General features: G+C 37.1%; 3 protein-coding genes across 4 annotated transcripts; 1 reads left to right on the forward strand and 2 right to left on the reverse strand.

Moving 5' to 3' along the window:
* The first annotated feature begins 70,138 nt into the window (after positions 1-70,138).
* Positions 70,139-122,475, forward strand: LOC115919111 (E3 ubiquitin-protein ligase PDZRN3-like). The gene is made up of 7 exons (XM_031000184.1): positions 70,139-70,454; positions 73,955-74,099; positions 78,850-78,942; positions 89,755-89,817; positions 90,052-90,150; positions 110,117-110,227; positions 115,914-122,475. The coding sequence occupies exons 1-7, from the start codon at positions 70,258-70,260 to the stop codon at positions 117,657-117,659; spliced, it is 2,454 nt and encodes an 817-aa protein (XP_030856044.1). The 5' UTR covers positions 70,139-70,257; the 3' UTR covers positions 117,660-122,475.
* Positions 122,476-123,714: 1,239 nt separating this feature from the next.
* Positions 123,715-137,146, reverse strand: LOC115919172 (endoplasmin-like). The gene is made up of 17 exons (XM_030972258.1): positions 137,004-137,146; positions 135,956-136,058; positions 135,195-135,336; positions 134,663-134,779; positions 133,899-134,024; positions 133,041-133,240; positions 132,431-132,542; positions 131,909-131,981; positions 131,164-131,278; positions 129,887-130,076; positions 129,178-129,348; positions 128,423-128,665; positions 127,764-128,015; positions 126,958-127,094; positions 126,173-126,407; positions 125,374-125,502; positions 123,715-124,741 (listed from the first exon to the last, which is right to left on the reverse strand). Exons 1-17 carry the CDS (start codon positions 137,053-137,055, stop codon positions 124,718-124,720), a joined length of 2,421 nt encoding a protein of 806 aa, XP_030828118.1. The 5' UTR covers positions 137,056-137,146; the 3' UTR covers positions 123,715-124,717.
* An 8,193-nt stretch (positions 137,147-145,339) lies between these two features.
* On the reverse strand, positions 145,340-230,426 carry LOC575541 (plexin-A2). Of its 2 annotated transcripts, none has more exons than XM_030972214.1 (31): positions 230,330-230,426; positions 214,770-216,055; positions 214,242-214,433; positions 202,242-202,373; positions 173,412-173,542; positions 170,128-170,266; positions 168,975-169,137; positions 167,703-167,911; positions 167,249-167,389; positions 165,619-165,729; positions 163,673-163,763; positions 162,721-162,899; positions 162,258-162,406; positions 161,817-161,934; positions 161,350-161,486; positions 160,591-160,755; positions 159,880-159,973; positions 159,233-159,496; positions 158,580-158,738; positions 157,367-157,604; positions 152,550-152,692; positions 151,812-152,083; positions 150,907-151,120; positions 150,139-150,295; positions 149,525-149,628; positions 149,219-149,309; positions 148,504-148,694; positions 147,997-148,163; positions 147,227-147,439; positions 146,810-146,963; positions 145,340-146,412 (listed from the first exon to the last, which is right to left on the reverse strand). In XM_030972214.1, the coding sequence occupies exons 2-31, from the start codon at positions 216,000-216,002 to the stop codon at positions 146,317-146,319; spliced, it is 5,847 nt and encodes a 1,948-aa protein (XP_030828074.1). In that variant the 5' UTR covers positions 216,003-216,055; positions 230,330-230,426; the 3' UTR covers positions 145,340-146,316. The 2 variants fall into 2 exon arrangements, with proteins under 2 accessions (XP_030828074.1, XP_030828075.1); XM_030972215.1 differs by lacking the exon at positions 230,330-230,426 and adding an exon at positions 217,867-218,121.
* Between the last annotated feature and the right edge of the window lie 20,556 nt (positions 230,427-250,982).

Genomic DNA, 250,982 nt, shown 5'->3' on the forward strand with positions numbered 1-250,982 from the left:
ATTTCATCTTCTCTTCATATCTGTATCTATACCATCCCACCCTTTTCTTTACTTTTGCTTTACATCTTGCTATATTTCATCTCTTTGATTCTACACATTCTTTCTGATATATTCTCTCCCCCTCTCTCTCTCTCTCTCTCTCTCTCTCTCTCTCTCTCTCTCTCTCTCTCTCTCTCTCTCACACACACAGGAAATATGTCTTGACAGGATTTCAAAGCTATTTTAGCCTCCTGTTTTTCTTTTTTTTACATCCATACCATTCTCTTAAAACATATGCTTGACACATGTAAGCTTACATATTTCAGGCACTACAACCTTGACTTCCTTTTCTCACAGACGGTGATATTTCCAGAGTCATTGAAACAAACAAGGCATAAGACGATTTCATTTAGACCATGGTATCTCCGCAACAATTTAGAAATACCATGTCGATGTATCAGTCATATTTTTCTTGAAGAGAGATACGGTAATGAGTACAATAACAGAATTGCAACAAGCGACCATTATGAAAGCCTCGGGGCACAAGACGTCATCATGTCCGCTTAATTTTTGTCTTCCAGCTGCCTTTCATCTTCTGCCGCCATTGTGCTATAGTCTTTGCACCCAAGACTCTTTCTTGCACACTAGACGTGATGCTGTGACATGGTTTATGATATTCTGGTAATATCATTTTGTTCAGTGTACAGTTTTCAGGTTGTATTCAGTTTGTATTTCGATAGGTCTATACTCTGAGCTGATAGGAGGAATCAGAAACTTAGGCTACTAAACATACAATGAGTGGTTGGAATAATCACATAATTAAAAAAAAAAGATGATTGAATTTAATCAGTGATAATATCTTGGCGAAAATTGTAGTACAATATTATCTGTTTGGACCCAGAAGAGCCTTAACAATGATATAAGATAATGCCCTTTTGGCTCTAAACAGAAAATGTGTGGATTGATCTTGCAGAATGTATATCTCCACCAAAGGCTGCTGAGTCTTGTAGTTTTCACAGTAAAGCATTGTGTACACCGTGAATTGATCAAGTTGTCTTATTTGTTTTTTTTTCTTCATATTCTTTTTCTATATTTCCCCCTCTCTTCTGATATGCATGTCTTGCGCTGTCTCTTACCCCCCCCCCCCCCTCCCTCTCTCTTTCTTTCCACTCTCTCCACACTCACACTCTCTTTCTCTTTCCGGTTTCCATGTCTTCGTCTTCTCCCCGGTTCCCTCTATAGCACACAATATTCTTAAAGCTAATACCAATAAAAACATCTGGAAATTAAATATATCTCTTCACAACACCTTTATAATTATACAGAGAGAACTAGAACGTCTCTAAAATGTTGATTTTCATGTAAACTGAGGACAGTAGTATGGCGCTCTAATGATAGAACGGGCCGTTTATTCAAGAGATGTAACCCGCTTTAGAGACAATCACCTGAACACACAGTAAACGTTGCCAATTTGCTATCCCACTCAGCTGATCAAATGCTGTATGATCACGGCCTATGCAATTTGATCCTGGCAATTCAGGTATGCTCGAGTGCAGCATCTTGGCTTCTAGTGGACGATGGATGGACAGAAATTAAACTTTCTTTGGAGAAAAAAAATGAGTGAAGTAAGCTGATGAGTAAGAGATGGAATAAACGAGCGTGGGAGTGCTTTGATTTTGATGATTAAAAACGTATCATCCGCTTAGAATTTGCTGGACGTTAACTCATATGATTTAAGACAGAGTTAATTTAGTTTTGCCTCTTAGCAGATGATATTTAAGAAGAGAAAAGCACTGCAGGGAACTGTTAGTGTAACAGGGAGAGATCATAAAGCAAGCCATTATTATGTAGGTGCTCTATTACTATCATGTATCCCTTCAGGAAGCAATTGTTGTGTTTGATTAGCACTATTAACCTAGTTTTAGGAGCCATTTTGATAGAGTTTAAATGGTTTGGGGTGATAGCAATTTTTACATTTCATACAGTTGAGAAGTCACCAGTGTGATTTTCAATGGATTATCATGGCCAGTTTAATGAGATCTGAATGTTGAGTGGAACTTGGTGAAATGGTCATAAAAAACAGTCAATAAAACATCCCTGAACTTTCTGATTGAAATAATAGTTTGTAAATTGTTGAGTTTTCACTTATAATTTCAAAATAGTGTGAGGCCTTTTTGATATGAGCTAAAACCGAAAGTTCCTCCATTCCAATTCACACATATTCGACATGATATGCAGTTGAATGTACATATAATTTTCCTTTTCAAAATTTCCTTCAGGTGAATGCGAGGACCCTGGAAAAAAAAACATATTGCACTTTGCCAGAGCTCAAGAAAATATTGTCATGTGATGTCATGGGTATTATGTTCATCTTATATTCTGAAGACAACGACATCACATTTGTATTCCAGACCGTAAATTGTTTCAATTGAGGATGGTCTTGGGACGAAGTCTTAAAATTGAATTAGCTTAGTATTGGAGGGCTTCGGCGAGTGAATCATCGATCAGAACAATTATGGAAACATCTTCGTGTTATGTTTCATTCATACAATATTTCTTGCCGGGGCATACGGGACTTCTAGGAGAGAGAAATGTATTTTGTCGGCAACATGTTGTAGATGCAAATGAATGCTAATTTGGGAGAGACTGTTTGTCCTGGGGAGATGTGTGTGCATGTATGGAGACAAAATTAATTTCACTTTTTTTCCGTCGTAGACTGAGCATGGAATAAAACAACTTGGAATATTTCATTTTGGGGTATTTGTATTCATGCAAAGGCTGTGGGATGTATCATAAATGAAAGAGAGAGGAAGGGATTCTGTTAGCCCTAGAGCAAAAGTTGGTGAATGAATGCACTTTTTGAGTCAAGAAGAGGTGAAGGGGAATTGGAAGAGGCAAAAGAGTGATAAACCATCTCAAATGTCAATTGATTTTACTCTCTCTCAAAGTGTCTTGAAATAGATGCACTCTTCCGTTTCATTGATTTCTTTATCTTTCTTTTGACCCGGAATCGGCCAAAATTAGCGCAGGCCAGATTTTCAAAGGGTCCTAAGGGTTGACCAGGTCATTGTTGGCCCTAATTGCTGCTTTGAAGTTCTAGAAAAGTAGAACTTAATCAAGTCTTGGATGGACACTTCAAACCCTTAGCCTCTAGAGCTTAACAGTGATAATAAAAGATGGAGAGAACTGCCATTTCATATGCGGTATTTGGTTCACAGTAATCAGTGGTTTGGTGAAGGGGGTGGCCGCTTGTAAAGAGCCTGGCGCCAGGTCCACTAGATTACAATTGATCTCATCTTAATTTGCTCCACTTTTCACCGCTATCTCTTCAAGAGTGAAGCTTTATCCACCGCATACCTTTGCACTCGGAAGAGCTTTCGATGCAAATACTTCTCAATCTTTGACAGATAATATTATTGTGAAGGTAGAGAAGAAGTGGACGAATGGTAATTTTCTTTTTTAAATGTAAGATTGTGTGTAGGCTATTTTGAATAATGATGAAAATCTAGATATTGAGATAAAAAGAGGGAATGGATAAGGGAGGATATGGGAGAGATATAAAGGATGCAGTTGATGGAAACAGATAATGAACAGATCAGCATATATAATTGATACATAGACAGACAGACATGCATAGATATTTAGTAGGAAGAGACGTAATTCGTAAGGAGAGAGATGGTGAAGGCAGATATATGTATAGAGATGTGACAGGAAGAAATACAGATATGTTGACAGATGGAGATCATGCATGAGTGGAAATGATGATGATAATTATGAATATGATGATGATGATGATTATTAGGATCATGATGGCAGAGAGAATGACATGAAGATATGGAGGAGAGGAAGGGAAATAGGAGGAAGATGGCTACAAACAACTTTGATGAGTAACTTTGAGATATTATAAAAGAAATAGCTTTGTAATCTTTATCATGACCAGAGTTTACAATTTAAAAGCACACATACATGTACATATGTGCATTAGGTATTCATCTTCAGGAGATAGAAATGTAGTAATAGCACAGACATACATTAGGCAATAAACTCTTCAAAAGAGAAGAGAGTTGGAATTGAATTGTTTTCTTTCTCTCTGTGGGCCAGTGTGGGAACAAAACACCTCTTGTCCCAACCAGGTCATAAGCACATTTGGTAACTGCCTAACTAGTGCTCGCACCAATTTTCAAACAATGGCCCTTTTAGCATTTGCATCCTTCTTGCTCTCACGTTGCATTAAAAAAAAAAAAAAAAAAAAAAAGTCATCTCGTCATGAAACTTAATTGATATTACTCATCAATTACGTTGTGGCAGGAAGTCTATAGCTGAGCTACTCTTCTCTGTGCTGCAAGACAATAGCCTTATTACCTTTCTGATAATCAATTTTAGAGTGAACCCCGTCTCCCGTATGTGTATCCCACACGGTTGAAAGTGGTTGGACTGAAACAATATGATGCCGAAGCGGTCTGTCGGGTGTGCATGACTGTGATGAGGTGTACCGGTCCATTATTGTAATTGAATGCAAGTTTAATGTTAAGTGCAGCTTAAAAGGATGTGAGGGATTAATGTGTGGGTGTGTGTGTGTGTGCATTATGGCTGTATTGATACTTTGTGTTGTATGGAGTAATCATAGGAAGAGCGGCATGAGGACAAAACAAAAGCATAATGATAATTAATTTCCGATTAACAAAAAGGAAAGAAATATACCATTTCCATGAATTTTAAATTAGTTACTACAAAAAAAAATGGACAAATTATTGATAGTAACTTTCATTTTCTATAGACTCTAGAGGCATATCAAAGAAACTAAGCTTTTACTGCATCACTCTTCAGTTTTGTGAAGGGTGGAACTTAGTCGTCCCTATTTTCACGAAGCGACGGTAGTGAGGACAATCGTAACGCAAAGTGAATGCAATTTTTGTTCACTACCGTCACTTCGTGAAAACAGCGACGTAGTGTGTGCATGAGTGCATTTGATAGACTGCGTTTGATCATGTGAAAGTTTCTGTCAAGCAATATTCTTCAAGTGCCAAATTTTGAGACACTTGACCTTAAATTTCCCTTACTGGGCACTTTTCGTCCCCTTTATTAGATTTTAGAGCAATATGGGAAACTTTTCTGGGGCAGTGTCGAGATCTTAGCTCCCAAAGGCTTTTGTGTGTTGTATATTTTTCCCTTGATAATGGAAACTGACTGATGTCACTACCGTAAGTAGATGATGTACTATTGTGCATTAGAATGGTATTAGTGGGGATAACTGTCGAGAAGTAGAAGATTATTATCTGATGATCATGTGGATGAATTTCATATGATTTTCATGCAATTTTGATTTTCCTCTCTATACCTGACACCTTCTGGGCTCCTTACAGCACACTGAAATTGCATTTAGTATGCACTTTTGCTTTTATAAGTATCTTAAATTTCAGGAGGTTGCTGACATAAGATATTAATGTCATAATCATGGACTTCCAAGGGCAATTGAGGTTTTCTGATTGTCAAGGACACAATATGACAATGCCGAGTCAAAAGATGTATGGAGTTTGGTCCCTGAGCTATGGGGGATGAGTATGTATATATGATGAGATGTCCATGAAATGTGCCAACCCACAAATATTTGATGGTTATGGTGAGGCCCCTTCGCCAACAGTTTGCAAAATGAATGACCCTTCGTTATGCCTGTACATTACAGTCCTTGAACTAACATGCTGTTCGCTGAAAGCCAGAGGGGTGTTAGTCGTGTTCCTAAACACAATGTTTATGTTTATGCTCTTTTGGCTCTCAACAGACCACTGTTCGTGCAGGGATACACGTATGACTTTCTCATGATAATGTACAAAGCTGCTATTTCCACGTAGACAATATAGAGATTGTAAGTGAAATGCTTGTCTTTATAGTGTTTTGGAATAGGTTATTCAAAATGACTAGATTGATATGAATTATTCTTGTTATCATTTCTTTAAAATGATGATAAGGACAATGGTGGTGGAGGGTGTGATGCAAATGATGATGAAAAAAATACCCCCATACCGTCCCTCCATATACGGACATCTTTTGGTGAAGAACTATATTCGAATTCATATGAAGTGAAAGAAATTATATTTTGTCTCTAGTTTATTCACAACTCCTTTTATAGATGAGGCAAAGAGATATTTCTATTTAATCAAAGAGAAATATAATATCTGAGAGAATGAGGAAAAAAAGCATGAAAGGGGAATGACTGCTGGTTCATGATGTGATATTAGGAACATTAATGATGTTTGAAATTCAATTCCATCAGATTATTTTCAAACATCACAATTGGATTACTCTCTATCCACACAGTGACGCATTTAATCAGTGAAAGATAATTGAGAATATGATTGTGATCTCGCCGTCGTCGTCGTCGATAAAAGGTAGTGATAAAGTATCTTGACTTTCATGAATGTTTATGAATTGGAGCTTTCAAATTGTGAATTTTAGACATTACTATGAAAGGACGAGAAAATTGATAAGATTGTGGCTTGAGGGTTGAAACATGAGTGTTGCTGGAATGATTCGGCAAGGTGCATGTTGGTGGAGAAATTTTCTCTATCAGCTTCATATTCTGTTACACACAATTAGACTGAAATATGTGTATTTTTGTTCCTGTCATACACCCATATGTTAGTACTCATGATGTATCATATGAATTGATGAAGTTTATTTTACTCTTGATATGGTTATATGGAGGTATTGTAAATGTTATGTTTTATATCAAGGGGTAAATTGATGTGTGTATTATTTACTATCAATGATAGCTCATTTATTATGTGAGTCCCAGATTAAACACAGCCTCATTAATGTCAACAGATGGTTACCCATAATTTGTAATTCAACATGGGCTACTGAGCAAAGTACTAAAAATTGTCCTAGCAAAAGGAAACTGCTAGGCAGACTTTCACGGTAGTCCAGGTAAATATAATTGAAACATTGGTATTTACTTGACTCAGTCATGGACCGATGCTCGAATCCACATATTTGCTCTCATGCCGTGCCCATCCAACTCATCAGCTGAGATAACGAGGCCTATGTACTTTCTACTGCATGGATGCCCCATGGAACTCACCATCACAATGTTTCTGTTTTGTGTTGTTACTGGCGCAATCACGGGACCGATTATTGGGGAAACTAAATGCCCCCTCGTAGGGGCACTGATTGCCCCCGCTGTGTGCATAATGTGGAGAAATTGGCTCGAGTCACTCCTGAATATTTCATGCGGGTTTTTGAGGCAAGATAAAGGTTAGGGGAAAGTTGGTGAACTAATATTGTAACAACAATACGCAACCGTGCATGTCTGTACCAGAATATCCTCAGAGTCGGGATTTTGTCAAATTATGACTTTGAGGTAGATTCCTTTTTCACAAGCCTGGAGAAAAAAAACAGTGTATATCTGCCACATGTCCTCGATAAATTTAATGTTATGTGAATAGCTTATCTCATTATCTTATCCACCTTTGATCAGTCTGGTGCCTTTGAATATCCCCCATTTCATCAGGATATCATAATATCGGTTGCCAGGTGAACTCAAATACACATTAATTTTATGAACCCAAGAGTCAAGTCAAAGCTCCTCTTTTTCATTGTAGAAATGTACAAGAGAGAAACGACGATCTAATACTTTAAATGAAAAGACTCCTTGAGAACCTAAACCTTGAGGCAAACGATCCCTGGTTGAAAGGAAGGGAAAACACAAGCCTCCCCTAGATACCTAATTAATTCATCATCCGTGAATTTTTCATTCTGTATTTCCTAACAACTTTTGTGTCCTTGGAGCCAGCGCGTAGACAAACTGTTTATATTGCGAATCTCAAATTGATACATGCTGGCGTATCAATGAAGTCTGCTTTTAATTCTGTAGTGATAGATCGACGAGGCTGTGTTTTCTGTTGGATCGTGTTATCGTGAGCTAGAACCAGCGGCTTCGTAGTGACAGCGATTTACTGCGCTTGTTACCGAGATGAATATGTCAAATACTTTGTATAAGCTTTTAGCTATTGTGTTTAATTATCAAAGTTAACAAGAGAGAGATTTGCTCACACTTGGATATTGACCACCACATATGTCCACAGTGATTGTACACAGAAACAGAATAAATTGTTACTATCTTCCGCTTATAATGTTAATAAAATATTTTCCCTATTTGATGTTCAATAAATGTCACAGTGCTTGAATATTATTTTGTTTGAAAACCAGGGGGGTGTTTCACAAAGCTCCTAAGTAGAACTTAACTCTAAGTTGGACTTAAAAATTATGGACAGCCATTGGAGTCTTAAAATGAAATATATTCAAAAGCAGAAATTCAAGTATTTTAGACTTTTTTATAAATTCCACATCCAGAACATGAAATCTCATTGATGATAGAAAATATGAATGATTTGAATAAACAATTAATGCCTTTCAAAATAACTTTTACAAAATATTTTCAAAGATGCTAATGGCTTTCCATAATTCTTAAGTCCTTAGAGTTAAGTTCTACTTAAAATCTTTGTGAAACATCTCCCAGGAAGGCTCTGAATCATGTGTTCTTGAAAAGGCAGGTTGCATGGGCTTCTTCTGAGAGCATGTGGATATTGTATTTGTACAGGGTTTTCTAGGGCACTGTGTCATCTCTGCTACCTGTACTACCAAATTGGTGTAAATGGGCTAGGATCCACTGCAAAGAAGAAAGCCAAATATTTCCTTTTCACCCGTAATTCAGGTATTTACTCATCTGTTTCCCCTTCTCCATCGACCCATCCAGTAACTGCATAAACAGCACACTCTCTCTCCCAGGCTTTCTATTGACGTTAAATGAATGAACAACAAAAGAGGAACGCAGAAAGGATTGGGGAAGGAGAGGAGGGAAGGGGTCGGTCTTCAGGTATATGGTCGGTGAATTGTCTTTGAAGACGCAAACCTTTTGTCTTGCTACACAGACAAGATATGAGGTTGGAGGGGGGATGTATTGGGGTAAATGGGAGCAATGTTTATTTCCCGGGGCAGGCAAAGTGGTTTGGACACAATCACAAGTGGTATTCGGCAATGTTTGGAATCCCTTCTGCACACTGCAATTCAAATACAAACTGCATTGAAGAGATGAAAATCTGATTAAAATGTCCTTGAAGATTGTTTGGATGCAGGTTGGTAGAGAACAGTTCCTGAGGCGGAGGCATTTTTACCATTTGAAATCCTAACAGTTAGTATTTGCTCCAGAGGATTAAGCCTTTTCTCAGGTATGTGTGACATAGCAATGGCACATACCTGTTCACAGATTGCCTGTTAATTGTTATGAGGATGTGTTAGAAAAAGATATTCTCTTGTTAATTTGTCAAGTGGGTCCCTTTTCTATATTTCTTACATTTCTTAGTTTATGAATGCTGAACATTGAAATCTATGAATCGACAACTACTTCTTGATGCCAAAATTCAAGAAGTTACCTCCGCATTACCATGTTTCATTGTTATGGACATCAAAGTTACAGGTTCAGACAGAGAGAAAGAGCTAAAGTAGTTTTATAACAAATGAAAAATGTATCTTATTATTGAATTGCCTTTTCATTTGTGAGGGAGGAAAAATTGTGAGAAGTTAAGAGGTAGGGGAATAAGGGATGGGAAACGGGCAAAAAGAGCAGACGAGCAAAATGACGAGAAAGTGAGAGAAAACAAAAAAGTGAGGGAATGTCATAGAGGGATAGAGAGAGGGAGGGAGATAAAGAGAGAGAAAGAGAGAGAAAGGGAGAGACAGAAAGAGAGAGAAAGAGAGAGACAGAAAGAAAGAGAGGTGGAAGAGGTGGGAGGATTGTTTGCAGTCGAGAAGCATATGGTCAATGCAACCTGCTACAGTGTTGAAGAGTAAACACATTACATTCAATCAAATCATTCATCGACGCGGCTGTCTGTCATAATTTGCGGTCCATTTTCTAGTTTGTCGTAAAAGTAAATATCCTCCCGTTCCGACCAGAGAGAAAACATAGGAATATGATCTAATTGTCGGGGTAAACATTGTTCGGTTACTTGGCCATGCTTGTCACACATTGCCAGTTGATATGTAAGTCGGTCGTAAACAGTAGTTGAATGTGACTCATTTGATGTAACTCTTTCTCTCCGGGTTGAATCGAAGGATGAAAACTTTAGCCGGTCCCGCCGGGGGTTAAAGATTCGGGAACTTGAGAATCTGACAATGTTTTCAGTTTGATAGAAGTGAAATGTATCTAGGCATCGCTTCATGGTGTGAAGTGAATTGATTTTTAAAGGTGTAGTATGACAAATGATGGGGAAATCAGAAACAATTATTATTTTTAAAACTATTTTGGGGGGAATTATTGAATGAAATAGACAAGGTGAATGACTTTATTGGGATATTAGGGAAAGTTTTCTTGATATGACAAATAGAAATGACACTATTATTTCAAAGTGTCTTATCAAGATAGGAGTGAATGTATAAATATTTCAAAATCAATCCAGGGAAGATAATGATTCTCCCCTCTGTATATCCAAGATGAGAAATGAGAATGTATAAAAAAACAAAACATTATCATGAGGATGGAGATTCACATTCAAAATTAGAAATTAGAGCATGAAGTGCTTTATCTCTATAGTAGGCCAACTTCTAATATTTGTTAATGTCTAAAATATGAAAATCTGATAGTACTCTGAACTGATTGTTCCACTCAACGGAATGAGGACATGACTGGTACTATAGATTTTCCTTCCAAAGACGGCCATCATAATGGTCATGTGACTCTCGTCGTCGACCAAGGAATGAGGTAAATGGAGCAGTGTGCTAGTTAGAGTGACATACCTCGCTCTGTAACTGTCATCTTACTCCGGTTCTTGGTTCCACCTCACTTCAGAGGGGTCATTAGAAACCCCCAAATGCCCTTTAATGATACTCTATAGACAGATTATCCCCACCCCCATCTCCGCCCAACCAATTTTCCAAATGGGCGTTTCTATTCTAGCCAACATTCAAAGGCATTCTTTTGCTTTATAACGAGCCTTAGCCATGATCAACCCTCCATGTGAAGAAACAGGAAAGCGGAGGTCAGTTGAAGCGCAAGAATTCGGTTATTTGAGTCACATGATGCGACGAACCAATAAGTGGGCTTGATTATGATGGATGGGTGTTCCGAATCAATTCTTAGATGAGTTGAAGAAAATGTCATCTTTAAGTACCTGGTTCACAATTAAACAGCCCCCGTGACTGAATGAATCATTTCAGCTTGAGAGCCAACATGACTGGTTAATGTTTTTTTTTTTGTCTTGAGGAGGGCAGAAGAGTTCATTCTCTTTCATCTCTCTATATTTTTTCTAAATGGATGCCTCTTCCTTCTCTTTCTGAGTGATATATTTGATCTCTTCTTGCCAGTGGCTAAAGCCGACTTCTTCTGTTTACTTAAAAAGCACATTAATGGAGGTACATCCCATGCTTCTCTAGGTGAGAGCAACAAGGGTGATAGATGTTAAGACTCTTCATTTCCAAAGATTTGATCCATTTTTATCATCATACTCGATACAAATTTCAAAAAACAATTTTAGTTTTGATGTATGGATAATTAATAGGAGAAAGTGATGAGAGATTTGTTGTCAGTTGAGAGTTTGAAGGGCGTTAACAAATAGCATTTATATGGCTCTCACCGGAATGATTCAGATAGTTTTTTTCTAAAAAGGCCTTAGACACATTTAAACATGGAAATATGAAAGAATGTTGGAAAAGAGATATATCTTACATATTTTTTCATGAGGTAGTTCCAGAAGAATTAGAAGAGGTTTACCAGAACATTAACATTTTAATTATGAAAGATGACAAGGTCATTCTACGGTAGGGGAAGATTGATGTTTCATTTTAAAACCAAGCAGATCGATAAGCATGCTGTTAACACCATTCAAACCATGACCACATTATAACAGCTTCACCCTGTGGAAAATAGGCAGGTGATTAGAGGTATGAACTTCCTCAGTAGCGATTAACTTTCTCTCTTTTTTTTTAAAGAAGAAGAGGTGTTTGAGTGGAATCCTTCAAGGCTTCTACTACTCGGGCTTGAATACTGTTCACCTTGAAGTAATCTTGACCACAGTGCCAACCAAAATGGTGTAAAACTGTCCAAAAATCACCCAAGGAAGAGGTCCTATTGAGCATGAAGTGCTACATTAAACCACATTGCCTCGCTCTTAGATAGAGATTTTTACCACATTCAACCGCGAGGATTGGAACAGACACAGCTGAAATTGATGAGATAATTAAGAGCTTTCTCACATTGACAGGTCCCGCACATCTTGTTGGGTAATTACTCTGAGATTTCTTCACTCCTGGAGGCGCTAATGTGAACAGCGCTCGAAAGGGAGGTGTCGCATAGGTTCGACCGATCTTGTAATATCTGGCGCCCTCGTTGCACCTTGCCACACCTGGTCTGGATTGCTCCGATTGACGAGCTGTCATGATCTTGACAGGCAATGTCAATGGTGAATGTTGGTTTCTGCTTTTGTTTTTCACTTTCTAAGGTAGATATGAAGTAATGGTAATACTCTCCAAGATTCTTTCAGTGTGTCAAATCTATTGAATACCAATAAAGTATTCATGCCTGTGTTATGCTCATCTAGAGGCTATACTTCTGTGATGAAGTTCTTTGAGAACTGCTAAATGACAGTGCTAAATGACAATGCCTAATGTTCCCCTTTTGGTAAATGCCCACATTCTCTGCATTTTGACTTGATTTGATTTGCTGTTTATTTATTTCCATATCAATTTGTGTGATCATATCAAATTTTACACACAGAAGATGGCTGTTGTCATAAGCTCATATTTAACATATCAAAGCCTTCATGTCTTCAACAGAATGTTTTTACCAAACTTTTCGAAAAGGTGAACTGCAAAGTTGGACAAAGGCAGACATACTGGGAATCATGAGAAGTGGGTTGAAGAAAGAGAGAGGAAAAGGTCACAGAGGATATAACTGAGAAAAAGGAAAAATATCACAAAGAAATGAAGGAAATGGCATTCTATTTCCATATCTCTTCATCATCATGATTGTATTGTATGATTTCATGCTTTACATGGTCATATCCTGTCTCATATTCTTATTGTTTGACAGCCTTGGTATCTGGTGTAGGCTAGTAGACCAAGAACATGGGAATATGGGTTGATAAATGAGGAAATGAAGCAGGTGCATGCAATCAATGCTCCATTCACACCGATATATGGAAATATATCAGAGGCTCGGAGCCAGAGCCAGAAGGGCATTTACTCATTATTCTACAGAAAGAAAGAGAGAGAGAAAGAGAGAAAGAAAGAGAGAGAGAGAAAAAAGAGAGAGAAAGAGAGAGAGAGAGAGAGAGAGAGAGAGAGAGAGAGAGAGAGAGAGAGGGGGGGGGGGGGGGGGGGGAGGGAGAGAAAGAGGGATATATTGTGTAAGTTTAAACCAAATACCAGATTGAAGAACAAGATGAAAAGGAGGAATGATTGGATATCAGATATAGAAACACTTGTGTCAGAAGAAGTAAATAGTGAAAGCAAAGAAGAACAGCAGAAACATGAACTTTGGAAGTATGCGAGGGAAAATGGTTTTCATTGATTTGCTGGATATGAGGGTGCTTAATTCATTTGAATAGAGGTATTTTAATGGCTTTACTCTGCTCTTCAAATGGTCTACCATATTTTCTTGATAGTTTATCTTATTTCTCTGTTAATATATGGTGAACTCCCAAACTGCACTTCAGTGTGGGTTAAACAATGTCATGTTATTCTTGCTGATATGCTTCCAGTCTTTCTCTCTCCATCTCTCCCATTCTCCTCCTCTCACTCTCCTTCTCTCACTGTTTCTCTTCCCTATCATTCCTCACCATGTGTCTCCATGGGAACAAGGTAACATGTATAAATCATTACACATAGTGGCACCTGCATTTCTTAGTTTATAGTTGTAAAAGTCTGGAGGTTCGACACTCTAGTTCTTTCCTGTTCGAATCATTATTTCATGCTAACGTAATAATATCTGGATCGATAAGAGAAGCATTGATAATACTGGGATTTCCAGACACATGAATTTCACAAACATTTTTTACTTCTTTTTATCCATCAAATGTACATTTCTTGACTTCAGATGTTTTTAACAGTTATTGACAGGTCGGTCATGGTCATAAAAATGATTAAATATTTTTTAAATATAAAGATAGATAGATAGAAAGATAGAAAGATAGATATAAATGCTGTTGAAAACTTCAAATATTGGATGTAGGATATACTTATACTGCCCAAATAAAAATTTTAAAAATCTTTTTCATATCTTCTTAAAACTGAAAATAAACTGAAATCAACCAATATGATCATCATATTGTGCAACAGAATTAATCATTACAGTACAAGGACATTCCCTTCTCTTTGTTTCTCAAACTTAAAATCTTTCCATTTTAATATTCAAGTGAATAATCTTGATTTACACAAAAACAATATATTCCAAGATAATTATCTTTTTCAGAGGACATTCATTGCATAATGTTGCATAATATTTTCTACGATGGTTCTACGATGGCTTCATTTGCAATATGAAATATCGTTAGTCATCTTCAGAAAAACTGTAATGACTTTATCCTTCTTGACAAGAACACCAGGCTGCCGGAAAACCTACAAGGACAATGCCCCCAGGAATAATCTTCCTCATATTTCTAATCTTCTTCTTCAAAAACTCTGAAGAAAAATAATTTGTTTGATGCAGACAGATAACTGTGTGCTGTTGCATAACCTTACGTCATGCTTCCTGCTTCAGGCAAGGTTATTGTTAAAATAATGACGCATATTGTCTGATTTCCATGGCAATTATTGTTTGTGGGTGTCATTATCTCGCCAGAGAAAGTAATTATGGAGGGGGATTATGAGATTTTCATCCTTCATGCTTCATTCATGATTACAAGTTTTTCTTTTGAGAACATCAGTATACACATCAGTATAAAGGTTGTATTTCTGAAATTAACCAAATGGAAGTAAATTTATATAAATCATGAGCAATGCATGTATCTTCAGAATAAAGTAGTACCAAAATATAGGTCCGTGTATTATAAACTAACAAAGCAATAGCACATTTTATAAACTATACTCCATGTTTTGCTGATTTGCTTAAAAGCTTGAATCTTGTCAACTATTTGAAATGAAGCAGTGTGTGGAATAGCAAGAAACCAACGTTAATACAGAAATAGTGATGACTGTGTATAAATATCAAGCATTGTAAATGAGCAAGACACTTCAATAAATTAAAAGGCTTTCACCAGAGACTGATATATAGAGTGGTCAGTGCTCAGGGATCGTTCTTGGAAGCCATGCTCCCTCAGGCAATCTCCAAAAACTTCTTCATCAGTGTCAAATAAAATGGATGCTAATTCACATTTTTACTTCATTGAAGGTTTCAAGACAGATTTGAGATGTAGTAAAGAGTAAATTAAAGAATGGGGAGAAAAGGTGGTCAAACAAGTCTTGAAGAAAATCAAAATCGCCACAATTGTCATGAAGTATGTACAGTGTACAGTTATATAGTCTCACTTGTCAGTTGATATGAGTATTCCATTTGCATCAACTGTGTAAAAGGTGTTATATGATAGGTAAACGCAAAAAGTGAGATAGGGAAGTAATTTTTTTGGGGGGGTTCTTCTTTTGTCATATACTTTAATTATCAAATATAATAACAGAAAGCATATTAAAAAAAAAACCATTCAAGCCTAGGCTACTGCCTGAATACACAGAGCAGTACAAGGTGGAAAATAATACACACACATTTACAAGATGAATAGAATAGAATATATGTTAAAAAAAAATAGAATGAGGATGCTTGAAGATTGATTAAAAGGGGGAAAAGGACGATCAGAGAAAAGAAGAGATAAGAAAGAGGTTAAATAGGGAGAAAAACCAATTAAATACAGATTAAGGATGGAAAAGAGAGAGAGATATGAGATGGGGGAAGTAAAGGAAATGAGTATAAGAGCAATGTTTTGTCGAGAGACACATATTCGATGAGAAATGTAATAATGAGGAGAGAAAAGAAAGGTGTAGATTGCATTGATAATGCTAGGGGTGGCTGTAATTGGTGCCACGTGTCGTCGTCGTTGTGAGGCTTCCGGTAGCCAAGCATGGCGAACAATAGGCAGGGATAGGGAAGGGTCTGGCACAGAGTGTGACAGTGCATTGGCTCTACTGCTCTGATAGACCGAAATCAATCGCCCGATTACATTTGGGTATCGTCTTATCTGGTAAGCCTCGGACACTGCATGCGTATGTGCGTGAGGTCTGGCAGCATCCTTGACAACTTTTTGTTTGGCGCTTTCATGCCTCTTGTATCAGGGTTAGTCTGTATTTCAGCCATTATTTATGATAATCACCTTCTCGTTTCCCTTATTTTGCTGTCATTTAGAGCTCTTTTCCTCTTTTCTTGCTGTTAATTAGTTGTATATATCTAAATTTGGACCCTGTTTTGTAGAAAGAGAGAGAGAGAGAGAGAGAGCATTGACTGATCAAGAGAAAAATATTTAACAAAAAATACAAGTGAATTTCTTTCTCTCAAACTTCTTTCCTTAGTTCGTTAAAGAAGTACGATAAAACTATACAGACATTTTTGTCATGGTCAGTTCTATAAGGTACCCCATATTATGTGATGATCAGCTTTCCAAACATTCCTCCCTTTCTCCAAGAGAACTCACAATATCCCTTCTGAAGATCATCCATCCCACTTATTGGGTCTTTGATTTGAAGACTACACACCCTCTGTCCCCCTCCAAGCCAGGAAGCAGGTTGACCATGGGTGCTTAACCCACTCATTACATCAAGGATGACAACAACAAAAGTTCTTTGTCTCTCCCTAAAAAACAATGACTCACAATTGTAGAAACTGAAAGCTCTTGATATGAAGTGCAAATATTGCATTTCGTCGTTCATACCGAAAGTGCACATTGTCACCCGACTCGGTTCGGCCTCTGATGAATAACTACGTAATTCAGAAAGAGGGTGTTTCTACACGCATTCCGCTACTAGTGAGGCCATTTTGAATTGATAAAAAAGTACATCTGTTGCCTAATCATGAGTAACCAAAACTCATGTCTTCAATCATGCTGTTGTGTTTGTGTTCGTTTGATTTTAATCTATTTTTCTTTCTCCTTTTCTCTTTTACATGTGCTGAATCTCCTGTGCGATAAATAACAGGTAAGAGTTATTGCAATATTTCACTCATAAAGTTAATTTTCTTTCATCTCAAACTGCAATAAGGTCAGATTGTAGGAAGGGGGTGGCGGGGGTAATAGCCTGTTGGATAGATTGCTCTGTTTGGTTTATACACTTATATTAACTTTTATGATCCAACAATCTATGGTTAGTCCAGTGTGTTAAGGTTTCATCTGTTTTTGAATAATTTTGTATGAATCAAATTAATCAATTAATCGATCAGTCATAACACCCAAATATTTGCAAGCTCTAAAAATAATCCAACCGTCAGTGCCAGATTTTTTCTGTACATTTTCACAGTATTCGTTCATGATATGTTCATATCTTACCAAGATAAGGGCTCTTTTGGTTAGAATAGCCTGATGTAAAGTGTAAACATTTTCCACATTTTAAAAACATTTGCATACAGTTAAGAATGCAGTATTGACCTAAATAAAAACAAATTTTGATTATGATATAAAATGTCAGCAATCCCCATTCAACTTTTGACATTATGATAAACACATTACGAAGAAGCATTATGATAGACTTCCGATAATGCTCATCATGGGAATGCATCTCATGATTTTTCAGTTCTTTTGTAAAGCAATAAAGTGTAAGATGAAAGAAGTAGGAGCTAATCGGATCACTCTTAAGAACATTACTGAGAAAGGAGGCATTTTATTTGTCATCCAGCATTAGAAGGTGATGAAATTGTAAGTAATTTTCAGATGGGAATAAAAGATGATGCAGACAGCACGCTCGTTACAATTAATCAGCAGCAGAGAGCATTACCTTGCTATCTGTCTGTACGCATGAATGGAATTAGTAATGAAATTAATATGATTAAGTGTCGTTAGTGAAGATTAAGGGTGGCAGCACTTTTCCTGGCCCCTGAATTTTCACTTTTCAATAGAGTATTATGATGGAGTGAAAGAGAGAGAGAGTGTGTGTGTGTGTTTTCGTAGAGAGAAAGTTTAATATTGAATAAGGGAGGGAGAGATGATTGAAAAATTTGGAGAATAAAACTTGTGTATCTTTTTTTCGTGATACTTTGTTGTTTTCTTGAAATAACTGCTACCTGATTACCTGCATGAGTGGCTGGTTGCTAGGTTACCATATGGTTGCCACGGTTACCTCACAAACAGAAATAGACGTAGTAGAGTTGGCTTTCTATGCCCAGGAAGTCTGATGAATCCCCAGGATATTTGATACCTCTCTTGTTTTTCTTCTAAGCATCATGGAGTGGTTCTTTGGGGTCATTCTCTGTTGGTAGACAGGAAAAGTGCAAATACATCTTTTGAGGTGAGATGGCATTTCAGGGTTTTTGCTTTCTTACCGTTTCTTTCTTTTTCATTCCCCCCCCCCCTCTCATTTCTTATTTCCAAAATGACAATGTGGAGATCATGAATTGATAAGGTATTTGTGGAAGCCAAATAAAGGATAAGGGCTTTTACTGATGGGAAAGAGGGATTTAGTCTAAATGTCAGCAGGGTTGATACCCTACTTGGGGTTATTTTGAGAAATTGATTTCTTGTTTCCATCATGTAAAAATGTGTATCCTTTGTTATGTGAAGAAGTAGTAGCTCTGAAGTTTGTGTGTTTTATAATAAAGTTTGTCCCTGTTCATTTCCCTGATCTATAAAAGAACATTTTACTCTTTTTTTTCTTAATCACATTAATTTTTTTGAACATCAGTACTGTTAAGGTGACCTTCAGTTAAGAATTACAATTCACAATATTAACTGTGTTAGCTGTATTGTAAATTTTTTAATGGATTTTCCTTTCTTTTACCAAGTCCAAGGCTGCATGGCTGAAAATCTGAAATGAGCCATAAGATGAATTGCTTTTGTCTATCAACCATCAGGTTTTTGTGTTTAATTCCAGCTTGGCTGTGTGACAGGGTTATTGTAAGAGCTGTGCCAAGGGTGAGAAGAGAATGGCGTGAGAGAAGCAAAGAGAAAAGAAAAGAAACGAGAAGAGGAGAGAGAAAGAGGGTGAAAGAGTGTAAGAGAGAGAGAGAGGGAGAGAAAGAGAGGGAGAGAGAAAGAGAGGGAGAGAAAGAGGGAGAGAGAGAGGGGAAAGTGACAAAAGGTGAGTTGTGAGGGAGAGAAGGTAACAAAGGGGAATTTTGCGCAATGGTAAAAGAACTTATTTATATCTCAAGGTTATTTCGCTGTAATGACACTTTCTATGTTGAAATATATGCATGTGCATTTGACTGTATGTTTTGTGGCATTGGCAATATCCTGCTGTAGATGGTACAGACTGGTTTAAGTGAACCTGTAATACAAGTAAGATATCTTGCGGAATACAGTCGGTCGTGTGAAATGAGAATCCATGTACCCAAAGGAATGCATCCAGCAAGCTGATGTAGACTGAGCTTGATACAAAGCCCTTGCAGTAGTCGAGAAAACTTTGCAGGATATTAAAGTTATTGAAGAAAAAGAAACGCCCCTGAGATATCCATCCTCTAGTTTCTTCGAGACAAGTGCAAGCTAACTTCTCACCTTGAGAGAGAAAGGGAGGGAGGGAGAGAATAAAAGAGAGAGAGAGAGAGAGAGAGACAGAGACCCCATTCTAACGTGTCACACGTAATGGAGATTACTTTCACTGCCCAATTGTGACCCAAGTATCTTGCTTGGATCCATGTTCATTATTCAAAGGTTTATCCTGCTTTCCTGGCCATTAATCTGGGACAATCAGAGGAGAAACATGCAGTAAGCAGCTCCCCCTCGTCTCGTCCCACATCATTTATTCATGCGCTCACACCACTTATGGTTCTATACCATACTATATATGAACTTATAACCTTGCCACTCAACCCTAAGAAAAATTAATTTAGATAGTACAATCCATTTCAGGTGTAGTCGTGTGGCCTATTTAAAAATAGAGAATATTTTAAGGTGAATCGAGGGTTTTTTCCTGGTTGGGGGGGGGGGGGGGATATGTTGTATTTGTAATTAAATTTCAGCATGACTTTAAAAACTGGAAAATCTTTCAATAACAGAAATAGCATGGATGTATCTTTCAATCAAGTCTTACAATATTGTTATATTTTCTATTTGAGAAGAAGAAATCCTGTATGCATTATGGAAAAGTAGGGTAAAATGAGAAGAACATGTGTGATTGTGAATTCCATTAAAAAATGGCAGATGTTTTAGATTAAGAGATGAAATGAATTATTTATCGATCAGTCATTACTAGACAAAGAGATTGAGTTTCCTAAATTTGATGAGAACGGCGTTGGGACAGACCACCAAAGTGAAAAAAAAGAATGAGCTCGAATTCAATCCACTTGATGAATGGAGAAAGTGCAAAAGCTCTGTGGTCCAGTCGTGAGCTTGTCGCGCACCTGTCCTCTTCACTTACTAATTTGAATATTTTAGCACGAGTGTGCTCACCCGATATTCCTGACGCAAGCCCCCCCCCCCCCTCTCTATCTCTCTAATCCCTCACTCCTCTCATGTCCTCTTCTTCCCGGTTTGGATAACATCCTTGTAACTCCATCACTCCATCCCCAACTCAGGATCCATGGCAACATGCTCTATTTACCGGTATTTGCCTACCAATGATGCACTCCCCTCCATCGTTCTAGCTGGGCAACTCTCAAGCTTGGTTGCACTATTCTTTTTACGCGAGTCAAGACTTTCCAATTCATTTGTCGATGATAGCGTGAAAAAAGTTCCTCCCTTGCCTCATGGTACAATAGATATGCCTCAATGCAAGACTGGTGATCATCTGTAGGAAAGGAGAGGGGGGGGGGTTGCTGTTTGAAAGGTGAAATTCTCCACTATTACAATTATCATGTAATAGTGTCAAGTATCAGCTCCCCGGAGGAATTTTCTTCTTCCAATTCTGTAATTTGCAGAGCCCGAGGGCAGATTGTTCCAATTCTTTCCTATCTGATTGTAGGCAAGCATTGGTATCTAACCTGTAGGATGCTAGGCACAATTCATCTCTTTTCTGCTTCTTTCTTTCTCTCTCTCTCTCTCTCACACACTCTTTCTCTCTTTCTCCCTCTCTCTTTCTCTCTCTTTCTTTCTCTCTCTCCCTCTCTCTCTCCCTCTCTCTCTCCCTCTCTCTCTCTCCCTCGTTCATGCTCTCTGTTTCATACCCTATGACTGTCAGTATTTTTCTGTCCACATCTGTAATTGTTGATATGGAGGTGAGATATGGAAGAAAAAAAAAGACTGACCTGTGAACCGATGTTGATGAGTCAATATAGTTATTCCCCTTTTTCCATTTTTTCTACAAATTTCTGAACATTTCAACTTTTGTAAGAAAAGGATTTGATATTTAGATTCAGCATTCACCTCCTCAGAACTGGATTTGATCAAAATCTAACAGCAGATGTAAGTTTGTTGGTCTGTAGAATTATGATGAATTTATGCATTATGCCAGGGATATCATTTATTTGCACTTGACATCTTTTACGACAACAATGTCATATCTGTCCATTGGCATCGTCATTCATTTTCACTGCTGGCAGTAACCCTCCTTATCCTTTCATGGCCACTATCGATCATCAATTTATTGAGCTATAGTGAGGAGGAACGAGTGAAGAAGTCACTCTTCTTACCTTTTAATGGATCTTCCCTGGACTGGAGTTTTTTAACGTGAGATACTAACGAGGGCTTTATGATGGGAGAATTGGTGATGATTCACGGCTCGTGTTATGACTCTCTTCCGGGATGAGTTACACAGGAGATGTTGCCGGTAGGGGGGTTGTAGGGAGAGGAGCGGTGCGTACCCCACTGGTAGCCATACGACCCCATATCTCGTCTTTATCTACTTCACCGCTGTAAATGATTACCTCAGACTCGACTTGTAGTGCCTCTTAATTTCTCTTGTCTCGAGACTCGTTTAAACCCATGTTTGATTTTGGCAGACAATAGACCATTGAGATGCGAAACGCATGCTCCTGCTTCACCTCCTTACATTATTAAGTTCATCAATCTCTCTTCAAGGAGTGATAGCCTGGCTGGCTTCAGAATCATCCACTCTCAAATTATGGGTTCGTCATTCCTCTCACTGAGAAGACTGTTAAAAAAAGAATGAAGACTGATATTCACATTCGTCAAAGAATTTGCCAAGACTAGAGGTTTTATTTTGATATATTTGTACTTATTGTAGGGCCTATATGCAGAAAAAGTGAATAGATATACAGTAGCAATGGATTATTAAAGAAAAAGAGTGCCCTTAAATGGTATTAAAAATATCTTGGAAATTGTTATCATATTTCAAAAGGTAATAATTTACATTGGGATTTAATCTTTGTTCAGCAGTAAACCTATACAATAGATATCCTTGCTGTCTGATGCATTAACCATCTCTTTCACTAATCAATTGGATATTTGCTTTGTGAACATATGAACCGAAATTGAAACAGTATCCTTTGTCAACATGAATACACGTTAAGTTGGTTTAATGCTCTCAATTCATTAGCCTTCAACCACCATTTCATTCAACTGTGCCACCTCACTCAGTAAATCACCCCAGCATGCATGCTTGCCCCCTTTCATCCTCACCATACACCAGCCCAAAAGAACAGTACTGTTACCAATCATTTTTCCCTATTCATCTGGCGTGCTGATTAGCAAAGCTGATTAAAAGACGCATCATCGCCGATATCTGACATTATTGATCTCGTGAACATGCGCATCTTTTAATTATCAAATTAAGAGAAAAAGATACATGCAGTGTAATTTAGGGTGAACCAGGGAAAGTGAATGCTGCGTTTGCACTTCTTTCATTTGGACTAATTGGTGATTAAGGCATGATGACACAGTTGACATTTGCATGGTAAAGGAATCGCTTAAATAGCGCAATTGATAGTAAACTGGAACCCTCAAACTTATCATGCTCAGTAATGATTTAAATTATTGTATAGTTTTGTAGCAACAAATTTCTGTGTTGGTCAGGTTTTTTTTAGTAAAATATATCAAAATGTATTTGTATTCTTTTGCTTCTAAAATGGCTAAGGCTAGTTTTGTAATGTATTTGAAAGAAGGAACACATTACAAATTGAGTTGTATCCAGCTAATTCTGACAATCATATCAAAGTACTTTTTATGAACATGATTTATCATCGCTTTTTTCCATTGAATCTGTTGACTTAGAGTAGGGTTCTCATAATGGCAGATGAATTATTCAATGTATGGTTTGCATTGTGCATCAATTGCATATCGATTCTCAGTATTCAAAGTGCAGAACAAATCCCAGTGTTATAAAGAGACTAGCATTTCAAATCTAAACCTCAGATAGCGGATTTATAGTAAAAGCAGGATGAATAATAAATTCAGTTGCGTTAGCCTCTGTCTTTGTTGTTGAGAAAAATATTGAAGCTCTATACAGCTTATCTTGAATTCAGGCAATAGAATTATATATTTTAAGAGAATGTGGGCATATCGCATATTATTTGAATTATTTATCATGCTAAAGATGGCTTTTAAAGATCATCGTAAAGAGTGTGTTAATAGAATAACCTTCAACAAATTGTATTGGAATATATTTTTGTATGAGAATAACTTTATAATGGGGGAAAACAGTTTTATTCTCTGTCATAGATACGACTGTTATAATGAACATATGAATAAGTGGTGTGTTCGGTGCCAGAATGACGTTAACTCTATGTTAGAGTATATGAGTTTATGCTCTTCTTGCTCCAAACTGACAAAATGTGTTTGTGAAGCACATAGGAAAGACTCCACCACAGAATCTGAAGAAGTGTCAAATGAGTAAATAGAGCATTTTGAACAGGAAGAAGATCCTTATTGGTGAATGAGTATTAGTTGTGGTAGCCATATATTTATCGGAGGCATGCACAAAAAGAAGAAAAAAATAGATGAAGCAAGTGATCATTCTTGTAAGCCAAGAATAGTAATAGACCGCTATATCATGCGGGAAGAGGAAGTCCTCTGTGGTTTATGTCTATACAAGAGGACCGGAGAAAGAGATGGATTTAGTTGCTAGACTTTAAATGTCTTCATTTTCACGGTGGCTTGAAAATGTGGAGATGGAAAAGGATGGGGAAGGGGATCCGTTGGCGGTTGAACAAGTGAATAATTAAAAAGGAGTGTGAGGTTTTATTGGTTTGCCAACAGCAGAGGCAGACGGCTGAGAGTCATTGACAATTGATCAATAAAAGCAATGCTAATATGTCTGACTCCTGCAATGCAGGTTTGTTCTGTTTTCATGCTTCGTCACTGGCAAGGTTTTTATCCTTCTTGGGAGGTGATCCAAAGCAAATGATGAGTGCACAAAAAAGTGATGGGTTCAATTTACCTAATGTTATCATCTGTTGACGATTAGTAGTCAGATCATTCGTACACCACCTCTTGTTATCTGCTAGAGACTTAGAAATTTAAAGATATCCTTTACTTTGTATGGTTACTTCTAAGGATGAAGGAGTTTAATATTGCAACACTTACTGAAGAAAATATTTATACTAAATTGTATCCCTGTAACTTTCTTCTCTCTTATTTTAAACAAAAGAGCATGATATGGAATGGCCGGGGGAGGGGATTGACCAATTGATTGACGTTGCCTAGAATAGGTCATGAATAATACATTCTATTGAGCCATGTCATCCGTTAGCCAAGACTGTCTACCTTCATGAAGTGTGACTTTAGTTAAGGTCAAGACCATTAGCTGTTTCAAGTGGTCAGGAGAAGTGCGGAGAGGCTATGAGTAAGCCTGATGACACAATAACCCACTGTGATCTCATGATGGCTACTGTAGTACTGCCTCTAAAAAATGCAGTTAAGATCTGATAATAGGTGAACAAATAACTTGTTAGCTTTCTCGTTCTCGTTATGCCAGTTTGAAGAATTTCATAGTAGAAATATTACCAAAAAGTATTGCTCTTCGAATGCCCTCATATTAAAAATGTTGTGAGCGATAGCTGAAGTGTTTGGACCCAACATTTATGCCTGTTATAAATGTAGTCCAACATATTCATTTATGTGTGCAGTCCATTGGCTTTTTAGTTAGACTGAGTCAATTTCTTGTCATTTTGATCATTCCAAAAGCTTGAAATAGACACCAGTCTTTATGTGTTACATAATGAATATTTCCCGATTGGTTGGAAACAGTTTCTTTAACTACGTAATGGTATGACCAGTGCTCTACTTTTTCCTTAACAAGTCAAATTCTGCGTCACTGGTTAAAATCGGCTATGAGGCAGTCACTGGTAATATGAGAAATGACTAGGTGGAGGTGTTCTGGAGGTGGTGGGTGGGTGCTTTTCTCTTGAGTCCATGAAGAAGAATTTAATTGAGCCAAATTAGCATTTGTAGCTTCTGCTCTATTTGTAGGTAAACCTCACGTAGGAGGCTTTGTTGATCGTGGAGTATTTCATTTCATGGGATTATGCATGACAGGTGAGCTTAGTGGTGGAACCGATTTGACTCCCCTCCATGAAAATAATGTAAAAGTGACTGACAACCTCAGGATGGCGGGAAAAACAAGTCCTAATATGAGCTCATATTGTAGCGCCCTCGCTTGAGTTTCGTTACCAAGTCAACTGTCAACGATATAAGAAGAGTTGGAAGAACAAAAACACCCTTAACATCCTTTTTTTATTTTCAATCTCGAGGAAAAAAGAGGGCATCAAATTGAATTTGCCCCCATTGACATCCATCAATGAAGAGTTTCCTTCGGTCGGAGGTGTTTTCTTAGAGCAGTCGACCATTTTTGTGCCTGTCACATAGAAATAGAAACTGCCTTTCACAACGTGGTTAATAAAAACCGGAAGTGGGTCAATGTACACAGGGGTGAGTAAGAAAGTAAACACTCGCCATTTTACTCCACACTTTGTTTTACAGGTGGGTATTCAGAATGAGGAGTAGGTTTGGTTAGGGATGGAAAGTGTCTCCTTGCCCTCAAGTCTCTCCAGCTCCCCCCCCCCCCACCCACCCACATCATCCTTTCACCCTTATTTATCACTTAAACATTCTTAAACAACACAAGGAAGAAAATCCCTTTTTAGTCTCAAGTTTTGTCCTGAAAATCCAATTGTGAAAAGATTTAAAGAGGAAACTAGGCACCATCATTTCTGAAAATCTTTTTTTTTTTAATGCAGGAAGACCATTTTATGTATGAATGCTTTCTTATGCACCAAGAGGTTATCTTCATTTGAAGTTCATTTAAAGTTAAAATAGTATTTTCAAATTCCTGAAGTCACTTTAGTTTTCTTCAATATGATGAAAATGGGATAAAATGCCATTATTGCTATCAGATGAAGATATGGACATACTCTGTCTGGAATATTTTGCGAGAGAAAGCTTAAAATGGGATTGAAACATGCCAGGCATACATGATGATGGCTAAGACAGGCTATAAACAAAGAACATGTAAGAAAATAGTTAGAAATGAGTATCCAAATGGCAGCCATTGCTTGAGGCTGGCTGATCACCCAACAAATGACTTGAATGAAGCTTTTGTTGGTTGCAAATTGATTGCGATTACTCATCCATTCGACATCTTAAGGTTTGTGGTGACGAGGCAGCCCCTCACCCAACTCCTCAAGACACAATTGCTTTCATGGTTACATTGTTTTCTGTCCCCTAGACAAGACGAATCATGACCAAGAGACATTTACTGAGATAATTTGATAAGCCAATTAAAAGCATTTATACCGTGTCTCCAATACATGACCAGACATAGATGAAGCAAGCATGGAAGGATGTTGACACAAATACTAACTATCCAAACATTAAAAAGGGCTATCCCAACCTCCGGAGGGGCGCAGCCATCCGCCCCAATTGTTTGGAGACCAATGATAGCAGTCAATTGCTTTTGTCAACTTGAGACATTTGCTTTGGCATCAAAAGCTGCTTGGAAGATTCTTTGGGGAGCCGCGACAGAAGAACACATGGATTGAGAACACTGTCTGCTTTGTAAATCCTATGAGCAGTACGTGAGGTTGTCGTGCGTTCGGTCTATTGACGCTGACCCGAACTGGCGCCTGCTCATGTCATGGCCCTCATCGGACATTGTTGTCCTAACATTTTGGAAGAAATTCCCTGTTCAAGCAGAAAGCTTTCATCTCTTTACCCGATCTCAAGTAGTATGACTCTTTTGAGTCATCCAATATTTGGGGACAGAAATTGCTCTGTCACTTTGTGAGGGAGATGATATGCTTGTTTAAGGCAAGGAATACTGCCTGTGATTGTTTGACTTAGTTACACATCCTTTGTACTTATACACTGCACAAGATTCCCTTTAGGTAAAAATACTGTCAGTTTGCATACCGGTAGATGATATGTATTTGGTGCCTCAATGTTATACTATCCTGTAGTTTAGATTTGTTTTGTTTTCTATGGATATGGGTAATAGAAATGATTGTTGGATTGTTGTTTTTGCCTGAGGAGAGAGATGAAGAGATGAATCTGAGGTGATTTCTTTTTTTACTTTCCAAGTTCTTGGCACATAAATATTTCATATAAACTCTTTTGAAAACACTTATGGTGCTACAGTACAGTCAGCCTTCTTGTTCAACAGAGTGTATATTCATGCAATAGGCCCCTTTGGCATTTTTTAAAAGAAAAAGAATAATCACTCATCGATTTGAAGTCAAGTTTGAAGAGGTATGGTCCACTGAATATTAGGGCATTACAGAATATATGAAGAAAGAAATAGATTTCAGGACATGACATGGTAAACACACTGTCTGCACATTTCTGTTTTCTATGAAAACATGGCAAATTCAATATTCAGACTTGTTGGTGCGATACAGAGAGTTAGGAGGGGAAGAGGGACAGGATGCGATGGCAAGGGGTCCCCTCGTCGTCGAAGTTCGCTTTGTCAAACCGCGTCAGGACTCGCCGATGCCCCTCGCGCATCGAGCATCGATTCGTGAACATCGCCAATACTGATTACATAAACATTTATGGCTCTCGCACTCCAAATGCTGCAAGAAGGAGCGAATTTGAAGTCATGTGATGCTGCTGGATGCCAACCAAAGTGACAGCAGTCCCTGCACTTCTACCTCGATGAACTCACAGTCTATGTCAACAAGTATACATTCTCCCTTCTCCCATCCCAAATCACACGCCAGGCAGTTTTTTGACCCATGGTCGCAATCAAATACCTTATATTGATCTTTATCAGCTAATGCTTTTCCGATTGATATGTGAATAAATTCATGTCTACTTCGAAACCCTTGCACATGCCTGAAGACTTCAGATGCGGGCAGAGTACATGCCCGGGCACATGAATACACATGAGTTACAAACACTCCTTCCATTCATGTTTAACTTGTCTCAAATATCACTGTCATTGAATTTTGTTAGCGCATCAGGCAAAAAATATGGAGAGAGCTACAGTGCTAATATTGATGGCACAATTGAACCTTTGGTGGTTGAAATGAAAGTCACTGTATTATTCTTGGTAGGATCTTAAGCCTTACAAAGCATCTACTAAGAGCCAGAAGGGCATTAACTCTATTATGATGTATATGAGATAACGTCCTTTTAGCTCTCATCAGGCAATCAGCTTTGGATATCCAGGCCTATGAAACTTAAATCATTTCTGTGCATAACATGAAGTAGCATAGAAATATCTGGAGAAAATCGTGAAGAAAAGTGTTGGCTATATTGCAAGCACCTTTGATTTTTATGTGCCAAAACAAGCTTACACTTCCACCTCTTCAAAATGCTGCAAAATATGGAAAAGAACTTGTACCTATGTAAACTTTTAAAGATCATGCTCTTAAATCAGCAAATTGTTTTACATTGATAGTTCTGTTGAAAACAAAAATCTAGGGAAAAGGGGACATGCTAAATAAGAAGATAAAATGTATGAGTCATAACTGTGTCACGATACCAGTTCCAATCCTACATCATACACCACCCAGTCATAATACCCCCATCAATACCCTCAGCATGGCACCATATAGATGGACCGTGCTTTATTGTACTAATTGCTATCGATTGGACGGCCCATTTACTTTACCGGTGTTCCCTTAATAGATTTAATGTTTCATTTCACGCAGTGTTTAGGACACCGCGTATATTCCTCCATGTAAGCATGATAAAAATATTGATTTTTCTTCCCGTTCTCACTTCTTTCGTTTCTCCTAAACCTGCCGAAAGTGACACAACACTGTGTCATCTTTTAAATGTTATGTTACAATCACACAGTCTATCATCTGTTCTTTCCTTCTTTGTTTTAGGAAAGAATTTTAGATTGATGAGAGTTTTCCTGTTTTTGATGATATGATATAATAATACTGCAAATGGTTATGGATTGAATCTTGAAAGCTACTAATAAGTACTTGCGGAGTGATGTTATTTCTCATTTTGCTTTCACCAGGAGCTTTTGTATTTGATTGAAAGAGTGCCTAGTATTACGCCTCCTCTAGACGAGAATTAATTTGATGCATGAGACGAAGAAGAAGAAGAAGACATCCTCGGTGAAGTTGATGCCAAATTCATAGGTTACTTGGCATATTGTCAATCCAATGAGGATGTTACCATGGCAACAAATCACACACTTTATTCAGCATCCCTGTTAACAATATTAGATGGCAACATAGTAATGAATGGGGAATAAGGGGAAATTCTCCAGCGAAGCATAAATTTACTTATGGAAGACGCGCTCGTGTCTGCCAGGGTATAACGTAAAAGATGCCATTATTGTCGCCGTGTCTCACTAAAATAATAAATAACCTTGTGACACGCTTTTCCCTCTGGTGTTCCTGTATCCAATGTGCATCCTGGCATCGCGTAGATGCCTGTATAAAAAGACCCAGATGGTACCTGGTTTATGCTACAGAGAAAGGAGAAATAAACACATCATTCTGATGTAGTATTTGTAAATATTTCAAGATATGTTCTCCCTTTGCTCCAAAGACATTTTCTCTCTCTTTCTCTCTCTCTCTTTATTAGGTCATATGAATCTGAAGATTCTTTGATATGTTCTGCTTCATCTAGTGCAGTTTTGTTCTGAGTATGGACTTTGAAAAAAAATTGATGCAAGCATAAAATGATTTTTTTTTTTTTTTAAGCAAGACATGCTCCATCTATTGCATCCTGCTAAGTATGGATTTCCTGAGTAGTTCATTCATTCATTCACAATAATCACTTCCTCTTCATTGAATTAAAGCATCCTTTCTGCTAACATGCATCATCGATTAATTGATTAAATATTGCTTGTATTAATATATTTCTGTAGGCCTATACTGATAAAGAAATTTCCCACGTCCAAACTTGATTCATAATTATTAACAAAGACCACCTGCCTGTAGACAGATATGATCAGCAAATAAACCCTGCCGAGCAAAGGGAATACTTAAACAATATTTTTAATAATTTTTTGAAAGTATATACGTGTATAATAAAGAGAGAGAGATAATAGGATAAAAAGCTATTGGACTATTGAGTGCTATGCTTTATTGTTGCATTTTGTGACATAAGGCATATTGTTTCCAGCTTTATACATTTGCAATTTCATAACCAATTTTCTCTTTTTTGGTCCACGGTTTATTCTCCTGAAAGTCAAGTCGCCAATTTCTGATGTTAAATTTTTATTGGAGTAAAATTTGCTGATCACAAGTAAACATAAAACGAAAGGTTCTAGAGAAAATAAAATAAAAAGCTAGATCTCATTCTCCCACATCTTTACATGAGCACTTCTTTATATATTTACCCCCAATTTTTAGTTCCTTACATGGTTGCAAGATTGGCTAATCAAATTCTTCTAATTTGTATGTAATTTGATAAAGCATTCCACTTAATGCAATCATATCTGCCTTCCAACAGTTTTTATCTCAGAAATTGAAGTGCGGAATGAAATTGAATTTTCAATCGAGTCTAATCGGGAAAAAATTGGAGAGTGTTGATACGAGATGCTGTGAAGCTGATGGGCGTATGACTACTGTTTGACTTTCTGTAGTTTTCATAATTCTTTTCTTATCAATGTGAGAAGTCTTAAATAGTCCCTTTGGTATTTGTTAATGTTTGCCCATCAAATTTTCAACAAATTTAATGTTTAAAATAATGCATATCTAGACATGTGTGCTGTTAACCATTTCTCTATAGAGGATTTGATTGAGACAGTAGCAAGATTTCTATTTCATTACTTTGATTCACTCTTTGAAAAGAACCTTATTTTAGAACCAGATAAAGATTCGTAAATTTGAGGTACACGATGACTGATTTCATTTTGAATGCGCAGTATGGTATTTATCACCTCACAGCTATATAATACTCGCTGCATCTGTTGAAGTATACGTTTGTTCTGTCAGCTTGCAGCACTATTTGACCCAGAAGCCAAGATTTATCCACCTGGTTACTCTTTACACTGTAAGCAATGTAGCAACCTATCCACACACACATCTCAGTCTGACAAGACAAGAAGGGTATAGGTTACCTTACTGCAGGCCACCAAAAGTACAACATTTTGTAAAAAGGGAAATGTAGACGAGTTGGTTTAAATCGCTGTGGCAGTATGTGATGAGCATGGTAGGGAATGTGGTAATATCATTCGGTGGGAAGGGGGTACCGACTGTGTTTGCAGTCATGGGAGTTGGGGTTGAGGGTGAAATAGGAGAAGCTATTAACATATTGATGAGTTTTTGAGGTGTGCTTACAGCAGAGGACAGCAGAGGAGTCCTTCATGGGGGATACCAATCAATTTGTCTGATTTCCACCTGAAAATGTATCCCCCTCCGTTTCCTACGCAGATCATGTGTGATGAATCATTCATGTTGGCAACTTTTTCTCTCTTTTCCGTGCGATGTCCCTTCTGGAAATTGTTTGCACTCTTTTGGGGGTTGATAAATCAGTTAGCTTAGAGACGTTGTGCTCGAGATGATCCATTAAACTCTGAAATATACCTATGGGGTATGATGATCTATATTCATTGAAGTAATCATTTACGTATGTACTTCGGACAGATTTATTTTACTCGGAGTGGAGGCCTCTGCAGACTGAGAAAAATATCACCATGGAACACCCCTCATTTCACAGTTGATCATTCCAAAAGTGAGGTTACACCCCATTGGTCCATTGTAACTCACTACTTGGAGTTTTCTGATGCATATTCATGAGCTGGTGCTCTCACAGCAGTGCTTTGATGCAAGAGAGTGCACATGTGTACAACGGGGTTACGCAGAGTGTGTGGACGTCTGTGATACTCTGAACGGTTCGGAGCTGCACATGAAAGTCTGTGTGCAGTGTTGAGGGCACGCAAGAGAGCTCCGACGTTGGTTCAATATCTCTCTTCACAGAAGCAGTTTTTGCTAACACACAGGTGGTAGGATTTACAGGAGCAATTTGTTTTGCGTCTTAGAAAGAGGAAGAGAAGAAAACGGAACCATCGATAAGACGACAGTTTTTATTCCAGCTACTTTATTTTCTCCATACACCAACGATTCAACTAGGCATCATCAGCGATATTATTTCATTCCTTTCATTTTAAAGTGTCTATATCAGATATCCGGAAACTTTCCTGAGAAATGGAATGAGATTCTTTCAAAGTATTTGTTTGTTTGTTTCTTGAAGTGCATGAAGACATAGCTACAACTTTGAGTTTGTGACACTGGAACTTTGAAGAGATACTTATAGATAGTGATGTGATATAGACCCTACATTTCTGATTGATCGACTGTCAAAGACATATATTCTTTCTGAAACGGATTGTGCAACTTCAAGAGAAGAAGTTTGTGGAGATTTCTACCTCATATGTGCATTTCTCGTCCGTTTGTTACGTGAACATTTAACCCTGGATTGACCACTTTGGATCACTTTGCATCTCACCGCGACGGGACGCCTTGCGCCCTCTATCAAGCTGGCGGATCTAATTCTTGGGTGATACTCTTATACCGGAAAATATTGAGTCTGACGACGCAGAGGGAATCCCTCTTTCCTTCATCCTGCAATGGATTTCATTATACTCAATGTAGGTCACAAATATCTTTCTTATTATATTCAGAAATTATGTAATTGTTCTATTCAATTATGCCATTGAATTGGTATGTCTTCAACTTATTTTATCCCAAATGCGAGAAGTTAAGGAGAAAGCTGACGAAAGAGATAGGAAGATAGTGGGGAGATAGAGAAAGAAGTTAAAACTGCAACAAACATATAAATGAGGTGGGTGAAAGATTTAAACAAGCAGTATGAAAGCTGGAATGATTTCATTTGAACATGGAAAAAACAAAAGTCATGAATGTCGCCCAAGTAGAGATTGCTTGTGAATGTGGGAGCTTGAGAGAGAGAGAGAGAGAGAGAGAGAGAGAGATGGAGGAAAGCTCATAAAGTATGTGGATAAAACACTGGCAGGTGAGCTCTAGCTATGTGCACCCAATGGGAGGATAGCTAGCTTGCTCCTCAAAGTACATCGCCCTTTCCACCCGTACCTGCTCCTTGATTGCGTATCATTTGTTGCTCTCAGAATATCATTGGTGGATCGTGAATCTCATCTTTCTCTCTCCCCGACTCCCTTACGACTCCTTCAATCCTTATTTCTCCTGCCACTTTCACGTCTCCCGTCTTTCCATCTCTCCAGCTATAGCGATGTGTAATGCGATCCCCTGAAAGGCACTTTATGCCGATTCCCAATTTCCTTCTTTGGGCTTGCTTTTTCTACTTTTTTACCTTGTCGTGCTACAAGGAAAGTACAAGTTCTCTGCTGGTCCATGTACAGGTGATTGTGGATATGATTGTTTGCAAACAACCATAAAACTGTCAGATCGATATGCAATTGAGCTATCAGACCCCCTGTTCATTTCCTCTCGTAAGACACCAATTTAAAACTTCAATCTCTTTATATGCACTAGCCAGATGGACCCCTTGCATTGAATAACAATTTGAAAATGCCAATTTGCAAATATAAATGCCATTTCTCTTGAAGTAAAATACATTTACTCATGGAACAAATGGATACGAATGCATTGAGAAATATATAATCACCGTTTTATTGCTCAGCGAAGGTCAAGTTTGTTTTCAAACTACTGTTCAGAACCATTTACAGTGAACGTAATTCTAATACAATGAAATATGATTTTCATTTGATGGTCATTTCGACCTCTAAGAGATCTTTATTCCCTGTATGTAGTCATATTACTTCCTTTGTAAATAGTTGGTAACGATGTTAACACAGCAGGGGGGGGGGGGTGTACATTGCTTGTATTTTATTATTTGTTGTATGTCCCTTTATTCAGGGGATGTGGTTAGAAAATGCACATTCAGTATTCTGTACCGTAATTTATGAAATCAAGCTTTTTACTATAGTACTTTTTACTTACCTTACCTTACTAAAAAATCTTATCCTGTACAACCCTTTATGAAAAATGGGGGTACTGAAAAGCAAAGTAGAGATAGGTGTAAAGAATAAACTGGACAAAAGTGCTTAGAAGGAGCCACTGGCCATATTTTGTATACTTGCACAGTAGATATCATTATCTGTAGGTCAGTTATTGGTTAGTTTAATGAGCAAATAGAAGCTAGCTCGATATAATAGCACAGAGTTTGATGTATGACCAATTCAAATCATTTCATACTTTGATATGTTTGTCAAGACCTTTCTCTCTCTCTTTCTCTCTCTGTCTGTATGTCTGTCTCTCTCTCTCCCCTCTGTCTGTCTGTCTCTATCTCTCTCTCTCTCTCTCTCTATCTCTCTCTCTCTCTCTCTTTGTGTCATTATTGGGTTAGTGGAGGTCATAGAGAATGATAAGGAGACTATCATCCAGGCTGTCATTATCTCATTGCTGTATCTGAATGTCAATATCACCAAGGTTAAGAGCTCCCTTTGATACTGAATTTTCATTTATCGATCAGATATAAGAAGGAAACTATGCACTAACATTGAGAATGGAGAGGATTTCATTGTCATTAAGAAATATTGCAATTTGCTTTTAAAATATTATTACCGGTAATATATCAAAAAATCTTTTATGGTTTAATGATGCATAGATAAATTCTAAAATCTAGCTAAAGAAATACCCATGTGAACTGATATGGAGAATGATGTGTGTTAACTTGGTATATTTATTTACATCATAGAAAAAAAATGTTTTGTTGCACTTTTTACTTAAATTTGTTGAAGTCACATAAAAAATAATTTAACCTGGTCTCTCCTTATCCACATAAACCATGAAAAACCAAACACAGTTATTTATTTCTTGTACTAGATAAGATTATATTGCTCTATGTTTCATAAATTGCTCATCTTATTTTAATGAAGAGCTGGTTTGTTGATGAAAAGAATTCTTTACAACCTTCTTCATTGACAGACATCCTGTTAAACAGACTAGATCAAAAGTGAAACCACACAACTCAGAGGGATATTGAGTAGTTACTTATTGTGTACAAAAGTAAATAAAGCCATTGACAAAAAAAACATATAACTGTTTCCCCCTTTTCCCCTTGTTGTTTTTCTACAGGCCATGGTTTCACGCATGACGTAAAATCTTGACCGCAGACTTATTTCAAATGCAGTTGTGTGAAAAACACCATAAAATCTCTCCTTTTTTCACAGCCACAACTTAACCATCGCTTCATTTGCCCCACAGGCACAAGTGTGAATCCATTTTACGATCTTATAAATCCCTATTTCTTGAAAGGAATACCAATTATTTGTTTACTATTGTGGTAAATAAACTAGAGCAATCCTTTGATGATAAGAAGGCATTGTCATATTTACCAACAATATTTGTGGGCGGTGGTAATCACTGATCTTACTGATAAGGGATATTAAGGTGGATTAGATTATTTCATAGTATATTTAGGCCTATTATGATGTTTTGTCTGCATCGTAAACATAAATAGCTCTCTGTTTGTATTGGGTAAAGCTTCATTTAAATTGTTGTCGGTTGGGCAGGTGAACAGTAAGATTTCTAGGGAAAGACTCATTTTAAATGGAAATAATTTGTTTTAATTTTTCCTGTTCAGATAATCACAGTATGATTTGAGTTTGCTAATGTGCATGTATACATTGAATTAAAGTATCAAATTTTATAACAATATTTCATACAGAATATGATTATGTTTTGGAATTTTTAGTGTATTGTTTATTCATTACATGTACACTCAGTAACATGAATAATTCTGGAATAAATTAAATGAGAGATTTTTTTCCCTTCAACTTATTGACCTGAATTCTGGAGTGGTTCAAAACAGAATAGGAAATCATATCCCATCTCATTAAACTCAAAATGACCGGAAAATTTGATGCACATTTCATTGATTGCTTCACACAGTTTTCTTCAAGTGTCACTTTTTCAAATGAAGAGTGAAGAATGAAATGAGGAGGGAAATACGGGAATTTGACCCCTTGGTCATGATCAATACTCATCCAAGTTAATAGACTGGGCCAAACCAGGAAAAAAAATGGAACATTTTCCAATTATATCCTCATCACAATTCAGTCCCCCTGCCTGAAAAATAGGAAGACTCAATCGGTATCTTTCTTTACTGTCGTCACCCATTCTCTCTTCTCTGTCCTCCTTTCAAATGTCAATAATGAAGTTATTAAAAGTCAGCACTTGGGCCAAAATAAATAGACCCAATATTCCAATTATCATCTCATTTCTACTCTCCAGTTTTCCGTAGTGCACTATTTATCGAAACTGGGTGGAATTCTGTCGTCGCACTGCATTAGTATTGCCTCTGGTTGCATAGCCTGGCTGCTTGAAGGGGCTGGTGTACTTCTATTTGTCCATGTTTCTCGTATCTCTGAACATATTTACCTAGGTGACACGATTAAAAGGTTTCAGTTTGCTACGAAATTGAGTTAGTTCAATATTTTGTGAGCCAGTTCTGAAAGTAGCTGCATAAAGAATTCCACCTGCTCATGGCACTTCTAGATTTCATTGAAGTTCATTTTGTGAACTAGGTCTTTCCTACGTGCAGGTAATGAGTGTTGTACTTGCACTACAGTCGTAAGAATCTTTTGCAGTAAAGAGACTTATCTAGTTTTCAGTATCAAATTTCCTCTTAAAGATGAATATACCAATGTAATGACATTCATGTTCATGTGAAACAAAGCGAGAAATGAACGTAATTTGAAAGTTCTTGCATTTTGGGGGTGGGGTGTGGATCGGGATTGAGACGGTTGCCCACACACTTTTCTTGGACTCTGACGATCCAGTTCAAGACGAAATGTGTCGCTGACCCGAATATTTGTATTGACCGGAATACATAAACGATAGACGAGGATGACTAAGGTGAGAGGTAAAGGGAAACAATAGTGCGCCCTCGTCACTAATCGCGCCCAGCCACCAATCACCTGCCCCTTGTGTCGCAAGCACCTGGCTTTTGGAATTGGCGTATAACCAAGCGTGGATCGTTGACATGGCTCATTCCTCATGGTCCCGTGGGAGCGTTCTGGCCCCGTTTTTAGCCGGGCATGGGGGTCAGACGAGATCATTCTCTCGGTTCTTCTTTGTATTGATGCATGCATGCTCTCTTTGAAGCGCATTTAAACCACAAAAGCCAAATGTTCAGAGCAATTTGATTTATTTACAGGGAACCGATGTACAAAATGGTCTACAATGCGAGTTACAATACGTAGCAATGATGCCTTCATGCTCTTGCTTCATCAAACCTCGACACATACCGTTTTACCTCGTTTCATCTTATCCAACCCATTTCTAAATGTACACAAGTGTGTCAATTAATCTGTTTTTAAAAATCCACTCCATCTAGTGAAAGTCAGGAAAGTTGGGAGCAAAATATCCGGACTGTTATGGGGCTTATTTAAATGCATTTTTAGCCTCCTCCATGCGTTCAATCATCTAAGCTAAACCATCTTCCTCCGCATCCAATGAATGTCATGATAGCATGGTGTGCCATAGTTAAATTAGGATGAGTGATAAGAGGCTGCTCCCACCAGACAATCTTCATGCCATATACAGGTTTTTCCTCCACGTCTTTGGGAATTTCCGCTTGGGAACGCTTTCACACTACACTATTGATCTAAATCTCAAGTCAAGATCCATCACTCATACTTCGAGCTTTTCAGGTTGCTTAGATGCTGTGTTTGTCACTAGCGAATTAATAATTGAGCTCTGTTTTCCGATAAAGAGAATATGGAGTTATATCGGGTAATCAAATTTGAAGTACGTGGAAAAGTTGACTGTAAGCATTATGAATTACATTGTTTGTAATGTTGAGTTTGAAGTTACGCAGACATAAGCCTGTTGTGAGTATACACGTGCTTGAATTCGATATAAGAACATTGTTGTTCCCTTGGTTTGGGCGGTAATTCCTTTGGGAAACCCAGAATGACTTGACACGTACCATCCAATTTGTAGCATGAATGATGGTTTCCTAAAATTTGCATAGATGTAATACTACCAGAGACCCCGCTCGCCTCATAACCGCCGGCAACCGATTAAAAGCTTTCAGGATAATGGCACGAGGAAACGAGGGCTCCAAGTGGTTGGAAAATACCGAAGATGATGCTGAACTATACCCAGTCATAAAATGTTTTGGACCTCCTTCCTGTCTTGCTTTTAGTACTTGCTCGCGGTTATCAAGAAGCAAAGCAACATAATCTGCAAGCATCGTCATTGGAGTCTGGAATCTATGCCTCGATATCATCTCCATTTCTGCCCTCTTGTTTACATGGTGATATGTGATAGCTACAGCAATTTATTGTCATCCTTTCACATGTTACTGATATGTGATCCCTTTTCAGTCTGTGCTCATTATTTTGTCTTGTTATTGACAGTCATGGATTTTGCATTTTTTAATGGAAGAGATTTTGGCCTTAGTTTTTTTTAAATAATTTTTCATATATCTCTGTTAGATTTTCAAAAAACTGTCAGTTTTTCAATATTTCATGTCCAACAGTAAATAACGGTATTTGGCTTTGAGTATGATTATGTTTTTATGAATGTGAAAGAAAGCATCCCCATCTTTTTCTCCATATATGTTATTGGTAGATAGCCTATTTAGAGCAATTTGTGGAAAATAATCCCCTTACGAATCAAGTGATAAGGGATGCATGCATTTATGAAACAATTAGAGCAAAGGTTAACCAAAAGTTAATTGAAATGTAAATGAATTGTTACATGCAGCCAGTTTCATTAAGTTTCTATATGTGTTATATTAATAGTGGCACCACTGGTTTCCAATTATGATATTACCAGCTTTGATCATTGGTATGCTAATCATCTGACCACTGATATCTAAATGATGCTAGCACGACCCAGATAACCAGAGCCATCTTCCATTATGCAGCAGCGCTTGATTGATTGTCTCATGGAGTCATCGTGTATTCTGATATTTGTTTCAGCCAGTGGCTTGTAATTACTCCTAATTTAATATTCTATGATAGTTTTAGACACCCAAATGGAGTTGATAAAGCAGCGCCTTTAGGACTTGTGGCAGCTTTGTACCAGTTTGAGAATCGCCTTGATCGAGAAGAATAGTTAGAATATGGAAAGAAAGATCAGTCATTAAGCGTCTCTGTGTTTTTACATTATTGTAGTTATCATTGAGATGATTAGGTGTTAATGGGATGATGATGGCCTATTTTTCACAGCCTTAGGATTTTACATAGCTGAAGGGAGATGTAAGAATCACTGAAAGCTTGGTAATGCATCAATGCCAAATGAGACTATGAAAAGAGTTTACAAAAATAATATGCTTTAGTTTATGGGAAAAGTTACAGGGAAAAGCCTCCTAACACTTTCTGTATGTCTTCTTTCAGATTTCTAATGCGGCCTCTTTGCCATATAGGTGCATGAACTATAAACGGGGGTGTTGTAAGATGCAAATATAATGTGATATGCACAAGCCATTACTTGGGTGAGTGGGTGAGTGGGAGGGAGAGAGAGAGAGAGAGAGAAAGATGGAGAGATGGAGAGGAAGACGGCATGAGAAAAAGGCCAGTTTCTCTATCGATGCCCTTTTCCCATCATCTTGCTTCTCCACTACCATTCTTATGACCAATGTCAACAGTCATGCAGCTCCTAATGCATCCACCTGTTTAGCGATGATGCTCACCATAGTAACCGCATCCTCAGGCCACCAAATGTCCGTCTGTGTTCCTCCAATTATCGTATCCCTCCAGCATCCAAGGAGGGAGAGGCGAAGACCTTGTGCGGTGGCGTCAAGCGACTCCATGTCACAATTCTGAACCTTAACTGGTAGATCCTTTCAGGTCTGGAAAGAGGAACTTCCGATATTTTGGCAGCCAGATCAAACTGTTCTGGTGAATTTGATCGACCATTTATATTGGCTATGCCTGTAAACAGTATACAAGGTGCCATGAACATGCTGTGCTAGAAGTTAGACTAAACATACAGCCATTGGTTTGGTTTCACTGGAATCTAGAGAGGCAGGAATATGCTCCATCTAATATTGTAAGATGGTTCAGAGGAATGTCAGATGTGATTATTGGTATTCAGATGTTTGTATTTCTGAAGATAATGTTATCACCGTTTAGAAGAAATGATATAGGCCCTACATTTTAACAAGGAATACAAAATTATATTTAATTATAAAGGAATACTCTTTCCATATTGAACAGGTGTTAAAAGTAAGCATGATTGAATTTAACATACAAATTATTGTTACATTTACTATGAAGAATCATATTTGAAAGTTCTAGAGATGTAACAGGAACAGGTTAACATCTTCATAAGATTTAAGAGGAGAGTTAATAATAGCTTTCAATCGCAAATTCATCATGGCCAGCTCGGGAGAGAGGGAGAGTTTTGGGTAAATGGTAATAGAAGTAGGAGAGAAGAGATAATTGTGGCCAAATGGATCAGACATGCCAGATGGTTCATCTTTCACAGCTCGTAATGACACCTTTGGCAATTTATGCAGCGCCACACCATCTCCCTGCTTAAAAGCATAGATGAATGGAGAGTGTACATAGTCTTATGCTAATTTCATCAGATCAAAAGCATACCAAGGCCTTATTCATTAACTCCCTAATCATCTATACAGCACTTTAGTTGCAATCTACATCCCAGCTTTTGTCTGTTAAATCAATTAAGCACGTATGAAACCTTATAAGATTTTATGCACTTACACCTTCTGTATATGGGTCAAAGTATACTTTTTTTCTTCTCTCCTTTCGTATTATTTCTCTCTCTTCATTTCTTGTATTAACAGTTTTGTATCATTTTTAGTAATGTATTACTATTTCTCCATGGCTTGACTTCTTTGTATTATTTCACACACCCACTTTCCATTAGAATATCTCCTTTTTCTATAAGTCATTTGTTTGGAGCTGGAAAGGCGTTTACTGGGATGTACTTTAATCCAGACTTAAGACCTTTCTAGCTCTGAAGTCTGAACAGACAATATAAAGCTTAATCGTGATCTACACCTTTGGCGTATATCATAACAATCAACCCCAAAACCTTGCTTCCATGTTGATGAAAGAGCGCTAATTAGCCCATATCACACATCACGGTTAATCCAGGCCTGGAACCCGGGCGGAGTCTGATATACCGCCCTCGCCTTCTGCTATAATGCGTTGGGATGTCCTTGCAATGTACTAATGGACGAAGGCGGCGACACCTGATTGATTAGACCAATCATAGGCTGGACGATTGGTCCCTTTGTTCTCCTTAATTGCCCTCTACTGTCCCATGGTCATGGAGTCAGCAAGTCTGGCGACAAGTTCAGGTTCGATTCAAATCTTTGTTTATTTTCTTTTTTGATCTACCTGCCCGTCATTAATTCATGTACATCCCCCACCATGTGCATATCGTTCCTATCTTTATTTTTCAACTACTGTGTATATTGTTAAAGGGATTGAGTATCTTTGTCTCAGATTCTAAACAAAATCTTGGATTTAGCTCATGCTGCAATCATAATTATAAACCTTAAGAACAGTCAGGAATCCCATGACGTTTACACGCCGATCACTCTTCTGAATATGAAGATATTTATGATTGGAATTCAAAATTTATAAACAAAAAGTTTTCCCCAACTGTTTTTATAACACTACAGTCTATTGGGGAAAAGGAGTAGGGTAAAACCGGTCGCTTGAAGATTTTTACTTTTTTGAGGTACTTAATCATCATTTTGAAGTGCATATATTATTAGGGCTTCGATATTACACCATATCACAGACGCTGATAAGACGTAGGGCCATGCATCTCAGATTTGGCATTGTTAAACAATGCCTTCAAATTAGAACCAAATGGGCACAAATACTGCCAAACCATCTCTGAACTGATCAATAACTTTGCCATTATTGGAAATGCAATGTTTGATTTAGTCTGGTGTCGATCTTATGTTCATCTCATTAGTATGACTGTATTTCAGTTCATAAACACCCCCACTCCATGACAGTGCCTTTCTTGCACCAGAGCACCAATGAGTAAAGGTATCGCATGTGCAGATGTGGACAGAAAGCACCTCCAAGTCTGGTATGGTCATAGCCACGTGGAGTATGTTCGTTTATAGTTCTTGTAGCTGTATGACTCATCGCACATTCAATTAGCAGCCCGTGTTAATTAGCCGTCAGTCAATCTGCCAATCACAAGCCTCGATCAATAGTTGGCCTCGGTCACGCATTTCATGTAGGAAAACATTGTATGACGGATCACTAAATCCTTCGCCAAACAATCGATTTACTGGAAGTTTTGTTCCGTCTTTACCTAGTCTTCCAAAACAATTGTCCCATATACTTCATTCCTATTTCACATCACCCATTAGTTTCAGAAATTTAGCTTTGAATCAGCTATGACATGTTTGTCATCTTGGTAATGTAATTTACCCAACTACCAGTATGTTGAAAATGGGATTTGTTGTATTTTGATATTGATCTTCTAAAACAGAAATAGACCAGGATTCCTGAAGCCATTACCAGTCACAAGCTTTAACAAAAGACATTTAGAATAGTTTTACATCAATGCTTTTGTCGATTCGATGTGCGGTAGTGAGTGTAATTTCATGAATGGGATGATTTCTTTGTCCATGTGTCACACATCATAAAAGTTCATGTACTTTTCCCATACATTTGAAACTATAACGACAACTATAACATTGAAGTACGAAATAATACATCTTTCTACATATGAATCATCACAGAATTATTCCTTGTATTGTTACAAACTTTGTTGTTGCCAGGAGGTAGAATATATGATTTGATATTTTCCGCTGATTATAAAAGCAATCGTCCCGATTTAAGGGATAGGGCAGCCAGAAAGCAATTTTCTTTTGGGATGGTAATGTGCTATGAATAATAGATCTCTCGCCAATTCATTATGGATTGATACATTTTCCAATTGATCCATTATTGTCCGAGCAGGACTGATCAAAAAGGAGTAATTTTCGTTGCAAGTGTTTTATTTGCTTTGATGTGGACCTGACTCGATTATGAGTCATATTTTTTAATCTGTCGCAATGCTACTGTTTCCATCCTCCCCACTCACCACACCGGGGTCTCTCTATGGTTCGCCTCTCCGTTATGGAACAGTGCATGTGGATGGAGGACCACACAACCCTCATATACCGGTATATACTCCGGTGAATGCACTTTCACTGCGTGCGTGCCTGCCTGGCTGGCGTTTTATCAATATATAATGCCAGAGAAAAGAAGACGATCAAAAGTCGATCTGGATATGGGGGGCCTGAGCTGTGATGGCCATGGTGTATCCATAGCTATCATTTCTAATTAGGGGAAGGGGATTTGAAGGGGAGGGTAAGTGAACTGTGAAGGGGTTGATTGCTGGAGAGGGGTTGGTGTAGGGTTTGTATGATTGAGATGATTTATGGACGTATGACAGGAGGGATGAGCAAGTTTAGAAAGTGGTCTACGCTTTATTTTTAAAGAGATTCATTAATAGTATGCAATTTTTTTTTTAAAGGTACAGAAATGGAAATGTTTCTTAAATGACTTTTGGAGGGGGTAATGAGAGCTGAAAAACAAAAGGGTTACAAAGAAAGTAAACTGAATGGATACCAAGATGAATGATAGAAAATGTAGAAATGTTATTATTGACACATATAGAGAAATACATGTACATACCTCAAAAATATTGTGGAAGAAAAGAAAGATTTCAGAAGAGAAAGATGAGAGAGAGAGGGGAGAGGGCAGACAGGCAATGTAGAAGATATATTGCATAAAAAGAGAGAGATTTAAGAAACAAAGGAAGACAAGAGATGGAATGGGAGGAGATATATAATTGAGTGGAGATAGTCTTTACTGGCATTGTTCAATGATGCATGCATTATCCTAATGTAGATGGGCAAGAAAAGATGGGTATTCGTGGGTGTAATGGGGATGGACAGTAGACTGACTTTTGACAGCTGAGTCTGTACCTCTTTGTACTTGCAATGCAGTATCCACATTTGCTCTTGTCATTCAAGTCTGTCATCATTACAATTATTTTTTATAGGGAGAATTGGGTAGGGGTGAGAAAATATATAATTACTGAGTTTGTCAGAAAATGATCTCTCTCTCTCTCTCTCTCTCTCTCTCTCTCTCTCTCTCTCTCTCTCTCTCTCTCTCTCTATCTCTCTCTCTATCTCTCTATCTCTCTCTCTCTCTATCTCTCTACCTCTCACTCTCCTGATGAAATGCTATGGATGGTTCATCACCTACTTAAAAACCCATTTATCATATAGGTTTCTCATGGATCTACATGCATCATTGGTGATTAATCTCTCAAGGTTCCCTTTGTTTCATCATCATTAGATGAAGAAAAAAAATTAAAACAGTGGGGATTTAGCTGTATAGCTGTAGATTTTTATTTGTAGGCCTATATGTATTGATGAAAGAAGAACGAAGCTTGATTATCATGTGTTCATTTATGAACAGGTTTCTTAGAGTAGGCCCCTTATCTCTTAGTGATGATAGTCCCTCTCAGAAAAGACATAGAATGCCAAGAAGATTCCCACAACTGTTTTTCTCATCCAAACAAATTTGATTTGCTTGGCCAATAAGGACCCTCTCCCGGTTCTCTCCCCATGCCTTGCAATGCATTCTGCAGGGGCCGGGGATAGAGGCTCGTAAATTGGGAGAGTGGCGATCCCTAAATAGGCCACTTAATCCCACATCAACTCGTCAAGAAATTAATGCTGCTGCAAATTACAGGGATAAATGGGAAGATGCCCGTGTGTAGATGTGTTTTATGTATTTGTTATGCGAGTACTAGCTTTCTCCCAGGTTCTCTTCAGAGGGTACCGTGTCATTGCACTATCAGCCTCGTCTCTGTACATCAACATATCCGACTCGAGCAGGGGATCTGTTTTTCTTTCACATCCTATTTATAAAGCTCTGTTTTACAGCGATTCTTCAAATTCCCTTTCCTCATAGAATTCATGTTTCTTGATAGTAGGAGTTAAAGACGACCTCAGTTTCAATGTCTCACCAGCATTTCTCTCAGGAGATTTAAACTTTAAAATAGATTTTTAAGAGGATTTATTTTAATGTGTATGACACTGAAATCACTTATAAGCTCATTTTCTTAACATGACCTTTCCTAAAAATAAGTTACTGTAGGCTTTGGATTAATAGATATTTAATTCAAACATGTCTGATGCATTCTAGACAATTTACATTTTATTTGACAGGTTTTCAATACTATTTATTAAGCTCAGAGTCCTTTTTAATCTTCATGTTCTCTAGTTCTATTGTATGGTGATGTATAGCACTGTGGGTTCTCCAAGGCTGCTCACCTAATAATAGATAACTCATTCAATTTCTAATTTGTTTGGGATGACCATATTTTACGTTTCCCACAGATCAACAATGGCATGATGGGTAATTTCATCGACATCATTCATAGAACATGTATCATATATACGGCACATCTCTATACAGTGCATAATGAGAAATACTTATTGTATGTTACCAGCATGCATAATTGCGTGTTCATATGATATATTCCCATGATATTAGTAATATATATCTGCCCCTCTTTTATGCTAATCACTAGGTATTGGAATGTGATGGTTGACTTTCACTCTGAAATTTCTGGTGTATTGTAGATATTTCTAATTCTTCACATACAAGTGTAGGATATAAATGGTGATGATAATTTTCCTGTAGCCTTTTCATCAGCTCCTAACTTGCTCCATAAAAAGGAAATTCATATTCTTTTCTTATCTCGCTTCAACATGATTTGACAGGAAGTCAAACACTACTTCATACCCACTCCATTGCTCATTCGCAAGTAGAACGTGACATGAAAATCATAGAGCAAATAGACATTGAGATCTCAAGTCGTGATATGTCAAACACTTTCCAGACCTGCCTGCCTGCGCATGTCATCTGTAGGGTTTTAATGGGTGAGGCAAAGTTCAAAAGTGAAGTGCTAAATCAACGGCTCTATTTAAACATTTGACATGCATTATCCTCCCTGCATCATTCAACCCCAGCCAGGCCTTTCAATTGCATATAAAGATGGATTATGATTTCCTGTGATGAAAGAAAAGATAACCTTGCTCTTCTGTGATGAAGTCATCCAGGGAGCATTTCTCCCTCTCTCTCGGCGAGATCCCAACGAAAGATTCAATGATGGCAAAACCAACGAGAACAATTAACAAACGCCGAAGCCCTTAATGAAGAAAACAGAGCAGAGTGATCTAGCTTTAAGAGCACAGTGCGGCTGCACTTTCTTCAGCCTTTCAATCACATTTGTTTTTTTGTCTTTCTCAAATCCATTTCCTCCTTATTCTTTCTTGTCTTGGATGCGATATGAAAGCATCATGTTAGACCTGCAGAAGACTCAATAGTTGATTACGTTCTATTGAGTTGAATAAAGGTCAAGAGATTTTCCTTGATTTCACCGAAATACAGAGTGCAGTGCACCGGCATCCATGTTTACAAATTTTGAATAAATTCTTCCATTAGTGGTCGGGGGGTAAGTGAACCTATGTGCTGTGTTGGAATATGACCAAGAGGCAAGAGCGCGTTGGTTGGCGCACAAGGAACGTACTGTTCTCTGGCTAACAAGCATGGAAGAAGATAGTCTAAACAAGTGTTGACAAATAATACAATTGCCTCGCTCAATTGGGGTAGTTTCAATTAGATTATTTCCCCTGCAGCTGCCCTGCAGTACCTGGGGCAGGAGAGGTGTGAGTGAGAGGAAGGGCAGCTGAATGAAACAGAATGGAGAGGAAAAAGGGGTGGGAGAAGGGATGATGGAGGAAGAGAGAGAGATAGAGAAAGAGAGTAACAGACAGAGACAGACAGACAGACAGACGGGTGGACAGAGAGTTATGAAGAAGAGGAAAGAAACCCTACAAATTTTGAGAGAGATAAAAGCCTTATATATCAAGCAAGATATATAATCAGTATTTTTTTCTAATAAACACCTTAAGATAATAATTCATTTTTATTAAGATGTGAAAAACAGAAAAAATTAGATTAAACATAGTCCATTTGGTGAAAATCTTTTGAAAACCACCACCACTCCTTGCGGCTGTGGTTCCATGTCTTTTCTTCCATCTCTGTGTCCTCCATTAGATGGTGGCAAATTCCTAGGAGTGTCAAACCCACAAGACCAGAGAAGGTTAGGTCACGCGGGATGACACATCCAGACAATGGTGTGTCGGCACATCACAAGGCACGCACTACCGTGTCAATATTCCTGGCAGAGAGGGAAAAAAATTGGTTTGGTAGCGGCAAAATTATGTCACGTTTGGTTGTAGTTTGCACATGTAGGCGAAGCTCCTTGTAGCGTGTGATATGGTATGTGTGCATGGAATTTTCAACGCCTTAACTATTCAGGACACGTGGACTCGAGATATGTTGGCCCAGATTAGAATTTAACGATATTTGATTCATATGTATTAGTTATGTGGCTATGTGTGCCGCATACTTCATTGCCGTATGATGCAATGATTATCTTGATAAATTTACATTCTAGTTAATATTTAATACAAATTTTGTCCAATTGTCCATGTTCAAAATCTTCTTGGAAAGAATGATGGAACATCGATATTATTGTATTTCAACAAAAAATGTAATATTTTGTATATGAATCTTTCTCTGTCTGTATCTAAATTTATAGTACAAATGTTTGGAGGTAGTTCATGCATGGTTCATGATGTCCTCCCAAACATCATGACAAACCACCGATAGGAATGTCTGGGTTTTATTGCCCATCAAGATCGACCTAATACATCCGAAGAATGCCATAGCGATCAAAGTACTTTAAAGATTTTATGGAAAACACTTGTCCTTGAACCTCGAGAAAAGTTCTATTCCCTACCCTAGTCAAATTGGCGGTATATTCCATCCGAAACATAAACCTAGAAATCTGACTTGTATATATCCATGATAACTGCAGGTCGTGATGAGCCAAGTATGGGGACGTCATCATCTGACCTTTCTCAATTTAGGTCGGCAGAGTGGAGATTCGTTTGAAGTGCACGTCCCAATCTGAGTTGGTTCTGAAACAATTGATCACCCTCATCAGTGCACCCTTATTGCTCTCAAACCAAACCCTCACCGTACTTTTGCCGCCTACCAATTCATCTTGCGCCAATTATGGGGCTCCGCATCCATTACAGTTCTACCCTTTAAACCATCATGGAGCTTTTTGGATACATTTCTCCTCATGTGGATCATCTATTTCTTCCTTCTTATCTCAACTCCTTTGATTTGTAGACTCTGGTGTACTCTTTGTATGTAACAATAGCTGCATGAAACTTCCACACCATGCACACCCAACGTATTGCCCCAAAATCATTCTGTTTTTTGTTTCACTGATTCTCGTTTTCTTGCCAGGAACTTTTTCAATTTTTAATGGAAACTCGTTCAAAATAAGTAGCAAGCCTCTCTATCCATAGATTTGTGCTGAACAAATATTTTTGTATCGTTTTCAGCAACCCTATTCTTATGATTTCTGTCATTTCATCTTGAGTCATCTCCTATCTTTGACATCAGATGAGTGTGCCATTATTTCTTCGTATCAACCCAATCTATCTCTCACAACTTATGCTGTGCCATGATTAGTTGTAGTTCAGAGACCTAGCAAGTCTTATCGATGGTCCATATCTCTGTAATGATTTTGGTTTGGGCATCTGGTTGCTGTCAGAAAGGTGTAAGATATCAAAGAAACTACTCGCTCATCTCCATTTGTCCTTTCATTCCTACATACACACAAACTGTTCCCTCATGCTCAATTCCTTGCGTGATACATCAGCAGCTCCTTAAAATGCTTTTCTGAGAAAGGTTTTTAGAAAGAACCTTTTAGAGTTTGTCAGAACAGAAATGTATCGTACCATACTGATTTTCTATATTCGATTATGACTGGTTTTGTAAAAGAAAATTAATGAGAGTAAAGTGACGCAGGTAGGAGGGAATGCAATTATCAACCCACAAATCACTTATGAACAGTTTGTGATATAGAACTGAAAAACTGACTTGTGGAGAAATAACACATTTCCTCTAATTGAATTATTTACACATTTTTGTCATTGAATCAAGTTGAACAAGCTGTCAGACCAACATAAAAAAAAAATCTTCTTATTGTTGTTCTTGTTGAATCAGGGGTGGATGTCGGATTCTGTAAAGAAGAGGGGGGGGGGGGCACAATGCTGCAAATGTCTTTGGATAAAAAAAGATTAAATATTTTCTGTAAAGGCCAGATTTCATTTGAGGCGTGGGCTGGTTGTGCGCCCTGGAAGTCTGCTAGGAGAGATTATTGAAAGTAGAGAGTGTAGAGTAGTAGAGTGACCTGGAAAGGAAAATAGTTTAGAATGGAGATATTGTAGAGTGACATCATTCCTTGTGACTGGTCGGTCACCCACTGTCCTCCCCCACGCTGGGATGAAGCGGCAACAGTAGCGCAATCACTAACTAGCATAACAACCCACCAATTAGGGTATGTCAGTGGGTGAGAGAGAGAGAGAGAGAGAGAACAGCAGAAAGGACTATAGGGCTTTGGATTTATAAGTTCTAGGAAGGAAAGTCATGATTACGAAGAATAGGAAAAGGAGAGGGGAGAGAAGCCAAATAAATGGGGGAATCAGGTCATTCTAAGGACAAGCAAAGAGTCGGAGATAGAGTGAGAGACAGACAGAGAAAGAAACAGGGTGAGATAGAGAGAGAGAGAGAGCGAGAGAGAGAGAGAGAGAGAGAGAGAGAGAGAGAGAGAGAGAGAGAGAGAGAGAGAGAGAGAGCAAGCAAGTATAAATTTTTCCAGTGTGGAAATAGCTATAGGAATGTTCCTCAAGAATTGATGGATAACTGAAGTTATAGAGATTGTACCCATACTACATTACAAACATGATATTATATAAAAATAAAAAAAGGGAGACAAAAAAGTAAGGACTTTGATGAAATGTGCTGGTTTGATGATTGTACTTTTCCTGTTGACAGTTTGGTAATTGTACCATGTCCACATCTTCAGTGGATCATTCCTCAATGAATGTTGGATTTTATTTTTAGCTTTGACCCCTCCTTAGACAGTTGAAACAGGTATAAAGGAGATACCGCAGTGTCCTCCAATTCCATGTAGTCCCCCATATTCACTTGTATTGAGGTGTCAAAAAAGTAGGAGCTCCTGGCTGATAAAAATGCTAATGGAATACATACGGGCTCATTATATTTCAGCATGCTGATATGTCATGGTCCCTTAGGAATGAAATTAAGCATGTCTATAGCACAGAGGAAGAAACTGTTTAGATATTGCCCTTTGCGGAAGAAAAAAAATCATGACCAGAATGATTTGAATTTCAAATTGTGTGCACGTCCACCATGATAGATGAATGTTAAATTGCCCTCTGACAGTAGTACATTATATGCCCCTGTGCACGTAGCATTTTATTCAAGTCAAATTGGATGTCAGTTTGGGAATTAATACCTGGAAATTGATGATAAAGCAGTATGGTCAGTAATTAAATACATCAAAGTAGAAGATGAAAAGGTCAATGTTAAATTATTGGTTTTATTTTTATTTGTCAAGAAATGGGATATAATTGGACCAACTTGATTTATGTGCTTATGTTTATATGGACTTGCCAAATCCCATCTGCCATTGCTAAGAAAGGAGCTATAAAACCTGTAAAAATGCATGATAAGTTTAAGAAATGCAAAATGATTTTTAGAAATTGTGATTGTTTTTTGTCATTTAAAGACTGTTATAGAGTCACATGGATGTCTATTAGTAAATCATCAAAAGATAGTAATGATTTTTTCTTTCCCATCAAATTTTGTTGTGAAGTAAAGGTTCTGTCTTCCTCTTCAACAAGATAAATTGCATGCAGTTTGATTGATATCCGGCAGACATTATTCAATTGTCCAGTAGCAAGCCTTTGTTAGCCAAATAATATGATTTGATTGAAAGCCCAGTGCAAAGATTATTTAATTCTTACAAATAATGACCCACGCCGACGTACTACATAATTGACGACAACCTGTATTATTTGCTAATTAGTTCCATTCTTCCAGCAGGCTCTCCGATGGATGAGAGCAAATTTACTTTGGGTATGAAGCAGATCGAGAGAAAGCTTTTAACACATTACACCTTGGTGCTAATGAATCACGGCACTCGCGGATCTTGATGATACCCCCAGCAGAGTCCAGCGACAGATGATCGTGCAATCAACGCGTCTCTAGAGATCCGACGCATTGAAATTAAACTCAAATCAGTCCTGAAATTTTAATTGAGTCTAATGACTGTAAATTACATGTAATATATACCTGAGGTCCTTTCGTCTAGTCACTTTGTTCGCTAGCTGATTTTGTCCGCGTGGTCGGAATGCGCTGTCACAGCGGATGTTATTGCAGCGAGAGCTATGATGGAGTGTGAATGTTTGCGCAAAAGATTAAATTTTATGATCAAATGAACCAGCGGAATGTTCACATTGAAATGCTTTATATAGGTAAGCTGGATATTAGATTCAGGAAATGCAAGTCGTGGGAGGGCATAGAAGAAAGAATTTTCTAATGAAATGAACAAAGTGTGTAAATGAAATGAAACTAAATCTTACCATACTTTGTGAGCAGGAAATTTTATGTAGGGTAAATAAATGTTAGCTTTGATAATGGTGAATGGGCTGAACATAGTACAAAATATCACACACCCTAGGATCAATACTCACTCTCTGTAGAAGAGATGGAGAGGCCAAGATTCTTTCCATTTCTTTTATTCATTTGTCCTTAAGTGGACGTGACCATTTTGTCTCCAAATTCATTCATGGCAGTTTTGCCCTAGAGCTGACTCGGTGTGTTCAGTGTGTGCTGTTACTTATGTCTTGACCCTCGACATCATTCAATTGATTGATAATGCTACTGTAATTCTCGTCACAGTGAGAATTTTTTTTGGTTTTCTATCATTCTTGGAAGAAATGGTGGCTTAATTGACAGGTGAATATGGTGCTACAAAAAGCCTTATTCACCTGTCTTATCAACCTGAAATGGAAGCCTTTATTTGGAAGGGAAGATGTTAATTGTATGGATTCAGAAAATGTTAATTTATGTGCTTTCAGGTTCTAAATGCCAAGAAGGAAAATTGATTATATTGAAATCATAAGAAAGAATAGTTACAAAAATGAGTTCTTTTGTCCATAATATTATGGCTTAAGCTCTGATAGGTCAGATGACACCTTCTTTCCCATCTTCTGAAGATAACAGGACGTACCCCGCTAGTTTCCCTAACAAGCTAAGCCCTGGTCATCCTTTCTTATCGTCCAGACTCCAGACCAGGGGTTCTTTCTTTCATCGGGCTTCCTCTCCGTCCCCTATGTAAATCCAGTGTCCAGGGCAATTTGTGACGGTGAATTCAATCAGTCTACGATGATAAGATAGGGCCTAATTGGGTCATTTTCCTTCTGCTGACAGGTGATTAGTCCATCAGGGAGACCCAGTGGGAGAAAGGCAGACAAAATGGAGTCCGGATTACAAGTGGGATGAAATGAAAAATGACAAAATGGAAAATTGTGGAAGGGAGGGGGGGGGGGGGGGAGGGGGTAGGGCATGGAATAGGTCATCAAGTCTTGATTGCAGTATACCTGGGGGGACAGTACCTTCTGTCATCCTGGCTACTGAATAGAAAGAAATATGGTGTGTATTCATTTTTAATGGTGTCATATTTCACTGTTCTCCACTTGTACTTGCAAATGAATAATGTTGATGAAGTGCCATTGGCAGATTTAAGATGGATTCAAATGTGTCAGCAGCATGATTCAAACAAGCAAAGTATTTAATATGAAGATTGTGATTATTTTTTCCCCTTCAAGTTGAGGGGTTAGTAAGGCCTTTCTGCAAGCAGAGGCATGCATATATTGACATCTTTACACATCTTTGCCTTTCTTACATTTGATCAGAGCTGCATTAATATGAGCTCCTGTCATTATGTTACTCATACAAGTTGCTTTGCTTGAATGCATCTGTATATTTCACACCAGTTAGTACCTATTGTCCAGAATAATTCAGGGATATTGACAAGCCTTTCAACCTTTACTCAATGAACATTGGGTTTCCTTCAAACCTTCCATATCTTATGGAATTAAGTTAGATGAACCCAACATGTCAATTGTGTCTGCCTCATGATCAACAGTTTACAAATTTCTTTTATAAGATTTATATATGAAGAAGAGAGTTCCCACTGTTCACTTCTGCTTGGTACAAGAATACATTGGTTTCGGTGTTCAATGGAGCCCTTTTAGATTTTGCTATTATATAAGTGTTATTTTTGACAGTGATATTAAATTCTTTTATTGTTTTTACCATAGCTCTTTTTCAATTTACCAGAGCACTTTTTGAGCATTTAAGAGCTAAATTGCTCACCTCTCCCATGTAATTTTTTTTCTTACCGATTGCTATGTTTAAACTTTCAGCAATGGTAACGATCCTTGAATGTGAAAATTTGCAAAGCAACCAAGTGGATGTTTTGCTCAATCGTGCTGTGGTTTGTGACACCTTAGCAGAAAAGACATGCACTTTCCGCAGAGGGCACATTTTCTTTGCGCTTCAGCTGTACGAAACATGGAGTAGTGGGGCGTGAAAAACGCGGGGAACCTTGCCACACCGATCGATTGTGAGCTCATCTGAACACTATGTAGAATTCATGACCGACGGTTCTTTCCTTTCTACCCCAGTACCCAAAAGGCAAATTGCTCATACGGTTTTCCCTCTCTGATTCCTCTTTTTTTTACAAGGTGGTAATATTTCTATGAATTTATGCAATTGACATACATTGAACTAGAAAATTTGTTCTCACTTCTCACTGTATTGGGAAAGTAGCGATGTATTTTTCACCAATATAATGACAGCATCAAAATATGAATCCCCTTTCAAACCCTGTATGAATATGAAAATTATTAAAGTGATTTATTGAAAGCAAATAATGAATAGCTGACAGATTAATTGGATTATTACAAATCAATGAAGGTATTATCGCTATTATTGATAAAATTTCACTTAAACAAAATTTAATCACACATACCTAAGAGCAATAGGCAACAAAAATACACATACAACTGCATGTACATTCTAGCTGTAAACTCATTATGGAAACCATTGCTGTGCTATATTCTGTGGCGCTATGTAGAGGCAGATGTGGCATAATTTTTTTCGAAGGTCAATTCCTTTCTTCATGTGCTCAGGAAATGGCAGCTAACTTATCCTTGGGTGATATACAATAGCATTCTCATGCACACTCTATATACTGGCATTGTGCTTCGTTAACATGGTGAAAATGGGCAAGTTAGCCATTGGAAGATGAGATATTGACTAGAAATGAAAACTGATTGTAAATATTGAGTAGGGAGTGAATGGCAAGCTGTTTTGTAAAATTCCAAGTAACCATTTTGATGAATATAGACTGACACCACATAAATCATGCAAGTATACAAAATCTCAACTGTAACTCCTGAAAAAATACACCCTAAAAAAACACTTATGTTAGAATGCAAATAGATTGCTAGTGGTTTAATATATCTGCTTGTCAGCTATTTATCAAAGCTTTTAAAAGTGATTATTGTAAGCAAGAAAGAGGTACAAAATATTGAAGTACCGTATACTGTCCTGTAATATATGGCACATAGTCATAGATACTACCAGAAGTTGGCTACAGTCATGTCCTTATTTTTTTTATAAAGATCATACCCACAAATTACAGTAAACATCTCTCTGAATAGGTGTTTGTACATGTGGTTTTCACTTTACCTTTAATAATCTGAAGAACATCATTCTCTTTTCAAGAATAACATGAGTCATACAGTTGTTCTGTATAGCTGTTGTGAAATGTCATTTAAAGTGCTCAACTAAAAAAGATTCTTTAAAAAAAGATTATTCACATTCTTCACTTTATCATTCTATTTCTATAGCTAGAGCAGCTTATGTTCCTTTTCAGCTTTGCAATTTGTAAGCTGTCAACCTAACATGATTAACAACATCATCATATAATGAAGTTCTCTTAATCCTGTGCTCAGACAAAATTGTGTTTTTCTTTGGCTTGTGGGGGAGACATTTATGAAAATGATACTAACCCCCTGACCCGAAAAGTACTACAGTCTCTGGTCTAGCTTAGTGAAGGGATGTTTGCTTTTTACCTTGATACAATGGTCACCATTCTTCAATTTCTGGTCAATTGCACTTAGATTTCCGCTTGTACAATCAACCCCCAGATCAATATTTCATTTGTTACTCTTTTGTATATTTGTTGTGTATTACATTAAAGTGTTTTCATTTATTTTGATTAAAAATGCTATTTAGTACCAGTCATTTTTTTCTTTTTTCCCCTTCTGTTATCCTTTGATTTTTGACAAGTATTTTAGGTTACAAAAGGCGGCGTTGGTGTACTAGCAATCACTGTCACATCTCGTTTGTGTTCATCATGTTGATTAATGTATGAAGCTGGGTTGTAATTTGCTAGAAGATATAATTTGTTGAAAATGTAAATATTGAATACAAGCTAATCAACAACCTAGATTACTTTTTGAATAGCTACTGGTTGGTGACATATCTTCCCAAATTCCCTCTCTCTTTTCCCCTCTTTCTTTCCGGCCCTCTGTGATGTTTACTTCCATTCATTTTCTCAGTTCGTAAAGAGCTGTCACCCTCATTGTCAGTTATCATTTGTAACCAATTGTAAAGGTTTAGATTCAAAAGAATATAAATTCAAATGGAAAATCATGTCAGGTGTACAAACACTCAACAAATGGCTATTTGAGGGGGTGGAATGACTGTTAAAGTCTAATAAGATATTTAAATGCATTTGAGATGGTGATATATCTGACAATATATCCCATTTTCTTGTTGCTTGTATCATATGATCTAGTACACCCTACTTCATATGTATACATAATGCTTACAGGATGCATTTCATATGGGGGAAAGAAGAGTGGATTTCCCTGGAAAACAATCTGCATAATTTTGAAGCTGTCAGTCATAGGGATACTCAAGTAGTTTGCCCATTTCTCCTTCCTATTTCAACGTACTCTACTCCTCTGGGGACCTGCGGCATCATGGCGGAAATGCGTTATGTTCACACAATCACAAAACATTAAAGAAGTAATGTTTTATTGAGCTTTTGTGATTCAGGCACCCAGATCATATGGGTGTGTTTCTCATTTGTGTCACAAATGAATTTGTACTTCATTATTGAAAAATCTATTCTTCATCAATGAAATATCTACTATCACATTTTTTTCTTTTTTGATGTGAAATCAAGAAAAGTCAGATTTATAACCCAATTATTAACATGGTTCTGATTTATAGGTCTACATACAGAACATTGACGGTTCAAGTCAAAATATGAAGATAAAGCAAATAGTTCATGTCAGTGCCATTAACATCATCAGTAATATAGCAGAATGATTTAAGAATATTTGAAAACCCTTAAATCATATTTTATTCCATATGGAGGGATTTGATGTTGATCATCTCATAATCTATTAATCTGACCAAAGGAAAGTGAAGAGAAGACCATTCTGATATTGGATTATTGAGTAGAGACAGATGTCTGGTGACTAGAGCATCCATGATGTGTGTAAACACTCCAATAAATCTTGAAGATTCAGGATGCTTCATCTCTCTCCTAGAGGCTTCATTGATGCACCATCATGATCATGGAATTTAAGAGGAGATGAATGGAGATTAGGCTTGAATTCAGTTATTACAAATTATTCAGAGCACCGGCAAATTCTGCAGATATCGGTCTATGAATGGCAAGAATCGGTTTAGTATCAGTGTTATTTGGGATATTGTATTTAAATCTTCTTTAAAGATGTATTTTACATCATAAGTGCTCATTCTTAGTCACATATTCATTTTTTTAAATTGAAAAGGCCCACTGCAGGTTATGATATATCTATCATTTATGTTCTGGAGGAATACTGTATTTACAGATATCCATTTAATAAAGATATCACTTAATGTATAGTTGCTATTACTATTCAAATTATTTTAATTCTCTCTCTTTTACACGCACACACACACTCAAAAAAAAAAAAGTTTAAATGTGAAATAAGAATATTGAGGTTAAAAAGAATAATTCAGCACATCCATCCTGTGAACAAAACATGTGTTCATGCATGCACATATTTACTTATTCACAATCATTTTCATATTACACTGCTTCCCTAGCTTCCCCTCCCTCCCATGTACACATCAGCGATTATTCACCTGCGCGCAAAATTTGATTTGTATCCACTAACTCGGGGAGCTCTCGGAGCATCGCACACAGGGGGGTTCCTGGGATACGAAGTGCTGTATCGATGGAATTACAGCTTGATTGTGTTATCATTGCTGTATGATATGACATTTAATCAAATAAGCGCAACCTTTATTCTCTCTTTCCTATTGTTGTGCTAAGAGTAGTAACTGAGAGGGCAGAATGCAAGGGGAAGAGGCTTTTTTTTTAGGTCATGACTATAATGTGATGCCCCCGCTGTGCTAAAATTGTTAATTCTACGGAAGCCCTATTTTTGTGTGTGTCATACCTTCCAGCTAGCTGCATTGCCGTGTGATAGAATGATTTGAGTTTATTCATACCTTCTAAGTCAACATATCACTTATCAAAGAAATTTTAATGCACTTGAAAAAAGAGTTTTCACACCCAATCACCCTGAAGTCATGTGGTAAAAAGTTATGCATTTATTTACGCTGGTGCACAATTCTACAGTCCTATAGACTTTTCATTTTGGTTGTCGGTTCGAGCAGATTAATATTTGATCATAAATACTTCGGACATTTTCAATCATAAAACCCTAAAGCAGCAGTGCCACTGGGCCTATGAAGAGTAGAATGAAACTGATTGTGTATAGGCTACATGATGAAATATATGGCATCAAAGCTGTTTCTGTATTTTGTAGAGTTTTCAAAGATGGTGATGATTTTGATGTGGGTGTTGATGATAGGGGTAATAATGGTGATGATTATAATGACACTGAGAATCCCAGATGAATGAAAACTTCTTTGATAATTAGTTTGATGATTGAAGTGTAATGAGCGCCATAAACTGTGCCCATTCTTTCAAATAAAGCCCCTGATTGGCCGAAGATGTCAGGTGACGAAAGAAGGTTGTGATCCGTAACAGACAACTCTCCTTGACTTACTGTCTCTGTCTCATGATGGGGCATCCATTACTATATTAGTCATCATCTACCCATTTTGTTCTATCATCAATCACCCTCATCTAGACCATCAGGAGGGCAAGCCTAAGACAAATTTACAGAGTAAGATGGTTGTATGCTGGTGTGTTAGTGAGACCAGGAGGAAAAGTGGGAGAAGGATGAGAGAAGAAGGATGGGAGAAGGATGAGGAGGAGGATGAGGAGGAAGAGTAAGGGAGGATATAACAGAGACCATGCAAGGAACAACAACAAAGTTTGGAAGAGACAAATTGACAAAGCAAGATGGTTGTATGCTGGTGTGTTAGTGAGACAAGGAGAGAAAGGGGGAAGAAGATGGGAGAAGGATGAGGAGGAAGAGTAAGGGAGGATATAGGAGAGAGACCATGCAAGGAACAAAAAAGAGTTTGGAAGAGACAAATTTACAGAGCAAGATGGTTGTATGCTCATGTGTTAGGAAGACCAGGAGGAGAAGGATGGAAGATGGGATGACGAAGAGATTAGAATGAGAGAGGAATGAGAGAAAATGAGGAGGTAGACCAAGGAAGGAGGTTAGGGGAGAAACCAGTAGAGGGTGTAGAGTTCAGAAGAGACACATTTATAGAGCAAGATAGTTTAATGCTAGTATGTTATTGAAACGTAGAAAGGGGGAGGTGGATAAACTAGAGAAGAAAGACGAGAGGAGATAGGAGAGAGACCATGAGAGGATGAAGAGTGCAAACTCAGAGATAAATACAATGATGGAAAGAGAAGAGGATGGAGAAAGAGTCAGCAAAGAAGTGGAGACTGACATTCTAGAGAGTTAAATGTTAAAATATGAAAGATTGCATTGATGGATCTGCTTAAAAAGTTCATAGTATTTTTGTGTGTGCTGATGGCCAGAAGCGCATGATCATTACACACCATTCTGGCTCCTACCAATGATATGATGTGCAAGAGGCACAGATGATGATAAGAAGAGAGGGTTTTGTGGATGAAAGAACCAAAGAGAATGAATCATTTTGAAGTACTTATATTTTAATCATGACCATTACTGCCCCGACAGTTTTCTGAATCCTCTCTATTCCATGTTTTCATTCATGAGAACAAGGGGCGCATTTGTGAATAAAGCCTGCTACATACTTGAGTTGTCATGTCGATACATCATCTATTGTGTGTCATTATTGACCTAGTGACAACACCCTGCTCTTCAGCTGTGCATGTTCTATGGCAATTAGGTGATGCGATCCATTTCGCCTTCTGCTCCTAATTACCCCCTTTTTACTCCTTTATTTTCTCTCTCTCCCTGTGTTTTTTTGTTGTTGTTATTCTTTTACATTACGTTACAATCTCTTCCCTGTCTTATTTATTATTTTATAATTCAGCTGTTTTGATTTTGGGTGTCTTTTTTTCTTCTCCATCTTTCTCCGTTCCATGTTCATCTCTTCCTCCGTCTCTCTCTGTCTTTCTGTCATGCACAAACACTCTTAACATTGCCCTTGTAATTATTGTATTATCTCCTCACGTTTAATTCTATCATGCTATCACTTTCTCTCCTACTCTCTATCACAACCTTCCTCTGTGTTTCCCATTCCCACGTTCATTCTCCATGACATCCAATTCAATCTGGGCGGTTCTCTGAAGCAAGAAATCAAGGATCGTTCCAGTCTGTCATTACAACTAGATTGATCGCTGTACTTATCTGGCTTTTTGTGGTGATATTACGATTCGCAGTGTTTACAGAGTAAATTCCAGGGAAGTCCCTTGGTTGGTAGAGATGAGCGTTTGTAGTTTGCGCTTGTAGTTTTTGCTTGCTTTGGATCAAGCGTTTTTATTTACTCGATGTCATTGACATGCACTGCTTGTGCTAGTGCACTGTTTAGAATTATGTAAATTAGTCAGACTGATTTCCATTTTGGAAATGCTTCATTAATAGTAGCATTCATTCATGTTTGTTTAGTTATGATGTGAATATGAAAACTAATCAACTACACAATTTATGCTACTGTTGTTCAAGTTGTTTGTAAGCCTTGGGCATGAAATTGCTATTTGTTAACTAGATCTCAGACAATAGTTCTTGATCTGTCTAGACAACTTATTGTCTCATAGGGAACTGTACTTGTTTGGATGATAAATAAAGCTGTCATAAAAAGAAATTCATTATTGAAAAATGGGCTATTTTCTCGAAAGATTAAAAAAAATACTCTGCTGTTATTAAAATATGAACTTTCAGTCATTTCCTTTTTGGGGGGTTAGAGAGGAGGAGCTACAGTAAACCTATTATTTCTTTTCAGCCGTATCATTTTCAGTTGTCTCTGCTTTTAACTTTGTGTTCTTCAGTTTGTTTTCTTCAGTATAGGTCATTGGGGTATACAGCAAGTTATTTCCTTTGCAGAAATAATAGTTTCTTCATAGATCTGCTACAAGATGTTCAAGGAATCTGTGAGGTTCACGGTTTTACAATTTCAGAGAAGGAACCATAAAAATTGCCCTCCTTATATGGGGGTTATGTTAAGGGTACAAAAACAAAGAGTTTGTGGCTCAGTCCACATCATTATTCAGGTGGGACATGTTTCTTTCTGCACCTCGGTAATTTCAGAGGAAATATTTTGGAGTGTTCATTGCTAAGAAAACAAAGGTGTTAAATCACTGTTGATTCTACCAAGTCTCCCAGAACCAAACTTTCTCTTTTTTTCCTCCACACTCCACCATCCTCCTCAAAACGAATTTACCAGGTTCAAGCAACATCCCGGCATTGTCTATACGAGGTCAAGAACAAAGGAGGCCACACGTATTGCCGCCTCTTTATGCCCATCAATGCCCGCTCAGAGAGAGAGAGAGAGAGAGGGAGAAATAAAGATGATCTTATGTCGGTCGTCGGCAACTCTGCATTTATGATAACCCCGGTCGTACTCCCATTCCTCTCAATAGGAAACTGGGTCGATACCGGATGAAGATATTGATGCAGGGTCTCTGGCGTGGATCCCAATCGGCTACCACTCTTCCCTCTCTTCTCCGTTGCTCCCTTTAGTCCTGTATTCCGTTTGATGGCCAAACAGTAACTCAACCCCTGTGAATACACAGACCGACGTGGAAGTCTGGTTAGGGGTAGTCGCAGAACTCGTACTGCAAATATGTATTTTTGGAAGGCCCATGTTTTCTACTATCCATCATAATGGTGGCTATCATAATGTTGTTTTAATAGCTTTGTATTCGAGTTTGTTCTGTTAACAATGCCTCAACTGAAAAATTTCAGGGAACTTTTCACAAGACTTTTGCAGGTATATATATATATATAGTAATTAGTAATATTGTTATTATATTATGATATTATGATATCATATTTACTGATATACTAGTTTCCTTTGTATTCACATTCATCATGCATATTTTTGAAGTGGTATTACTGAAATATTGCAAGAATATAAAGTTCTTGTATCACGCAGGTAGCAGTTCTCAATGCAGATGATGCAGCAAGGTGAGATCAATAGTCTTTGACGTGTCTGATTGATGAGACTAGGGGGACTAGTGGACACCGCTACCAAAAAGTCAGAGGTACAAAGCCACTTGTAACCATGCATTATTCAGACTGGGTGACCCCGGACACTCGCCCAGTGGTTCCCCCACTCCCGGAATCAGGGGGTCCCTAATGGCCAATTGATACTCCCCACGCTTTCTGGACTAAGTGGCCGTGTCCACTGCGTGCTGGAGTGGCGTGGCCACCGATGGATGATGCTAGCCGCAAACTCACTGGATGGAGGACACTTCTCCATCTCCTAAATTCCATCATCATCTCCTTCCCGCTTGCTCGTTCTGGTATCCCTCTTACTCACGCTTCTTCACACACCTCTACCGGGTTGGCCTAAATATGATACCTTCTCGCATTCTTTTCTCTTCACCTTAATATGCATCTCATTAGAATTCTTTAGCCCTTTCTTATTCTCTTCCTGTTGCGTTGGTCATTGGGGTGATGGTCGGAGGGTCTCCAGTTTCATTCAAATTCTGGTGCTTTGGTGGAAAGAGGCCAAGATTCTGTACCCACTTGGGGTGCAAGGCCATCTACATCTTTCAAGATGAATCATGTAAAATGGATTTCTGGAAGTGTCCGAGCGATGGTGATTCACCCTCGCCGCTGAATGGGACCAGGTGGATGGGCTTCGTTGACCTGCATTCATAACTTTATGTTTTCACTGTTTTTACCCCATTTACAATTCCCCTTAATTTGCATGATTACATCTTGAAGCGACGGCTTTCTAAGAAACGTCATTGATACCAGCGGCTCGTATCCATACCAATGATGATTATTGATGTGGAGGGAAAACATGATGCATACAAAGTTACATCAGTCCCTGTCACCGAAACAGGTGATGTGTTATAAGGAAATGATGGAGTATGTGTTCCATGTCCAGGCACATGGTATCATCTCGCAAGGCCGTTGCACACTTTTCATTTAACCAACCAGGACATACAACCACATGTTCCGCATCATTCCTGCATCATTCCTGCATTCTGTCCAAATGAATGAGTAAGCCGCATTTAAATGGTCGTAATGGGAAGAGTAAACCAGTGCCCCGAGGGGCTGCAACGAACGAACGAACGGACAAGGTACTGCATGTCAGCCGGGGCAGATGCACCATTGTGTGCGAAGTTTCGCCTCGGTGGTAAACGTGCAAAATGACATTGAACCAACAATAGGCAAGTGATGCATGAGGGGAAATTACATTCCAGCTGGGATACCAGCGAACATCGCCATCCTCAAAATATAAAAAGACAATTTTTATATATTATTATATAAACAGAGGGGGAAGTGCAGTTAAATTTTGAATGAAAATTGAAATATTGATCCATAATTTTTATCAAAGAGGATAATCTTTGTCTGAAAAGAAATGTGGGAGAGGAAAAGGGGGTAACCTTATGACTAGTTGTGCAGTAAAAAGAAGCTGTTATCTTTCTTTGCAGGTGATGGGAAGGGATGGCTCTATTGATTTTATACATCTATGAAGGTGTTTTAGTCATGACCATATTTTGAATACTATTGCTCATCAATCTATTCAAATACCCATCTTTAGTCTCCTTGGGTCACTACTTACCAAGTGGATAATTTTATGAAATAATGGTTTTTTGGGTTTTTTTAAGTTAAGGGATGACTGTATTGAAATAGGAGGAGACTAGAGTATATCTTCTCTACTGATCAAAAAGTATTGATTTCTGAAAGCTTTACATTATTGGGAAGACATTGACCTTAAAGCCCCTCTGCACTACTTTGGACAGGAGGGATTTGACCTCCCTGCATGGTCACTGATTAGGCATTGCTTTCTATATAGAGGGCGCAAGTAGCTATAAGTAGTGCAGTGGGGCTTTAAGATTTAGACATGATACACACAAATTCTTTTGATTGATCATTTAGGGTCAACTTTTCTCTCAATTTGAAGAAAACCCAGCCAAAACTGAGAAGACCAGCGAGGGGATAAAGCTTTGTTCATCTCCCACTTGAAGTGAACTCTTTATGCCAAACCGCTGGGGTCATTAAAGGGAAAGTAATAGCCATAAAGAAAGCAATTTCCTGTGGATTATTTGTATACAAAAGAGTCACAGACACAGACTTGGTTCTAAGGATCACCAAAGACACCCTGCGGCAAATTGTTGATCCAAGCACAGACTCAATGTTTGAGGTAGTAGGAAAAAAGATAAACCGGTAGTTAAGGATGATCTCATGTAGGTTATAAATAGTCCACAGTGTTTATCAGTAGCTCTTTTCTACGACAGTTGAAAAACATTTATATTGTAGGTAAACACCTTTGTTACTCAAAATGGGGATTGTCCCATAGTTCAATGCTTATGCTAGACCATTGGAACAAAGTTACACATTTGAAATGTAGTGTGGATTGTGGCAGTTCATTTCTCAGTATATACCCCCAAGGAATTCAAAGGTTGAATAATTGCAAGATTTATTCCTTCCTCCTCTGAAACTGTTGCCAAGTCTGTGTGGTTTTGTTGGTCAGTTAATCTTGATGGAGAGTGAGGTGTGGAATGAACTTGTTAAAGTAAGAGAAATGCATTTAGCCCTAGAAGTCAATGGAACAATTGTATAATTGATAAGGTGGGCGGAAATCAATTAGGAATTTCAAAGTGTTGGCTTATTTGGCGTGGTGTATACCTGGAGGGTAGACCGACCACGCGTCAGATTGTCTGAGGTGGGACTAAGACGTTCAAACTAATCCTACAAACCCAACCAACAATGTGTCAAAGGATGTTTATTTGGTAATTGGAAACTCAAATGTAAGCTGGCATTCCAGTCCCAGTCTTTCATTCTTTTTCAAGGATTTTAACAAGGATTTTTTTCACCGGTTTCAATAACTGAATATGAAGAAGGAAACACCGTCATGTAAAGGATTTGACTGCCCAACAAAGCTTGGCATTGGGTCTAGGAAGAGCATGGCATTCATACTATGAGGAAGCTTTGCATTAAGAATACTCTTGTTTGTGCAGAACTTCAATAATATGTACTTTAGGGGTCACCCAGACCAAACAAGTACAAGGGGGTCGTAAATTCCTCTGTTTCTATTTCCGTAATGCACAAGATTAAGACACTTCAAAAAGTACAGTAGCTAACTATTCAAGTATGCCATGCATAGAAAGTAGATAATTACTGGGAATTGCAGTCAAGGAAATCTTCCCCATCAAAGACAAGCCTTTATTGTTGTTATGAATTCTCAATCCCTGATCTAATATTTCATTTAGAACCGTAGTAATTCTCTGAACACTCCCCAGGGGGGCTTTGCGTACTTGGTCAGGGATGCTACAGCAATACAAATGATCGTTTGATGTAGGGCCTGCAGGCCTTGAATGCAAAAAGAAAAAAAGTTGAATGCAAAATTCATATTGCAATTTAGGCTAATTGTTTTGAATATAAATAATGTTTATGGTATTGAACGTGGTCAGAACAATGTCAGTGATGCTTTTGATAATACAAGAAATATATTATGGGGGAGGGGGGTCAAAAAAAAGATTATGTACTCTAATGGTAAAAGAAAAAGAGACTGGTAAAAGATAATTATTTTTTTGATTGACAAACTCTTTTCTTTCTTTTTTTTGTATTTGCTGTGCTTCTATATCATTACATATTGTGCTTAAGTCATTTTGTATTTTGGGGAAATCTTTGAGATCAAAATAGGAACAAGATCATATTGCGTGTTTAATATATAGACCTGAACTTTTCACACACACCACTGACTGGCCTATATGCTTCTTGTATCCACCCATGCTTGCTTGTATCCTCGCTGTGCTACGTATCCTTCTCAACCAACCAAACATTATTAATGATCATAACACGGCAGACTGCAAAAAGCATTCATTCATTACCTCAAGCTCATCCGCGTCATTAGCGGAAAATGTCGGCAAGTTTGCCCGCTTCTGAGACACTCTACGATGATTATGCCAGCCTCTCTTCCCCTCTGCACAGGCTCTTCCTAGTCTCTGTCCTGAGACTGTTTACATTTACCTTTTTCTTGTGTTGTTTCTAAGAGCGTAGGTTATGTGGGCCTCAGAACATTTCTTCACATGATATCAGATTTTATCATTCCCTTGGATAGATGTAATAAGGCTTTAATTTTCTACTATTTTGATTTTACAAGACTTTGGTGCCATGGGTTTTAGTGGGAACCAAGTTATAATGCTTTCTCAGCCAACCATTGTAATAGATTTTATTGCCCGGTCTTGCCCTTGAGGTTTTGTGTAATTTATTTTTACATTTGTAAGAACATAAGTAGTTTGCCACTACAATTACCCTTAACAATAACTACATTAATTTTATCTCACCAAAATAACTGCCACATAATGTGTAATTCCTCCTAATTTCAGATCATTTTAGAACCCAGGGATAAGGTTTATTATCCATATCCAGTTCACATTTCAAGGGTTTTTTCATCCCTATTCCCTAATCAACTCTAGTTGAGAATTTAAAAGGGTGAGATATAAAAAAAAAAAACACTGCTACTTTGTTCTCCTAGTGATGGATATCTGAGAACTGTACTTGAGAGTTTTCTTAGAAAAGGTAACATAAAGATGTCTGAGAATGAAGACTCATACTCCATCTTCCAACCACCAGGAGAACTACTCACCTAACTCACTCTCTCCGGCACCTGATGGAAAGGCACATGGGATATACCTCACTCAGTCCCAAGATGATACAAACATTCAGTGATTCTAATGAATACCACCATACATGCCTGGCCTTGCCTGTAGTCATGTTTATCAACTCAACATACCTTGTGATGATTTGTTAGAGATTCTCAATCTTATTGCCATGCTGGATTGGATTTGATGTGGAAGGAAGTTAGCCCACTTCATATCTTCATAAGATAGGCTTGAGGTTACAGATGAACTCAGAAGTAAACGCCTATACTTTGTACTCAGATAAGAATTTATTCTAATGAAAGTCATCTACCATTGATAACATTATCATTATTCATTGGGTTCATACACAGCATAATTAAAAATTTGTTACAATCATTGAAATATAAGTCATCTTCACTCATTGCTGCCTACCCACCTCACTTTTTTTTTATAATTTAAAATTACATCACACACAAAATGAATGGTAATGTTAATGATCAAAATTGCATTACAGCTTAGTATTTTTCAGGAAATAACGCTTGAGAAATGTAGCAATAAAGGCAAAATAATTATTTATAAAAGCCTCAAAGTAGATTTTATCGCGAAAACAACAGAAAAGGTGAGACATGGATTTTTAAATTCCCAAAAATATTTGTAAATATTCTTTGCACTTCAGAGGTCACCCCCTGTCAAGTAAACTTCCAATGAGGGGTGAAATAGAAATCTGGTAAAGACCCGTTATTAGTGAGTTTGTCTGGCGGGTAATCAGACATAAAAACCTTCTCCTTCAGCGAGCTTTGTCAGACCTACTGTACTGGTATGGTAGCGGTAGTGATTGTAGTCGGATGGTTTCAAACAAAAACAGCGATCCCTCATCTGATAATTTATTCATTGGTGAAGGCACGGAAGAACAGGGGTAGGGGAGAGGTATTAAAGGAGGAACGTTCTTTCATCGAGATGGGTGTATGGGAATGTATGGTGGCGGCCTTTCTTAATTTCAGGTGCCATTAGCCATTCTAAATGTAGGCAAACTGAACATCAAACGCATTGTACTTATTTATATATTAAAAAAGCTGGTACAGTTGAAAGAACATTGATGAAAACAGTTGCAAATAACTTGACATGTTATGATCTAAAGGAGATTCACGCGTTGGAAAATATTTATGTGAATATGTTGCATTGTGTAATAACATATTCATGTAATGACCACATTGTGATGTGTATTTCATAAGGATGTTTAGATGTACATGTATTGTGCTTATCAGAAGACTTTTACAATGCCATACAACCTAAGCTGTCCTTTAAGCCAGGCATGATTCATATCTCATTATTTCCCCTGAATTGAGCACATCTTCTAATTTCCCCATATCACTTGCGAGATAAGAGAACAGAATCAATAGTTGCATCAAGCTTGAAAATGCTTGTAATAATTGAATTGATTTTTCGGCCGCTGTTAGCGGGGATGAATTCTTAATGCATTTTTTATACAATCTTTATTGGACTGTCTGTTCAATACCATAGTGTCAGAGTTGTTTAACCCTCCTGTTACCATCGGTCGAGCAAATATCTATAGTCTTATAGAGTATTGCTACTGCCTGGATTGTTGTCATAATATTATGAAGCATTGTTATGTATATTTTCAAATTAAAAACATGTATTATTCTACTATTACTGCTTCTAGCCAAATAAATCACATCCAAATATTTTGTTTAATAATGCTTTGTATGGAATACTTCTTCAAGAAAAAAAACTGGGTATTGTAATATAAAATTAAATACATCGTCTGTAGTCAATATTTGCTATATGAGACTTTCATTGAGTTAGTTTACTCTCAATATTGCTTTATTTTCATTTCATATTTGGTTAGGTTGGCAATTTATTTTAGGTCATCTGTGTATCTATAGATATTTGATAACAGCTCGCTATGCTGTAAAACTAACAGACATCCCATTGCATAGAGGTCATGGGTATACTGAGGTCATGCCATACAATTGTAGATCAATACATCCCCCTTGGAAAGCTTATATCTGGGACTGTGACAAAAGAATGATTTTTACCTGCAGTGAAGCAGCAAATTTCCATATTTTCATTTGGGTTACATTCTATGGTTCTCCTTCAGAAGTCTGTTGTCATGGAATCCTCAAGGGATTCGGTCTGATGTAGAACATGGCAAGATCATTGTAGTTATGTCAACACAAGGATTATGTCGGTGAAAGACACTTTAAGTTGGTTTCAATCGCAGCTTCACAACATTTTTTTTTTTTTTCCTTCTCCTGCTTCATGGCATGGTTACGTTTATCTGTCAAACGGTTTTGTGTACAAACTTGTAGATATATCCTTCACGGTTAGTGAATTTGTGCTGATCCTCTAGAAAATAGTGTCAGGATTTCCCCCGTAATATTTGCAGCTAAATGTGAAGTATTTTCATTTGGCAATCTGTCCCACTCTTCATTTCAGTGAGGTGTGAATATTTGTAATTTTTGTTCTATTTTTTTTTTTACATGCACCAGTCATATTTATTTATGCATACTATTTTGTTATTGTTTTCAAGATTTGTTTGTCCCTTTAGATTTGTTTGCCCCTTTCTCGAATTTGGCCTCCCTAGGTTTACTGACCAGTATTAATATATTTATGAAATTCACTCTCTGGAAAATATGGCAAGGTCACTCTAGTTCTTAAGCAGTGCACTTGTCTCTCAGTCGGTCTGAACTTGTTTAAATTGAACTTTGTTTTATAAGCCTAAGGACTTATTCAAGTGTCTCGAAGTGATATTTTTATCGAATCAATTTTTGTTATGCCTCTCCATCATTTGTCAAGCAAGCCCCACGTGGGATTACTGTAAACCTGGGTCAGAGATTACACAAGCTTTTTAAGATTTTCAAGGAAGAGATTTGTCAACCTGCTTGAAATAAAATTAAACTTTGATATGTGGAATAATGAATAGTAGATGAGGAAGCCCAGTAAATATTGGGAGTGGGAGTGAGTTTTCTACTTGATTAGAAGGAATATATGAATTTTATGATATATGTTGGTATCTTCTATTTCATTTGGTTTAGTGAAGCAATCGTACAGTTTCAAGATCAAAGTTTGAGACTCAAATGTCAGGGGCATGATATTGGATTCATAGAATTCTTATCAAATATCCATATACACATCTGCGAAGAAAGGAATTTTACCCTTGCATAAGACTTTTTGGTTTGGGGCTGAAAGGATTGCGCAATTGCTGCGACATGTAACAACTCTCAGCAGAATTTTGTGGTTTGTGTAAATACTACTTCGCAATGTATGTTTCAGTTTCTTGTAGCGTTTTTATGAATATCACAAAAACATGTGTAGGTAAGAAGGTTTCTGCTCTGGATAAAATAAATTATTGATGTGTCATATTAATAGGATGCAAGAAATTGTACGAATGACTTGAAATATATAATCTTAAACAAAAAAGTACTATAATCTTATTTCCTTTGTTTTGTATCTTTCAGGTTAATGGTCAAGACCTGTCCAAAGCCACTCACGAGGAAGCGGTGGAAGCCTTCAAGAATGCCCAGGAACCCATCATTGTCCAGGTCATGAGACGGTCAGCCTGCACGGCCAAGAACGGGAGCACCACGCCCAACGGTCAAGGGAGTGTGCCCAGTCCCTTGGAGAGGACAGTGTGCAGCGTAGGGACACAGACAGAGCTTCAGAACGAAGATCTGCTGTGGAAGGTGCTACAGAGATGCTCGCTACCGCCCAGTGAGAATCACTGTGATGGGACGTTAGATGGGTAAGCTCATATCAACTCAGAGCCAGAAGGGCTTAAAGCCCATCTGTACTAATATGCAGGAGGGATTAGACCACCCTGCAAGGTCACATGACAGGTGGTTATCTTATCAAATCAGCTCTCAATTAACATAAGAAAAAGAGGATCATGGGGGACCAGTGGTCACTGATTAGGCATTGTTTGCTATATAAAGGTCGCAACTAGCTACAATTAGTGCAGTCCCGCTTTAACTCTGTGTTGAAGGATGTGAGTTAACTCCCTTCTGCGACCATAACAGAGGATACAATCTCATAGCGTCGATATACTATGGATAATGGGGGATCCTGGCAATGTACAGTGCTGTGGATAATGGGGATGGCTGACCCGTATATCAAGGGCCATCCGATGATGAATGAGATACGACATATGGCCACTCGGACCCAGTAGTCTGTTGCTGATTTGACTGTGGAACAAATTGATATCACTGAACAGAATAATGGCTTGGAACATCTGGCTACTTATGTTTGCTATGCTGTTTGAGTCTATAGTGAGAAAGATGGGGACAAGATTTTAACCATTCATTTTCAATTCAAAGATGTTGTACTTCAACATAGAAACGGTATATTGTCAACAGAAGAACGTATTCCGTTATATACCCGAATGTAATTGGTATACATTTAATGGTTTTCATGATTTACGAATTCATGTCAGTTGGGAAAAGCAGGTTGGGAAAACATCATGATTTGTGGTAGTTTGTAATTATATATTTTAAATAACATAATCATTTAAAGAGGTAATTTTACAACTTTCAGATTAATTTATAATGTTTATGTACCAGTAGGTACATATTTTGTAATGCTTTTGATATAAGAAAAAATACATTACTTGCAATGAAAGACAACCTACCTTCACTTAACTGTTCTACAACTACAAATTTCAATGGGCGGTGGAAAGTTATCTTTCCAAACGAGGGATTAGCATACTACATCATTGCTGTGTTTTACAAGCATAAGAAGCCTAGCTTATTATTTTCCTGCCCTCTCCTCCCTAACCAGCAATCTACCCTATCGCACTTCGTAATCGTAGATGTTGATATGGTGGCGCTAATCCGTAGGGTGCAACCTTGTCCCTCTTTCCCTCCCTCACTGACTCGGCGGCGTCGAATTAAAAGATGGTGAAGTTGTCCCGGGGCTAGTCGACATCTGAACCTGGCTTGTTTTCATTGCCAATCTCTGTGATTAGCTCCAGAAGGGTGTCATATAGACTGTCTCCATTACATACTAGTTGCTTGGGTTCCATCTTGGGCCATCTTTAACTCCTTTACTACCTAGGGAGCAGGCAGATCCTGTCGAAATGTTTGCCAATTCATTCAAAGAAATGGACTTGTGATCTCGACTAAATATCGGCTCTTTCATTTAAAGAAATGGATTTGTGTGTCGTGTTGAAAACAAAAATGAAGCAAATGCAACAAAAGTGCTCTGTTAATGACATTTTGTATAATCCTCCCAAGATTCTGAAAGAAGTTTATTGCAAGCTAGCCTATGTAAAAATAACATACTGATACATTTTCTGTTTAGTTGATAACATCATTCTCCACAATTGTGCATATATGTTTGTAGAACAGTTTTACAGTCACTCTCAAGAAAGGGCCATGAAAAAAACGTAGGGCGTACATACTATTGTACAGCATCAGTATTTACGTGTCAGAGACTTCTATTACCAGCTATTTTATTTCTCCCTCTGAGCTCTCTTTGACTCCTGGTAATGTTCTAGTTTTGAATCATCCTTGCTTTTCCTTTCTATTCTTTGAACGCTCGCCCTGGATGTGGGTTGAAAGATTATCTTGGCATCATCATTCATCTTTTGCTGTGCCCACGAGCCTGGGTAGAGGATGGATTTCCTGTTCAAAGGCTCCTATGATGTGGGATTATGAAATGAAATACACTGTCTTTTATCTCCATGGTTTGATCCTGACTGATGTCTATTTTTGCACCTCTTTGACTGGATGCCAAGTTGTTATTGAATTGGGGGGAAAGTCTTATCTATGTTTCTAGTGTGTTCGCAATGTCTCTCTTGGGCACACTCTCCCCATTCCGTCTCCAATGTACATTTCTTTGCTCCTCTCGTGATGTTCAGCTTGTATTTTCTTCTGCCATTTCCACTAGTAAAGTCTGTTCCACTGTCTTTTTAGCCCCTCGCAGTATTTGTAGCCCTTGAAGTTTTCCTGAAAAGCACTTTGTATTTTACACATTTCATCCTCTAGAGCATCAACCATGTCTTATTCTTTATATAAAGCCCCACACACTTGCTTTTCTGTTTGTATGTTCATAGGTCTGCCTCTCCTTTTTGCTTACATTCTTCATCGATTTTCTAATGTCACATCTCTACTTCCTTACTTCTAGATTTTAAAGGGATCGTTTAACAATGTTAAATCGGAGATGCACGGCCCTACGTGTTATCAGTGTTTGTGATATGATGTATTATTAAAGCCCTAAAAATATTGCGCTCCAAAGTGATCAAGAAGTGCCTCTAAAAAGTAAAAATCTTTGAGTGACCGGTTTTACCATACCTACTCGTTTTCTCCAATAGACTGCAGTGTTATGAAAACCGTTAGGAAAACGCAAAATTTGATTTCGATTTCCAATCTTAAATATCTTGATCATCAGACAGGCGATCAGCTTGTGAAAGTCGTGGGGTTCCTGACTGACCTAAAGGTTTATAAATATCATTGCAGCATGAGCTAAATCTAGGATTTTGTTTCAGAATCTGAGACAAAGTTACCCAATCCCTTAAAAGCTTCATGGTTTATCCTGCTCTCTTTGACCAATGTGGACAGTCCCATTCCATCTTTGATTCTCCTCACGCTGTACTATACATTCTTCCTCCTCTCCACACCCCCATCTTAAGATGGTTCTACCAAGAGGAGGAGGAATTCCCAGATAATGATTACCAGGATGTTTGCCATTCATTGCAATCACACAATCACACGTGATGCACATAACAGAACATGAGAGCCGGTCTCATTAGATGGTGGTAATAGTCACATACTTTGGAAAACACACTGGTGGCATATCCAGATCTATCTATTGATAGAGGGCGTTGTGTATCTTCGACTTGCGGAGCACCGAAAGAAGAGGGACATGCATGGAGCGATTACTTGCTTGAACTAAGGGTGAACTCACCATAGATGGCATCCATAGATGTCTGATTGGTTACATGATAATAGCCTCTATAGTAGAACAGGTACATACATAGTATGACTTCAGGATATTCAATTTGAGGATGGAGTTTGTAAAATATGGAATGGAATTCAGAATGTAATATATGTAATTGCACAATAGTAGACATACTTAATTGGTTTATGTAAAAGTGAGTACCTAGAGGTTAATGTATTGATTCTGTCATCTAATTAACTGCAGTACTATTTCTCAAACCATTTCTCCCATTTGAAAGCTTGCTACATTGCTATCTACCTTAGACAGCAGTTTGGATGATTTATTTTCTAAATTCTTTGTTGAATGCAGATTATGTGACCTGGATGCGGAGGACCCACTCTCAGTCTTGGACTCTGAACTACTCCAGAAGTTAGAGGCCATGGAAGGGAACCTGGACCTACCCATACTTGATGAGGAGGACTGTCTAGATCGGGCTTATGAGATGGAGTATGAGGTATGTTCATTCTCATCAAAGATTCTCTTTATTGTCCTTTCTGATCACATCCTCCTATGTTTATCCTTTCTTGTACATGATGATGTGTACTTGTATGTAAGGGAAATTTGGAAGTCGACAAGCATGAGCCTAGGAAGAAAATACCAAGGCATGGGTGTCTGAGTCACTGTGTTTAGAGTGTGAGTATAGATGTAAAAGTCTCTTAGGAACATACTTTATAAGCTCTCAGTTAGAATCCTAGATTTGCGCTAAATGTTGAGAATGATGGTTTATTGCAATCACTTTGGTGTCTATACAGAGTGGAAAATGAATCTAACTAGTTTACTAATGACCCCATCTTTATTGTGAATTGCTGCCTTATCAGTTGATTCTGAGCATGAGAATTTTTCCAGCCAAGGAATCCAATATTTGTAAGTGATCGTACCATATTTCAATAAATCATGAAATTTTCCCTTTTTATGTATCGGAATTGCCGATTTTTTTTGGATAAATGTTCACGCTCGTTAAATATGTTCTCTAAAGGAGCGCATCACTCTACAAAGTGGCTATAAAGGATGAATGGCTCCCATGATGGAGCTAAAAGGCCCCTTTAAAATGAACCATAATGGGTGCACTCTGTGATCTATTTATGGGATAATGAGACTCATTACCACATCACAGGGCCGCTGGAGTGAAATCCTGGTCCCCCTAGTCTGGCACTCCTGACAGTCTAGACTAAGTGCTGCATCATTTAAACAATCAATAAAACCATTTTGCAATCACTTTCAAATCCCATAGACTAGCTGTTAACACACACCGCTCATCATAAAAATAGATGCCTTGCTGTCTTTTATTGGAACTCCCCTGGTGGTTAAAATACCTTGGGATTCAAGTCGATATCAAGATGGAAAACAGAGAAGAGTTTAAAGATTGCTCATGCTTTTTGTAGATCAATATACATAGTTTTAACAGCCAGGAATGAAATGGATGATGTATGAAAATGTAGAATGTATATGTGACATAGTGTTCTCTTAATGTTTACATCTTCCTTCTGTCTGTCTGTCTGTCTGTCTGACTGTCTCTGTCTTCTCTCTCTCTCTCTCTCTCTCTCTCTCTCTCTCTCTCTCTCTCTCTCTCTCTCTCTCTCTCTCTCTCTCTCTCTCTCGGCCAATCTCTGTGAGTTTTTCTCTTTTCCTTTTGAACTGTATAACTATATCTGTAGTTCCTCTCTTGCTGACTCCCTCCGTCTCTCCACTCTATTCCTCCTTGTTTTAAACTCCTGTGTATCTATCAAGATAAGATACAGAGTAATTCTTAGCTATCCATGTGATTTCCACCTGCCTATGATTCTATCCGAAACATGGGGGAAAGACCTTGCCTTTCTGAACCCCTAACAAAATACCCCCTTGATTTTCCTTATAGCTCTGCCTCTGATCCACGTTTCTATGAAATTGTCCTCCGTTTAATATCTTGGAGTTGTCTTTCATCCTGTGTGGACAGAGGTTAGAGCTGAGATGAAGAGCAAGGGATAAATAACACAAGTATATTGGATTTCTAAGTAAGCAAGAAGGTGTCCATGGTTGAAATCAATGCATCAAGCTACTAGCCTACTCCTTCCCCTTCTCTCTCTCTCTCTCTCTCTCTCTCTCTCTCTCTCTCTCTCTCTCTCCCCCCTCTCATTCCCTCTCCCTCCCTCCCTCCCTCACTCCCTTTCTCTCCCCATCTCTCTTTCTACCTATCTTCTTCTCTCACCTTTTCTGTATCTTTCTTTATCTCTTTGTAGCAAAAGTTTTTCTTTCTGCTGATGTTTCATGTTGAGCACAATAGTCATAATTATTTGCACAATACAAGTGCTCTTGTCTTCTTATTCCAATATTGAAATGGACTTGCATTTTAGTTTGCAGTTTCCATGATATATTAAGTTATGTGAGGTATGCAAAAAAAAATATAATCTATCAACAACAAGAATTGTTTAAATATATATTTGCAATGTCTATTGTTGTTGCTATTTGCAAGCCATTTATCTAAGCAGATAAGGTAATTCATAGTGTCACATGATATGGCCTGGAAAGTATTATTAATCAGGAAAATGATATAAGGTGTCAATTTTTAATCAAATAGGTTTGTAAACTGATTCCTATTATCTGTTCAGTTTTATGCAAACGGGTGTACAGATATCCTCCATCAGCAGAGTTATATCTTAGTCACAGAAGGCAAAAATATCATTCTTCTCTAAATCTAAATTTGAAGCATTACAGACTTCTTTGAATTTAATATTATCATGCCTTCTCATGATAAGACCCTTCTGCTTCTGTTGAAGTAAGATTAATATTTGTATTATACATTAGCGAAAAGAAAGTTAAAATAGATATACCACTGTTTTGCTCTTGTAAAGTGTTTTGTATTGACATTGGATGTGAGAGTCCAGAGGAGAGGGATAGGGGAGAGGAGGAGAGTGATAGGGGAGAGGGGGAGAGGAGGAGAGGGGAGAGAGGGAGAGAGGGAGAGGGAGAGGGGAGAGAAGAAGAGGGATATGGCATGCAGTCATATATTGATCAGATAAGCGGGCAGGTGGATCCCTTAGCTGACCCACAAACCAAAGGATTAAGGTTAAGAAGGATGAAAGCTGCATAAGAACATTGAATCTAGGTAGCCTAAATGAAACAAGTGTAGGTAGCTTGAGACGAGTGTAGGTTTTAATGTCTGAGTGGTTATATGCTAGTGCTTATCGATTGGCTAGATGGGTTAAAAAGAGATTTGCTCAAATAGTTGAATATTTGATCCAAAAAATAAAGGAGTGAATTCTATATTTAGTTTGGAAGAATTCATTATATGACAAGTTTTCTCAGTGGAAATGGCTTTATGGCTTTTACTGTACATTACTATCATTACCATCTTTTTTAAGTGCTCAGTTTCATCACAGATTATTATTATTATTATTGTGCATATATACATTTTTGATTTGCACAAATGCTATTAAAAATATTTGTTGAGGAATGGAGGTATATCAAGAGCTATTTCTTATATCAAAGAAAATAAAACTGCAAGGGATTTTTAATACTCTTCACCGAGATCTTCTAAAAGCTGCCAGATCAGAATTGCTTTACGTTCCCAAGATAATATTTTACCATCTAGAAGTATATATCAATTGTCAGATTTAGAGCAAAAATACATCTTTTGGATTATTAATCCGATCCTAATCCTGGTCTTTTGTGATCCAACTTCACACAGGAGAGCGTAGGTGGTGATTGAAAAGAATAGAAAGCCAGGATTCTTTGGGAGCTAAGGGCATAGAATCCTCTTTCAATCTGGGGATTTGGGGAGGATTTGAAGATTTGTTTGTAGTCTCAATCATCACCTTGGTAACAAACTTGGATACTCATTTCAATTTTGCAACTGTTTGTATTGTTCTGCTTATATTATTTTATTAATGAACTCTTTAAAAAAGCATGAAACAACCAACAATAATGAAATGATGAGGATAAAGCTTATTAGTAGAGGTGTCGTGGTCGAATGGATATGTCACCGGACTGTGGATCACAAGGTCAGCGGTTCAAGTCCCGCCACGGCACTAATGTCCTTTGGCAAGACATTGATATACATTTGCCACTCTCCACCCAGGTGTTAAATGGGTACCCAGTAGGATGCGAAAGTTAATGTGGTTGAATTACCTTGTAAAATGGCGACAGGCTGGAATGCTCCCCAGGGAGTGGAAAATGTATATACATTGTGTTGCAGGAAAGCCTGAATCCGATGACTGGGGTAATAATATGTGCTGCGCCTAGAAACAAAGTATTAGGTGCATTATAAATGTGAGCTATTATTATTATTATTATTAAAGATATTACAAGCAATCCAGTGAGTCTGACACTTTTGCTCCATAATTGCTTTGAACAGAACTTATATATCTCCTGCACGAAATATCATGTTTGCAATGATGCATGGAAATATTTGTACCTAAATTTGTGTTGTGTCAATCTCTAACAATTAGTTGATGGATGAGTTCAGTGCTTATGAGTGAATTGTAATTTCCTGTGGGTTATGAAATTGCATGATTGCTTTCAAAAGGAGAAGGAATTTAGCAGGAAAAGAGTTGATGTTTCATGAGAAACGTCACTAGGCTTTTGATTTGGAAAATTATGAAATGTCAAAGGGAATAGAGTAAACTGGAGAACTGAAATTGCTGGAATTTTAGAGAATAAGAATAAGTGTAAGTTGTAAAGTTATCATAACACACAATTTCCAAACCATTTTCTGAGTGTCCAAAAGGCTTGGAATCATATAAAGTCGCATATTATCTATAGTTATTCATGAATAGAATGGTTGACTATTTTTAAGAGCATATTTGCTAAAAGTAGGTAATAATAATAGCTCACATTTATAATGCGCTTATACTACGTTTCTAGGCGCGGAACATATTATTACCCCGGTCATCGGATTCAGGCTTACCCGCATACAAGGTATGCACATTCTCCACTCCCTGGGGAGCATTCCAGCCAGTCGCCATTTTACAAGCGCCATTGCTAATCAAACCACATTAGCTTTCGCATCCTACCGGGTACCCATTTTAACACCTGGGTGGAGAGTGGCAAATGTAGATCAATGTCTTGCCAAAGGACATTAGTGCCGCGGCGGGACTTGAACCGCGGACCTTGTGAGCCACAGTCCGGTGACATATCCACTCGACCACGACACCTCTACAGGTACAGGTACAGGTATATTGTGGTTTCTACATTCTTATTTATCATTTTCTCTCTCTTTTCTTTGACAGGATATTGTTTTGAAGCGTTCTAATACGGAGGAGAAGCTAGGACTGACGCTGTGTTACGGCTCAGAAGAAGATTCTGGTATCTTTATAAGTGAGGTGAGATTCAAAACAGTGCTGGAAAGTTCCTGCAGTCATTTTAATTAGTTTTTGTGTTCAACATATGTTATGATTTTTTTTTAATCACAGGAAAGATCAGGTTAGAAACAGTCCTAGTTGTTTGGAATATGATGTCTGTGAATGTTCACTCCTTGGAAGTACTCTTTGGCACCATTCTCACAAATCTTTATGACAATAGTATTGATAACAATAAATATTTATATATTTGGGCTTTGTGAGGGGGGAATCAAACCAGCCATATAATTTAGAAAATCAGAATTATAGTGCAATACTAATTCAACTTTAACTGAACCTCATGAAATGATCAAAAAGCTCATAATTATGATCTCTTAGTGAATTTGTTGGAAACTTTTTTTCCAATAAATACCTAAAGTACTTTCATTATCATCCCTGAGGAATTGTAATTCCATTTCCCATACATCTGTTCCACAATGGGAAGCACCCCCTCCCATGCTCTTCAGACTGCAGAGGAAGTAGGACAGCATGGATAAAGTCATTCCAAGCCCTGCTGCTGGCCTCCTATATGTACGGAGGAAGCGAGACCTTGAACTTGTCTCTGACAGGCAGGTAGGCAGGCGCAGCCAGGCCAGCAGTCTGGGCAGTCAGTCGTGTTCAGAGTAGCATGAATATAGGACATCACCATGGCAAAAAGAGAGAGAGAGAGAGAGAGAGCGGAAATGTAGAGAATTAAGACGGGAAGTCCATCTTTCATCGAGTCGCTCAAGCTTGACCAACAATGCTCACATTGAGCAGGAGAGGGATGGAAAGGCTCTAACAATTTGACAAACCTGGTCGCGCCTGTGGTTGTATGTCTCATGTTTGTTAGTTTCTTGCAGGATGTAAGTGTCATTTTGTAAAGGTCATCTTGTTGGATAACAAGCAATCAAGATATGATTGAAAAAGAAGAGAAGAATGTTTCAGGGTTTCTTCTTTAATTTTCTCCAGCATGCAATCAGCAATCGTTGTCACGCAGTCAAAGAAGAAGCTTTATATCTAGCTAAAGGTCATAAAAGTCTCGCTTTGATTCAATGTTCATCATAAAGTTTGTGCCCAAGGATACAGTATGCACTTAAGGTTGCTTTGTTGCTGTTAATATATAGCATCTGCTTTACTATTTTTAATCTTCTAGAAATCAGTTTTCTGAGTGCAGAAACTCCCCGAAACCTGCCACATTATTGATATTTCTTGAGCATCCAAAATGGCAGAATATCCCTTTACACATCGATAACAGCTTTAGAGCCCTCATATATCCTTGTTTGAAAATTGCCATTGTTGTCCATATCCTAATTGAATTCCTGACTAGACAAAACACTTCCAATAAAGGAATAATCTTTTTGATGTATCAAATTATTAATCTTGACCTTTATTGTAGTACAAATACATCTAGGGTCGGTAAAACAGACCATGCTAATCTAAATTCAAGTATTCATGATGGTGGAGCTACCATTGAATAAAGAATATCTGAAATTTGGTGATTAAATTGATGCCTTGGGGAATTTCCAGACGAACATGAGTGCACTTGTAATTGATCAAATTATACTTTAAATAAATACAAATGTTATTTTCAATGGCAATAAATTTCTTTCCACTTAGGTACAACTTATTAGCTGTAGAAAAGTGCAAGACAATTTAGACACTTCTCTATAGAGTAGAAAGCAATTTCCATCATTTTTTGTGACACTCCAGGGTTATTGTAGACTTGCTAAACAAATAAGAGAAAACCTTGATCAAAGTACACCTGACATGCGTACTGCTACATCATTTCATACCTGACTACCTTGTTTAATTAGCATTTTATCTATTTTCTCTCGGAGGTTTTGATGACGGGGTGTCAAAGTCATTACACTATACTGCAATCTACTCCGATGTGAATTCCATGCACATTTCGGCTTCTTTCAGCATTCTCCCCATCATCTTGTCACAATCTCAAGACATTCCCTCCTCCTCTTCTATTTTTTCCTAGATTGGGAGGAAGGAGGGGGGGGGGGGGTGCTGAGCTAGGTTATCTCGTATACATCATGCATTTTGATGCAAGAATGATGGCAGCACTTTTTTCATCAAGGCACTCTTATTGTCTGCTTGCCATATCAAGTATGAGCTACATGACTTATCTTTTCCTCGTGTAACAAATACATATATTCTTAAAAGTGGGTATATGTCTTTGATCTATATATGGCTATGTACTTTGATCTTTGTCATATGGTTGAGGTCTGGTTCGTTGCAAATGCAAAATGTGTTATTACCCTGCTTTCTGTATCAACATTCTTGCTGTATAGTTCATTGCTTGCAACTCCTGAAATATAACAGAAAAAATGAGGATGAGGAGGATATGATAAATCTTTCGGGCAATATTGGCATTTTGTTTTGACTCCACTGGATAGTGACTATTCCCATACAAAAGAAAATTTAAAGTAAGAAGTAAAACTCTCAAGTTTGGTAACAATCTTGGATGGAAAGAAAAGTTCACAAATTAAACATCATGTCAATTTCATCTCCTACATATGTGTACTTCTGCTGGCTCGGTTCTTCCCATTTCAGTTACTGCTTTCCTTGATTCCATATTCCTTGCTTCATCTTATGCTATCTGTCACTTAATCTTTACTATCTCTCCCTTTTTCAATCTTACCATTTCCCCCCTATCCCGCTCTGTTTGCCCCTCTCCTTAGGCCTTCTCTTCTGACTCGATGAGTGTTTATTCAAATCTCCTCTGGTCCTTAATCCCAAAGTGCACTTTTTACTTCTTCTCTATTCCACCCTTGAGGCCTTTAACACATCCAAACCTCGGCTCTTTCTGCATATCTTATGCATCACATCATATGACGTATATAGGCCTACACATATAATACGCTACACAGAAGAGACACCATCTCCCTTGGTTTCCTTTACAATGAATGATTTCTAACTATCTTTTAATCTTAGGGATGGGTCAGTTTCAAGAAAAAGAACATTGACATTGAGATGGAAGCGTGCACCTTTTTGTTTAATAGGTAGAAGAAAGAAAAGGCAAGAAGAATAGAAGCTGGGTCAGGGAGGATGTGAAGACACCTGGTCAGTTCTGAGTCAGATAAAACATCCTCAATGAAAATGGGTTTATGAGAATATATAGTAATTAGGGAATTATTTATCACTGCTTGGTTTGTGGAAGTTGTAGCCTTGTGCATATAGGTGTAACGCTTAAGTGCTATGGGGAAAGCAACTGTGATAGCCTTCCAGAATAATAAAAAAATTGTCATTTATAACCTGGGCTCAAAACAGAGCAAGGTCTTTATCAGTTTTCAAGAACTGTGGCACAAGGTAACTTGTGACAAAGCATTTCCTCATTACTGCATTAAACATTAGATAACAATTATTGGTCATATATTTGACATACGTTTTTGAAGGAGAGTTTTAAAAGAAACATATGAAATATTGCAAGTTTGATATAAATGCTTGAAATTGGAATTTGCATTCTTTTGTTGCTTTCAAATCTTTGAAAAGACCTTATTTGAAAAATTCAACTCCATAACTATATCCCTTTATTTAACATGGAACAGCTATTTGAAATGGAAAAACTACATGTATTTCCAGTTAAATACATCTTGGAAGGGCAATGAACTTCCTGCGTTCTTGAGGTATCACTAACAGCAAATATTAGATTTCCCTACCTAATCATTGAGTAATTGAAGATTCAAGACCTTGAAATTTGGGTCAAGTTCCATCACTAATTCATTTGGTTTTCATTAAAAACTAATCTTGCTCTTCTTGTCGACGAACATATTATTACCTGGAATTGCGTATTCTAAGTGTTCTGGTATCTTTCCATACATTACTTTTAATTTATTATCTTTTTTCCCTCTTTTAGTTTATGTTTATTTCTGTTTTTTCTGTCTCCTTCACTTACATGCTTTTCTATTGTATTTTATTCCTGAGTTTTGTTTTGGTTTGGTTTCTCTTCTCCCACATCTCCCCCCCCCCCCCCTCTCTCTCTCTCTTTCTCTCTCTCTCTCTCTCTCTCTCTCTCTCTCTCTCTCTCTCTCTCTCTCTCTCTCTCTCTATGTCCTTGTTTTATTCATCTCCTCTTGCTCCCCCCTCTATTTTTCTCTCTCGCCCTGATGCTATCATCTTCTCGCTGTGTTCCATTCTAAGATTCCTATTTTGGGTGGACGCAATCCCCGCTGATCAGAGAAGTAAATATTGTATCGAATATTGCAAACAGGTGAAAGTTGTAATACTCATGGCTCTCATCTCCCCGGAATCGTATCGCTTCTGTGTTTACGCAGCCCTAGCCTGCCGATCCCCCGCTCTGATTGACGCTAGGCCCCTACCCAGTGCATCGCCACACGTTTCCTTCCTCGTGTGTATTCCGATTGCTTGATTCCAGTGCAAATATCAAAGATCATGAAGTGATGTAAAAGTTTGAACTAGGCAAGCACTGCCCAAGCAAAGGGTTAATTAGTCTGTCATTCACTGGCGACAGTGGGTAAATATATGGGTCTTGATTAAAGAACAAGACTGGGGTCATGAGGTCAATACAGTGACAACATTTCAGTGAATGTTATCCAGAATGTCGTTTCAGACAGCTTGACAGCTGCATGTATGTAGAAAATAAACCTTATATCTGAATCATCAGTGTATTTGGTGCTATAAATCCTAACATTACCTTTGTCATTTTTGTCAAATGTGTTCTGTTGTATGAAAGTCCATTCTTATAATCATGTAGTGAGTAGCAGTGAAAACAGTAGGCAAGAGCATAGAGATATCCAACTCTGAAAAGCTTCAGGATAGTTTTGAAATTCTGATGAAAGTGATTTGATGGTGAATAGGTTTCATTTTCCAATGGCAAACCCAAAATGACATGCTGTAAACAACAATGTATTTTTAACTGTGGTGGGTAGTCAAAAAGCCAGGAGCTATTGGATGTCTATGCTACAGTCTGTCCACATCAGCAGTAGATAGGTCTGTCTGCTGCAGTATTTATTTATTATTTTCAGAATACCTTTTCAAACTAGTTCAACATGAAGGAGACATGACAATATAGATCATGATATATGTTATGTAACCTGTTCATTCATTCATTCATTTGGAATGATAGAATTCAGTCAACAGAAGGTTAATAGATAGTTTATCCTTATGCCTTTTCCCTGGGTTTGTCTTTTTTTTCTCTCTCCCTCTTACCCACTCTCTCTCTCTCTCTCTTTCTTTCTCTTTCTCTCTCACTCTCATTTTCAGTCTCTTTATCTATCTCTCCCCCTCTCTCTCTCTCTCTCTCTCTCTCTCTCTCTCTCTCCTCCCCTCTATCTTTCTATGTTTGTCTCTCGGGTCTTTCTCTCTCCACTCTCCATCCCCACCCCGCACTATGTATTGCTACCACATTTGTTCATCTCTCCCCACTATCACTCTCTTTCATCCACCTACACTGTTTATTACTAATTTACTATGCTCTTGTTTAGTAGCTGGGTTTAGTAGCTGGAGGTTAAATGGCCAATCTCACCATTCATCAATCTTTAGAATGGGGGTAAAAGCTTTATATCCATGGAGCCTGGATATTTGTAGCGTGCTAATTTCCCCGTTACTAACACATCCTAATTGCGAGAAAATTAAAGAGCGCTGTTGGGATACAGCCAGCACGACACTTTACAGTCAATGGAAGGGTAAAGTGTGTTAGTACGTGCCGTTCCGGAGATCTGAGATAATGAGAAGGAGAAATTTGCACAACAAAACCTCTCAAAATTTACCATAAAAGCATACCCGCAGAGAAAACAAGAACCTTATTAGCAAGGATAATGGGTTTGAAGTCTTTTAGGTATACACCCAAAAAAGAATCTGATTGATTTTCCTGATTATTTTTGTCACTTCAAGTCCAAGGTGCATTAATCTAGAACCTGATAAACCTAAATTTATTGATAAAAATATCTCATGATTTGATGAAAAAGCAAGCATTAATGTTGTCTTTAAACAGCATGTAATTTTTGCGATCTCCTCACTTTAGAAAAAAAATCATTTAGAAAGAGTTAAATGTTAGTATTTAGATCATATTAAGGGAACAGAATATATCATAAATAAGCTGATCTCGGAAGAAAGGGGCTTTCTTAGTGATTTCCCTTTCAATCAAACTTAGACATTTGTATGAAGAGATGAGATCAGCTTTCAACCAGCCTATGATAACATTGTGAAATCCTTAGACTAGTTGGGATAGAAGATGATCATTCGTAGAAAGAGTATTGTGTTCTTCCCCCCCCCCCCCCCCCCCCCCCCCCCCGGTCAAAGAAGAAACGTGACCCAAACAAGGATGCTAAACAATCCTCTTCAAGGGAGCATGTTTGTGGGACTGAGATGAACTCTTGTTTCACAAGTTAGCTTTCCTCAGTGAATTCAAAAATTGATTGTCTTGATGAATGTCTTGGATTGGGGGGAAGTCAATACAACATGGAAACGGTGGCAAAAGTCAAGGGTATTGTTTTTCAGTGGGGCGGTCGATTGTCAGCTCATTTGCATAGATGAGAGACAAAGATTTAGGGAGTTTTGGTGTTCTGTTTCCGTGGGGATACCCTGGCATGTACACTGGCTTGAAATCGTACACACTGTCTTGAAGATTAGCAGGGGTATCAATGATAATGAATGGCAGTGCCTTAGTAGGATACTGATGTTGAATGTATTTGGACTAATCCTCAGATAAGAAAATTTCATCTTTACAATTTGAATTTTGCGTCTTTATTCCTAGTGGTTGCCGGGAGGAGGTTATACACCCTTTTTAGAGTTCCTTTAAATTATTTGATGGGTTCAAAACATCTCCCAGTGAAAATGAATTTCTATAAATTTATCATTGGCATCTTACTTATCTTCTTCAAAGTTCAATTTTTTAACTTGATGGATACAATGTGATTTTGGTGCAACATGTATTTTCCATACTCCACAGATGTGGGCCTGAGAAATGTTGAGCATAGGATTTGACAGGTTAAGCGTAATGAATGAAATCATTTTTTTTCCATTGGTTTATGATTATGAATCCTATAAATATTTACCAGTGCATGACAACCCTAAGAGTATTCATACAACGTTTGAAAAAAACAAGGAGAATCATTGAAACAGATAATGAGTACGAAGTCTACGTTTGGTCCGGTAAATGTCATGTACGCATTCATGCATTTTAATGATTTCACTGAAAGATGGAGGAGAATGAAATTTTTGTCTTTCATGAATTTCAACTATTTACGGCCTTATGCAGCAGGAATGGTTATTGGCATTTTTAGCCCAGATGTGCCGACACAACCAGCTTGTTCCACCAAAAGATGCTAATTTCCGCAGCCATGTGTGTGATTTCATTTGATTCGCTACATTGGAAGTGCAAGCAATTAGGCAAGAGGACAAAAAGGGCACATCAAGCTCAAGGCAAGAATGAAAAGGAAGAGGACCCAATTCAGGTGGGACTTGTCGGGTAAGGTGTTAGCAAGCGCTTGGCAATATGGACATAACGCAATCAGGCGAATTCAGTGGTCACGTGATGTGATTACCATTGAAGGGAAACGGCGAAGTGTTTGAAAAAGAAAAGGCGAGGCGCTGACCCGATTGCTAATCAAATTACTTGCAGCTGACCACTTTACTGGGACAGTCTTTTCTCTTCTTTGACTAGTTAGCGACTAAGGAGTAGTCTTTTTTCCAAGTGCTGTACTTTCTTTTTAATCTTTTCCCTTTTCTTTCTCCTTCCTAACTCCTATCCAAAGTCCCTGTATGAAACCTAGACTACCAGTCTTGTGTGAACATTCTGATCATCACTGGCATGAAAATTCAGATACACTCCTTTTCGTTACATGTACTTTTAATATTGAGTTTAGACAACTTGTTCAAGGCGTTGAGTTTTGGCCATTTGGAAGATCTTGTCACATTTCCTTTTAGACTAATTGCTTTTATGGATTCTCTCGAGAAATTCAAAAAAGATTTGGTGATTTTTTTTTCTTCAGTTGTATCAGCCATTCTCTGCATAGAATTGTGATTATACATTGAATTCACCATAGACCACAGAGATATGCTTGGTGTGTATAGCAACACGTCAACTGTCAGTTTGTTTCAGCTAGTTGATGCATTGCAGTAATGACCCATATTGTGCATTGGAGGCCGATCAATTGCCATGTTACATCAGTGAGGGCTCGATGAGTACTGCAATGTCAATCAAAGAGAAAATATGTCATCTAGCTCATCAGCAACTCGTTCATTTTCCACAAAGAAAGCAGATTTATCCATCCATTTCAAATTGTTTTTCAATCCTGGATATATGTGGTCATAAGTCTAGCTTTGATAGATGAATCTTCCATATGTTTAATCTGAAAGGTGTACCGTTCTAGAATCCTTGATTGCTCAAGTAACCGTCACCCAAACCAAACCCTAATCACCAATTCAACCTTTGCGTGCCAAGTCAGCAGATTGTCATATCTTAATTTCTTCCAATCGTCTGCTATTTCATCTGTTTGTACCTGTCAAATCTGTCTTCCTCTCTCCTTTTCTCTTTGACTGAGGTATGGGAAAAGCATATCGTGTTTTTTTTTCCTTCTTCACTCAAGTGGGGCTCAATTATTTTACTTTTTTTTTGTTCGTTCAATTTTCCCAAATAGCCAAGTGATCGTCTGCAGCAAGGTGTAAGCGACACCGCCAAGCATTTGAAAAGTTTGATCCGGCATTCAGCACTCGATGCGAAATTGGTCCCTGTGCGTGGGTTATGTGGCAGCGCAGCGTGATTTGTTTTCAGCTTTGTAGAGTGGATGGGACGGTCTCGAGAGACTCCCAACCTAAAATGAGTATCGTCTCTCGTGATCAATAACCCTAGCATGCTGCACGCACACGACGACCGACCGGCGTAAATTACGCCAATGTGCCACACTGATTGGCCAAAATAGAGGAAGCATTTTGGGAGGTTTCACATGAACCAACAAATTATTGGTAATTATGAATTTTTGCGGTAAGAATGCCTTCCTGGGCGTCTCATGGTTGGGGGAAATGAGCCCGGTATCATGTGTTCCTCTATGGTTTCACCTATATTAGATAAAAATGGGAAATTTCTAGGATTCTAGAAATTTAGGATGTGACTGAGAGAGCAGTGACATGAATCAATGAAAGAAAGAGGTAGACTGAACATGATGCACCAATCAATTTAGTGGGTAGGTGAGAAATGAAGAAGGTCAAATTGAAAACGTTAATGCCTGAAGTCAGAGAAAATGAAATCTAGAAAAGCATGTTTTTAACAGTAATGTTATACTGTGTTATATGTCCTCATCTGATACCAGGTACTTTTCTTTTCTTTAAAATGTTCTCAAAACTTTTTTTAATTTTGCTCATGCACTGCTTTGATGCCATCATTCTTGAAATAAGAACCCTTCTAGAGACCTCTTTCCAATCAAGGTGCTTGCTTCAAGCTTTTGATTTACAAGCTACTATTCACTAGCAATATATTGACCTATAACTGGATGGTGATTTGTGCTCTTCCTCCTCTCATGTCATCTTAGACCAGAAATCAGCAAAAACTCCTCACGCAGCTGGATATAATCTGGATTGTTGAATAAGATGTTGATTGCGACTTTTTTTTTTTTTTCCTCCTCTTTTTTTTACCCCGCTTCTTTTTTCCCTGATTAACGTGTAAATGTAAGGTATCCATGTTACACAGGTGTACATACTAGGTCAGGATAATAGGGTTGGATCCTGTTTTCTAAAGGTTTGGTTTCTGAGATTTATTTTCCTCTCCTCCCACCCTGTGCTCCCGTTGAGATCTAGGCATGAAAGTTGAAACTGGGCAGGCAGAGGATCAATCGAAAACAACCACTAGCCCAGAGCCAAAAAGACATCTAGGAAATTGCATCTGTGGGGCCTGCGAGGCGAGGCGTATGATGCTCTAGAAGGAGTTTGAAAAAGGGAAGGAGAAGTCGCAAGAAAAGAGTGCTGGAGGGGGAGGGAGGGAGAGAGAGGGAGGGAGACTGGTATTGACTATTGGAATGTCCATAGCATTTTATCACCATGCCTATCGCTCTTTGCAAATCAATTGCAGACATGCAGCAGGGGTCAGAGTGGTAAATTGGCCCGAGGGATATAGAGCACACCTAGGATAGAGGAATGTATAATTACTGATCACAAAAAGAAAAGACTCGGAATTAGGGCACAGAGAAAAAAAATAATCATTTCCTATCAATTCATTCAGGGTTTCATCTGCCATCTCTATCTGTTTCCTGCAGACCAGGTTTAGTAAATCATGGGGCTCCCACTTGGCTGTATCGGATGTTTATAAGAGCTCTCCTAGATGGAGCTGGTTAAAAATTCATTTTAACGATTGCAAGCCCCCAGAAGGAAATGAAGTTCCCCTCATTGAAGAGGGGGAGGAGCAGGGGGAGGGCATTCATTCTGAAGCTCTGCTCAAATTGGCCGTGAGCTACGTATTCCTCGATCCGTCAATAACGTTTCATGTCGATTACAAGTTGTAGGATGGCGGCGCTATCTTGTTTTCTTCTCTGATTCTGTCCCACCGCCTGCCCAAGGGGTTTGACCTTTTCCCAGACGATGCGACATGCCGGCGCGTGTGGAGCGCACACAGACAGCCCTCGGTCGCAGGTGTGAACACATATAGTTACCTAGATATCTAACTAGGCGTTAAAAAAATAAACAAACTACAAGCTTTTTGCGCCTTGAGAAATGATGAAAGTACGTGTGGCATTTTGTTTTCCAATTGGAGTTTTCTGACGATGCTGTTAATATAATAATGTCTATCAAAAGTCCTCTGATTTTGGATTGTATTAACCCTATCTTCTATCTTTTATTTTTTGTCTTAAATTGCAGATTGATCTCAACAGCATAGCATATGATGATGGAAGGTTAAAAGAAGGAGATCAAATTCTACAGGTATGAAGTTGATCCTTAGTTACACTGCTGTAATAAAAACGATGATTAGAAGAAGAAAAAAACTTTTTAAAAGGACGTAAAACAATAGTATTAATATAAAAATTATTATATTTTACAAGAATGGATACAGAGTTATAAGATAAAAGTACAAAATATATATCAAATTGCATAATTGTGATGATTGTTACAAGTAAAACATAATTACATTTAATTTCATTATTTATCTTTTTACAGATTAATGGTGAAGATGTAATAAACAAGGATCAAGCGTTGTCACTTTTCCTTCTTCAGACTCCATGTACTTCACTATTAGTTTGCAGACCACAACTAAGGGTAAGCTTATTATTTTGATATTTTGTTTGTAAAGAGCCTGAAAGATGTTAAAACTAAAAGTAGAGGAGTTATTCCTCCCTTCTGGCTCTCTACAGACAATTCCCTCCCTTTAGAATGTTGTTATTATGATTATTTATGTTCTGTCACAATGTTGGTGATCGAAAGAGTGGTAAATGAACGTATTGCTTGAATATTGTGTCAACTACTTGTTGTTGGGTGTAGTCATATCTGAATGAGTGGCTGAGAGATTGAAACAAAGATACAATGAAGAAGTAATGAAGAGATAATGAATTGGATTAATCATGAGACTGATAGATCAAGTCAAGATTAGCGATGCAGCTGTATGTATGCGGTCAAATATAATCATATCTTTCAGGTATTCTGTGACTTGCCCCTTTTGAAATTGATCCTCCACAAATGCAAGGTCAACCGTCCACATTTCTCTATAAATAGAACCATTCTCTTCTTTGAAAAATAATGATTCTAACCTCGGGCAGAGATCTGTTTTGAAAAAAACTATCAATACCTTTATTGCTGACTTTCTGGCATTGATTTTTGAGTCTGGAATGACCTGATGGGTTTTGAGAAGAGATAATCCTCGCGCGTTCTCCCTTATGACTGGTAAGATATGTCCTTCAGGAAGATCTATAAGCCGGTACCGAAAGTCAATTTTCGTATTTAATTCATTGTACAGAATAAAAGCATTAAAAGCTCTTAGCATATTACCTCGTGCGATATATTCTGTCTGGCAGTGGTTTCAACCCGACAGTTCTAAAGGAATACCATCAAAGTCCATTTTTATGTATTTTTCATATTAAATATCAAGAAACCCATTCCGTGCTCTATATCCTTCTGTCACATGGATAAAATAGAAGAACGATTCTTTAGATTGAAACGAGAGGGTGAAGAAATTGAAGGAGAAGCAGGAGACAGAGAGAGACAGAGAGAGAGGGAGGGAGATGGAAGGAGATGGAAGAGAGAGAAGGAGCAGAGGGATAGAGAGGATGGAAGAAAATAGCTTTTATTTGATTATCCAATTTTAGAAGAAGACGCGAGAACAAAATTGAGTCATTTGTAGATTTTTTGAGAATGGCCTGGTGAAACCTTATCTTGCTAATGTGTAAATGGATTTGCAGGTATCTTGAGAAGAGGGAGCTCTGATGTCTGCTGCGAAACAGGGGCTTGCTTTCTTCCTAGTTTTTATCAGTAACTCTATTTTTCCTCCATTTATTCCACAATTTTTCTCCTATCAGCCTCCCCCAGTGCACTATGTTATCTTTTTCCTCTCATATCTTTCATTCTTCCATTTCTTCCATATCTTCTATTTGTTTTATCTGACCATATTCTTAATGTCCTTCTCTAAATGCTATCCCCTTTTAGATGATATTCAATTTCTTCATGTATCTTATTTTCACCCTTTCATAGTTTCCACTGTTCATTTCTTTCCTACTCTATTTCCCTTACATTCATCAAGACATCAGATGGTTATAACTTTTGCTCTTTAATGATATCTTTCTTGCATTGTTAGCTTTTGAAACATAGCTTGCAGTCTTAAAAGTTTTGCACTTGCTCTCTCTTTATGAATGCTCATCGGATTCAACTCTCCTCTTACCGCATCGATTCTTCACATCTCCAAGATGTCCCTGTATCCCTCTCTTCTTATGGCTAGGAAACCTGAGTCTTTGTCATGTAACAATAATGGATCCGTAATCAAATTTACCTCACAACATGGGCTATCGCAGAGCAATTCATGCTATTTTAGGGCAAAAAATAATCAAATCTAAGCCTCCTCATGCGGAATCAATAGCATTTACAAGTATGTGGGTGTATCATGTATTGGTGTATAAACTGATCAAGCAACATGAAAAACTTCCACTTCATTACACCTGAAATGTGACCTGCCACAATTTGTGATCCTTATTTGATAAAGATGGAAAAAGTTGATGTTATAACTATCTGATGATGCGTACTGCAGTGAGACATGATAGCAGGTATAAAAGAAGAGGGGCAAAGTTCAGGATGTTGTGTAAGAAATAATTTAGCACTATATCCATGTCATAATAAATTATGTAAGAACAGAAGTCGTGGAAGAGACTGTTCAGTGTTCTGTCATTGTGGTAATTGTTCACTTAATAGTAATAGGTATAACCTTACCTAGATGCTTACAGAAGAAAACTTTGTTTAGAAAGGACTCTAGTAAAATAACAACCTCTTCTGATGTTTTAAAATATGAAGTGTAGCAAATACCACTTTATGTAATCAAAACTTTAAATTTTAAGAAATCAAAAGAAACATTGAAACCATGTTTGATAATAAAGATGTTTCATTTATCAACATTCATACCAACATTTAATGTACTTGCTTTCCAACAATATAATTTTGATCATGTTATTAAGGTATAAACCTCAAGCATATACGACAAAGAAACAAAATTTCCATCGAGTTCGTTTAACAAATCCATAGCATTTAGTAAAGGTATAGTGCTACTGGTAGAGTTCACCCATTATTGAGGTGGCACAAAGCATGGCTTTCTACCTACGCAGGTTACAAATAGAAGTACACACAAATGGGCAAGTCATCACCACTGCTGTGAAGCTAATGTAATAAGTGGTAATGGTCACAGCAAGTAGGTCAATTATGACATGTCTTCTGGCAAAATATTTGGTTGTCAGCTTGCTTTTGGTGGAATTTCCAATAACTTGTGGATAGGCGGGATCCCACTCGCTGTATGTTATTAACTCATTGAATGCCCAGCCTGAGATAATTTGAGCTGATAGACTGTTGAGGATTCAAGTTATATCAAAGTCAAGTTTTATGCGCTAACTTTATTCAGATGCAGTTTCTTTATGGGTGAATTCCTGTGATTTTCCTTTGGTAAAGAATTATACAATTCATTAAATTCCTCAATTTTATGCTCTTCATTCTGAAAGATATCTGTATCTTTTGTATAATTGTAGCCCAGGGCCTTTAATTTCTCATTCTGGTCACAGGTTAAATGGTAGGACATAATGGGATGCTGATTTCCAATGTATTATCTTCATTGGAATAGCCAAAGTATGCTTTGCTTATAGTTCTATCATGAGAAATTTTGAAACCGAACTGTTCATAGGAATTTGAACATACACATATCCTAAGGTATTTGGAAGCTAAAATATGTTTAGTTAATGTCCTTACATGGGTCTATCCTGAGCTGAGGTATATTTTGAAGCTGAAGTATGCTCAGTTAATGTTCACAGAAGAGTTTTCCTGAAGAATTTAGAAGTCAAAATAATTTGTTCTGTTTGTTTTCTCACACACATCTATCCCGTGGAAGCGTGAAGCTGAAATATGTTCAGTGAATATTGGGAATGGCAGACTTCATGAGACCAGTAAACCCATAGAATGTCTCTGTTTGTCTTCATAGCGTTCGTTAGGTTAATGCAATGTGCCAGAATTCCTTCTCTCCATAGACTAATGTTTGGACAAGAATCTGAGCTGGTTACCCTTGACATTAGACCACCCATGAAAACAAACTATGTTCTGACCATTTGTAACCCCAAGGGGTACAGTTTTCTTACCCCACCCTCACCCTTATTCCCTTCATCATTCCATGTATGCATGTTTTGTCATCTCCAATTGCTCTGAAATGTAATTGAAATAGGAAAAATGCATACATTGAGTTGCCAATGAGGACATTACTTCATTGCTAATTCCTCTGAAATAAATGGAAAAAAAAGGAATTTATTCACAGAAATATATCTCTCATAGAAAAAAATATAAGAATGCTATTTTAGGTGGGAGGGGGTGGGTTTACAGGTGACAATAGTGACTCTTTTGAAGAAGGAAGGCTCTATTTGCTTGTACAAAATATCAAAGTTCTAAACCAAGAAGGGGAAGTTTGTTTGTATTTTTGGTTTTTAAAGTAATATAAGCCTAAATGTCTTTGACAAAAATTCCAATTACCGGTAGCAATTCATTTTAAGAACCAGAATGTCCTTCTCCCATCTAGTGTTGTGGTCTTATATGTAGAATATTTACAATATATTCCAGTGGCTTTCTCTCTTCTCTCTCTCTCAATATTTGCCCCTGCCTGGAGAAACTATTGGCTGAACGGGGCTACTTGTTTGACATGGGACCACCCGGGATTACAATGTCCTGCCTGTACACACGTCATAGGGGGTAAGGGTGACCTCATAGGGGCGACCTCATAGGGGTAGGGGTGTCCCCACAGGGGTAGGGGTCTCCCCCAAAGTACAGGGTTACACTTTTGTTTGTCCTTGCTAATAGGTATTGGTAATGTTCAAGAGTAATGTGAACATTAATGCTTTATCTTTATACTATTATAAGGAATTGAAGTGTCCCCTTAAGTACAGGGTTATATATTATCGTTTGTCTTTGCTAATAGGTCCATGCTAATAGGCATGTGTAAATGTTGTGCATAGAAAAGTTTATGTAGACTAAACATAGAACTTTCAAGGAGGAGAGTTTTATGCAGAAAAGGTAATAATCCTCAGGCAAGGAGAGAGTAATCTTAAAGAAAATGTTCCTTGATACAAATAGTTTTCATCAAGAAATAATAAATGTATTTGGTTTTATTCAAGACAAGTAAAGATATTCATATACCCGGTAATTTATGTCTGATATTGAATTCAAAGGAATTGATGAATTGTTTTTGACAAGTAAAGCTTTAGGTAGATGTTGACAAGATTTGCAACTGAAGCATATTTGGGAGACATAAGGAAAGGACATTGACTTGCAGGAGAAGGTAAAGGTTTATTACTTACAAAATGACGGTTCTTTTTTTTAAACTTTGACCGTCAAGCCTTAGTAATTTCACACACACACACGTTAGATGGGTGTTTGCATCTTTCTCTGTATGTTATTTTTCTTTCCTCACTTTCTATGTCTTTTAGTGTATTATGTTGCCAGGTAATTACTGCCTGCAGCTCTTGCTTATTGCATTTTCTTTCCTTCATCTCTATTTTAAAGCCCATCCACTTTTCTTGGCTTCTCTTTCTCTTTTGAATTATTCCCCTCTGTCTCTCTCCCCCTTTCTGCCTCTCTGCTATGTCAAGAAATTTGATAAAGATATGAGTCCTGAGCGTGTGACTGATTTACGAGGTGAAAATATGAGGTGATGGTAAGAGGGATTTAAGGATGCAACATGCATTTAGGGAGGCATTAGAAAGTAAATGAAGCTTGACATGGAGTAGACATGGGGAGAGGGGGTGATACTTTTGGGTAGCATTGTAAGCCTTGAGACAAACATGAATAAATGATTCAGATTCAATGTTGACTTTACATTGAACTCCCTTGGTGACCCTAGGCTCTCAATTTAAACTTCATTACCAGCTTACGATATGGCGTCAGTCATAGATTTAAGGTATTGGAACACGTTGAAATATTCAAGGCAATGAATAGTTGATGCGCTTTGTTTTTTTTTATATTTCATTATAATGTATGGACTATTTTAACCATGAATAATATATCATTTAATGAGTTAAAGCATTATAATTTATTTCATAAGTGAGAAAACAGGGATTTTCTACAGCCCATCACAGCTTTTTTCTTTGCTCCTTCTCAAGAAGGTCCTTGTCATTTGTATTGCACTTGATATATGGTGTTTGAAGAAAAGATATCCATTGCTGTACCATAGTGAGTTATGCATTCTCAAAGTTATATGCCAACATGAATCAGGGTATAGATTTGTAAGCATCCACAGGACAAGACAAATGTATTTACCCTAAAGCAAATGCTTCCAGAAAGCCTTAAGATGAATGGGAGAGGGGGAGGAGGAGGAGGAGAGAAGATATAAACCAAGAGAAAGAGAGAATGATGGATCAAATGGGATGCGGTAAGCAGCTAATACAAATAACCAATCAGGATTAAATGAATGACCTAGTTCCTTTGAATTCTGCCTCCATTCTTTCATCAAAGGTGCATTTTGGCGGCACCCTGGCAATTAGGCAGATCATTGGCTCTTTGACACGCATCTGTCACCCAGCTGCACGTCTCGCCAATTACCCCCTAAGTCTTCGCTCTCATTTTGTTTAAATGCCGAATCTTTATTTGTTTAGAACATACCATCACTTACAGTGTTCTGTCTCCAACTGTTAATCTCTCTTTTTCTGTAGTTCTCTTTTCTTCCCTTTCTTTCCCTCTTTGTTGGCTTTTCGAAGTTTCTCCTCTCTCGGTTACCTCATCCCTTCCCATTCTTTCATTTTTTAGATCCCTTTGCATTGGTTCTTTCATGATATAATGTTATTCGTAAAAAATGCAATGCTATTCATGAAGAATATGGAGAAAATGATCCGGAGCCTGATGCTAAGATGTAGGTAAGAGGCTACAATAATATTTCATGTATTGACGTATATGTGAATACTGCAGCTTAGGTTTGATAATGGATTATTGATTTCAATGCACTCTAAGTTGTACAGAGTCTTACAGAATGTCAACATCTACCATAGATAATTGTTCAGCTGGGTTTTAATACTTCTTCTAAAACTTGAATTTGCAAGTTCTTTATAATTCTCCTTTCCCTTTCCTCATCTGTTCTGTAGGAGTATGTAGTCAAAGGAGAAGTAAAGTACATAGTCGGACTTAAATATTCTTTCTGCGGATTTTCAAACTGTGCACTTCGCACGTTTGTAAAGACACTTGGGCATGTGCTGGTTTTCTTCTTTGTGTTGGAAAGCACTTGAACCGGGCATGATTCAGGCTGGTTCATTGATCATATTCTGAAGGGTAACGTGAACATCCATTTACAGAAAATATTTAGTAGTGTGAGTAGTGCAAATCGATCAAACTCTTCACCCTTTTCTCAGGTAGACCTTGTTCATATATATAACAGGATCAATCTCCCACACCATCAGCAGCATGTAACACGCTCCAAGAAGCCCCCACCTCTTTTATGCTTGATTGATTGGGTGAGAGTTTCAAGTCATTCTTTGTGTTTTTGACATGAGATAATTCTTACTTGTAGAAATAGTCTGAACCAGCCCATGTAGGTGAATCCATATAGATCTTGCAGTTTGGTCATGTACATGTATGTGACAAGTGTTTGATCTGTCACTCTCTTTCAAATTCCATGGTGTACTTTACCCAACCCTACTCGCTCTCTCTCTTTCTCTCTCTCTCTCTCTCTCTCACCCTCTCTCTCTCACCCTCTCTCTCTCACCCTCTCTCTCTCACCCTCTCTCTCTCTCTCTCTCTCTCTCTCTCTCTCTCTTTCACATGGTTGTTCATATTTCTCTCCCCTCCCTCTCCCTTCCTCTCTTCCTCCTCTCTCTCCCTGTGTGTGTGTCTGTCTATCGCTCTCTCAATCTCTATCTCTTCTCTCAATCTCTATCTCTTCTATCTCTCTCCTTATGTATCTATCTTACTCATTCTGTTCCTTGTATTTCTCTCTTGAAACATCCTCCTCTCTCTTTCTCTCCTACCTATGCCATGGTTGTGAATAACTCCAGCAACCGGGGGCGATGGCGATGGGGGTATGATTCAGATCTTTAATCAGTCCTGAAGAATGGCAAACATCTTCTGGTGGTTGGTATTCAGAGTCTTTGATTCCAAACGGTTTCATCAATTAGGGGAATGCAATTTGGCTGAAATGCATCGCACTTGTGCGTGCCCCTCACGTCTTCTTCATTCATCATAGAATCTTACACTTTGGGAAGATTTGTCCTCTTGCCTGAGACCTTTCAGACATTCATTCACCTTTCCTTTTACTTGCCATGTCTTGGTTAGAGACGCTATACTCTGAATCATCAGGACTAGCACTATCTCTTAAACCATTGCATTCTGGAATCAGGTGGTCTTTGTATTAAACCTATGAAAATTGAAGAATTCTGCAGTCAACGGGTAAATCTTGTCTCTTTCAGAGGGTATGAACCCACAGGAGTGCACAAATTGCTAACTAAAGCAAATTTTACCTATTGCTCTGATTGGTCGAAAATTCACAAGTAATTCACATATCTGGTTAGTGTCAGATTATGGTCAGATGAAACTGAAACAACTCTATATGTTGCAAGTATGTGATTTATGGTAACATTTGATATCTGGCAGTGAGAATGATGCCGCATAACCCAAAGCCTAATTTGTTTTGACATTTGTAGTGCGTGCATCTCTTTCAATACCGCCCCAAACTTATAACGCAATGCGATCCATAGAGGTGCAACATGAAAATGCCAGATGACCTTTCAGATAAATCAGCAGTGGCAAGAATTCATTTGAGCCTATGTTTGGATGTTTAACCTTCCCCAAACACAGTGAGTTAGTTATACTCTTCCTACCATTGCAGTTAGAGATTCAGAGAAGACAGATGAAATTACTTTCATCCTAGAAACACTCTTCTTTTCTCACCGCTCCCAGTATGCCCTCATACCAGGCAAACTTCAAAACTCAAGATTACAGGCCCATTCCCATTAGACCAACATTCTGTGTCCTCGGATATCAAGCGTTGCATGGGATTTCATGACCAAGGGCTAGTGGGCAACTCTTCTTTATGCTCCTTGGAGCAATGTCCATCTGGAAGGGGTGCTTCAGAGAGGTTGTGAGGTATACCTTGCTGGAATTATCACGACGTGTCTGATTGGAAGCTGTGGGAATAGGACCTCAAAATATAACACATGGTGATTTGTCTGTGATTACGCCAGAGCTCTCTGTTTGCACGGCCGCGCAAATAGAAAAGGGAAACGTGAGATGGCTGACGATGGAGATTCGTTGAACGAGCAGCGCTCTCCCTCAAGATTACTGCAAATAACAAATAACTGAGCTGCAGGAAGAGATGGAATGGACATGAGGCAGAGAGAAGGGGGATGGGAGAGTAAGAGGAAGGAGGGGGTAGGCAAAGTGGATTTCGATAATGTGAGGAAAAGAAACTTTTATTGAATATCTATGACATCTAATATAGACAGGAATGTATAGCTGTTTTTTCATAACAGAATGTCGCTCCATAACTTTACCCTGACGTATGTACTTGAACACAGTTGTGTCAGTCTTGAAGTATGTACATTAAGAAGAAAGTGAAAGAACTTTGCCCTCTTTAGCCCACCTGTACCTCTTTCATGCTTGAATTAACAGATATCATTTGTATTTTTGAAATATCCCATAATTCCCAAGCTCCCTTCCCACAAGCCAGTTTGATAGCCTTTGATGATAACCCTTGTCGGTATGTCACCAGGTTCCTCTTGATCTTCACCCTGTGTTTCGATGATAAACATCATCTTAATTCATCCTTCACTCACCGCATCCCATCAAACAACCCTTTGTCCTCGTAAAAAATATCAAAAGTAACCGTTCATAAAAGCAACTTTGTTTTCATGTTATCCCTCCCTGCCATGTCCCTACAAAATAATGATAATTATAAATGGAAATATTTTAGTAAATATCACGAAATTCCTCTTTGTTATTATGTTCTTAAATTAAGATTAACAAAATTATTATGCCATGATGAATACTTCTATACCACAAGCCTTCAAAGGAGACTCTGATGCTTGAAAACATTTAAAGGGGATTCCACTAAATATGATCTCAGTAGATTCTTCTTCCCAGTGTACAGCTGTATAGTTGTTACATTGTGAAGGTAGTATCCTTCATTTTGTCCTGTAATAAACTGATTACTTCACCATACACCTGACAGATGTGAAGAGGATGGAACATAAAAGTTGAGGGAGAAATGAGTTTGCAAAGACAAGGAAACACAGTAGGTTGTCTTTCTTGAAAGTAGTTTGGTGGTACGCTTGTAGAGATAGGCTGCTACATGTCCCATTCGAGCAAGGCCATTTTGTCTGACATCTTTATAGAGACCTTAGTTTCACATCTTTATAACTCCAATAAATTTAGCAAATTAGTTTTTCTATCAATCACTTCATTCCTTTAAAAAACAAACAAGATGAAAGCATGCAAAAACATAAAACATTTTTAAAGACTAGGATACAACCTGAAAAAAACAAACAATATAAAGCTTGGTCGCTCCATGACAGATTGGGGATAGATGATAATTTTTACCTTGTTATTCAAAATAATATTTCATTCATATTTTTCAGTAGAAAGAGAGGAAGGAAGATGAATGATTTCGATTGAAGATCAATTGTCTGAACAAGTTCATTGGTTTCTATCTTTCATCCACCAGTCTTCCTCTCCTATTTTCCATCTTACAAAGAAGCCTTTCTAATCCTTTCATATATTCCTTTCCATGTGTAATTCTCTTCCTTGTATTGTAGTTCCTTGGAGCTATCTATATATACCATGATCCCTATATGGTAAACCACTGATCTGGTAAAGCCCCACACTTGACTGGTGCAAATCCCCAAAGTCCGGTACCTAAAGTGCATCTGACACTTGTTTGTGCCCTTACCCTGCCCCCTATAGTCTGGTTCGTAGACAGCCAACATTAATATTATATCACCATGTTGAGGTCTATGGTAGAGACAACCGCTGAAAAGCTGGCTATATTGTACTTTATAGATTCCGTCCATCCTTTTTTCTTTTCTTCTCCATTTCCTAGTTCTCGTCTTACCTCCACTTTTTTCTCTTTTTTCCTTTTATGTCTTCCTATGTTTTACTTTGTTTTTGTTTTTCCTTATACACGATGTAGCTTCTTTTTTTTCTCTCTCTCTCTCTTTTCTGTTCATTTGTTGTTTGTTCTTCTTTAAATACAATTGTCCTGATATTTCAATTCTGAAATTTCAGACACTGCACTCTAGAGCGTATTGAGGGAATTTTTTTTTTCTACATGTTTTTTTACACAGATGATGGAAAATCCGTGAAATCTGCTGATGGAAGTGTCTAAAAATATTTTAGAAAATGGGTGAACCCTATAATAGAGTTCACGGTCACTTTTTGTTGTTGAAAAAAATATGGAAACCCCATCAGAAAATTGTTTACTTGTGTCCCAAATCTATGTGAAGTATGATTTATCCACCTGTAGGTGTGAAGTGTGTTTTGATGGTGTGTCACTTGTAAATCAATACGGACATCTGGCTTTACTAACAGATTTACAGAGCTTTCTTCTTTCAAATCTCTTCTATTTTCTCTATGTATATTCTCTCTCTCTTTCTCTTGCTCTCTGTGCAATATTGGCACAAGATGGCAGCATATATTTCTGCAAGCTATGAAATGGTCAAGGAAAATTATTGAAGAGATATGTATCACTGATGTTTATCTGCAGCTAATTTATTTTGGTCACCTCTAGCCATACTAGAATGATGCCTATCTCTTGTTGTCTTCCTCTCTCTCTCTTTTTAATTCCCCTTTTCTCTTGTATCCTCCTGCTCATTTACTGTTTTGCCTGCCACTTTTTTAAAGTAGATGATGTTTGATATCGGTAGAAGCAATATTTGTGTCCCAAATACATCTCATGCATTCATTACATTTTTTGAATTAGTTGATCTAATTCTATCTTAATTTCCCCCATCTCATCCATTAGAACTTTATGCTGGAGGATGAGATATGATAAGGGATGAGAATGATGATAGCCTTGTTTCACTTTCATGTGTCGGCAACTGACAAAGCAAAAACGCTGCTAGCTCGTTGCATAATTTATATCTATAATTCGGTCGTAATTGCACTAATCACATCGCTTAAAATATACCGAAACAAAAAGTGGAGTTTCAGAATTTATGGATCGGTAGAGGAGGATAGATTGATGCTTGTAATTGGCCGGCAGAGTTTCTTAAAGTCAAGGAAACCTTTTGGAAGTAGGATGATTGGTAGCAGGAATCATCGAATGTGAGTCTGCTAGCTGCCCGAGGTCATGGATGGTAGAGAAGAGGGCAATGTTCCCTTCATTCCACTCTACCCCACCCCCAGGTTTGTGGTCGTTAATGTCATTGGTGTCATTCCATAGATGTACCATTACATGATGGATCAGGTTGAATTTATTTACCTTTAAACGAGACATGAGTTTTTATTCCTTCTATATCTTTAGGAATTGTCAGTGGGTTGTCATGTTAGAATAAGGCATACTTGGTCATTCTCGTTCTATAGAAATATCTATTTTTGGAAAATGGAGATGGAGATGTCTTTGCTCCCCTCCCCCAAGTCCCCCCCCCCCCTCCGTTCCCCTCAACATGCACAGTGAATATTTGCCTCTATGTAGGTAACAAAGTCCCCAGGAGGTTTGTTTGAAGTATTTTGGTTCATTCTCTGGTTCTAAGAGTCCCCTGTTCCCATGGCGTGATATTGCTTGTCTGCATGTGACTGAACATTGTATTTTGCACTTTTAGTCGAGTCATGTGATTTACACTTCCATAGCTATGAAATACGGTTATCCACCCAAAAACGAAAAAGTTGGCGATTCCTTCATATCACTATGTATTCATGCAAATTAAAAAAATTGAGTCCCTTCCCTTTAGTTTGTGGCCTAAAATGTCTTCCAATATCATCCAAATATATTGTATGGATATCTTATTTCGCATCATTCCAGTCAAAAAGTATAAAGTACCGGTAGTGTCCTTTTGAAGGCAGTGAGAACAAGCCTTGATGAGAAACACACCTATATGGTCGTCACTGTTTCTCTTCCTCCATGCTTCTGACAGCATATGTGTTTGTTTGGACCAAGCATCAACCTCAATCTGTTTCAGCTATGCTATGTTAGGCAAGAGCATGAACCTTAACACTTGCCATCATCTATTAAGATACTTTCCAATGCGAAGCGCCTGTGGTGGTGGCGGCGGTAACAATAAATGGGTCAGGAAATAAAACTCTGTTGGGTTGAATTCCAGCAGCATAGCTACTCTGATACTAAGAATACACATGGTTCATTCATAATGTTCAAAACAGTCTGTATTGATCGGTGGTGTATTGTTTTGTTGTCAAATGACTGTAAACAAAAATCAAGTTTATTATGGATTATTTTATCTTTGGAAGGGAAGTCCTTTATGTCTCCCCTCTTTTACTTTATAACATTAAAGAAAGTATATCTGTAGTTTTATTGCAAAAAAAAAGGCATGATTAACTGACTATTAAAATAGTAGAATGAAATAGGTCAGTAGTAAACTTTAGATTGATGGGGCAAGCTTGTTAAATCCGCAACTGAACAATCGTGATTGTAAAATGTAGCAGTTAATGAATGATCTCAGTAATTTTCACAAATTGGATTATTCGTAATAACCCTCGTTTATTCATAGTAACCCATAACATGGTGGGACAGCTATTTGACTGCCATTTCTGCCTCATATCCACTACCTGTCCATCAGAAATAAAAAGTGTTATCCAAATACAGATGTATTTTATGTAATTAAAGTCTAGGACTTTGACACCATGGTAATAACTGCTTTATGACCTATACATGTATATTTATGAGTAGTTAAATCTCTAGTTCTACACCTTGCCTGAACATTTGAGATGGAATAATCTCTTCTAAACAAAGCAATATTAGCAAAACGTGCAATATTAGAGATTAGAGACTTTTAAACACCCACTTAATAACCAAGGCACAATGACTGGTAGTTTTAGTGAGTTTTTTCTGGCATCATAATCCTGTGTATATACAGATTTGTCAATAGTAGAAATTGAGTCAATTTCATGACACTATTGACTTCATCTTGTTGCTAAGCTGACCTACAAGTTGCCACGCTCTCCTGTTTTTATTGGACTTGTCAAAATGGAGCTCACCGTTATTAGTTTTCCAAATGAATATTATCTTTGTGTTGTAATCCCTGTGTATATAGCCGCTTGAGGCAGATCGTCTATCATGTAACTGCTACTGTATAGTGTATATTCACATGAATCTGTTTGTTTCATTATTCTATGGAGCATTTTACCTAACATGAAATGGGTCACATTTATGAACTCAAAATATTGCTAGTTGTACATCTTTATTTTCCTTTTCTTTTGAGTTGTTAGATTTTTCATTCCAATTTCTCTCTTTTTCTCTCCATCTCCATAATAATCTCTAATTCTATCTTTAATCTACCCTTGATCTTTTTACATGCTTTTTTTCGCTTTTCCTCTGTGCCTCTCTTATACTTCATTAACCCATATTTTGTATATCATCTTACCCATTAAGTTTCTTCTCTCTCCTCAATATTTGTAGAATAATGGGAAATTAGCCCAGTTTAGAAAATAGCAAATACATTGGATGGAACATGCTGAACTAATCACAGAAGACCAGTCATCTCAATTAAGAATCGTCCCAAATAAAATGCAATATTCATCAACAAGTCTGAAATTATTAAATAATAGAGCAGCCGCCAATCAACCTCTGAGGGGAAAATTGAAATTACTCTTAACTTGTGTTGCTCTCAAAACACATAACAGTTCCTTACTCGCTTCCCTCATACATATAATAAACCGTTAATAAAGAAAGGTCAAGCATTCCTGGAAATGCAGTATTGGCTGTGATTTTCTGTTTTTCAGATCATGCAAATCTGTATTTCATATTTTACATCACTGCGTATTAAATTGGTTACTTGTTGTAGTCATCGATTTGAGGCCGCAGAAGGAACTTTTATATCTAAGGAAGATTTTTTTGTTGAAAATGTCAACAATAATAACAAAATATAATTGTAAACTGTAGCAACCAGTTTTCTTATGAGAATGCTCTCTTTATGTAGATAGTTAACTAAACTGAGCAAAGTAAAGCTTTTTAGGAGCTGTCTGTTTGCATTATCACTTTTTATTGTGAAATCTTGGGATTCATTCTGTTACAGAAAATTAGAAAATGTATAACTTTATTTGGCTATGTAATCAAGTGTATACCAGTCCAATGTGCAGAATAAATATTATACAAATTTTACGTTGGTGTCATAAATATCAATAAATCAATACCACTCATCGGTAGACTGGGTGTCAATATGCAATATTGCGTAACTCTGTCCATTTAGCACCAACACGTACGATAGTATGCTTGTAATGGATCCGGCTTTCACAAACTCAGTTTTTCTGCTTCGCTGGGTGTTACTTATTGATTTGTGGGCGCGTGTTTAGCTACCCAATTCAGCGTTTAGTGAAGGGCTTTATGTTTTTTGTATGCCTGATCAGGCTGGCAATCTAGCTACAGCTCGATGGCTGACAGTTTTGAGTTACAGACATGGGGAATTATTAATACCTTCTCTGTACGGTCTATATGGCTCAGTTCAAGCAGAGATGGTATTCATGCTGAATTAAATATGAAGTCTTATTGGAAAAAAAAATTGCTTTTGTGTGTTCACACGTTTCCTGCTCCCTCCTACCATCTTTCTTTAAAAAACATTTTTTTTACTCTCTTTGTAAAATTTTATATTCGAGTTACTCTCTCTCTCTCTTTTCTCTTCTTTTTCACTCTCTTGTTTGTTGTTTTTGTCATTTCATTATGTCACATATTTCATAAGCCCATGATTCTGTAAACTACATTTATCTCCGCAACCCTATTGATTTCTATATTGAGAAATACCAGTATTATTCATTGTAATAAATGTTGTGTGTACCAAGATAGGAATTGACACTAGGGTGTTTTAAAATCAAATAATGAAATGTGAATAAAAGCCATGCGTTTTATTTTAAATGTCAGTTTTGTAGATTGGTACCAAATTTGCAAAGGTTTGAACTCAGTTGCTGCAGATGTTTCGTAGGAGTTTAATTGTTTGCTTATTTTCAATTGGCCAAAAGAAGCTGTATGGTAAATTCATATCATGATGCTCATCTGAGAACCTCCAAATTACTGTTGAATGAAATAATTTTCAAATATTTTCTGAAGATTTTGTCTTATTATTGATGGTTCCGTACAAAGAGATGTTGTTGTCTGTATGGTCAGCAGCTAGATGTATTATGGGACTTATGATTGATGAGTGGGTTAGGAGTTCACAGTCAAGACCTGTCTGGCTACTGATGTGTCTGTCAGTTTGTCTGTTAATTCCTCTGTCTCTCTGTCTGTCTCTTTGCCATCCATCTTTATCTCTCTCTACCCCTCTCTATCTGCCCCTCTCTATCTCTCTCTCTCTCCTCCTCTCTCCCTCTCTCCCTCTCTCCTCTCTCCTCTCTCCTCTCTCCTCTCTCCTCTCTCCTTCTCTCCCTCACTGTCAAATTTTGAGGCAGTCATATGTTTCATATTTTTCAATATCATTTGCGTATCTTTTTATTTTTTAATATTCTTTAATCCATTCTATGCTCTTTATTCATATGTAAGGACTTGATATACTCATTTTCCAATTCTGCACTTCTTAATGCATAACGATTTCTCACCTTTCCCCCTCTCTCCTCAATCTATTCTCCATCTAATCCTCCCATTAGTTTCTACTTTCTCACCCGCTCCTGTGTAGAATATGGGAGATAACATATTAAACAACACATGATTCCCTAACGACCCATTAGCACTGGTGCAAGGCGGTCAATAATTGCTTGCCTGTTGAAGAGTGCCCTCATCCTACCCTCCAACCCAGCCCATCGTAATCACCGACTAGCAATGCTGCACTTACATCTCAAACACGGTGTAATACTTGAAGACGCAGAATACATTAATGAGTAACCCTGTAGCGTTAATTTGGGATGTCCACAGACTACGTCATAGGCCGATGATGCGGGGTTGAGATAAGAGGAAGGGGAAGGGTATCTTCCATATACCTGTCATTCCGTGATGGATACGTGTTGGATGTTAAGCCCTTCTCCCTGCCCCACAGCCAGAGAGCGAGGAGGGGGAGAGAGGGGGGTAACATGAATTAGGTTGACCGTGATGAATGAAGATGGGATATTATAAGTGAATGAACCATTTAGGCTCTTTGCACAGGGTTTACTGCGTTCATGACCGCAAAAGCGTTGACTTCATTTAGCGGTCGGCCGAGAGTGGTGATTCTTGCTCTGCGCTCTATACTTTCTTACCGTTTTTGCAACATGTGGGGATTTCATTAGCAGGGTTCGTAGTGAGACCCCTGAGATTGGGTATGAGTAATAATATCGATAAGGAAGTGAAAGAGTGCGAGGCAGACACACCCTGCCAACTGAATTAGGAGAGAGTGAGATAGAAACATAATGAGAATTATTTATTTTAAGGAAACAAAAGATGTATTTTAGAAAATTAAAAAAAATGAGACGTATTGTTCATATTCCAATTAGAAAGACATATTTTGGGGCCTTCTGACTTTAAAAATCAGAGATTATTCAAAAACAAGGGATTTTGTCATTTCTAAGGAAATTCATAGAGACACAAGGCTCAAACAAATTATTTGTGTGTGTGTGTGGTAAAAAGATTGTTGTGGATGTTTCAATAACTCTAAAACAGACAGGTGTATTGATCAATCTGGATGTCAAGAAATGGCATTTAAAAGGAGATATGAGGCGAGCCAAAGATGTCAGTTTTATCCGGTAATTGGGATCTGTTGATGATATGATACGGAAATGCATACCTCATTAAAGCAGGTAGTGGCGTGGAACAGCCTTGCATGTTTGCCAAGATTGGATTGAAGACCTTGGTGTAATAAGACAGACATGGTCGAGAAGTTGTAGAATTTGATTAATTTCCTCTCTCTCTCTTTTTATTATTGGCATATATTTCTAAGTGAGCAAAAGGAAAGTGACACCAGTGCTTACAACTTTAGTATTTTTTTCTCACTATTTAAAGATTTGAAAGGGGAAATTTTAAGGTATTTTGAGCTTAACAAGTGGTCGTTGCTTTCTGCAGTAGATATGAAAACAGCTGAATAAGGTTAAGGGTTAATTTCTGGTGAAGTATGAGGTGATTTTTATACATTCATGATTTCTTCTTTATATATAATATTTATGCTATTTAATCTGTTTTTGAAAAGACATCAACATTCAAAGGAAATAACTTTCAATAATGTTTTTGTGCTGTATGCTCTTATCGTCTCATTCATTCTTTTATTTGAGCTAGAAGAGCCACACAAAAGAGCACCCAGTCATCAGCCATCCATTATGTATCAGTTGTTGGAAGGCTGGTAATGATACTCTGCTTTTGAGGGTAGTTATTTGGCCGACTTGGAAATAATTAGCAACCTGACCCTGTTTAACCCACACCTTACATCAGACCTTCTCAAACCTTCCCATCCAAACATCAACATCTAAAAACAAACAAGCTTTTCTTCTTGTGTCTTTTGTGACTTCAGCTTGGATGTAATCAAAGAAGTGTTGGTATGTAACAGGATGCAATCAGGTCAAGAAGTCTTGGCTAGGAAACCATACCTTGATGATCGAGTCTGCTCAGACTTTAGAAACAAGCAGACAGATTACACATCATCCGTCGTATATAACTTTCGGCGGAAGAAATAAAAGGGTATCGATCGTATAGTTGTCATTTCCAGCGAGGTAATTGTGTTCCAATTTCTTCCCGATAATGCTCCATGTTTTAGCAGCAAATGGGTGGATCATGTGACTGTGAAGTGTTATGTCAGTCAGGGAATAAATAATTCTACTTTATAAAGAAAAGTGTACAACTCCTGAAGTGAAGTGTATCTTACAGAAGTCAATTCAAGCATCCTGCTGATATCAATGTATTGTATCGTTTTGAAATCGACATATAGTACGTCACAATAACATTTTTTGCTTATTAAATGAATTAATGAATAATCAGCTGAGCCTTGTAATGGCCTTTACTATTGAATCTTAGAGCCTTTTCTATAGAATAAAAGAGAATTAAATAAATAACACAATAATGCAAAGTTATCTTAGTTTTTTTAATTAAAATTGGATTAAGTGTTAATTAATTGAAAATTCCAAAAGATTTTGACTTACTTAGGTTTTGACCTGCTTTTATCCTAATGTGTCACCTCAGACGGTTTCTTCTTGGTATCTGTTTACACAGAATAGGGACTGTATCAAACATCCCCTTGTCATTGATTCATCCATTGGCCGTGATACAAAGCTCGTAGTATCACCTCGCTCGCCTTACATCCATTATACCCTGTCTTGAATACTGATTTTGAGGGCAGGAACCAATTTGTAGTTATTAATTCTTCTCCTCTGAGAATCTGAGAAGTAGACTACCTACAATGCCTTTCATAGAGGAGAGGTGTCAGACCATAGAAAGTAGGTTTCAGGCCACGGTTATGAGAGGAAGCGAAGGCCGGCTGGCTACCTACCATCATTACCTTTCAGCCCTACAAAAGAGATTCGACTCGGTAATTTGCTGTCGATGCGAGATTGGAACAAGATATCATTTCCGTCCAAGCCCCTTCCCCCCGTCGGCTATCTGACTTTGCATCTAATATTGTGACAAAATGCATTCATATATGATGTCATGCTATGTATAATGCATGGGGGAATTCTGTATCCTTTACCGATTCAGGAGCGAGCGGATTAAAGCCGCTTTCGCAAATCTTTTGCTTGGGACAACACTCCATTGATTGTAGCGGCGAGCACAACAAAAGTTGTCAAATGACATGTATTTAGGACAGAGATGCACACTTCTTGGCAGGAGTATTGAATACTTAATGCGTCGCTGATTATGAGGGGGTATCTCAAACATAAAAAGAGGATCAAATATGCTTACATTCAGAGGGTTACACTGTTCTTAAGTATCTAGCTTGAGAACTGTAGCAGTGTGCATGGATCAGAAACGGATGTGTGCTTGAATTAAGTGTGAAAATTGAGCTTAGTGCAGGTGTTTGTGATGCGAGAATTAGGTGTTCTGTATTATCTCATACATGTACGGGCAATAATAAAATGTCACTCCAGGCTAAAAGAAGTTGATATGAAATCACATGACGTACTATCAGATTTTTCAAAGACATTTCTAAAACATCAGATTGTGTTGAAATTGGAGGATGTTGAAGTACATTTCTATTATGAATTGTGTTTTTTTGTTAGCATCACATTTTTCTTTTATATCATTTGCATTTAGTGGCAGATGTAATAGTTGCTGGGCTTCAGTCAGTCTATGACTTTGTCATATTTCCTGTCAACTTGCAAATATCATAATAGGGTAAAAATAGAATGGCCTGGTTCTTATATGTTGGGTTTTGATACATCTTATTATATTCAATTTTACTCTCTCATACAAGCTAAAGAAGAAATTCTTTTGATTAATAATGTATCATTATTTTATTTTTATTTTCTGTAGTTTGAAGACTGCCTGTATGAAGGAAACGCTCTACTGGATGATCTTCAGATGGACATGTTAGAACAAACGCACCAAGAAGCCATGCAGTTCACAGCTTGTCTACTACACTCGGTAAGAAACCTAAATCACATTTTAACTCTTCCCCTCTTCTTGAACTAAATATTTTACTATAAAACCAGATACTTTGGTATTACAACAGATATGAAACAGTCACAAATTGTTTAAGATGTTCATTTTTATGGTAAGAATTAGGGGAAAATGCACTGTTTTAATTCATTATTTTTTTGCGGCATGAAACTTTAGCAAATGGGACCACTCCCAAAATTCATGACGTTTCATGCATATGAAAGTTTCTGGCTGTACAGTACTACATACTGAATCTATTCTGCTAATATTTCATGTGTTTCAAATAAATATGGATGAAGAAGATGGATAGAACATCACAACCAACATTTCTGCTATGGAAAGAACCGAAATGCTTCGAAAAAATAAACAACTGAGCTGCATTTAGAAGAGGAAAAGCAGATATACACATCTTGCTTTGCTTGAAATGTAAAGACAGACAGACAGATAAATAAACAAGAGTAGGGAGTCACACAGACTGACTGACTGACAGACAGACAGACTGATAGAGCATGAGAGAGAGAGAGAGAGAGAGAAAGCATGGATACTTCTAAATAATAGAGATGATGGATGGAAGTGAAATATAAGATGCCATTTCAAAAGACAGAAAGTCTAAAAAGGCTGAAATTGTGATGAAAAGTATAGAGTAGGTCCATCAGTCAGTCAGCGTCAAGCACTCCCAGGTTTTGTTTGATGCGCCACCGTGGAATGAACACAATCTGCTGCTTTCTTCTTCTTCACATTAGCCTTAGTCACAAGGCACTTTATGTCTGCATTCTCTCCTCTTCTCTCCTAAATTTACATCGCATCATTAAAGCATTTTACCCCCAAAATACAAAAAAAATCTTGAAACGTATTTCTCGATGAGGACTACCAATATTAGTCATATCCCAGTCCTACTGATACTGTAGCCCCTAGATAGGACTTGAATATGGAACCCTTTTTGTATTTAAACAAAAATTATTGGAGACCCTAGCTAAACATACTCACAGTACTTTTCTCATCAAGAGGAGCCTACACATCCATTTCAGTCATTTTCATTTTAAACTAATACTTAAGTCCAAGGAGTAGTACTAGCTTTCAAATCAAATTAGTAGTTGAAACATTAACAGTTTTCATGATAAATCACTTTTACAATTGAAGAAACAAATCAAATTAATAGTCTGAAATATTGATAAATTGACATATGTATATCTTTTAACAATTTAAGATGTTGACTGAAGATGCGAAGGATGAAAATTTGAATGGTCTGGTATGAAGACTGTATTTTAGGAGAGCATGCATAGCCAGGAGTATTGTATGGATATTTGATAGGGTATTGTTACTCTGTGCGTGATTTAGAGGATGAGGTATGATTGTGATATGATAGCATGCTAGATCACCATGGTAATTGGCCATAGCAAGGAGCAACAAGGACGAGTTGCACAGAGAGGTTTCCCTGTGGGTGAAGGGATATAGGAGGGTGATATTTGTTGTCCCTTTAGAGAGAGAAAGAGAGGAGGGGAAGAGATAGAGAGAGAGATAACAAGAGAGATACAGATATAGATACAGAGAGACAGAAAGAAAGAGAGAGATACAGAGAGAGAGACAGAGAGAGAGAGAGAGATACAGAGATAGATACAGATATAGAGAGACAGATACAAAGGCAGAGACAGAGAGAGACAGAGAGAGAAAGTAACAGATAGAAACAGAGATACACACTCAAGTACATATAGGAAGGTAAAGAGAGAGAGACAGTGAGGTGGTAGAAGGATTGTGAGAGATACAGAACAAATGAAGTATAGGCCTAGATAAAATATTATTAAGAACGATATGTACTGCAGTCAGTCCTGATCTAGATTTAGTCACTTATCCCAGTTAAAGTTTTCCAGCCCCATCTTATATATCTCATATTGATTTCATCTCACGAAGAGGTAATATTTCCAAGCGCATTTGGTGATTATCAATAGAGAGGAATCACTGTGGATGTGTTCCTCTCTCCCCATTTTCTACTATTTAAATCAAAAGCAGCGAAGATTGGAAATGTGAGAATACGTCTAGCTATGTTATAGATATGTTTTGTTGGGTTAACATTCCAGAACCTTACAAATTCCCGGTATGCAGCATGGTGGGTGAAATGCATGGTATGTAAATGCGGAGGATGTATGCATCAATTCCAGTCAGTCTTGGGGCAACATGACGATCATCAATTATTAGAAGAAAATATGCCAGCATGTATCACATGGTGACAGGTTAGGTTAACAATTCAGGAGGGAAGGTATATGTCCTGTGTACAAGAAACATCCATGCTACGATAACCAAGCGTCAATGTGTGGGACCTATTGGGGAAAAGGATGAATAGATAGTATCTCCTTAGAGCCAGAAAATACATGAGTAGGTGTCTTTCTTGCTTTCATCAGATGATAGTTAATGTTGTGATGGAAGAAAGAATTTTACTCTGCCAAATTAATCCCTACATTGATGCCCTGTTTTATCACAAACGGCCGAGGATTGTGTTTTCATTCTGGGTTCAAGAATGCTCTTGTGAATATTTCTGCACAAAGAAGTATGTAAAGAGAGATTTATTGCCTGTGGAATGAAGATGGCTGGAAATACCTTAGCGACAGACAAGTTCAAAAGTTTGGTGACCTCTGTTCATCATCACGACAGATATACCAGTGACAATCACCCCTCCCCCAAATCCTACACCCACTCTCAAGTCACAGATGTCATCGTAAATTTCCACATCTAAGAGCAGTCCTGTTCAGCATGTATCACAATTTATACTTTCTTTCTTTAGGCGTTTTACTCCCAAACTCCAGAATTGAATGTGGCCAAATATGTGAGATAGAATCTTCAATAGATCTGAGGACATTCACTCTGGGCCTTTTGTCATGTTCAGTTTCCTCTCTTCTAAGAAGAAGTAAGGGAACATTTTCGTTTAGGGGGAAAAAAGAGTTTATTTGCATTTTTAACTTTTCTCGCCCCGGTGCAAATTGATGGCTGCTATTACTGCCCTGACAAAATAGCCTGCAACCATGAGCGGTATCGCTTTTCTGCAACAGCCAACGACGACTATTAATTTGTGGCCGAGACGGGAGTGCGATATCGGCAGTGCCGTGGCGATTTAATCATGCCTGGGATGGTTTCCATCCACCCGACCATCGACCACAGTCTCGTGCTGGCGGTCTCATGCAAGTCAGATGTGTTTTACATAGGAGTCGCCTTACCCCCACCCTTTCGTTCTGTAGGGGGCCCCTAAAGTGGTGTCACTGTGTAAATTGCCCTCTAAAATGCCACATTTTTGTTCAATTTGCTTCGATTTTGTGGGAAATACTTCAGTGACTCATCCTGATACCACTCTAATCAGACTTTTCAGAAGAGGGATTTGGTTTGCAAAAAGAAGCTGTTAAAAAAGAAATTTAAGCTGTTCTTATTATTCTGACCACCATGCAACTTTGGCTTCAATCATATAATACCTTGAACATAACACCAGAATTCTGATGAGACAGAATAGAGAAAATATTCCAACGAGACTGAGTTAATAGAAAAAAGAAAAAAATAGCATAATTGTGAATTCAATTCTATCATTTGACAATCAAGCCATTGTCTAATCGCTAATCCTTTGATGTGTTTTCACATTTATCTTGAGTAAGTGACCTTTGCCGGGGAAGATACCATTATAAATCAAATGTTGACCCGATATCAGTTACTCTACCAGACTTTGAGAAGTTCCAGTGGTGAAAGCTATCCTTTCTCTCCTGTGTCTTTCTCTAAGATTTCTCTAAGATTTATTATGGTCACACAGCTAGGGTCACTTTACAGATTGAATTCTCAAGTCTTATTTGGGGATGGATGATAGTGTAGGAAGGGAAGTCGGATACTTTGTTTATTTCAAAGTCTAGCGAGTATCTCATCAGAGATGACCTTGTGCTTAAGAAATCAGCTTCCATGATAACCTAAGTGCTCCCTGGAGATTGAGGAAGATATAAGTATCGTGACTAGTGTGATTCTGCTCTAATTTAGCATTGTAATGCAACCCTTGTTTTTAGGATACCCTATACTTGAAAGCATTAATTTTTTACATTTTTAAGTGAGTGAAAATCTGTCCACAGGGAAAAGTGATTCAATTGTGAGAAAATTTGTCTTCAAGTTGTGACTGCATTGCAACTGGATTTAAATATATCGCTTGTGGTGTTTTACATGTATATAAGTTAAAGTTGAAGGAAATTGAGTGTCTGAAACACATTTTATTTTATTTGTTCATTTACACATTGACGTCAGAGGCTGCAGATAGAAATAAAGACAAATTGAAGCAAAATAGAAATTTGCTGCTTACAAAATGTGGGACATTATAGAGATGTGAGCATTTTACACAAAAAGATACAATCTCTTAGAAACGAGTTCTCTTTCGTATGAAGCAAACACACAGACAAAAAGAAACATGCCATTGATTGGCAGATGGTGCCAGACTCGGAAAGAGCGTTCGCATATCACACACTTTTAACCAACCTCTTTCAGAAATACCCTAGAATTGTAACACCTCTCTTTTCCTGCGTTCTAACCGTTCACACTTGTCGCACATGTACCAATATCCGCACACCTTTAGCAAATAGCAGCTTGACGTCACATCACCCGGGGAGGTATGCGTTTTAGTCGGAGCAATACGAGATGGGGTGGGAGGGAGACGGAGGGGGAGAGAGAGAGAATGGGATAGGGATGAGAGGAGGGATTGAAAATAGCTTTTGATAAAAGTTTCACCTGGGGAGATATCCTTTTAGGTGAGAGATGTAAGGACAGCAAGGGGAGAGAGATGAAAAGATAGAATGATAGAATGAATGTGTGAGATGTATAAAGGAAGAGCGAGGGATTGAAACTGTAGAAATGGGGACATGAATGGAGTATATGATTGTAAATGTAACTCTTTCCTTTCCTGGATCAATAGTCAGAGAGAGAGAGAGAGAAAGAGAAGAAACATATTAGACATGCAAGCGATAGAGGAGAGAGGGATGTTGGTGATGGAGATTTCTTGATTGAAAGAGAGTATAGGAAATCATATTCGGGAAAGGAGAGAAGATCGACTGACCGATTATACATTGATAGGAAAATGTGGAGAGGAAAAGGAATGTAGGGCCAGGTAGACAGACTGGCAGACAGATATGTGACGCTTTTAGAAACCGGTTTAAAAAAAAAGAAGATTGGTGGACACATTTCATTTCACCAGCGGAGTGTTGACTTGGCCTCTTGTGGGGCTCGGGATAGGTAATAGGAAAGATGACACAAGAATGCACTTTAGTGGGCCGCTCGCAGGTAGGGTAGAATGTGACAAGAATGTTGGATCAAATAAGATGATAAGACAGGTTCGGTACATGAATGGACCCTATGAAATGTAGTCTTCCAGATGTTAATGTTTCTTTGAAGTCAGTAATAAAATACTGATGTGTCAGTAATCAAAAGTGAAATGATCTAATGAAATTTAATATATCATCAGACTTGTACTTTGATGATACATGTTTATGTACAAATAGAAAATTTCAGTATTTATTTACTGTAATTTCTGTGTTATTTCTATCCTTTATAAAAGTGTCGATGTAGCATTGCCATGCTATCAAAATGAAACTCTTAAAGTAGCATAATGTCACTTATCACTCAAAAATAACAATGTATTTTTTCTTCTCTTTTTTGAATGACACAGGAGGGCAGACCAGATGATGATGGAACCACAGACACTGGAACAACTAACACCTCCAATCACCTAGAGAAGGACAGCGGTGTGGGAAGAGCTACGGACGAGAGTACAAGACATGACGAGAGCTCAGAGCAAGAGATCCTGGTAGATGATGCAAGTATCAACCAGAAGTTCCCTGTGGATACCACTAGCTTGGGCAGTGGGGGTGACCTCAGGTACAGCAACGACAGCTTCACGTCCAACTCAACGGCGGAGCATGACTTCATGGGCCATGATATCTCAGTGGAGGAATGCATGAAGTTCCAAGCAGCTCTAGAGAGCAAGTGTGACAATAAGCATTTAAGGAGTGATACCGATGAAAGCATGAAAGGAAAAGAGACCAAAGTGATGAGGTTGGGATCAGACTCGATGGATACTACCAGTCAGAGTGGGGATTCGCTGAACAGGCCTTGTCGCAATCGCTTGATCTGTGATCAGCAGGATGAGCTACAGAAGGAAAGGAGAATCAATGGTCATGATGTGTGGTTGTCCAATCATGCACAGGATGAACAATTAGACACTATTCCTTGTCAATGTCCAAGCTCAGAATCAAGTCAAAAGGTTGATATGCCTGAGAAAGACAACTCACACCAACGACAAGAGGACCTGTCGCCAGAAACCAAAGAAGAAGCCAATAAGGAGAACGGCTTGCCATCCAATGAGAGGCAGCACAGAAGGTCTAGCTCAGGCTCAGGAAGATCTCATAGAGCTCCAAGAACTGTTCCTGGTAGTCCAGGAGGAAGGAGCAAATCTTCTTCAAGCTCCAGGGATAGATCAAAGAGCACTAGTAGTTCAGGGTCCACCAAGGGCTCGGGCAAGGACAAGCATTCTAGCCCCAGTAAGGGAGCATCCACAAACAATGGAGAAACAAACCACAAACATCAACAAACCCAGCAGCAGCAGCAGCAGCAGCAGCAGCAACAGCAACAGGATCATTTAGGACAGCTACCAGGTGCAAAAGCATATCCACGCAGTCCTGCCACAAACCCTCATCTCAGAGCACAGTTCGGCCAACGCAGTCCATACTTAATGCAGCATGATTCTACAAGGACTAACCTATTAAAGCACAATTGGAAGGTCCAACAGCAAGCGTCACAGCTGAAGAGGAGCTTTGACAAGTATGGTAGCATCCAGAGCCTGCAGTCTGTGCCAGGGTATGCCAAGCACTATCGTAGCTACCTCCATCTTATCAACCAGAATGAGGAAAATGCCATGAAATCTCAGAACAATTCACAAGGGAATTCAGAGGGTCAGTGGAAGGTTAAGATCAGGAGCGATGGCACACGCTACATCACTAAGCGCTCAAGTCGTGATAGACTCCTGAAGGAGCGAGCCACCAAGATTCAGGAAGAGCGTGCCGGGATGACGACGGACGATGAAGCCGTCAGCGAGATGAAGCTTGGAAGGTACTGGAGCAAGGAGGATCGTAAGCGACATTTAGAACGTGCCAAGGATCAGCGGTTGAGACGAGAGTATATGCAGCAGGCACGCATGGAATGTCTTCAAGAACTAGAGGAAGATATACTGAGTGGCGGCGGAAAGCGGGAACCTGACATTGTGGAGCTGAGCCATCGAAAGCTGAATAAGAGGAAAGGTCGCAAGATGATGCTTGATGACTTCACCACCGTGCAGGAGATGTTGATTCATGGGTCAAAAGTCAGTCCAGACTCGGCTAAAGAGTTCAGTCCTTTCCTTAATGTTACCATGGTATGACAGCAGTCTATTTATATTCTCTTATTTTACCTAGTTTCAGTCTTCTTCTCTTTATGTCATGGAAATAATATTATATGGGCAGCAAGGTTTCTATGCATTTTTTAAATGGTATAGCCAGTGACAAAGCCTAGTTAGATTATCAAATATAAATATTTTATTGGAATCAGTCATGCCATATGTGAAAGATGGACAAGCACTTATCATACATAATTAGAATAGGTCAAAGTTCTTTAGAATTATCCCTGCATCAAATTATAATAGAAAGTCTAATTGCCTAATTATGAGGTTTGCTGCATCAAATAGTCAATTTACTTAGTTTCCTTAATTCCTGAGAGATGATGGTAGATTAAAGCTTTCATTTGACTGCATGACTCAGCTTCGCAATTGCCAGACCATTCTGATGAGGAAAACTGGCTCCAGTTCTATGCCAAACATATGACGAGAGGAGTTTAATTGAACGGTTTATATTTATCTCTATTTCGTGCATTCTGCGAATCAAAGATGGGAGTCTGAAATAATGTAAGCAAACCACAAGAAATGATTACCCCTGCCAAATGAAGTTAATTAAATCCTGGCAATGCTTTAAATTTGCTACTGTCATAACCTGGGCATTCGACCATCTGTGTCTCTGATGGATGATTTATCCATCCGACAGGCTTCCTCTAGCTGCTCGGCCGGCCAGCATCCTCCTAGCTCTCATTAAATCCACCGTTTCTTCTCCTATCTGTCCATCATGGCCATTGTTTATGATGAGACAGACCCAGAGCAAGGGCTTGCTATCTATTCAAATCATCCGTACAAATCACTTTAAGCTGCTAATCAGTCCCGTGCAATTGCCAGGATTACAATTCTTGTAATGGGATGACATCAATTAATGTGTTTGCCTTGGTATGTCTGTAAGATGTTAAGTCATTATGAACCCACTGATGGATCCATGTAATGATGGCCGTCTCACTAACTGTCACTATTTTATGAGCTCACTATTTTGTTCTCACTGATGCTTTCCACCCTGCCAAGGTGATCAAGTTTCTATGTATCTAAGTTCAAATGCAGAGTGTCAAAATACATTTGTCCTGTATGATTTCACATTCATCTATTATGCCAAATATTGTTTATTTTATTTGATAGATGTGTATAGATTAATGTAAATATGTATTAAAAGAAGGAAAGTTATCATTTTAAAAAGATGTTTTAAACATAAATGCATTTCTGCTATTGATTAATTTTTTTTAAATGTTGATAGAGTTAAGGTATGATTTTATGTTTTAGTGTAGCATCTCTGGCTCATTGGTGTGTGCTTACCTCTCTCTTAAAGTGTTATACGGAAATCTGTTAAAAGGGACCAATTTTGGAAAAGTTAACATTTCCTTTGCAAATAACATGTACATTTTTACAGAAATTTTCAAATTAGGCCTCCATTAAGCGAGCTCTAAAGTATGCAACTGATGGAGGGTCTGATAGAAACCTAGTTCACTATAATGTGTGATTTCCACCCTTCGATCATGGAACAATTAACAGTCTGATCTGACAAAAAATAATGCTGTATTTATACTTTCTTAGAAATTCTTTCCTTCATCATCCTTTCTTGTAACAAAATTAAAAGAGAGGGGGAGAGGGGGGGGGGGGCAGAAGTCTTTCTGGTTTCATGTCTTGCCTTCTGTGAGGTCAAAAAGCTTGATGATTTTTTTTTTGTTAAAGGGAAAAGAAAAGGGAAAGGAGATGGAAAAGCGAGTAGAAAGAAGGTGTCCGGGAGGATGGTAAAACGATTGCTAGAAGGGATACGAGGAAACGTGACACTATTCAATCTTGTCATGAGGAATGGAGACCAGAATTGCCTTTTGTAGGTTCTCCAGATCAATCATCCCCTCTCTCTCTCTCTGCTTCCATCCCCAATCACAAAGGAGAGGAACAATAAGGGAAAGGTGAAGTGGGTGGGGATTGGGGAATAAGTAGGACAGCCAAAATAAAAGGTGTAGAAAAGGAAATGAATTTGGAAATCTGGAATTGACATAGTAAGAGAGTGATGTAGAGGGAGGGTAGGTGCTGTATTATGTGGGAGTGCGAGGAAGGTTAACCCCCAGCATTTAAAAGGGCCACATCGTACTGACTCAAAATGCTATTTCTTGGCTTACTTTTTTAGATTTGAGCAACTCATTTTGAAATGTATCTCGTACATTTGCTTGGCCTCCTCTGTTTATTTGACTTGGCAGCTGGTGCTGATCATAATGTTCATGAAGTAGCATCATGAAAAATGTTCCTTTCTTGACATTTACATCCTTACTGAAGGATATGAGTTTAATGGTGATTCTAGCAATTTTAGTAGTATCCTCCTCTGCAATGGAAAATCAGTTCATTTCTATCATTGAGAAAATAACAATTGCATTCTTAGGGGGTGAACAGGAAATGTAATATGTTAAAATTTTGATTTCATTTAAAATAAAACAATATTCAGGACCGAGGTATTTTTATATAATTTGATTTGTATTAATTTAATAATTCCAATGGTTGCGACACTGTATAGAGTAGACCTAGCCCGAGTGATGACCATGATTTGAATTGTTTGTTTTGTTTGTGACAGTATTTCTTTGATTTGTGCCAAATGTGACAGACTTTAAGACTACACTCCTGCACCTAGTTGTGTGATCAAATGTAGCAATAGATCAGCATGTTATGATGTATGTATATTCGAAGGGGAAAAAGTATGCGGTCATTTCAAGTCCGCATGCCTCTTTTTGCCAAATGCGATTTTGCTATTATTTGTCCAGTTTTTAGAGTAGACAAAAAAAAGATATATGATTATTTATTCAAATTTGCCTCTCGTTGTCTTCTTATGCATATTATCAATCTTTTTATACACTTGATATTCCTTTGTGTATGCTTTCTTATATTTGAAAATATATCTAAATATGCATGGCGGACATAAGGTGAATGTCTATAGTGAATGAATGTAGGGTGATAGTGGACAAGTATGAAAGTATGTATATCTATTTTGTACAGTCTTGTAAAAATGTGTATTACAGAATGAAAAACAAAAATTATAATAAATCTATTACTACAAGTATTTCAATATATTATTGTGACAAGAATGGAGAATGTCGCAATGTGTCTTTATAACGTGGATGTGATTGCATCGCAGCAATGTGCTGTGTATTTAGTATGGGATAATGACAGAAACATTGGGTTGATCCAGTGTTTGTAATTGAAGTGTTCTGTAACTTGTGAAATTCTTGGTGATTTGGCATCCTTATGATGGAATCTATGCTCACATTTTAGGACAAGATTTGGGCATAAAAATTCCAACTCGTAGATTTAAATAAGTGACTGTATTTATTTTTCAAAAACAGAGCATTTGTTTTTTTGAAACCCTCTTGGGTTGCATCTTGTTGCTTGCCGCATTCTTTTAATTTCATATTATAGGTGACCTGTAAAATAAGATGTATTAAGTCAAAATAAGACATTTCTTTCTTTCATAGATAAAAGAAAGAATGAGAAAGGAAAATTGATGATTTAATTGTATTTCTGTCTTTCATAGTTTCATTGTCTTAGAGGGTTAAGTACCACTGTCAAAGAAAATATATCACAGTTTACACTTTAGGCTCTTTTCAGTAACTATTTGCTTCTAAATTGTAATCATTTGAAGTAGTTTGCATTATCTTTCATGTAAATGCAGATAAAGTTACATTTGTAGAGGACTATTCAGTAAGTCTAATGGGGAAAAGCTTAATATAGATTATCACTCAAATTGATACAGGATGCTATTTTCCATTAACTCTAGTGTGTATTTGCAGAAAGATACCAGACAAGAAATCTCCTGCATTTTCAATCTATTTCCCTTCTTATACCTGTATCATGTTGCATTTAGATGTGCCGTAAACTTGTCAGAGGTGTGTTTCAGAAAGGTACCGCTCAAACTAATATGATAGTAGAGATTCTGCCTCGACTTCACTTTAGCTAGTCCTGAGTTAGTAATCTAGCACGTCAGGGGTAAGAACGAGAATCTCCTTGCTTTCATCTCACGCACATCCTCAATTGGTATTGATTTCATCACCCAGGTGTGACGGTATCACCAATGGCGGTGCTGGCTGGTCCTCCTGTTTGCCAAAAAATCATCTCCCACAATTTGACTGGAAGGTATTTGCCAGCAACCGCATTCAGAGTTAACGCCCCAAGGTTTTTTTTCTCCCTTCCTCCCATCGAGATGGGTTTGCAATTTGGCGAGAATTTCCCAGTGTTCAGGTGCTGGTGGCTGCATTTTTCCTTTGCATATTGACGCAAGGAAGAGCGGGCGGGTATGGCAGGTAAATACCAAGCGTGTTTGGACTGTCGGGAAAGCGTTCAAGGATGACACGGGTCAGTGAGAACGACCCAAAGTAGAACTGGAAATTAGAAGCTTGTGCCCCCCTCGTTGTCCTTCAGCAAATTTGAGGGACGAAACGCCTCATATTTGAGCAAAATGGTGGTTAAATTGATTTTTATAGAGCCGATTATTTGTGAATAGGGATCATATTCAGACAGTGATAGGGGGATGCAGAGGAATGGAAGGGGGTGATGTATCAAGTATAATGTTAAGTTCAATGTACTCTTTCTTCCTCTAATGAACAGAGAGAGAGTGGAGTCTTTTGGAATTTCTATATATGTATTTTTATGTGTTTGCACAAGGTCAAGCACAACACATTTTCACATTGTGCATTTGATATGAATGTTTAATCTATATAATGTTTGTTGTTTTATTGTAAAACTTAATTATGGATACTTTAAGAAACTTGTAAACCTGTACAGAGAAAGATGATGAATTAAATACTTCACCAAAAAGATATAAGTGTTGTCGTTTCAATTCTTCTTTTAAAGTATCATTTTGTTATCCAGTGACATGAGAAGAGACAATGTAAAATAATGTGGAGGAGAGAACGAGAGAGGAGTGAGAGGAAGAGGAGAGAAAGAGACAGGTATAGAGAGAGGACAGAGAGAGAGAGAGAGAGGGAGAGAGGGAGAGAGGGAGAGAGAGAGAGAGAGGTGCATTTATTTAGAATATATCTGCATTAAAGGCCTGGTCACACCCTGCCTACATTGATATTTGTTTTTCATATGTATAAGTTACTTATTTAGCAAAGTGTGACTGAGCCTTAAAGCCCAGGTCACACTCTGCCGAATATTGCTACTTCCAGTTATTGATGTAGCTACTAGTGCGGTGTGACTGGGCCCTAAAGGCCTGGTCACACTCTGCTGATATCAATACTTGTTTTCACAATATGCAGAAATAGGTTCACTGCAGGTTATTGAAATGACATTTTTTTTTAAAGTGTGACCGGGACTCAAAAATCTGATCACACTCTGCCAATATTGCTAATATTTTCATGTTTTGTATAAAAGGTTCCCTTGAAGATTAATGGCACAATCTGTTAGTGGCAGTCACAACACTCCAATAATGGCAGTTAATAAAGTTATTTAGTAAGGAGTGACTGTGCCTCAAATCTAATCTTTTAAATAATTGGTGATGATGAAAATTGCTCATTCAAGATATTACACACTAAAAGATCATGAAGGGGAAGTCCACCCTGATATTAAGTTGTTTGAAATAGAAGCAGAAAAATGAGAGAAACCGATCAGTTTGAGCAAATACCAATAAAATTTTTTTTAAAAGTTATGAATCTTCGAAGGTGCGATGAATCAACACAAAATGGCACCTCTGTGATGTATCTTTCAAGTTTTCCTCCTATTTGCCCAAAAATAAAAATCCATCATCAATAACTAAGAAAATAAAAGTTTATGAAATTTTCTGTACAGAGCATATTGATGGAGCTCACAAAATACATCACAGTGCTGCTTATTTGTGTTTCACTGATAACAGCCTCAAAATTCATGAATTTCCTATTTTGAATTGGATACTGCTCAAACTTTCACTAACTTGTTTTTGCTTTTATAAAAACCAAGTTAGAATCGGGTGGAATTGCTATTTAGGAAATGTGAAATCATCTTCTTCCTTCACATAACAGGAATATAGATATGTTTATACATGATATTTCAACACAGATCAAGGAAAAGGAGAACAATAATATTTTGTTTTTTTCAATTTTATTGAAAACTCGTTTCCACCTTCCACAGACGGATTGTGCTAAAATTGTTTTGCACAAGATACAAACATAGACTCACAAAGTACCGTAAGTACCGTATATATGAAAACGTATTAGACGTTAGACAATTAGGAGAAAAAAATAAAGGCAAGAAAAGATAAACCACCAAATTTAAGTTGCTTTGAAATTGAATAAAAAAAGGATTTCCTTTCATAGGATGAGAAGCAAGGTTTTGGTATTCTTTTAGACTATTGAACCTGCCTTCAAGATTAGCTCCAAGATATATTGCAAGTAATTTTGAACTCTCATTGTTTATATCATGCCTTGCTCTCGTGTTAATAAATAAATATCAAAATCATGCATTTTCCACAACCAAATAAATGTTGACTTTGCTTTTCTCACCATTTGTAATTTGTAAAAACAAAAACTGATGACAAAAATACATTGAACATGGGATCTACAAAATTGAAAAAAAGAGAACTACTCCTGATTGGTAGTAGAATGAATAATTTCATAAACTCTCATGTACATATAAAATTTGCAAAATAGATTGGAATCAAATAATCTTTCACCTTTAAATAATTTTTTAACAAGGTGTTAAAACAAACTAAATGATGTATATTTGATAAACTACAAGAATGAACATTCTGCTTTAGTCTATTGATAATTACATCCAGTAATAATTTGGTTTTAGATTGTTGTTGTGATGTGCAATGCTAAGACATGTGTACATGAAACAATAACTGGGTGTTTTGATGCTTAAGGTGCTCATAGTTTATCAAAACCATGTTAAATCCTTGCTTTAACAGACTTCCTCCAGTGAGTGATAAAGAGTTCTGATGATTTCCACACTCCTTTTCGTAGTCCCACATTATGTCTTTCAAGGGAGAAAAGCATTTTGAAGTCCAGATATACATAGATAAGTTGATTCTCCCTGGGACACCTCTAATCTGTATCTACAATGGTGTCTAAATTGCTTTCCTCTCATCAGAGCTCATCATGGTTTTCAATCTGTGGCAAGTAAAAAAAAATATACAGAATAGCAAAATGTCAGTAAGTATGCGATAAATGTGAAATTCAAAGATTGGCAACATATATTCAAGAAATATCTCGGTATTTTCTCTTTTCTTCAGTTTTGAGATGCTGACAACTGATCAATGCTCACAATCAGTAGCCAACCTATAGGTATATTGGAACTTAATAATGAAGATCAAAGGAAACTAGTTGTGTTGGTTCATGAACTGGTTTGGCGCTTAGCTAAAGGGCAAGGGGCTCTATAAGTCAACCACAACCCATGATTTTATTACTATCAACCACATCAAATGCATTCAGATTGTTAAATTTCTTTTCTTTTTGTTAAATAATCTTGGAACCGATTTGGTTCTACTTGAGTAGCACCTTCCAAAAGGCCATCGTTTTATCCAAATAACAGAGTGATGGGAGTAGAGATACATTTGTTTTGGTGACCTGACATTCGCTCCAGCAACATTCTCTCCAGACTTTAAAGACCATAGGAGTGGGCTCTCAATTTAGGACATTGTCTAATGTCTGGTCCAAGGTTGAAGTTAGGAATTTGGTTAGTGAAGGAATTGTTGCTGGAGCATATGTCATAGAACCCATGTGTTTTATGACATGATACTTACATCTTCTTCTACTAATTCTTCTACGCTATCATCATATTCATCATCATCAGATAATTCTTCCTCCTCGTCTTCTTCCTCCTCCTCTTCCTCTACTTCTTCCTCGTCTTCATATTCTGGTTCTTCTTCCACCTAATGAGAAACAAGTGATAATTACGTTCATGATTAGATCTCACATTTTTGTTCTTAATTCAATAAATACTTATACCAATTTCACACTTATATATTTAGATATTCATTTCATAGTACTATCTAGTTTGGTCAACTGGGCTTATTAAAATGTTCCAAATCCTACAAATCAAATTGAATGAAATCAGAATAATTTTGTATACATCACCCAAGCATATCTCCCTAAATAAAAATAAAAATCATGAACTGTCACAATTAGTTCTTTTTTTTTTAAATTCTAAATTTGGCATATTCTTCCAGATTTAATGAAAACTTCATAACATCGTCTCTTCTCATTCTTTGATATATAGCAGTTGCATTTCTTGGCTCATTAATACCAGGGCCCCGTCTTACAAAGAGTTGCAATTGATCCAAATCAATTGTACGTCCTCCAATCAATCGCAAGTTTGCAGTCTCCTATCTCTTATGTACATAGTTGCGATTTGTAAGACAGGGCCCTGTGAGTACAATTTTTTTTCATTCTACAAAAAAATACCTGAAGGACTGAATCCAGACACCATCTGTGAGACTGTCCAAGTAATTCAGCTTCTTTAGATTGCAATTTAACTACAATATACGCCCAGCAAAAAGATATGAAATTCCACCCCTTGACTTGACCCTGGACTTGACTTACCTTCTCATTAGGGTCAAGGTTCATACTGATCTTGAGCATCCTTTCTATCCTACCAGCGAAGGCAGCAGAGTCGGGGAGGGCAAAACCAGAGCGCAGGGTAGCCGTCTCAAACATGACGACAGCAAGATCCTTGGCCGTCTCATCTTCTGCATCCGCTTCAACCTTCTCTAAGAGTGTCTTGATGAGGGGATGTCTGGGGTTCACCTCCAGGGTCTTCTTCTGGGAGGCGTAGTACCTAGATGACCAGATAGTTACAGGGTAGAGATTAGTTTCCGTGAACAGAGCATGTCACTTGATCTACAGGACCTGGACTACATACAGTTATCTCAGATATCTTATACATGTACATAAAATGCATTTCTTCAAAGTGATCGCTACCACTGCCAATATGTGGATAAATCAACAACTTCATGTAAATATACGCTTGGCTGGCTATCATTGTCTATATTTTTATAGTTATCATAAAGGATTTTTCTTCTGCAGAATGCAGGACATTCGATGTGATATGCTCGTGGATAACATTTCTCTTCATGGGCTTTCACAAGTTTTATGCAGCATAAAGTCTTCATTTGATACAAAATCAATAGTTTTAACCATTAATCACTGCACAGCAGTCTTACCTTTCCCATAATTTGTTCTTTAATCATTGTTTTACCTTCCCAAACTGGTATCTTTTATTTTTTTATTTTCACCTGACTCGTTAGGAAGATTTAGATTGACCCATTGACCCTGTTCAATAAAATCTAACGGCAGCAATGAAAGGGTAAACCAAATGCTAAACTCACTCTGTGTTAGGATTGTTGGCCTGTGCGTATGCCTGAGCCTTCATGATACGTTCCATGTTTCCTGACCATCCATACTGACTAGCAACCAAGGCACAGGGTGAGTCACTCAGACGGTTAGACAGCTTAGCATCCTTGATCTTAAAGGTCATCATAAACAAAAAAGAGTATGAATAACATTGATGTAGTAAACATATATTTTCAAGAAAACGCGTGACTCAGACTGATCACTTAGCTTGAGAAAAACCACAGGAGTGGTCGAAAGCTTGCGCAACAAAAAATGAAGGTTGGTAGAAGCTTCAAAAACTCCATTTTAAACATATATTTTTTTACATCTTCATAAATATATGGTACAAAAGGGTGTTAGTTGAAGAACTAAAGCAATTAAACTATGGGACATACTAAGTTTACCGTATTGAATTCAACAAGAGCTCTCTAAAACTTCAATATCATATAAATCTATCATTTTATACTTTTCAGAGTGGATGTTTACTACAAAGGATTCCATTTTCAATACTTTTTTAGAGATGTAAATTTTATTTCTGTAAAAGTTGTGGCCTTTCCACCTTTAAGCATTTTGACCTGAATCTATTTTATCCAGCTCACAATTTCATATTCTAGAATCTCTGAATCTTTATGGAAATAGAATAACATTCTACTACCTGTTTTGAAGGCTTCAGTGATCAGCCACCACCAAATGGCAAATCAAGAACACATTATTTTAAATGAATGTATGTTTGAAAAAAAGGCAATATGAAGTCATGTTATGTAAGGAGGTGAAGCCGACCAAAATTTTGATGGACACTTACCTCATCTCCCAGCGCTGCATCTTTGAGCCACTTGAGAAGGGGTTCAAACTTGGCCTCCAGCTCCTCCTTCCTCTCCTTGGCAGCCTCGGAGTCCTCCCCATCAATCTTCAGTCCTTCCTTGGCAACGTTCTGGAACTTCTTGCCTTCAAACTCAGGCAGGGATTGGATGCAGTACTCATCTACGGGCTCGGTCAGGAAGATTACCTCGTAGCCCTTCTTCAAGAGTCGCTCAACAAACGGTGAAGATTCAACCTGGTGGTGGAGTTGATGGACATGGGTTAATGTAACAGATTTGTTGATTGTACCCCTCATAAAATCACATTGCAACCTAACCCTCACACCCTATACTTCCCAGAGCAACTGTCGCTGGAGAAAAATGCAAGATCACCAATTTTTTAACATATTAATGTTAAATCACAAAATCATATGACATAGAACTGGTACATTGAGAGTGAAAAAAGATCAATATGTTTCACGTCACTAGGCTTCTCACCAGGTCCAAACTGGTCCAAACTCTAGGTCCAAATCGGGTAAAATATTGCCCTGCAGCATTATCCCAGAGTGTAGTTTTATAAGACTAAAGTAATTTTGAGAGAATGCATTAACTTATTCATTACCCTTCTTTGTACCAATTCAGGTTCAAATCTGGTTATTCTTACCTCTTTCCTGCTGGTTCCAGCAACAAAGTAGATGACCTCCTGCTTCTCCTTCATACGTTCCAGATAATCCTGAAGACTGGTCTGTTCCGTCTCAGAGTTTGAGGAGAAGAACCTGACCAGCTTGGCCAGACGGGACCTGTTGCTGTGGTCCTCGATGATCCCCAGCTTGACGTTGACTCCGTACTCCTTATAGAACTTCTCCATGTATTCTTCGGGGTCCATCTTCTTCAGCATGTCAAGAGTCTGAGCAGGGAACGAGGAAAAAAATAAATTATCATCAACGTAAACTAGTCAGGAATTGCAAGATAGTTCCTCTGGGGTACTGAACTGCCTGCTATATTGGATTAGTGTTACTGTAAATGGTAAAAGCTCTCAAGGAATAATCTGTCTACACAAAGTACCACCTCTTGGCATTGTAAATTTAGAGTGTGCTGTTAATACTACTGTTCATATCTTCTTTTGGCAAAGTGTATCACTTAGAAAACACACAGACATGTATCCAGTAAGGCCCACTATCAACTACTTTGAGGATGTGAATATAAGAAAGCAAACTTGACATTTACAATTTGGTGGCATTTACAGATTTACAGTATAAGAAATTCAGATCTATTTTTCACTATCATTCGACTGGATTTTCTCATCACAAATTCAGTAAAAAAGAATAAATATGAACATCAAAGTAAACAACGAGATTCAATGTTAATAGGAGATGATATTTATACACAAAATTGAATCAATGAGGGTATGTATATTACCTTCCTGACAAGTTTCTTCTTGATGACCTTGAGTAGTTTGTGTTGCTGGAGAGTCTCACGTGACACATTGAGTGGCAGATCATCGGAGTCAACCACACCCTTGACAAAGCTGAGATACTTGGGCATCATGTCTTCAAAGTCATGGGTGATGAATACACGTCGTACATAAAGCTGTGGAGGAAAGAAAAGGAACGTCTTGAAAACTATTGCAATAGGCTACATTAACATCTCAACAGGAAAGTTATATATATATATATACCAATCGTATGAGTAGAAATGTTATTACAGGAAACGGTAAGAGTGCTAGAAAACAGTCTAGATATTGGTATGCATTTCTTAGTCTTGATTTCCACTAGAACTATTTCAGACATCTAATGCAACATTACAAAATAATTTGTGACTTCTGAAAAGTACTTTGAATTTTTATGATGTCATGTTTTGGGCTCTTTATTTATAGAATGTTTTTCTTCTTCAAATGATCTAAAACCAAAAACATTTTCCTTTCAAATTTGATTTGGTTTCATTCACATTTAAAAAAAGTTGAGACTACATTTTAAATTTTTCATTGTTTCTATTTCTTTATTTTTTAACCTTACACTCAAACAATATTTTCTGGATGGAAAAAAGGGCAGAGGTATAATCATAACATATATCACGTAAGTTATCGTTTGGTATCTATCTTACGACAGACAGGGCCTAACAAACTGACCTTGATGTTGTCAAACTTCTTGCCATAGTCCTGGAACATCTGGTTTGGTGCCTTACTGGGGATGAAGAGGATGGACCTGAAGGTGACCTCTCCCTCAGCTGAGAAATGAGTCTTAGCCATGGGTGCGTCCGTCTCCTTGGTGAAAGATTTATAGAACTCTTCGTATTCTTCATCTGTGATATCCCGAGGCCTGTAAAAAAACACATAACACAAGTGTTAGATTGTATGCATGTATGCATAGTGCAATTGGGAACAATAGCCACTTCAGGTGTCAGCAAATGATTGTTAACACCAGGGGAGTGTTTCACAAAGACTAAGATTTACTTTAAGTTGGACTTAACTATGGCAGGCCATTCATGCCACTAGTTCCTTTAACCATTTCTGGCATTGGTTTCTCAAGGGACGTATAAATCTTGGTCACAGATCTAAAGGATTTACATTGAGAGACCAATAGTGAGAGCAACCAGTGGCATGAATGGCCTGCCATAATTAAGTCCAACTGAAAGTCAATCTTGGTCTTTGTGAAACACCCCCCTGGTCACACAGACAGTCCCTGTAATGAGAGACCCAATAGTGAAATCAAATTGGTTTACTCCTGATGGAGCGGATCAGCCTCCTAGCATAAGGTGGCTCTCCTTCACTTATTTATTTTTGTGAATGTTATTTGCCCATTGAATTGAACAAGACTTGAAAGGATGAAACAAGATGTGTTTTCTTGACTTCGAATCACTTCCCTCCTTCAGAAGTCTTCCAATAAGAACATGCCAGGCAAAAATCTACATTTGTCTCTCCTCAGAAGAGAACAGGCCCTACAGAAACCTAGCTAAGCTTTGCTCAAGAGTGGAAGGGCAACTTAGTTGTGCACTATTTGAAGCCTTAGGATGCATCGTACAAATGATATCTTTTGATATCTGATGAAATAGTTCAATACTTTTTCCTCTTAAACACATGAAAACAGTTTATTTTTGTGGTGAAGCTATTTCTATAAGCTGTCAAATCATGCTCCACAGATGCTAAAAGGCACATATTCAAGGTTCAGTGACACAAAGACGTAACTCCATATGTTGCCAAAATGAGTATTTGATATCAAAATGATCAAAAAAATGTAGGGTTTCCAGGAAACACAAAGACTTAACTCCACCAAACACCCCATTGAAGTCAATGTCTAGTGAAACATAGACTTAACTCCTTAAGTGCTAAGTGACACATAAACCACTTTTTTTTCAAAATGGAGTTACGTCTTTGTGTCACTGACCCCCTCGATATATTTGACTTACGCTCTGGTCCAGATGGGTTTGTTCTCATTCATCAATCTCCAGTCCCATGTAGTCTTATCCACCTTCTTAGTCTTGGGTTTCTCTTCCTCGTCTGTCTCCTCCTCAACCTCAACATCTGATCAAACAATCAATAAACAGGTCTTCATTTTATGATGTAGATTCAACAAGACTACATAGTGCATGTTGGAATAGTAACTGTATAATACTTGAAAGATTAAATGTGAGTTCTGAACAGTTTCTTAATACTTGGTGAGAGGCATTAGAATCTGCCAGAATTTTGTGCAAGATCTTTTTTTTAATACACATCTAAAATGAGTCAAGATGGACCCATAAGCAAGCTTCAGACTATTTTGACTTCATTCTGTAAATTTGGTTGAAGAGTAATTGGAAAGTATATTTCATCGTTGAGTTGAGCCATGATAACCTTGAAACGGCAACTAATTCTGGTTTATTCAGTGACAAATTCTGCATTACTGCCAAATTTCATACCATATGAGCTAGAATATTATGAAGGCAAGTCTGAAGTATTTTGTCCCATACATAACAGACTCTATCAAAGAAGTTAGCTTTCATAATTTTGTTTAGTTGATAGCCCTGTAAAAGTTTATATCAGACCAGATGTCGCAGGAAAAAGATACTTTTAATGCTAATTGTTGTCATTATAGCATGATACTTGGTACCATATGGGACAGATAATGACTCCCCCCAAGAGCAGATTGCTTGAGAGATTGTTAGACTGACTTACCCTCATCTTCAGTCTTATCCTCCTCCGCTTCAGCTGCTTCATCTTCCTCAATAGGTTCTTCAACTGACTCGGTCTGGTGGTATTAAAAACATTGATGGAATAACATTAACTTATTAGCTCATTAATTCATTACGTCTTTAAATTCTTCTATCAAATCTTTTATGTTGAAACAGAACAAGTAAGATAAACATTCTAAATGTGAAGCACAGATTCCACCATAGATGTCAAAAGCAACACTGATCTGAAAAATACAAACAATTCCCATAAAATATATTACTTTATGAGAAAAGAAAAGAAAAAAAAAAATCAGATATGAATGCAGCTACTTGTCATAGTCTGAACAATTTTACAGGCTTAATAGACTATATGACGCCCCCCCCCCCCCCCAACAAAAAAAGGAAAAAGAAGACAGCCAAAAAATTTCCTTCACACAAAAATTAAATAACTTCTTTTAATACAACATTGTACAGGCATTCAAGATTCCTAAATGATGTCATCCCTCTCTCTCTCTCTCTCTCTCACCTTGCTACCCCACAGGTAGATGGGGAAGTTGATGAACTGACTGTACTTCTTCACCAGGTTCTCGATGGTATCTGCTTCCAAGAAATCATAGGCTTCCTCCTTCAGCAAAAGACTGGAGGAAAAACAAACATATGAATATATTACTAATGATCGATTAAGACTGTTTGATCCCCAAAATGTACACATGATTCCGACAGAACACTGAAGAAATTGGATTTACATTGAGAATTTACCAACTATAAACCCAGCAAGAATTGATGGTACCCGTCTTCAAAGCAACAAAGTTCCAAATGAGCAGAAGAAAGATTTATATAAAAGTAATACTAAATATGAAAGTGAAATTCAGAAAGCTTTCTGTTTCTTGATCTAATACCCAAAAATGATACATCACAAGAACAACTCCTTTATAGAAAAAAATAGACTGTTATATAAGAATGTGTCTAACCCATAATTAAATGCATCTATAAAGTCTTTTAGAGACTTTCGAACAGAATTTGCAAATCTTGATACAAGGAAATCATATGTAAAGCATCAAGATAAACATTCCACATCACAGACAAATCATATGTAAAGCAGTCCATTATGTGATAAATGACTGAGCGCAAGGTACCTGATAGTAGTTCCACGTTTGAGAGTGTCTCCACGAGGGTCCTTATTGATGGAGAATTCAGCCGAGTCAGATTCCCAGATGTACTGCTCATCATCGTTATGTTTAGATGTGACGATAACACGCTCAGCAACCAAGAATGAGGAGTAGAAACCAACACCAAACTGACCAATCAGATCGGTAGCTTCAGATGAATCCATGTCCTATGAAGAAAAGAAATATCTAATTGTCATTTACAATGTTTCCACAAACAAATACAGTGCACAACTTCAATGTTGATTTCTGGCAAGATTAATGAGAAAGGAATATAAACAATCAGAAATTTCACATAATAAATATGTAAATCTATTATATAGGTTATAACAATTGAATACGCCAGAAAACAAAGGTTAAAGACATCATGGAGAAAGTCAGAGAATCAAAGTGGAGATGGGCTGGGCATGTAGCAAGACTTCAGGACAATAATATGGACAAATCGTTTAACAGAATGGCAACCAAGGATGGAAAAGAGAAGAAGAGGAAGGCAGAAGAGAAGATGGAGAGATGACCTAACATCATACATGGGAACGGCCACTTGGACCAGGACAGCTAGAGACAGAAGAGAATGGAAATGTTATGAGGAGGGCTTTGTCCAAAGTCTGGATGAACTATAGCCAGATAGATAGATAGAATTGAATACTACCACAGCTACGAATAATACCTTTAAACCTTCATATCTTCCAGATAAAAAAAAATTTAAAGCCATTTTTTACTTAGATTAAATGAATAAAAGGTTAGGGTTATTTGCAGGGTTCTTTTCTACAATATATAAACAAATGTTGAGGTCTCTCAAAATATATTTAACAGATGCAAAGTACTTACGGATAGTTTTTCAAAGAATTCACTGGTTCCAGATTTGGCGATGGTTCCAAGGTTGTTGATGAGGTCATTCTTGGTCATACCCACACCGGTATCGGTTATATGAAGCATGTGATTATCTTTATCAGCCTGATGATGAAATAAAACAAGATTAACTACTTTAAAGTAAACTACAAGTATAACTCTAGAGCAAACTAAATAGATCATCATTGGAATAATAAATAAATAATCATTATAAGACTCCACTATTATTATTATTAAATAGAGCTTATTTATCATCTTGAGACTCTACATTTTGCTAAAAAATGCTCTAATAATTTATACATGTGTGTTGTAGCTTCAATAAATAACTTAATTTTTGTAAAGATTATAAAAAAACAGATGTGATCAAAGAAAGAGCAAAAAAAACAACACAATTTTCACTAGAAAAAAGCCAACATAACATCATTGCAAAAATCTTCAATCTTAAATTCTGCATCGCATCCAATAAGGTATCAGATGTTGATGTATTTCAATCTTAGCTCCTAAATCAAATATGGATTATGGACAGAGATTGCCTGCAATGCATACATTGTGATTCCCAGCCTAGGTCTTATACTGCAGGCTGGGGAAATATACAGAAGATACAACATAAAAACAAGTTTGTATTTCTGAAAATAATGAATGTAAGAATACAATGTGAGTAGAACGTATAGCGCTTAGAGACTTCGGTGGTAAGCACTCTATAAGCATCGCTTTTATTATTATTACCATCATTATTATCGTACCTTAATCTTGATGGACAGTTCTTCTGTGGCATCCAAGGCTGCTTTATCTGTCAACGATGTCAATCTGATCTTATCCAGAGCATCAGAAGCATTGGAGATCAACTCACGCAAGAAGATCTGCAAAGAATATAAGAAAATGCAATCAATGTGAGAAAATCTTGTGGAGCTAATCTAAACAATTGGTTGAAGATTTTAATACACATAAAAAAATCATGGGTTTCAGGGTACCCAGACCATCCAATTAAACGAGCATATGCCCTCAAAAGGCAATTATTTTAAAGTAAAGAGTAGATGAAGCTATGTTAGTAACTCGTCAGAATTGAAAATCTTTAGAACAGTTATTATTCATAATGTATAACAAGCTACAACCAAATTTTTAACTACTAATATTGGCTTCTTATACTATGCTCATATCAAACAAACTGTGATGCTCAAATGCTTCAACATTATTACCAGGGTTATTGCTATTTTAGGTGTGAAAGAAAAGAAATTCATAACAGAAAAATGCAGAGACTGAGGGGTCGTGACCTACCTCCTTGTTTCTGTAGAGTGAGTTGATGATGAGTTTCATCATACGGTTGACCTCAGCCTGGAATACATGTTTTTCAGCTGAATCTCGTAACTCTTTCATTTGAGAAACATTTAATCCATCCAGTTTGATTGCTTCCTCCTCCCTAAAAAACACAGCAATATAATGCATGTAAATCATTCCCTGGAAACCACATTAAATACAAAATACAAACTGTAATGTCATTGGTTTCACATTACATTTCATTTCATTTTGACTCTTAAAAGAAGAAAACATGTAACAATAACAAGCAGAATACAAAGCCTAACATTTACATAGATTTTTATAGTTGCCTTTAGGTAACAAGTTTCCTTTAAATCTAACCTTACAGCCCATAGCAGGGATTTACAAGCCCTCAAAAAATGTATCTCAAAATTCATTAGTGTGCAAACTTTCTCTCTGAGTGAAAATTGAAGCCCTCATTTTGTACGCAACAAATGGGGTGAATGAATTACTGCCAGTTGCAAAAGTCAAATTAACAATAAAGAATATTTTAGCCCCATTACAAGTTTTGAGATTTTCACTGTGCAAATACCTGCAACGCCCTTTTAATAAAGTAAAAAGAAAATTTGTAAAAGTGACAATGGAAGTGTTTATCTTTCTATTCAGTGCTCAAACCATTTGCCTCAGATATAAACAATCGCAAGTTGTGGTATCTTCAATACATGTATATTAATCATCTGTTACAGTAGCAACGGGAAGGCTTCAAGGAAGTGCATGTTTACCTTGCGACAACTTCATCATCAGTCTTTGATCCATCACGACTCTTTCCAATGTCGTCTTCAACAATTGCCTCTCCCTCATCTTCATCTGCTGCTGATGCACATGCTGTAAGAAAAAAGGGAAAAACAATACAATAAGCAATGCAATATCTTCAGATTTCTGATGAAACATGACTGGCAAGTTATCCAGTAATAAAAGTAGAAGAATCCAAGCAGCTCCTTTGATTTACACATGTACTCCATAAAGCATCCCATCTGATTTATTCAAGGACATACTGAAACAGTAATTTCATCTTGGATTCAGAAATATGTGTTTACATTTTTGTTTATCTGAACAAGTCTGAATTTCATTTCAAAATACAAGATTGTTATAAAATTTCCGTCACTGAGGCAGCACTAGATCTACACTCTCTGAAACAAAGACTTTAGTAGACCTAGTTTAGTTTTTAGTTTTACTCGACTTTAATAGCCTACAACAGAATGTCTGGAAACCCTGACATTAAATTCATTTCTCTTCAAGTCTTTTCATAATTTTATCAAACCTCAATCCTCATTCTTGACTTTATCTCTTGAGATTGACGTTAGTCGTTTACTTACCTGCTTAAAATTTACAGAAATGACCGTTAGGCGTTAAAAATAAAATTGCAATGACATGCAAAACTAGTAAGTTAGAAGTCTCGAAAGAGCAGTAGGGTCTAATTTAACTGGCACAAGATTAATCAAGTGAACCAAAGTCCAAATTTAATTTTTGTACCACTTGCATTTTCCCTTGTCTTCTGACTATAGTTTTGGCTTATCATCTATATTAAAAAGCATTCTGCATTCTACACATCCATTTATGCATTAAGAAAACCGATTTGTATTTAGATTACCGTCCTCAATACATTTCATTTGTTCTAGTTTTAGCTCTGAGGAAGTTGATAAAAACCGAGCGGGGCGAATCATAACACTACACAAAATCAAGGATACGGGACTGTACGACTAAAAAAATATCACTTTGCTGAAACATTTCGCCCCAAATTTGCACCTAAAATACAATCTTGTTGCTTACCTGCAAAAAGCAGAACACCTATGATGGCTAAAAGCCAAAATTTGTTGACCATTTTGACTGCTCCTCAGACGTAACTGAAAGAAATGTAATATAATGATGAGCAGCTACACCTATCTAGATCTACTGCCTTTTCTTCCCTTCGCAGCTGAACGCTTACGTGTATTTCTGTCACATTTACTACACACACACGTGTAAGCTGTCCAATCATTGAACACCACGCCAAAAGGTTGTGATGACGTCGACCAATGACAGAGGTCCAAATCAGCTTATAACCACTTCGTGGACCAATGTGATTGGTGCTGTAGTTCACATCATCTATACTTTAAAAGGGGCGTGGCAACTAGTAAATTCTACCTGTTGTCAAATTAATAGGTGAAGATTAAATTAATTAATTAGATATATAGGGGGTCTAAGTCTACTAGCAATTGAATAGGCCAAACAAAGGGCTGTGTAAGAGTAAATGATATATAGAGACAAAGAATGTATAGAGCTAGGTACGTGAGATGTGCCATCCCCTAACTATTCCCCACTGATAATAATTATGTTTTGTTAAAGCTTATCTGTATGAGGGATTAGACCACCCTGCAAGGTCACTGGACAGGTGGTTATCTCATCAACTCAGCTCTCGATTAAAATAAGAAAAAGAGGATCATTGGGGACCAATAGTCACCGATTAGGCATTGTTTTCTAAATAGAGGGAGCAAGTAGCGGACTTGGTAACATTGTTCAGATGAGAGAAAGTGGTGCTAAGGACTGGTAAAGACTTCAATGCTAGATGAACAATTAAAGTTAATCTAAAAATAGACCATTATTATTATTATTATTATTATTTTAATCCGTATTTTTTTCATGTTAGAGGGTTAGTACAGTAAAAGGAATATAAAAAGTAACAATGCATACAAAATTACGCAGTTTTTTTTATCAACCTTCAACAATGTTACCGAGTCACTTCAGTGATTCTTTTTCCTTCTAATTCTAAGACACACATGAATTGAAATTCCATAACATTCTTATTATTTATCCCATTTCGATGAAACTTTCAGTTTTGTTTGTTTAATTTGTCTCTATTTATTCAAATCAACTTGCAAAGAGGGACAGACTTGTCTTTTAAGCCCGAATCTGAGTCCGAATCTGAATCTGAATGTACTTTCTCTCTCACAATTTGTCTTCTTGATCTCCATGGAAATGATATGCTCGCTGAAGTGACTAAATCCTAGTTTTCTAAAAGGTATGATCACTCTGTTCATAGGTGCATGTACTCGGTACTAGGGGCCTGATGTCGCTTGCCACTGAGTCTAATCATTTCGAGCGAGCTAGCAAATACTCCACTTCAAAGGTACACGGTATTGACGGTAATGTGAATGTGATCTCCCCGTTTTCTTTCTTTCGAGCATAAAATGATACTACCTGTATCCCTGTTGGTTTTAATTTTCAAGTGTGTTACCCAGGGGCGGATCCAGCCGGCGGCAAGGGAGGGGGCCAACTTAGGGACCCAATTCGTGAGAAAATGTTTAGCGGCGAATCAGCCAGCCCGCGAATAAGGGGGGGGGGGCTAGTGAGCCCTGTTTTTTTTACTCAATACCTACACCCCCTTGAACCAGGGGGAGGGGGACCGTTATTTCTTTTTTTAATAAATAAAAATGGTTAAATTTACCTGTTTTTTGGCCAGGTGAGGGGACCCCTCCTCCTAGATCCGCCACTGGTGTTGCCTAGTCCTCTTGCGCTCTGAAATTTCTATTAATTTCTTTTGTCTTCTTTCTTTCTTCCTTGATTTCCTTCTTTCTTTCTTCCTTTTTTTCCTCCTTTTTTTATTTCCCTCTCTCTCTCTCTCTCTCTCTCTCTCTCTCTCTCTCTCTTTCTCTGTTTCTCTCATTCTCCCTCTACTTCCCGTTCCTCCTTCCATCACAAAGAAAATATGAATGTCAGTATATCAATTATCATAATATCATATGTGTACTATGCATAATGTTGTGCACAACAACGAACAGTTCCACCTCGTTTCGTTCTTCCCCATAAAATTATTGTGGGCGGATGTTATATCACCTCAAATATTTAAAAGTTCAATTATAATTGTATTACGCCAACTTTTTAGTTGGAATAACAACCAACGTATACCATGTGGTGATATACACCTAAACCCCGGGACCTGACATTGCACCAGAACACAAGTCTCTTAAATATTCCGTTTCTGAGCACCCGTGAACATAAATTACCTCCTGAAACCTGGAAAATAATAAAGACATTAAACATTTCGTCACACCCACTAAGTCATCGTATTGTATAGAAAGAGCAAGGAAACTAAAGAATTCGTTACATATAAAATTACTGTCAGATATTGGTCTTTAATACACACCGTAACAGGGGCGGATCTAGCTTTTTGCTAAGGGAGGGGTTGACCGAAATAATGACGATGCGGAGCATCGTCCACGAGCCGCGAAGCGGCGAGCCGATTTTTTGGGGGTGTTTATTTGAACCCCGTAAGTGATGTTTTCCTGGCATCTATTAACACAATGGAGACCATAAAAAGCAGTGCATGATAACGTCTTTTTAAATCAAGTAACAGTTAAATACACAGTTATATCCAGAGTTATCATGTGTTTGGTTAAGTTACCAGATGAGTTGAAAATCTTCTCACAATATTTGCACTTGAAAGGGTTTCTCTCCAGCGTGCGTTCTTTTTTCTTTCTTTTTTTTTTCACTTCGGCGGTGGCCCGTGTCCTCAAAAAAGCTGATGGGGGGGGGGGGGCAAGGGACTCTGTGACATTTGTTCGCCCAACCCCCCCCCCCCCAAAAAAAAAGAAAAAAAGAAATAATAATAATAATAATAATAATAATAATAATAATAATAATAATAATAATAATAATAATAATAATAATAATAAATAATAATAATAATAATAAATGAAATAAATACATAGAAATGGAATAAAATAAAATTACAAGTTTTAAAAAAAAGATAAGATTTTAAAAAATGGTCCCCGGATTTTTTTTTTGGGGGGGTGTTGCAACCCCCCCCCCCCCCAACCCCCCCTCTAGATCCGCTTCTGCGTAAGAGTACAAAAACATTGAGAGAAAATGCTGTCCTGAAAATTTGAAGCAAGTGCAATTTATATCATCTGTTCATCATGAACAGTCATGATCCCGATTTTAAAAAAATGTAATGTACGTTCAATAATAGCAAATTTGATGAGATATACCAGGTCCTTTTGTCACAAATTTATATAATGCCGATAACTACCTAGTACGGAAACTTGTCGGACGAACAAAATCATAATAGGCCAGTTGACTCATTTTCAATATTTGGATATGCAATTTTTTTAAGATCTCGCGTTGGAAAACTGGGTGGTGGTGTTGCAATTTGTAGTGAAGCACTAATTAAAACCCCGTGATCCCGACCCGTGATCTACAGACAAAAGCAAACTCAATTGATATTCATACTACCACCAAAGTTATCAAAAAATATTTCATGTCTCATCGTATGTCTAATATATTTTCCTCCGAGATAATATTATGGCAAATGAGTACATCAAGCACTATGATTGATAGTTTGTTTATTAAAATATATGTAGAAGCGGGCGCTATTTCTGTTGTAGGAGATTTTAATGATTCGGATGATAATCAACTGCTTCAAAATCATTGCTTAAAAAGATTATCACCGACTGCCATAGTAATCTACCGAGACACCCAAATTCTTGAACCGATATAGGCATGAGCGATCATAACACTGTGTTGTATGCACAGAATTGTAATTTGACATTTCTGTGGTTTTATGGCACCCTTCTTAACAACGTTGTACATCGCAAAATGAAAATAAGACCAGGGCCTCGTCTTATATTAAGTGTTGCGATTGGTCCCAATCAATCGCAAGTTTGCAGTCTCCCATCTCTTATGTGCATAGTTGCGATCAACTCTTGATAAGACAGGGCCCAATAAAAGGTATGTGCGCCCTCTACGAGAAAGTGGTATTCGAGAGTTTGGAACTTGGTTGATAGATCATTCCAGGGATGACGTTTATTTATTTATTTATTTATTTATTTCTAATCTTTTGACAGGGTAGCCCATTCACCAACAAGTAGTGGTCTTTCATGGGGCCATCGCACTAACGATCCTTCTACAACATGTGATTTATTTGTTGAAATGTATTCTAATGTTCCTCGGATGTTATTTTCATTTTCTAAACAACCTATACAGACACATTTGTTATCATATTGATAATATACCTTTACCTAATACGGTTAAGATTCTTGGTTGTCACAATTCAAAGTGGCCTTAAGTGGAACACTCATATCATGTAACTGAAATTATAAAGAAGAGTATAAGGAAATTATGCATGCATGCTACGTAGGCCTACATTTAAAACTTTACAACCTCACTTGTTTGTGATATGTTACTGACCGTACCAATTTTGGATCACTGTATAACTCTTTTTCTGCAAGTTTGACTAGCAGACAGATTAATGATATATTAAGTATACAAAAAAGAGAATGTAGAATAATTTTGTGATCAAACTACAATTCATATGACAATGCATTAGCAAGACTAGAATGCCATCTCTTTTGAATTGTAGAGAAAAATTTAATAAAGATTTTGCGGTTTCATAATTATGAAAAAAAAGTATGTTGTAATCGTGGTTACCTCCTATAGAAAACTAACAAGTTCAATTTACGAAATGTCAAAAGATATCAAGAATTTACTTGCAGGACTAAGTGATTCCAAAATAGTGCCTCTCCTAATCTCACACGTACACTCAAGAATCATCACGCGAATAAAAGCTTATAATAATCATCTATCATATTTGTGATACTCTGATCAGTATCAAATGTTTATGGTGTTGCTATCAAGTCACTGTTTTTCTTCTTCTGTGTTTATACGTTAACCATACTGTACTTTTTCTCCATCTCTTTTTGTATTTCTCCCTTCTTTTCTTTCTCTCTCTCTCTCACTCTTTCGTATTTTATGTAATTTGGTACTTATTCACAATTAAAATTTGTATTTATATCATATTTTAATCTTTGTAAAACATGTATAATTCAGCCTTTGTACTGCAAAACATGTTTGAATAAACCTTTATTGAATTGAGCACTTGAACCACGCTGTACCGTAATTTTTTTTTGAATGCATACATTTTGATTAGTGAGATCACCTCCTTTAATTTCATCCCATATTTTCAACATAATTTTCTTTATTGTCATTTCTCATAGAAGATATACAATCTTTTTCATTTTTATGAATATATATTGTATACAGACAAAAAATAATAAATCACAAATCACAAGTCAATGTTTAAGAATTTATTTCAAGATTTTATTTTTCAAAGTTATCTGCATTTTTTGGAAAACATGTAAAATGAGTTGAAGGATATCAAGTTTTTCGACAGCAAAAACAAAAATCGAAAAACAATGAAAAAACAATCATATGCAAAAACAAAATGTCAATATACATGCTCATAACAACATCTTCATATATCTTTAAATACATACAAGAATATTTACATACTCATGATTTCAATATCTTTAACTAACTATACAATCTGGCAATTAAATGGAAGTTCCATTCCCAAGATTTGTTTCATTTGCATCAACTTATAAATATATATTTAAAGTCATTTTTACTGAAAATAGAGAACACTTTACACTCCATCTAACAGATAACAAGAATGTACATGATCATGTATATATTTTGCATGTCAAAATACAGCATTATCTGCAAGGAATGTGTACATCAAAGTTATAATTTTTTGCAATCATTTTTCAATTTTTCCCTTCCAACTACAATAATTCACATTAAGTACTGAATTAACTCGTAGAATAAGCATCAACATCATCATCATCATCATCATCATCACCATCATCATCATCATCATCACCATCATCACCATCATCATCATCATCATCACCATCATCATCATCACCATCATCATCATCATCATCATCACCATCATCAACACCATCATCATCATCACCATCATCATCATCATCATCACCATCATCATCATCACCATCATCATCATCATCATCATCATCATCATCATCACCATCATCATCATCATCACCATCATCAACACCATCATCATCATCATCACCATCATCATCATCATCATCACCATCATCATCATCACCATCATCATCATTATCATCACCATCATCAACACCATCATCATTATCATCTTTACAAGTTATGCATTAGCTTGATATTTACATCCAATAACATATAATGTAAATTATATATCAGATCTACATACATGCAAATCCTATATCATTCTGCATAGTCAATGTGATTACTAGTATCCAACAATTACAATACGCATTATTGCTTTAATTGGTTTGCTGGTATCATACTCAAGTTAAGTAAGATATATAAAATAGTGTTTGCTTTTTTCTCTATATATATACAAGTTCATGTATATGTAGAGTCAATTAGTATGGAAGTATTCCTAGTCACAAATAGGAAGAAGAGGCGTTTGTTGGTATATACTGTAAGATAAGATTTGAATTTGTACAACAACGATCTGAATATATTTTTCTCTAGATACCTGTTTAGAGCAAAAAAGATAATACTTGGTATCCATCACTAATTGGAAGTATGCCATTTTTGTCGAATTTGGATTACATTTTTTTCTCTCCTTAAAACATAGTATGTCCAATAATTTCCCACATGGTATTATGATAAATTCAAAACACTAAATATGTCGCAATAACATAATTTACACTTTCTGACACAACTTCAGCTCACAAGACACTAACATGTATGCCAAACGACAATACACCCAGACAAATATAATATTGATGATCATGGATGTCATACTAGTACGAACAATATTTTCTGCACCATCAATTCCATGACACTATATCTAAAAGGTCTATCCCCACTGCTTGAAAATGTGACAGAAAATTGCATATCACATCTGGCACCCAATAGGGAGGAAAAAACCTGCACCAAAATACAAGGCATATGTGAACCAGCTCCTTCAAAAGTGCTGTACACTAAATGTATTTTGCTATAGTCATGGAATGTGAACAATTTCCATATAGCAAAAAACACAAATATGATATAGATTTTTAAACGATAATGGCACTTTGTTCAAGACTGTATCTTAATACTTTACATATGGCATTATATCTTGCACTTTTTTTGCATATTTTTTTTTTAAAGGAATACAAGCTAAATATAGCAAATGCAAAGAAAAAAGAAATGTCACAAGCCATGCAAAATTAATGTCAGGTATATGCACTATTTCTGAATACAATATAAATGGCTACAATTTACATACCATTCAATTACTAACTTCAGAGGTTTGTCAATATTTTTAAGACTACACATAATGGGTTATAAATACAAAATATATAAAAAAAATATATAAAAAAAGATTATCAAATAATGTAGCAAAAGCTCATCTCTACTATTGTACTGAATAGAAAATGGGTTGGACAACAATATCAACATGCTTGCATATTCAAGAGAATATCTGCATATTTAAATTGATAAATAAATAATGTATATATATATTGGACAAATTTGTTATATTCTGAATTTATCTAAGTACCCATGTACTAATGTTAATGTGATGTATAGTTGTTACATTATCAATTAAAATTAAACCAAAAAATATTAGACAAAATACAAAAAGGACTATGAAGGAAGGAATTTTGTATGAATTGGGAATATATGAATAAATGCCGGTAGGAAAGAGAGTACTGTTACAAGAACTCTTTGGTTTTGAGCCAGCTCAAGCTTACTTAACAACATTCCACCAATAGCTACACACTAAAATAACCAAATTAAAGGACTAAATTGATTTTTAAATAAATACATTAATAAATGTGGTAAGTCAGGGAGTTTATATTCATAAAAATCAAATATGCGATAAGCTTTTAAAAGATAGAACGTAGAAGTATACTTGGGAATGAACAGGATAGGCTTGATTTCTCAACATCAATAATACATGTACATGCTTAGATTGTGTTATAGTCGTGAAACCCTAATTACTTGAATACAAAAATAACAACACGATTAACAACATATCCCCCTAAGATTACATAATCATCTCTTGATTTATTCCTACTTGTACAGTTTAATGAACTTACAGTCACACATTTTAAAGACTGCACTGTTTATTTAATATAATGTATTAGTTTAAACCATTACTCCATTTCCTCCTCATTAAAGTATATAAAGAAATTCAATTCATTCAATTTGATGAATAACTTTGAATTAATCATCCCATTATCGCATATTTGTATAGATTTCATTCCGTCCATTAAATTTGTTACCTACGCCATTTCCCCAATTGTCTCCCTTTTGCTATATTCTAGTGGTCACCTGGTTTTTCTAACAACTTAGAATAGCCGGGCTTCCATTTGGAACTCTCCAATCCTGATACAATCATTTTAACTAAATGTCAGTTTGCATCAAATAAAATAAAATGAAAGCAATATTACAAGCACCTAGGATACTTTCTTTGCATGTCATCTTCACGGCAAAATTCAGCAAAAATCATAAAGATACTGGGCTATACTAGAAGAGCTAAATGCTACAACTACACCGAATTATACAGCTGCAATTTAAGCTTCTCTAAAGCAGGATTTCAATATACAATTGCAAGATAATCACAGAAAATTGTTAGAATGAAGAGCTCTTGGAAGTGATAAGTTTTCCTTTATGTACAATTTGCATCAATATATAAAAATATATAATCTGATATAAAGTTCTCTGATAAGTATCAACCCAATCGAAGGAGGCAGAATTTTCTTAACATGGTTCGTTCCAGACTTCCGTTTTACTTGACCTAATCCTTTTCTCTAATTCTCAATAATATGTGGTCCAGACTTCTTTGGTGAATTTATGTTGCAGTCTGAAAATAAATCCCATCAAGCAGTTTATCTGAATTTAAAAATTTAATTCTAGTTATTTAGTTATCATAACTTCTTTATTGTTTTTACTTTGCACCAAAATGATACTAACACTAGTTGCTTTAAATCTAAGGTTTTAATTTAAAAAAGGTTAAATTAAATTCCAGATTCAAATTGCTTTGAGTTGAAATTTTATATTTCAGTTTAGATGTCTCAAGTACTTACAATTTTTTTACATTAAGTTTTTCTCTCTCTCTCTCTCCCTCTCTCTCTCTTTCTCATTCTCTGTCCCCCTCTGTCTCTCTCTTTCTTTCTCTCTCTCGCTCTCTCATATTCTCTCTCTCTCTCTGTTCCCTCTCTCTCTCTCTCTCTATCTCTCATTAACAGGTGGTGGATTGTATGTCGGAGTCTGGTAGCACGATCCCATTCTTTCTGCCTACTTCTCTTGGGTTGATGGTTATTTGTCAGAACGATTTGGACATGATTCTCTCGATCTCTTCGATCTTCTCCGCATGTCCCTGCTTGATGGATGTGTCATCCTCATCTAAGGCTGATATTAACTGAGAAGTACATGAAAGAGAGAGTAAAAGATAACAAAATGTTAATATTAAAACAAATAATTAAGTAATATATTTGGAGGTGAAAAATTAAGAATTTACCTAAAGAGCAACCTAGTGCAAGTACATTGCTCCTGATATACATTGATAATTTAGTCAATGTGCCATTATAGCAGGAAAGATTTTGATATCAGACTTGTATACCATTTAACATCCATAATTATGTTTGCATCATCACACAATTCTGACAGACATAATTTCAATCACATAATTTCATTATTTCAAGCAAGACTGAAACCCAAGACTAATGCATTGTTCTCCAACATGGGGACCTTCCTATCACATCCGATGATTGACCGAATGTTTGTTGAAAATCAAAATGATAATTTTCAATACTTACTTCACTTCTGTACTTGCAGGCATAGCCAAAGTAGAGTTCATTGAGAGCTGATAGCATGTAGAAATCATAGTGATGTCTTTGTGAATGCTCAGCTAACATAGCATTCATGTCCTGATCACTGATCACAGGCATGTTCTGGATGTCTTTGTAGTACCTGTGAATGAATAATGAATATAATGAATAAACATTCAAGCGACCAGCAGAAAGAACTGCAATTTCGAAATCAAATGACATTTTTGGTTTGTCTGAACAACTGCAAATTTGATATTACTTTTAACACAAATATGATTACATAGACATGTATTCACTGCAAACACACCCCTCCCCTTCAAAACAATTAATCAGGAAATTAAATCCATGTTGTATATATTCATTTTACAGACTGTGTGCTAAGATTAAGGCATGTACAAGACTTACTGTGAGACATATTCTTTGTATGCAGGGATATCCTTGGCATAAAGAAGCTTGCTTGCCGGTGAATTCTTGTTGAGCTGTTGCTCCGAGACAGAGCACGCTTCCATGACGCACTGAGCTACGACGGAAAGACAGGAGTCCACCGTGTCAGCCTTGTGGATGTCAAAGATCATATCAGGATTCTTGATCAGATTCACCCAGAACCGAAGGGGTAGGCTGGATAGGAAAAGGACAAAGAAAGGAGTACAGTGATTATAGATTCATGTTCATTTTTACATAGCAACTTTAATGTGGAAAAGAAATAGGAAAAGTAATATTCAATGCATAACTATTTAAATTTACCTTCGAACTTGGTCTATCAACTTAGTATTCCGTATTATCTGTTATTCTAAAACATCATAAAACAGATCTTTAATACTCATCAGTTATTCTAATTTGTGGAATCTTTGATTTAAACAGAGCAAATCTGTAAAATTGTAACATGTATCTTGATTAGAAAATGTTTGTATGCATACAAGTTCAGGCACAGCTGGAAAACAGTGCCCACATGATAGGTAACCTTGTTGAGTGGGAGCAAAGATTTGAAACTCTAATTGCTATCAAGTTGTTTCAATCTCTTTATCATGGTCAAAGCAGCTGCTGGTGAGTGCGTACCCAAATGCCATTTAATCCACTTATTTACAATGCAATCTCAAATTCTTATGGGTTAAGGAGTCAAATCTCCCCCCAAAATGACTTAGTTATTACATTTAATGTGAATTATGTATTCTTACCTGTTGCTCTTCCAAGCATGGATGATGGCAGGATCCGTGATACCGTTCTCATAAGCTTGTTCATCCAGGAAATCAAAGAGATACTTGATGGCGAGAGGCAAGGAGTTATCATCATCCAACATGAAGACGGTCGTCACAAGGTCATCTACAAACTTGTGCAAGATGGTCTGATGGAGAGGAGAATAAGAGTGAGTGAGACAGATTGAACGATTAGGACCTAGAAGCCATATTCACTTATTCACTGCAATGCAACATGTTGGTTCTGACTAATAAACTGTGTATTAGCACCAGCACCAACAAAGCCATCTTTTAGATAATAACTTGGGTGATCTACTTTTTTCACTTTTACATAATTATATATATCTTAATAGCATTACATACCAAATTTTTGTTACATGTTCCATAGCCTAAAGCAGAAACCTGAATGCCTATTACCACGACCCCAGTTAAAAATCCAGGATGGATTTCTTTCATCAAATTCAAGGCATTGCACATGCGACACCATACCTTGGTAGTTAGCAGCCTAGGAAGGTATATCTCTGCCATCATCTTCCGATCAGTAACACCATTCTCTTGCTGCTGGTGGTCCTGGGGCTTCACCAGATGCCACATTCTATTCATATTCTCATAGTCTATGGTGATCATCGGTGACATGGAAGATGCTGGGGTCTGGATGTTGTAGCTCACATTGACATTATCTACAAAACAGACAAGACAATTAATTGGTCTTAAAGGTAATGCTTATATATGAAATTTGACAAGTTGAAGCTTATTCACCTAAATCTATCTCTTAAATATGATTGTTGCACAATTTTCGAATCTTTGCAACTTTTCTTTATTTTCTATATTTAGGTCAATATACTAGTCAAAATTAAAAATTATTACTTCGCAATAACTTTAATAGAGATAAACTACAGCTGAAGTACTTTATTACCATATTCTTTAAATTAAAAAAACAAAACAAATATGATGAAAAGTGTCCTATATTTTGAGACATAATGGCCCGAATTCACAAAGGAGGTTTGAGCTCAGACCAAGGTTTTCGTACGTCATATGACGCGTTTTACGCATTTTTTACAAACCTGGTTTGTAAAGAACAAAAGGAGGTTTGGCGAAACAAAAGGAGGTTTGAGCTCAAACCTTGCTTTGTGAATTCGGGCCATTAAGTTGCTAGGACTATCCAACTCATACAATCCTTAAAAGAAATGATTAGTGATCTTACTGTATGATCTAGCTGGTGAAGAATGGTTGGAATGTAAGGATCCACTGCTCCCCTGAGCTTGTAGAAGGTAGACCGTTGCACCCTCTGTAACCTGTAGAGAATGTCAAAATGAGAAGAGATTATATCAACCCAGTTGTATAGACATCAAAGAGTGCTTTAACCTTTCCAAAGTTAAAGAATGGAACTCTGCATAGTGCCTACAATTGCACTCACTTTTCTTAATGCGTACAACAACAAATAGTTATTACTTGTCTGAAATAAACATAAGATGCCATTATAAAATTCTTATCAAATTTTAATTCATACCTGGTAATGTGAAAGGGTGTTGATCTTTCTCCATCCACCCTCCATAGGTCTCAGTGCATCATCGTCAAAAAGAATTTGTTTGCCACCTGGTCTATCATACCACTCTGTAACATCAAAAGAAAATACAATGTATTATTTGAAGAATCTAAAAATGACTTCATAGACATCTGATACAATACGTCTGATAAAAGCCAGAAAGGCATTGAGTGAGTGTACAAGTATAGGAGCCAACACCCTTCTGGCTCAACGTCCTCCCTACGATAAGTTTTGATTTAATATAAGCTGAAAGTGACAAAACATTTCGGCCCGAATCCACAAAGGAGGTTTGTCGACAAACCTTGGTTTTCGTACGTCGTATGATGCGTTTTCACTCATTTTTTACAAACCTGGTTTGTAAAAACGAGTAAAAAAAAACGAAAACCAAGATTTGTCGACAAACCTCCTTTGTGAATTCGGGCCTTCATGTCTGAAGACAATATGATAAAGGCTAAAGTTATTACGTTTCAATTCATGATTGGTTAACACTTGGTAACTTTAAGATTTCCCTTGCTGGCTGCTTTCCATTTTGGAAGAGTTCACAAAACAAAATATCACAAACAAAACCCTAAAGTTACCTAGATCAAGTTCATTCTTCTTTGGTCTCTGCGAGTAAGGCGAGGTCTTGTAGATGGCATCTAGGATCTTAGCCTTGGTCTGGGAGATGGTGTCACAATCAAGGACTTTCACTTCAACCATTGGAGTGTTACGGTCTGGTCCCTGTGCCTTTAAGGTCTGTAGCAGATGGGATAAGGAGAATAAAGATCACGTTATCACAAATGTCGATTTTTCACATGATTGAGGAGAATTAAGATCACTTTATCACAAATGTCAACTTTCGCATGATTATCAACTAGTCATATTTATAAATGAGGATAGGAGATAGCTCCTGTGACAATTGCTTCGCATCAATCTCCTACACTGATCAAATTCTTATCTTCAACCTCCGACCCAACACTATACCTATACCTGACCCTAACCCCAGCCTAAAGCATAATTTCAACCCCAACTCTACAAAATTGACGAAATAGAGACAGGGGCAATTGTTGCAGGGGCAACTGTCAGGATACCAGGTATATTGAGTGGGAAAAACAAATACAGCTGCCAGTATACGTAATTATTAATCCTATAATGAAACCGCTTCTGCATGGATCAATAGTCTACTGAAATCAATATTAACAGGCTGGAATTAATTGAAGATCAACGATTTCTGTTAATTAATTGATGCCATGAAACATCCTTCATGCTACTGAATGGTAAATATACACCCACTTTTTTTATCCTTTGTACAAATATTGATATTTTTGTGCATAATACAAATATGACATAAATTTTCTTATTCTCACCAGTTGCTTGACATCAACTTGTTGTCTGATGAGTTTCCCCTCCGTCAAGCTGTACCTGGCCTCCCCCGTCACTGAATCGACTGGTCCTTTCTCCACCTGTTGCTTGATGGCATAGAAGAGTTTGAAGAGCGGCTCACCGGCAGAGTCTTGGAGATGATTGTAGAGCAGGACAGCAAGCCAATTACCAACCATCTTCTCCACAACGGATGATCCTCTGGAATTATATGAATAGTATTCAAATTTATGATGTTATCCTCATCCCCATTACAACCATGCTGTCATATCATTTCACCTGGTATCACGATGATGTCTACCAAACTATCTAAATTCCTTATTTAACCTAGAACTATACATGTACATCTGTTATCATTATCATTGATATCTGTGCACCAGCTTTAGCTTTTCCATTTCCATCATTGGAAGTATTTGTACAATTACTATACTTCCTAATCAGGAATTATAATAACAATATTTTAATTCTTAATGAGCGAGAAGGACATCAAGAGGATCAAGGAACAATTAATATCTCATCTCCTTAAGAACACACCTCAATGATTTTCTCTCATACAATTTTCATATATTCTCAAAATCATAATTGTTGAAAGTACTTTCTACAATCATGTTCATCAACTTTGCCATCTTAGGCATCACTACAACCCCAGCCCCCCACTCCAAGAATGGAGGGACAGCATTCATGTTCCCAAAATCTCTGGTAAAGGGGTACTTTTCATGCAACAAAGTCTGGCTTGTAATACCAAAACAAAAAAACAAAACAAAAAAATCGGCCCATATTGACTTTACACACCAGACTTAGGGGGGTGCTTTCAAAGGGAGGGAATATACACACGTACCCTAAATAACACTGAGTGACCCATAGAGCAAAAAGATCACCATCATTCTCTCACCTCCTCATGAAGACTCTAGCAGACTCCTCTCCCTCCTTGACGTGTTGTTTGATAGCCCTTGCCATGAGAGCCTTCAAGACATCGGTACAATACTCCATCTTGCCCTGGAAGGCCACTACCAGGAGGGATGCAACGTTGCTGAAGTCCTTGGTGGACAGGGTTCGCTGCTCCTCCAGCACACGTATGAAGATCATCAGGAAAGACTTGTTGGAGAGCAGCTGGCCAAACTGCCACAGACCCTTCTGAACAAAGTCCTTCCTCACACCAGCAACCTTAACATCAAAAAGTTGGGTTTTTATTAAAATTACATTCAAGGACAGATTATACTTTTCTTAATTCAACAGTACCTCTGAAGACAAAGAGGCCAAAGGCCCGCATATGTATTAGTATGAGTACTGATGAGTGTAAAAACAAGATGTTAAGTCTGTAATATTGCAATTACCCCCCCTCTCTAGTTCTCAGCCAATAAATTGCAGGAACATCTACCCATGAAAAGCGAATTGATAAATGTGTAACTTGGATACGCCAAAGTGTAAAGAATGTACTCACAGCAGATATATCAAAATTAATTTACTAAGATATGTGAACACTCAAAAAACTTGCAATATATCAACAGAGTTTTGTGTTAAGTGTCTTGATAATGTTAACACATTTCAGGAATTTAAGATATTTTCATTGATAAGAACTACCTATGCCCCACAACATTAGGATCAGTGACTTGTTGGGCAATCGACTTACCGAGAGATCTTTGAGTACAGCATGGTTGGGGTTCTCAGGGAAGAGAGACTTGACAACGTAAGATCGGTAATCAAGAATTGGGATTCCGTGACCCTTGATGTCATGTGTGATGGACAGGACACCAGTCTGTAACTCGGCAAAGGCTATAATCAAAGGAAAAGTGAAAGATAGGGAAATATTTAATGGTAAAGGCAAAATAGAATGGTATACAAGCGATTGTCAAGCAAAATACTGTAAGGTTTTTTTTTGTGTGAGAATGATTGTTATATTTTACAAATTATCAAAATTGCTGTATTTTCTGTCTTTCCTCTAGAGACAAGAGATTTTTCCAAATACCTTAAATCTATAACATGTGATGAATGCTTTCACCTTCAAAGAATTCTAAGACTTTTAACCAAACTAATTGATCAGTTCACAATGGTTAAACTATGATTCATCATAAAAACGGTGAAACACTCAGCAACATCATTCATATATATAGTATATATATAGTAGTATGGTATTTATTCATCAACATATCGCAGCCAATGGCTGAATTGCATGCATGATTTACAGAGATTTTATTTAAAAAATATTTTAAAAAAAACATCATATTTACAGTTCGTTATTTAACAATAATTCAAAGACAAGAACCTCAATTAAACTCATAAAGGGAAGACAGAAATAAAGCAAATATGGAGCGGGGAGATAAGGAAAGAAGAAAAGGAATGTTGAGGGAGAGGGATTGGAGAGAGAAGGGGAGAAGAGAAGGGAGTGTGAGGGAGAGAGAGAGGGAGCGAGAGAGATAGAGAGAGAGTGAGAGAAGAACAAAGAGAGAGAGAGAGAGAGAGAGAGAGGAACACAAACACAGAGCTGGTGTAATATAAAAAAAATTGAAAATGTAATTGAAAATAGTTATTTCATCCACATAAGTGGGAAGGAATTGATTTGTAAAAAGTTATTTTGAGGCAAGAGTAAATACATTTCCACAAACACAGAGCTGGTATAATATAAAACAAATTAAAAATGTAATTGAAAAGTAATGGGAATGCACTTCAGAATGATTGATTTAAAGAAAAGAATTTTGAGGCAAGAATAAATAGATTTCCACATTTATAGGCAACATTTAAACATTAATCTTCAATTCACTATTTAGAGTTCAGCAGTTTGATAATTTGTGGGATCGCACTATTTTTGTAGCGTTGTGTCCTACACTTTAGTTCTCGTAATCGGTTGCTGTGTCTTAGTTGTCTGTTTGATGATTGGCTTTCCGGTAGCCAATGTCGAAAGTTCTTGAACAGCTTGTTGGCAAAGACCCGACAAAGGTCCGCTCTCCTTTCTTTGAGCGATACCAGGTCGCAAGCGCTAAGAGCACGTTGATAAGACTCGTACCCACCGGCTAGTATGGTCCGAAGGGCACGCTTCTGGATACGCTCTAATTGGTTCTCTTGGTGCAGGGTTAGGGAGAAGTGCCAAACTACACAACAGTACTCAAGGATCGGCCTGATGTATGAGGTGAATACGGTGAGGAGGTCCGTTGTAGGCATAGCAAAACGTTTGAGCATCCTCAAGATATAGAGCTTTTTTGCGGCTCTTGATGTGACATTATTGACATGATCTGTCCAACGAAGATCGTTCCTCACGATCACGCCAAGCAATTTTACATGCTGACTTTCTGGTATGATTTGATCAAGAAGCTTTATCTCGGGTGGAGGCAGTTGGCGACGCGCGAAGGAGATTTGCATGACCTGACATTTGGTGGGATTGAGGCGCATGTTTGATTCCTCACACCACTGTTCAAAGGAAGAGAGGGTCGTGTCGAGGTTGCATGGGGAGTTCACTCGGCGAGTTTCGGCCACTGTGAGATCGTCAACATACTTCCATCGGTGGCAATCTGACGTCCGAAGTGCGTCGTTGACAACAGCGAGAAATATGAGCGGTCCGAGACGGGTGCCTTGAGGAACCCCTGCCGACGTGGTAAGGTTCCTAGAGAGTTGGTTCTTGTAGCGAACCTGTTGGGTACGCTCTGTGAGAAAGCTGCATACCCATGGGATGAGGGATGGTCTTGCACCCATGGTGAACAGCTTATTGATTGCGACATTGTGGTCAACTAAATCAAATGCTTTAGAGAAGTCTGTAAGTACCACTGTTGTGATTGATCCGGACTTGTCAGCATTGGAGTGCAAGTATTCTAGCAAGTTCAATAAGTAGTGGCTTGTTGATAGGCCAGAGCGGTTGCCAAATTGCTGAGAGTCGATTACAGGGGAGATATCTGCCATGAGCCATTTGTAAGCAAACAGTTCAAGGAGCTTTGCAAAGAAGTCTGTTAGAGCTATAGGTCGCAGCTTGTGCAAGGTAGGCGGGTTTTCCTTTGGAACTGGAACAATGAGTGATTTCTTCCAACAACTTGGAACTTTGCCTTGCTCAAAGGAGGCATTGAAGATGTTGCATAATGGGGAGCTGAGTTCAACGGCGAATTCACGGATCAAACGTGGGGATATTCCATCTGGACCGCCACTTTTTCCAACGTGCGTTTTGGACAGTTCCTTGTAGACTGACCATGGTTGGACAGAAGGTATCGAGTGTAGTGGAAAGGGTCTATAAGCAGGAATGTTCTTTGCTGCAAGGGGTGGTGTGTCTTTGGCTATGCTAACAAAGTAGGAGTTGATAGCATTGGCGATTGCTACCGAATCAGTCGCGTCAACATCTTCCAGTGCGATTGACACATCCTGTTGCATGTTGGAAGACATGACCTTGATATAGCGATACCATGCGCTGGGATTTTCGTGTTTGAGGTGTTGGACACGATCTCGGTAAAAAGCTTCCTTCGCGTGACAGATTTCTCTCTGCACTTTGTTGCGGAGATTGTTCTGGTTTGAGGAATTATTGTGGAATGCCGTCTGTCGCTGGTTTATTAAACCCTTGACTCCGACGGTCATCCACGGTTTGTCTGTCGCATGTAGTCTGATGGTCTTACATTGGAAATAAAGATTAATGGCAGTGTTAAGCTCGTTATAGAAATGTTCACACTTACGCTCAACATCGTTTTCATCATAAACGTTGCTCCAGTCGTGATGCGTTATCCAGCTACCAAAGGGACGGACACTAGATTCACGGAAAGGTCTGACAACTCTGTGTTGCACTTTATTTTTATGGGGTGGCTGTTTTTTCGGCAGCCAAGTAACTCCATTGTGGTCGCTGTGTCCAAGTGGGGCTACAATGTGAACAGGGGAGTACAGATGATTCAAATTGGTTACAATTTTGTCCAGCACAGCTTGATTCCGAGTTGGACGGTTGACCACTTGCTTCAGGTTTTGCCCCCTAAGGAGCGGGGACACATCGGTTCGGTTAAAATCACCCATGATAATAATACCGGCTGTGGGATGGTTAGAAAGAATCTCGTCGACTGCATAAGTGAGATACTGGACCAATTCATCTGCATGGGTGTTATCAGGTGGCGAGTAGATTGATGCGATGTAAATTGATGAAACACTCCTTGGCAATCTACTGGGTCTGATTTGCGTCCAGACTATTTCATGCTCTTCCGGTACATGAAGTTTCACGTGAGTCGGGTTCATGTCGGTTTTGGCAAAGATGGCGACTCCACCACCTCGTCGGACTGTCCTGTGCTTCGAAAACAAAGAATATCTAGGAATATTGTACACGCTTTGTGGGATGCTTTCACTGAACCATGTCTCACTGACACACACAATATCCGAGTCAAAACTTTGAACAAGACATACAAATTCATCAAACTTGTTAGTTAATGACCTGGCGTTGGCCATATATACGGAGGGGAGCACATCTCTGTGTGAAACAGATGTGGAAGTTACTATCGTTGCTACTTGAGTCAGATATGGAGTTCGTCGTGGTTGACTTACATGATAGTCTCTAGCCGAGACCATAACTGTGAATGTAGTCCTCTTCCTCCTCTCTTTCCTCGCCTTCTCCATCTCTTTCGCTTGCTGTCTCTCCAATTCTCTACTTTGGCCTCGCTGTATTGTACATGAGTCAAACACGGCTTGCGTAGTAAATGGAGGAATTTTAAGTTCAGGCAAACTTCTCTATCCAGTTGACACTCATCATTGTAGAAGGGGCATAGTCCATGCAAGTACACTGCTGAATACTGGATGAGTTTCAAAGCTAAAGTCATTCTCACTTTGTAAAGATTTACACAATGGTCAATTGTTGATTGTTCTTGAGTGACAATGCACCGATGTCCAGAATGAAAGGCTGGTTGAACACACTGAAAGGGATTCTCTCTGTGTAGTGACAGTGAATGAGGGCTTGAGTGAGCCCCATGTACTACTGGAGTCTTCTGGTACAAAATCACCAACAAAATCAAGTTGAAAATACAACCTATTTCAGACTTTTTCTTCCCCAAAATTGCCATGGTTCCAACCTAGAGCACATAATCTGTGCACTGATGTAAAAATTGGAGTTAATTTCAGCTGCTTGATGGTAACAAAACTTAGCAAAACAGGAGAGAATGCGGAAGCTGCCACCAGGCGCTGCACATTCTCTGTTAATGAAGTGTATATCGTGCAATAAGTGCATTTAAAAAGATAATATAGCCAATCTCTCCTACTATACACGGAGTACAAGAAAATATCTGCTTTATGACCACTATGTATGATGATGATACAGTCAAACCTGCTTTAGTGACCACCTGTCTACAACAAGCACATTTTTTGTTTCCCTTGAAAATGGTTTCTCATTGAAACATGTACTAAAGGAACCTGTCTACAAAGACCACTTTCGGTGTTTCCCTTGAGCGGTCGCTGTAGACAGGTTTGACTGTATCTGCAGATAGATTCTTGTGTCTTCGAGGACCTTACCTTCTTTGCACTCCTGCGCCACTGTAAGCTCCAGGGTTCCAATCTGATCCTCCATCTGCTTGAAGATCTTCTCGTTGTTATTGTTCTTGCGGTAGGAGGCGATGCAGACCCCCATGATGAGGATGACGAGGAGGAAGAGAACCCCACCCGCTACCGATCCAACGATGAGGGCCAGGGGGATGGCTTGGGGGAGGTACTCCACCTGACCCACAAGGAAACTCAAGGAACCGTGGTACACCTGAGATGAGTGCATGGATGATAACAGTTTTATAGTTACAACTTGAATAATCATAACATATCATAATCATAATATATCTGTAAAGCGCTTTGAGAGGGCCTGATGTCCTGAAAAGCGCTATAAAAGAACTGGTTATTATCATTATTATCATAATCTGAAAAAACAACAACCCTGCAACTTCCTCTGTTTGCTAAATTACTTGTAGTTTCTTCAATTTGTGAATAATAACCATATCTTATGTTCCAAATTCGAATTCTTTACAAATATTACTTAGGAATTGCACTGTATAGTGGGCAACACATATTTCTTATTTATGTGACTATAACAACAATGGAACCATATTTAGTATGCCACAATAGACAAAAGCACCACACAATGGATATTGTCCAAAAGGTAGTACTAATAACTCTCCAACCTTTAAAGCTAAACTTTAGTACTGGTAATGCGATTGCATTGTGAAAGAAAAGGTGTGAAAGGATCAGAAACAGTTGATCATGTAGCATGTAAGTATTGGTGTGCACTGCAAGGTTCTGGAGTCATCAAAATCATAATAAATTTGACCGAGTCTTGGTAAAGTAACAAACACTCACATAGAAAGCCATATATGGGACAACACACATGGTGTCGGGGATGGTACTACCTTGGTTTCCTTGTCTTTCTATGCTCATTACTCAGCCAGTATACATTTTCTTCCAAAATTGTTTGGCACATGTCATTTATTTGTAATCTTGAACATTCAGTGTAAGTTTTGTTTGATTCTGTGAGAATTTTTTTTTTTTTTTTACCAGTACTGGAGTTTATCTTTAAGTCAATACCTCTAAAATCTTTTTTTATAAGTATTACAAGCAAAAGGTTATATGACACTTCCATTTATCAGATCAAATTCTCTTTGATTGCAACAGATACAGAAAAAGAACAAGCCATCAGAAAGGTGTTTCTTAGTTGTTCATAAAAGCAAATTGGAAATCAACCTACCATGACATCAAATGTGTTTCTTCCTTCTAATTCTGATGGTGGTGTTTCTGGAGCATAACATGTCAGTTCCTGTTGTTTGACGACAACATCAGTACATGGTGCTCCCCCGATGGTTACTCTCACATCATCTTCTCTGTATGCTAAGGTAAGGTTATCACCCTGAAGGGACAAAGAAGAGAGAGAAAACAATGTCAAGGCTTATTCTCTTAACGATATTATCTATGTTTAATAGTGAAGCCATATTCACATTTGGGTATGTTCAGAACAATGAATCTCCAATGAGATTTAAAAGACCTACAACCAATCAATCAACATGTGAGGGCCATTTAAATAGCCATATGCATCAACTATTGAAGAAAAAAACAAAACAATGTTGGAACATTACAATGAAATATCACATAATTTGAAATTGACTCCATATGCAATGCTATAGAGTATTAATATTGGCCTTTGAGTTGAATTCTCAAAAAATCTTTGGGATCACATTTTTCCTACGGCACTTTACTTTCGAACTCTCTGAACTCCCTGGCTGAGAAACATGAAGTTATGAAGTTATGAAGTGATGCCTCTTTAATGGGGCAAAAGAAATTACTGTATGGACAGCTGAATTAAAAAAAAAAATTGTTTAAAAGCAGACAAAATTAGTGACTTACCGAGATCTTGATGAATTTGCGCTGATCAAATTCCAGTTCCACCTTCTGATTTTCAAACTGATAGAAAACGGGATCTGGAACGAAGATGAACGCTTCATCCAGGCCACTGATCTGCCCATTATTCTGCAAGGGTGCATACTCCATCACACCATCCAATAGGAAACTGACGTTAGCAATAGGTACCTCTAGGGGTAAGGTCAAGTTGAGGTCACTCACACTGGGGGTCAAACACATCATGGAGGTCGTTGCACTCTTTGAGCAGTTCTGTAGAAAGATAAGATGTCAGTAGAGATATTAACATCATGCTTTATTTAATGATTACAGTATATTGATAATACATACATTAAGTAAATTTAGCATCAGGATGATGACCCAACTGGTTTGAAATTTATAATCACACAAAATATTGATGTAAATGACATTTTTTTAAATTCCATTAATAAGAGACAAGCATAACTATTTAAAAATAAAAAATAACACATCTCCGTCAGTCAGTTATGGTTATCATCAACGTTTATGTAAATTGATCTCAAAATATCAAGACACATCATTGGCATATAAAGAGACTTCGGTGATAAGCGCTTTATAAGCACCATTTTTATTATTATCATTTATTATTATTATTATTATTATGATGAAGTACTGACCGAGATGAGTTGCTGGTCCTCAATGAGGAAGCTGAGTTGAGGCCACTGAATGGTGTCAAATTCACTTCCTTCCACATCAAGCTCCAGGGAACCACTATAAAAGATTTAAACACAGAATATAAACTTAAAATAAACATCAAAACACGTTCGTCAAGTGTCAGTATCACTTTCAAAAGGTCTTGGTATAAATAAGTACATGTATGCATATAACATTTCTTGTTAATACATTCAATTACTTTGTGTAAAGTTCATATTCAACTATCAAATTGTATTCCTGCCTATATAAGCTCCAATTTCTATAATTTCCTGAGAGGATAAAAACAATCACAATAGCTTTCTTCGGAAGACTAACATTTGTGTATCATCATGGGGACATTGATATTGATAACATCATTCAAGTATATACCCCCTAATATAACCCCATTTTTATGACTAACAGGTCTTATGTACTATAATGCATAAATCACACCGCTGCCACTTTGTGATATTTTGGTTGTTAGTTGTAATGAGAGAGGCTTGAATAACAACTCAACAAACGGTGATCTCCTGTGCCTTAACTCAATCAGGCTGTATAGTTTATTAAAGTCATATCAGGAGGGTCTCTGGCACCCTCTTGCATTATAAACATTACAGTCTCAATTGGATCACATAAACAGAATGTTGTTACATTCACAAATCTCCCCTACAGGGGAACTTCGACCATCATCATACCTGCTGATGCTGCTGAACCGGCTGACTCTAGTAATAACTGGATCTGGCCGATATTGAAACTCCGATGATCCTTCCACGTAGTGGTCATCTACAGTCATACTGACATAACCCATGGTTCCGACTCCAGCTGCACCACTCAGACAAAGTACCTCAGATGGGAAAGCACTAAAGCAAGAAAAATAAAGAAAAAAAATCACTTAAATTATTTAATAAAAAAAAATAAATAAAAAAAAAGAGTAATGAGTAATGAGTGGAATACCAAGGTATTACATCGATAGTCATTTGAGTTTCTGAATGGCCTTCACACGCATTTAAACAATAATCATTGTACAAACCCCTCCTCAAAGGACCAAAAGGTTATAGTATATAAAAGTGTAATAATTTTGTATCCCAGGATATACTAGTAGCTATCCTTTATCAAGTTTTATTTTAACCAAAACACAGAGCCTGAAAACATAGATCTTAGGATGAGAATTTAGAACAAAGGCAATTAAAATAGAACAAAACGTATCAATACTATTCAACAACTTTAATTGTAGATATCATATATCCATTAACAAGAAACTTTCACAACTTTCATGAATGATCAAGTATCACAAAATTTCATGCCACAAACTATTTGATATTCAACAAGCCCAAAATTAAGTCTTTGCCATTTGCGAAACTATATTTCCATGAAAAGGCTGACCTTACCAGTTTGCGAAAGTTTCATGTCACGAAAGTTTTTGGTTATACATTATCCGTAAAGGAGTAACTTACCTGACGATCCGACAAGGAACACCGTTTAGGTTTGCTATGCTGCTGCTACCAGCATCAAGGTTAAGACCCAGGATAGAGACAAGAGATCCACCAGACGCTGGACCGTAGGCGGGTCTTACTCCTGTGATCTTGGGCAACTACGGAATACAAATTAGGGATAAGAAAAGAGAATGATAATCAAACTTCAGAAAATATCACCTGGAAACTTTTTGTCAATAAAATATGTTTGACAATCAATCATTACTTTCACATTTGAATTTGCTCCCGCATAAATGCCAAACACAGTAAAATAAACACTATAAAAATGGCCACCTCTCTATAGAGGTCACTTGTATTGTCTTCCTCTTGGAAGAAATATGTGTCATTAAACTTCTGAAATGACCATCTGTCTATAGTGGACAGTATTTGTTTTTTCCTTTTGTGGCTTTACATGTCTATCATCAAAGGAAATACTAATAATAACTTACCACGTAGCTGAACACATTTTCGGAGGTAGCCAAGTACATCTGTCCTCCATTGTTACCTATGGTCACCTCTACATTACCAGAGTCTGGTTTTAGAGAGGAGGTTGTGGTACAGCTTATTCTGCACAGGAAAGGGAAAAATGACACAATTTGAAAACATGATGAATGTGAATACAGTTCAACAACTTAAGTGAGAATGTATCATTATTTTTACATTAATCATTTTCAGGGATGTATGAAAGGATTGCATAATTTTACTTTCAACAGAATCATTGAACTTGATCCCTATTGACTAATATACCAGATGCATTGAATGATGAATGTATGATGCCTTGAAAGCCAGAAGGGGATAAGCCGGTTTTTAAGTGATATGCCATAATGCCCTCCTGGCTCTGAGGAGACAAAATCATTGACTAAAGGGGGGAAGGAATGGTTTATACTTACTGGAGAGCAGTGATGTACGTAGCCTCATCCTTGATGCATTCTATACCAGCAACTCTAATGCTGATGATGTCTGCAGCAGTCAAGCCAAGATTGTAGCCTTTGATTGTTAGATTGGTCCCACCAGTGAAGTAACCAGATATTGGTGAGATCTGGATGACAGATAAGATATGATGGATATTGAAATTACAAGCTGCATCATCATCATCATTATCACTGTGGCAGTCCACATCCTCCTCCTCCTCATCATCATCATCACATTTTTGTCAAAATCATCATCACCATCTCCATAACCATTACCATCATTATATATGTCAAATTATAATAACCGTCATTTATTATCATCACTGCCATCACCTTCACCACCACCCCAAGTAATGTCCTTCAAAAGTAGTTAATACCTTTGTGGTTGTTTAGAATCGCAGAAAAATCTTATTTCTTAATATCAATGAAGGGGATTGAATACCTCTCTGATTGTTGGGTCAGGGCAGACCGTATCCTCTCCGATCAACCAATCATTATCCAGGCACTGGGATGCAATCCCGCATTCAAACTGACTACTGCACCAGCCGCACTGGAACTTAGGATCCGCGCTCAAGCAGAGTCCACAGTTTGATCGGTCAATGGTACACTTGTACAAGATAACTGAAAGATGAATGAAAAAAAAAAATGTAAATACACTTTAGATGAGTTAAATCAAAATTAAATTATATCTTTATTATCAACAGCTGTCCTGAGGGTCCCTTTGCTGCATTACATGTAACTTCGGTTACATAAAATAGTGGCATCATAATTAATCTTTTACATTTTGTCCTCTCTTTTTAAGCAGTGATGAATACATCAGTATTTCTTTTTTGTTGTTGCTGATAATAAGGAGCTATGAATCATAATGAATTATAGCCATCAAATTAATATCAACACAGATGAAACTTTCAGAAGACTAAGTATAAAAAATGTTGTCTGCTTGGACCCAGAAGAGCATTGACTCTGTGTTAATGTATATGAGTTAGAACCCTTCTGGCTACACACAGATGATTTATCAATGTACAGTGCCGGCTGGCCGTTCTTTGACTCACTATGGCACTCAGGAATCCAGAGCAATAGACGGAACAATAGGTTTAGAGAAACAAATCTGTTGTTCTGGGTTTTTGGAATGGGTCAGGAAATACTAGCTGGTACTACTGTAGTGGTTGATTTGTTGAATGGTCTGATGTATCTGTATGATGAATGGAATGGATTGTGGGCGGGGTCAGAGATACACATCCAGGGTATTTTTTTCCTTTTCTTGAAGTATTTTAGTGATTTTCTTTCTCTAAAGGTAATTTTATTGACGACACGTGGGATGGGAGGGGGGGAGGGGTGTGACTAAGTCCCTTCGCGATTGGTTATTTTCATATAAGATAAGATTTTTCTTTTACCTGGTATCTCTCTATCTGTGATGACAAAGACATCATTCCATGTAACGATCATAGATCCTGTAACACTGTTGGCCTCTGCCTCATATTCAAACTGCAAATTTGAACAAAAACATACATCAATTTATAATCATTGAATCATAACACCATTCCTCACCCACCAATGGTCTAAACTCATACACATCTTCATGCATTTAACTCAGTATGGGTATAACATAAAAATACTTCATGGTACATTTTTATATGCATACTTCAAAAAGACAACCAGGCCAAAAGTTCACCATCTGCTAAGAGTCTAGGGGCTACATCTTTGTCAAATCATATAACAAAGTGCCCTCCTCCCTCTCAACAGACGATGTAGTCATGCAGTACTTCTCCTTCTATGAATATCCTTTTAGGTTCAATAACAAAATACCTGGTACTTATCCATTTTATAATCTTAAGAGTCTTCTCTCAAAATAACAATTAAACTTGGCTGTGTCAGGAACATGGTGAACGAACTTTCCCAAATGTCTTTAACTTGATAAAGAATTCATTGCCAAAGTATATTATTTATTTGGTAGAAGAAGACCTGCATCATAATATTGTTTTCTGGCTCACATACGCTGTTGAAGTTATCATTTCCTACTTTTTTGGAACCATGTTATGAAAAACACCCACAGATATCCTTTTTGCTTTGTACATCGGATGGTGAAATGTGATTTTTGGTCAGGGGAGAAGGAAACAGGAAGGGAAATAAAGTAATGCACTTCAAAATAATGTCAAATATATTTACAGACCAAATAGACATCTATATAAATGGAAGGAATAACATTATACAAGGCTAAATACTTTAGGAAGATAATTATTGTGTAAATTATATGTGAGTGTTCTATTTTTTTTTCTCCTACAGTTTTTTCTGATTATTTCAATAACAAAACCAAACATTGTAAATCTGTAAGGTGTCAAAATAATCTGTTTAGATCTTAACTGAAATTGAGGATCTCATTATTGAGAAAGTAAATTTTATTGCTTTTAGTGTAGCAAATGATGCGGCAATAGATGTTATTTCAGTTTTGGAGGAAATAAAGATATAAAAACAATTATTTTGAAGAAAAAACATAGAACGTTCAGGCAAGAACTGCCATATTGTTCAATAGCATATGCTCACACATAAGTCCAGTTTTAAGGGCAGAATTCCCTGAAAAGTTAGGGGGGAGAGGGGGGGGGGGATGGATTAATTGTCATGGACACTACCCTTCAGTCTAATATGAACTCAAGAGAAATTATTGACAATCTTACTACTTCCTTTCCCTTGAAACCATGACACAAGGATGTTGCATAACACAGCTGTTATCAAATATCATAACAGGATGCAACATATCCGAGAGAACAGTATGTACATCCTTTTAAACAACAATCCTCTTATCCATGTTTATAAATAAATAAACAGGACATAATATCATTGTATGTTTGGAGCAAGAAAGGCATTATCTCTAATATCATTTCAAACAAAAGTTAATGCCCTTAATGCTCTCAATAGATGACACATTCTTGTCGTTCGGAAACACAACAAGAACCAGAGTATATGTATAAGGGTGACTGGAAAAGATGACGGCAATCAGGCCTAAACAAAAAAGATGTTGTATTGCCCTTTAGCTGCCAGCATCTGGGCCGGTCGGTCGGTCAATTTTTTAATTTTTTCTTTTCTTCCCCCCCCCCCCCCCCTCTTTGGGCTGATATTTTAAAGTTTTTTCTTTTCCTTTTTTTTCCCCCCCTCTTTGGGCTGATATTTTAAAGTTTTTTAATTCATTCAACATTTTTCTCTCTAAATACAGTATAAAAAAAACAACTTTAATATAAAGCTGACCGCAGAGTAGAAGATTTTGGGTCGCAAAGGGCAATACAACATCTTTTCTTAAAAGCCTTATAGGAGTTACAATAGCTACATATGATGTCATCAAACTTACCACTTGTTGTTCACAAACGAGAAGATCTTCTCCATCTAAATTAGCTTGGACGGATACCTCCTTGCTCTCATACTGGAAGACACACGTATAACCGACACCAGTCTGAGAACCCTAAAGAGACAGACACACACACACATACAAATAGAATATGAATTTAGATTACATGTATTATAATATTTTGTTCCTCAAAGGTAATACAAAGTTTTGGGAAATTAAAAAAATTTGATGGATAGTAATTCTTTAAAATTTTAAATAAATTTGGAAGCCCCTGTGTAATTATTATGAGCACTAGAAAATTTAGCTCCTAAAACACTTCTGCTTTCAAGAAATTGAATAATCAAACATTAACTGGTGCTCCCGGTAAATATCAAATATTTCAAATAGCACCTAAGGCTATCCCATGGTAGCTGCGACCATGCAAATCTAAGAATATGCAGTTCTGATATATGATTTCCAAATGGGAATGGCAAATTGGTCCATTGTAGTCCAGAAACATTGTTTAAAAGCTACACTAATATCAGTCTTGAGAGGGTGCTAATACAATATAAAGAGTTTATTGTGTACAATTTCATTACTTTAGACTTTATGTCAACAGCGACAACGATTATTGAATATTGTAAAATATTGCTTCCAATATGTTCATTTGAACCAAATTCACGATCCCATACCAAAAACTTTGTATTACTTCTAAGTCTTCATTCATACAGATTAACTTTGGTCTTTCACAACAAAGTATGAAAGTATGATGGTGAGAATAGAGTAGACAAGGTCAAGTAGTTGAAGGTAATGAACAAGGAAATGTGACTTATATCAATAAAACAGTAAGAAAATAAATAATAATCAACTTGTCATTAATATGATTTATTACTTATGAGACGACTCCTTAATAATGTCTCAACTATCAGGAACTATTTCTACAAATGATCATCACAGAAATATGGAGGTCAAATATGGCTAAATAAATACACTAAATAAATATTCCAATTAAAATGTACTATAGCCTAAACATACGGTACACACGAGGTTGAGTAAATTTTCATGAGAGTCATATGAAAAATGGCTAAGTCACCATGAATATATATGAGCTACAGGATAGAGCTTTGCAAAAATCAATTTCATATGACGGATGAGTTAGATGACATTAATGACCGTGTAAAATATTCTTTAATAAATGGCTAGGATTATCATCCTTAATATGGTATAAAGCCCACGTTTATCCATTGCTTGAAGTACACTTGCTTTGAGCAGACCGATGAAATTTGATCTGTCGATGAATAATCTGTGCAAATTGCACATATTTCAAATTATGATGGTTGTCATAACTCAATATCCCCCATCAAATTCCTCATTCTAAATGGTCCATGAATTCAATCTTAAAGATATATCTCTCATTTTCAACCTCACTGATTCTGTGTAAACAGATCAATTCATCATTAAATGCAATGAAAAATGACTGCTTTTCAACCTCACACGAATTGTAAAAAGGGTTCGGTTTTTAGCCTCTTAAAGAAAAGAAAAATATTCATATGTGACTAAATGAACTTTTAACAAAGGGGAAGGGTTGATATTTGTGTTAATCTAATTATTCAGTTTCTGAGCTAAGAGTGCTGTGATCCCTAAAGATTCTCACCAGGGGAGCCAGCAAATTGGCAACATTGAGCTGGACGTTCTTCTGAATTCCAGCTGGTATCAAGATCTCTGTATCATCACCGAGGCCCACACGAGGGCAGTATTCTTGACCAACCAAGTCGGTGGCCGATGGAGTGGCCGTCTGAAAACAGAAAATATTTTCAATGAAATAAACATTTTCAATCATTATAATCATGGACTAAGAACATGATTCATTTTCCATTTCCATCAATCATCATGACAAATTTCAAAATTGAACTGCTTTAAAGAAGTAATTCATTTATTCGATCATCAATACAATTTCTCATTGGTAGGTCTTAGTTTTCACCACAAAGGACATTTAAAAGTCCTAAGAAGCTACAAGAGTTTAAGACTCACATTTTCAGTGCACATGTATTGCATTAGAAAGGCACTCCTAATAAAAAAAATGTTTTTATCGAGCAGGAATGACTTACCCCTACACCCAAAATGATTCCCTCAGGTTGACACTGGCCTAGATTGACTGTGCACATGGTCTCGTAGCCGCACCAGTTACAACCAAACGCCTGCGCAACACACTCAGAACATGTGGAGAAAGTACTGCACTGGTAGAAATAGAAGTCTGTGGAAACGACATCGACGTTTGTCTTGGTGTGCCTCAAGGTGAGCTCCACTTGCGTAAAACCTGTTAGGAGAATGAACGTGGATTATTTGAAATTGAGCATGTATTAGAGTGGTAAATGGATTATTGTATTTCTGGGTACCTCTTTAAAAAGTCTCGTGAGCATTTGAAGAAATTCTGTCATAAGAAACTGTTTTGTTATTTGATACCATACACAAACAATCAAAATTTCTAAATGAGATTCCATAGACACTTGAGTTTCTTCTCAAGTTACTTTTAAGAAGTGTAATGGGAGCTTGTTTTCGAATGGTATATAATCAAGGTATTATACAGCATTTAAAAATTTAATCTTTCTTAATCTATTTCTTTATTAAATAACCATGCGAAAATCGACAGTGTCTCTCAAAACAAGGTTTGTTATTGTTCACTGAATTCTCCCTGTATTAATACCCTGAATCTACAGCTCAACGTCAAAGTGGCTGAGTTAATACAGAGTGGTGTTAAATGGATTACTGCATTGACTATCCCCACGGAGATGGAGATCCGCTGGTCTAGCATTCATGCTAATTTCATCTTCAGCAGGACTGAGCTAATGGATGGGGGATACTTCCAAGTGGCATATAGACAAGAATAAGCGACTGCTTGGATCAAAGCACGATCTCAGCTCAAGAAAATGAAACTGTTTATTTCTATCAATATCAAATGGACAAAATCGTGTGCTGAGAGCCAAGATGAGAGCCAGGATGGTGTTTAATCACATCATTCAATGCAGGGCTATTGCCCTTTTGGCCCTAAAAAGAAGACAATGATATAAACTTGTTATGGTGAGGAGAAATCTACTGGATGTTGATGTTATCTATTGATAATTTTGTCTTTTAAACACTTCTGTCTGAAGAAGTGACAGGAGTCCCACTTTGTAAAATAAAATAAGTTTTTATCTTCTATAGAGGACAATGTCATTCTAAAAGAAATATGTGAAGGACATAATTTCAAAGAAACCGAATTGTAAAAGGTTTAAGCGGTATTAAAGTGGCACTAAAGGACTGAAAGATTCCAACGCTTAATTCTTCAAATTTTAATCCAGATTAAATCTAATTCCTGTATTAAACATCCCATTTTGACTCACCATCAACCGGTTCGAGAATGTCAGGAGGGGTGTAACATGTGACCACCGTGCGACTGGGGATGGTGGTGTTGACTGCTGCAGGTTTGTCTCCTAGGTCGCCAAAGATACATTGGTATGCCTCCGAGACATCCAGAGCAGGGAGATTCAGTACTGTGATGTGAAGCTGTGAGAACACAAGGAACATATGAAGCTTAATATACCTTGTCTAAGATTCATGACCATTAGAGGATAGTACAAAAAAATATTTAAAAAACATCTGAGATACATTTATTATGCATCATCTGATCACACATCTCCTTGGGGCCAGAAGGGCATTAATTCATATGGGTTAATGACTTTCTGGCTCAAAACAAGTGATATTGTCCCCTGAAAGCTGAAGGGGTGTTAACTGTATGTTAAATGACAAAAGTCAACACTCTTTTAGCTTTCAGCTGTTTCAGCAGACAATACAAGACGAGAAAAGAATCACCAAATTCCACACCTCCATTTACTTTACCCTTATCTAGAGATCTGTAAAGTTCAGAGTACTATCTATACAAATAAAATATGACCAGAAACGAAACAAAAAATAAATATTTAAAGACAGAAAAATATTGTTTTAGCTTAGTACTTGTAGGAGGAAAAGAGTGGTTTATGGAAATCAATAGTACTTAATCACCAGAAGAAGCATATGAAAGGAAGTACAGCAATTAATTAGTAAAAGACATTCTTGCTATTAAAGGGATTCGGTAACTTTGTCTCAGATTCTGAAACAAAATTCTGGATTTAGTTCATGTTGCAATGATAATTATAGACCTTTAGGGCAGTCAGGAACCCCATGACTTTTACAAGCCGATCGCCTGTCTGATTATCAAGATATTTATGATTGGAATTACAAATTTTGAAAACCGTTTGCCAAACATTTTTCATAACACTACAGTCTATTGGGTGAAAAGAATATGTTAAAACCGGTAACTCAAAGATTTTTACTTTTTTGAGGCACTTCTTGATCATTTTGAAGTGCAATTTTTTTAGGGCTTCAATTTAACACCATATCACAGACACTGATAACACGTAGGGCCGTGTATCGCAGATTTAACATTGTTAAACGATCCCTTTAATAAAACGTATTAACACTAGTACCACTTGAGAGAAGATTTGAAGGACCACTTACCATAATGGTTGTTCCGCTGTCGGTGTTTGGAGGAGTTATCTTCTCGATTCTTGTATTTTCATCATCCCTGGTCAACCAACGATGAGGTAGGTTAGGGTTCTCCACACCAGGGCATTCAAACTCAACCCCTCTTGTGCACCTGTAAAGCAAAGGGATTATTCAAGATCGATATAATTATATAATCATGTTCCTTGAGTAAATGTATATTATTTTGAAAAAACACTTAGATCAAAAGTTTTTGATAACATTGAATAAAATTGCTTCTTTCTACAAATGAAATCAAGATCTTGCACATGATGAAGTGACTAGAAAATGAGTGAGTAATGAATCAATGAATAACATTTTGGAATCGAAACACTCCAAGAAAGGAGTTGGAAAACTGCATATATGGTTGCACACACAATCATAAATCTTATTGTATTTTAGGAGCCATTGTATACGTAGATCAATATTAAATGCACTTTAACTGAATAAAAAAAAAAGCAAAAGACAAGACGGTGTGAAGTATACACAACTGGGAACTAACTTCACTTCATATTATCCCTCATGCTCATGAAGTATCCATTACATGCATATTATGTTTTCAACTCAGAAGCAAAGCATACACACATTTATGTCAAACTGCACCGCTTTGAGTCAGTCACTGTCCTTGGTTTTCTAGTCATAACAACACCTGTAGCTATCTAAACACCCTCCACTTCTCTATCACATTTCAGACAAAACATTCCCTAAACTTGGACAAGCTCTTGTCAACCCCTTTACTTCTTGACTATCGTACTTTGCATACATTACTGTGTGCTCTTCTACCTTGCATACTTCTCAACCCCACCCCCCCCCCCCCCCCCGTTTCGCTTTCTTCCTATCTCTCTCTCTCTCTTTTTCTTTCATTTTCATTTTCTTTCTCTATCTCTCTAGCTTTCTCAATTTTGCTCCAACCACTCTGAATACAATGTACATCTCTCTCGCTCGCTCTATCTATCTATCTCTCCCTCCCCTTCTCTCCCTCGCTCTCTATCTTCCCTTTCTTCTCTCTCTCTCTCAAGTTTCTCTGTCTCTGTCTGTCTCTCCCTCCCTCTTTCTCTCCTTCCCTCACTATCTCCCTCTCTCTCACTCTCTCTTTCTCTCTCTCCTTCTCTCCCCTCTCTCTCCCTCTCTCCCTCTCCTGCTCTCCCTCTCTCTCTCCCTTCATTATCTCCATTACCCTTTCTTGTTCTCTCTATACATCATGTTTACTTTCAGGATGTATCAGGTCTCGTCCTACATACCTCTTCATTTCATTGTGATCATAAAGACATGCAAGTTTGGCAAGCTTTATCAAATGATCGCCACGCAAATTCAATCACCTGGCGCTCAGTGTAAAAGTTCATACCCATTCCTCCCACTAGCATTAAAGCAGACAAATAACCTTCCATACATATTAATATTTTCAAATCTTCAATGACTTATCAAAATAGTATGCATTTTTAGGTTTTGTTATTAGACGACCTGCTTCGATACTTATCATTATGAAATACGAAAACTTCATAATTTTATTTTTAAAATACAACGTGGCACTGAACAGCCGGTGCCTTTAACGCGAGTGCTTTCCACACCAGCGGCTAAATTGAATCAACTTGCGCAGTGCCCTGTGGGGGTTTAACGAAACCAACACCACATTACATACATTAGGATATCCTGATTCTAATGATAAATATGGACTGCACTTCTAAATCCACTTGCACCAAGTACAAGCTGAGCAAACATCCATTTCTCCTTTATTTTTATTTTATTTCCCTCTTTTCTTTATTCACTTTATACCCTTTTAAAGCATAGATTTTACACTTCTCTTCCCCAATTTGTATCCCCTGAAGGCTGAACTCTTTTTGGGGATATATTTGAAGCACATTAAAGTCAATGTTTGATATCTTTGTAAAAAACAGGAAAAATACTCCTTCCTTGTCGATACACATCATGTAAATATTAATACACAAAAGTGTTTTTACCAAAAAGGATTTATCTATTGTATCAATTCTTTTAGAATTTCTTTAAACCAATATTTTTAGAACTATACCACTTTCTGGAGACATTAATCCTCCTGATTGTTACAAAAAAATTAAAGTTATCATCTATCATAAAACTCTTTCAACAGCTTATCTATCTGTTTATCAACTTACATTGCCAATTTACATCAAGTTTATTGCAGATTTGTCCCATTTTCTTCAAGGCTAACAAATGAGATTTTCTTTCAGTGGCAAGTAAATCAATATTTGATGAATGACAATGGTTTCATGCACATCCAAAAGATCCACTGTTTGACGAGAGACATCGATTTATCATTTTATGGTTCAGTGATAAGTGAACTTCATGCCTGGTAGTCTGGGTGTAATTGCACCATTCAAAGTAAAAAGACTATGACCACAATGAGATGAATTCAACCCCCTAAATTTTAGCAAGCGTGAATAAAATATAACGTGAATGATTTATTTCATGATATTCTATGAGGTGTTGGTTTATTATATTGTGATCAGAATGGAAATTGAAGCATGATTTGTTCAGAATCAGTGATATCAGTGATAAGTGAACTTCATGCCTAGTAGTTTGGGTTTAATAGCACCATTCAAAGTAAAAAGACTATGACCACAATGAGATGAATTCAACCCCCTATACACACTAACTAGCACAAATAAAATGATTTATTTCATGCTTTTCTGTGAAATGTTGATTTATTATATTGTGATCCCAATGGAAAGACAAGCACGATTCCTTTGGAAAACAGGCAATTTAAACACCCAATGAGACAGAGCTTTATAATAACAAACACCTCATGATAATGGGAGTCCAATAAAATTCCCCTTTTTAAAACTTGAAATAATTGCTATGAAATCCAATCCCGTGCCAAACTCAGCATTGTGAGGTCATTAACCTGGAAGGAAGTGAAAGTCATTTAGTGCAATTCATGAGGACGGATCACATTACATTTTATTCCAGAATTAATCAATTATCAGAGATTCTGATTCAAGAAAAATATATCCCAGCAATCCCTCATACAAGATTAGCATGCATGGTGAGATTAGAATCGGACATAAGCTTTTAATCCCGACACTAGTTATCCATAGCTGCGTTTACTAAGGGACTATGCCACTGCTCTGAATTTCCCCCAGTTTTAAAAAGGCACCAGCAGGGTTTTATTTGTGGTCTGTTTTCCGAGTCTCAGAACACTGAATTCAAGGAGATATAGAATGCGTAACGCAAATACGGTTCATGTTACATTTTCTGCCCTCCTCGATCCAACCCCATGGCCTCACCTTTGATAGAGAGAGCACCATCCACAGTAGGGATCTCCGACGGCGGCGACGTCATCCTGCCCTCCTGCTCCTCCTACGCACTCTGAGAAAGTGGTGTACAATTCACACTCCTCCACCGGGACCTTGGTAACCTGCACCCGAAAAAGAAACAAAACAAAACATGACATGAAAAATGAGAAGAGAATATCTGTCATGTGTGTAGTGAGAAAATTGAGACATTCTAAGGAGACATTGGACACTTCGTTTGGGAGTAATGTGCTCTGTTTAGTGCGGCCTAAGATGCCAATTAAGATTTAGGTTCTTGGTGTTAACGTGTTTGGGGGTGTCTAGGGAAGTGATGGGGGAGATGAGAATTAAGATGCTGTGAATCGGAAAGATGGAAAAAAATGTATTCGGCAGACTTTAACCAGATTGCGATCTACTCTTGCTGAAATAAAGAGGAAAAAATCAATCTTGTTTTTTTCACATAAATGATGGTTGACTTAACGGTTGTGGATGGATGTGTTGAGCTAAGTAAGGTATCATTGGTTGATCTTAGGAATAAGGTTTCTTGCTAGATATTTCCCAGTGGATGTGATTGCTATTCCAAAGGAAACCCCTGGACAGCTCTTTCACAATCAAATCAATCAAGCATACATCTTGAAAGGTTGACGTTTCTTTGGGGAGTTGTTGGAACATGCCATGTACAGTATACCAACTGGTCATTTTTTCTGGATATCTTTAATAACTTGATTGTTTATTTAAATGATGTGTTCAAGTCAACATCTTTTTTGGAGGGGAGGGGAGGGGAGGGGAGGGGTGTCGAAAGATAAACACTTGGTCACAGACTCTTGTTGTTTAGTGGCATATAGATGTCAATTTTCATGGGGCAGGTGTCAAATAATGCTTTAATACCTTTCACAAGGAAACAAAAATCACCAAGAACAACCAACAACTAAATAAGAGGAAATTTGAGATGTGAGAGAAGCAGGCAAGAACTTGTCCACATTCCATCACTAAAGCTCTTATCTTTCAACAATGAGATTCTACTTCCTGGTGATATTAATAATACTTTCACATCCTTTTCCTCTTCCTTTAAGAAAGATGAAACATTTGTGCATCCTAATCGGGAGGTCAAGCCAAGCTATCCGAGGTATTACCCTAAAACACAATTCCTAGTCTGGATATCTGTCATGCTACTGACAGATATTCAATGTTCGATTTCTCGCCAGGGTACACAGTTCATCCTTGAGGGAATATCATCCCTGTCGACAACTAACATACTTGTCATACAACATATACACAACATTCCTTTAAAACTACAGATTTTCTATGAGAAGCCTTTGAATATAAATCTCCCTTAGAACTGTGCTCAGGATACTGTAAAGGAAAAGTATTCATTCATCAGTTTATATGTTCCATAGTCTCTGGTTGTTGTACAAATGTTCCACTATAGTGCTTCGGGAAATGAAACAAGCAGCAGAGTTGAAGAAATTAGGCGGTTCTGCAATGATATGTCATTCCTAAATAATTGTGCAAATATCATCTCGTCAGAAAGTAGACAGACCTTCTCTATCAGCCAGCAAGGACACATCGCCACTTAGGACTGCATAGAGACGTAGCTTTTTGATAGATTTATAAGCCCTCACATTTGTAAGCACATACCTGGGGTGTTCTCTTGAATCAAATTGGAAAGGCTGAAGATAAGTGCCGAGGTATCTACACAAATCGTGCAAACAAATGCAGTGTCATATTCTGTTTAATTCAAGGTCACACGACTATTCTTGTTATATAATTGTATCACGAATAACGCAGGAAAGAGAATACTTTCGTTGGAATTTGTAAGGTTGTCAGAGGCAGGGGACTTTTTGCTCTCCTTACCTCACGATCCGTGCTCACAGTAGGATACCATAGAGTTGACTCCCTATTTTAATCCATTACTTTTGACAGGGCGTGTTTCAAAGTGATTCCAGCCATACAGAAACAAACCACTACAATGTGCAAACTGATGTGATACCAACAATTCTAAGACGGCAGAAGTGAAAAATAAATAATTCTATTTAGGATATTATAAACAAAAATTGTAGAGACTGAAGAAAGAATAAGATCTCATTAAATCTGCTAATCAAAACATGGGAAATCCACAATAGATTTGTGTAAATGTGTGTATATCATAATCCAGTTTCAATTTCAGGCAATATACAAAAGAAAAGCTAACTTACTTGATACAACCAAACTTCAGAAAAATATGAAATGTAAAGTCTAGATCTACCCACTTACTTTAAAAAAAAATCCAATGATTAACAACTAATAATTTGATCCAACAAGTAATAACATATCAAAGTGACATTCTATACCGGTAAGCACTATTTCTGGTCTCTGCAAACTCACTGACCGAATCTTGTTGATGGTGCCAACAACAAACTTTTTCTTCTTTATTCTGTAGCTGTGGGATCCTTACCCCCCCCCCCCCCCCCCCCTACTCCCTGAATGATAAACCTTGCCTTTTCATCTCACCCTGGTCAGTGACCAAAATATATGGGATCTTAAACAAGTTTAGGGACAACACCAAAACAAGTTCATAAGCTGGGTAGTGATAGACACGCATGGGAAAATGACAAGGGTACAGCTGCTCCAAGACAGCTGAGCTACAAACCCCATATCAGATTCACCAATCATCAATCAATCTTGGAAGATTCCTACAAGATTCAACAACTAGACATGTTCACACTTTCAGAACGTTTTCTTCTCCATGACATTTCCTGAAGATTTCTTCAGGATTCAACCACTGGACATGTTCTCACTTTCAGATTTGTTGGAGTATAGGAGAACGTTTTACTTCTCCAAAATACATTTCTTGGAGATTTCTTCAGGATTCAACCACCGGTCATGTTCACTCTTAACAATGCAGTGTCGAGGAAAATATGCTATTCTCCATAACACAGGTCAATTTGTTTTAATTAATATATTTTCAACCCTTTTACGACTGAATTCTCTCATTCATTCCTATTGGTTTTAAAACGGGACCTCCTGGTTCCTATACACAATGGGTTAACAGGATATTTCCAGTCCTAGCTGTGTTGTTGCAGAAGCTCAGAACATGTGGATCAATGTGTAAAAATACACAAGCATAACTCTTTAATCGTGCAAAAGCAAAGTGTTGAAATGAAGAGTAATAAGCTTAACACATTCATAGATATATTGGATTTTTAATTTGAGTGTTCTTGCTAAAAAAAGAATAAAAGATTGATGGTGACTATTTTTGTCAAATAACTTATGTGTACACAAGCTTCATTACTGTTTACAGATTTGGTAAGTCACTAAGTGCAAACACCCCGCCTACTTTTTCCTGTCCACCCACCGAAGCTAGGTGATGGGGAGACAGACAACATCATCATAATGAAGGGCGGGCGTGAATCAGGAAATTAATAATGGTGTGGTGTCAGGAAATAATGATTGCTTTACCACAGGTACGAACGAACGATGAGGTGAACTTCAGGAGGTGGTGGTTATTAAAATCTCGGCTTGAAAAAAAAACAGAGAACAGAGTGTATGGTCAGAATGGCTCCTAGTACTACCCCCGTGGTCTATAAAACTTGACTGGGCTTCTATATTTCAGTACGATATAGTATGTTTAGACAAAGAAAATGATTGCATAATCACTATTATCATTTGAGTCCGAGAGTGCATGATATGATAATTTACTATATCCTAGTTTTGAATATACTTTATCATTGCTTGGAGCCAGAAAGGCAAACATTTATTCATACTTAATGCCCTTCTGGCTCTGAACTAACATTATATCCTCTATGCTTTTTGTTTACATAAATATAAAAATTAACATGTGTCATCGATTTCATATCTAGATTTTTTCAAATATATAAATCAGTCAGTATATTGAAATTGCATATGAAGATCTATGGAAACATGATTCTTGTGCAATTTCAACAACTGAATCTCCTTTCTATTTTTCCTATTTTCATCCAAATAGCCGGTACCCAGACAGTTCATCCAGACAGCAGAGGTGTTATTTGGCAAAACAGTTCATGCTTATTGCATAATTAATTTCATATCCTCTACAAGGAAAACAATTTTCATTTCAACAACATCAAATGACGAATCAGCTTCTTACCCTGCACTGCAATCCTTTACAATGGGAGGAAACAAAAATTGATTTGCCCAAACCAGGAAACGATATCATAAGAGGTAAGAGCTAGCCAAGAAAATATTGCAATGTTCCATCAAATGGAAATGTAAGGAAATGTTTGCACTTTGTCTCGCACGAATGTGGTTTTAACAATGGTGTCACCAAAGGAAAAAACTTCAGTCATAACATCCTGAGTCTAATATGGCAAACAGAGACATTTCAGTATCATATTGTTTCATATATTCTTTGATCTCCTTTTTGAAAATGTATTTATGGAGCAATAATTAAGGGCATAATTATTTTAAATTTCTTTGTATGGAAATCACAATTTGCTGGGAGGGGGGGGGGGGGGGGGTGACCTTAATGGTAATAAAGAGGAGTGAGCTAAATACACTTCTTCATGAACAACCTTATTCCCATCTTATTGGGTTTAAAAAATATTAAAAATTCACAGATTGAGAAATTAAAAACATCTTTATGATGTTCTATCGAGGAGGATATTACAAAGCTGGTATCTCTTTGGTTCTATAATGTATTTCTTCCCTTTAAATTCTCTTGAAAATCTACTTTATTCTCATCTTTTTTCTTTGATGAAAAAAATTAAAAGGTGGACAAACCTAATAGATTTCAATGATAATGTATCTTGGCTTTCTTCCCTTTAAACCACCAAATGAACTTGATAAGCTAGATTTAATGAGATTCATCAATTCACTCCAAACTTCATTTCCAACCGAGAGTAAGTTGAATAAGACTTCCTTGAAGGGTCTGGGAACCAATATTCACCGGGGTCTGCTATTTTCATAAAGTTGTTTTCTTCACAACAACTATGATGCCTTAACCATTGACAAAATAGGTTATTACATCCACAACTCCAATTTTCTCACGAGTCTTCAAGATAAATATTGGCTGTCAAGAAATGGTATAAATAGATATCTAATTTCAAGTTTGCCTAGATGTTTATGCCAGTTTTCCTTACATGCTATAGCATATGCAGAGTCAATCAGACATTTCTAAAAAAAAAACGTACAGAGTCTGTTGGGGAGCAACTTTTGGTTGCTTGTAAACCTGGTAGAGAATAAGTTTTTACATTAAGTAAAGTCTAATAACAAAATTTAGCAAGTGAACTTGATTGTTGTAACAAAAACAAGGGAGTAAAACTCTGCTCTTATCATCATGCTTGATATTGAATAAACTATTATCAAATCATAAAATATACTTGAACAAAATAACCAAAACACCTTTATGCTTGTTGATGTGCTGTGACATTGGCAGCTATGCTGTGTAATATTTTGTTTCTGTCAGTTTAGTCAAGGAGGGAAACTCTTTGGTTTAGTAATCTAATTCTGCAATTTCTTCTTCCAATTGAATTGTCATTGTTGGTGAAGACGAATCTACGTAAATCATATTTAAAAAATATATATCATTGGTCACTTGAATAATGTGATTCAAAAATGGAAAATAGACTACTGGAAGAACAGCTATATGAGAAAATATTTGTAAATAAACCTCCTTATTCTCATCTGTTTCCTTATTGGAGCTTACTATTATCTCAATATTAAGGAAGTTAATTTTATGCCTCAATTTGGATAACACTTTCAACAGGAGGGATAATGTTAATGAAACAAGATTCACACACTAATTTGTCATATCCGCCAATCTCTAGAGCTATACCAAATTTCTTCCAAGGAGCAGAATGATTAAAAGTCGCAAGAAGATGAGCTCATTTGTCAATAGTGATGAGTTTACAACATGATGTAATATTACTGGATCCTGTCTGGTCCAATACTTGGTTTCAGATGAGTGAATAGGGGTAGCTTGGAGAGAAAGAGAAAAATAGAGAAAGAGAGAAAGAGAGAGAGAGAAAGGGAGAGAGAAAGAGAGAGAGAGAAAGGGAGAGAGAGAGAGAGAGAGAGAGAAATAGAGAGAGAGAGAGAGAGAAACTTGAGAAAGACAGTGAGATAAGGTAAGAGGGGAAGAAGAAGAATGAGAAGAAGAAGAAAAATTCAAAGAAGAATAAGAAGGAGATCACGATTTCTGTCTGTCTTTTTTTCTTTTCCATTTCTTATTCTTCTGGCTATGTCAAAAAAGCCTATAGCTCACAAAATCGGAGAAACATGTCGACATCTATTCCATCAGCACATTGGTTGGGTTTTGGAAATGCAATAAGCATGAATTTTTCTTGAGTTCTGCATGACACGACAAGTGATAAATCATCACCATCCTGAGAAAACTGAAGAAAACTTGACATTCCTATACTTTATGTATGTGACATTGCCATGGCAACAGACCTTTTTCAACACCATGCTTGCCCACCTGTATATAGCTGGAGGGTTTTTCAACACCCACCCTCCACGTATGAAGAATGTCAACAGGTGTATTGGGAATGGCTTTACTGTATGAACTTGAGAAGAACATTCCCAGAATAGAAGCCTCCCAGGGATCATGCACGTATACACCCCCTTGTCCCCTGGCCCTGGCTTCGAAAACTTCTAAACCCTTGGAAGATAATTATATTTAAAATTTTGAGTAAACATGTTGATTTGAACATATTGGTAGTTACTTATATTTGGAGATGTTTTTAATGAAATTACAGAATATAAATTTCACAGTTGACATTCGATGATCTGTAAAAGAACATTTTGAAGGAAAAAAAATACTCAGGTTGGTTTTTACATCAGTTCTTTCTAAAAATTTAAATAACTTTTTCTGATTATCAACAGCATAAATGCTTCTCAATAAGTTTTAGAAATGAACTTCTGGATTTAGATTTAATTCAATTCATTCTTTTAAACCCATAGTGGAATGTATAGACCAAGTGTAAGATTATTTCTTTCTGGTTATATGACACTTTACATGATAAAAATTCAGACTCAGCTGATTGATCAGACGCAACCAAACTTTGATCTTGCTTAATGGGTACGTTAATTAAACATCTTCGGAATGTGAAGAAGCTATCAGTAGTGCGTTTCTTCTCCTTTAACAAACAAAACTTTTATAGCACCTTACACTGAAGGGGAGAGACAGCAAACAAGGTTCAAAGATAATAATAGATTACAAGGGTTTGAGATCTAACCCCAATCCAATGAATTCTTTAATGTGAGGAATAATCAATTAATGACTATACTTGTGAGTGTTTGCATAGAATATGAAAAGATTAAAGGGAAATCCAACCTTTAATAGCAAACTTTTAAATCTAATATAAAGAAGATAAGGCAGAGAAGCATTCTGAGGAAAGTTTGAACAAAATTTGACATAAGAAAGTTATGAATTTTGACAATTGTAATCACTGGAGGTATGGGGATCTCAAATTGGCTGACTCTGTAATTTCACTGTTATGTAGTGGCAGACAACTTTCTTATTTGTTCCAACACACAAAATGGGTGGGGGAAAAAAATTCTTCAAAATGTATATTCCAGGAGGGCCTTCCTTTTTAGAGGACCTGTAACGATATACTTTCCATAATATAGAATAATGCCTGTCAGATATATTTCAAACTTTCGCTATTTCGGTTCACTTATTTTTCTGCTTTCATACAATTTGACAAAGGTTGGATTGCCCTTTAAACATTTGAATACAAAAGTTTTATTGTTTAATTTTAACTCAGATTATCATGATTGCTTTGGCAACAAAATAAAAAGCATGCTTAGAGCTCAGTTTACAAGCCAAACTTCCGAAATATGACCCCTATGAAAATGATATAACAAGCACTTTTGTTTACCCTTTTTATCAGCACATCTCCTCTCATAACGGAAGTTGAGAAAAAGAACAGCCATTTTAAGGACATGAAGTTTGCCCCAAATCTCTTTCTTTATTTGCTGTCTGCAATCTGTGTTTTATCAAAAACCAACTACACTTGATAAAGCATGAGAGGTTGATCAATAAATGGTCTCTTCTTAAATGATGGTTAGATTGCCTAATGGTGGTGCCTAGTGCTAATATTGACAATGAGTGTTGAGTAATGGTGGCTACAGTAAGAGCATGTTATTGAGCTACCTAGGTTTGAATGTAGGTTGCCAGGAAAAGGGAGATGTACAAGATGCAAGTGACAGAGAGGCAAACGGTAGAAAATAGGGAATACAGGAAGGAGGAAAGTGGTAAAAGAGGGAGGGGGGGGGGAGGGGTGATGAACAAGAATCAGATGAGAATGAAGGGGAAAGAATGACAAGATATAGCGAGAAATAAGACATTTATCATAATGAGGTAGGGCAGATGGAGATTCCTTATTTTCAAAACATCAGATAAGACATTCATCTTTTTGAAGAAGAAAAAATGAATTACCCCTTTATTGTTTCAAATTATAATCCAATTGATGGTTTCAAGTATATCAAGTTATCAACTAATCAACTACCAGAAAATAGTGTGAATAATTTCATCATGAAATTGACGACAAACAAAGCTGTATGTAAATTATTTCTACATTCAGCCAGACTACATTTCAACCAGGGGGTTACTAGGGTTTCCATATTACACTATGTATATTGTATATCCAGTAGTTATCTACTTAAAATGATTAGCGGATTTATTTTAACTATTGCAAGCCAAATGTTTATCATGGATTAAATCCTTTAAAAAAACATACTATCATTTGTTGCACTACATCCCATTATTAAGTAAATCAAGTGATGATTCATCCAATCAAGCTTATAAATAGCAGGATAATGATAGCATATACCAATACTTTTATCTTTAAAAAATAAGCTGAATTGATAAAGATGGAAGCATGTCTAACTGAAGCAATAAACATATTATTTAAAGCATAAACATTATCATGTTAGTGTTTCCTCCCTTCACATTTAATAAAATTGTCCACCACCCAAGAGAAATAGGGATGAGTTTCAGGGGAAAAAAAGGGGGGGGGGGCTACGTACTTTTCAAGCTTGCTTGCATGAAAATAACACTACCGTATTTAATTTTTTTTTGCATTGAACTTGATGCATTTTTGGGGGGCTCTTTTATGACTATCGGGAACTCTTTTCTTGACATTTCGGGGGCGATTCGCCCCGAGCCTCCATGCATTTTTTTCCCTGATTGCATTTCTAAAGACAAATCAATATGATCAAGTTACAAGCAAGAATAGAAATGGTCCACTGTAAATATTGAAGGAATCTTATAAATATTTATTTACTTTAATAGTATTCTATTCATCTGTTTGGTCCAAAGCATGAACAAATTAAACAAAACAAATTACAGAAATTTGAAAGGTAGATGCAGGGAGCAAAAGAATGCTCCTTTCTTGACTTTCTGTATGTTTAGACAGATCAGTATCCTTGCTTTTTCCCCTCTCACATCCTAACCAGCAGCCGCACTCATCATCCAAGACATCCAAAGTCCCAAGAGAAGTCTGGAGGAAAAGAGCTTTTATTGATCTCTTCCTTCCTACATTCTTATCCTTGGTCCTTTCCTCATCAAGGTCATGGTCTCAAACTTGCCTGGAGAAAACTTTTTCTTTTTCTTTTCTTTTCTTTTTGCCAAGCAAATTTTCTCCAGGGTACCGTGATAATCTTATTCAGAGGGAAACACATGTTTTATTACTTCTTTTAATTGACGTGTGTCTGTTGGAGTCAAGTTCTTCAATTGTTATGTCTACAAAATGCTTTCCTTACAAGGAAGCTTTGTCAATTTAATGTTTCTTTTGTTTCTTTAGCAAACATCCTCTTATGACATCTACCAAGGTTATTATGATTTTTAAAATGTAAAAAATATGTAATTTATAATTCAACCATCAAGACATGATGGCTTTTTGATTCAGTTGATGTTTTTTTGTATCATATAATAACATGACTGCAAATATTTCAATATCTTGGCGATCGTTTCATATTCCTCATCTACATGCATCTCTGAATTTTACCAAAACATAGACTTAGCCATTATAATTTAAAAACTAATTACATCTATAATTCTTTTAAATGATCTTTCACCTAAAAAGATATCCTCCTTCTCTCATTTTATTAGAGGAGCATCCACCTGTTTCCTGAGCATGGTTGAATTCACTTGACATGCAAATGTGTCATCGGTAGCTGGCCATCCCTGTAATGTCTCCAAGTGAACCCTAAGCTTGGAAGGATCGCATCAATCAACCTCACCATCATCACAGACAGCCATCCCTCCTCCTCCTCCTCACGAGATCGAGTCAGGGAGATGCGAGCTTTTAGAAAGAATTCATATCTACCTGATCAAGACAGCTACCCCCACTGACGAGAATGCAATCTAAATTGCTCCTCTATCGTTCAATTAAGACTAATAGCTTACTCAGCTTCAACTAATGTTACAAGATGTTATCCATCTACATTTGCGAGACAGAATAAACTTTCTTGTGTAAATTCTGGGCAAAATACCCATCGCCTTTCAAGTTTCTGTTATGATATTGCCTTATGTACAGCAGAATATTTCAGAAATAACATATTTATAACTTGTCAATAACAGCTGTTTCGTTATTCTATTATTCTGTGGTGGGATATTGCTTTAATCTGGACCATTCACAACATTAAATTGAAGGAAAGTTTCATGCATGCAAAAATTCTGGCTTACATTATTCAATGGACCTTTCATGGCATGAGAATGACATGTTTTCACAATGAGAGGCGAGGCATCTTAGAAAATGTCATTCATGATTTAACCCAACTTAGAGGGGGTCTGGAACAAGACAACCTGTTGATAGCTATGGCATTTCCCTTTAAGCATATGGACCAACCAGACCATAAGCTTTATCAGACAGTAGTTCCTATTGAAGACAGAACATATAATTCCGGGTAGGAAAAAGTGAAAATAAGACTTCGACTTGGGGCAATACCAATTCTCTTTTGTATCATCTTTTGAAACGTGTGTACATTACAGTACATTACATAATCTGGATTTGATTTCTATTGGCAATACAACAGAGTACCGGTAATGAAATTGCCTTTTAGCTATAGAGTTGAGTTCTTGGAAGTCTTTGTTTTGTGGCCATGTTAAAATACCACATACTCCAAACATCCATGTAAACAATATCTCATGCATCCATATTCAAAGCATGGAAGGAAAGCATCAAATATATGACTTAGCTGATTTGCGAATTGTAATCCAATCCTCTGTTTGTCTGGCTCTGTGTTTTTGTTTGTTTGTCAGTAATCAATTGGCTGTGATCTTGGTAATGTTATGTATATGGAACCCATGGTTTTAATCTGACACGATACACACTGCATGGAATCGCTATCATTCCTTAATTCATATCCTTTGTCTTCAAGAATGGGGGTATAGACCACAGGGTCTAATCAATCAGACAGAGCTTCGTTTAATCTCAAGGAAGAGGTAGTGATTATCAGCTTCCTGCCTGTGTACCGTAATTATAAAGGAACTTGGTATAGGTACGTAAACCAGAAGGTTAACTGATTGCATACCTTAATATCAAGCATGTCTCTATCATTAGATAATGACTACACAAATAATCTTGCTTTCTTCCTATTTTTATCATTTTCTGCTCTGCTTTCTCTCGTAAAAGATTAAAACAACTTCATCATGAGTTTATGAGTATATCATGAGTATATCATTTATTTTTGACAGATTAATTAAAGCTTGGGAAAATAAGGTCTTAATGAGGGAGAAATTAGAACTAAGAAGGGCATTCACAATCTCTTGCTTCATTAACATTGCCATTGTTTACAATGTCAAATCCAATAGTTTAGAATTTAGATCACAAGTCGGCTACATACATATAAGTAGGAGGAGATTTATAAGTATAGCCCTTCTTAAAGTACCTCCTTTACCATTCCTTTTTTATGATAAATTACATTTAATTCAAAGCCGTGTGCCTTGACCATTGAATTCTGCAAATATTTTAAAGAATCTAGTTTAATTCAAATGACCATACAGAATTCTCAATATCACCCATGCTGTGTTCACTGCTGGATAGTTTTGGGACACCAATTGAACAACAAAATTCTGCATTGCGTTCAGCTTATTAATCAATTTCAAGCCGCATTCTTGAAGAAAAAAAATAAAGCATGTAGAAATTGGAGAGAGTGCTGAGGTGACTTGGGTGAAAGCTGAGGTCAAGGTGCATGAATGATCATGTGAATCTGACAAACTCATCTTGATAATGACTCGCATTAATCCCACATAATGTCATATAAATTATAAGGTAGGCTGCAGGACCCGAGGTTAATGCAAAGACACCAAACAACATACTCCAAATTGAAGCGAAGTTCTGATGCCTTACACCAAATCCTAAGATATTTTGTTTTGTAAATGAACGTAGAGTAACAATTAATGTTAACATCTTAATTAGGCTAGTAAATTAAACAGGAAGCTGAATGCATAAGATCACAGCTTGAAAGATATACTCCATAAGTATACTTTATCAAATTAAACTGATCTGATGTAGCTACACTCCTGACAACAACAAAGATAACATAATTGCAATCAAGTATCATGCTATATACTGTACATATAGAAACAATTGTTATTGGACAGAGGCAATAAGACAGTGAGACTGGAAGGCGAGACTAGTCATACGTCGCCTTGATAAATGACTGGGATATGTCATGGCTAGCTGAACGATGTTCTTGATCTAGAACTAAGCCCATAACTAATCTAGATGAATGGGTGGGAAATCTTCGGAGATTGAACAAGTTATTATACTGTGATCAAATGTACATCATCTGCCTGATTGATTGCTTAATAATGCAGGACAGATCACTGTTTACTAACTTACTATCAGTCTCATTTCAAACCAAGGACCACTCTAAATCCTCTATATCCTCTTGATCTGGCCAAAGCATCCTTTTACTTCTAAACTAAATCCTCAATGAACAAAACAGACAGGGTTTCTTCCAAGTGTGCAAAACAAATTTTTTAACTGACTGAATTGTCTGACATCAACATTGACTCTCACGATCCGTATCTGATTTTTATCATTACATCCAGTCATAAAGATTAGTAATGCAGATGATTCATAATGCAGATCCATTCCGTCAATAATGACGAGGATCATTCACAAGGTCATAACCTCAATTTTGGAGATGATTAAAATGTCAAAAATACGCTTTAGCCTTGAAATTGAATTTTACAGTGAAAAATAAATCAGTGGTTTCAAAAGTGTCAAAATTGAATTTACATCATTGAAAATATCTTGAAAATATGACACTGGTAAACTTAAGAGTAAAGATGCCGAAATATTTACCATATCAAACTATCAATCATTTGAAGAAGAAAAAACATACAAACTTGCAATCTAATTGCCTTAGCACACCACAGATTAATTAGAAACAATTGATCGAGTGCAGTCATTCGCACAATAGGGTGAAATTTGAGGGAAAATAAGGTGAAAACTCTCAATTTTCTGGCATGGGTTCAAGTTGTACAAATAGTGAGTGACTTCTGTCAAGAAGTTTTCATTTACTTTTACCCCATCAGGAGGCAAAGCCCATATTTACCCCCATCAAATTGAATCTAGAATTTCTGTTAAGCAATGCCGCTTATCCAATCATAAATCGTCATTCCGCGACAAAATGAACCCAAACGGGATGAAAAAAAGCAAACAAAGGTCTCACCTTAGTAACTAAGGAGACCTCACATTTGGGTTTAGAATTACAAAGTTTGGGTGTTAAATCTCAGTCATTGGACCAGTAAAAGTAAAGAAGTATTTCTGTTTGGTAGCATTTTTTTCGAGACTGGGAGAGGATTGCGTGCAGGAATGTTTGGGACCAAACCCATAGTTTGCAAGAGAGTCGGAAGAATGTGGGATGAAAATGTCGAAAGGACACATTTAATTTTGTATTTGATGTAGACTTGAGCATGGCGCTAAATCTACTTTCTGAGCAAGCTTTGGTAAACGGTCGACATTCCAAAGAGGTCTTAACTTTCTGTGATGAGGTATCATATTCTATGTTTTTCATTAAAATATAATGTGATGAAGCTAATGTAAATAGCTTTCCTAAAGTCACATGAGTTCAGGGGTATATTCAACAAAAATGTCAGAAAAAAAAACCGCTTAGGATTTGCATTCCAGAATGCTACAGGATATGACATAAATCTATATGTGTTTTAGAAATTTAAGCGAATAAAGAACATGAAATGAAAAATAATTGTGTTGCTATCTTCAACCCAAAAAGAAAAAAGGCAAACAAGTGTGACTTTAGTTTCCTTTTTCAGATATGAAAAACAAAAGATTCAATAACAAATACACCTTTAATCAAATTCAAGCTTCTAAAAGCAGGTAAAATGATAGACCATTTGACATTTGATTTCACAACACACCCTGCACCAGACTGACCCAAAGAGATAATAATTCAGTTGGCATCCCTGAGATGTCATTGCAAAGAGAAGATGATCATAAATGTTTTTATCATATCTTGTTATTTCAGGAATATTTCTGTCAGGTGACATCAGAAGAAAAATAAAAGGCCCAATGCACATCCTCTATTAAGTTAGAAGGGCGATGAATAAAACGACATTCTTGCTAAAACATTGTATGAATGGGCGTCCTTGGTTGCAGTTCATCTGTTTCGCCAAGCATGAGCATTATTTTCTTTGCATTTTTGTTACCCTCTATCATTCTCTGATTGATGAGACGTGATGCCGTGGCAACCATTGGCTAAGGTTCCCACGCTGATGTCTGGTGCCTGCAGCCTGCCCCAATTTTTTTTGGCGGAGGGAATCGAAGGGACCGATTATCACCACTTTTATCTCTCCTTGTCTGACGAATTATAACACTTCAATTTTCACATGAAAACAATTACAACTGTCACATGAGTAAGTGCATCGTAGAGCAGGTCGATTTGAATTTCTTGGTGTTGTAGCATACCTTTGCTAAACTTTGGGACATGATTGACAATTAAGAATTAAAAGATGTGTTCACATTTCTTCAAATGTGTCATACCAGTATCAAGCAAACCTTAAATCCAGAGGGGTAGACCTGCCCTATATGTACCCCTACATCATATCCTTAATCTTCCCCCCTCCCCCTTCTATCAAAGGTGAGGGCACAGTAGTATGCATTGCCTCACTATTCTCTTCCCAAATATATTAATTTAAAAGAACACAGTGGGTAATTGAACTATGATGATTGAAAGCTGTAACGATTAGGTATAGGCTACGTGGGGTAAAACTGAAGAAACACACAGTAGATATATATTTCATAATATTTCTTATTAACAGGCTCATACATGGTCATGGATACTTAAAGAATATTCCTCTGATGGAAACATTGATTTCTAAAGATAAACCTCAAGTGTGAGGAAATTTTGGCTAAAATGAGATAATGGCAGGTGCATTGGATAGGTTTGTTATTAAATTACTATGAGCAGAAAGTGACAATTCTATTGATTTTCCCCTCAAAGACGCAGGAAAAGACCACAATAGATTCACCTGCCATTTCCTGTGGGATGGGTGGAAAATGGTCAATTTCACAAGTTTTCTTGACGCCATGATCAAAATCTTAATTTCCATCACAGGAAATAATTTCCCCATATTCCAAAATGATGAATTTCTCGGTCCATTGCTTCAACAAACTTCTGTTGTACCAACATGTCTCTTCCAAAAACATCCCGATTATCTTTCAAGAACTATTCGAGACAGTATAAATATGTGATTTTTGCAATTCTGTTATCATCTGAGTGATTATTAATCATATAATCTGCTCTGAATGCATGTTTAACAGCGCATGAAATAATGTACAGGCTCCACTCAAGGTCTGAAGTTGGTCTGCACTTGGAGGTCGGAGCGATGATTCAACAATGATTCAAGTCATTAGGGAAGTACTTGTGATTTATTTCAATAAATCAGATTGAGGATTTCCTTCGCATGGATAGATAAGCTTTATTCATTTTATTTGTTGAATGAAACGTGTTTGATTTGCGTAGGGTACATCTCAAAGGGCGGAAAAGACTACCCATGCGTACTGTGTCTTGCTTTGGGAAATGAGATCCACCGATTTCATCAGCACTTTACACTAGAATACTGAATCCTCACAAATGATCAAGATACAACCATTATTGTAAAATTAGAATTTTTTTTGCAATTGCTAAATACAGTACTGCCAGGCTTTCTTATAGTCAGGAACATTCACAAATTATGTACAATAAACAGTTTCTTGTTTTATAGTACCCTCCCCTGATGTTATCACATGAGTATACATTGAGTTATAAATTCACTGCACAAGCGATTCCTTTAAGAGGCCGTGCATAACTTATTGAAACATCAGCACATGACCTGTAACCGGTAATGCCTTGACGGCGGCCGGAGAAGGGAAAGAAATCAATTTCCCCAAAGATGTAAAAGCTCAATTAAAGATTTGTTCGGCGGACAACATGTAAACGAGAAGAATTTGGAGGAGTGCTTTTGAGTACCGGTGCAGCCCCATTGCCTCTGAGACTGAGGGGCTTCCAGACTCTTTGAAAGCCTTGCTGTCAATATTTATCCCCAATGTGTAAAATGTTTTGGCTATGTGAAGAGAGGGGTGGCAATAGGGTGTTGAGGACGAGAAAGGCAATTGACATGTAAAGCTTGCAGTCAACATGGAATATGTAAAAAGAAGAAGAGGGGAAAACGTTGTTTTGCAATTGGAAAGAAAAGTATGCAAGGACACTGTCTGTGGAGTGTGTGCATACCTTGTTGGAGGATACACAAACGCCTGAATAGGGGCGCGACCAATACTGAAAGGGGTACAAACCCCGATGAAAGGGTCGCACCAACAGACAGGGTGTTGGATTAAAAAGGCGATTGTGTAATTCATTTGTGGAAAATGAAAGAATGTTCCCGAATTGTAGATGGAAGATGATGGATTAGTGATCAAATAGGCCGTCATGTTCCTATAGTGAAAAGGGATGGTCCCTAGAGACTAGCAGAAGCCATGAGCCATCATGCCATTATTACAGACTCATTGGCTGCATCTTTTATGAGAAGTACCCAGTAACGAAACGCAACATTTGACTGATGATTCACATCTTACCAGACAACACATCAATTTGAGAAGATTTCAGTCAAAAGGAACGATACACATTCTTACTTTTTGTATCAAATAAAACAATCATCTTTAAAGGTGAAGGAAAAAACAAAGTTTTGATATACAGAGCATTCAAAATTCAAAATTCTCACATTTCCAAAATGAATATCAAGACGTTGAGGCAAAGTTTCACCTTAAACGTTTTCCTTCAAGTGAACAATTCTCCCTCCACGTAAAACAAGAAAAAGACATTTGGTTAAGAACTTCAATTAAGGAATTATCATCCATACATTTAATCATGAGACTGTATGAACGGTAATGAGTCCTGCCTTTAGATGTCGCCTTTAACCGAAATGTGCTGAACGTTTTTTGAGGGAAAGCCTCGATTTTTACTTATAATAACCAGACATTTTCATTCGACCAAATTACCAGCTCCTTACCCAGACAGGGTGAGTGGCTGGCAGTGCAGAGACATGAAGTCTGCTTGTGGGTCTGTGTAAGAGCGTGGGAGCAGTAGGGGAGGAGGGTTCGACGACGGGCACCAAGAAAAGAGTTGGAAGCACTTTTGATTCATAGGAGGCCCGACTGTTTTTCACATACATGTGTTGCTGCTGAATGAGTTTAGGTAAGAGGGCAGAGACCTGCGCAGCAGAGAGGATGTGGAAAGGTGACAATTTTCTTCTTTTTCATTTGATCTTGACCAAGGTTACCAGCGCTTTCAACACCACAGATCGTCTATTTAAATCGCGAGGAATCCTGAATTGAGAGCTGTTTGAAGAAAGCAATTGACATGTGCTAGTTTTGTTAGCACTATCAGTTAAGTTGAATTGAGTATCCCAAGTTTACACAAATATAATTGTGACACTTATCGTTATTCTTCCACAAATTGGGCCTATAATTATAATGCTAACAGCAACATAAAATGGTCTGACTAGGTAGACTGACAATGATAATTGCAACATAAATGTCCACAGTTGTGGTTAGGCGTTTCCAAAAACTGAAAGATTTAGTGATAAAATAGGAGGAGTATAAGAATGGAGGGGGTAATAAAATGAAGGGCAAGAGGTGAACAGAGGGCAAAGGGGTGGAGCAGAGCATATGCAGGGGGTACAGGGTGGAGCACACAAAATGGGTGTACTGACATTTAGGAAATGCACAGGGTCAATTCTATTGACCATTTTCAAGACAAGACTTTCAAGTGATTCGTGAATGTACCATTCTTGCATGTAATCCAGCTAAAAAGCTACAGTGGTTGTATATTTACATGACCAACCATCCCTGGAGAAGCGAGTAACCTGGTTGATTTCTGCTGAAGTGCTCAAAGTTCCTCTACAGTGAACAATGACCCTGCCATAAGAACCTCTCTCGACACATTAATATTCACAAAGCCCTTCTTAAAATTCTTGCCCACCTCTCACACCTGACAGAGGGCATCTCCCCTTCCTATCTTGGAGACATCAGATGATTTCCTTCACCTTCTCACTCCATCATGGATACCGCAAGGCTTCAGATCGACGGTCGTTCCGTTAAGTAGGCTGTCATTATGGGCAGCCATCTTGATGTCTCAATTTCATGTTCAGTGATTGCTGCTCCAGGACTGAATATAAAACATGAACGCCATCCACCTGTTTGCCATTGAGCCTAATCCCGCTTGCCGCCTGGAAATAGATCCAGACTGACATGAATGCTATTTAAAATTGGAAATTAAAGCTGTGGTTCTCAAGACTACTTGATAAAGCTGTTTTTCAGATCCATGAAATAGGCCTATACATTCCCCTACAATACATTGCAACATTTTGCCTTCCCCTCCCCCTCCACCCTACCCATCATATTTTCCCTTCATTCTTGTACTCCAATGGGAGCACATAATTGTACATGATGATGATGATGATGATGATGATGATGATGATGATGATGATGATGATGATGATGATGATGATGATGATGACTTCGCATGTGTACGTGATAAATCACAGAATATCAGTTATAACATCAAGTCCAAGTCCTACATACAACAAAGAGTCTTATTTGATATCCTGCATTCCAGCACATCCCAAATGTCTCCATGTTCTACATCCTTGCATAGTTGCAAAATAATTCTTTTTTTTTTCATCCTTAAAAAGTTCCAGCACTTATAAATTTTCTAAACATCTGTATCAACAAGCCTTGATAATCTTAATGCAAAGACTAGCTTCTTTTTGTCAATCATAAAAAGAAAAAAAGAAAAAATGTTTGAAGTCATGAAAAGTTAACAATACAACCTCGGAATCATCCAGGCCAGCGGAACGGAGAACATTCATGGCCTGGCATTCTCCTCTTCTAACTCCCTATTCTTTCGTCTGTGTGGTCTCCGGGGCAAATTCAATTACGCTTTGCCGCAAATGTGCATACAGGAGTGATCATGAATGCCAAATGGTGGGCTGAGAATGGGGATTTTTCTGAAGAGTTTCCGACTTTTTTTCTTCTTCCCCACCTGCATCTGAAATAGTGTTTGCAGACCGCTTTGTTGGTGAGGGTCCTGTCTCCCTGTCTGCGACCAAACTTTGTCAAGTCAAGAATTCGAAGGAGCCATGCCCATACATTAGATGAGGAAAGAATGTAAATAACACCTTAAAATCAACATAAGATTGTGCAGAAGACATGCAGAGCAATGGTCAATAAGAATTAAAAGGATGAAATTTAAAAGGATGAAATTTAAAAGGATGAAATTTAATGCCCACAACCAATAGCCTCAAGCTTATCACTTCGTTTCTGAAAGCCTGAGATCATGGTGAATTGCAAATTTGAAAACCGGTAATGGTCCATCGAATCTATTAATCTTCGGCATAAAATATTCATTAACAAAATATCTCACTGCCGATGCAAGGAAATAATGCAATGTGTAAATGTGGTTTTCAACGAATTGTTCAGCACGGTCATTGCTGTATTATGTGTGAATGACAGGAAATGATTACCGGTATATTCTCACTGTTGAATAGAATGGTTCCTCCATAATTTCTAACCTGCCTCAAAAACCGATTTAGGGCTTATAATTATTTCAGTTTGGTGACAACAACACATCCCATCATCTCTCTACTTAACCTAAATATAGGCCCAAGCTATTAAAAATTGCATGGAAAGGAAAAAAACATACTAGTAATTCTTTTACCAAAGAAAATTCAAGTCCTCAGGATGTACCTATTCAACAAAAATTGGTAATTGTTTAGTCGGTTTTCCTGTCCTGTCTGCTCAATTAGTTCAAGTGTACCCATCACTGAGGTCGGAAGTATCCCAATTTCACACAGAATCATCCCACGACATCCAACTCAACAAGTGGGACTACCTGAGCGTAACAGGTCAAATTTCCCCCATTTATCTTTGCTAATTGAAAGCTCTGTGAAATATGATTCATCTTTGGCCAGTGTACCTGCTGATCACAGCTGAGAAAAGTAGGTTTTTTTTTCTTCAATTCCAAGAAAAATATAACTTTTCCCAGCATGCAATCTGTGCCTGGCTACAGACAGGAATCAGATCAAATTCAATATTATCATTTTAGTGTCATCATCTGAAATACATGTCAATTTATCTTTTCTTAACTTCAAAACATACAACTTGTAAACAAGCATCTATGAAACAGTGCGTTCCTTTTTGTCTTTACAATCCCCATTTTTTTCTTCATTTCAAATGATGGGTGTGTCGCATGTTGAAATACTTATTTTGGCAGAACTCAGTTGGTATTGCTGTCTGCACCCAATTGATCATTGTAGACAAGACTCATCTTGCAGCAGTCAATGTCAAGGGAAACCAGGTCATGGGTCAGACCCAAAGCTAACCTAGCTCCCAAATCAAACCACACCTCTCTTATGAGGGGTCAGAGGTCAATGGCAAACATGCAGGTGTGTCTGTCACATCAATTCACTTGATCCCACTTGTTGCCAGGTGAGACAAGTCTTTGCTTGCAGAGTCACTCTCTGATCTTCCCCCGAGGTTACATCTTCATTTTCTTATGTTCTTTGCTACAGTATTTTATCCTTTTACATTTCTTTTGTCTACTGTTTTTTTTTAATAAATGTATTTTGGGGAAAAGGGTTTCCATAAGAGTGTTAAGATTGACTTATCTCATTCAGAACCTCCAACGTTACAGATATAATTATGAGGAACAAATCTTTTAATTTCATACAGGTATCTCTAATTCTCAAATGAACTCTTCAGTCAAGTAGGCCCTTCTTATTTGACTCTCCCTGTTCTATTCTCTTCTTTGCTTTCCACCATCTTGCTCATTCTTTTACATTCATCCTGCACTAGCTGCCTTGGATTATACATTTCTACAAATCACTACTTATTACTGCACTTTCCATGCCATCCGTCCATCTACCCAGTTAGTAGAATGACCCCAATGACTGGTTTGCAGGTGGCTCTTCCCGGTAATTGTTCATCGTTCCAATCTTTTTATTTCAGTGGGCTGACCAAAGACACAAAAGACATCATCGCAGTAATTGAGTGTGATGATTAGGATGGATTACCAAATGCCAGAAAACCCTTTCAGAAACGTGATAATCCTACCTCTAAACCAGGAAGCCTCGTAAATGCAACCTTTTTATTGTGGATAGAGAATCTTCCTCAGGACCGGTCCTAACACCACCTCTCCATCTCTGAAGAAGTCAAAGAGGATCTCAAGGTTCACCAGAGATCAGAGACAGGACATAACCTGCCACCTAGTCTGCATTCTTTATTTTTTAAACAAAGATTTAATCTGCCTAAACAATTTTCAAAATTATGTATCCATAATTAGGAGATGGGTCCATGAGAATTTTACCTGACTTCTAAAAACAAAACATCAGTCTTGAAATAAAAGACTGTAATCGATATCACTACAAATATGACAAGAAGATAAGAAACCTATAATAGAGAAAAGTTTGTTCTCAAGACTAAGATGGCATAAATATTTTATATGTTGATTGGGCAACCACTAGTCCATTGAAGTTAAGAAGCCAGCGGCTAAACTTTTGTCCTGCGGATTTGTCATTATTACCTCTACAACTGCACTTTTCTTGCTACATTAATCACTTCCTTTTCTTAGCAATGTGTGCAATCTAAGCAGTCTAGATCTAGAGGCCTGTTCTAATTATCTGGTACCTTACAGAATATTTGTTTGTAATCCACTTAGGTATCATTATATTCTACTTTTCGCACTGTACTTTTGATCAGGAAACTAATTTTTTTGACAATTAATATGCATTTGGAAGTCAGATGCAATCAACATCTCCAGAACTCATCCTTCGGAAAAAGTGATTTGATTTATATGGCAGCTTGAAGATAGCTAGAGTAATTGTCCAAGATAAAGCTTATGGTGGGCTTGAGTAAATGTGGTTTCACAGATGAAGTATATAATTTAAGAAAGAAACCTTACATGTTCGGTACTTGTTAAGTTTCTTTGACTCTTTCTATTCCCTGTTCAGATTCAATACGAGACCGAGCTTAATTCAGAGATATAATCTTTGCCTGGAACCCAGTATCGTTTGTTATAAACCTTCTTTTATGCAATCCTTATGAAAAAATGTTAAATCCTCATGCTTTCTCAGGCACAGATAGCTCGGTTTTGATGTGCAGCATTACCGGTACATATTTCGACAAGAAGAACTTTATACACCATGAAATAAACTAATCATGATCAACTTTGGAATATTGTAAAATTGAATAAGTTTAAGAAGTAAGAAGTTTCATCTTTGACTATAACAAAATGCCTTTCCAGAGGTTAAGGTTTGTTCTTTAATCTGGGAATTGAAATTAAAATAATACTGAGAGTTCTTACTTTTCTATGTGATGAGAAGAAGTAGAAATGGAAAAGAATGAGAAGCTACAATAGTAAACATATATCACAATAGGACTTTGTTATGCTTCAAATTAAATGTATTCAAATTCTTTGGGGAATATGATGGCATTTTCTTTCGTTGACGAACACGGTACATCAAAGAACTGAGAATTTTCCTACAAACAAAAGATATTACCCTTATCTGTTGACACAAATTCCATAGAAAACGCTAAATGCATTATCAGCTAAATAAATATATCTAAATTGCACCTGCATCGGAAATTCACAGGGATTTGAAGTACTATCAATGCTGTTTCCATGGGACTAACGCGATGGTCTTCGTCCATAGAATACGAAGGAATGCTCTTCTGATTCCTATGTAGTGGGCAAATGAAATCAGCTTTTATTCAGGGAGGGGTTTCATTTCATGCGGTGTAAACAGTGGTACCTAGTACTTTAAGGTTTCTGCCACATTTTAAGTCAACTACAATTAATCACGCGTGGGTTGGAATAGTCATGGATCACTTTAAATAGATACTGGAAACAACAGTTTAAGAGCTTCATACGTGTTGCTTGTAAACACTTTCTCATGAGCTGTTGATAGATGTTTATGCTCATGTTTTCAAGGGAGTATGAGAATAGATTTCATTCAATAGCATTACCGAACGATGATGGGTCTTCTGATATCATGGCTTACTCCTAAAGTAAAGAAATTGCAAAGTTTGCTTGAATCTCATCACTGTCTCCTACTGCAAAAACTCTGTATAATATTTCAGTTCCTGCTTGTGTTTGCTAAAATACTAACCACAAAAATGAAAAACCACATCTATTTTCACTTCATAACATATTTGTCCCCCTTTCACAACTCGATTTAGGACCTCCCCTTTTCTTCATCATTACTCAGACTCAATTCATACCGGTAACTTACAAAACTAGGCTGAAAATTGGGGGCCCATCCTAATTTTCTCACAATACTCCCGCCTTATCACATTCATAATATATCTCTGAGAAGGTACAGCGATGGCCATATTTTCATTATTTGAATAACTCCAAATCCCATGACTCATAAACTCTTTATGTTGATATTGTATGGGAAAGCAGGTCCCTTTGACGAGGAGTAGAATAGATCGGGAGGTGGGCTCTTAACCAATCACGGCAAAATCATACTGATCAAACAGAGCTCTAAATGCCTCAAGTTTAGCCGTCCATGGCCATCGAGTTATGTCTCCTAAATCAAACAAGAAAAAACTTCCTAAAATTTACTTTACAGCTAGACAGGAAAGAATAAAGACCTCGTTTGCGATTCTTTAGAAATCTTATTCATGCAGGAACCATTGTTAGGCACGTTTGGGAACTTGGCAGTTGCATGCAGCGATTCAAAAGGCAGATTTTCAGTTAGGAGAGCAAATTTTTCCGCTTTTTTCACTGTTTCGCTCCACATTAGTCACATTCCATTGATTGTCCATTACGCTTCGCACGGACATAAAAAGAATATTTTTATCAAAATCCAAAGGTGGTCTTTCAAATACCACATCCGTCATAATCAGCACTCTATATCTTCTATTGTAATCTCACTTGGTCTCCTATTATCGCTTTTATTACTATAACCTGCTTTTTACTATAAACTGCTTTTTTACTGTAACCTGCTTTCATCCTTTGAAATTCAGTTATAGGAAATTAGAATGAGGAATAACAAAACAAATCCTAGACATGAAGTATGAAAAAAATGAATAGACATTTTGTACTCTATACCGGTACAAAGATTTTATAAATGAAACAAATTTCTGATTCAGTGATACGTTTTGTCATGAAAATGATGATAAAGTTATAATCCTTCAGGTTTCGTCAATGCAGGTGGGTCTTGCCTCAAAATAAAAGAAGTGTAACTTCAATTTATTATTGTGGGATATTCTCAAATTCTGTTTACCGGTACAATCTAATTTGATCTAATCATGGAAGAGAATTCACTCTTTTTCGAGTAAATGTAGGGGTTCAAATATGTTATCTGAAGAAAAGAATTCTCCCTAGGAATGTCATTTTCTTAATACATGTCATATGCATTTCAATAGCAAAATAAGAAGGCAAACAAATTCCTAGACAGGGTCTTGCTGACCAATAATTCACACAATTTCATCACGTTTTGGCGAATTACAGAAATTATTGACAAAAGTAAGAGAGTAGAGAGCACACACGCTGAGTGAATTAACAGATCTTTCTTGATACCATCTTGTATTGATTCAAGACAAGATTCAGGGACTTTGACGAATGAGTTCACGCCATTCATGGAGCATGCCAGGACTGGAAAAACGGTCAATACCCGGAAGATACTCTCTTCACCGATAAGATGTGCCATTTGTTGAAATTTAATTGAGTGACCCAATGATTATAGCAGCTCTGGAAGTACCAGTACGTTTCTCAATAAAACCTCTCCACTTGCTAATGTGAATACCAGGTTGTCTTCTTAGTGATCCAGTTTCTACCACTGCCCATGTCCCTTTAAATGAACTTGACTGCCCCAACTTCTGGTATGTGCATAATTTTGATATTTGGGGTCCATTTTGGAATGTCAAAGTCATCATGATCATTTAATTATCCCTGAAAGAAATTGCCGCACTGCATGAGTGCAAGAGATGTTTCAATTTCAATTCTGGTTTGGTAATCACAGGATGTGGACATTTGCTAACTAGGCTGGTCTTTCCAATGGACAGTAGCATAATTTCATTAGCCAAGATCTACCTGTGAAACAAATTAAACCCATTCAAGTTCATTTGAAGTATGGGAGGTGTGGGGCTTTTTTTTCATATCATACAATCTGATTACATTTCCAAATGCACTCCCTCCTGTTAAAAGATTACTGGTCAGAAACATTTTATATTATAAGAGTCACTTCTGGACATCCGTCTTCTACCCGTCTCTCCCCCCCCCCCTCCCCCCCCCCCCCCCCCCCCCCCCCCCCCCCCCCCCCTCTCTCTCTCTTTCATCTCCTTTAATTTTATTATTTTGTAATTCTTCTCTCTCCAACTATTATCATATCTCAAGATTTAAATTTATTTTAGTCAAATGGATGTGCCAACCCCAGAATTCATGATCGACTATCCTTTTATATGTCACATTTGCATTCTGGATCTTCTTTTCCATTTTTTGTTTTTTGGGAGTGTGTGTGAGAATATTATTGAATAAACTAACATGCTAGAGTCATCTCTACACCCATGAAATTAATAAAATAAAATAAAATCTTCAAATCTCACTGTAGCCAGTTAAAACAAAAAATTTGTGCTTGACATTGTCATTATTAATCTCCACAAAAGATTTCAAGATTCCACTATAATTATCCACCCTTTTTAAGAATTAGAGGAAAGACAGTGTGCAATCACAAACTGACACCTCTTGCTTTCAAGCTCCAGGCGATATTTTACATCTCCAGAAATGAGAAAGGACTTTCTGCCAAGCCATTTTCATCTTAAATGTAAATTATTCCGTTTTTAAAAGCTTCTTCTGTCCAGGGGTCGTTTGTCAAAGCTACAGAGCAATGACAGGTATGTATATGTCAGCCATCCAGGCATTTCTTTTGGCTAAACTTGAGATTCCTTTTTGCAGAGACACAAAACCAAGAACTATGAAGCAATGACAAACAATTACCCCAAATAAAATAAACAATTTAAAAATAATTTAATCTTTCTGTATTGAATATAATATTGCAAAGTATGCAAACAGAAATGCCACTCATGTCAGGTTTAAAATGCAGTGCCATCCAGTAATTCCATGAAGATGAGCTGTTAAATCTTTCTGCAAAATAGACCCACAGAGAAAAGAAAATCGTCTAACTCCCGTGAGTTTGAATTCCATGGTTATATTCCTGTTTGAGGTTTAACACGTTTCCACTCGCACAACCGAGACAGAAGTAGCACTATTTAGAGGGATCACGTACTCAAAGCATTAGCTCTAGGCAGATAAATTGATTTTCATACGGTGGTTCATCTAAGATGCATTACAGGGACTAAAAGAGAAGAAGGTGCATTAAAAGATGGATCACTTCATGGATTGATAGAAGAACACTTAATTTGTCTCTCTCATATTTTGAATTCATATTTAAAGATGCATCTCAGGCCATGTTTTTTATCATGAAAAAGGACACAAATCTCTCTCTCTCTCTCTCTCTCTCTCTCTCTCTGTCTCTGTCTCTGTCTCTGTCTCTCTCTCTCTCTCTCTCTCTCTCTCTTTTCCTTATCCAAACTGTTTCATCCATCACAATCATTTCAAGCAGCAATTTGACAAATGTTACCTTAAAAGAACCTACATGCAAATGATGGAAAAGAAAATTACTTGGATAACCAGCACTCCACAACTATGATTAATTTCAACATGAAAGTGACAAAGATGAATACCTCAGTCCCACCGCTAAACAGACTCCATAACGACCGCATTTTGCCCATTGAGGTAATTTACATTTCTCTTCATTCCAAGTCATTCTGGTGCCAATCGCGTTGGTGCGTCAGGGGTATATGAAAACATCTCAAACTAATTCTCCACAAACATCAATCTCACATTGGAATCACAAAGTTGAGGCCGAGCTTAGCACTTTGTAAGATGGATTGTTTACCGGGCACTCCTGTAAATTACTATTTGTCTGGATGTGGAATAACATGATATATCCAAAGCCACTGTTTGATTGCTTTCAATTAACACCTGAGCAATTCACCAGATGCAGCAAAATCTTTGCAAAATTCCATTTTGGAGATGAAGATTAAAAATAAAAGGTGGAGAATTGATTGCTTAAAGATTGAAAACAATTTTGTGACATTTAAGGGACAGATGTGCCCTATCTAATGTTTTCCATTTATTGCAAATACTAATAATTGGCTGAATTTGTGTTACTATTTCATGCTTTAAATATCAAATTAATGGCAAGTGCGGTTCATTAACATGAAAATTAACTTGAATTCATTTCCAATTAATGTAAATAGGAATCAATCTGTAACACAAGCATCCTAACATTGCTACAAATTAAGGATAGAGATTGGTCTGAGTGATGATTAATTGCAATGGCCCCCTCAAATCCATTAGAAGTATGTGCGGAACATCCATAATTGATGGAATGTGACTCTAGTACCCCCACGTGCCTTGAATTGAAATTTAATTCTCATTACAGAACCTTACATCAAGTGTGCTATGTAAAGTCTGACTAAACCTACAAGTGGTACTTCCACCATGCTTCCACGCTCTGCCAACATATGAGCAATATGCACATTGATTCTCTCTGATATTTGTACAAATGAGTTATAATTTATATAAAGAGATGTATTTGTAGCTTCCTCGTTATACATTAGTCATTACAAATAGTGCCTAAAGCCACCGATCTGTCATGGGGTTTCTCATTTAATGTAGTTCTGTCTCCTCACTCTGAATAATGCAGCGTTTAACAACTTGAAGGATGCGTTTCTTCAATCGCATCAAGAGATGAGTGTACGAGACTTGTATTGAGTCAGGCTGGGGTCTGATTAAGGGTACACATTATTTGAAGTGCTCTTCTTAGTTTGACTGATTCATCAAAAGACAACTTCACAGATTTGATGATGGATCAAAATATGAGGGGTAAAGTCTTTATTAAGCCGTTGCAATCTTCAAGCACCTTAATTGAACAAGGGTGATTACATTTCCCTTAACGAGCCATCTTCCAAAAACCTATAAATTCAATGACTCTTTTTTTTAAATGTCGCTATGGACCTATGTACATAGTTGTAATCTATGCAGTATAGCTGTACAACAAAAGCGAAGATCCAATATTTTTGAGCTCCAAAACATCTCTATGCTTTACAAAGAGAGTTTATGCTCAACATGACAGCAACCAAATGGTTATTCACACAAAAAAAATCGTCTTCCTAACTCACACCAAAGACGCATTATATCTGTCTATTGAGTACCAGAAGGCTATTGACCTAATGGCTTTCTGGCTGTCAAGATGATTATCAAAAATATAATATCTCATTTTCTTACCTTTGTTTCGGTCATCACGTAGACATGGTTTTCATCTGGTGTTAGGACCATGCCGTTCTGCACCATGCCACCATCAGCATCTATCGTCATCTCCTCATACAGCATGGCAGTGGATGAATCCATCAACCACAGCTATGTGAAATAAAAGACAAATATAACAAATTAACAATAAAATATATTATAATTATTGGTGAGAAAAAGAGCAATGAAAGAAGGGATAGAACATGTTGCTATTTTGAAAAACATAAGCATACTGATTAAGGGGGACAGTTGGATTTAACAAGTTGTTTGGAGCACTGCATTGCAACTAATTCTTTAGGTCAGAATTAATAACTTCCGATTCAATTTAATAAACATTTGAGAAAAATATAGCTAATCCATTCTGTATCATCAAATCAATAAAGGGATGATACATGACAATTCAATTTAAAGGAAAAGGAAAGGTAAATAAATGCAAATTAACAGCTGACATGCCTCTTTTTCTCTTTCCCTATATTCTTTTTATTTAATAAAATATTAGTGAGACTGTAGACACAACTGGAGTTAAGTGTTTGAACAAGACAGACAGACGATAAACACAACCTTCTTGACATCTTCCTCATTATATTCAAACTTTATACCAAATTGGCAGTAAAAAAAAATGAAATCTGGTGACCCTTATCGTAATGGTAGATATTAAGCAAATATCATTAAGTTCCTACGGATTAAGTATTAACAAAAGCTGAAATGTACATGCTTTTGTGAATGTTGCCAAAGTCCAATTCCCACGATTAGCATGAGTCATTATCATTCATAAGTTTTGACTTCGTAATTTAGAATTGCGAAATATATTTGCATTTCTTAACAATCTAAATGCGTCTCTTTTTTCTTTCACTTTCGTGAACAATATGTGGTCAAGTAGACCAAATTTGGTATGCACTGTCCCATTCCCCCCAAAAAAATATTGTCAAATTAACAGTGATGATATTTTCTCCATCAAATTGAAACCAATTTTTAGAAGTCATTAAGCTTACAGTTCAATGAACAAATAGTGAAAATACTTCAGGCTCGATAATTCTCTCCTTAGCCTTATAGAGCACAATAAGTTTCATGAATGTAAAATGTCTTTTTCTCAGACCCTTGTGCTCAAAAGTCAATCAAATATTTTGCAATGGAACATAAATATAATTTGATATGATATACAGGTCCCCTTTCCAGAATGACCTATTCACCTAATCTCCCAAAGCATTTCACAGATAACAAGTCCAATCTGTTTCAACCTTTGAACATTCAACATCATAGTGATAATGAATGTAGAGGTAGAAACTCAATATTTGGAGAACCATTTAAAGTACACATCCGCAGAAAATGGGATAATGTGCAAACAGAGAAAACACACATTGAATGTGTACGTTTCTCATGGTCTCCCTCTCTTCCCACGGCTTGATCTTAAAATAAAACTTGAAAAGAGGCCCAAATGAAATTCAGATATAAGTAATGAACGGCATCAGAATGTAAGCCAGTTTGAATTAGATTGAATGTTAGTATAAGCAAATCCAAAGATTGCAGGTTAAAGATGATCTTAGATTAAATTACAGATATTGTAAGACTCTTCAAAACTTAAAGAAAAATTCGAAAGTCTCAATATTCTCAGGTAATAGCAAGTTTATTTAGAATCTATGCAGAGAAAAGGTTTTTAATGGACACAAATAATTAAACAATGATTTCATAAATAAAACTGCAAAACATTCACTTTTCTTTGTCATACTTAAATATCTAAAAGATTATTGATTTTTAGATGAATAGCTTCACAAAATTGCTACCCCTCACTGTGATAATGACACAATCGATCAATAGGCCAGTTCATACATGTAGTTGAAGTCTGAGCATGAGCAGATAAAGGTCATTGCAGACCAAATTGTGAAATACAAGGAGACAAAATACTTGATACGTGCTCATGAAAGTTATGTAATCATTATTCATTTATGCACAAGCAGTGCACTCCATGAAACACAGGTATTCTTTGAAAAGGAGAAACAAAGGCTATTTATGTAGCACCTCCATCGCTGTAGGAGTGATTAATTAAAAATATATAAAGTGGGACCTCTTCATGTTTTGAAGATCTGTGGATATTTAGGGTCTTAAATTCTTAATGAGAAATCCATGCAAGTTGATTCTTGATCTTTAATGCTCAAAACTAATAAAATTCCAATCAAGCCATCATCTTCACCCCTTTAAGATGCAATTAATTTTCTCAAGTCAGATAAATGAGATATTAATTTTGTCCACTAAAACGACAATTAGATGCCCTGAGGTCAATCCACTTTACCACTGAAGCACTATATTTAGAATCTCATTAAATGACAATCGAGGTTGAGCATTGAAGTTGCAGTATAATATACATGTAGTATGTGTAAATTGATAGCTCATAAAAGGCCCTGGAAACTTGAAAATAGCTTTTTGAAAATGGGGGGAAAAAAGGAGGAGGGATATTGTCTCCATGAGTACATGGAAACGGCACCCTTTCTGCACAAAATCTGATAACACTCCATTTCACACAAACAAAGAAAAGTGATTTGCAAAATGGAAGAGGTGTATGTTTGAGGAAGGAGGTCAGCTCTATTTGGTAATTTTTCTGAAAAAGAAAATTTCTGGTTCCCCTCAAAGACAGAACAGGTACTCAAATATTTTTGCTAACAGTAAGATTTTAGGAAATGCATGACAGGATTGCATTGGCTGTCAAATTTGTGAATTTTGATTTGTCTATTTTTGAAGGGGTCATGCCCCTACAAACACTTGGGAGTGGGTGTCTGGGGTCGCCTGCTGGGGCGCAGATGGTGGGCAAGACACAAACCCTACAGAGAGTGAAGGGAGGGAAGGGCGTACGTACAGCAGCAAGACTTGGCTTGCTGGCTGGCTTCAGACACATTTTTGCATGCGCTCTAAAAACAAAAACATCCACAAGTGGGTGGAAGGTTTTGTTTAACGGCTTCAGCATTTTTTTATGTTTGGTTTGGTTTGGTTTGAAATGATCAGTAGGATAATAACACACGGAGACAGGTCTAGACAACATAAGTCATTAGTCAATGATTTCGTATTAAAATATGGAGCCACCGACGCACCCACCCTAAATTATAACAGGTCCATTTCCTGCTTATTTATCAAAACCAACAACCTGATAACAAGTCATGCTTCAGATCCCTAAAAAAAAGATAAACAATATTTTTAACAGACAGGGTACCTCTTTCCATTGATTGTTATCAAATTAAAATCCAAATGATGCAGATATCGACAAGGAGCAAATTATTAGGGTACTATGCTGCTGATTTTTATACTTATCTGAAATATCTCGATATAGCAAATGTTCATAAACCTACATGTAAGAAGAATAACATGGAGTGGAGACTGGGGAACTTAAAGACTTACATACATACATACAGAAAGGCTCAACCCTGATACACATGGACCCCTAAATTTCACTTCAGGCTCCAACCAACTTTTGCAATTTTAACAGAAAATGGCTCAAATAGTACCAAAATATATTTCTTGACTGGGTCACAAAGGTGAGAGTGGATCCCTTGCCTAGAAGTAAGATACTGATCATGGTAGGCAGGGGAGGCTCAACCTGTTAACTACTCAGTAGTATGAGGACAGGATCGATGCAGACAGTGTTTGTTGGCAGGGGACATCTTTAGACCATGTTCAGACTAACCCCTCGAAGAGGTAGAGGATTGGACAGACTGGGGGCACCCACACATGTTTGTGTTTAGAGAGCATGAGATATGTAATAAATAATGCATGAGAGAGACAAGCAATGGATCCAGTTGAATAACAATAAGGAAAAAAATATATTGGAACTGACAGATGTCCAAAATATTTTCAAATATTTTCACATATTTTCGAGTACATGGAAGGGTTGGTTGAGTAAAGGGATGATTGGCATTGCCTATCAAAGTATTCATTACTATGCTTTTACGGGATTACATTCTGACTCGTCGTTGTTGTTGAAAATGTCTTCTATTCTTCATGTTCATCCAAGTCCTCGCTTCATAATTTGTGTGTTACACCCCTATGGCGTGTAGGGATGGTTACTCTAAATAACTGGAAATAATCAAAGATGAGGAGAAACAAGTCAGTTGGTGTACTCAGTGCTCACTCAAAATGTAGAATGACACATTTATTATCTCCATAATAAATATCAACGAATGACAGAAATCATCATACAATAACAATATTGTAAGAACAAACTTTCTAGAATTATTATGTTTTCCGTCTTCTTATTCTCATGGATACATAACCATAACAATTGATATCAAACATCTTGTACATCACACTTCTTAACAACTTCATCCTTAAGGATGTTCCTTTGAAATCGCTCAATACTACATGTGAATGTACTTTAAACTCTAACAAGTATACAATATACATTATATACCAACCCGAGCACGAACCCGGATCATGTTTATATTAAAGATACCATGTTCATATAAACCATGACTTTTCCTTTAACTATCCTTATGTTCTCATGAACATACTACTCATAAAGAAGTCATACTATTATTATCAAACGGTATCCAAGTAAACTCCCTTAAATAATCAAGGATTATTTAATACAAGTTCTATTATTTCAGCCAATAAAACTAACAATTGACTATAAGAAATAACCTTAAAGTCTAGTTTAACAAACACTGAACTGAATCTCAAAAGTACTAATTAATGACACTTTAAATCATCACATCAAAATGACTACTCTAATAACAAACTATCCAATAGAAAGCCAAACAGACAGTTACTTACACTGTTCACAAGCTAACTGCGCATCATGCTTTATATCTTAATGCATTATAATTCACTTGTTTAATAACCTACTAACTACTATGGATGGAATACCAGTAAAATGTATTACTTTAGCATGAATACATAAAATATACAATATACATGTATACATACTAATATCAAAATACATAGGTAGAAATGATATTGTCTTACCTGGAAATAATCAAAGATGAGGAGAAACAAGTCAGTTGGTGTACTCAGTGCTCACTCAAAATGTAGAATGACACATGTTGTACACTATGCATGCTGACCGATCTCTGCTCAAGTCTTAATCTCCAAGTTCGTCCATTTATGCTGGTAGGGTAATGTTTACTAAACTGGGGGATTAATCCTTAGTCTGTAATTCTGAGGGTAGAGTTTCTTTGTGCTCACTGGACATAGCAAACTCATATAAACTTACTAAACAATACAAAGTTAGGAACAAAGGGGTGGGCATTTAGTAACTAAAGTGGAGTGGGCATTTATTAGTGAGTCATCATAGAGTATATCTCTATAGGGGTATAACACAGCACAGAGTATATCTCTATAGGGGTATAACACCTTCCCCCACCAAAAAAATAAATGTCCACTTGACACTCAAACAATGTCATAACTGTAAGGGAAAGAAAAAAAATCCCAATGTTTAAACCAAGAAAATATACCATGCACTGATATTCCTTCAACTGTTACATGGTGTAACATAGTCATTATAGTCGTGCTATATAAATCTATCGATAAAGTAAGTAAGTCAGGGTGTTAACGGTCCCAACTTGAATCTATAGATCCTTAATACTAACTCAATAGAAAGAGAATATATCCCTAATAACATATCAACTATGACAAAATTAACGAGTCATACCTTGTGAGAAACCCTCTTGTACAACATAAGTACTAATTTGTCAAATGCTGCAAAGGTTATCTCCTATCCTGTTACACTGCGCAGTGCTTCTTCTTGTAGACTCATCAAAGTTTCTGTTTCGGAATCTTCACATATACATATATTAACTTGCATTTAGACTTTTCAGTTATACATCTTCAGTCAAACTTTTCTGTACATTTAATTTCAACCTCCTACCGGTGACGTAGCCTCTTAGCTATACTCATGCTCTCAGTCATCTTTTCGTCCATGCAGCAAGTACGATCTCTCTGTCGTCTTCGACCTTGTACGATGTCCTCACTTAAGCTTCTCATGACCTTCAGCATCCACCGGTCCTAAGTTCTGCGTTGATTGAAGTTAAATGTTCTTAAAGCTGATATTCTCTAATTTGGGGGTGAAACCTGTTGTTGGCTGCGTTGCTGGTCCCACTGGCTGCTGCACATCTGGGATTGGTAGTGGTGGGTTGCGTGGTACCTGGCCAGAGCTTTGGTTAAACAATTGATACTGAGAAAACATATCATGTGGGGGAGGATAAGGCATAGATAAGGTCTGGGGGCATGAAAGGAGCAACGTGAGACTTTTTATTAGGAAGAGGGGAGATAACTGATGCTGGTCGTTCAGCGTAGCTGGAATATGCATCAGGTTTGGTTGGATTGGTTGAAGGGTAGGGTCTCCTAGACTATCATAGGTGAGCCTCGAAGGAGGGTGACGTTGTCTTGCTGGGCCGTGCTTTCATGAACAGGAGCTGGATTCCCATCTCGGATGGCTGCAATCTCTGCCCTGATCAAAGCCTTGATCTCCTTATGTATGCTGTTCATGTCAATTTTGGCCTCTGGTGTTTCTTGTACGGTATTGACTTGGGCTGGCGTCCTCCTCTTGTGCTTATTTAGCCGCTCCGTCTCATTATTGGCGGCAAGGTTGACTTTTTCTAAAAGGTCCTCGTCGCTAGCTGCTGAGTTATTCAGGTAAGGCTTCATATCATTTCTCACCCCTTCATTTGTTATGCCGGTCAAAGCAGAGTGCCTGAACATATTTTCCACTAGAGAACCGTTGTAATGAAATGACGAGCCGGCCTCCTGCGACACAAACATAATCTTTTGCTTCAGGGCGAGCAGCCTTAAAAAGAAATCATGGGGCGATTCCCTCTGACCTTGTGCAGCCCTACTCAACTCGTGGTACAGCTCCGTGGCCTCTTTTTCTTGATAGTGTGATCTGATGAGCCGACGGAGGGTGGGAAGATTGAGCTGGGGCTTCGACTCTAGATATGCCCTTAGGGTGAGACCAGGCGCCATTGCTCGAATCACAGCGTCCACGATCTCCTCATCTGCATATCCTTTCTCGTTTCCTCGCTCAATCTGATGGATGAGGCTCATAAAGCTTAGCCTCTCTTTCTGTCCTGCCTCCCCAACCTGACCGGAAATCTTGAATTCCCTTCGCCAGGGCGTCGCTTCTGGTTGGGCCCTACCAATGGTCGATGGGGATGAGGCTACCTCCGTCTCTTGCTTGGTTTCCTTAACCTCACCCTTGGTACCAATGGCGTCCGCCACCATCTTCCACGTTGCCTCTCCATGGTCTTCGCTGTCCGCCATCTCATCGCTGTACAGATGGTTTTTAACAAGCCTCACGAGCTCTGACCTACCCCTTTCCTTACCTCTACTCACCCTATCCTCTGGCAATCCCAGGGCCGTCAACACATCTATGAGTCCCTCTATGCTGCACCCGTTTACATATAGTCCCTCGGTGACATCATCTATAAGGCCCTCCATCCTGGTTGTTGACGCTCTGGCTACTGTAGGAGTGGTGAGAAGCGGCTTGGTCTGGATCAGGTCAGTCTACCCCGCTCGTCTCATAGGATGATGACTTGCAGCTTTAGTCCAACAAGGACATCAAGACTGGTGACATCATCCGGGCAGTGCCTCCAAAATGTTACACCCCTATGGCGTGTAGGGATGGTTACTCTAAATAACTGGAAATAATCAAAGATGAGGAGAAACAAGTCAGTTGGTGTACTCAGTGCTCACTCAAAATGTAGAATGACACATTTATTATCTCCATAATAAATATCAACGAATGACAGAAATCATCATACAATAACAATATTGTAAGAACAAACTTTCTAGAATTATTATGTTTTCCGTCTTCTTATTCTCATGGATACATAACCATAACAATTGATATCAAACATCTTGTACATCACACTTCTTAACAACTTCATCCTTAAGGATGTTCCTTTGAAATCGCTCAATACTACATGTGAATGTACTTTAAACTCTAACAAGTATACAATATACATTATATACCAACCCGAGCACGAACCCGGATCATGTTTATATTAAAGATACCATGTTCATATAAACCATGACTTTTCCTTTAACTATCCTTATGTTCTCATGAACATACTACTCATAAAGAAGTCATACTATTATTATCAAACGGTATCCAAGTAAACTCCCTTAAATAATCAAGGATTATTTAATACAAGTTCTATTATTTCAGCCAATAAAACTAACAATTGACTATAAGAAATAACCTTAAAGTCTAGTTTAACAAACACTGAACTGAATCTCAAAAGTACTAATTAATGACACTTTAAATCATCACATCAAAATGACTACTCTAATAACAAACTATCCAATAGAAAGCCAAACAGACAGTTACTTACACTGTTCACAAGCTAACTGCGCATCATGCTTTATATCTTAATGCATTATAATTCACTTGTTTAATAACCTACTAACTACTATGGATGGAATACCAGTAAAATGTATTACTTTAGCATGAATACATAAAATATACAATATACATGTATACATACTAATATCAAAATACATAGGTAGAAATGATATTGTCTTACCTGGAAATAATCAAAGATGAGGAGAAACAAGTCAGTTGGTGTACTCAGTGCTCACTCAAAATGTAGAATGACACATGTTGTACACTATGCATGCTGACCGATCTCTGCTCAAGTCTTAATCTCCAAGTTCGTCCATTTATGCTGGTAGGGTAATGTTTACTAAACTGGGGGATTAATCCTTAGTCTGTAATTCTGAGGGTAGAGTTTCTTTGTGCTCACTGGACATAGCAAACTCATATAAACTTACTAAACAATACAAAGTTAGGAACAAAGGGGTGGGCATTTAGTAACTAAAGTGGAGTGGGCATTTATTAGTGAGTCATCATAGAGTATATCTCTATAGGGGTATAACACAGCACAGAGTATATCTCTATAGGGGTATAACATGTGCACGTTGGTACTACTAGTATAATGCATGAACCTTTCAATGCAGTCCTGAATAATTCAAATCTCTCTATTTATGTCTCCCATGAATGTTGCAAAACACCTCTTAGGTTCTTTGTTATGCTACTGAGGTGGAAAAAGGGGGAATGGGATAAGAGTAAGAGACGTGTGGCATGTAAACAAGACAGAAAAACAAAATACCTCGCTATTCATTCAACTATTTGCGATTTAAGCTGTAGAAATAAGATACAATAAAAACCGCCTGGAGGCGCGGATTATCGAAAAAATGTTATTTGAACTTGAACCAGGCAACACTATCTATTTTATCAACAACATTTGGTAAACCGAATGTTTTGATGTTCCTAAACATTCTTTCATGATTGCATTTTAAGTACATGCTATTGGGATTGTCATGTCTAGAGATCCGAATAACTAGGATCCATTTATGGTTTTCAGTGAGGAATGGTATTCAGACTCAGACACACATTAAAAAAACTTGGCTCCAGCTATTTACCCACTGAATTTTGTTTCCTTACTTCAATTTTTTACGAAACAAGATTTTAGACAAAACTAAAAAATAATGAATTCAAATGATTCCAGACAGGCATAACGTGATAAATGATCTAAAACTGAATATATCCTCCTTCATAATTCAACTTCCCCTCATCCCTTTTGATCAATACCACAAACACAAGATAATATTCATCTTTCCTTGAAACCTGAAACCACCACCCATCTCTTCCTAAATAATTCAACTTCCTTCTTCTCTAGCATAATGCCTATTATGAGAAAATTACCAACTTTTCCTACACCTAAAAAAAAAATCGAATCTGCCTTCCCAGAGGAATTGCATCCCTGGATGTGGTTGGCGTGTCGACCAGAGGAAGAAGGTAGAAGAACCCCTGGTCAACATGTGTTAACCTGACAAGAGAGAAAGGTGGGAACGCAAAGTTCAATATCAACAATGGTTCGGCTGGGAAAGGGATCCTCAAATATGATTGGCATCTCAAATTGGCAATGTTAGATTGAGGGGGGGGGGGGGGGTTGGTGTTTCTCAGGACCACAAGAATGCCTGCATGACCAAGGCTGGTGTCATGTGTGGTTGCCGTGGTAGCGAGAGGCTTAGGCAAACTGACCATGGGAACCAACAAGTAGGTGTCAGAAAGTATTGTGACTTACAATGACCAAGGATAGAGAATTCAACAAGATTCTGATTTTATACTCGGCTGGAATACTACATCTTTACCCTATACAAATCGGTCTAAATCTAAAAAACATTTTTTTATCAGGTAAGTTATTTCCATTCCACAAACAAACATAAAATTTGGTATGTTCATATTCAGGAGTTAATTACCCTCAACGAAACTCTTGGAATGTTCATGGGAACTTCAAAAATCTGGTATCCCAGAGAAATTTGTGGACTTCTACGTTTCTTATACCATGGGAATGTGAATATATTTTCAGTTTATAAATAGTACAATCATTCCAGTTGACATTCATAAAGATTATGGAATGTGTCCATTGTTATGGTTGGTACGAAATATGCCTTTTCCCATCATTATTGATTATTGCACAATGCCCAACCCAGACACTTAAAAAAAAGGTCATAAATGAAAAAATTTCACAATTAAATAAAACGGCCTGATGAGATTTAAAAAAAATTAAATTTCATATATCTCCATAAGGAGACTTACTACATGTTTACAATGTATTTCTATATTTTTCAACTGAATTAAGGTCTGAGTTCAAAAAAACAATATTTTGTAAAGGTAGGAAATTTCACATTTATGTATAAGTGCTGGGTAATATAAGTAAATCATTTCTGACTGCTAAAGGAAATATAGTTTTATGACATTTGATCATAAATTTGCGGTTTTGTTTTACAAGAAGGGGAGAGAACTTGACATAACCACAAATAGAGAGAGTTCCTCTTAACCACAACAGAGCATCTACCAGTAACATCACAGCCTGCCTGGTCTCGACTCGGAATTCAGATCCTCCACCACTGAAACTGTTCTTTGTTGATGTTATTGAAACCAGAGTAAACCAGTGAGAGATCTTCTTCCAAACCAACCCAAAGTCAAAGAGAAAGTGATCTGGAGTCCTGGATGTCCTGGCACAGAGTTGTTTTGACACTGACTTCATCCAAGAGCAAAAACTTTCTCAGAATACCGACTGGCTTAGATCATAAATTTGTAAATCGCTGGGAAAATGGTGATATCACAATCTGGGAAAATACTTTCTTGTTATGAAATGTCTTCCTCTTCTCAACACTGCTCTCCTTTTCTTGTTCTACAAATTTTTCTAAATGCTTTAAAATTCTACCAATTTTATAAACTATCTTATATTCTTTAGCCTCCTGGTCTCTAGGAATTCAAATCTTCCACCACTAAAACTATTTTTTGTTGATTTTATTTTGACCCCAAGTTCAAAGTCACTCTCTCCTCATTTTTTTAAAACCAGAATCCCTTCTTTAAAAAAAAAAAAAAAAGCAAAATCCCACCCAATTAGTTGTATTTTTACTTTCTAAACTGTTTACACATGATGATATAAACAGATGAACTTTTCACACTTTCAATCGCTTGACTAGGAAGTAGAAACCACATTGTGGTTTAGAATTGTCTCATACCACCTAAATGTGAACTGCAGAATCCTGGCAACCACATTATTGACCACCTTCACCTCCGAGTAAAGTGCAATACCATCTGTCTTTTGCTTAAGTCAAATGATCGCACTTTATTTCCATCGGATAATATGAAAATCTAGTATGTACATAACATCTTAATATAAAGATTCAAAATGCTAAGAATAGTAAGAAACACCCAAAAAATGAAAATACTCAACTCAGCAGATATAGGTTGTAAAAATTCTTTTTCAAGTACAATGAAAAAGGGGGGGGGGGTGGTAAATTACGAACTGGACATCCCATAAAATATATGCATTACTAAACATGACTCGAAACTGACACAAATCTCTTCTTGCCCCATCGGGATGATGACAATTTGTTATCATTCTACTGTTAGTATCAGTCTTATTGGTGTAACTGAGGTATTTTTTTAGTAAATGTCTGATGATGTAGTTACATATATACCTTCTTTAACTGCCCATCTTGGTCACCTAGAAAGATGACAGTCCGCTCACGATGAACTGTAGCTGCTATGGATGTCAGGACAGACGGATGGGTGTATACAGCCCTTGCATCAATGGAGAAATCCCCACCAAGCGGTACATTGTTGTCGTTTTTATGGCAGTAGCTGGGTCCAGTAGAGTTGATCTCAGTGATCTAGAGATAAATGTTAGGATAGCACATTTAAGGTAAAAGAAAGAAGGGCCAAGGTGTAATTGAAATAGTCACAGTGATATAATATTATCTCAAAACGTACCAAAATGATCAAATACCCAAGAAACTAAGTTGTCTAATGTCTAAATAATTATTTAACGGCTTTCTTGTTTCAATTTCTGGAATAAACTTCCAAGTTACAAAAAAAAAAATACACAAACTCCTATACCTCTTTAGCCAATCTGAATCTTTAATCACTGCGTGTGTGATCTGCTATCTCAAATGACACTAAGAATTGAAAGAAAGACTTCATTTACAATGACAGAAGAATCAACTTACCATACTATCTGATGTGCCACAACCCACAGATCCTAACCAGTCAATGTCTGTTCTGTCTGTTTCTAGCCGAGCACATCCCAACCTCCTCTCCCAGTATGCCAGATCTATCGCAGAAAGAGGATACATACAGACAGCTGACGTATCTGAAGGAGTCTTGCTCATCATTTCCGACTTGGCAAACACCACGTAGAGAACTTCAGATCCAGGTTGCAAGTCATCAGATCCTAAATCTGACCCAACGGTGCCAACGTAGGCTGACTGTGCAATGTTGTACAGGGTCCTCTCATCCTGGCCATAGACATAGCAGTGTAGAGGAAGCTCAATGTAGGAGTAGAAGTGGTCATCTTGTTGACACACCCGAGATATTTTCGTGTAGTAGTTGCTTGGGCTATCATATACCTTTGGCTGGAGAGCGATGAAGTAGCTGAAGCCATTTGCTGCAAAACCTGAGATGTAGGTGATATTGAACTTCTGGCTGCTTGGAGAGTCATCAATGGTACCTGCTGGTATTCGGATCAAAGAAGGATTCTGAGCTTGAGGTCCACCTCCATTGTACACTTGAAAAAGAGATGAACTTGACAGATCGGATGGCAACTGCCTACTGGACATTGTCCACTCGTTGCCCCTAAGCCACTCTGACGTTGATGATCCAACGTACAATGTCTTCATGTCATCTATTCCATTTGCTACAAATGCCACAGTGGTGCCATAGTCTGTGTTCACAGATACCTCTGTCATAGAGATGTCTGACAACACCCCCAATGTGTCCACGGCCAATATATCGCAGACTCCTTGATACACCGTCCCACATACTATGAGACGATCATCATCCACGAGCAAGACTTTGTTAAAATTGTCTGTTGCACTTCCACAGTTTGTGGATCTTGGTACACATTCTGGGCCGTCTTGGACAGGCCCTGTCACTGATTCTTGTTCTAGACTCAGGTTGCTGTTCAGTTTATAAACTCTGTTCACCGAGCCTATGAAAACAGTGTCTCTTTGTGCATCTACCGCTATCGTCTGCAATGTAAATGCGGTGTTCCCCTCGCTAAACTGCGGATATGATAAACACGGACTGAGAAGTAATGACAAAACGTGGAAGAGAAGCATTATGTGTACTGTCCTGCTTCTTGATGATCTGAACATCTTGCATATATGCCTCACCGTCACTGACCCTGTCTCAATGGTCATGCTTATCCTTGAGTTTCCAGTCTCTTCCTCTGTATAAGCCATCTTTGTGTTCTTGGGTTGTCACTGGCAGTGGTTAGGAAAAAACTTCATCTGACCTAGGAATATACAAAAGGAGAAAAAGAGAAACAATTAGTCAAATGAAAAATCATCCACAATACATAACATTTATGATTTGAATCACCAAACTATTTTCATAAAATTGAAAAATTATCCACAATAAATAATATGTAAATGATAAGAACAACCATAGGATCACGAAAATAAATCTTTCCTTACAAAGTCAATCCAGCTCTTTTGCGTCGAGTCCAAACTCCACTTTCTTACAACACAACCCAACATTGCTTACTTTTCTTCTCAGAGAGAAAAAAAAAGACGCTCATTTTGCATAGTGTGATATGACCCAGCTGACTGGAAGTGGTTAGAGCTCCGTTACATGTAATCACGTTTCCTATCCTCGGGCTGGAGTAGTCACAGGTAATTATAATCTGGCTTCCTCATAGCGGGAAGCATAACCAGCACTGGTCTTTCTAACGTCTTGATTGCAATAATTATGTCCTGTCCCTCCAAAATTTACCAATTTTTTTAACAGGGTGATTAAAGCATCTGTTTGTTCAAGATAATTGCATGAACTAATGACAGTTATTCCTTTCTTCTTCCAAGTGGAACAGTCAGGAAATGAGAATGTCACACACGATACACTAACCTGTAACTCATCCCATGGGATACGATAGTATGCATTATTAAGTAAATTTGGATAATTAACAAAGTTCTTAGAAAATTACTGCCTTTCAACTACACAATTAATATTTAGTGACTTGCTTTGTTTCTACATTAAGATAATAACATATTGTACATCCAAGAAGCAGGCCTACATTTAACTGGCAAGTCTCTGGCAATTCTACAATTCTCTGGTAAGATTTTATTTCTAAATGTACATGTACATGTGGAACTTTGCAAAAACTTCCCTCAATCACAATCAAGAGTACATTTCTCCAAAAAGGAATACAGTAAAATCAAATTTAACCTACTACATGTATAAACTAACATTGAGTGTTAATCCTACTCATACAACACAAAAGTTGAAAATTATAATTATAACATTCAAAATTTCATAAACATATTCCAAATTACAAAATTAACTTGTCCTTTCATGGATGAATGAAACAACACTCGATCTAAAGCCAAATTAAAAGTATTCTAATAATCCTTAATAAGCAGTATTTATTAAGCCGGAAGGCAGAGATGTCCCTTGTCAAGGTTAACGACCCCTACGGGACTCTGATTGACTGACAAGCAATGATCATAATTAGGCACCATGGGTCATTTGTTAGCAAATTGGCAATCATCACACATGGTTTGAAAAACAAGTCATCCCATAATACAATCCTGTGTGATTAATACAGAATCTGTCAACAATTTACTAACCAACTCATACTCAATCAGCAATTAGTAACAGGTCAGTTCCATTCATACAACTCACTTCCTATATTTTCATCACATGATCGCACTGTCCACAAGCGGAGGACAAGGAGGTTAACCTAGGTATAGTTTCTTTAAACTGAACTCCAAATGAATGATAAACATTTATATACCATCTGTTTGAAACAAGAAGGACATTAACTCAAATACTTTTATCACAGAGTCAATGCCCTTCTGAAGTTCTGGCTCAAAACAAAAGATGAAAATAAAAGTATCTTTTGGGAATAACTAGAAGTGCAAATAAATACGATTTGAATGATACCTTTGTCTTTTCCATATTGCAATTTGCGAAAATGGTCAAGCAAAATCTTTTAAAAGAACTACATGTAGATGTCACAAACAAAATTCTATCTACCACTGATGTGTATGATTTAGGGAGATGCATCATACATTAAGTAGATTTTTTAAAAGCCATATAACTTCTCACCTGATTATGGGAATCTAAATCAAGGACACAATATCTCCAATCTCCAACTTTCAAGAAGACAAATAGCAACAATCCACAAGAACAGGGCTCACACCAAAAATGATTCCATGGACTATAATAAGTCGGTTCATAAACTACATGTAACTCCAACAATGCCCAGTTCTTATTTCACGCAACATTCCCGGAGCCCACAGTTGCAGCAGAGTGCAGACCAACATGCTTTAACAGGCAATGCAGGCATCAAAAGAAAACAGCAGTCAAAAAATGATTGATATACATGTACCAGTAGGTGATGTAGGGCTTATAATGTTGGGGAAAGGGGCTTACCATAATAATTATCACATCAGATCATTACACATCAGATTATTATCACATCAGATTATCTCATTGGATTATTATCACACCAGATTATTGCTGCAAAAATTCCTGCTACACTATACACAATCACAGCCTAGGTGATTAAACCAGGGATATGATATATCCCTGGTTAAACTATGTTTCTTATCAGATTATAAATCAGAGGTGATGACATTATGTAATCAGAAAGCTCATGCTAGTATTCCTGAATGCCCTGATAGTGACCCTTGCATCAAGTACAAGGCAAACAAACCTCAACTAGATTGCTTCCTGTGCTTCCTCTATATTGTTTTACCGAGATTACCTGATAAGGTCCTTTGGAAACACAGAATCGGGGAATGTATACAAAGAGTTGATAGCTTCCAGGGTTTAATCACAGAACTAATAATTTGTAGCTCCAAGGTTTTAGCATAAGGTTGTATCACAATATATATCCCGCCATATCCAATTAGTTGCGGCATTGCAGGCATCAAGCCAGTATGTGTAAGTTAGAATGCAAAGCATTGGATCTCTTTCAGGCCCATGTCCAACAAATGTCACGTGATTATACTTTGTTTCTTTTTTAATAATTTGTATGTACTCATCATGATTGGAGTCGAGACTTAAGTTAAACGTAAATTGAAAATACATGTGTTTAACAAAAATGGACCAGCAGAATGATTGTGAAAGTCGCCAAGTGAAATGTCCTTTCCCGTTACAAGGATATTCATTATTCAGCCTTCCTAACAAAAAAGGTTACCAGTATTTATAACTGAATCATCTATCTAAAAATGTACTTTACAATGAATGAACAGGATTTCAATGCTTTTCTGAACCAATGATTGTAATCAATTTCTTATGAATTGAAACAAAAATGGTTTTCTAAATCAAATTTGCCTCATCATTTCTCATGTCTTAACCTATTTTTTCATGAACAACTTTTAAAACTTCATTCACCCTTATGAAATAGTATTTATGAGCGCACTAAAGTACTTACTTACCAATGTTCTTGAGTCCCCCGGAAATATCCATAAATTTCAATTCCATCTATGACAACCTTCACACTGTTCTATTAATGCTACAGTAACAAGTCTCTACCTGTAGACTAAGATTTCTCTCAGAATACACTTGCTATCATTTCAAAGTCTTCACAAAAAAGGGGGGGGGGGTACGGCTATTGTGACCCCCTACCAATAATACCCTATCAATCATACCTACAGCGCTAACTGAGAAGCCCATTATATCTATTCATCTAACCTGTTATTGAAGGGGGCAAATATTGTAACAGCATCTTTTCAAACATTAAAAAGATGAAAATCACTTTGTGTACAATAGCATAATAAATATCATTGCAAATTTGTTGAGTGAAAATGAAGGCCGACATTGGTTTGAATTATTCTGAAAGTGGTTTGCTTTTATTCTCAAGATAATAGCCCAGCAATTTAGACTTTATGGACCATACTTCCTGCAATGGATTCCCCCTTTTCTGGTCTCTCCACCGCCCCTAGGACCCTTTCCTTTATTCAATGATCTTTTCACGGATCAAAGGGAAATTTCCAGAACAATATGAAACTCAGAAGTGAATTGCGACATACACCATTTCACGCATGCCTCTGGGTGAGTTTTTTTGCGGTCATCAGCTTTCCAGCGTTAGAATCCACCCTTTTTCTCTCTCTTTCTTTCTCTCTCTCTCTCTCTCTCTCTCTCTCTCTCTCTCTCTCTTCGCAGGTCATTTGCTTTTAAAGATTTAGTAGGTCCTATCAGAGTAACATCGTTAATTTTGTTATACATGTATTTCTACATATTACCATCTATAGCCCTTACAATATTTCCGATCATTTAAGACAATTTCATTAACATAAAATCACTGATTTTGTTCCCCCTAATGAATATTACAAAGCAGTAGAAATGTGATTTTTTTTTTTCTATAATGAGTGTAATCAAGGGACATCAACCATTCTGTTGTATGTTCTATTTTGTCTTAATACAAAGAAAAATGATGACCATATTGCAACAAATATTCATCTGGTTTCTTTTAGTTGAATATTTGAACATTCCAAGTCCTCATAGTTAGAGAACAAAAACGATGAAGTAAAGTACTAAAAGTAGGTTATTTCGCATTTGAAATCTGCACTGGAATACACAGGCCCATCATAAATTTCTTTTCTTGCTTTTATTCCATTATATTCTCCTTTTACATCCAATGGCTTTGAAGATACAAAATTGAATGATTCTCCGTCAAATTTTTAGTACTGCATTAGTACTGCTTTATCTTCAATGCACCTGTGTTCTGGTTTGCATCAAAATGGTATTTTTCTTTTTTTATCGCATCTTATTCTTTGCCTCTGCCTAGAGTTAAATTCATCAATATCATCAATGATTGTTCAAAGCATTGTCCATCTTTACAATTCTGGCACCATCCCCAAATGCAAGACCCCCGCTTGAACCCAATCATTGAATGTCTTCTGGCGGGTGCACAGTGGGTTATGAATGGAAATTCAATCCTCGCCCATTAGGAAAAATAGATCTTTCTGAGACAGACAATTTTATGTCGAGGACTGTCTGACAGTCTCCTCGAAGTTGTCATAATTTTCTCACTTGCTCTATTTTTATCACCCCTCCCACATCATTAGATTTAGAACGAATCCCATTATCTCTTAGTACATTGTAGACTTCAGAAGGTTATTGCCTTTAATGCATGCCATTTCTATTACATACAAAGAAGTGTGTTTATTCCAGTTTCTCAACGGGATGTTCCACTATTTGAATGTTCATTCAGTTATGGGGAGGTGATGACTGATGACGCCTGAAAGTACACTTTCCCCAGTACACTTCCTTTGCCTCTCTCTATCTTCCAAGGTGTCTCCACTCAGGTATACACAACAAATCTTTACTTATAACTATCTACGTTTCAAAGAATTTATTATCTTTACCTTTCGCTCGGCTCTATCTCTCTCTCTCTCTCTCTCTTTCTTCTTTACTTTCTGATTCATTCTCCCAAATCAGTAGGTCGTTTCTTTTCACAAACTGCAGGGATGAATGGAGGGCGGAGATGGCCGATTGGAGCTGGCATTGGCATGAGCCCAACTGCAAACTGGCCACTATTGTACGCTGGCGTCAGCCAAAGACAGCGAACTCTAAATCGAGGTCATCCACAGCCCCTTTCAGAATCAATAGAAAGGTTTGATGGAATCTCTCCTAGTGATTGTTTTTTCTCTCTTTTTCTTTTCACCTTTGCTAATGATCCTGTTTCCCTTAGGACTTTTAACACTCGCATTCATGACTTAGGAAGTATCCTGACTTTTCCGTTTAATTATAATGTGTTTCTTTGAAATTGAGCTCAGGTAACTCATGAAGACACCGATCTACTTTCACCTATTTTTTAACCATCCTTGAAACCTTATTTCTTTATCTTGTAAATGTACATGTACAGTACACCTTCACCGTTTCTTACACAATCACTTATCCAAATTTGTTATAAGTTTTGGTCTACATTTGTATCAGAAGTGCATGAAGGTCTTAATTAAAGAATTCATTCTGAAGAACAATGTGGATAGTCCTACATTACTAACCTGCAACAAGATGTACATACACCCTGTAGTATTATCAAGGGAAGTATCCATAAAAAGGTTTTATTTCCTCTGCATTTTCAAAGTGAACGCCCTTTTGATTTATTTCCACATTTAAGGACTACATGTATATACTGTAACATGTCTTAATTGTAACTGTGAATTTCCCAAACCACACTCTGCAATGGCTGTTTGTATAGTCTTGGTGACCTACATGTCCAATAAACCTCAAAATTGAACAAATAAGTTTCTTACATGAAGAAGAAAACAGTGTCCTTAACTACACAATAGGATATTCATGACAAATCAATTGAGTATTTGGATAACCGTGTTTGAAGTTTGTTGATGAAACCTATTATACTTATTACCTAGTCTAAATTCACAATTCAGTTTGGTCCGCTTACAATAGAAATATATATTGCACTCAATCACGAAAACCACCAAGTTCAAATATCTTGGTAATACCTTGAATAACAAACCAATCAGTCATAATTATTCAATACAAAACGAATACAAGGTTGAAGGCTACCCTAATACTTCATTAGAGATAATTATAGGGAAAACATGTCAATAGAATTTAGCAGCATATGCAAAGTTGAAATGCACAAGAATAAGTCCCATTTGAGAGTCCACAAAAGGATGAAAATAATTTTCATATTCAAAGGCCATTCAGCAGACACCTGGACATCCGGTACACATTTATCAAATGAAAGCATCTAAAGGAGATACTGTACACCTAAAGAAAACAGTATTATCATACTCACTTAAATGACTTGCATTCAGGGGCGGAAATGTAGAAAAATACCGGAAATATAATATAAGCAACAAAAGAAAGACAATCATAGCCACATAAGTTCTGAAATCCCTGACCAGTCGGAGACTTGGAGCATTGAAAAAGGTGCAAGCCAACTGTGTCGCTTCCCCATCAATGAATAACAATTGCTGTCAACAACATGCTCTCTGTCATCTGTATTTTCTCTCTCTCACCAATCAATCAATCAATCAATCGGATCTAACCTAATGGTCCAGATTACTATCAGGACAAATATAACAATACCTTTTGACAGAAAGTCAAACAGTAATTATTAGAACTTTCCATATAAACACCGCCCTTTCGGATAGACGAAATATGTCATTCATACGAGGAGAAGGACTTTATTGATTTATCGATCTGTTTGGTTCCAGCAACATGCCTCAGACAATATTGATGAAAAGATAAACTTGTGTCATTAAGTGGAGACATATGGCTTAGGTAATCCATACTGGGAGGATTAGCTTTTATTGGGGAGCAGGATTATCTGTGCTTGTTTGCAAACATTACGATTGTTCTCTGTTCATCAACTGGGTAAACACACTCAAAGGCGTGAAGCACCGCTGGGCAGCTTGGCGCGGGACCGGTGTCACGGTCTGCATGTAGTGAATGTTTTGCAGCACGCTTACTTTCCTTATTGGTCGCCATCAGTAAACCACAGGCGTCTTGATCTCTGTAACGCCAGCAGTGATCTTTTTTCAAGGCCTTGATAATTAAGGCAATGCCAAAACAAATATTTTCTCAAGATTCACACGCATTGTAAATATCACTTGTCTCCCGGATATAAAACATTTTATCATATAATTATCGTTTAGATAAAAATGTTGAATTTTAGAATATTAAAGAGGGGAAATAAATATTTCAAACATCATGTAGTGAAAAATAAGAATACATGAATATTAAATCTAAATGCTTTTCTTAAATTTTACAGTTCAGATGAATAGACAAAAATAAGAATTGAATATTGTATTTTACTTTCACTGTGTATTGGAAAATCAATAAATTTTAAAAAATTCTTATTTTGCCTCAATATCAAAATCTAGCCAAAATACAATACAACAGTATTAAAGATGTATTTAAACTTGTTGAATCTCAAGTTTTTGATGCAGAAACCAAATGAGATTTCCATTGCAGATCTACATGGTGGATATAGCTCTTGCTTGCCTTTGACAATTTGCCTGCAAGGATGCCAAAAATTATTTTCAGGGTACTTGAATAGAAGGTACAGAAAGGAAAGATATCTGCCAACAGTTTCACACATTATTCCAAGACCACCTAGTCAGCCCCATGCCGCCATCCTCCTTTCAGTAAAAAACTCTAAAGAGAGAAAGGGAAATAGCGGATTAATTGATTACTATTGATCATCAATGCCACTTCATGGCTCAGGCTCCAAATCCCAGTAACGTGGGGGCTCCTTGAAGGAATTATGGGATAAACTGTCTGGGATCAAACCTCAGGATTAAGTAATTAAATAGAAAATGACAGTCATAAAAACTCATCCAAAGCTTCTTAACGCAATAAGTAAAGTGGATTGTCGAACGATTGTTTGAAAATATTTGGAACTTCAATCCAAACACCGCTGTTTGGGAAGTTATTATCGTGAGATACTATTAATAGTTACTGCCACAGAATTCCAAGATACTACCACAGAATCTCAAGATAGTGGCATCAATGGCATGATGGAACAGATTATGAACATTCTAGGGTCACACAGCAACAATGCAGCTCAAACTACAATGTACTATAGTATCAGATTTTGTATAAAAATCACAAACAATGCAATGGCAATTATGGCATACTGTAGAGGTTTATCAAATTTCCAATTGAAATTTACTATTAGGACTGATAATGAAAGATATACATAAAAAACAGAAACTAATATATCAAAAAATAAAAAAAGTATTTGCCTACTTCTAGTTCTTAGATTGTTTGACCAGGGAGATGTCAGTGACATCTCCCTGGTCAAACAATACTTGTCAAAAGTTAACCTAGATGACCTATGACAGGCAACATGTAGAAGTAGTAAACTAAGTACATTATGTAAGGTGGGTTTTACTCATGGAGATGATACATCATAAAGGTGATTAAAATATATATATGTTATTATGGTTTGTTGAAAGAAAAAACAAATAATTTCAATTAAAATTAATTACAAGAAGAATACAGATCTGATCTCCAGGAAAAAGGACCATATTCTGTAACAGATCCCTAAACTGTTCTAAGAAATGTGAGTATTACATGTCATGTATCAAATTTGATGAAACAATAAAAATGTACTGGTACAGAACTTCACCATAATAGTATACTGTACTCAGTTATATCTTGAATATAAACAGGTAGCATACATGTACTATACGCACCTCTTCCTAACTTGCAGTAACATGATTTTCATTCATAAAATTGGTGTCTGTAGTAATGGATTGATACCCATAATTGTGGATAATTTATACCATAAACTTTCAGACAGTTTGAGAAAATAGAAGAAAAAATACAAGAAGTGGGTGGATTGGACTTTGGTCAAGAACCCAGCAGGGAAGACAATCCATCCAAGGATTCATCATGACCTTTAAGCTTCAGAGGTCAGGTCAGGTGAGGTCAATTGGGTCAGGTGACTACCTGTAGACTTCTGGAGCCATAATGTCTGGCCATATATCTCAAACACTTGCTCTTGTCACTCACAGTGGACAGCAGAAAACTTCTATCTTGACAAAACCAGAAATACAGGTAATGTAGGCCCCTAGTTTCAAGCAAGAATCCCTAAATGCTGTCATTGCCATTGGGCATTGATCTTTTCCATTTTAGATGCCACAGAATACTAAATTTCAGCCATTTCTAGTCAACTAAATTTTTACTGCAAGACATTGAAGATTGTCATAAGAGAGTATACTAAAGTACAGAAAGTAAGCCTGTAATTTGGCATCTTACATATTGTCTGGTTGTTCTAAACACAATATTGCAGAAATTCTAAAACTTCCTTGAATATGATGAGGCTCCTCTAAATCAAGGAGTTATAATATCTCCTTGCAAGTACCACACCATATTTAATAGGGTTCATACTTCATATAGGACCCATAAAGTTTTTTTGTGTATCTTCCCAAATTTTACGACTTCATTTTTCTTTTCAGAACATGTGCTTATAGTAAAATGTTTGGCTGGTGAAATAGACATTCTTGAGGCCTTCTCATCAGATAAACTGGCCTCAGTTGAACCTCCTAGAATTCGAACAAAATATGGGCAATGTAATTTCTTCATACCGGAGAGCCCTGGGGTGCAATTCCCCCTCTAAAATATCGCAAAACTTCACATGTTGGCAAATTCCTCTCAACTTGCCTTCAGCAGCTAACAGCTTGTGTGTTGTGTTTTCAATCCAACATGTGGCCACCTAGATCTTTCCCAACCCATACCAAAACTGACTACAAAATTCCAGAGATGAGTAACCATGGCGATGGAATCTTCTGAGGGTCACTCATGGTCAACCAGCACCAATATTTTTCTTTTGGCAGAGGCCGCCTGGAAGTGCAAGGATATAGATGTTCCTTTCAAGCCTCATATTACATCCTAACTTGCTAAAGACCTGCTCTAAACTCGGACCTCAATCCAAGGCCAAAAGGCAAATTAAAGTCCAAGCTTGGACTCTGGATATAACCACACAAAAAGTGACCCCAGAACTGAAAGCATGGATAAATAAAAGTTGGAGTTAAAAAGAGGGCTAAATAGGGAAGCCATGGTGATACAGAAAGAGAGAGAGAGAGAGAGAGAGAGAGAGAGAGAGAGAGAGAGAGAGAGGGGGAGAGAGAAGAAGCCTTGCAAGAGTTCTATGCGGGCTTCATAAGAAAAGTGAAATAGTTCAACTCAAATATCCGCAGGGAATGGGGGTCTAAATGAAAAAGAAACCTGACTCCTACCGCATTGTAGTTTACTGATTATTTTATATCAACAAATGACCCTTTGCTAATAGAGATATTCAAAAGCGTTCAATGAGAACAAAGAACTTTATTTAGAAATAGCCCACTGTAAATCCATTTAAACGGTCCAGAATATTACTTGAAGTCAAAAGCATGGCTAAGTTGATTGGGGTTCGTACTACTAGTACGGCTTATAGATTTATACATGTATATTCTACTTAGGTCCTTTTACATTGTTCCTAAGCATGACATTCTGATTTTAAAGAATATTTCAGTTGATGCAGATGGAGGCTGGTTTTTTCTTGTGTTAAGTTATAAGTAATTTTGTTTAACTGCTTAAAAATGAATTTCTAAAGGATCTGTAGCCATCAAGGATTATGTGTCATTTAATAAAATGGTATCATAAAATAGGATTTTAAAAAGACAAATGTCGCCACAACCCACAAACTTATCTTATCAGTTACCAGCCCCAAAATCTGAATGCCATCCTATCGCAATTCAAAAGCTTTCATTCCTTGCTGGAACTAAGCCATCTTTCATGGTCTGCTTAATGTATGCAAATCTCACTGGAATTTGGGGCTTCAATTGCCACTTACCACTGTAATTATATGTGCAGTCACAGAATTTGTTACCCCAGTTCAATGAGTTTTGACGGGAATGAGAACCTCACAAAGATTTAGGATATTATACATAAATGACTGAATGGAATGATGCCCCCCCCCCTCCACCCATCATCTTTCATGAACATGTATTCTGCAAAAGGCATAAAATACCCTAGCCTTAGTCATCCATCGCCCCCTACCCCCCCTCCCATCCCTTTTCTCTCTCTCTGCATTGTTCAAACTGAGGAGGTTTCAAAAGAAAGACTCATTTTCAATGTGTCTAATCCTATATTGTCCCCCCCCCCTCCCCAACTGTCATTCAATATCCTCCCTGTAAAGCATTCCAGAAGTCCTCTACCTTCTTCAGAATCTTCCTTGCTTGAAATGCCTCATAAAAAGAAACAATTTGAGAAGATTCTCCTCCCTCTAATCTTTCACACACCAACCTCAATTTTCAGAAATAGAATTTGAAAGAGATTTCAGACATTGTCCTCCCCTAAATTCAATCCCAGATCTAATAGTACAGTGGCAAACCACATCATAAAATCAGAATAAAAGAACAGTTTGGCTATTCTAGCATGGCTTCACGCTCTTTCCGGTTCTTTTTTCTTCTTCTTTTCCTGTGGCTTTTTAGTTCCCCTTAAGATCTTTACAAATTAAGATACTGATGCTATCTTTATCATTTCGATCACAAAGTCTTTTGTTGTAGAGATGAGTGGTGGTCTACTAAGATGGGTCCATCTGCTTTTTGAATTAGATTGGTACTGATTGTTCATTGAACTCCTTTTAAAATAATATTTATTTTAGAACAAAAGTTGTTGCCCCCTCCCCGATTTTAATCGCCTGGCACTAGACCCCCATCAATTATAACAGGGAGAAGCCATGGTCACAGGCAGGGACAGGATGACAAAAAGAATTTCATTATTTTTGTAATGAATACCCCCCTTCCTTTTCCTGTTCTTTGTGTCTAAAAAAAACACCAAAACACTGAAACCAATTAGTTTATTGGTACACCCCATGGTTCATTCACATTGATAGTAATAATGTTACTTCCACTTAATTATTTCTTAGAGTTCATAGTACTTTCCCACTTTCAATCAAATTGAATTAAATTATATACAGTACATGTACATGTAGGTGTATTTCTTTTAACAAGTTGCTAGCAATCAATTATGCAAATATATACAATTATAAGTACCATCCATTATATTTTGTATAAACTGGTCATTGATACTGGTACTACCTTTAATAGTAATGCAAATCTAACCACAAAAAAATACCACAAACTAGAAATATATTTAATAAGTATGATTTCAAAGTTACTAGGCCGAAGACAATTGTACATGTACATGTATATGACTAATTTACTAGACTTTGACTTGGTTATACGCATTATGTAATATTTAATTAGATCCTGGTTTTAAGCCTCTATAATAGTTCATTCAGTTGTATCACCAACAGTCTACAAAACAATGTCGAACACTAGTCATGACTGAACAGTCTGTGACTGCCATCGTTTTTTTTCTTCACACAACAGGTGGGCTCTACCCACTTTCCGACCTCCATAACAAAAGTACACGACAGACGAGCTTTTCCAGCTAATTACTGAACAGTTCATCATACCGAAGAAATGACAGGTCTACAAGTACGTACAGCTTTACGCATCGCAACAACCGCTAAGAGAGACATTCAGTAACACCAAGTTGGCACCAACTTTGAGTTATTTTAAAATATATCCCTCGACACCTGCTACAGAATTAATTCAATTTGCACCGTGTGGTTCCAAATCGAAGGCACTTTCGGTCAAATCAAAGAACATCTAGGACTCTAGGTTAGGCAGCATTGAGCGACTAAACAGGCGACATTTTGGATCTGAGTCCAGTAGATTTGGTACAATACTAGCTTTTGTGCACATTTGATCTCTTCTCATAATCTCAACGTATTTATACGGATGATGAAGATTTCAATGACCTACATTTGCAAATGTCAAACTCCTTGTTTAATCAGCTATTTTCGCCTTAACTGAATATCCTGATATTAACTCCAATTACAGTCCTGTATCTTTCATTACATTCATGATGGTTTTCTTAACCATATCATAAATTATTTTCTTGCCTTTTCTCCTCCTTTATCTTTCTGACAGCCTCTTTTTCTACTTATTATTTTCTTTATCTATGTATGTAATTTCTCAAAATCTATCATACAATGTACACCTGTTTATAAATGCCAGGTATAGAGGACTGTCACAATTTCTACCAATACCAGACTTCAAACACCAAAGAACCATTCAATTTAATTCAAACATACACGCTGGCAAAATACTTTACAAATCTTGTGCAGACAACTGAAAAAAGTACATGTATCAGGAATATTGCAAACAATACAATTAAATCAAGCATTAGTTTAGAAATCCAAAATCACAAAGCACATCCAAACGTGTGCCCAGTCGACTAGGTGGTTATCAAAACATACCCTGCACTATTTGAAGGATGGAGTCTGCCTTTATCAAACAAAAAATCATAACAAAACTCATGACAGAAAAGGGAAATTTTCTTTGAAATAGCGTAGCTTAAAAAGTGATATTGCATGTTTACTCAGATGTCGTGCTGTGATGGATTAGTTTCCCCGAGTTTCACTTGATTAGATGTATTCTTGATTTGATGAAATAATATCAGAACATTGGTTTTCATGAGCAGCTGACTGGTACAGGTCACATGTACTAATATTAGTTCAAACATGAAATTCTAACATTTATAGATGAATTCAGCTGAGCATAATTCTACATCCATTTCTAATGATATTAGCCCTTCTCAATATGGTTTTAGAAAAATGTTGAGAAGATTAAATAAAGGCTACATGTAAACATATGCTCTAGATCATTGGTTATAAAATCCATAACACAATATTTTGCCCATATTGTACTAAAATTTAAACCAGACGGTGGGCTTGAGTTTTTTTTCAAAAGTCAAGTTTTAGAAAATGAAGTACATGTAAGTCTGAGGTCAAAGTTTTCCTTTTGTTATACAGATCTCGACCCAGGGTCAGGTTTAACTGAATAAGTAGAATACAGACGTTTGTGTCAAATTTCTGTCATGTCTTATTCCATTTCAAGAAGCAAATATTACCGAAGACAAATCATCATAGGTCTAAGTACTCATGAAACATTCCTGTGGTTTTAAAGGTAGCTGAAACTGTATTTCTGGAACATTTCTGTAGATTACAAAGTGGTTGAAAACTTACATTTCAGTTCTGTTTTCTGAAGCAATGTAAAAGTTGGTTTGGTGTCTAAAGATCTGTCTTCTGACTGCCCCTTTATTCCTGAAGAATAAAATGAAAAATGAAAAATTTATAAGATTAAGAGAGTACATTTGAAACAATATTTCATTCATTTCTCATATTGTATGTCATCATGCAATAGAAAAGAGACTTTATTTAGTCTGAAAATGTAACAAAATTTAAAACAAAGGTTACACAATAAATATACAAAAATGGTAGTGGTAAAACAAATCTACAAATGTACTTGGGTAGATACGCAATACCCTTTCATACCTTCGTGTACAGTGTAGAAGTCTTCCTTTTTATAGACTTGTTTGATCTGGGGTAATACCAATAAATGAAATCTTCTTCCCACTATGATGACTGTTTTAAGGATGAGAGAGGGATCTATTCAACATTACCATGGTTTACATCTAAACAATCCACCCATTGTAATCATTCACAATGCTTTTATTTCCCCAACATCTTAACTTTTCTAGTCCGAGCTGCAAACATTATCCTCTCTCTCTCTTTCTCTCTCTCTATTCCAACATACTTTGTACAGAGAATTGAAGATGAGAAAGGAAGAAAAAAAATCACGGCCACAAGACAGACAAGTGAGGGTTTATCTCTTTTATTTCATTTAACCAAAAGGACTCAGCTATCCATTGTTCTCTCTTGCTTTGTCCCTTGGTCTTTACCTTTTATTCTATCTCTCTGCCTATTCTTTGCTTTTTCTTTGCTTTCATGGTAGTTTCGCAATACCCTGATTCAGAGCAAGAAGCTCTGGAATGTTAGCAATGCCACTGGTTGCATGCATGGTGTGAGCTCTGCGTTTATCAGTTGTGTCATTGTGTGAACAAATATTGTATTTGAATAGTTTTACGAAAGGGGGGGGGGGGGGTGTTGGCTTCTTACAGTTTGATTGAAGGAGAAAAAGTTGGGAAGCCATGAGAAACACATCCGGATCTATTGCCCAAGTCTATTTTTGCATTATTACACATATACAATCGAGCTTGATTGAGGAAACGTTTAAATGTGAGTTTCTATTCTTAACAGGTTGGCTATTATTTTGAGGTTCCGTATTTTTAATTTTGACCCACGCAAGCCACAAGGCATTATCTAACGCTCTTGCAAATTTCATGGATATTAAGATTAGGAAAAGGCTTGTGCTGTGAAAATGATTAATTTACCACAATATATGTGTCACTTTGCAACAATTTCTAGGTTCATGTCAATGTCCAAAATGGTTTATCTTCAATGACTTGCAAAAAGTTTCTGGTAATACAATACTACTGTAGAGTGTAGATACATGTATATGTACAGTATATGTCGAATTTATGACCAAAATGAATTATTAGAACAAAAAAATATCACATAATCCTACTCACAAGACCAATTTTTGTGTAAATCAATTTAATTTGCGAAAATGAGTGACAGCTACTCATCGGGAAGCAAGCTCTTGTTCTTGGCTTTTTGCATTATACAGACAGAAAATGAAAAATGTTACTACAAAATGTAATGGTGAATTTGCCTCTATTGTACCACCTACTTCCTCAAATCCTTAAAAAACTTGCCAATCTGATGTTGGAGTACCATAATGGGCCCCAACTACACCCATTTTGGCACTAACAAACCCATACAAAAAGCATACGCCCAGAAGGGCTTCAAAGGGTCGTGAACCGTTTCAAGTTGAGCTCTGCACAAAAGAGTCATGTCAGCGTAGGTCAGAAACGGAGAGTTTTTCTCCTACCTCGTGACCCAATAATAAGAAAGAGGGATCACTTTCAAAGCTTTCAAATACAAAATCTTTGTTGGTATAGTTACAGCAGGCATTCACAAGCACTTAGCGTTATACTCCTTCAAAGGACTTGTTCAATATGGGCCAAAGAAATAGGAAATTATCATATTGGCACTTCAAAATAATGCAGCCTCACTCACTTTTTCTTCTTCTGTTTTTTGTTCAAGATTTCTTTCTTCCAGGAATTTCACCATTTACACAAGTTTACTCCTAACAAATCTACATCTCTATTTTCTTTCCCTTCCCTTTGCCTTTTTTCTCCACACACACAAACTGAATCTCTCTCTCTCCTCTCTCAGGTTTTGTACTCATCATAGGTTTAACTGTCCACACCACGCAAGTCTTTCCCATATGTACTATAACAATTTAATTTTAAAAATACATGGAGCAAAACATACCCATTAAATAAAAGTATGAATACTGACTACTGATGTAAGTTGCTATACTCCTAGAAATATTGCTTTTTCTACAAATATCTGTGTATCCCTAAATCTCCATATAACACACAATGACACGACACACATGAATTGTAAATAAACTCTATGTAACAGAACATTGAGAGAATGAGAGGCCCATGCATTAAATTGCATCCCAACCTCCATCGTCTGAGTGAATAAGGAGAGGATAAAAATAACCTACTGAGCTGCATGAGCAAGCTCCTTGAACATGGAACATGAGAGGGGTAGCATTGCACCCCTTGAGGCACAAACAGTAGCCATGGAACACTGTGATCTCACAACAACCTGGTCAATTACCCTCTATTTTTCATCGCCTAAAGAACATTACCCTGTTGAGATACACTGACGAAACCATGACCACAGCCATGACCACAGTAGTGAACAACATAACATGGGAGTGGTGAGAGATAAACATGGGAGTGTGAGAGATTAAATTTTGTGACCCTCTAAAACTAAAGAGCTCTGGTAAAATAACAGATACCTAAATAAAAGACATAAAACCATCATCCACAAGAGCTCCTCCAAACAAAATCTTTTTTTTTTTTTTACACTGGACATCAAGAAGGTAGAACCTACAGACTGTAAAAAGTTAGTGTTTAGACTTGTATATAATATATATAGTATTGGACAGCTTAAATAAATTTGTAAACGTCTTATTTATTGTACTTTAAAAAATGACCCTGTGAACTACACTGAATTAATTCCACTTTCTGAGAACAAAATTAACAAATAGGGTTCCATTTCCACAAAGTCTGATGTAAATAAATAAACAGATTGAAAGATAGTCACTGTACTTGTTAATTGTTATGTTTGCCGTTTTGTTTGCCATATTCTGCATTTGTCAAATATCTTTCTTTTTAATGGTGTCTGTTTGGATTAGTATCCTTCTGGCTCTGAATAGACAATACAGTATACACGTATAGTTTATAAATCCTTACATGTAACAAGACATGGCCGAAGTCAAGATACGAGACAGGTGGACAACCTGCCACAGACAAAACAGATGCAATGTCCAAAAGACAACAACACAGCCACAGCTTGTTTATATAAACCACTGCATGGGAACCATAACACACATGTATTGCCCAGTCACCAAGGCAACAATTCTTTACTCCAATCTTTCGGCAGACATGGAGTCAGCGTCTTCATCATCCAGTCTACAGACACATTGGCCCGACCGAGCTAACTGAAAACTTCCTCCGCATTCATCTGACATTTCTTCTCTTTCATTCACTAAACTTCTAATTCCCATCTGACTAGCAGAGGAGGGAGAACAAACAGCCTCTGCTTTTTTTCTTCGCCACGTGCCTCAACTCCGTGAGAACCAAAGAAGAAGGAATATGGGTGTCTTTTTGACTTTTGGAGAAACCCTCTGCAAATATTCACACACCTGCATGGCGAGGCTATTGAGTATGGCTGAATGTTCAAAAGGGAATGTCCTTCCATCCATTGTCATCATCTTCCAATATTCAAAAGTGGATATCGAGTTCCACTGTAAACTTCTGTGAAACTTCCCCCCTCTCTCCCTCTCTCTCTCTCTCTTGCTCTCTCTCTCTGTCTTATCTTTGCAATGGCCAACATTATTTAATTTAAAATGTGTAGAAAGGAAGTGAGAAAAATTAATCTTGGAAGAAAATAATAGCAGCTTGTTGAGTAATGGTTCTAACTTGAACTGTACATGTTTCTCAATAAATACCAAGAAAAATGATCGACTCGCTGTCTGTTTTGACAAGAAAACCACTTTGATGTGATGCCAATTTTTCCATCTTATATTAAAATGGAAAGCTTGAAACATTTTGATATTGTGGATAGGTGAAAGTCTCCTTTTCTTATGACTCGGGTTTCTGAATTAAAATTACTGCAATTGCAAAGTGCAATCAATAGTACAGTAATCCATTGTCTGCTATTCCACTTGATTTTGAGGTTACATGAATGTGCATGGCATTTATATTTCAGGGTTACTAACCCTATTTGACTGTATGAGGAAGTGATTGAAGTGGTACGATCACGTTATTACTCCCAAGTTCACATAAAGTGCCAAGTTGATGTACATACTGGTAAACAATGTTTGTATTAATTTAAACAAACCTCACACTAGTCTCAATCAATAAAAAAGCACAGGTAAAGCAAAGAACTTTGCTTCACTAATCAGGACAACCTGATTATAGCATCATTGTGCCTTGTGGACAACAATGGTGGACTAATTGTCCAATCTGGTGGTCCAAATAACTGTCCATTTCATATGGCCTGGGATCTGTAACAATACATTGTAGCTGACCACTCCTAGTCCTAGGCTGGAGGGGTCATTCACAAAAGATGTCCATTGGAATTAAATGGGCAATGACTCTTCCTTGGGACAATGGGGGTGGGTTAGGTAAATGAGATATTTGAGGGAAGGGTACAAGGGGGTATTAATTCTCTGATGCGTATAATAAAGAAGAGGTGAATGCTGGGATTATTTGGGTAGATAATTGGAATAAGGAAGACTCACACTTGAGCTTATACCTTTGTTACATAAACTCAGGTGTGATTCATGGATTATTTTCTCTTGCACTTGTGGGAAACAAACAATGTGTTACAGGGCTTTTCCTTGACAAGTATGAACTGAAAGGCATTCTGTTTGAGGAAAAGCTTGCCTTTTCAAACACTTCCAAAAGCATTGGTCCATACTCATAAGCTCTGAGTTTGGTACTTATGAAGCCATGGGATGGGTCATTCAGTGTAATTTCTTACTCTCCTTTGCCTCATGGAATCATGGTCATGTATTCCGAGTTATCTTTCCAGAAAAGGCAGAATGATACCATTTCAGCATATACATGTAGGTACACTGTATGCTCTTTCATTTTTCACACTGCAGATATAAGAATGAATATCAAAATTGAACTGAAATTGACTATAAATATATATCTCTTTTATATAGATTATAAGTACAAACAAACCAAAACACTGCCTAATTTGTAAATATTATTAGTTAGGAAATTGTGCAGCTACATTAAAGATGAAGTTGAGTTCTGGTCATTCGATTGCATTGTGAAAGAAACGGTGTGGAACTGACCAGAAAAGGTTGATCATCTAGCATATAAGAATTTGTGTGTATTGCAAGGTTCTGGAATCATCAAAATGATAAGAAATTTGGCCAAGACTTGGTAAAGTTACAAACACTGTACACAGAAAGATGTATATGGGACTACACGAACACGTGGCGTAAAAAGCCGACCCCCCCGATTTTTACGATGTTACATGCATATTTAGAATATGAAGGCATTTGAAGAGCCATGCTCTTCAGGGAACATGTCTTATCTGACGTTCTTCCATACTTGCATAATAAGAATGAGTAACGCTCACAAATTATTTTTCACCTCTTCCCAGAACTCAACCTTCTCTTTAATGCTACTCATGGACCAAAGAGTCAAGCAGAGATGCAGTGTTAATTCTCGTAATGGATACCATCAATAAAATCTTTGGCATATATACGTAAGTTACAAATTTGCTATAGTTTTAAAGATCTATCTGGTTGTATTCTTCTAACTCCTTATCATACAGGTACAGACTACAGGTACATGTATTTCCATACAGCTTGAGTGTTTGTGTACACTCAAGGGCTGTGGTCATTCCTCACTCCATGCACCTCCGAACAAGTCTACAGAAGGGATTGGAGCCCCTTCCTGCTGGTCCCTTCTCATGGAATGGATGAGGATAATCCTACAGATTTAGCTATTGTCCTAGGATCAAGCTGGACCAGGAATTATTGATTTAGAATCTCCAGCCCTGTTGCAGTATCAAGTGCTCTCCTCCTTTAGCCCCCCCCCCCCCCCTCCTCTCTCTAGCTCTCTCTCCCCCTCATTTTCTTACCCCCTCCAATTGACACAAATCAAATTGATTGTGAACAGTAAAAAAAAACATAACCATTCTTTTTCTTTTAACTACAATTACGTCGAAGTGAAGTTCTCATTTCATGTTTATTCTATGAGATTTTAGGACTACCTATTTGTATTGTAGTTCTACATGTACACGTACATTGTAGTCATTGTGGGTAGATAGAAGCCAAGAAGGGCCAACTGGTAGAACCACATGAATCTACATGGGCGTATCAAATACCCAGAAATCCTACGATGTGTCCATTGGACAACATCACAAACCATCCTATCCAAAACATAACTCCCCTTCTTTCCCACTCCAGAAATACCCAACTTTACAATCCAGACCGAAAACACATCCCCTGCATACCACATCCAGGCATGGGAAAAGACCTTGAATAATTGGGTGACCCTAGACGACCTCTCAAATTAGAGGGCAAGACAGAACTATCCTCTGTTCTCTGAACTTGATTGGAGAGCCATCCCTACTTGTCTAGTCCGAAGGCCGGCCGGGCTCTGTCATCGCGCTGGTCATGTTCATTAATTCCACCAGGTAACTCGGTCTCATCACAAAAACATGGCGGAATTCGATGATATTTTTGTATTTCTCACCCAAGTCACCGAACACATCACGCAAGATTTCCTGAAACTCAGGGGAACATGGTGACCCTGCAATGCAGCACAATGCTAAATTTATTCACACCAAGAATTTAACTCAATTTGAACATTTCTCACATACATTGTAGCAACATTTAATGATAACAATGGATAGCAAGATGTTACACTTTGCCATTTAAATATACAGAAAACTCATCTCTGTTTCATACTTTTTGTTTGTTTCCTTCCTACATGAAATGCCCTTTCATATTTCCTTCCTCTTACACTGCATGCACAGACGTCACTTTCCCCATTGTTTCATGTCATTCAAAGTTCATTAATAATTTACTTCCACTTCCACATCTATTAGATGACTTCATTATCTCCCTCATCCTTTTCAAATTAAAGATTACTGTACAGGCATACTCTATTACTTGCTTCCAAACCAGCAAGACAGGGACCAACAGGGATTTCCTCCATAACTTTTGTGTTGGTATAATTGAACATTTTGTCAATGGGTTGTACAGTAACTTGTAAATAGTTCTTTTTCAAACTCAGTCTAAAATTGTTTTGTGACTTTTGTCCAACATTGTTCACACTCTCTCTCTCAGAATTTCAATTTACTCTGTTATTTCGCGTTTATTCCTGAAAAGAAAACTTAGACACATGTATCAGAGGAAAGTTGTCCTTCACAACATATTGAATAATCTACACCTCAAATTGTGTTCCCTTTCAGCTACAATTCTGGTTTTGGAAATTTTTCTGCTTCTTTGATGTTCCCGCTGAGTTGTAATATCACTCTCACCAGCACCTGGCTTGAACTTGCATGTAAATAATATCAGGTTTCCCAGCTTTTTTTTTCTTCATCTTGGGTTTTTTTTCAAGACCAAACCAATTCAACTTTTGAGGCATGGGAACAGAAACGGACACAATCACTGATCGATAAAATCTGTTTAGAGCCGAATGAATGCCCTTTATATTAAAGGTAATACAAAGTTTTGGTATGGGGTCATGAATTTGGTTCAAATGAACATATTGGAAGCATATACGATCCTACAATATTCAGTGATCGTTGTCGCGGTCGAAATCGACTCTAAAGTTATGAAATTGTAAATAATAAACTCTTTATGTTGAATAGCTCCCTCTCAAGGTCAAGATATTAATTAAGCTATAAAACAATGTTTATTGACTAAAATTGACTGATTAGCTATTCTCGTTCGGAAATTTTATACCCCAACTACATACTCTGAGATTTTCATGGTCGCAGCTACCATTGAACGGCCGTAGGAGCTATTTGAAATTTATCAAAATTTACCGGGAGCACCGGTAAATCTTTATATTCAATTTTTCTCGAAAGTAGAAGTGTTTTAGGGGCTAAAATTTCTGGTGTATTTAATACATCCACAGGGGCATCCAAATATATCAAAATTGTAAAGAATTACTATCCACCCATTTTTCAAAATTTCCCAAAACTTTGTAATACCTTTAAAGGTAAAGACCAGTATTGGAAACGCCCTAATTTCAAAAAATGAAATGGGAGCTCTCATTACCAATCATGTGAAAGAATATGTTTTGACTAATACATGATGATAAAAAATTTGCCGGGAAACCGCCTACTAATTCATATATTTGGTAAATTTGTTTCTCTCATGGTCTGTGAGAGATAAAGGGTAGTCCCATATACATCTTTCTGTGTATAATGCTTGTAACTTCACGAAGAATGGGCCAAATTTCTTATCATTTTGATGATTCCAGAACCTTGCAGATGCTAGATGCTAGATGATCAACCTTTTCTGATCGATTCCACAACGTTTCTTTCACAATGCAATCGCATGACCATAACTGGTCTTTACCTTTAAGCTCTGAAAACACATTACGAATTTTAATGAAATGAAAAGGTACCTACATGTACAGTATATGTACATCTACATATAATGTAACAACCTGCTGATCCTTTGGGGGTTTTTACCGGTAAGTTAACATATTTTTTTTTCTCTCTCCAAAATTGATTAATGATGTCAAGATTCACAACTACATGCTTCAAGAACAGGTACGGTATGTTTTTTTAAAACTATGTCAGACCATCAGTCAATCATAAGAGAATCATTTCTTCTGTGTTCTTACATCTGTAACTATCAACGAAAAGCTCAAGGCAGTAAAATCATGAAAGACTGGAGATGAACATACTCTAAAATTGCATTACTATGCTGTAATTGTGTTTCAACCAAAAATGTCTTCTCATCTACCGGTACATGTATTGCATTCAAATTTGACACTTCACACAATGAGAGGCAGCAATTCAAAAAAGCAGGAGACTTCTTTTCTTGTTTTTGAACTCTGAAACACATTCCATGTTACACGTAGGCCAGGCTGAAAAATACTGCTTTTAAAGTTAAACCACGCTGGTCTCACGATGGCTAAATTTGAAATCAAGACTTCTTGTTTCCGCTCCTTGCGATTGCATTACCAGACATGATATGAAAGACAGCACTGGTAACCTACAAAATGTTCAAAATATCCACCACTTTCTCACCCTGTCTCCGTTACATTACAAAGCCGTGTTTTCATTATGCCAACATAGGCAATGACTTTTTATGATCAGAAAATTAAGTTAAAATAAAATCTTACAATACTGACAATAGATATCTTGATGTAGGACTCGCTCTTTCTCTGTCTGTCTGTATCTCTCTCTCTCTCTCCGTCTCTCTCATTTTTCCAATCCCAGTATTGATTCTCTGTGACTGTGATTATGTTGCACATGTCTAGGTAATAGTATCTTAGCACTGATCATGAATGGGAGCTATTCACAGAATGTTGATTCGATTACCGACCTGTCCTGTAGCCTAGAACTTCCCAGCATATAGAGCAATACTGAGGAGCTAAGGATTCTCCTCACATTTTGTCATTTTCCTACTTTGATATTAAGTTTAAAATTCTTACTTGACCTCTGTTAAAGCAGGGATTATAAAAGAGAGAGTTGGTTTACTAATATGAATAGTTTTTTTTTTAAAGCAAGATGCTTGGTTTCATTGCACTATTAAAAATACATAAAAAGTGAAATAAGAGCTACAGGTGTATATAGTTTTGTTTTCAAGTCAGGAATTGTAACATTTGTCATGTTTATTTTTATTCTATTTTCTATGCCAGTATCATTGAAGCATGTGAAATGTACACTTTCTTTCAGTTTCATATGTTTCACTTTTAAATACTGTAAAATATTTAATTGTAAACTACAATTGACTATCGTCTCCCACATCAAATTACATAATATACAGTAACCATCCAAAGGAAAACAATTTAATATACAGATATTATTTTTTGTTTTGCTTCAGTAGAACTTGCAAAACGTGAAAGATTCCAAATTAATCCAAGCTCCCACATCTTTACCAGAAAAAAAAGTGACCACAACTTTCAAATAAAATTGAGAATCTGGTAATGGTTCACTATTTTACAATTTCCATAAAGCACTAAATACACACCACAGGCTCTCCTAAAGATCGTAAGGTCTAAAGGTCACCAATCCAGCCTTTCTCAATCCTTTTATTTTGGTGCCGTGGGAAAATGACCCAGTCAAACTCTTTTTATTGAAAAGGTTCTCAAGACATTGGGACTATACTTGGGAGGGCAGGCAGTGGTAGAAGAGGTACACACTCCGCACCCCCTGCATGTATGAAGCAGTGCTAGATTGGTATAGTGTGGACGACACACACACACACATACATTTGCAAACAGAAACCAGTCTGAAAGTCAATAGAACCTGTTGGTTGATTCATGGTGAGCAATACTTGCTTCAGAAAAGAAAACAGTAGTCTTCAATAAACTCTTCTTGTCATTTGTACTGGTCACCCTTGAATCTGAGGGAAACAATACATCACACAAACATGTATGGTATTGATTATCCATAAATGACATGCAGGCTGGCTCACTGGCTTTCATGTGTACATGAATGTGCTAGACTACTAGTTGTGTTCTCAATCCAAAATCTTCTTTTTTTAAACTAATGTTTGTTAATAGTTTCCCAAACCAGGCATAAGCCTGACAGTGAGTCAATGACACTGCTATGTACATTTAATTACTGAAATCTCGAATAAAGTACACCTGCAGTATGAAGTTGTTGCCAATTTCAAACTGTACATGTAATCAATCTCATATGTAAAAGTAAAATGCATAGAGTGTAAAAGTGGTCTGAAAAAACAGACTACAAATTTAGAATTTCCACAAATTCTAAATCTAGTCAAATTAGTCAAGAGAAATTGTAGAGAACACAGGAGTCTCGAAAAGAAAATCCAGTGCATTGTGAGGAATTTCTGAGGTGAAATGGTCCGTCACTTCCACACCCTATTGAAGAGCCGAAAAATGGTGAGAAACTGGGCATGAACTGTTAAACTTGACTCTAACCCTGATGTCAGTTTCTATTAAAAAGGTGTTGATTTGGAAAAAAGAAGAACCACAAATCAATTTTATTGCGTGCTCCAGATCTTAATCAGACACCACCTCATTATATCTTGCAAGAAAAAGAGAGAGAGAGAGAAAAAAATGGGATAACTGAAGTACTGAACCAAGACAGAGTGCTCAAAATTTCAAATACTAGTGTTCACACTTCATAGGTATAACAACAAGTTTGATCTTTAATTAGATGTCACCTCTTATTGTAAGTTTTGTAATGGCTGATTCTGAACCCATTTTTCTATGGTAATTGAATGTTCCCTGTAACAAGCTTATGGGAATGATAGAATTCAAGAATCATCGATTTAATATGAATGAACCATGTATTGTAAGTTACGATTACCGGAAAATAAATTCATAGATATCATGCTTGAAAAACATCCAGGAAATTCTACATTAGCAAACACATGCCCACGAATACTTACTGTGTGTCACAGGAGTACAAACATACATGTATCATCTGGTGAGAGCCACAATCACTATGAACATGACGAACAAAGTAAGCGGACAAAATATACAGTTCCTCAGGTAGACAAAGGAACATCCCTTCACTGCTATTATGTAAAAAGGTGAATATGCATGTGACACCTGTTTTACACATTTTTAAATAATAGCAGTGAAGGGATGTTCCTTTGTGTACCTGAGGAACTGTATATTTTGTCCGCGTTCATTGTCAGTCATGTTTATAGTGAATGACATTACAGGGATAGAGGTTTTAGTCAATTGACTCTATCCCCTCCTGGCTCTGGCTCTGGCTCTCTCTCTCTCTCTCTCTCTCTCTCTCTCTCTCTCTCTCTCAGCTGACAACATACAGTACCGGTACACCTTGTAACCACACTGACTTGCCTGTTGACACATTAACTTTCAGCAAACAAATTTATCCAATTCTATCCTAAAAAAGTTCAAAGAATTAATAATTAAAAGATATAAAAGTGAAGCCTGAGAACAAAATGCATATTTGATTGGTAAGTTTCACAGTCTGCCTAGAGCTAACATGTGACAAGTTCCGGTAGAGTTGGCGACCTTGCTCAGCTGGAGTGGGCTGGGCTTTGGTTTCGGGGCTGGATTTCTTCTCCAAACTCAGCATGTCTGGCCCGCAGTGAACTTGGACCATACGTTCACCCCGAGTTTAGGATTTCTCAGCATTGGCGTCAATGAATTCAGAGGCTCAACATGTGTGAGAGCTATTTCACTCAGTTAAAATGAAAGTATTTAGATAGGTCTTCAGGCCTTGTCTTTAAGACTTCAAGATATTACATTAATGTACGGAACCGTCATTTAGGCTACAATGATGCAAAGCACAAGTGTCAAGTGACATAAAAAATGTCTCCAAAAACTGAAAGCATTATATATTTCTGTACATGAAGATATGGTTCGTCATTTCAAAGCAAGTACACCAAATAGATTATGGCTTCCATAATCACTCTCACTGCAGTATCGGTATACATGTACTATGAGGGGTATTATATGAGGGGTACATAATATGAGGGGAAATAACCTCTAAAGAAAATCATATCCTTCCTTCTGTACAGTTTCAATTACAATGAAGTTTTAAGTACTTAAAGTACATTGTGTGAAAGATTTAGTATTTAGGAATTACTTATTTGATAAAAATGGACAGACAACATATGCAATTTCAAGGAAATAAGCATTCCCGTGAAAATCAACACCACTATTAGTAAGTACATGTAACTACAACTGTAATGACAGCATTATTGTAATGTGTACCTTTCAAAAGGAATACATGTTCTCTCTTATGTTTACGTTAATTAATTACTTACCGTTTCATCGTCAGGAGTATTTGAAAGTTATTGTCAATTCAGTGAATTAACCACTCAAGAAATGGCAGTATGAAACTACCGGTAGTGATTGTAATTCAAATCTGAATTCCTGTAACAGACGAAAGATTCCCACATGTTCATTCATATTTATACCATTTTATATTGATTAACACAGACATGTCTCCGCCGTACTCGCCTTTTCATCCAATTTTTCACACAATATGCAACCATGTGTGTCATTTTGAAGGAAAAAAACAACCAATACTAAAATACAATGTTTCATTCTCTAATTGTCAAGCAAAGTTCAGTGGACCTAAACAACAAATAATTGATTCCGAGGACACTATGAATTAAGTGCTTGCATTTTTGTAATATTTTACAACAATTGCAGTTTCAGTACACCGGTAACTTGTCGTCGGTAAGTCTACGATAAATGTATCAGCCTTACATTTTTTGTAAGTCAATTTTTCTCTGATTAATAAATACCGAATCTTTAATCTTATCAAGACCTTGTCGAACAACCTTCAAGGGGAATCGCCACCCTAATATTAAAGGGACTTGGAAACATTGTTCAGATGAGGGAAACATTGTTCAGATGAGAGCAAATGGTGCTAATGTAGTGACTTCAATGCTAGATGAACATTAACAATTGAAGATAATCTGAAAGCTTGAGTGAAAACTGACCATTATTAATGATAAAATTTAAAAAAATCATCTGAACGATTCTTTAATTCCCCCAACTATATTATTACAATTTAATTACATTTAAGAGCCAGAATTGAGAAACTGATCTGGAAAAATTCATCGTTCTAAAGACTAAAGTTTAAAATCATTAGTGATATTTCAAGGAAATGGCAGTATCATTAAACACCACTCTAAAGATTAAAGTAATAGGGGATTACCATGCCATTCAATAAACTCTAAAGTTTCCAATTATAGATTGCCCAGATTTATATGAAAGCCTTATTTCCAATCTCAGCCTCAGCTCCATTAATAAAAACAAGTCCAGACATGTTTGAATTACTTTCTCCCTGGCCATTCACTCTCCCCTTTTCCATCCCCCCTTCCCCAATCCCAAGGCTGTGAAATAAGCTTTGCAAACTATTTGCTCTCCTAATCCTCAAATTGGACCACCTCTCAAAACACCACATGTAAGGCCAGCACACACCTGTAAGCTATCCTACACATAGGTACATGGGGGGCCAATTACCACGTGCTTCTATTCGCTGACCATTCCCACACCACAGAAAAGTAAGGACTGCATCTTGAACCATGTTTGACCCAGGGAGATGTGACATCTCCATGCTTGAACACCATACACATGAACCTCACTAGTCCAACACAAAACGGTGTACTTATTTTACAACGGGTCAACAGAGAACTTTTCTTCCCCCCCCCCCTTTTTATCAAGCAAAAATTGGCAGTCCAACAAATCCATATTTCTCTTTGAAACTGAAATTCTTTCATGAAGTTATGGATTTTCATTCAATATCAAGACAAACTAGGAGATTCTAAATGCCCTTTAATTAAACTCAATTTTGGGCATCATTTCTGAACTTACTTCACTGAATTTCATCTTTTCTCATGAGAGTAAAAGTTGGATGAAGTTTTGCAATAAATTAACAACATATCAACATTGCAATGATTGCATATATGCCAATACTATAGGTAATAAACTAACAAAGTAGCAATTACATCATGGATTGGTGGTACTGATAATGGATAAGTTAACAAAATTATTTCAATTATAATATTCACTCATGCAATATGCCACTCAACCTTCACAATAAAACATTGGTAAACTAGTTATGAAATCACACCCATAAACTAGTCTTTAAATTGTTTAAAGAACATATTTTTCATTTCCAAATCACATCGATCTTTAGCAATACAGTAGAAATATAAACAATTTTCAGGGGCAATAAAACCATACTCGATTGATGCCAGACGCTAATGTTTGAGTTCGACATTTCATTACTGGCTCTTCATCAGCTGATTAACCCCAATTTTCTACCACCATGCCTACACTAAAAATGTGTTAACATGCAAACCAAAATCTACATCTACGATTCCATAATAAGCCCACATCAGTTACTCCCTATTCCAAAAACATGTCTCCATTCCCCTATTGAGTCAGAATAACAAAGTTTGATCAGTTACCCAAAACGTCAAATTCTGAGAAAGAATGTGCGACAATAAAGAAGTAAGCGTGGGAGTCCAAATCGTCAGAGGGTGCACTCGTTACTCATCAGCGGTGCAGTGCCCGCAACTCTGACGCGATAACGCTCCCTGTCAGAAAAGAACTTAAACATGGTATTTTGCTTGAAAAATAGGAACAGGATTGAAGTAAAAACTTACCCTCACATAGAAGTATATCCAACTATTCTCCTCAAGAGTGTTTGGCTGTAAAATATCCACAAGTACAATATAAGAAAGTAAGAACAAGTTCCATTCGCTTAGGAACTAACGTACGGGTAACGGGCTTCTTAGACGAGGATTTTAACGTGTGGCAATTACGACACCCAACAAGCTTCCAATGCGGTGGGTGTGCGTAGCGGAGCGGAGTGGTCCAATGCACCTGATCGTATTGTGCAATCACGGCGCTGCATTCAGTTACTTATTTCAATATACAGACCCTATTTGTCCATTCAGCAAAAAAAATGAATAATATGTTTAGGAATTCATACTTGCAACAATTGTGTACGTATTTTGTTTATCAGCCATTGGAGATTAAAATATCACTCGAAGTTTGATGTTCATTTCACTTTAATTATTTTCGAGCAATAAAAGTGAAAATATAATAATTTTGTCATAGGTAGATAAAGAGGTACGAAAGTAGACTATGCATCAACAAACTTTGAACGAATACGAAAACCACTGACTGGCTTCTGTGTTCGGTCAGCTCCAATGAGCTCTGGAGTCAGCTCGGTGGTAGAAACAGTATGTGTTACAGCGCCATCTACAGAAATATACAAGACAGGTACCCATCGGATATAAATATCCTGTCGTGGTTATGAATTCACAACTAAAATTGTATTGCTTTCAGGTTGAACTAAATAAACCACGACCCTGTCTGATAAAGAAACAAAGATATCGCAGTTGATAGATTTGAATCAATTGGATATCTTTATAATTACGAGAGATAGGAGGTTGTAGTTTTTCAACAGTATTGATTAGAGGACCTTGCTTGATCTGGACCAATCGCCGGACCAATCGTAACTCTTTAAGAAAGCGTCCAGGCATTAGTTCATCCATGCTTTTATGTTTCCACGAGTGATAAATTTCAGAATCCTTCAAATTACCTTATTTACATAATTTTTAAACTCTACAGAATGTGCGGTTCGAAACAAAATATTTGTAAGTTTGTCAACATGTAAACCTGTTTATATCCAATTAGGGCTAGTGATAAAAATTGTTTTTGACTTACCGGTAAACAAACAAAATGTGGCTTTCTGTCATTGGCATAAAGAAAAAAAGAACAATACAGGGCGAATGATAACAATTGCTTTTGACTTAAACAAACAAATGCGGCTTTCTAGCATTGGCGTAAAACAGAACAATACAAAGTTCAACTTTGAGGTTATATGATTGACAGTTTTTCTACTTTGATTTACTGGTAGTTACCAGTATATGATTGCAAACCACCTCTGAATTACGGTAGGCCTAATAATTTTGCAGTCCAAATCCCCACATACTTCCTTTGTCTGTTAAGTAGAGAACATTTGTTACTCCTGTAGTTGCTTGATTTTAATCTTCTTTCTTTTGATACAAGGTCATTATCATTGATGTTACTAGGTTACTATGTTGTTATCAATAATGTGATTAATTTAATGGCAGATATTTTATTAATATTTGAGGCTTACTCTCATTGTTTTTCTGTATTCGTTCCTCTTTTTCTTTCAAACTACCTATTTAGGGAGTCCAAGGTTGTATATACTTTTGTTTTAAGTACTTTTGTAAACCTGATTATGTTTTTAATCTTCAAATTTGGATGGAAATTGTTCTTTATTATTGTTATATTCTCTGGAATGTGAATCACAAAACAAATTAATGAATACTTATTAATTCTACCTTGAATCACATGGACAGTTTTATCAGGATTACCCCTTGCCATTGGTAATTCATACAAAGACTATTATATGTTACTTTAAATTTCTACCATAATCTTAGTTCAAACTTTATGTAAAATATTATCATTATTGTATTTATTTATATTTACTACTTATATGTATATCGATTTCATTTTTTTTTTTTTTTTTACTGTAATGTAAATCTTTTTTTAAATAATCAATACATTTTTTTTAAAATCCCTAAATGTATCAAAATGTTGGTTAGTAGCATATCTAAATGTTGGCTTCATAGGGAAAAAGTTTAGAGATGCAATTTTGAAATGATGGGGGGGGGGTCTGAATGGGATTAAAATGTAGTCTAAGTCTACCCCCTTCTCATCTAATGCCACATATAACAAATTATTATTATTTTTCACATAGTATCAGCAAAATGAACAAATAGTAAAAATGTCATGAATGATATACATTTTTCTCTTTATCAAAGTCACAATTAGTTTGCAAAAAGCTTCTTTTTAATTTAGTCTTTTAAATTTACAACATGTGAGCCCATATATTACTGCAAAACAAAAAGGTTTCTGTGGTAACATCTTGCTTATTGGCTGTAAACAGTTACCAAAATACATTTTCAATTCCCATGAATCAGTGGAACCCGTGGGGTGATTCCATCAACTAAACAATGTTTATAGGACTATATTCTGGATTTCCATGGCTAGACCAACGTGGGTTACATTCAGGCCGGCATTCAGGTCACAGATTGGTCAAATGTCAACTTAGGCCAAACGATCCCATTTTCAAAATACACTTTGTGTTTACTAGGCATAAATATGCTGCTACAGATACATCTCAAATAGGGAGACAAACCATTTTTTTTTTAAATATGGGGCATATCCAATGGCACCATTATCTCTTGCTATTATCATTATCATTATTATTGTATTATTATTATTATTATTACCGTTATCATTAATATTATCATTGTTACATTATCATTGCTGTTTGGTTGGACTAATTTTAAATTCATCAGAGGCAATAATTATTTCAATGTTAAGAATGGCATTTTTTGCATTTTATATTTGTCAGCAAAATGTAAATTTGACGAACATTTTTTCTTCATTCCATTAAATACACCAGTACTTATGAGCCATAATTAAAAAAAAAGAAGGAAATTTTAAACCTCTATTCAAAAGAAGAGACTATAAAAATTGGACAGCTACTATGAAGTTAATATAAGTTAGATACAGAGGAGTATAAAATATAAAATACAATGAATTGGGTAGACGGATAGAATGAATATTTGTAAGTGAAAGGATGAGGAAGAGGTCACAGCCAAAAATTCAGGAGCCTGGCTTTTAAAGCTAACTGTGACATGAAATGTGCTACCTGTGGGGCCGTCAAATATTGACATTTAATCCGCCTAAACCTGACTGAATTGGATATATTTTAAAGTTGTTTTGCAAGGATTTTTTGCGTAAATATTTGGAAGGAATTTGTCAAGAATACATTCTAGATCCCTCTCCACCTCCCAAGATAGAAAACAACAGAAATAGATGAAGAGAGAGAGAGACAGAGAGAGAGAGAGAGAGAGAGAGAGAGAGAGAGAGGCAGGAGAGAGAGAGAGAGAGAGAGAGAGAGAGAGAGAGAGAGAGAGAGAGAGAGAGAGAGAGAGAGAGAGAGAGGGGGGGGGGGGGGGGAGAGTAAAGGTAAGAGAATGAGCAGGTAAAAACAGATACAGAGAGAAAGAAACAGATAGAGAGAGTGATAAAAAGAGAGACAGAGACAGAGAGAGAGAGATATGAAAGATGAGAGATGAAACAAATTGAGTAAAGAAATATAGAAAGAGATTGAATGGGAGGGGGAATGGCAGAAATGAGGTAGGGCAACATAAAGAGAGAGAACAGAGAGTGTGAGAGAGAGAGAGAGAGAGAGAGAGAGAGAGAAGGGGGGGGGGGGGAATAGCTGCATTGATGGAATATTATATTCCATCAACATTTTGTCATATACAAAGTCCTACACAAAAACAAAACAAAAAAACAGCAAGAAAAAAACATTGAGAAGAAAAGCAAGAGTGAAAACAAGGAAAACATACACGAGTCTTTAAGAGTGCATTTACAATTTGAGAATTTAATTTGCAAAATCAAAGTCAACCATGACAAAATACTTGCATTAAAAACTTTACAATGTCTGTTGTTCACTCTTCCTTACAGAGCGATAAAACTAATTGCTGACATAGTAATCATACAAAAGAAGGCCATTCCTTTAATTCTTGTAGTTTAATTTACATTGTATACATGATGACACAAATAAAACAAACAAGTAAATAAATTTCATATGGAAAAAAAATCTTGGTTTCCTACAAAACAGAATCTGTACAGAGCAAATAAATTGTTTTATTATAGTAATATAGCAATATTTTACACACAATGCTCATAAACCTATACATCTGTCAAATACTATCAATACGTCTTTAATCTTTTCAGTTCATACAATACAATTTCCATGTTAATTTTCATTTTTAATATGCACATACATAAATTTGACGTTAGTTTGTATCATTATTACAGCATTATTAAATAGAAATAGTTTCTTTGTTTCTCATCAGACAGTAAGATTTACATTCGGTCTCAACAGTGCATGTATTCAAAGTAAGTACAAATATATATAGATATATATATTTTATTTATCTCTGTCAAGTCCACAAAACAAAAAAATTGATTTGGGTCGTGCAATAATGTAGCCATTGAAATTTATGAAAAAATAACACAATTACATAAAAATCAAGAAATACAATTAATGATTAAATAATACAAACATTGACAATCAAGAAAAATAACATCTGTTCTTAAAAACATGTACTCCTCTTTCTAAAGCATTTTTTCAATCATCTCCATTAGAAGTGATAATCATCTCCTTTCAGTCCATTTGTCCAATTTATTTTCTACCATTTGTCCATTGCAAACACATAATCCCAACACATTCATACAATCTAGCATAATTTCCATCTGAATTAAATATTCAATAAAAAGAAAGTTACAGACAAATTAAAATGACCATCCCTTAGGTAATGAGTTGCTTATTCTCCAGGATTTGAACCATGTTTAAAGGAATACCAAAATAATTCAAAAGATGCAATGCTTTTTAGTGCATTTTAAAATCCTCTGTTGTCAGGGATATGTATAGAAAGTGAACTTACTAATTCGGATTGTCATGGAATTCGGCCCAATCAACAACGAAACTAGTTTACACAAAAGAAATAAAAGAGATTTCTGTATTTGAGTATTCCACAATATCTTTGCGATGGATGATAGCATATCAACAAGAGAGCATACTAGCGGCTATTTCACCTCAAATATATTTGTTAAAGTTTCTGTAAGTGTTGAATTACTTCTTGTGCACTAATACTTAATTCTTAATTTGCAGACAGAGAGCAATTTATGCAGTGTCTGAGAAATGTCTGCAGTGCTCTGAAATATGTGTGCCTTAGATGAGTGAAAATCAGAGTGGCAACATTTTTCTCTTGACACCAATTTCTCTTTAGTTACTGCAAAATAAATGTGTGTGCAAAATATGTTGAATGCATTTGAAGGTAATGCCACTGTCGTATGTGCTTACTCCCATTGTATTAATATTA

The sequence above is a fragment of the Strongylocentrotus purpuratus genome, unplaced genomic scaffold (assembly GCF_000002235.5).
Source record: "Strongylocentrotus purpuratus isolate Spur 01 unplaced genomic scaffold, Spur_5.0 spur5_scaffold_6, whole genome shotgun sequence".
NCBI classification, from domain to species: domain Eukaryota; kingdom Metazoa; phylum Echinodermata; class Echinoidea; order Camarodonta; family Strongylocentrotidae; genus Strongylocentrotus; species Strongylocentrotus purpuratus.

What these genes read in the sequence shown, in the direction of transcription:
- LOC115919172 (XM_030972258.1), bottom strand. Translation starts at nt 137,055, where the DNA reads ATGGTCAACAAATTTTGGCTTTTAGCCATCATAGGTGTTCTGCTTTTT. An exon ending in AGGTGTTCTGCTTTTTGCAG is followed by an intron (nt 136,059 to 137,003) that starts GTAAGCAACAAG and finishes TTTTTCTTACAG; the next exon opens with CATGTGCATCAGCAGCAGAT. An exon ending in AAACCCATCTGGACCAGAGC is followed by an intron (nt 130,077 to 131,163) that starts GTAAGTCAAATA and finishes GTTTTTTTACAG; the next exon opens with GCCTCGGGATATCACAGATG.
- LOC115919111 (XM_031000184.1), top strand. Translation starts at nt 70,258, where the DNA reads ATGAGACGGTCAGCCTGCACGGCCAAGAACGGGAGCACCACGCCCAAC. An exon ending in CTTATGAGATGGAGTATGAG is followed by an intron (nt 74,100 to 78,849) that starts GTATGTTCATTC and finishes TTTCTTTGACAG; the next exon opens with GATATTGTTTTGAAGCGTTC. An exon ending in CTGGTATCTTTATAAGTGAG is followed by an intron (nt 78,943 to 89,754) that starts GTGAGATTCAAA and finishes CTTAAATTGCAG; the next exon opens with ATTGATCTCAACAGCATAGC.
- LOC575541 (XM_030972214.1), bottom strand. Translation starts at nt 216,002, where the DNA reads ATGGCTTATACAGAGGAAGAGACTGGAAACTCAAGGATAAGCATGACC. An exon ending in GAAACACATTTGATGTCATG is followed by an intron (nt 157,605 to 158,579) that starts GTAGGTTGATTT and finishes CACTCATCTCAG; the next exon opens with GTGTACCACGGTTCCTTGAG. An exon ending in TACAAAGAATATGTCTCACA is followed by an intron (nt 146,964 to 147,226) that starts GTAAGTCTTGTA and finishes ATTCATTCACAG; the next exon opens with GTACTACAAAGACATCCAGA.